Source organism: Balaenoptera ricei, chromosome X (genome assembly GCF_028023285.1).
Source record: "Balaenoptera ricei isolate mBalRic1 chromosome X, mBalRic1.hap2, whole genome shotgun sequence".
In the NCBI taxonomy this organism is placed as follows: Eukaryota; Metazoa; Chordata; class Mammalia; order Artiodactyla; family Balaenopteridae; genus Balaenoptera; species Balaenoptera ricei.
The window spans coordinates 130342576-130630933 of NC_082660.1; the positions used below are offsets into that span (position 1 = coordinate 130342576).

At 40.0% G+C, this 288358-nt stretch overlaps 3 protein-coding genes, 1 non-coding gene and 1 pseudogene across 21 annotated transcripts; 4 read left to right on the top strand and 1 right to left on the bottom strand.

Moving 5' to 3' along the window:
• The first annotated feature begins 50128 nt into the window (after positions 1-50128).
• On the top strand, positions 50129-87834 carry FMR1 (fragile X messenger ribonucleoprotein 1). 18 transcript variants are annotated; one of them, XM_059910056.1, is made up of 17 exons: positions 50129-50412; positions 60270-60322; positions 63812-63905; positions 66505-66576; positions 66850-66998; positions 68076-68169; positions 68255-68371; positions 70667-70837; positions 70935-71013; positions 74419-74528; positions 75234-75368; positions 75875-75937; positions 78258-78344; positions 80863-81058; positions 82608-82790; positions 83281-83363; positions 85434-87834. In XM_059910056.1, the coding sequence occupies exons 1-17, from the start codon at positions 50362-50364 to the stop codon at positions 85593-85595; spliced, it is 1899 nt and encodes a 632-aa protein (XP_059766039.1). In that variant the 5' UTR covers positions 50129-50361; the 3' UTR covers positions 85596-87834. The 18 variants fall into 18 exon arrangements, with proteins under 18 accessions (XP_059766039.1, XP_059766023.1, XP_059766022.1 ...); XM_059910040.1 differs by having other exon boundaries at positions 50277-50412; positions 85485-87834; XM_059910039.1 differs by having other exon boundaries at positions 50277-50412; positions 82644-82790.
• Positions 87835-104167: 16333 nt separating this feature from the next.
• Positions 104168-137314, top strand: FMR1NB (FMR1 neighbor). Its single transcript, XM_059910487.1, is given in 6 exon segments — positions 104168-104471; positions 117296-117427; positions 120951-121091; positions 122466-122562; positions 133722-133870; positions 137228-137314. Coding segments are annotated over 6 exon segments (840 nt in total). The 3' UTR covers positions 137245-137314.
• A 6814-nt stretch (positions 137315-144128) lies between these two features.
• LOC132357214 (non-histone chromosomal protein HMG-14-like) lies at positions 144129-195728 on the top strand. Its single transcript, XM_059910488.1, has 2 exons — positions 144129-144280; positions 195374-195728. Exons 1-2 carry the CDS (start codon positions 144129-144131, stop codon positions 195726-195728), a joined length of 507 nt encoding a protein of 168 aa, XP_059766471.1.
• An 11878-nt stretch (positions 195729-207606) lies between these two features.
• On the bottom strand, positions 207607-207713 carry LOC132358091 (U6 spliceosomal RNA). Its single transcript, XR_009500445.1, has one exon. It is a non-coding gene; the product is annotated as a U6 spliceosomal RNA (small nuclear RNA).
• A 10063-nt stretch (positions 207714-217776) lies between these two features.
• LOC132356901 (tubulin beta chain-like) lies at positions 217777-219202 on the top strand (annotated as a pseudogene).
• Positions 219203-288358: the final 69156 nt, after the last annotated feature.

The following is a 288358-nucleotide window of genomic DNA, read 5'->3' on the forward strand; positions in this document are numbered from 1 at the left end:
TGGTTTGTCAGGATTTTTGGTTTGTTTCATTTTTTTTAATCCTTGACTTTATTGTCAGGAGGGCTAATTTGGTCTTAAGTCATGTACATTCTATCTTTTAACACTTTTATTGCATTTTCCTTATTTTGGTAAAAATGTTATTTCAAAGAGCTCTTTCAGGACTTCCTTGGTGGTCCAGCGGTTAAGACTCCTCGCTCCCAATGCAGGGGGCCCAGCTTCGATCCCTGGTCAGGGAACTAGATCCCACATGCTGCAACTAAAGATCCCGCATGCCACAGCTAAGACCCAGTGCAGCCAAATAAATAAATAAATATTAAAAAAAAAAAAGCAAAGAGCTCTTTCTTGTTCTTTGACCTTTTCTTTTGCAGTGAAGTTTACTTTGTTTTACGGGTTCAATATCTTTGCAAATTTCTTTGAAGAAGTTTTATTGTTATTGTTTAATTCCTTGTCTTCTGCCTGCATTATTCCTATTTCCTCTGGGATCAGTTGTTCTCTCTGTAGTGGTCTTTCTCTTTCCATTGGTACTTGGCTGTTGGTTCATTTTCATGAATGAAGGACTAGGTTCCAAATATAGGTAGGTGGTAAGGTTTTTCTCTGCAGTTGGATAGGTATGTTTCCCCAGCAGGCTGCTCTGGTGAATGAGAGGTAACTTCTGTGAGCTCAGCTCTATGTAAATGGACAGGGCATGAAGCATGCCTTTGGACACTTTTGCTTAAAGGTACGTCAAACTAAAGTAGACCATTCTTGCTGCAATTGCCAACATATTGAAGGATTTATTTCTCTCCTGAGTAGAACTCTTTCCTTCCCATCTCACCCTCCTGAGTCTGTCATGAAGTCCAACACTAACTCAAGTTCTGCTCTACTCATGTCTCAGACTCCTATACCCATACTAAGAGCAGTTCCTAGGTGGCTAGTTCACTTTTCAAAAGTGCAATTTCATTATTGTTTTCCTCCCTGTGGTTAAATGCGTGACAGACTTCAGCTTAGTAAGAGTGGAGGGGTGTTCTGGGAAGGGGTTGGGGGAAAAGGGCAACTAGCCCTATGATTCTAATGCAGTTCTTTCATTTCACTGGCAGTTGCCCCAGGACCCCTTCTGCTCCCATCCCCAACCCCACATTTATTGACTCTGAATTTGGAGCTGCTTTGGGTTTGTTTTTACATCAGTAGTTTTCTCCTATATGCGTTCTGGGATGTGGTTTATTCTATTCTTGTCTATCTGATCCTATCTGCTTTCTACCTTCCAGGAATCCCTCATAATCTCTGGTCCACTGGTGGTACACTCTCTTGTTTATCAGCATTGTTAGTCATTCAGTAAGTACTTATGGAACTTCTACAGCATACCAGTCACTGTTCTAGGTACCAGGGATGTAACAGTGAACAAAAGAGACAAAATTCCCAGTTCTCATGAAACTTTACCTTCTAGTGGAGGGTGACAGACAACAAATACATCATTTAAATGTCCAGTTTATCAGATGGCGATAAATGCCATGGGAGCAAATTTAGCAAGGAATGCGGGAAAGAGTGCCTATTTGGATCATGGGATGAGGCTGTGTTGCAGTATTAAACAGGGTGTTCAGGGAAGACCTGGCAGTGACATTTAAACACAGATTGAAGGAAGTGAAGGAAGTGATGGAGGGAGCCATGTAGATAGTTAATGGAGGAAATCTAGACAGAGAGAACAGAGAACCCAAGGGGGAAATGTCCCTGGTACACTGCACTATAGGAACAGCAAGAAGGACTGTGTGGATTTCCTTTTATATCACTACTTCAGTCACTTTATGGAATTTAGAACAGAAGAAGAGGTTGATATTTGTGCTCAGTTGGCCTACTTTGACCTAACCTTCTACTGCAATTTCATTTTCAGGATATATTAGTCTCATTCTCCATGCACCTCATTTAACAATTATAGATCATTTTATGATCGCTTATATTATTATGCCATGTTGTTATATAACCATTGGTGTGCTGGAGCCAGTTCTCATCGCTTCTATGAGCTGATTGCTAAATATTCAGGAATTTTGCAAGCTCATTGTTAAACCATTGGTAGCTTAGAATCAGCTGTGCTGGGAATATTTACCCCATGGAATCACCAAAAGCTACAAATCAGGACCTATTTTTTCTTTGGGAGAGCTGCTTTACCGGCACAACACTGTAATTTACTTTCAAATTATGTAGCATTTCATGTGTGTGTTTTACCTCCCCAAATAAATTGATCCCCAAAGTTTCTTAAGGACCAGGATCATATTTTCGTATAACCAAAAACAATAAACAAATAGTGCTAGGTATATAATAGTATTCTGTAATTATTTATTAAATGAAGCAAAGAATTAAGGCATACATTTTTAAACTAGAATTTTCCAGTTCAAAAAGTGGCTAGACCTAACATATATGGACAAAACAGCAAAACTGATGTCAGTGAGCCTAGAAACTATCCATTGAAACCTTCTGTCACTCATGTCAATTAATCCTATCATGCCTTACTCTTTTTATTCATAGAATTACAACATTTTCTAGTACTGGAATATGTTTAGGTTTGCAGATTAAAAATGAGTTCTGTTGTTGAAAATCATCCACTGACTAACTAAACTTATTCAAATTACTAAATGACTTTAACCTAAACTTTTCTGTAAAACGGATCTGTTCTGAATTCACCTCATTCTATTCTCTCATAATTACTATAGGAGAACTGAAAAATATAAAAAATGAAAATCACTACATATGTACAAAATGATATTTGTATCATATAGATGTTATCTATATCATTACATGGTTGTCAATATTCTATAGATAGTATAGACGTTATCTATATCATTACATGGTTGTCAATGTTATATAGATAGTATATGGATATCATTACAATATCTGTATTTAAATAGAGCATAGTATTCTGTACATAGGATGAACTCAATAAATACTTACGGAATGAAACACAGAAGAAAGTAATAGATGAATGAATGCATAAAACAAACTATTAAATTATACTGGCTCCTAAAATGTTCATAAATTATCGCTTGCCAAGGTTATTTGTAAGAATAAACACTGCTAAAAAGATTGATACTTCTGTTTCTGGCAAGAATGAATGTTTCAACAAAGACATTTAATAAGTTAAAATGACATGACTTTGGCATCTTATCAAATTCAGCATCATTCTTCCCATTCATACGTTTTCAGTGGCAAACAGCACCCAACAGAAACGATTGTCCAAAGTGTCTGGTTCATAGATAATAGGATTTGCCCTCCTAGATATCAAGATTTAGCGTAAAATCATGGCCAATTAAGATAGTGAGGTATTAACACACGTACAGACAAGTAGGCCAATAAAATTCTATAAAGAGCCCAGAAACAGGCCTATGCATATGTAGAAACTTGATATATGACAGAACTGACATTGCATGATGGTAGAGATAAAACAGATGATTCCATAAGTCTTGCTAGTATAATTTGTTACCAATATGGAAAGAAAGTGAAATTGGACCTCTACCTCATACCATACAAAAATCAATTTCAAATGTTTCAAGAACTTAAATGTAAAAGGACTAACTTAAAACTCTTGGATATAGTATAGAAATATATTTATAAGTTTAGGGTGAGCAAAGATTTATTAAACAAGATTTTTAAAAGCTCAAACTATAAGAGAAAAGATTGATAAATTTGACAGCTTTAAAATTTAAAATGTCTGGCCAAAAGCAAAAAGATACTGTGAAGTGATTGATAAAACAATTCACAAAGTGGGAGAAGATATTCCCAATATATATAACTGACAAAGGATTAGTATCCAGAAATATAAGAAACTTGTACAAATCTATAAGAAAAAAGCAGAAAAACTGGCAAAAGACATACACAGACATTTCACAGAAGTAGAAAATAGAATGGCCGATAGAAGATACTCAACCACATTAGTAACCAGAGCAATGCAGATTAAAATCGCAATGACATACCATTTCTCCCCTATCAGAATGGCCAAAATTAAAGTGTTTGCTGATGCTGAGATGATGACTAGGTAGAACCAATGGAATTCTCATATACTCCCAATAGTAATAACAATTGCTACAATCACTTTAGAAAACAATTTGGTGTTGCCTAGTTAAATATGTACATACTCTATGAGCCAACAATTCTACTCCTAGATATATTTAGAGGTAACAAACTGTTTAACAACCAATGAGTCACGGACATTAACCATTCGGAATGGATGTCAGCCTGCACCCAATACTAGTGTAGACCTACTATCAGTGTTAATACACCTGAGAGAAACTCTTGCACATAGGTACTAAAAGACATGTACAAACGTGTTTTCAGTGGCATTTTTTGTAATGCCCAGCAAAAATTAAATAGATGACAATATTGTGGTATTTTCACACCATAGACTACTTTGCAATTATAAAAATGAATAAACTAGTCATATGCATCAACATGAATGAATCTCAAAACGTGATATTATATGAAATAAGGCAATCTCAGAAGAATATATGTAGCCAGAATGATTCGATTTACATAAAGATCAAAACCAGGGACAATTTGATTTTTACCACTGCTCCCCAGGAAACAAGACCTAGTCCCTGACGTCTAGACCTAGAGGCTCAAAACGTAAAGAAGACATTAGGAGTTATCCAGCTTACCCATGTCATTTTTTTGACATGAGGGACAGGGGGATGATGAAAGCATTCTGGTTTAAGGGAATTAGTACAAGACTTGAAGTCATAAAACTCAGATTCCAGCCTTGGCCCTCCACGTAATAGCTTTGCAGCAATGGGAGGAGTTACTTAAACTCACAGAGGATAATAACAGCTGTCTTCCCTATAACTACAATTACAAATATGAGATATTACTATAGAGGAGATAATAATGAGCATGTGATTTTTTTAAAGTTTATTAAACGTTTGGTAGCAACTGCTTTCACATTATAAAGATGTGCATATTTACATTAAATATTTAACAGGATGTTGGAAATCCTAAATGCACACATGACCAATTTTGAAGACACAGACTATTATTCAATTAAACAAATATCTTTGTAAATGAGTTAAAGTGACTTAATGGGCATTCTGTAGTCAGAGCTCTTTTGGTCTCTCACAGCAGATTCTTGCTCATAGATGAGGAGAGGGAGCATTGCTGAATGAGATAAGATTCAGTAGGAAGATGGCAGATCAAACTGGGAAAGATGTTATCTGAAGCAGGCTAAGGGGAAAAAGCCAAGGATTAAGGTCAAGGTCACAGCAGGAAAATGGCATCAAGCACCAAACTTCAAAAAGGAGTGGCTCTAACTAAGCCCGTGTGCCACAACTACTGAGCCCGCGCTCTAGAGCCTGTGAGCCACAACTGCTGAAGCCCGCGCACCTAGAGCCCATGCTCTGCCACAAGAGAAGGCACTGCAATGAAGAGAAAAAGAAAAAGAGAAAGCCTGCGCCCAGCAACGAAGACCCAATGCAGCCAAAAATAAAATAAATAAAATAAATTAATAAATTAAAAAACAATAATAAAGACATGAAATTAAAAAAAAAAAAAGGAGTGGCTCTGATGGAAATGAGAACATGAAATGTAAAGTTAGTAGCCAGGGAAGTTGGGCCTAGGACAGAAACAGGTACTTGGAAGGAGTCAAAGAACTTGATTCCAATCTAAGCCTAGGAAAAGCAAGTGTGGGCTGGAGCCAGGCAGGGCTGGACCCCTCACGCACATAATATGGTCACTTCTTGACTTGATACACTACTGTATGTAAGTCTTCCTGTCACTACCTACACGGAAGTAAGATTACAAAGTATGGCAGGCTTAAGGCAATGTTCCTCTTTTACCAAAGAAACGTTCTAAATCCTGAGAGGATTAAGGGCTAGTAAAAAAGTAATAACCATAAGAAAAACTAGCATTTTCGGGTACTTATTACCTATGCTGTGATAAGCACTTTATATGTGTTACCTTGTTTAATCCTCAAAAAAATTCTAGGATGTAGGTACTATAATTAGCTCTATTTTGGGATAAAGAGACTTGCCTGAGGTCATAAAGCTGGTGTGGGGTCAAACCAGGACTTGACCCGGGCCTGTACCTCTTCACACTCCATGTTCTTAACCACCATATACTGTTTCCTCATTCCTGCCGAAATGGTACTTCTGGTGTCCCCAAGTTACTACTTACAGCGCCCATACCATGTGTTATTTTTAAATTAGATCAAAATGGATTACCTTTTTAGATTTTAATGAAGGCAGATGTGAAAATGTTAATGTTGACAGCGAGATGTTTTCCTAATTACACTTCAGTTTAACAAGATAAGCATGGCTGAAATTTGAGCTCAACTTGTCTTTGCAGGTCCTCTTGTGGCACAACTCAACTACTACAGTTTGGATCTTTTAGATATCTTATAATTTTGGAGATTTTCCAAAAGTGAACTGCAAAAGATATAAGTCGGCATTTAAAGGCCTGGAAACTTTAGTCTGAGAAATATATTTTTGAGAAGAGTACTTTTTAATTCACTTTTTTTTAACATCTTTATTGGAGTATAATTGCTTTACAATGGTGTGTTAGTTTCTGCTTTATAACAAAGTGAATCAGGTATACGTATACATATATCCCCATATCCCCTCCCTCTTGCACCTCCCTCCCACCCTCCCTATCCCACCCCTCTAGGTGGTCACAAAGCACCGAGCTGATCTCCCTGTGCTATGCGGCTGCTTCCCACTAGCTACCTATTTTACATTTGGTAGTGTATATATGTCCATGCCACTCTCTCACTTCGTCCCAGCTTACCCTTCCCCCTCCCCGTGTCTAATTCACTTTTTAAGTAACTATGTTAATAGCTAAAAAAAAGTTCATAATGTATTTTTCTTCCAGATGACATTTATACCTGATTTTTGGTTATAGGTACCACAACACTAGAGCTGCACTGTCCAACGTGATGGAAATGTTCTAGTTTTGTTCTGTCCACTATGGTAGTCACTGGCCACATGTGGCTACTGAGCACTTGAAATATAGCTAATGCAACTGAAAAACTGAATTTTTTGTTTTATTTCACTGTATTTGATTTTAATTAATTTAAATTTAAAAATTGAAGCAGTGTAAAATATTTTTATATTAAATTTTCATTATTTTGATAGGACCACATTTCACTTTAACCACTGAAATTTTAGCATCTGAATTGAGATGTGCTTTAGGTGTAAAATGTATACCAGATTTCAAGCACTTAAAATGAAAAAAGAAAAGAATGTCAAATGTTTCATGAATAATTTTTTATTAAGTACATGTTAATACATTTCAAATATATTACTTTAAATAAAATACAATATTAAAATTAATTTCACTTGTTTCTTTGTACTTTGTTGATGTAACTAGATCATTCAAAATTATATATGTAGCTCATGTTATATTTCTATTGGACAGTGCTGCTCTAGAATGTTCACATGGTAATGAGTTCCAGCAGACACCCTGTTTTGTAGAGATAATCTATATCTGGGATATTATACCTGTAGTAAGGGTCACAGTCAGGCCTAATCTTCATTATAGCCCAAGCAGAATCTCTTACAGCTCCCTTTCCCAACTGGTATGCAGGAATGCAACAGAGCATGCAGTGACATGGATTACCACTCCCATTCCTGCACTCAGAGAGGCAGGGGCTGGGAGCAGAGCAGCATCCAGACAGAGGCTTCTGGCTGGTACATCTCCAGGCATTAGCCCCAATCTATGTCCATGTAGGTTGGACATTACTGTCCATTTGTGGCTGACAACACCTTTTAGTGGTGTCCAAGCTAGCTGCATGTTGACTGCTCTAAGAACGCATAGGTATTCTACATTACTTTGAATAGCTTGATGTGAAAATACTCAATTGGGGACTTACTCGGTGGTCCAGTGGTTAAGACTCCGCGCTCCCAATGCAGGGGGCCTGGGTTCCATCCCTGGTCAGGGAACTAGAGCCCGCATGTTGCAACTAAAAGATCCCGTGTGCCGCAAGTAAGACCTGGTGCAGCCAAATAAATAAATATTTTTTTAAAACTTATAAAAAAAAAGAAAGAAAATACTCAACTGGATACAAAAATACATTTAAGTACCAAAAATTCAGTATTACACTTGTCAATGAAATAAAAGAGCTGTTGAATTTTTTATATAGTTTCAACTATTGTACATTTTGAATTGTAAACAGTGATTTTACATTTTGAACGAAGTTTCTCATCAATGGTGACTATCAAGAATTTGATGCTGATCAGGAATTGCAAGGAGCCTTTCAAGTGTAAAATCTTTATTTCCTCCTTCCTTTAACAAATTTGTTTAACAAACAAATTAATGGAGTACCTACTCTGTGCCCAGAGCTGTTCTAATGCATGGACTAAATCAGTAAACAAAAAAAATACCTTGCCCTCACCGTGCCAGAGGTTGAGGTAGGCACAAGGACTGTTGGCCACCTCTATTTGCAAATGCATTTCTGAACAGGAAATTTCCTCTTGTAACATATTGTACCATCTACTCATCTTACAAACAAGAGGACTGAGCCCTATATATTGTTTGATGGTATTAATTTCTTCCATTGATCAGAGTTTAATAATTTATGTTTTAATATCTAAAACATAATTTAGGATGTTTACTTCATTTCTCCTAGATTCCCCACCCCCACCCCCGCCAAATCCCTCATTCATAGAGAATGGGACCAAATCTCATTAGGCTAGGACTTGCCTAACCTGGATTAGGAAAAACTACCAATTTGGCTGAAACATGATATTCTCATGGAAAAATGATGAACTGTAACCTATTTGTATATGACCCTTTTATAAAATCTCAAGACCTACCTTTGAGTCTTCCCACAACCCCCAAGTCATAATGGAAAGTACTCTGTCTTTCTTGGGGGCACAATTTTCTAAAGGTTGTGCTGCCCTTATCTCCCCTATTTGCCTTGAGGGTCAGAACACCTCTGGGACCTAAATTTGGCCTCTGGAGTCCCCTCTAGAGTTCTTTCTAGGAGCTCCAGGGATCTTTATGAAAATGACCTCCTGTGCTTATCCTGACCTTCCAAAGAACCTGCAGTGAGTTATCTTACCCATACATAAATAGTACCGCTCGAGCACCATTCTGTAAGGGAGTACTTCCTACCTTTTTCATACTAGGGCACACATAGGAAGCGATACCTGCGTAGTACAGTGGGGTAAAGTGGAGGGCATCAGGGGCATCTAAGAGGGACTTGTTGAAAAAAAAACAAACTACATTTTTTTTATATTATACAATTATGAAAAATATATTAAGGGAAATAAAATACCAAGCATTATGGAAGAAATTAAACACTGAACTTGATGAAAACAATGAGAACTTTAGGCTTCCTTTTGTGAATACAATTTTCTATCTGCTTTGCAGCAAAATTCTCAAGAGTTGCCAATACTTTCTCCAATTCCTCTCCTTTCGATACTAACTCCTCTTCCTTCTTTATTTTTATTTATTTTTTAAAATAAATTTATTTATGTATTTATTTTTGGCTGCGTTGGGTCTTCATTGCTGCACGCGGGCTTTCTCTAGTTGCAGCGAGCGGGGGCTACTCTTTTGTTGCAGTGTGCGGGCTTCTCATTGCGGTGGTTTCTCTTGTGGCGGAGCATGGGCTCTAGGCAGGCGGGCTTCAGTAGTTGTGGCGCGAGGGCTCAGCAGTTGTGGCTCGCGGGCTCTAGAGTGCAGGCTCAGTAGTTGTGGCGAATGGGCTTAGTTGCTCTGCGGCATGTGGGATCTTCCCGGACCAGGGCTCGAACCCGTGTCCCCTGCATTGGCAGGCAGATTCTTAACCACTGCACCACCAGGGAAGTCTCTCTTCCTTCTTTAATAAGTTTATTTTATTAACTCCACTTACCCCATCCACCCTTTTCTTATACCTCCTCTGACTCCCCATAGGTACTTACATGTATTGTTTTCTTTCTTATCCTTCCAGCGTTTCTTTATAAAAAGGAAGCATTTTATGAATGGAGAGTCTTATCCTCCCCACTTTTTCTTACATGTGAGGTAGCATGTACTGTTCTGTATACACGGTTTTATACACTTAGCAACATATCCTAGAGATCTTCCAACATCACTGCATAGAGATCGTCCTAATTATTTTTTTCAGCTGCATCCTATTCTATCTTGCCGATGTTCCATAGTTTATTTAGATAGCCTACAATGGCAGAATGCTTGGGCTCTTCTAGTATTACAAACAAAGCCAATAGGGAAGTAGAGGCAGAGGGATGCATATACATACATACGTATATAACTTTTGATATATGGAGGGTGTAAGTGATGAATAGAGTACTACTGAAATCTGGGAGGAGGGCCCCTTACAGAGGACGTCCTATATGCATCCCACTAGCAATGTTGGACAGTGTCTGTTTGCTTCCAGCCTTTCCTCTCATTCTCCCTTGAACTCTTTCCAGTCAGGATTTTGCATGAAAGAACAGCATTTACGAAGGCTCAGAGGCAACAGGAAGCACAGTATATTGAAGCCTGTCAAATAATTCAATATGGTTGAAGCATAGTATGGTGGGGGGGGGGACAATGAGGAAGATATAAACACAGGTATAAAGATGGGGTTAAAGGCAAGAAATTAGGCAGGAGAGGTATATATATATACACACATATACACATAGAGAGCAACTTCAAATAATTCAATATGACTTGATTGCAGTATATGTGTGTGAGGACGGCAGGGAAATAGATGTAAACACAGGTGTCAGGATGAGGGTAAAACCTGAATAATACATAATATGTTTTTTAAATGGAAGGATGAACCAAAAAACTACAAGTTAAATGGCTACCTCTAGAGAGAAAAGAGGAACAAGGTGGAGGGGACAAGGATACAAGCTACACTTCTATAAATAGGCCTTGTATGGTAGATTTGATTTTGGAACTACAGAAAATTATTACATAAATATAAGACAAAATTAAAATTTAAAAAACAACCCATAAAAATCAGAAGCGAAACAAAGCAAGTGAACCTAACTGTATACTGAGTTGGTGGCATAACTTCAGAGATAGTAACTGTACTATTCTGGTTTTGTGTACATTTGGAATTTTCCATGGGTGGGGAGGGGAGGAAGAAGAGGAGGAGGAGGGAGGGGGAGGAAGGGAGAGGGAGGCGGAGGGGGGAAGAGAGAGAGAGAGTGGCGTGGGGAGGCTGGCCAGAGTGATGGGAGGAGAGGGGTGGGAGGAAAAGTTAAAGAATGTAGAGTCACAGAAACGACTCTTCAAGCAGGAGGGGATAATCAAAACAATCAAATGCTGCCTCAAGGTCAAATAAAATAAGGACTGTGAAGTGTCCATCGCACTGAGCATCACTTGAATAGAGCCGATTAAACATTACGTGTGGTTTGAAAAGGGCAAATGTGGTTACAACTCAAAAGAAGGTGAGGGCTTCCCTGGTGGCGCAGTGGTTGAGAATCTGCCTGCCAATGCAGGGGACACGGGTTCGAGCCCTGGTCTGGGAAGATCCCACATGCCGCAGAGCAACTAGGCCCGTGAGCCACAACTACTGAGCCTGCGCGTCTGGAGCCTGTGCTCCGCAACAAGAGAGGCCGCGAGAGTGAGAGGCCCGCGCACCGCAATGAAGAGTGGCCCCCGCTCGCCGCAACTAGAGAAAGCCCTCGCACAGAAACGAAGACCCAACAACACAGCTAAAAATAAATAAATAAATAAATTTATAAAAAAAAAAAGAAGGTGAAATCGAGAATGAGCTGCATAATCCAGAATGTGTGGATGTGGTTCTCTTACCTGCAGCCATTGAAACGTCCAGATTCTAAGTCTAATACCATTTATCCTATCCCCTCCCCTAAGACAAGTTTGACTCCACCAAAATGAGGTGAGCTCCTTCCCAGAGCTTCAGAGTTTCTGAAGTCCCCTGTAAGGCTCTGAAGGCGTCAGAAAGAATAAAGTAGGTAAGATTAGATCCACTTGAGATGCAGCAAGGTACATTACTGTTGCTGCTGTTAGTATTATTATTTAACAGGTATTAATATCGTGCGAAGTACCAAGCCCTATCCTAAGCACTTTCTAAATATTAACTCATTTAATCCTCTCAATAGCCCTGAGATGGATACTGCTATTACGAATTTTTGCTCTGGCTCTATTACTTTCTCACCACGTGACACCGTCCAAGTCATTTCTCTGTTCTGTGCTCCAGTTTTCTCCTCTGTACAATGGAAGCTTTTGGATGGGAATTTCAAAAGTTCTTTTCAACCTTAACATTTCATGAGCTGTGATAGTGAGAAATCAGCCCTGGCCACTGACCTAACATGGTGGGAAGGAGCGTAAAGCTAACCTGTCCCCTTTTTTTCCCCTCTTCTCCCAGCTTAGAGTTCTATTGCCTACATTCTGTCGTTCTCCCTACAAATGGTGGGAAATGTGACCTAACTACAGTGTCTGGCCCTTAGTAGGTGTTTAACAAATATCTGTTGAATAAATTAACAAATGAAAAATCAAATTATCCCAGCCCCCATTTCTTAGAGTCCCACTTCTTCATCCAGAGAAAGTGCTGAAATTTTTGCTACAGATGTGTGGGTGCATGTGTGTGCATGTACATGTGCCCGTGTGTGTATTTCAAAAGGCATGTTGCATTCCTGTCTAGATTCTTTTTAGTCAAGAAAAAGACTGTTGTGGTCATTTAAAAGCTTTCAGTAAAGAATTTTCTGTAGCAAAACTTCAAGGTCAGATACCAAGGGAACAGATTTTTGGAAGCAGTCAAAAGTGACTTGAGGCTCTTAAGAAAGTTGACTAAGTAGTCTAAACCCTAAAGAGAAAGCTGCATGTCAAACTCTGCTGTTGATGGATTCAATTAAATGGCTGTTCCTTCAGGCTGTGTACGGGTCTGTTAAGGCATTCTTATGTATGTTTGCTTGTGGATCAATCAGCAAATAATTAAATCTGGAAGTTCCATTCTCTCAATGTTCTCCTATAAAATTATTGGGGTAAAAGAAAAATGTAGGGGTCCCACGCCTTAAGAAAACCAAAACTCACAAAATAGACATATAAGGAGAAGATTATTCATGTTGCAAAAAGCAGTTCACTGAATGCAGAGTTCCTTTAAATAGCCTGCTCCCTCAGTGCCCTTAAGATGTGACTGGATTTTCCAAAATGGTATCTACACAAAGCTTTTCAGGAACACATGTTTTGTAAAGTGGCTCTCCTCTGTATTTAACGCTTACCAATTTGAAGCTGCTATTTGAACAGCATTAATTTCAACATTTATTTGGACTGAAAACTCAGTTTGGAGAAGTAAAAAGTAAAATCTTCCCACTGGAAGCTTTCCAGTAAACACACTACAGAAAGTTCACACTGCAGAGGGAATCTAAAGTTAGTTTTATTGAATATCTGGTCCTCTCATGTTAGGAGCACTGCATTTTATTTCACAGTTGCACATGAGTTTCTGGGTGATGTTTTCCACGAGTACATTCCAGTATAACGCCTAGATCAGGGTTATCAGAAACCCTTGGAAATTCCTCTTTGCTCTTTATTAATTTCTTGGTTTTGTTTCTGTTTCTCCAACGCAGCAGTCATGATTATCTTGCTGTCTCTTAGAAATGTTCCCTTTTGTGGTATATATGCACTACCTAGTTTCTGTTAGAGTTTGTATACTGAAAAGGAGACTTAATGGAACCTGCATGCCATGGTGGGGAAGAGAAGGACGATTTAAAGCAGGAACATTTGAAAATGAGAAGCAGAAAAAGTGCTGCTCCTGAGGGAATGGTCTTTCTCGTGGCATGCTGCCCAGAAGCTGCTATTCCTTCCTGGCTAAAGCCACAGAGGAGATGAAAAGCGGAATCCAAGAAACAGAGCCGAATTGTGGTGGGAAACAGAGCTTCATGGAAGTCAGCAGTTTGCAAAGCTAGGATGTCCGATGTGAGAGCAAGACAGGTCGGGAGGCTACACTGCTCAGTCAGTGGCACCTGGGCAGGGCAGCGCCAGAGTCAGGGCTGTCACTCAGGCCAGAAAGCAGTGTTCACAGTGAGGGTGTGACCCGGTGCTCAGGCCACCCGTGGTGGGGTTTCTCAGGAGGGTCACAAGACCTACGGCCCACCTTTTGTGGGGACGGAGCAGCACTGAGAGATGTTAACGGACAAAAGATGGGAACACAAGGAAACCTGAACCCAAAAGACAGCACAAGGCTCGATGTGCAGAGGCCAAGAGACCGCAGTGCAAACGGCAGTTGCCGCAAGAGCAGCGGTAACAGCGGCAGCAGAGAACTGGCAGATAAAGCATATGATTTTGCATCAAAATCACAGACGCTGGGAAATGCAGGGGGAATCTGGGAGCCCCAGATGTCCACTAGCAAGCATTAATGAGCTGTTCAAAATAGGAATACACGTGCCGCCAAGAGGAAAAAAGAAGACAAAAAGAAAAACCCACCAGCACTGAGACCTAGGCTACCCTTTTAATGTTTCCTGATGTGGCAGAGCATGAAAGAATGAAGACCAATGTCCAGTGGAATGAGGTAGGGTGGACAGAACCAGGACCTAAGCAAAGTGTGCCTGCAGTGGCGGGACAGGGACTTCTTTTTAAAACAGTTTCCCAAATGACCTTGCCAGCGAGAAGGCCTCCCAACAGATACTCCTCCTCCAAAACAGCCCCACCCCAGCTGGCTCTGGTCGGGGTTCCAGCTGCAGCGGCCATTTCAGTCACCTCCTGCCTGAACTCACCCCAGGCAAGCTGGTGCCAGCAATTAACCCAAGGGATGTGACACCTGGTTCTGCAGTTGTAGCAAGATCCCGGGCTGAGTTCCCTTGCATTCCATTGGCTTATTTATTAAGCCCCACATCTACTAAAACTGTCAGAAAATTTTCAAGCTGGTTTCTCATGACCAAAAACATAATCCTATAATCCTCAAAAAATATTTTGAACAGATAAACAGTGCAGTGTAATATCTGACACAGCCAGACACCTGCAGGCCAGCCTTCTCCAAAGCACAAGCCTCCCCACAGCAGATCAGTCTAGTTAGTGGGCCTCAACCGGTGCACTTAACGCTTTCATGATGCCAATCAGGGTCCCAACCCCCCCTTGGAACTACAGGAATGTTCTTAAATCTTTTCCAGTAGAGTGCAGGTTACATGCAAAAAAGAATACATAAATAAGGTTATCTGGAATAGGCGTTAATTTTCAACAGAGTATTGTTGGTTGACCCAAGTGCCTAAATGGGGTACTGTGAATGTAGTATTTCCCTATGGTAGGCCTCAATACAGATGTTTTACCTTTGGATAATTAAAAGTTGAATATAAGAGTCTGATTTAAAAAAAACTCTCCCATTTAAAGAAAGGTTTGGGGACCACTTTAGGTTGATTTTTTTCATTAAATGTTACTTAAAATTTGATCCTAGGTGGTTTTGAATTTTTAAATTTCACATATCTCCCTGAAAGAATATTGACAATGAAGCAAAACCCTTATTAAATATGAAATGAGGACCATGCTCCACTTGCCCAGTAGTGTCATTTCCAACAACTTTAACCAACTGAAGCTCAAACTGGGCCTTGAAAGTAAGTGAAAATGTACCTGAACCTTTAATAAAACAGCTGTACCAAAGGGCATGCACTTTATTATGTAGTACACAAGGCTTTTGAACTAGAAACTAATTGTGAATTATGTGTGATATTTCCTTATTTGGTTTCCCCTGGTAACCTTCCATTCTTTCTAAAATTACAGTCAAATTAGAAACAATGAGGGGGTGGAGGAAGAACACTGTGAGAAATAGGTTCACTGAAAAATGAACCCCAAACAGAGGAACGAAGTCACTAGAAGAGCCATAAGAGCCTCAGCAAACAACCCTCCATACCTCAGTAGCCCCTGAGTGCCCTGAAAGGGCCACAAACACAATACAATCCAGGATGTTCCAAGGAGTCATCAAGAAAGGGTTAAATCAGGTTGAATAAAGGACAGAAAATACATAAGGCAGTTTAGAAATTTTTCAACTTTTGGCAAACAAAGGGATAAGTTTCAGTTATGTGAAAAATGCTGAAAAATGCAGTCACAGAGAACACCCCATTCCTTCACAGAGAACACCCCATACCTTATAATGCTCTGTGATAAACAGTAAGAATGGGTTTAGCTTATTGAGTACCTTCACTCAGTGCCTGAGCTCAGGTTCAAATCCAGGACTGCCAGGTTCCAAATCCTTTCCATTATTCAACAACTCAACAATAAAAAGAATACCTGATTAAAATGGTCAAAGGATTTGAACAGACATTTCTCCAAAGGAAATACAGAAATGACCAAGGGGCGTGTGAAAAATTGCTCAACATCAATAGCCATCAGAGGAATACAAATCAAAAACCACAGTGAGATACCACTTCACACCCACTAGGATGGCTCTAGTCAAAAAGATGGATAATGACAAGTGTTGATGAGGAGGTAGGGAAATTCAAACCTCCATACACTGCTAGTGGGAATGTTAAATGGCACAACTGCTCTGTAGAACAGTCTAGTAGTTCTACAAAAAGTTAAACATAGAATCACCATCGACAATTCCACTCCTAGGTATAAACCTGAGAGGAATGATAACAAATATCCACATAAAAACTTGTACAGAAATGTTCACAGCAGCATTATTCACAGTAGCCAAAAAAGGAAAACAATCCAAAAGTCCACCAACTGATAAATGGATAAACAATATGTGGTATATCCACACAATGTAGTATTATTTGGCCATAAAAAGGAATGAAGTACTGATACATGCTACAACATGGACGAACCTCAAAAATATCATGTAAGTAAAAGTAGCCAGTCACAAAAGACCACATTTTGCATGACTCCATTTATAAGATACGTCAGTAGGCAAATTTCTAGAAACAGAAAGTAGATTAGTGGTTACCAGGGACTGGGGGAGTTGGGTGGGGCAAAATGAGGAGTGAAAGCTAAGTGGTACACCGTGTCTTTTAGGGGTGATGAAAATGTTCTAAAACTGACTGTGGTAATGGTTTTGCAACTCTGTGAATACCCTAAAAACACCTGAATTGTAAACTTTAAATGGGTAGATTATATGATGTGTAAATTAGATCTCAATAAAACTGATATATACTTGAAGACATGATTCTTGCCTCATCCAGTATATCTGAAGGATCATTAACACTGGGTTTATTTGTTACTGAATTTTTTAAGCTACTTATGAAACAATGTTGTTTCTGGAGTAATAGTCAAGGATGTACTTTTGCTTCTTTGTTTTAAGTGTGCGCTCTTCCAAAGATGCTGAATATAGCCAAGATTTCATGTTGTTGTTTACTCCCAGTAACAGCATAAAATATTTAGTAATTATATTTCATGGCATACTATATTTATACTAAGACATAGAGGCAAATCTGTCTTGGCATGCAGAAGTTTTTCCTTTATATTTTTAATTTATAAAATTATTGCCCTATTATAAAATAATGCATAATCAGCATAGAAAATATGGAAAAATGCAGAAGAGATGAAAAACAAAAAAGCAAGTCAACTCTATTCCCACCCACGAGATAGCAACTGTTAACATTTAGGTTTATTTTTTCCCCTTGTTTTGCAATGCATGTTTTTTTCACACAATTGTGATCACATGGTATACTTCAGCATTTATCTACTGTCTGCTTTCATGAGAGCTTTGAGGAACAAACCTAGTGAAATTTGGACCAGAGCACTAATCTGTCTCTCAAGCTTCCTCCTCCCTCCCCCATTACCTTCCTTTTCCTGGAGCAGGACACCACCACCAACCAAGCCTGAAGAAAACAAAGACATAAGAAGTAAAGCTACGGAAGAAGGCTTGAAGTGCCCATCATCCTTAAGCGCCCATCCATCATCATGCAGCTGGCTGCTGTCTCTCCTAGGCTTACATAGAATGAATCAATACCACAGCAACAGTTCAATTTCATCTTTGCAAAGGAGGTCATGAATACAAATGGAGACTCTAAGGAGACTCACCTCTCTTCTAATCAAGTATTTGACCCCCTTACCATCTCACAGGAGATCAGCTATGCTGTTGCCATCTCCTCAGTAGATGACCTCTTTAATACTGTGAGAAGAACACCACAAAGAGTGACCAGTCCTCCAGAAAACAGAAGGCCGCTTCTCCATTGTTAGGGCATGCTCGTTAGCAGTGTAGGATCATTCCAGGCCGAACACTGTATTTTAAAAGCCAATGATACAAAGTCCATCTATAAGCTGTGTGGATCCTGCTTAAAGCATGGGGAAACAGAAGCTCCATCTATTCCAAAGTCCCCAGCCAGCAAAAGACAGATAGGTCAAGTGCTTGCAGATACAAGGTTCATAAAGACACTGTGTGGGAAATGTACACTTACGGTGCATATGCGCTGTGTCGGAGGAAGTGCAATTAGATCCAAAAAAGCCCAAAGCCCCACAGTTGAAAACGCTTTGTGAAGGTAAGATCCACATATGCACTGCAAGATTTAACAAGGCAGCACCTGAAGAAGTTGCTGAGGTGTTTGCTAGACAGCACACAAAAAGAGACCTGTTGCTAATACCCTTGTGAATCATAAATCCCAATTTTCTCTACTATGTGCCCATGATTAAAGTACCTTAGCCTCTCTTTTATACAGATGCAAATAACATGTTTTTAAAGAAGGGATGATAAATCACCTTAAGCCAGTTGTTGTTTGGATCTAGCTGTGATCAAAAGAACTATTAGGACAAAAGCGGAAAGAAATATTATGCAAAGCCTGTAACATTAGTCACTAATAGTGCCCTGTGGGAGAACCAAATGTAATAAGATGGGTACATAGTATGATGTCAAATTAACCCATCTTTTCAAGGACTACTGTACTAAGAAAAGCAAAGTGAAAATGTGTGTACTTGCAAATCCAAAGGTTGAAAGTTCTGAACAAAGCTCTTAATTCATGCCATTTCCCGAAATGACCTGAAGTTGAAGTAGCCAGTCCAGTAGACAGGAAAATACTTGGTTAAAACATGAGAATAAGCACCACTCAACTCTTGAAAAAATACTGAGTGTCATGAAAGACCGGCTGGAGAGTAATAATTACTTAAATGGATGTTCATCTTGATGAACAAGCACCTGTGAAGTCTTAAACAACAGGCATGATGTACAACAAATGATGACCAGAGGTCAGTAAACAAGTGATTGAACTCAAAGTTCCCTTTGAAGGCTAATACTCATCATATTGATTAATTTCTACCAAAGCAGGCATGAGTCTTGAGCACCCAATAATCTATCCAACACGGAAAAGACAAGCATGGAGAAATACTGCATTGTCATACAATATTTTTTTCTCAAATTTAGTCTTGCAGTTTCAAGATAACTGGAAAACACCATGATGTCACTGTTTTTAATGCCAGGGAATGGGAGTTTACATATTATTCTTTGGGCCATTCTGCAGCTTCTATTTGGAGCAAAGGAAAATAATTTCGGACGTTCATTGTCAATTTCAGCTTGTCATCTTTCTATATCAAAGACAGATGGGATTAGATGCAAACATATGGGAAGATATTTTTTCTAAGCCTAAAATGTCTTGTATATTTGTATATTTTCTCATTATTATACAGGGCTGGGCTGTCACTTGGCTGTCACTTGGCTGTCACTTTAAAGTAATTTCATCTGGGACATAGAGACTGTCGAGCCCTAGGTTAATGCAAAATATAGGAAACAGCTATACTAAGCAGACTGGTTTTTTTTTCTCTACCCTTCATAAAATCTACTTTTGACCGCCGTGTTAAGGGCAGTTCCATCTATACTTTATGGTGCCTCTTTCTCAGCAAATGTTGGACTCTACCTCAGGCTTACAGGATTTTCCATGGCACAACTGCTTGCAAAATTGATCTCTGTGCTGTCTTTCCATTTGTGTATTCATTCTCACCTCTTATTTCTGAAACTGAACCAGTGGCTTTATTTGGTGCATATTCTCTCCAGTCAGCATTTGAAGTTTGTTTGCCATAAAACATTTCTTGCCATTAAACAGGCCCTCAAGGGTCTATCTTACCCAGCTACCACCACTGCCCACCACTAAACATTTTAACATGGGATAGTTTTTTGCAGAGTTGGCAGGACTGTGTTGTTTTTCCCACAGTGAGTGGTAATAGACTAAATTTGTTTCCTCTGTTCCTTTGCACCCACATCCCTGAATCACTCCTCCCCCAGTCTCAGATAAGAAGTCAAACAGGGTATCCATTCCAGCTTTTAAAAATTAAAGTGAAACCATGAAAGATCAAGAAGAAAATATGAAAGAATATTCATCCCTTCTCAGAATGCACCAGGCTTTTGTAAGCACAAGAACAAAGAAGAAACCATAAAATAAAAGATGTATGGACCTAAGAATTAAAAAAAATCAATCTTCTGTATGCTGAAACAAAACTAAACTGTAAGCAAGAAGCTGGAAAACCAATATTTGCCAAACAAATGTGACACGCACAAAAAATGGTTAATATTGTTACTATACAAAAAAATATTACAAATCAGTAACAAAAAGACAAACATTCTAAGAGATAAATAGGCAAAGGACCACTGCACTGTTGATTGTCCAACTCAGCAAGCATTCTCCACCCCCTTCTCCTTTGCCTGCATCACAGGCACCTAGGGGTAGTAACGTGATACAATCTTGCAAGCAAGAATCTGCTGGAGGAGAGGGGCATTTCTAAGAAAAAATATGTTTTCTTAATTAAAGTAAAGAGGTCACACATATTCCTTACCTCATTTTTCCTGCCTTGGAAAAGGATGGGATGGCTGAAGCTGAGGCAGTCATCTTGCAGATGTGATTCCATTGAGCTGCTGAACCAATACCACCAGCAGCTGGTTACTTCCAGGCTCCTGTTTGTGTGAAGAAAACATGAACCCTTATTAGTTTAAGCCACTGTTAATGAGGGTTTCAGATACTTTGAGCCAAAAACATTCCTCACGGATGTTCCTCATATGATTAAGCAATTCATACACAAAAAGTAAGATACAGATAGACAATAAGCATAAACATTGCTTTACCTTGCAGATAATAAAATACATTAAAAATAGCAATGCTATTACGCTAAGTGAAATAAGCCAGCCACAAGAGGACTCTTACCTTATGATTCCATTTACATGAGATACCTAGAATCCTCAAATTCATGGAGACAGAAAGTAAAATGGTGGTTGCCAGGGGCTGGGACAAGAGGGAGGGGAAAATGGGGAATTAGCATTTAAGGGACAGAGTTTCAGATGGATAAGATGAAAAAGTTCTGGAGGTGGATGTTGGTGATGGTTGCACAACAATGTGAATGTACTTAAGCCATCTGAACTATACACTGAAAAATTATTAAAATGGTAAATTGTATGTTGTATATATTTTACCACAATAAAAATACGATAAAAATCAGAAAAAAAATTAAATGGCAACACAATACTAGTTTTCAATTTTCAAAACTGACTACATTTAAAATTTTTTTTTAATTTTGTTAATGATGGTACACAGTGTTTCTGAGTGTGGGGAAACAAGGATTCTCATATGCTACTGGTGGGAGTCTGAATTACTATGGTAAACTATACCCCAAAATCGTATAAATATTCAGATTTTTGGTACAGTGATCCTACTTCTAGGAATACAGCCACTAAAATAATCAGAAATATAGAGAATGTTTTATGTCCAATGATGCTCATAACGTCATTGTTTATAATATCAAACAATCTGAAACAACCTATGTGTCCAGAAAGGGGGTTGTTTAAATGCATTGCTATCTATCCCTTCCGTGGAACATGGTACTGGCATGATGAACAATGGTGTAAGTCAAGGGCTCTTAAACTTTGCTGTATATTTGAATCGTCTGGCGAGATTTTATAATTCCCAGTTCGCAATACCTCATATCCATTCAGTCAGGACTCCTGGAGGTGGGACCCAGACATCAGTACTTTTGAAAGCTCCCTCCACCCCCACCAGCCAGTGATTCCAATGTGCAGCCAAGCTGAAGAACCACTGATGGAGATTTCTATTTATTGACATGGAAACAACATAAATATTCACTAGAATTTGTTTGATGATAAAAGCAGATTATAGAACAGTCTGTATAGCATGAGCTCATTTAAAAATATAAATGTGTGGGAATTCTGAGTAAAGATGATGGATTTAACACCCACATTTGCTTTTACTTCTTCCTGAAACTCCACTAAAACAACAATAAAAAGATTTTTAAAAGGTACACACTGACAAGGAGAAAAATAATGGGAGAAGAGAAAACAGCAACACAACTTTGAAAGCTAGAAAGCATTTGAGTGGTGACAGGGAACCAAGAAAGCCAAATCCTGAACTAATAGTAAGGAACGCTGAGAAATAACCCAGTTTACAATGCAGAGCCCCTGCCCCTGATGATGACTTAATTAGTGGAAGCAGGTACCCCTGGAAGGATGAAGGAAAAGGTCACTTGAAAGTTTACTTAAGATGTAGTTGGAACTCCAGATCCCTTCCCTAAGACAGCTGGATCTGAAGGTTTATTTTCTGGACAGGGTAAAACAGACGGTCTCTAGACAAGAGGGCATCAGACACAGTGGTGGGCTGAGGGTACTATAACTGAAAGAAGACAGATTGAGTTAATGCTGAAATCTCTGGCTCTCTTCCCCTACTCAGTTCTCAGAACTGTGGTGGCCAGGTTTATACCTTCCACGCACAAGTTTGGAAGAAATCTGATCATCACAAGAAGAGAGACCTAAAGGTACCTGTTATGGGCTGAATTGTGTCCCCCCAAAATTCGTATGTTCACGTCTTACATACAAATGCGGGTGTAGCTCGCAACAAGGTCTTAAAGAGGTAAATAAGTTAAAATGAGGTCATTAGGGTGGGCCCTAAACCAATATGATTGACATTCTTATAAGAAGAGTAAATTTGGCAACAGACACATACAGAGGGAAGATTATGTGAAGACACAGGGAGAAAATGGCAATCTATAAGCCAAGGAGAGAAGCCTCAGAAGAAACCCACCCTGCTGACAGTTTGTCTTGAACTTCTAGTCTTTGGAATTTGAGGACAATAAATTTCTGGTGTCTAAGGCACCCAGTCTGTGGTACCTTCTTACAGCAGCCCTAGCAAACAAGTACAGTACTATACCAGAATTCCCCCCAAAATAGCCCCGCTATATCACCCTGCAGTGAAACTACGCTGACAAGGTCCACTCACACCCTCCAAATGACTGCTTCCAAATGACTTTTGGTCCCCCACTCTTAAGCATTTTAGCATACATCCAAGGATTATCAGACATCCGTGGAACGCTTCCAACATGAAAGGTAGAATCCAAAGCAAACAAATAGGAAATTAAAAAAAAAAGATTCAGAGAAAGCAGGGACTATTTATGAAGGAAAAAGAAAATGCTTCTGAAGTACTGATCCATGCTACAACATGGATGAACTTTGAAAATATTATGCCAAGTGAAAGGAGCCAGACACAAAGGCCACATAGTACAGGGATACATTTATATGAAATGTCCAGAATGGGCAAATTCATAGAGACAGAAAGTAGATTAGTGGTTGCCAGGGGACGGGAGGGGGAGGGAACAGGGAGAAACTGCTAATGGGTACAGGGTTTTAGCAGGGAGGGATGAAGATGTTCTGAAATTAGATGATAACAATAATGGTTACACAACTCTGTGAATATACTAAAAAACACGGAATTTTAGACTTTGAAAAGGTAAATTGTATTGTATGTGAATTATGTCTCAGTAATCTGCTATCAAAATTATATAATAATATCCTCAGAGATATATGAAAAGATAGTGTATATATATATACATATATATTAAATACAAACAGAATGCTATAAATAAGGAAAATTTTTTTTAAAAAAGAGCTCCTAGAAACTAAATTATATTATGGTAAAAAGGATTTAATTCAATAGAAGGATTGGAATATAAAATTGAGAAAATCTTCCAGAAAGTAGAACAAAAAGATGAAGAAACAAAATAATAGGGGAAAAAAAAGGTAAGAAAATTAGAGGACCAGTCTAAGAGATACAGCCTGCAAATAATGGCGGTGCAATAGAGAGAACAGAGAGGAAACAGGGAAGTGTATCAGTTATCTATTTCTGCATAACAGGTTCCTCAAACATTTAGTGGCTTAAACAACAATAATCACTTACTATCTCCTGTGGTTTCTGTGGGACAGGAATTCAGACTGGGCACAGTGGGGACTGTTTATCTGTGCTCCACAATGTCTGGGCCTCCGCTGGAAGGCTCCAAGGCTAGAGACTGGAATCATCTGAAGGCTCATTCATATGTCTAGTGGTTGGTGCTGGCTGTCAACTGGTATACCCATGTGGCCTGGGCTTTCTCACAATGTAGTTGCTGGATCCCAATAATAAGTGTTGAGAGAAATAGAGGGAAAGAGAGATCCAGACACAAATCATATTTCCTTTTATAACCTATCCTTGGAAGATGAACAGTGTTACTTCTCCCATATTCTATTGGTTGAGGCAGTTACAGAGGTCCACCCATGTTCAAAAGTAGAGAATACAGACTCTACCACTCCTTGGAGGAATGTCAAGGTCACATTGTAAGAAGAGTATATGGGATGGGAGATATATTGGCATAGTCATCTTTGGAAAATGCAATCTTCCATAGAAGAAAAACTTCAAAGAAATATCAAAATATAAGAAAATTTTCCAGAACTGAAGGATATGAGTTTCCAACTTAAAAGGGACCATTACATGCCCAATCTAATGAATGAAAATAGAACCATGCTAAGTCATCTCACAGAGAAATTTCAAAACATTGAGGTCAAAGAGAAGATCCTACAAGCTTCTGTTAGTTTTCTGGCTGCATCTTTTCTTTTTGGAACCTTCCACTGCCGCTCTGGGGAGACAATCCATCATCACTCAACACTGCTTCCCTTACCTCAGGAGAGTGTGCTTGCCCCACGTCAATCAATGTACCTGGCTGTTTCAGGGATGGACACATTTAACAAATAAAGCCAAGCCTAGCTCTTTTTCAGGGACTGATATAGACGTTGGTTATGAAAGGGCCTCTTCTGAGATGGTAAGCACCAGGGACAATGTAAGCCTGGAGTTGCCAGGAGCTGTCTTTGCAGCCAAGTGTGAGAGGCCCACTCGAGAATGAAGCCAACAGTAAGGGAAGTAAAGCCAAGAGATGGAAAGAGGAGAGAATTGAAATGATATTGTTTGAATGCCTGGAACTAGCTCTACCCTTGGCTATCCAAGGTTATGTAAGCCAACCAATCCCCTTTTTTGCTTAAGCTCATTTGAAATAAGTTTCTGTCACTTAAAACCAAAAGAGTATTGACTCATTCAACAATTCTTTGCATTGGTATTTCAGAGAAGAATAACCATATGAGACAGTAATCACCAGAATATACTAACTTTGTCAGTTTCCCAAGGGTAGATTGCAACAGTAGCAAGCATTCCTAGGACACTCAAAAAATTCAAGTAACAACTATAAAAGGTTTTGCAGGATTTACTCACATTTCAATGAGATATTTTAAGGAAACAGAGAGAGAGATCCTATTTGTCTATCAAGTAATTTTGTACCTGTAATTCATCATTAGTGATGTATGTATAAAAACCTAATTTTAAAAAGGTGGTGTTATTTTCAGAAATGACATATATCTCAAATGTGAGCTCTAAGATATATGGTACAGCTGAAGACATGACAAACGTTTATAATTCTGTTCTGCTAAGTTTCACAAATCCTTTGGAATCTCTTAAATTTTCCAAACATTATTTTATAATTGTTATAATTTCCTATTCATAGTCTGTATATATGTATTTTCCTCAAGGTATATTTTCAGAATTTAAAGAGAAAAATGTATTTAAACACTGTTGTAAACAATGAGCTTATGTGGGACTCAGATTAGTGTGAGGTTCTAATTTGGTGTTTTTCTTTTGGAAATTGAATGTATGCATTTTCCTTTCCAGAAAGGGGGAAGGAAAAAGGAAGGGAGGGAGGGAGAGAGAGAAAGGAAAAGCAAAGAAAAAGGAAAGAATAGGTAGGAATTGAATTATTTGTTAATTATAAGTGTAATTTCTAATTTTCAGGTGCAAAAATACAAGATAGAAGATTTTTGCATAATTATAAGTCTATCATGCCAGGTTCCCAAACTGATGTGTTCTAAGCTTGGTATAAACAAATAGTAACTCAGGAGTATGTATTTCCCCACTACAGTACCTCAGAAGGAAAGAAAGTTTTCAAAATCAGTTAGCTTTAACTTTGCAGTTTAATGTCATACTGTTTCCAGAATGAAGAATCAAATAAACCATCTATTACTAGACATATCTCTGGTTAGTTTAAATGGATTTAGAGCCATCAAAACACTTGATCCAGATTTTTGACTTTGTTTATCTATGTTACTCACCATGGAGGATACAGAGTCAACTAGGATTTTTAGGGGAGTAGAAAACTGAACAATATTCTAATCACTTTGAAATTGATTCTTTGGAATTGACTTTCAAAAAAGTTAAAATACATGAAATTATTGGCTTCTGCACCATTTCTTAGATAAAAAGAAAGGTATTTTAAAGCACACTTTTCCTATGGCTCTTATAGGAACTGGACAGTTGTTTTGTCTCAGACACTGCTTAAGTACTTTACATATTTTATCACACTTAATTGTCACAAAATCCTGTGTGGTGAGTACTATTATTGTTTGCATTTTAGAAAGGAGGAAACAGAGGCATAGAGTTATTAAGTAACTTTCCAGAGGCCTGACAGCTAGTAAGTAGAAGAATCAGGATCTGAACCTCCAGCACTACAGTCCCACAATCTTAACCACCTCTCTCTAGTACCTACAACTAGAACTAGTTTTAAAATGCCCCCTGGAAGTAGTTAATCAGTCTGAAAAAAAAAAATCTTAGTTCGTCCTGTCTGACAGAAAACCACACAATATAAAAGTTGGAAATGCCAGCCGCCTAATAAAATCACTTTCTATTCGGTAAACATCTATTCAGATTAAACCATTATTAAGAATATAAAACACAAAGAAATTTCATTGTTATAAATATCCAATTCATGAGAATAAGAAAACACCTGAGTCTAATTAATCATTATAAACTTTGTATTTTCATATTCAAAAAGCAATCAAAAAAAAAAAAAAGCAATCAAATTTACTCTGTCCAAAATCAGCTAAGAGTGAATTATGGTAATTCATGCATATTAGCTTATCACAACACATAACAAAAAGCATCTTTCCCTGTCTTTATTTTTATTTTATAAAAGCAATGAATGCAAATGGTAACAAGCCAACAAAAATTCCGCAGACAAAAGGCTGCAGACTCTCTCCCATCTCACCCTTCCCCAACAGTAAACCCACTTCTCAAAAGCAATCCATTTTTGCCGTTTCTCTCTTTAGCTCTCTGGAAGTATGAATGATATGCTTAGACACCTATTTTTTGATTTGTATCTGTTGACGCCCTGATAGCCCTGATATGAAAGAAGCACTTAATTTACAACATCCTTCTGGCCCTCTCTCATCTTCCTGACTGTTGATCTTTGTTATTTTTAGTTCTCTCTGGTTACCTTGGTAACTTTAAATATTGTACTTAAAGCTCTATTTGTAGTTCTATCAACTTTTGATAGTATCTCTTGGACAGAATGCAAATATAAGCAATATTGACAATACAGGAGGTGGAATGTGGACAGGGCCAGCCTCCTTGGCATGCGACCTATGCAATCACACAGAGCCTCACACCAAGAAGCGCTAAGTACATGGTTTACTACTCTGCTGTCATTGTCTTGAAATTCTTAAGATATTAAAGAAAATCTTAAAAATGTAAAAAGATGCCTTGTTCATGGTCAAGTGATCCATAATTCAATGTAATTCCAACTAAAATCCCAACAGATCTTTTTTTTTTTAATTTATTTATTTATTTATGGCTCTGCTGGGTCTTCGTTTCTGTGCGAGGGCTTTCTCTAGTTGCGGCGAGTGGGGGCCACTCTTCATTGCGGTGCGCGGGCCTCTCTGCGCGGGCCTCTCACTATCGCGGCCTCTCTTGTTGCGGCGCACAGGCTCCAGACGCGCAGGCTCAGTAGCTGTGGCTCACGGGCCTAGTTGCTCCGCGGCATGTGGGATCTTCCCAGACCAGGGCTTGAACCCGTCTCCTCTGCATTGGCAGGCAGATTCTCAACCACTGCGCCACCAGGGAAGCCCCCCAACAGATCTTTTTAAAGGAGCTCAATGGGTGCATTCTAAAATGTATATGCTTAAGAATATCCAAGGTTTGCCTTTGCTATATCAGATATCAAAAGTTATTATAAAGCAACATTAATGTGATATTTGCATAGGGCTAAAGAACTGAAAATGAAACAGAATAGGGTGTGGAGAAATAGGCCCATGAATATATAAAAATGATATATGCCAGGAATGGTATTACAGAGATAAGATAGATTATTCAACAAATGGTGCTGCAACAGTTGGATATCCTACCATATGCCACACTCGAAAATCAGTTGCTGGTGGATTAAAAATTTAATATGAAAAAACAAGACTTTAAAAAATTTAATACAGTATGGGAGGATGTTTTTATAAACTCAAAGTAAGGAAGCATTTCTTAAATAAGACACATAAAACAATGACAATTAAAGAAAATATTGATAAATTTGACTCCATGAAAATTATTAACTTTTGTTCATCAAAAAAGAAAGTAAAAAGTGATAAACTGGGAGAAGATATTTGCAACAAATATGCCTAACAAAATATTAATATCTAGAATACATAAAGAATTCTTACAAATCAATAAGAAAGGACAGGGACTTCCCTGGTGGCACAGTGGTTAAGAATCCGCCTGCCAATGCAGGAGACATGGGTTCGAGCCCTGGTCCAGGAAGATCCCATATGCGGCGGAGCAACTAAGCCTGTGCGCCACAACTACTGAGCCCACATGCCACAATTACTGAAGCCCGTGTGCCTAGAGCCCATGCTCCACAACAAGAGAAGCCACCACAATGAGAAGCCTGCGCACTGCAACGAAGAGTAGCTCCCGCTTGCCACAACTAGAGAAAGCCCACACGCAGCAACGAAGACCCAACGCAGCCATAAATAAATAAATAAATAAATAAATAAATAAATAAATTTATTTATTTAAAAAAAAGAAAGGACAAATGACCAAATAGAAAACTGGGCAGGGACTTCCCTGGCGGTGCAGTGGTTGAGAATCCGCCTGCCAGTGCAGGGGACATGGGCTCAATCCCTGGTCCGGGAAGATCCCACATGCCGCAGAGCAACTAAGTCCATGCACCACAACTACTGAGCCTGTGCTCTAGAGCCCGTGGGCCACAACTACTGAGCCCTCGCACCACAACTACTGAAGCTTGCGCGCCTAGAGCCTGTGCTCCGCAACAAGAGAAGCCACTGCAATGAGAACCCCGCGCACTGCAATGAAGAGTAGCCCCCGCCCTCCGCAACTAGAGAAAGCCCGTGAGCAGCAACAAAGACCCAACACAGCCATAAATTAATTAATTAATTAATTAATTTGAAAAAAGAAGAAAGAAAACTGGGCAAAAGACTTGAACTGACATTTTATAGAAAAGAAAAATGAATGGCACACAGCCATGTAAAAAGATGTTCAACCTCATTAATAACCAGAGAAATGCAAATTATGCCACGATTAGATATCATTTAATATCCACTAGGTTGCCAAAAATTAAGAAGTCTGGTAACACCAAATGTTTGTCAGGATGCAGATCACTAGGAACATCTGGTGGAAGTACAGACAGGTATAAACATTTTGAAAAACAATTCGCATTATGTTATAAAGTTTAACATTCACATATTCTTTAAAGCAGCAATTCTACTCCTAGGAATATAGCCTACATATATATATGCATGTATGTTCTTGCATATGTGCACCATGACTATATCTACACAGTTCATAGCAGCAAAAAATAAAAATGGAAAAAAAAAACATCCAGCAACAGGTGAATAAAGACAAATGGGGGTTTCCCTGGTGGCGCAGTGGTTGAGAATCTGCCTGCCAATGCAGGGGACACGTGTTCGAGCCCTGGTCTGGGAAGATCCCACATGCCGCGGAGCAACTAGGCCCGTGAGCCACAACTACTGAGCCTGCGCGTCTGGAGCCTGTGCTCCGCAACAAGAGAGGCCACGATAGTGAGAGGCCCTCGCACCGCGATGAAGAGTGGCCCCCGCTCGCCGCAACTAGAGAAAGCCCTCGCACAGAAACGAAGACCCAACACAGCCAAAAATAAATAAATGAATAAGTTAATTTTAAAAAAAAAGTTTAAAAAAAAAAGACAAATGGTAGTAAATCTAGACAATGAAATATTATGTAGCAGAGAAAATAAATTCACTATAACTACATGCAACATGAATAAATCTTATAAATACAATGTTGCATTTTTAAAAGTCACAAGACTACTTCAGTATTTCATTTTCATAAAGCTCAAAAACAAGCAGGTATTTGTGTAAACACAAACACAAAATTCAGAATAATACCTATGGAAAGCTTGAGGATGGGAGAGGGAAGGAGCACACAGGTGGATGGACCACGCAGAGCCCTGGCTAAAACAGACAACTTTCCTTGTTCTCCCCAATTACTGGAAGATGAAATGTTTCCAGTTCACTTTCCATTTAGAGTGCCTCAGCTTTATTTGAGGATCTCAGTTCTACTCTCCATGTTATGCAGTCCCATGGGCTTATCTCCTGTCCTGCCGCAGTCAATCTTTCTAAACACTTTGTTACTGAGATGACAGTATAGGTTCAACTTCAGCTCCAGCTTACCCCTCTGGTTTTCAGCTCCACTTGGTTTATTCCCTGGGAATTGCCCTTACTTTCTTTTGAGCTCAGATATGCTTTGGATAGGATGTTTGTGAGAGGTTATCTAACATTCTCTGGTGGATTTTGCCATGGTACATGTTAAATCACTTTTCCAATCTCTTCTCTGAAATTGATCTTCTCCAGTTTTCCATTTCTACTTTGGTTAATTTTGGTCATCATATACTAAAAAGAAATCAGTGATCCCTCTATGTTTTCAGATCTGCTGCCAAACACATGCATGTATTGACTTATAATTCTTTCACTATATGTTACACACAAGTTTGTCTCATTTCTGCTTATGAATTTTACCAATTTTTGTTGTTTTCTATTTTTTTCCTTTAGTCTAGTAAAGGGTTTATCTAATTTATAGTTATTTTCAAAGAATAAGCTTTTGGATTTTTACCCTATCTACCACCGTTTTTGTTTCCTAATTTATTGTTAGCTTTTATTTTTCTTAATTGCTTTTTCCTAGTTCTTCTGCTTTCTTCCATTGTCTTTTTCTAATATTTTTAGATAAGTACTTAGTTTCTTTATTTTTCATGGTCCTTTTTAAAATGAAGACATTTAAGGCCATGAATTTTCCTCTGAGAATATATATTTTTGTATGAACTACACCTTGCTTTCTAAGTCTTCAATTTTCTTTTTTGCTTTGATCCAAAGATTACTTAGAAATGTGGGGTTTATTTGATATCAAAGTAGATGAGTCACCTTTATATTATTTATTTCAAATTTTATTTAAGTTTTGTCAATGAGTATAATCAATAAAGGAACTACTTTTAAAATTCTGCTTCGAATTTCTTTTTGGACCAACTCATGATTGACAGTGTAAATGTTTCCTTACTCCCCTGTCTTTACCCTCACAAAATAGTATACTTCCCAATACACATATAGCTATTAACTTGTTTATTTATTATGTTATTCAAGTCCTCTATGTATCAGACAGGAATAATGCTCAGCTGCTAGAAAGAGAATCAATACAACAGTAGCTTCAACAAGCTAATGGTTTATTTTCTCTCTCTCTCCCTCTGTCTCTCTCTCTGTCTCTGTCTCTGTCTCCCTCTCTCTTTCACACACACTCACACACACACACACACACACACACACACACACACACAGCAAATTTGACAAGAGATAGCCCAGGACTGATATGGCATCTCTATGAATTTATTAATGCTCTGGGTTCCTTTTATCTTTCTGCTTTGCAATTTTTAGTGCCACCATCCATCCTCAAAGTTGCTTCATGGCCAAAAGGTGGCTGTTACAGTTTCAACCATAACACCCAATATTCCAGGCAGAAGAAGGAGGGGAGGGAAGGGGCAAAAAAGATCTTATAGTTAAGTCAGCCTTCTCTAAAGAGCTTTCCTAGAACCCCCACTCAATGATTTCTGTTTATAGATCAGTGACCACCCCTACTTTATGTATTTAGCTGTTATATTGTTTATTGCATATAGGTTTGTGTTTATTATAGCCTTGCCCCTTATAATTACATAATGTCCTTCTTCTCCTCTTTGGTTCTTTTAATTTTAAATTCCTCTTGCATTCTTTTTATTTGTATTTGCATGATTTTTTTGCTCATATCCTTAATTTCAATCTTTATCATTTTAAGTGTATTTTTAATCTACTGGACAGTCTCTATATTTTAATGGGATAAGTCAGTCCATTCAAATATAACATTAAGTCTGATGTGCTTGATTCTGTGTTTTGCATGTAGCTTTATATTTACTATTTATTTTGTATTGCTGCTTGCTATTTTTCCTTTCTTCTAATACACATATTTCTTTACTATCTATTTAAAATAAGACATCAAATGTTGTCTCCATCAAAATGCTCCATTTCCTCCCCCATTTTTCCCCATCCCAGTAAGATGAAACAGTTAGTATACTTTCACTCTACTCTACCCTCTTCTGCCTATTCTCTGAAAGGCCTTCATTTCGTCTCACCTCATATCTTTCAACCTAACCCCTACATTTTATGCTGGAACAATTCAATATACATTTTAAAAAAAATTGAAGCTCAACCCATATCTCCCACCTTGTACAATAGTTAAATTGAAGTGGATGATAGAGGTAAACCTAAAAGCTAAAAATATAAAAATTCTAGAAGATAACACAGGAAAAAAGGTTTTGCCACCTTGGTGTAAGCAAAGATTTTTTAGGTAGGAAACACAAAGCACAATCTATAAAGTATAAATAAATAAATAAATTGGACTTCATCAAAATTAAAAACCACTGCTCTTCAAAAGACATATTAAAATAGTGAAAAGATAAGCTACAGACTGGGAGAAAATATTTCCAAAACACATATCTAGCAAAGAACATGTATCCAGAATAATAAGAGAAATAAACAACATATTTTTAAGATGGGGAAAAGATTTTGGAGCATTTTACCAAAAAAGATACACAAGTGGGTAATAAACACGTGAACTCAATGTAACTGCTTATCAGAGAAATACAAATTAAAACCCAAATGTGATATCACTACACACCTATTAGAATGGCTATTTTTTTAAATAACAATACCAAGTGCTGGCAAAAATGCTGAGCAACAGGCAGTGCTGATAGAAATGCAAAATAGTACAGCCATTTTTGAAAATAGGTTGGCAATTTCTTATAAAGTTAAGTACACACTTACCATATGACCCAGCAATCCCACTCCTGAGTATTTACTGGAGAGAAATAAAAAACTATATTCATACTAATATCTCCATGCAAATGTTTATACCATGTTTACTCATAATCCCCCCAAACAGGAAACAATGTAAATGGAAATCTAAATGGCCTCCAAATAGCGAATGGGTAAACAAACTGTGGTACATGTGCATATGCACATAATGTAATACTACTCATCAATACAAAGTAAGGAACTAGTACTAATACATGCAATATCAAATGCATTTTGCTAAGTGCAAAAATTCAGACTCAAAAGGCTGCATACATATTGTATGATTCCATTAATATGACATTCTGGAAAGGGTAAAACTATAGGGAAAGAAAACATGTCAGAGTGCTTGCCAGAGGCTGGGTGTGAGAGGCAGAGATTATAGTTACAGGACTGTAGCCATTTGTCAAAACTCATAGAAAGAACCATACACTGAAAAGAGTAAATTGTATTTTATGTAAAGTAAATTCAGTAATAAAAACAACCCAAAGAAACAAAATAACCCAATTTTGCTCTCTGTGGTTAACTCATAATCAACACAGTGATAAAGCACAAAGTTCATTCCTTCCAAGTAATCTAATGAATACAACCCATAAGAGACTCAAGTATGGGATGTGGTTCTGCCAGAACCATAACAAGCCAACTAGGGATTGAAATTCCTACTCAAACTTGGGTGGGACCAGGGCCAGTAATGCATTCTTCAGGAATTTAACTGCTTGAGATTAACCCTTTTCTAGTGGCCAGTAATACCAGCAGTTCTCATTTTGCATGTCCAATCAGCACCTGCTGTCAGCAGCAATCTGACTTGGGGACAGGGCTCAGTCAAGCTTGTCTTCCCAGAGTTCAGTTTTCAGAACAGCTTTGTTTTTCCTAATTCTACATCTTCCCTGGGCCCATGCTCAGACTCTTCTCTGAGCTCTGGAGCTGAGGAGCAGCTTCTCTTCCATCAGGTCTTATCTGACTTCCTTTGCCTTTCTGACTCATGACATCTTTCACCTTGGCTGGCTCCGGCTGTGCATGCACGAGGAGCACATTGTGACGTGGCAGGATGGGAAGGTGGGGGGTCTCAGATGTCTGGCTGGATTTCCTCCCCCTCCTCTCCTCTCCTGTGTGCCCAGTGCTAGAACTACTATTGCATCATGAACACAACAGATTCCCATCCCGTCCAATACTGTCCATTTCATACCCCTCCGATCTTTTCCAAGCTTCACTTCCCCACCTTCTATTAAAGGGACAGTCCAAATTCTCTACTCACCAGCTCACATACCTCAGCCTCAAGCCAAGATTTTAAAACATTCTAAGAGGAAGAAAGCGAAAGAAAAGCAAACAAACTATTCCTTTCCAAAGACACCCCAGTCTCCGTTGCATCCCACTCCAGCAGGATCATCTTCTCCCTTAAATAAAGTCATGTCTGAAGTAAAAGAAAGTGCTTCATTTTAAAAAGTCACACTTATTTTAATCCTTTAGGTAAATTGTCTCAAGGCCATTTCAGTTCAGTATACTTGGAGAGCACAGATCATCATGGAAATGCTGAAACAGAGATCAATTGCTCACACCTATTAAAAGCCCAAACATTGTCTTATCTCCCCGCCCAAGACTAAGGCATACACTCATTTGCCTTTGAAGGAGAATGTCACAAATTGTCTTTTGTGCTATTAACCAATGGAAGTTTTATGTCTTATTTACATGTACGTTTTTTGGGGTGGAGGGTCACATTCCATGAAGAAAATCATTTCTGAATTCTTGTCCTCTGACCATCACTTAAAAACAAAAGAATTCACTTACATAAATCACAGAGCTCAAAGATTCCAACTGCCTTTAAAGCATTCTTTAAAAGAATTACTTCTAACAAAAAAATTTTTAACTTGAAGTCCATTTCCTCCTTAGCCACTTTTGCAGGGAAAGTTAATAAAAACAAAAATTTTAAAACTCTATTCAGTGTCCAACTAGAGGGGTGGGATAGGGAGGGTGAGAGGGAGACGCAAGAGGGAGGAGATATGGGGATATATGTATATGTATAGCTGATTCACTTTGTGATACAGCAGAAACTAACACACCATTGTAAAGCAATTATACTCCAATAAAGATGTTAAAAAAAAAGATGTTTAAAAAAAACTCTATTGATATTACTATTATCCCCTCCTGCATTTAAAACTTCAGATATTGATTGAAATCCCCTTGTTTTGTAATCTCTGTATTTCACAGCATTTCTACAAGGAGAGTTAGCTCCATGAAAGTTAAAGCTTTTTCTTTTCTGCTGTCACCACTTCCCACTTCTAAAAGCCCTGTTTGCTATCAAATCCCTGCCTGAAAAGTCAGCAACTGTTCATTTGTTAGGGTCTCAAGGTGGTCCTCAAGACATCCCTAATTCCCTATCAGAACTTGGGGTATCCAGTTGAGACACCTATTCAGGCCTCTGCCTGAATATCAAGGCTTTCCTTTCCTTCAGGGTTCCAACTCTCTTTTGCTGTTAAAAAAGAGAAATAAGAAAGAAAATCGACTAAAACAGAAAAAAAGAGGGCAGAAGCGTCGTTTACTGCTATGTTCCCAGAACAGGAAAGAACTACAAATATATGGTAAACAGCACTAATGGCCACCACAGCATGGGAGCAGATGCAGCCTAAATTGCCATGGCTCTTCCCTTGTTTCTAAGTTCCAGCTGCGGGTGCAGCTGCTGGCGGCACTTTCCCTGCAGGTAGGGTCCCCCAGATCAGGGAAAGTAGCTGTAGAGTTGCTACACCACTGCCCTTCTATTCTCAAGCTCACATCACCTTCTGGACAATTTGTGTAATCTGGTGCTTTCCTTTAAGGCAATGTTTACAAATGATGAGCTCTCGTGGTTCTTGACTGGAACTTGGCACCTGCCAGGAGCACAGTCAGTGCCCCGGTGTCCCTGGGCAATACTTCATCCCCCAGCTTTCTGGTGTCCTGGAAAGACAACTTCCCCTTGGTGACTCCTCCAATCACCCAGTTGGAAGCTTGGTGACCTCCTTCAATCTATGGATTCTGGTCACTCTCTCATTTCTTTACTGTGGACTCTCCTCTACCTGTTCCTTTTTCTCCTCCGAGAACTTCTAATAATTTGCACATTATATCTCCTCCTGTATCAGGCTTCCCTGGTGGCGCAGTGGTTAAGAATCCGCCTGCCAATGCAGGGGACACGGGTTCGAGTCCTGGTCCGGGAAGATCCCACATGCCGCGGAGCAACTAAGCCCGTGCACCACAACTACTGAGCCTGCACTCTAGAGGCTGCGAGCCACAACTACTGAAGCCTGCGAGCCATAACTACTGAGCCTGCGCTCTAAAGCCCGTGCTCTGCAACAAGAGAAGCCACCGCAATGAGAAGCCCCCGCTCACTGCAACTAGAGAAAGCCCTTGCGCAGCAACAAAGACCCAACACAGCCATAAATTAATTAATTAATTAATTAATTAATTAAACTCCTGTATCTGTCTTCCAAATGTTTCTTTCTTTTCTCTCATGATTTCCATCTCTCTCTATTTTTGTGTGCTTTGAGTTGATGTTCCAGGCCACAAATTTGGATCTCAACAGGGACTGTTCTCTCCTTTAATTCACTGACTGTACTGTTTAGTTGGGAAATCAACTTGTATAGCTTCAGACTTCTCCTATGTTCTGCTCTTGAATCTCCTCAAATGCTCTTGCTATTTTCTATTCAAGTTGTCCTGTTTCCTCCAGCAGGTCTTTTACTGGGATGTGTCCTGATGGATCTTCCTCTATGGCTGCTAGGCCCCTGGGCTGGTAGTTATTTTATTGTTGTTGTCCCCTCTCTGGGGCTCAGTTCTAGATTCTAGAGAGCCTTAAATTGAAGCAGTCCTCCGGGTGGAGGCAGGTGAGAAAGACGCAGACTCCCCGGTCAAGAATTCGGAAGCAGACAGATTGCCAGTGCCCTGCGAGCAGCCACTGAAGATTTCTGCCTTTGGCTCTGACCACCAAGCTTCTCCCAGGATGCACAGTGTCCTCCCCCTCAGCCCATGGCTCCTGGACGCTGGTCTCTAGGCATTTCTGCAGCCCATGGAAGGGAAAGTCCTATACCAGTTCTCTCCACTGGAGCTCCCACAGAGCCCAAATCTTCACTTGCACCCAAGAGCTGGTGGTCTCAGCATCTGTTTACCTCAAGAGAAGTAGAGAGACATATGATCCAGCAATCTCACTCCTGGGCATATATCTGGAGAAAACCATAATTCGAAAAGATGCATGCACCCCAATGTTCACTGCAGCACTATTTACAATAGCCAAGACATGGAAGCAACCTAAATGTCCATGGAAGAGGAATGGATAAAGAAGATGGGGTACATATATACAATGGAATATTACTCAGCCATTAAAAAGAATGAAATAATGCCATTTGCAGCAACATGGGTGGACCTAGGGATTATCATTTTAAGTGAAGTAAGTCAGACAAAGACAAATATCATATGATATCACTTATACATAGAGTCTAAAAAAATGATACAAATGAACTTATTTACAAAACAGAAACAGACTCACAGACTTAGAAGACAAACTTATGATTACCAAAGGGGAAAGGTGGGGGGAGGGATAAATTAGGAGTTTGGGATTAGCAGATACACACTACTGTATATAGAATAGATAATCAACAAGGACCTACTACATAGCACAGGGAACTCTTAAAAACACTCTGTAATAACCTACATGGGGAAAGAAACTGAAAAAGAATGGATATATGTATATGTATAACTGAATCACTTTGCTGTACACCTGAAACTAACACAACATTGTAAATCAACTATACTCCAATATAAAATAAAAATTAAATTAAAAAAAAAAGAGAGAAGTAGAGAGATAGGAATTGGGACCTATATTCCAAAGTCTCCCTCTCCACTCCCAGGACTTTGTAACTCCACTAATATTAGGGAATGTGTTATTTCAAGCTATAAATTGACTTTCAATTTGAAAACTCTGCCCAATTTTCTGCTAGGTTTAGTGCAAGCATTTTCAGAAATTCATTGTGGTAAAGAAGCCTCTGATTTTAAAAACTACAAGGTTTGTAACATTTTTGGTGCTCTTCACAGTCTTATCACAAGTCCTGTCAGTGATCAGATTTACACCAGCCCCAAACCCTAGTGCTGAAGAATTAATTTCTCCTGAATAATTAATTGGTCAGTTTCCATGAATAATAATAGTGTGCTTAAAATGTAGCTTGTTATTTTCTTTCTTACAAGACAAGATCACCATTTACTTGGACAAAGTAGCATTTTCAAATACACATCTTTCAAGCCAAACTGATTTTCATTTCCTTTTTTAATCATATTGTATTTTGGTCAGCATCCATAAATCAGATTTCATGTACTAAAAGAACCCAGCAAATAACAATCAGTTCTACAGTAAGGTCTTACAAACTGCATTCTCATATAAACTGTGATTCTCAGGTCACACCAACCTAGGTGTAAAAAGAGAATCACAATGGCAGTTGCATATTAGCATTTCTCTGACCATGCTCCTGTACAATTATGAGAAAATGGTGGCCTCTTCAGCTTCTCAAAAATACTGCTGGTGAGTACCCTGGCTGTGCCTCCTGTGTTCTCTTAGAACTAGCCTTCTTGGCTCCTGAGACATTTATATTTCCTTCTCCTGTACTTATATCTCCTATCACTAAAACTATGCTACCACTGCCAACTGGAAACATTACTGCTAATATCTCTGCCCTCCCATTAGGCCAGTGATGCTCGGGCCCATTGCTAAAGGTCCTGTGACAAGCGAACTGAAGACGCGACTCCCATCACTGCTAAAACAGCCAGTGTTATGTCCATCGCTTGAAAAAATCTTGGGCTCAATGCAGGTGACAGCTTTCATCCTCAGTAGTCCAGCTTTATGAGCTCTTTTACTGCTTCTCTTGTATCTAGAATTCTGGCATGATGCCCAGGGTGCTAGAGCCAGGAAACAATCTAAGTTACTAATACCGCACTAAGAATCAGTCCTGTCCCATGGTGGCCTCAGTCCTTGGACCACATTTGCTTGATCTCTCTACTCCAACTCTTTTAAGTTTTTCCTAATAGGCTTCGCATCTCTCATGAAAAACAGACTAACGGTGGGCCTTCCTCCCATCAGTTTTCTGGACGTGCCTCAATTCCAGCTGTGAAAATACCTTAGACTCATACCAGTGCATCTGGATCCCACTCATGGAATAATTACAGATGCTACTAATGAAATGTAAATACTTTGTTTGTCATGTAACAATTTTTTCCTCCAACGTTCCCTTAATTTTTCAATGAGTTCTTTCTTTTTTTTTTAATTTATTTTATTTATTTTTACTTTTGGCTGCGTTGGGTCTTCGTTGCGGTGCGCGGGCTTCTCACTGCAGTGGCTTCTCCTACTGTGGAGCACGGCGCGCGGGCTTCAGTAGTTACTAGTGGCGCACGGGCTTAGCTGCTCCGCGGCATGTGGGATCTGCCCGGGCCAGGGCTCGAACCTGTGTCCCCTGCACTGGCAGGCGGATTCTTAACCACTGCACCACCAGGGAAGCCCTCAATGAGTTTTTAATGTTGGGATAATTTTCAATTCACAGAAAAGTTACCAAGCTAATACAGAGTTCTCATATACCCTAGGGTGCCAAGTTCCCCTAGGGTATCACAGTACCTTGTTACATTTGTCACAAGTAACAAACCAACTTCTGCACGTAATTATTAACTAAACTACAAACTTTATTCAGATTCCACTAGTTTTCCCACTCTACCTCCCTTTTTTCTCTCCCAGGAGCCAATCCAGAATACCACATTGCATTTTGTCATCATGTCTTTTTAATCTCCTTTTGTCTGTTAACATCCCTCAGTCTTTCCTTGTCCCTTGAATTTTTAAATGGTTGAAATATTTTCATGTCAGTTCTAAGAAGAGTCTGAGCCCTGCTCTGCCTAGATACTAAAGGTTATGGAAAATATTTCTTCCCATTAATTCTGAAAAGGCAGGTTTGTCAAAAAGAAAGGAGCAAGAAAGCTCTAGACTGTTGCTTTATAATATAACAATCACAGATTACATTTCTGAGGTTGGGCTTTCCTCTACTCCTTCAAAACAGGCAACCTTTTCATGGAGGCCAGGAACAAAAATCTCTACACTTTACACACACCCTCTGCTTGGTTGACTAGTTTGCAACTGTGAGCCAGGGTTTCCCCAGCTATTACTGTTCCACCGTCAACACTGTGGACGCCAAGTGCGGCACTCGCTGCTAGCTACATACCCAACACCACTCACATCTTCCTCTTCCAAAAGAAACCCAGTTTTGTTTACCGCAGCAATGTGTCTGGCTAAAAAAATGGCAAGCTTCAGGCTTCCTTGAAGCTCTATGTGGCCAGGCAACATCATGCTGGCCAATGAGATGTAAGCAGAAGTGTACTAGATGGGGCTTCTGAGAAAGCTATTATTTTTCTTATTTTTTAAAAAAAGGAAAAAAACGAGCAGCTGGCATATGCCTCATGCCCTCTATTCTTCTCTCTTTTCCCTGCATAAAATGTGATCTCAAGGCCTGGAGGAGGAGCAGTCAACTTGCAAGCATGGGGACATCAAGGACAGTAAGGGGGAAGCAGAAAGAGCTCCTGTATCAGTTCCACACGGCCTGTCTCCAGACTTGTTATTACATGTGATAATGAATAAAATAAAAATAGAACCCTTTAATTAGGTCAATATTTGTCAGGTTTAAGTGATATGTAATCTAACGTAATCATACTGATAAACAAAGCCACACTTGCAACACGCACTGACCCAGTACTGCAGTAGACAGTGACCCTCAGTCACCACTTTAAATCATCTCTGAGAAATCGAGAGGATGAGAAAAATGCCAGGAGATTTGAGACAGACAATATTCCACATTTCAAAAAGGACATATGAACCTCCAAACTTAGTCAGTTCCCGGCAGGACTCTAAACAGGACTCTTACTAAACAAATTCACACTTCTGAAGGACTTTGCTTACTGCCTTTCAGGTGGAAGTTCACTTGACTTTGGCAGCTCATCGAGCCCAAATGAATGATCAAACCAAGGTCCACTGTAGCTTAGAAACGTTTCTCTGCCCTAGTATTAAAAGCCCTTCTTGGAGTGCTCTGTTGATGTCAGGAGGATAAGCCAGTCGTGTATGCTGCTCTGCAGAGTGAGGCGGAGTTTGTGAGTCTGTGGCTGGCGATGGCAAAAGCAAGCAGAGACCCACAGTCCAGCCTTAACATCGTTGATACAACACGTTGTCTGTCGACACTGGTTAAGCTCTTTACACAGATTATCTCATTTGATGCTCACAATGCCCCAATGAGCTGCATTCTATTTATTATCCCCATTTTACAAAAGGAAACTGAACAGAGATCAAGTAACTTGCCCAAGAAGACTGGCTAACAAAGAGCCTCTTCTTTGGAATTCAGAAAACTTGAGCAATCTGTCCTTTGATTGGTTCCCTGTGTGCAGCACTGGGACACTGCTACGACCCCCCCATCCCATGAAGATTGCCTTCTTCTCCTGCTACTGGTCACTGGCACTGAACTCACACAGAATCAACCTTCCCCCACAACTCATGTAACGTATGTATATGACAACTGGCAATCAGCAAAGCTCTAGTCCTCAGTATTTCAACATCAAGACTAATCCTTCCTTTCATTCTTTGAACAGGGTAGGTGTCAGCATCACTCTTTCACTGGAGCCAAACTTACTCCTGCTTTTCCTAGCGGTTACCTATTAGACTGATTTCTTGGTTTTGTACCTCAGATTCCATATAGGTTAGGTGCTCCATCAGTTAGAAGTGCATATGGCTGCAGGTTATAGAAAAGCCACCTTAAGAAAGCTTAATCGAATAGAGGTTTCTTTTTCTCACACAAGAAGTCTGGTGGTAGGTGGCTGCTGGCAATGGTTCACTGATACCACTGTGATTCTCTTGGCTAGCCCCTCATGGTTTCCCTACGTTTCCCTAGGCATCACATCCACAGTCAAGGCAGGCATTACAGAGGAGGAGGCAACATCAGCCATATTTGTCCCCCTTTCTCAAAAAAGCAAAAGCTTCCCCAGAAACTTCCCAAAAAACTTATGTTTACATCTTATTTGCAAAGAAATATGTCATGTGGCCACTCTAGCTGCAGGGGGTCTGGAAATGTGCACATTTAGGTTTTCCAGCCTCTAGGGTAGAGGCAGGCAGGGGAGAATGAGGCTGGGAATGGAAGTAGAGTTAACCAACCCAGTGTCTGCCACAGATCGCATGCTTATTGTTCTTAAAGGATAAAGAGAAAATAATGTGATTATCTCATAATGAAGGAGATACTTGAACTGACCTTGAGCATTAGTACTTCCACTTGTGCAGGCTTATTGGTGATGTTTCGGCTATGAACACGAGTCCTGACACTGAACCCCAAGCTACAAGAGAAATTCTAACCCAAACGTTTAACATCAAGCTCTGAAGTGTAGAGAGCTTAGAAGTTATCACTCCCAGCCTTACAACCAGAAAAACATTAAGCCAACAGAAAAGCAATGACTTTTCTTAGACCCAGAGAACGGAGGTCACAGGGCAAACTGCCAGCCCCAAATGTGGAGAGAGGTGAATATAGATAATCACAACAGAGATCTGATTACCTGAGGCAGAAGCCACTGGAGCCAATTATTGGTAGGAATACTTAAATGCTGGTTCTGATGAATTGCTTGAGGCTGAGTGTGGACTAGCTGAAGAGTTGAAAACTCCTGGGGGATGAATCTTGGGGAAAGGCCTACATTTTCATGGGTTTTGCCTCCAGGTACCACCCCCCCTCCAGGTTCTCAGAGTGACGTTCAGAGAAAAATTCCCTGTTGTGTGCAGGAGGATGGAAAGCACAACCATTTTGAAATACACCCAGTGTTCTCCATAACAAAGGCCTGCCCTCCAAGGGAAATTACCTTACCAGAGCCCTTTCCTAACCTGGGGGAGGAGCTATGAGCCAGTGTAGTCCCCTCTAACCTTTCTGTGTCACTTAAAGGGAGAAAAAAAAAAGCTAAGAAGTGCTTCTGAAGATCATAGCCCAGGGATTCATGAGAAACCACACAAGCAAGAAGAATGAAGCAAAATATTTAAAGTGTTGAAAGAGGGGGGAAAAACTAGTATCCTGGATCCAGTGAAATTATCCTTCAAAGGTGATGAAGAAATAAAGACCTTTTCAGCCAAAGATTGAGAGAAATGTTTAAAAAAAAAGTTACAAGTTCTTTAGACAGAAGGAAAATGACACAGGTCAGAAACTCAAATCTCCATAAAGAAAGGAAGAGTTTTGGGAAGGGATAAATGAAGATAAAATAAACTTTTATTTTTTTCTTAATCTTAATTGATCTAATAGACCTATCTTTTCAAATCACTAATAGCAACAATGCATTGGTGATTATGGTATATGGATAAGTGAAATTAAATGGCAGGAGAGACAGAAGTGAATGGGAATACTCTTTAATAAGGTACCTGCACTACACATAAAGCAGTATAGTGTTATTTGAAAGTAAACTTAAATTAGCTGTAAATATATATTGCAAATTCTAGGGAAAGCACTAAAATTTTTTAAAAGAAGTATAACTGATATCCTAAGAGAGGAGAAAACATACAATCATATAAATTGCTCAATTAAAGCCAGAGAAGACAGAAAAAGAGAGGAAGATTAAAAAAGAACAAGTGCAGTGAATAGAAGAGTTACAAAATGGTATATTAATGCAACTATATGAATAATCACTTTAAATGTGAATGGTCTAAATACATGAATTAAAAGATGGAGACTAACAAAGTAGATTTAAAAAGAAGATACAACTATACATTGTTTAAAAAAAACTCACTTTAAATATAATGACACAGCCAGGGGGACTTCCCTGGTGGTCCAGTGGTTAAGAATCCGCCTTCCAATGCAGGGGACACGGGTTCGAGCCCTGGTCGTGGAACTAAGATCCCACATGCCACGGGGCAACTAAGCCCGTGCGCCGCAACTACTGAGCATGCATGCCACAACTAGAGAGCCCATGAGCCACAACTACTGAGCCCATGCACTCTGGAGCCCACGCGCCACAACTAGAGAGAAGCCCGTGCACCGCAACAAAGAGCACATGCGCCACAACGAAAAGATCCAGCGTGCTGCAACTGACACCCAACACAGCCAAAAATAAATAAATAAATAAATTAATTAAAGACACAACTAGATTAAAAGTAAAGGGGTGAAGAGATATATACCATGCTAACACGAATCAAAGGAAAGCTGGATTATCTATGTTAATTTCAGATAAAGCAGGCTTCAGAGCAAGGAACAATATCAGAGATAAAGAAGAGCATTACATAATGATAAAGAAGTCAATTCTCCAAGAAGACATAAAATTTCTTAATGTATATGCAGCCAACAAGAGTGTCAACATATGTGAGGCAAAAGCTGACAGATCTACAAGGAGAAATAGATCCATTGTTATATTAGGAGATTTCAACACCCTTCTGTCAGTAACTGATAGATTGAGCAGGCAGAAAATCAGTAAGGATATAGCTGAACTGAACAGATCCATCAATCTACTTGATCTAATTGACAGCTATAGACTATTTCAGCCAACAATAGGATACACATTCTTCTCAAGTTCACATGGAACATTCACCAAGAATGGTCCAAAAACATACCATAACAAATTTGAAATAGCAGAAATCATACAATGTCTTCTCTCAGACCACAATGGAATTAAACTAGAAATCAACAACAGAAAGATAACTGTGAAATTCCCAAATATTTGGAGATTAAACAACACACCTCTAAATAACACATGGGTAAAAGGAGAAGTTTCAAGAGAAATTTTGAAATATTTTGAACTAAATTAAAAAACTACAATTTATCAAAATTTATGGGATACAGCAAAAGCAGTGGTTAGAGGGAGATTTATATACCAGCAATGAACAATTGGAATTTGAAATTAAAAATACAACACCACTTACAGGAGCACCAAAAAAAATGAGATACTTAGGCATAAATCTTACAAAATATGTACAGTATCTATATGAGGAACACTACAAAACCTTGAAGACAGAAATCAAAGAAGATCTAAGAATGATTAGACATCCATATGCATTTTATTTTATGCATATAAAAAATAAAATAAATAAGTCTAGACACAGACCTTATACATTTCACAAAAATTAACTCAAAATGGATCACAGACGTAAATGTAAAACACAAAACTATAAACTTCTAGAAGATGACAAGGGAGAAGATCTAGGTGAACTTAGGTTTGGTGATGACTTTTGGGGTACAATACCAAAAGCATGACCCATGAAAGAAAAAAATTGATTAAGCTGGACTTTTTAATTAAAAACCTCTACTCTGTGAAAGACTGTTAAGTGAATGAAAAGACAAGCCACAGACTGGGAGAAAATATCTGCAAAACACAATCTGATAAAGAGCTGGTATCCAAAATATACAAAGGACTATTAATACTCACCAATAAGAAAACAACCTAATTTTAAAATGGGCAAAAGGTCTGAACAGAGACTTTCTCAAAGAATATATATACAGATGGCAATAAGCATATGAAAAGATGCTCAGCATCATAAGTCATTAGGGAATTGCGAATTAAAACAACAATGAGATGCCACTGCACACCTATTAGAATGGCCAAAATCCAGAACACTGACAGCACCAAAAGTTGGGTTGGGCTGGCAAGGATGTGGAGCAACAGGAACTCTCATTCATCGTTGGTGGGAACGCAAAATGGTTCAGCCACTGTGGAAGACAGTTTGGCGGTTTCTTAGAAAACTAAACATACTCTTACCACGGGATCCAGCAATCACACTCCTAGGTAGTTACCCATATGAGTTGAACACTTATGTCCATACAAAAACCTGCACATGGATGCTTATAGCAGCTCTATTCATAATTGCCAAAACTTGGAAGCAATCAAGATGTCTTTCCGTAGGCAAATGGATAAATAAGCTGTGATACATCCAGACAATAGAATATTATTCTTCCCTAACAAGAAATGAGCTATCAAACCATGAAAAGACATGGAGGAACCTTAAATGCTATCGCTAAGTGAAAGAAACCAATGTGAAAAGGCCCCATACTGGATGATTCCAACTCTATGACATTCTGGAAAAGACAAATCTATGGAGACAGTAAAAAGGTCAGTGGTTGCCTAGGGTTAGGGGGTCGAGCTGATGAATAAATAGGTGGAGCCCAGGGAATTTTTAGGGTGGTGGAACTATTCTATATGATACTATAATGGGGGGTGCATGACATTATGCATTTGTCAAAACCCATACACTATACAACACAAAGAGTGAACCTTAATGTAAACTAATGTATGGACTTTGGCTAATAAAATATATCAATTTGGCTCATCAATGATAGCAAATAAACCACAGTAATGCAAGATGTGAACAATAGAGGAAACTGGGAGGGAGATATCAGGGAACTGATATGCGAACTCTCTACTATCTGCTTGATATTCCTGTAAATCTAAAACTGTTCTAAAACATAAAGACTATTATTTAATTTTTTTCTAATATCTAGTTCAAAGGAGATGTCAAAGTAAAGTGAGATTGTCAGAGAATGTGTCATGAAAAAAGTGAGGCTTTAGCTGGCTCCAAGCGGGTACATAGGATTTCTAGAGTTGGAAAGGGCAAAGGGCATTTTAGTTGGGATTGAGGCATGAAAAAGATTCAAAGGGCTCAAATTTCGAAGGAGCAGGAAATAACACAGAATAAATCAATGCAAAGACAACAGGCAACAATTTAATGGAAGCTAGGGGCCAAGGCAAGTCTAGAGGTTCTGAAGCATCATTCCAATATCAGATAAATATAAGCACGAAAACAGATTTGACCCAAGCTGCATCCTCAACACATATTCATTCATTTATTCATTCATTTCATAAATCAGTAGGCACCTGCTATGTTCCAAACACTGTGGTAGGCACTGGGGACAAGCAGTGAATAAAAGAAACAAAAATCTCTGTTCTCACTGAGCTTATATTCTAGTGATAGGAGACAGACAGAACTTACCTGATGTTTTCAAGAAACAGCAAAGAAGCCAGTATGGCTGGAATGGAGTGAAGGGAGGAGGTAGAAGGTGAGATCAAGGAGATAACAGAGGCCAGTGGGTGAAGGGCACTGAGGCCAGAATTAATAAGGACTTTGGCCTTTACCCTGAGGCATTTAGGGTACAATTGGAAGGTTTTGAATAGCAGAGTGACTTGATTGACACCTGAATAGAGTCTGTCTCTGTGTTGAGAATAGACAGAGGATAAGAGTGGTTGCAGGGAAACCAGTGAAATTGTTACAATCATCCAGGTAAAAGAGGATAGGGACTTGGACCATGGTTTTAGCAGCACAAGTGGTGAGAACTAGATTGTGGACTCTGAAAGGATTTGTTGATGGATTCAACGTGTGAGAGAAAGAGAAGACCAAAATGACCCAGTTTTAGGCCTGAGCAACCACCCTGAAGAAGGGGTTGCCAGTGAGAGAGAGAGAGAGAGAAGAATGTGGGAGGAACAAGCTCATGAGCGGGGCTGAGCCTGTGTCTGAATTCAGCTGAGCTGAGACTCAGAGTTAAGTGGGCAAGACTAAATCATAGCACATACAGGTAGTGAGGACAGGCATGCATTCATTCATCCAACATTTCCTAAAATCAACCACTTTGAATGTGCCAGGGACACAAAGATAAATAAGACGTCTCTCCTGCCCATAAGGAACTAACAGTCCAACGAGGAAAACAGAAATATAAATAAGTGATGCTAGTACATTAAGCATCATGGGTGAGGTATTCAACATTTACCGAGTCCCTGCTATATGCCAAGCAGTATGGTGAGGAAGCAGGAGGTGTGTACAAAGTTCTTTAAGAGCACAAAAGAAATTCTTGCAAAGGTTTGTAAAGACATTCACAAGGATTTTCACCACAGTGTGACATCAGGGAGTTGGCAGTAACCTAGACGCCCATCACTAGGGAAATCACAGCAATGTGGATATAGCTCAAGAACGCAGTGCTGAGTGAAAACAGTGGGAAATAGAGATTTACAGTCCAGTACCATCTTTGTAAATGTAAAAGGCATACACAAAACACCGCATGTCTTAAATGATCAAGGATCTATATCAAACATATTGCAGCTTGTGTCTAGAAGAAGAATGAGAGTGGGTATTGAGAAAGACGAGGACAAATAATTTAAACAATGTAAAATAATATAAATAAGAGAGGGGCCTTGCAGGGACTGATGATGACAACGTGCTGAGAATTGAGGAGCAAAGTTAACTCTCTGCACCTGAGATACAAATAACAAGCTAATGGGAATCCAGCCAATAACCCTAACGAGAAGGATATTTCAGGGGGCCAAGAAGCATGGGGAGACATGAAGGCATGAAAGTGCATCAGCGGTTCAGGGGACACCACCAGGTTTAGTGCAGCTTGTAGTGGTTATGAAGAGCTGGTAATATTTGAATATTTGAACAACACCCTACACATGGAAGGTATAACCATTCTAATCAATCTGTCCCCCTTTACTACTTGGGGTTAAAGCTCATGCTCTGCTCTGCCTCTATGCAGCCAACTGGTGAGGTTCTCTTTCAGCCTCATTGGAATCTTTGCATCTTGTGACTACTCCAGAAACCCTAGTTCAATAGATCATCCCTGTTTACCATGGCCTCAAGGAATGTGGCCCTTGATCTGAGGCTTTCATGCTGGAGTTCCACTAGCAGCAATGCCGCTGCTCTGGCTAGGAGTGAGGTGGGAAGGGAACTGGAGGCCCAAGGATGCCTCACATTCTGGGGCACCTGCCTGGGGCGGTTCAACCCGCCCCCACCAACTCAGTGCTGCCAGTTAACTCTCACTGGTCACATTCCAGCTGGAGTCATTTCCCAGCTCTGACCAATGTCTCACTAGCACTCAGCACGGTGTCTGGCATACGGTAGGGGCTCAATAAACTTCTCAGTTGAATACAAGCCTTCCAAAGGAAACCTAGGTCAAGGTGGATACAAGCAGGATGCAGAAGCAGGAATGAGAAAGAACTGGGGTTTGCTGTACTATGGAGGGTAAAGGGAAAGAGCTGCAAGAAAACAGGTGCACGGGCCCTTGTAGACAGGTCGCCTCTGGTGCAGGGTGGGCATACAGTAGGCGTGAAGTAGTAGTGAAATAAACTAAAGAAATTAACAAGTGTTTAACACATTTTCTTTTTTACGTATGTCAAGTAAAAGTATGAAACTGAATCGAGGGAAGGGAAGTATGTGGGTCAGTGCTGGGTCTGTGGAAGGACTAACACTTCCAGAGGTCCTGACACACTCCACTGCCCCTCCGAGGACACAGGATGCATCCACAGGACGGCCCAAAATCTCTTGGGGGAGGGCGTTACTCTCACCTTCAGCCTCTAAGGGTCACACAAGCCTGAGTCACCGCGGTTGCCACTGTCACTAGTTCAAAGTCTTCTTCAATCTAATTCTTCACCTTCATTCTTGTCCCACTCCACCTCCAGCTCAATTAGGCTCTGCCCCACTTAAAAAAAACAAAAAACAAAACACCTCCAACCCAAGCCAGCCCGGACGTGGATAAGTGAACACACTAGTTTGCTACGGGAGGCCCTTTCCCACGCCTCGGCTTGCCCCCGCTAAAGGAATGGGCGCTCTGGTCCTCGCCAGGCGACGCGAAGCGGCGCGACCTCGGCCACCGGCGCGACCTGTCTCCGCCCTTCCCGCCTTCCCGCCCGCCGCCGAGCCCGCGCACGCCGAGCCCGCGCGCCTTACGTTGGGCCCGGCCCCCCCGGCCCGTCCCCAGCAGCGCGCAGGCGCGCGCTCCTGGGTCCGCCAGGGGAAGGAGGGCGGGGCCGAGGGGCCGAACCCTTTGGGGAAGAGGCGGCGTCGGTCATGTGACGCGGTTTCACTGTTTACACGCGGAGCGGTTGGAGCTTTCGGCCTCAGTCAGGCGCTCCGCTCCGTTTCGGTTTCACTTCCGGTGAGGGGCCGCCTCGGAGCGGGCGGTGAGCCGACGGCGAGCGCAGGCGGCGGCGGTGACTGCGGCGCCGCTGCCGGGGGGCGTGCAGCAGCGCGGCGGCAGCGGCGGCTGGGCCTCGAGCGCCCGCAGCCCACCTCTCAGGGGCGGGCTCCCGGAGCGATCAGGGCGGACGAGAAGATGGAGGAGCTGGTGGTGGAAGTGCGGGGCTCCAATGGCGCTTTCTACAAGGTACTTGACTCCAGGGCAGGCCCCATCTTCGCCCTTCTTTCCCTCCCTTTTCTTTTTAGCCTCGGCCGGAGGCAGGCCTGGGGCCCTCTTCCCGAACGCCGCGCCCGGGGTCAGGGCGCGCTCGGCGGGATGTTGTTTGGGAGGGAGGGAAGGACCGGACTTCGGGCCTGTAGGAAGCCCCTTGAGCCCCGCTGCCTCTCCTGTATGAGGCCCCGGCGCCTGTCGGAATGAGAAGCGGGCAAGGAAAAGAGGGTGCCCTTTCGGGGGCCGAGCCCCGGCAGGGAGAGCTGGGGATGGGCGAGGGCCGACGGCAGGTAGGAGATCCGGGCGGGAAGGGCCGGTATCCGCGCTAAGTGACGGTGACGGCTTATTGCTGTTTTCTTAAATATCCTCTCCCAGTGGGATCTGGGCCTGACGTGTGGGTAGTTGCCGAGGAGCGGGGGGCGCTTCCGTCAAGCCGCCTCCTGCCTTGCAAAGAGGGTTTGCGATCTCCTTTGGCTTCTCTTTTCCTGTCCAGCATTGGGACTTCGGAGAGCTCCACTGTTCTGGGCGAGCGGTGTGAAGAAAGAGTAGTAAGAAGCTGTAGTCGGTACCAAATCACAATGGCAACTGATTATTAGTGACCTTTCTTTGTGGATTTCAGAAAAGATTTTAGATTCAAAAGTTTCAGGAAGACCCAGGCATATCCGAGTAATGGTTTAAAGAAGTTGGTTATCTTGAATATTCGTGGCCCCTCCTCCCTTGTTATAAATGTGGGCAAATTCAGGAATACAGATGCTTCAGCGTCTAAAAACATTGGCAACTCTGCTACTTAAGAAAAGAAATTAACCCTCCAAAGGCCTGGATATATGCCATGAAACTTCAGGAAATTAACTAAGAGTATATCATTATTGGGGAATTTTTTTAAGTGAGTGGAAATAATTGTTCTGTGCTCCAAGGGTTTGACTATCTCCTCTGTGTAATGTTGCAGTGAACTGTATTGTTGAGGTTTTAAATAGGCATGCATGGTTTTGCTGCGGGCTTTTCTTTTTTGAAGTTACACCATTGCAGATCTTACTAATATCTTACATTTTCAAAAGGAGGCTTAAAAATATTTTCATATGTCGGTAGTGCGTCTCTTGGTCCATACTTGCTGCAGATCTAGCAGTCTATAAGTTCTCATTTCCTCTTGAATGTCTCCTATAACTTCTGTAAGTAATGTCCCACCTTACTACAGTATCTTGGCAACAGAAGGTGCATATAGAAGGAAGCAAGGGAATTAAATATTGCCGTTGTCCAAATGCAATGCTTAAATCTATATAGGATTACATAAACGTTTCAAACGAGGTATATAGGAAAATAAACATTGACTTAACTATATATGTGTTTACCAATTTTATGGAGATATTTGGAGATCAATATATTTAATGAGTGAGTAAAGTATGTAAACTGTTCCATACTTTTAGCAAAATGATAAAACCTTTAGTTGTAAAAGGAGGAAAAAATAACCCAGCATTTATGTTCTTAACAGTCTCACCAATATAAAATTGTTTCAGTTGACTCTGCAGTCAAAATTCTGGTTGCATTTTTTTCAGTGATCCATAATTCTGCTGGTTAGTTTGTGTAGAATCGTTCTGCTTCCTAGATTGGTAGTTTTGCTCACTAGATTTGGGGCACTAACTATAATAAATATGAGCAGGGGCTAATGATTGAGCAGTATTCTAATAGATCTGTGATATTAGCTTAGATTAGATGCCACTCTTACTGTCTTTTAGTGGAGTTTGCTTGCTACAGAGGGCAAGTAGTACATCGTGGTCTTGAAGGATGTATTGTTCTGTTCGAGCAACCTGTGATTTGCTTCTGTGATTTTGCTTGCAAACTGATTGGAATATAAGAAAGGCCCTCTATCTCTGCTCTTAATCCCCCCTATTTTTGTTTTTTAACGAAGTTGCTTAATTTGAAGGTGAATACAAGGAATGGGTTGTCCCTTAGTTCCTTCAGGGGAAGTATTAAACATGAACAAACGTGTGCAGAGAAATTGCTGTTATGTTTATTTAATTAAGGTTTTGTTTTTAAGAAAACCTCAATTGGTAGAATAATAGTTTCTATAATGAAAAAGGTTTAAATTCTTATAAGGCTCAACATTGATGTGAGTTATAAAAGTAAAGCACAAGTAAACTGAGTTATTTGTCCAGTGGGATGGGCAGAAAAGATGGGAAATAAAGATGAATAAAAAATGAATTATTATGGAGAAATGTTACATTTATGAAAAAATTAGGAACCTGGGTTCATCAGATTGATTGAAAAGGCTTAAAGAACTAAACAACCCAAACAGCTTCGGTATAATTGAATTCAGACTTTGATTTGCCTAACAGAACCACCATATTGTAAGGTACAGTTCTCCATCTTCTGAGCACATGGTCCAAATTTGCAGTATAAACTGGATAGAGTATATGCTGGGAACAGTTGGGTTTTTTCCTCTAAAAAATTAACTCAAACTTAGGATTCAGAATTACCTAAACCATGAAACCTAAACCCTAAGATTGTAACAGCTCATTTCTATTTTTCCCTCTGGTGTTTATTCTTAAAAACTCGAAAGTTTGATTTAGTAACTGTCAGAGCCACTACTTTTGTGCTTAGGTATTTCTTTGACTTAGAAAAAGTCATGTAATGAAAATTTTCTTCACATTTTCTCTGAAGTCTTCTGTACTTCAAGGAAGTAAATTGTTCAGGTCAACCACATGTTTTTTTCTTCCCAGTCTAAATAACCTTTTTAGTGTTTAGTATCTTTATGGAAGCATCAGTACTCCCCTTTTGAGTTGAGCATTTTCCAACTTCATACCCACACACTCTGAAAACCTCCAAATTATTAATTAAATGTAAAATTCAGTGGTATAATAATTGGCTTTCTGATTCCTGCCCACTATGGGAATGTGCTTCCTGAGATGACTACAATCATGATTTTAACTGTTAACAGGTGCTGAGAGCTCTTGAGGTGCCAGGCAGGGTTCTAGGTGCTTTACCTCTCTTAATTTAATCACTCCCACAACCCTGAGGTACCATTGTTATTCCCATTTTATAGATGAGTACATAGATGTACAGAGAGGTGAGGTAAGTGAGTTATCACTAAGTGTCAGAGCTAGTAAGGGTCAGATCTGGGCTTTGAGATCAGGTAATCTGACTTCCTGAAATGATGACATTCAGCTTAAAGAAACGAATTGGATTTGACTTCGTGCCCAGTTTTGTAAGTTTCATTGTCACTTTGTATTTGTTACTGCAACAGTGCCTTAGCATTATTCTGTAAGTATAGTTGCAAGGATGTTACCATTTTTTACCATTGATACAAAGACGTCACAAAATATTCAGCTTTATGTATTAGCTTCCTTTTTATTAACTCTTGCACCTTGACACATTACACTGTAATTCTTCGTATGAATGCCTATTAATGAAAGATAAAGTTAGAAATCTTTAATCCTCCTATGAAGTTTGCTTTTGTTACATTGGGAACCCATAAGAACTGAAGCTTTCAAAAGTTAGAATACATACACACAGGAAAATTAATAACTCATTTAATACTATTCTCTCTGTACCTGTGTGTTGTCTTTGCGTCAAGGTGAACCAGAAAGGGTGCATTTTTCTCAGAATTTGTGGTAAATGCCCAAGTGAAGGCGAGTATTCCTAGACATGCACTGTGGTTGGAAGAATTGTTGATGAGGTTTATTGTACTTTTCCCTTCCCGTTGTTCATTCTCATATGTTGTTAGTTCCCACATTCAAAGGGTGGCAAAGCAATAACTCGCTTTATATGTGAAGCCTTGGGTTTGAATCGTATTTTATCACATTTCATATGTCCTTATTGTCTATCTCCTACAGATTTTCTTTAGGAGGGATATTTTGCAATGCTTTTAAGTTTTCTCTAATGAGAATTATTGTACTACATGTGCTGTCTTCAGTGATAATGTAGTAGTTGTGTTCATTGGTGGTCAGGGGCTTACATTGAAATTTCTCTGTACAATCTAAGGTGTGAGGTGTAGTGGGAGAGTAAGAGTTCACCCAAATAGGGACGGACTTTCTTTTAGTTTCAGCAATCCCGGTGATGTAATGTTTGACTTAGATATCTCTAGTCATTACACACTTTGGTTAGTATGATTTTATGATTGCCTCTTTGGCCCAGTTACCAGGTGGGGGATCCCATAATGATTTTTTGATTTTCTGTTTATTCCCCCTGATAAGGAGCCTGTGTCTGTCTTTTTTTTTCTCCATTTATTTATTTATTTTTGGTGTGTTGGGTCTTTGTTGCTGCACACGGGCTTTCTCTACTCTTCATTGCTGTGTGTGGGCTTCTCATTGAGGTGGCTTCTCTTGTTGGGGAGCACGGGCTCTAGGCGTGTGGGCTTCAGTAGTTGTGGCACATGGGCTCAGCAGTTGTGGTTCGTGGGCTCTAGAGTGCAGGCTCAGTAGTTGTGGTGCACGGGCTTAGTTGCTCCGCGGCATATGGGATCTTCCCGGACCAGGGATCAAACCTGTGTCCCCTGCATTGACAGGCGGATTCTTAACCACTGCGCCACCAGGGATGTCCCACTATGTCTGTCTTTAACTGCACTTTTAGCACCTTTCTCAAACCCCAAAGATTTTCATCACTTTTTTTTTCTTCTGAAAGTCTAAATAACCTTTTAGTATTTAGTATCTTTGAGAAAAACAGCCTTTTCTCTTTCCTAATTTTTAAATCTTTTTTTAAGTGTTCTTTTGTTGAGATGTAACTTTCTCAGATGCAAGAGTGTTTATGGTTCTGCATCTTTTATAAAATATGCCCCTCTCTGCTTTACCTCTCATTTATTTAGTGCCAACTGTGTGCCAGCCATCATGCTAGGCACTAGACATGTGTGATTTCATTATTCACAACAGCTTTAGGAGGCAAGTCCAGTTCCCCTGTATCCATTCCTTACTTACACAGACAAGGCATCTGAGGCCCAGAGACCGTTTCTTGGAGAGTCCCGCAGCTGTTATGTCTTAGATCCAAGATTTTGAACCTACCTCATTCACAGCAAAACTCTTAACCACTAAGTTTACTGACCCTTATAAGAGCCCTAGCTCTCATCCAGTCCCATGCAGCTCCCTTCTTGTATTCATTCAAACCCATTCAATTGCCTTCTTTGGTAACCAACCCCTCAGGAATCCCCTGAACCTATCTTCTCATCAGCTTTGCTTGATGTAGATAGGTAGAGAGCACAACAAAACATAGTTTTCCCAATTGTTGGTGGGTGAGGTGATAGTGCTCTGGGATGGCCAGGGAAGGGAAGGGTATGAGTGTTGGGGTAAGGCAGGGGCAGGGCCGAAAAGGAGGGTTATTGGAGAAAGTATGATGAGAAGCAGAAAGATGGGACCTTTGTTGGAATTTTATCAAAAGGCCTCAGGAGTCAGAGGAGACCTTTGTCCTTGGCGAGAGTGCGAGCCAGAGGCAACCTATGAGTTTCTTTTATTCCCCTTATTACAGCAGCAACAAGAAGGTATTCCATGCCTTCTGTATTCACATAATATGCAAACAGTGGCTAAAAATGACTGGTTTGGGAACAGTCACACCAACATCCATATACAGGTAAGCCTCATTAACTCAAGGCGGTGGCTGCCGTAAGCTGTGATGATTACTCAAACCATTTTTGACACTCTACATCTGGAATTGCTTTTAGTGTCTTTGAAAGCTTGGAAGCTTTTTTTTTTTGATTTTGGTTTTTTGTTTTTTTGGTTTTTAATAGTCACAACAGTTGCAGATCTTCCTCCTTTGAAGGGACGTTTAATTTTAGGAAATAGGCAAATGTGGTGACTGAGTGTGATTAAACTGTACAATAACTTTTTGGCAAATAGAAAAAAATTAAAATAGAGCAATGAAGTAATGAGACTAACTTTTAGAGTGCTTTCAAGGTGGATTTGAAAACAGTCCCCAACATTTGTAAATGTTTTAAATCAGTGCTATCCAGTGGAACTTTCTGTGATGATGGAAGTGCTCTCTACCTGTGCTGTCCTCTACAGTAGGTACTGAGCCCTGTGTGGCTTTTGAGCACTTGAAATGTGGCAAGTATGACTCAGAGACTGATTTTTAATTTTATTTAATTGTACTTAATTAAATAGATATATGTACATATGACCAGCAGCTTCTATGGTGAGCAACAGCACGGTTTTAGACAAGGGCAGTAGTACTGGAAAGGGACCTGATTTAATGAGAACAGTTCTTCACCCAGCTGTAACAAGGTTCTCTTAGCTGACTAAAGGACTTAACATTTTCAGCATATAATACACAGTAAAGAACTAATACTAGTTACTGCCAAGACATGCAAACGTAAAATTTTAGACAAGGATGAAGACAGAGCAAAGACATTTTTCGGTAAGTAAGGGATTAGCTCCTAATAGGAGTCCCACCCTCAAAAAGCAGATTGTTAATTTGGTATTCGCCATCATGTAAACACAAGGGAGAAGTTGGGGTGGGGGGGGGGCGTCTGTTTTTCCTTTCTCCGTAATTTGTGGGACTTACTTTATAAAACTAAATGTCGAATTCCTCCAACTTTAACTCAAAATCAAGCCTTTCTGTTGCTGAAGTAATAGGCAAACCCCTGATAGCACTGGGGGCATGCGCCCTTATAAAATCTAGTATATTCTAAAATATCATGGTCAGTATTAAACTAGAGTTCTTGTAATACTCTGTAGAGAATGGGTGTGATTTAAATATGGCTAAGGAAAAATAAGCAAGATCAAAATGATAGGAAGAAAATGTGGATTTTCCCCCCACTTTAAACCAGCAACTATAAAGATACACACACATGCTTAATTTAGAAATAATAATTTAGGCATTTTGAGTACCGCAGAACACCTAGATTCCATTATAGTCCACCTTGATCTTACAAGGAAACTGTCTTCTAGCATAGCTTTGCATTTATTCTTTTAAGCAAAATTGCAGAAGTTTGGTGTCTCTGTTTAGCTTCCATGTACAGTCAACCCTTGAACATTGGGGTTAGGGGTGCCAACCCGCCACACAGTTTGCTTCAGAAACAAAGGAATTGATAAATGACTCACCCAAAGGCAGGAAGATGAAACAGTTTGGATAGAATCAGGACTCAAACTCTAGTTCTTCGATTCCACATACTGTGATCTCTAATTGAACACAAACTTTTCCCCACACTTAGTTAATTTAAAGGTCTGTAAAATGAAAATATAGTTACTATATTAATTGGGAAAAAATCTGAGTGTAAGTGGATCCTCACAGTTCAAACCCATGTTGTTCAAGGGTCAACTGTAAATGTTTTCCAGGACCCTGCCTTAACTGCCATTGTTTTTCTTAGGAGCAGCTATTTAATACTTGACTGATATGTTTTAATTTGATATTTTGGGAAGTTTCAGTTTTTTAAAAATGCTTTAATCTGTGGCCTTTGAAGATGTATTTGTTTACCAAGAGATTTGCATTGCATCATGTGTTTGTTTAACACATTTATTGGGCACCTACTATATACCAGAAATTATTCCAGTTACTGAGGATACAGAAGTTAAAGAATGGTCTTAATCCGAACTAGTTATCTTCCCAGTATCTGAAGTCATGAGGATTTACTACTGTATTTTCTTCTAAGAGTTTTATAGTTCTAGCTCTTACATTTAGGTCTCTGATGCATTTTTTTTTTTTTTTTTTTTTTTTTTTTTTAATAGCTACTTTTTTTATTATTTATTTATTTATTTTTGTTTGTGTTTGGGTCTTCGGTTCGTGCGAGGGCTTCCTCTAGTTGCGGCAAGCGGGGGCCACTCTTCATCGCGGTGCGGGGACCGCTCTTCATTGCGGTGCGCGGGCCTTTTCACTATCGCGGCCCCTCCCGTTGCGGGGCACAGGCTCCAGACGCGCAGGCTCAGTAGTTGTGGCTCACGGGTCCAGCTGCTCCGTGGCATGTGGGATCTTCCCAGACCAGGGCTCGAACCCGTGTCCCCTGCATTAGCAGGCAGATTCTCAACCACTGCGCCACCAGGGAAGCCCTCCTCTGATGCATTTTTAGTTGATTTCTGTATATGGTATAAGGTTAGGCCAAAATGTATTCTTTTACATGTGGATATCCAGTTGTCCCAGCACCATTTGTTGAAAACAGTGTTCTTTTTCCCCACTGAATTGTCTTGGCTTCCTTGTCCACAAAGGATTTACTTCTACCACACCCCAAGCTGTTTCCCCAGGTCTAAGCCTTTGTCCCTGCTGCCCGTTAGGCCTGCTGTGCCTCCCCATCCTCCACTCCCTAAGTTGGATAGGAACCTCATCCTCTTCTGTTTGTTTGTCTTTCCTGATCAACATACTACCACCCCACCGAACACATACCTTTCCTCCGAGGCTAGGATAGGAACCCCTTAGGCAGTGATCCATGATAATAACTATTCATTGAACCCTTAATAGGTACTCTGAAGTTCAACAGTAAATAAAAGACCTATATCGCCCACCCTCAGGAAGCTTACTGTTGGTAGGAAAATGGGCAAAAGACTATAGTGGGATAAGTTTATAGTGAGGATATTCATAAGATGCTATAAGAATGTAGAGGATGGAATTTAACTTAGTGTTCTGGGTTTTCCCGTAGCAGCTGACATCTGAACTGAAATGTAAAAGACCAGTAGGAGATAGCTAGGTGAAAAGAGGGGAAGGACGATAGGAAAGAAGGAACAGCAGCATGTACAGAGAGGCCCAAGTAGTTTAGCACTGCTGGATCACAGCCTACAAGGATGTGAAAGCTGAAGCTTGGAGAGGTGAGCAGTGGGGCCAGGTCACAAAGGGCCTTTTTCAGGCAGAGGAGTTTGACCATAATCCTGCAGACAGGGAGAAACCACGAAAGGACAGAAACATGTACAGAACACATTGGAGTAAGAAGCTTAAATCTCTAAAGCCATTTTAAAATGAATTAAGATATAAAGCCCCTTGGGTTTCTTTATGCTTTATCCTACTCCTCTAATTGTCAAAACAAAAACAAAACCTCCTTTCCTGCACCTATTAAAAACTTAATTTTATAGAATTACGGACAGCATGCTGATTAAAGAATTCTTGATAATTAGTTAGCTATTACTTTTGTTATGTCATTTTATAGAATTACGGACAGCATGCTGATTAAAGAATTCTTGATAATTAGTTAGCTATTACTTTTGTTATGTCATTTTATAGAATTACGGACAGCATGCTGATTAAAGAATTCTTGATAATTAGTTAGCTATTACTTTTGTTATGTCCTTCTGCAGTTTATTAGCAATTGCATCATCAGATTTAAAAGATTTAAACCTCTGTACTTTATATTACTATTTTTTTTTTTTACCAAGTGCCTGCGAGATTGAGAATTTAATTAAACTCTGGTAATTGGACTTTTTAGTGGTATTAGCAGCACATTGTTTTTAAAGAGAACTTAGTGTACTTGTGCATATATAGATTTGAGATTATATTTAGTTATTTACTATTGTATTCTCCTAAAATTGTATTAAGGAGAAAAAGATAGGTTACAACAGATCTACACTGACTGGTATATAGCTCTGGAACAAGTTTCTTAGTTTCCAGTACTTCTAGCCTGAAGTATACCTTCAGCTTTGCATTGTAATTTTCAATTTACTTGTCTGTCTTTGTCCTATGAGATGCTGAGCTCTGGAGCAATTCTTTGTGTTTTATTTTAACTAATGTGTATTCCTAGGTCCTAGCACATAGTAGGTATCTAAATATAGAGGTGATTCATGAATGAGTGATCCTCACAAACTGACACACTTTCACTTGAAGCTTCATTCTGTTGTTAAACATAAAATGTTTGGTATCTCTGTAAAGTGTAACTGAAAACAAAAACGATGTTTAAGCTTAGAAGTTAATTTAACTGTGGTGGGTTTTTTTTCTTACAGGCATTTGTAAAAGATGTTCATGAAGATTCAATAACAGTGGCATTTGAAAACAAGTAAGTGTCTTGATATAATTTTAATATTCAGGTTCTTTAATATTTTATGCTAATTTTTCCTTTTACTCCTCATTTTAAAAAATTCAAGTGTAGTTTGAGTGTTTTTCAGGAATGGATCTTCATGTTACTGACCAGGAAGTTCATGAACAACTCAGTATTAAACCAATGGAATGACTGTTCCTGCTAATGACCTCAGAGATCCCTTTTGTATAATCTTGATCCTTACACCTCAGTCCCCTTGAATGTGAAGAAAGAAACCAGATTCTTCTGTATTAGTAACTGAGGGTTTGAATAGGAATATTTGTAAACGTTAAAAGATGAAAATGAATGGATTCACGGGTACTGGGAAAGTCGATGTGAGTTTTGTAATGTTAAATCTAAAATTGACGGTTTTAGTCATCTGGTATATTTTATTGGAAATAATTGTGTTTGCCCATTTACATTTTTATCTGTTTCATATATTTATAATCATTAATAGCAGTAACTGATCTTTTCTGCTTTCTTCTGCTAGGTGAGTAAATAAAAATACTTAGAGGCCTAGGAACATTAGCTATACAAAGGCATCAGTAGTATAGATGTTAACATTTTATTGGGGGAGACAGGTCTTTTGACTAAATTTTTTTAATGCTAATAACGGCTATTTTCAGAGTAGACATTCAAGATTCTAAAGTACGTATAAACTCCTTAACCAGAGTATAGATGTGGTCATGATCTTAGGATTTTACTGAACTCTGAAGTCTGGTCAACAGTTATAATGTTTGGCTTTTATTTACCAAGGGAAATTAATAGTGTATCAAAAGCAGATTGCAAATCTACAGAGAGAAGAAATAAATTAGTGGTTGCTTAGTGGCTGGTAGGGGATGGAGAGCCATAGCTAAAGAGTATGGGATTTCTTTCTGAAGTGATGAAAACTTTCTAAAATCGACTGGTAATGGTTGCACATATCTGTGAATATACTTAAACCCATTGACTTGTACATACACTTCAGTGGATGCTTATATGGTTATGTGAATTATATCTCAATAAATCTGTTAAAATACAGTATCTGACCCAGACATGCTATAATTAGAATGTTAGCAGAATCTTTTAGCTGCCAACAGGGCAAAGTACAGTTGATCCTTGAACAACATGAGTTTGAACTGCGTAGGACCACTTATATGTGGATTTTTTTCAGTAGTAAATACTGCAGTAGTGCACGATCCAGGGTTGGTTAAGTCCGTGATGCAAACCACAGATATGGAGGAACTGTGGCTACGGAGAGCTGACTATAAGTTATCCGTGCATTTTTGACTGCACAGAGGGTCAGCATCCCTAACCTCCGAGTTATTCAAGGGCCAACTGTAGTTTTCTCGGATGCCTAAAACGCATTTAGGGAGACAGATAAAAGGATTTAGAGTATCCAGCCCAATTCTCAGCTCTAGACAAATAGTCTTGGTCCCAAATACAAGTTTGGATAATAGAATACCTTTCTCTGAATACATAGAGCCAAAAGTTCCAGAATCTGCCTCTGCATGATTATCCATGCATTATACACTAGATAACAGCATCACACCTCTAACAGAGGAATCTTGGATAACTTGGAGAGTAATTTTTTTCTTGTACTTATACTCTTATCTGCTTGCTTCCATCACTAGGTAAACACTGTTTCCCATAAAGGGAGAGTTATCTTTATTTGCTACTCTTTTAGTTTCTCCTATAGTCCTTAATCTGAGGTATTAAGCAAACACTTATTTCCTCTATGCATTCAAGAATGTATCTGTATTTGTTTATACAGTGATAGATCAGTTCTCATTTGTTTTCAATCAGATTTCTACTATAAACTTAAAATTATTCTTTCTATGGACCTCCTAATTGTCTCCTGTACCGTAGCTGTGTACAAGTTTCTCTTCTAGCTGTCATCCTGGGAATTTGAAATAGATCAACTTTTTCTTTGTGTTTGTGTAGTATGTATGAGATTCAACACTGGGTTTGAGCATGTCACCAGGATTTGATAGATCCCTATCGAAGTAGTACTTTCCTTGCGTTTCCTTTTTGTTTTTCTGGTTTTTTAAAACAAACAAAAAACAAACCTGATGTTTTGTAAAACTTCAGACTATATTTACCGTTTCTTTCCTTTCAATCATAAAGAAACTCCTATAATACCACATTATTTTAGATGCTTTCTTTTTGCCTTCCATATTTCGCATTTTTTGAATAAAGAATTTGATTCTTATCTCTATACTTAAGACAAAATAATTCTTTGGAATGAAGAAACTTTATTATTATATGCTTTACAAATCAAATTTAGCAATGAATCTTTAACATGTTAAGTAACTGATTTCAGTAAGTATATTAAAAAGTTTTTCTGAAGTAAAGACTTTTTTTTTTTTTTTGGCCGCGTTGCACAGCTTGCGGGATCTTAGTTCCCTGACCAGGGATTGAACCCAGGGCCCTGGCAGTGACAGCACCGAGTCCTAACCACTGGACCACAAGGGAATTCCCTAAAGACAATTTTTTTTAAGTTTCAGAGTTTTCAAGGGTGTATAATAATGCAGAAAAGGGGTTCAGTGTAATATAGGCCCTAATCATATTTCCACAAATGCTGACTTACCTACCCTGCTATCTTATATAATAGCTCTTCTTTAAAAAAAAAAAAAAAAAGCACTTTTCTCAATAGGATTTTACTTAGAGAGCCCTTTAGCAGAAAACCCAGAAATGACTGCTCTAGCAGTTGAATCCTCCAGTGTTTTTGCAAAGTTTATCTTTTAATATTCTATATCATTGTAGATATAAAAGAATAATTTGGTGTTTTTCAAAATTGTTCCACATAACTTTAAATTAAAAAACATAGGCAACTTACTGAACTCCTGTAGGCTGTCTCCATCGGGTTTCTGTGGTTTAGGAGACCCCACCAGGCCAGTGCGTGCTGGTACGTCATACTGATCAGCAGCCAGCTATCCATGGCAAGAACTGACCACCTCGTGGGATCTAAAATTTAAAGGGGGAAAAGTGAGTTGTGAATTGCTAATGTGCTGACTGCCCCATTTTGCTTGGGAATTAGCGGGCATTTAGGACCAGTTTCTGTGGTCATCGGAATGTGGTTACAATTCCTTTGCAAGTGGAAGTATGGTGATGACATTACTAACACTTACTGATACTAACGTATTTAAGCATCAAAGGAAATTGCTGTTGTGGCCCTAAGTTTAGAACTCTTAGAGGTTGAAATTATTGGAAGAAAGACTTGTTTGGAAAATTGTAATGTTGCTCTATTGTGTTTAGAGAAATATTCCAAATAGAACTACAAGGCTGCTGTGCTGCATGCAGAGTTTGTTGAAATGTATCTGTATTGCCATTATGCCTCACTCAGCAAAACACTGACAGTTTTAAAGCATTTGCTTCTTTAAACTAGAAAACCAAAGGGTCACACTTAACCAAAAGCTGATGGCAGCATGGCCATTGTTTCCATTAAACCAAAAAGCATGTTAAATAATTGCATTTGCTTATTTGCAGCTGGCAGCCAGAGAGGCAGATTCCATTCCATGATGTGAGATTCCCACCACCTGTAGGTTATAATAAAGATATAAATGAAAGCGATGAAGTTGAGGTAAGTTTCCCCTGCCGTCAAGTTATTAAGCACTGAGGAAGGGGGAGCATGTAATTTGCCTGTGCCTTTTGTATTCCTTGTCTTTAACACTTTTCAGTCTGCATTGAGGATTATAGCTCTGATGCATATGTGCTTTTGATTGCGCCATCTTAATAATGATTGGAAATAATACATTACTGATGCTTAAGTGTGGCTGCCTGAGCAGCACTCAGGGTGCAGCTTTGAAAGTCACCACTGATTTCCTTTGCCCACTAGTATTTCTTTTCCCCCTTCCCTCATTCTCTGAATCTTTTGTTTGAATAATATATTGTTAGTTTACAACTGTGTCCCCATTTTAAGTAAAATGGGTTAGGAAAAAATCATTCCGTAACGATAGAGCAGCATCCTAGGCTTTCTTTAAGTAGCAGAAAATCCTCCTGGGATGTTTGTAAAAACTCATCTGCGAATTTTAGTATATGCACATACAGGTAAAACATCTTTTCACAGGAGATGCTATGAACCAACTGCTTATGTGCCATTGATGTCTGACCAAAAAGTGCTATGGAGATGTAGCACATTGACAAAAACATTGTATTTGTGATTTCTCTAGCCACTGAAAATTGTTGTGGCACTTAAGGCACTTGGAGTCTGCTTTATGTTGTAGTTGGTCTATATAGTATCCTTTTCTTCCTCCCCCTTCATGTACTCCATTTTAAGCTTCTTCTCTTCTCCACGATGCCTTGTTAACAGTTGCAATTTCATGAGCATTTGTGGTATGATGGAAGCAGCTAAGAATCCATTTGTACAGGTCAGGTAAGGTGTACTAGGTCCTTGAATTCTTATTTCCTGTGCTAGGTACAGATGGTCAGCGAAACAGAAGAGGCCCCAGCCTTGACAAGGTCACATTCTAGTGAGGATAGCTAATATTATGGCAGTTGTAAGTCCTAGGAAGAAAAAAAGAGGATGAAAGGTGATGTAGGGGCAGGAGTGCTATTTTAGAGAGTGCTCAGAGAAGGTCTCTGGATGTCCAGGCCTGTGTTCTTTTCTCTACAGCTTTATAGTGGAAATAGAATAAAGTGCTATTTATTTACCAAAAATGTACTCAGTACTTACTAGGTGAAAGGAACTGAGCTTGGTTTTGTGACGGATCCCAGTAGGGAGCACAAACAGTGTCTGTACTTGAGGACCTTTAGCTGTTCACTTCCCCAGGAGACTACGAGCTTCCTGAAGTCAAGGACCAGGACTTTTGGTCTGTCTATATCAGAAGGCCTCATTATAGTGTTTGGATGGATAAAGGGGACTGTTTTTTCTTTTTTTCCCTCTCAACTGAGTCACATGCCAGGTGGTAACCAGTGAGATGCTGTTGCTACAGTGACCTCACTAACTGAGGTTGTCGCTCTAGCTAGAGCAGAGCTGAAAGGAATTGATGGTCGCAAGAGAGAAATGTAGGTTAAATCAAGTTGTACTGAGTCACTGTATTGTATAACCATTAACTTAGGTCTTTTGGTCTGTCTGTACCACGAACGCTCATAATAGTGATGAATAGAGGGGACTTTTTTCCCAACTTAGTCACACAACAGATGGGAACCAATGAACCACAGTTGCCAGGATGACCTCATTGTGTTACATAACAATTAACAAATAACTGAGGTTATTCCTCTGGCTAGAGCAGACGTGAGAGGAAGTGTTGGGGGCAAGAGGGAAAGGAGGTTGAGTTAAGTTGTATTTCATCACCGTGTTGTGTTAACAATTAACTTCAGTAGTAAAACGGAGACGAGAGTTGGAGCCTTGAGTTGCTGGTCTTCTCTCCTATCCTCTCCTCCCCATCCTCCTTGTCCTCCCTGTGTTGTCTTTCTACTTCTGAGTATTTCTGTCTCTCTCTCCATGTGTCTCTTTTCCTATTAACCTTGATTTGCTAGTGTCTTCACAAAAGGTTCCATGCTGCACATCATAAGTGAACTGTGAAGTGGTCGCCAGAGAGATCAGTTTAGAAGAACTGATCCACAGTGTGTGAGAGCAGGAACGTGGTATGCAGAGGATTGCCAGCGTGGAGTTGTCCATTTTATTGGAGAGGGGACAGGAGACCAGAGAGTGACCAAGGATCTGTCTGTTTAGTTCCCAGGATACATGAATGCCAGGTGATATCTTTAGTGGGCTGAGTAGTCAGAGGCCTTACCCATTCAGTGACCATGCAGCCAGGAAGTAGGCCAGGGTCAGTAACTTCCAATTTGTTATTTGCTTATTAGAGCAAAACAAAAACAAATCTGTCTTTACATTTTTTAGATACGTTTTCATAGCTCACAAAGTACCCAAGGAAAGTATGCCCAGGTTTATGAATGGTCAGCTTTTCTTGAGCATTCATATTCAGATTACTGATTATTACTGAGGCAGCATAGAGAAACAGGAAAGCACTTTTTACAGGACTCTCCCAGGTAATCAGGTAGTTTCTGAGTGTGTGTCTGTGTCTAGAAGTAGGGGTGCAATCTGGCTTAAAGTCTACAGCTTATGGGTTTGAAAGACACCTAAGGTCATTTTAAGAAATTTTCCTTGATGTCTGATAATTTATAGATTTCTGAATGATGTTAATCATGAAATATTCTATGTTGTAATTTTTGTGTAGGTTTATTCCAGAGCAAATGAAAAAGAGCCTTGCTGTTGGTGGTTAGCTAAAGTGAGGATGATAAAGGGTGAGGTAGGAAAATGCCTATTTAAATTTTTTTTCTTATGCTCTTTCCCTTTTCTAAAGCCAGGTATACTACATTTCAGTCTGGATTTCTATTTGAAAGTAATATCTAACTTGAGCATTTTATTTAAATGTTTACATGTTCAGTTTATTTCATGTGTTTGTTAGTTGATCAAATAGTTTTTTTTCCTCTAGAGAATTCAAAAACAACTGAATAGGTATAGCTTCTTGTTCTTACTTTAAACGCTGTGACCAGGAATGACTTTCATTTATTTCTCACAGTTTTATGTGATAGAATATGCAGCATGTGATGCTACATACAATGAAATTGTCACAATTGAACGTTTGCGATCAGTTAATCCCAACAAACCTGCCACAAAAGATACTTTCCATAAAATCAAACTGGACGTGCCAGAAGACTTACGACAAATGTAAGTTGGTATGCAAGAAAGGCTGAGAACTTAGAGGTGCTATGCAATTAATTTAAAAGAATATAAGTTTTCAAATAATAGAAATCAATTTTTAAATTCAGTGAACTTTGGCAAAAATGGTTTGCAAAAGTAGTGAAAAAAACATATTTAGCTTTTTCCAGTTATATAATCAAGCCAACATTCCACTTGTTTAAACTTAACTTGGTTACATACATGGCTAATGTACATTTGTTTTCTAAAATACACATTGTTCATAGAATTTTAAGATTTTGAAACTGGTTAATACAGATATTCTGTCCTAAGTCACAAATCAATTTCTAGGCAATGGAGATTTGTCCAGGTTTTTTCCCTTTTAGTTAGTATTTTCAGATAAATATGTAACAAGTAGAGCTTAAAGAAGCTTCAAAAGGTCATCTCTCTTATAATCCTTGATCTGAAGTAATGCTTAAAGACCTTTTAGAGAAGAAATTCCTTTTTAAAGATTTCATCAAGGGCGTATATTAAGTTTGATTTGGACATGTCACACTTTAGATAAACAGTAACTTGTATTTCACAATACATAGAAATCCTGCTTCTTGATTATAGAGATTGCATATGTATGTTTGTGCCTTCTGATTCTTATACATTTCCTTCTCTCCCTTAAATTGGTCAGCACTTTTTCTTTAGAAAAGAAACAGCAAAACAAAATTGGGTATCCTGTAGCTATCCCCAAAAGTGTTCAACAGTTGACTCAAGAAAATTAGTGACCTACCGTATGTAACTGAAATCAGGAAGCCTGCAGAGGAGAGTGGTTCCCCTAAAGATGTCACCTCTGGTCATCTAAGACCACCAGTAATCCCCTAAGAACATAACTGGTTTTTTCCTTTCTCTGTAATCTCATATGCTTGATTGGCCTGAGTATATCAGAGATGTACAGCAAAGGAACTAAACTGTTAAATGGATATAGCATATTTTGCATAAATCAAGTTTAATATGAATCTACAATTCTACTAAGTGCAAATGTCTCTGCATATATTTGTACCAGTAGTTGGTAATCAGTCATCTGAACTTCACAGTGGATATTGGTTTTATTTCTAGGTGTGCCAAAGAATCGGCACATAAGGACTTTAAAAAGGCAGTTGGTGCCTTTTCTGTAACTTATGATGCAGAAAACTATCAGCTTGTCATTTTGGTGAGTGTGTTTGAGTTGTCTATTTTGGTGTATTTCATTTAGGGCATTTGCTTTGATAATAATGGTGTTGATTTATATCCTTTAGTCTATCAATGAAGTCACCTCAAAGCGCGCACACATGCTGATTGACATGCACTTTCGGAGTCTGCGCACTAAGCTGTCTCTGATACTGAGAAATGAAGAAGCCAGTAAGCAGCTAGAGGTATGTGGCTTTCCCTAGGGATGGTTGTAAGATTATCTAGAAATAACTGTGTGTTTACAAAACTTGAATATGGGCAGCTTGTCCTTTATTTATTGTTTCTTAGCAATTCCTTATATTCTATATTTTGAAAAATTAAATTGTGCAATGCATAATCATACTAAAATTTTTATGCCTGAGGTTTCAGAATTAAGCAGCAGTTTATGTATGCTAAGGAACTTCTGGCCAACTCACTTTTTACTAGAAGTTCATCAAAGCTGCTAATAAAATGAAGCAATGCTTCTTCCATATAACATGTTATCATTAAAGTACTAGAGAGTATTTAAATATCTAATCATATTCCTTTCATTATGTATGTTTATCTCTGTTTAAAAGGGTATAGAACTTCTTCATTCTAATTGGTTGTCACTCTTTAAAACTCCTGTCTTCAGATTCCTGCCAGAGGCTATTTCCCTAACTTACTATTTCGTCTCTTAAGGTGCATTTTATCTACTTTTATTAATCCTCCAATAATTTCCATCACCATACATTTATTTTCATTGATAACTATTTAGTACTTCCATCCATTACCATAGAAACTAAATGGATTTTAGTTTATTGTGCCAACTCAGGTATATTATTGTCAGATTCCAGAGTTCCTCATCATTATTCATTTCGTTAGAGGGAAAACACCATGCAGTTGAAATAGTAAAGAAAAAAAGGGGTTCCAAACTGCATTTTAAGAGAAAAGGTGACTACTACTAAAGGCTGTATTCTTGTAAAACCCTGTGAAACGTGCCACCTTCCAACTTAATATGTGATCGCTGAACTCTTAGCAGGAGAGGAGACATTCATATCTCCTTTTGCTACTTTGTTTTCCTTACGGCCATATGGAGGTCTATTTAATTGGTTTTTACTCGCATTCTTTCTTGATGTCCCTGTGTTCACAAGTTTGTGGTTTCTTTAGTGATTCTCTCATAGCTTTTAGGCCAGAACAGCCTCCTTACTTTCATTGTGAGTATTGTGGAAATATACTCATTTACCTCTTCTTAAACATCTAATTCTTCTTAAATGATCTGTTATCATACCTTTGGCTTATCATTTATCAGTGAATTATCAATTGAAAAGAATGAACCAGGTGAATGAACCAGGACTCAAAAAACATGACCTCTTGAAAAGTCCTAGGAATATTTGATACATTTTGTTGCTCTAATCTACAAAAAAGGATTTTATACTTTTAAAATTGTTTATAGTAGTTACACTCATTCATTCAAATTATCAGGTATGTTGAATAATGAGAAACTAGCATGCATGCCTATCTTTTCTCACTACTAATATTAAAGAGATCCACATATTCAGATACGAAATTTCCATTTTTCAACATGAGCCACTAATATGTTTGGTTTTCATTAATGGCATGCTAGAACTAAACATTAAATTTTGATAATACTATCTAAAGAGAGTGATTATCCACAAGTTTGAGGTGTCAGTATAACCTAGTTCAGTCATCACTGAATATTTTGAAAGAATTCATCTTACTTGTGGATCCAGATCACAAGGTCTTACAGACTCTGATCTCATTTTAGGTTGCAGGCACATATGTAAGATAAGCTGTAAGTCTTTGATACTCTGTGATCATTCAATTTAATTACTATACCAAAATTTTTATGATTCCTTTACTCAGGTTAGGGGTGGGGGTGGGAGGGTGTCCTTTTAATGTCATCACTTCATCAGCGGACTATCTAGACCCACAGTATCTAGTGATAAGTTATGTAAATGGCACTGTTTCTAGAAAAAAAAAATGTATACACACACACACACCGATATCCTTTAATAAAATGAAATGAAACACAACATTGTAAAGCAACCATACTCCAATAAAAATGAATTAAAAAATGAAATGAATACAATTTTCTGTAAAGATGGTATTTAATTTTTTTTTTTTTACTTAATTAATATTGAGTCTGTCAGACCCAGTGAGCTGGTTTTTATTTGGGAACATTTGATCTGCTTCTTAAGTATTACATTGATGTCATTGGTTAACTAAGGCAGCCTTGCAAATAGGTTTTCAAAAGTTACCTTGGAAAATTGTCAACAAGCCCTTTCCTGTTAACAAAAATATATCAAATGGCATAGACCTTTAGCGACCTAAAAAGTACTTACGCTGTGCGAAATATTTTCTTAAACCTGTTAGTTTCCAAGTGAAACTGATTTATAGGTCCCTGATATACAGGGTCAAGATAATTTACATGGCTGACCTAAATACAGTTGTCTTAATAGTCGATAAAGCATACTAATCAGATGTGTGTTTCTCTTCAGAGTTCAAGGCAACTTGCCTCAAGGTTTCACGAACAGTTTATCGTACGAGAAGATCTGATGGGTCTAGCTATTGGTACTCATGGTGCTAATATTCAGCAAGCTAGAAAGGTACCTGGGGTCACTGCTATCGATCTAGATGAAGATACCTGCACATTTCATATTTATGGGGAGGTAAATATTTTACTAAATAGTGTTTTTCTAAAATAAAAAATAGTATTTCAGCTGGCTCATCTTTTGTTGATTTAAATCTTTTCCCCATTTTTATTAGGATCAGGATGCAGTGAAAAAGGCTCGAAGCTTTCTGGAATTTGCTGAAGATGTCATACAAGTTCCAAGGAACTTAGTAGGTGAGTCGGCAATTGCTTTTGACACACACTACAAAAACAAAAGTTAGGTAAACAGTTTATTTATACCGATAGAATTCCATTTTCACTCACTTGGGGAGTCATTTAGCTGAAGCTTAATCTTTGAAATAGTCTGTTACTACAGTGTACAAAAAATATTTGGTAAATACACTCAAAGATTACATTTTCAGAAGGTGTGCAAAGGATACTGCTTTGCTAGTTCAAACCTACTGGTTCCTGGAAGGATAAAGTTTGCACAGCCTCATCACTTATATGTATTTATATCTTAAATATGTTTTTTTCAAAATTAATGACATTTGGGGGCTTTGTATAATTTGGAGTAGACTGGTATTTGATCTCTCTAATGGGGCTATAAAATGATAGCACTCTTCATTATCTCAGAGTTGAAGATCTGAGTATAGGTTACTTAAATCTAACAAGTTCCAAAGCTAGAAGTAATTCCGAATGTCTCTAGGGCTTTCTGCAACATCAACTGTAATTCTTCATTTTGACTTGAGTTGTTTCATGATCATCACCAATCATGAGTACCAGCAAATACATAGGAACTCTTCACCAGTGCTCTTAAAAGGTGCAGTTATCTTTAGTAGAACATATCAACAAAGTGCAGTTTTATCAAGAATACTACGTATGTTTTAAATTTATAAATAAAATTGGGACACACTGCCTATACATTTAAAAAAATTTTTTTAACTTGATATCATGACTGATTATACAAGGTAATGGATGCCCTTTGGAATGTTTAAAGAAGGAGAAGATAAGGACTTCCTATGCATTTTTTTTCACATACTTTCAGTTCTACTTAGCCTGCTCTTTTTGTCAGCATAGAATTATAAACATCTTCCTATGCCATTAAAAAACACTTGGAATAGTATTTTTCTCCCAAAGACAATTAGTTTGAAGATGAAGTATAAAAGACTAGTGAAATAATGCAGAATTATCTTCTCAACTATATACTACAGACAACTGAAGAGCATGACTGTGTAATGTTATTGAGGTAACTTGCACACCAGTTGTGTGTATGGGAAATGTGTGATTAGCACCATCCTGGTTACCTCAGGATAAGTGGGGCTGTGAATGATATTTACTTTCCTCTTATTTACAGTTTGTCAAGCAATTGCATACATTTTATAGTTAGAAAAGTTATTTTAAATTTAGAAATTCTTAGAAAATATAACTATTAGACAGTTTTTTCAAAAATTACTGAATAAAAACTAATGTGTCAGATTCACGAAAGTTCATTTTGGAGATGGCTTGATGATAGGGAAAGGTCTTGGGTGTAGGTGTTGGATCCAGATTTCAGCTCTACTTCACTTTTTGGTCGCTATTTGGCCTTGGGCAACTGACTTAGCCTCCTTGAGTCTACTTTCCTCACCTCTGAAACAAATGTGATCATAGTGTCTACCGTATAGGATTGTGATAATTAAATAGGAAGATATAGATAGATAGTTATAGATAAAGATATAATTACATAAGCTCTGGATATAGTAGGGGACTCTGTAAATGTTAGTTCTCTTTCCTTCCCCTATTCAAAACAATTCCAGTTCGGTAGAGCAGAATTATAGCAAACTGTCAGTTGGGAATTGGAAATAACTACGCAATGTAGAATTGGATTATTTGCTATTAAAAGTAGATTCTACCTGTGGTCTTACCTGAAGAGAAGAGGATCCCAGCAGTGACCTTTCACCAGAAAGCCTGATTTTCATTTTGTTCCTACCTAGTAAAATAAGACAGTTCTGTTTTAGAGGCTGTCTCCTCCAGCACTGGGAATGTTGGGAGTTTTCAGAAAGCGTTTTTGTATAAAATTTGGCAAGGCAGATCTATAGGGAGATGTCTAGTCAGTATTGTATGAGTTTTCAAGTCCCACAATATGACTTATGATCTCTCTTATTTCCCACAAACTCTCTTTGGTACGTACACTGATTTATCTTTCTTTTCTAAAAATTTGCTTGTTCTTCACCCACTTTGACAGTGAATTGGTCTAATAAGTGTTATAGACATAAAGAAAAAAACCGTGGGAAGACTCTCTCCTCCCTCCGCGCCTTTTCATTTGAAGGGAAGAAGAGCTGAAATAATTGACAGAAAGACCTAAATCGGGAGTCCTGATTTAGTGGTGTCAGTTCTTTTCCCTGGCCACTGACCAGTCGAAAGAGGTTATGGGGGTGAGTGAGGCTGGCACACACAGCAGGAGTGCCAAGGCTATGCTGATCAGAAGGACCACAAGGTCGTGCTTTGACAGGGCTTCCCCTGCATTCTTATTTAGGATTGGCTCAGCAAATTTTCCGTTCCAGTTTTTTTCCCCCATCCCTACCTCAGGTGAAATGGTGGGGCAGGCACATGATGGGCGTGGCCAGTGCTGGCTGCTTTAAGAACCTTGGGAGAGCCCTTGGAATCAGATGTAATTCACACGTAGATTTGTAGAATCAGTTGTTCTTAATATTTGTAATGTCTTGCTTTACACTAATGCATAATGATGGCTGTGAAAGCAGTCATTTCCCAGTTAAGTATATGATTAAATTTTATAAAATGAGAGAGAGAATCGAGTGCCCATTCATTACTGGTATTTGAAGTCTTTGGAGTTTTAACAGATGATACTGATGAAACCTAATCTTGAACTGGTTTTAAGCTTTTTCATTGTGGTTTTAAGTTAAAAGTGTGATTTCTTAATCTTTTACTCTGACTAATCCCTTTACCTTTTAACATACTAATATAATTTGTGAGTAATGCACAAGAGTAGTAGTCCGCTAACACATTGGCCTGAAGAATGTGTACTTTTAGATGTACGTATAGCTGCTTAAGCCACTTTTAAACTTAGAGTACCTTTTATAAATATGCCGTATAAAATTCTAAAAATATTTGCCATGGGCAAAGAAGCAGATTTAAATCAGGTACAGATAGAATCGAAATTGTCAAAGAAAGAAGCGAATGTATTTTCTATTATCTGTCCTTTTCCTTAATTCCTTTTATAGAACTTTGCAGAAAGAATGATACATGCCACTATACCTGAACATTTAAAATATGCCCTTTTGTGCCAAATAAGAGCCTATCTTTGAACTGCCTTAAAAATTCAAAATTACCCGTATCAGTTCACAAGTATTATCAGTTCACAAGTATTAATCAACTCTAATACCTGACCAAAGGAGTTTGAACAATGATGACCTCATAAAATGGAAAGCCAGTTTGACTCTGTCTTTTTGAAAAGAGTCTCTGTTTTGGTTTTGAGATAGATAGACAGACAGACAGATACGGAGGAAGAAAGAAAGAAAGAATTGAAATTATATGAAATTTTATACGTATATATAAAATGTGATAGTTTATGGTGGGGTGTGCTTACTGGTTTGAGGTATGTGTTTTTAAAACCAAACATGAATTATTCATTTCTTACCTTAGGCAAAGTAATAGGAAAAAATGGAAAACTGATTCAGGAGATTGTGGACAAGTCAGGAGTTGTGAGGGTGAGAATTGAAGCTGAAAATGAGAAAAATGTTCCACAAGAAGAGGTATGTTTCTAGTGCGTATGTTTCTGGTTTCTCTAATAAAAGTAAAAGTCTTTTATTGTCTTATTTGACATAGTAACTTAGAGGCCTCCAATATGCACATAATGTGAATGTAAAAATTCTATCAGGCATGCCAGTTAATTGCAGTTGTAGATAACGGCCTCTGTTTATTCTCTAATGCTGTGATTGTGGATTAGTCACTTTAACCCCTTTAAGCCTTATTTCTTGATCTTCAACATGAGTAATCACAAATGTAAAAAAAAAAATGTCTGAAGCACTCTTCACATATTACTTAATGTTCCTGACAGAGACAAAATAGGGACACTAGTTAGGTTTTCTGGCTTTCATCCTTTGGCTTTTTCACTTTGTATGTCTGCTTATTTTCTGTGCTTTACATTTTTTAAAGTATTTGGGGTGGGGGGGTAAGGGTGTGCTCTTCTGTACAATGGTACTGTTTAAAATAAAATCCTTTCAAATTGCCATAATTTTCATATATTTCATAGTCTTTTGTCAAGGTTCTTTTAGCTGAAGTTTAATCTTTGTGCGTTTTTACTGCATAATGTTTGCATTCTGTAAGTTTGTTTACCAAGACTGTTTATAATAGTTTCTGTTCTTAAAAATATGATCATTGATACAATAATGGAGCTAAATAAAGTCTTAAAAATTGGTCCTTTTTTTTCTCTTTTGTGTTTTGTGTTTTTCACCAAGGAAATTATGCCACCAAATTCCCTACCTTCCAGTAACTCAAGGGTTGGACCTACTCCTTCAGAAGAAAAAAAGCATATAGATGTAAAGGAAAACAGCACTCATTTTTCTCAGCCTAACAGCACAAAAGTCCAGAGGGTAAGAAATAATTGTCACTTTGAATTCTACTAGAAGTAATTTCTTCAACCCAAATGTCACAGTTGGTGTTTTGGGTATTTTCTGTGGTTAGGCTCATAAGGCTACTCATGCTGTATTTGTTTCAAATCTGATTGCCAGCTTATGAGATATTACAAACCAAAGTGATAACTACTTTTCAGTTTATTCACAGTGACAAATCTTATGCTGTAAACATAAAATACAGGGTTGCATTTAGTGGTCACATTTTTCTTTTGAGGGTGGACTTTTATTTTTTCATGCTGTAGCTCTTGAAATTTTACAGATTGTAGTAGCTCAAAATGTACCCTCTGTTAGATACATAAGTTACTACTTAAAACCATATTTTTAAAACTGACTTTCAACATTTGAACTAACCTAATTGTTTAGAAATGGATTTAGAAGTCCTACAGTGAAAGTCCTGCGTTCAGGCTTCTGTGTATCGTTTGTTATAGTTAATGACATCACTTGCATTCCTTATACTGCTTTAGGTTTTAGTGGTTTCATCAACTGTAGCAGGGGAATCCCAGAAACCTGAACTCAAGGCTTGGCAGGTAGGAAAACGTTCCTTGAAAAATACATTTTAATTTTATATTTGAATGTTTATTCCCCTGGTTAAGAAAGACTACAAATGATCGTCAGAGTTGGGGGATGTGGAGGAGTGTCTGTGGGTTCGTGGACCCATTGCCCTGGGAAAAAGCTCATATTCCTTCCTGCTGCTTATAAGGCCTTTCTTTCGCAGTCCCCTGACCAATATCATCTCTTACCACTCCTCTCCCTTGTACCTGAGAGAGGCTTGAGCCATACCTGAAGTACCTAGAGTTCTTGAAACGCTTCTCTGCTCTCTGTTGCTTCTAGACGTATGCACATGTTTTCTCTGCCTGGAGCACTCTTTTTCCTCCAACCTGCCACCTTGCTTTGACCTTACTCCTTGTGCAGCTTTCCTTGTATACTTTCCATAGGTCCCCTCCCCCTGACGGGCTCAAGAGCCTTTCCCCCTTTCATGCTCCGATGTGTTCACCCCTATCATAGCGCTTACTACATAGATATTTACTAGTTATCTAGTCACATTGTTAGTTCCTTGAGGGCAGACACCCGCTCTCAACCTGGCCTGTGAGAACTGTTTATGGGGAAAATATTATGACTCACAAGAGATTAAAAGCAAAAATGCCATTTTGTAAAGAGAAATATAACCGCAAGTGGATTGGATATTCCTCTCTGCTGGGCAGGCCAGTTCTCATCCCAGAACAGGAAATCACTTTTTCCTGGTGTCTGCTCTTGCCTTTCTTTGTCGTAATTTAACCATTCTGGTCCACTAGTAATGTGCTTAAATTAGAGTGGCACTTGGGTACATCAACAGTTTGGAAATGTTGAAAGGGAATTTTTTTTCATTATTTGCTCCACAGTTGATCAACTAAATCTGTGACATAGGGCTTTCAAGCTTATTTTGGTCATATGTGATCCAGGGGGAAGGGCATAGCATTTCATCATAGGGCATTTTGGAAAATAATATGGTTAACTGCTTTGTAACAAAGTTGGGGAAAAAACTCAACCGTCAGAAATGGTTTTGAGAAAAAGAGATCTGAGTCATAGGCCTGATTGTTTCCATAGTTCATATATTATTCAATCAAAAAAAAAATCCATGTGAAACCCATGGGTTTTCAATGGCACCTGATTCTTTAGGTGGTTGTTGTTGCTAGGAAGCAGTGCCTTGCTTACCAGATGGATGTCAGTCTGCAAGCAGTATTTCCTAATTGTTTAGTTTTGTACCCTATCAACAGCCATGTTCATGTGGAAGGAAAAAGAAAAAACCTATTCCAACCCCACATGCATGTAAGACGCTGTGTACTGAGCTCAAGCAAACAAAAGCAGCCCAGCAGTACCCACACCTATCAAATGAATGCTTTTTTTAAAAGAGTGATACTTGCTAAGCTTCTTGGCTTCTCACACCTAGAAACTTCACCTAGAGAATTCTAATGTATCTACATCAAAGCCACTGTGTGCTTTTCTTTAGTCACGTGTGACTATCAGTCACCATGTGAATTTCATCAGTAGCAGAATATTGAATTATTTTCAACTTTGAATGTCATAATTGCCAGCTATTAGTTTGCACAACTGGCCTAGGCTTCCCTATAACTGTGACAAGAAATAGTTTTTTTCTCATTTGTACTGATGGGCTAGAAGTATACATTTTTAGTCTACTCCTTTTTTAAAATCTATCCTTATATTAAAGTAGTACCATAGGGAGATCAAACTTTCCTGATGATTCAGTCCTTTACTATGTTCAGAGCGCATTATGGAAGTATATTGAAATGCTAAATTTTATGCTCATGGATGTGCCTAGTTTTTTTTTTTTCCCCTCACAGAATAATTACTAAGTGCATTTTAATTTCTTATTCTTCTTGTTTGTGTTTTGTTTGTACTCTGTTGACTCGGTTAGCAAAGTTGATTTAGTTTCTACTTTTGTACCCTGGTATCTAATTTTGAATTATTTTTTAATGAATTTGATCTAGATAAAATCTGTAGTAAATGAATTAGAGTATTTTAAAGTATTCATTTTGTTTATGCTTCTCATGTTAAAGCTTATATAATTTTGAGTTACATAATTTATGAGTTTACCAACATTTAATAGTAGTGTTTATATCATAGTAACCTGATGCATTTAAGGGTTGCTATATTGATCTGTCCTTATACACAGTAGATGTGTAAAATATACCAACTACTTTTGTTTTTAGGTATTGGTTTATATTTTCAACAAACTTTCATGTACCTACTGTTTGTCAGACCCTGTGCTAGGGATTTAGTCATTATTTGCATTTTTCAGATTAATTCATCATTAATTTTATAGGATTATTGTTGCCATTTCTTTTTCAGGGTATGGTACCATTTGTTTTTGTGGGAACAAAAGACAGCATCGCTAATGCCACTGTTCTTCTGGATTATCACCTGAACTATTTAAAGGTGAGAACGGGAAGAACTTTAATGTCGAAACCTTTTGCACTAAAATATAAAAACTCCATAGTAAATCTTAAAGCAATTAAGTTTCATTCTAGCCTGTACATGATAATGAAAGACCTGTAAAAGATAATAGAAAAAAATTTTCATTTCGTTTAGCTTATTATATTCCTTCTGAAAACACAAGTCAGTTTTCCATCATTATAAATTTAAGGACCAGTATCCCAGTTCTCAAGAAACTCCCCTATTTCCCATTATTCTTCTGTTAAACCCTTATACTCACTTTAGACAATCCTGTCAAAAATACATTTCATCCCATTGATCCTTTCTAGCCCTTGTGAGTTTTTTCCAGGACAAATTTCATGTCTGTAACACTTGCCTTTGTTGTCCCTTTTATGTCATTTATCAAGGAAATCCCAGAGTTTCATGAAGTCCTCTGTTTAAATGTTTACCCTTCGTAATTTTCTCTATACTCTTATTACAAAATAGAAACAATTTGTGTCTTCTTATAAATGCACATTTTAGTTAGTATTTGTACGGTTATGCCTCCTCTAGCTTACAAACTGGAAAGCAGGAACCAGGAGGCTGCAAGGCATAGCAGAAAGAGCACTGGATTGGCAATCCAGTGATTTGCTTGTAGTCTCTCTTCTGCCATGAACTAGCTCTGTGTCTATAGGCAAATCACCTCCCTAGACTAGGTGCTTTTTAAAATTTCTTTTGGCCAAATGTTCTGTAATTCGATAAAATAGAATTTCACCCATGTCACTTTTATAATTTCTTCTTTGTATCCATATGTATCAAAAATATATTGTAACTGGTACTAAATAGTATTTTTAAAGTAACCCAAGTTTCTATTTTATTTATGATGCTATATTAATAAGAATTTTTTTGCTGATTTCTTAAAGAAATAAAATTAAATAATTTATAGTTATATGTAAATAAGGAAGAAAAATTCAGTAGCTCGGTACTTCTTATCATTCTTATGGTGGTCAGTTAATAATTGCAAGTGGGGAGGTTTCATCCAGCAAGGTTTGCATGGATAGGATACCCCATTGATTTGCTTATTCACTTTTGCTTTAAAGTGTGTTTTATGTGTAATCTGTTGTATGTGTTTTTCTTCATATTCTTAGCTTAAATAATTTTGAAGACCTGGAGAGTTAGGGTTGCATTGTATCAGTCCCTTGTTCTTTTGACTAATGTTCTTCCTTAGATCTTTTGATTTATTCTTCACAATTGAGTATCTTTTTTGGTTATCAGCAGCTGTCCTGTTGTTGCCATTCTTTCCATCACCAGATCTTCCCTCGAGTGGGCTTGGCATCTCGCACCAAAAGGTGACTGCTTTGCCCCAGTGGGATAACCTGGACTACCATTCTGTTTTGCAAGATACACCCATTCCATGAGCTCTAACTGTACTTTTGGAGTAAGCCACTCACTCAGCTGCGGTCTCTTCTTTGTTCAAGTCCTCTGTAAAACAAATTCTGGTTCAGAGCACAGATGAAGCTCATCTAGATTCTTACCTGCCCTTTTCCTGAGGCTGCCATAACCAAGATTTTAGGAACCTAGCTTTACAGAGGCTTCCCCAGTGACTGTTCATGTGGGCAGCCCCTATGACGGCCTCTGCTTGACTGAGACACCCAGTGCTACTCTAGTTGTGGGTCCAGTTCCCTGTAGCTAGTAAATAGATGCTTATGGGTAGATTGGAAGAAGAAGGGTTAGAATTGAGACTTCATCTGGATTTGACAGAACCCAACATATTGGAAGCATTGTGTGTGAGGGTCTGTTAGTGGACCCCAGGTGTATATTTTGATCAACTGACTATACTGTTCGTCATACTTGTTCTAGCAGAGTCGTAGTCTTTAAGAGGTTTTCAAGGCATGATATAAGATATCCAACTTGTTTTTGTCAACTATTAAATAGTTCCCCTATATAAGGAATATAAACATTTTCAGTTCATTGAAGATAATTGTTTCTTAATTGTATAGTCACGTCCAAAGACCTGCCGTAGTATATGTTCTTTGAAAGCAGAAGATGGCCCAGACTCAACGTTTTGTTAATTAAGATATTAACTGGCAAATCTATTTCAATTAAGATTATTTACAATGTGTGATTTTTAAGGTTAGCTGGTTAAACCTTAAATGTCATTTATCTGTATTAATACGTTTTAGAGTTGTTTTATTCAATATCCTATTATCAAGAAGTCCCAAAACTAGCATATTTGTGCCTTAGCAGATCTGTCGGATAATAGTGCCAAATTAAATAACTTTAAATTCTATCAGTATAATTTTAATGCTTAGTATTTTTGTTATATCTCTAATTCTGGACATCAATAATATGTTATCTATAGTAATTTTACTTTTAAGGAGACCATTCAATTTCCTGATAATTCTGTGTAACAGTGTTTACTATAAATTTAGAACTGAAATTGAAATATTTCCAGTATACTTTTTATCTGATGAAAAGGAGAAAGGTATTATTAAGTAAAATGTCAAACTATTTTTACTGTTATCTTGTATATTTTAAATAGGAAGTAGACCAGTTGCGTTTGGAGAGATTACAAATTGATGAGCAATTGCGACAGATTGGAGCTAGTTCTAGACCACCACCAAATCGTACAGATAAGGAAAAAGGCTATGTGACTGATGATGGTCAAGGAATGGGTCGAGGTAGTAGACCTTACAGAAATAGGGGGCACGGCAGACGCGGTCCTGGATATACTTCAGGTACAAACTAAGCATTTTACTCAGTAACTTTATCTGTTCCTAGACTTAATAGCTGCTAATCTCTAATACTCATTAGAACCCCATTATAACAGTTTCTCACTACATGGTTTCCAATTCACAGTGGGTCAAATTGTGTTGCAAGCGACATAGAGTAAAAACCTGATAATAACACATAGAGTTCACAGGGCAGGTGTGAGTTCTGTCCACGTTCTGGCTGGGGATAAATCTGCTTAAGCCCTTGTATGTTGATGACTTTCCTAAGGCCTTTCCTGATTTTATTACTGTATAGCCAAAACTTTTTTCATTTGTGTACTGTGGCTCATTTTTTGTCAGGCATGTGCTGGTCATACTTGCTGGATGGACTGTGTAAATCAGGGGTCTGCATCCTGTGGCTCGTAAGGTGATTTTGAGTGGCATGGCCAAAGTCAGCCCTAGGCACAGTCAAGAAGTAGGCGAAGTTTCTCTTTGCCTTCTCAGCTCTTCTTTCAGTGCTTCTTTCTTCTCTCCCAGTACCTTTCATTGAACGCTGTCCCACTGCCAGTGCCTACTGTCTTTCTTGCTCAACTGTGTATCTACTATGTAACTTGCTAATGATGGTATAAGGTATAATCCATCTCACAAATATTTGCATTTCAAAAAGGAACTCTTTAAGATGGAAAAGCCTTCAAGATCCACAGGAATGAAGCTATAATGGTGAAGCTATAATTGGTCATTAGCTCCAACAGAGGAAGAGAGAGAGGTAGTAGAGCTGATATTCTGGAGTGGGGGAGAGAGACACCTACTCCTAAGGCCAACCTTGAACCTAACCCCTAATCCGTCTCCCAGCAGTCTGTTCTTTATGCTGTTGAAGTCCCCCCTCACCGTGGAGCTCTTTTCCCCACTCCCATCCCTTATATCATTAACCCAGCTCCTCAGGCATAACAAGTTTATTACAATAAATCCTTTATAATGATCAATTATTCCAGTGGGAGTGGGAGGGAAGGTTGTGGACCAAGCATCAGGCAAGCATATCCTCATTCAGCTAGGTCCAATCCCTGATCACACAAGAGACCCTTCCCTGAGATAGTAGTAGCCATGGTGGCCACCTTTGCCACCCTCTCTGAGGTGACCAAAATGTATGCATTCCCCTCTGTCCCTGGGCCAAACCTTGTTAAAAGGAACCCTCTTTATAGAGGTTTTGTTGATCAAGGTATTGCATTTAACTGTTGTAGACAACTTTTCCTCCAGAGAGCACAGATGTTTAAAGGAGCACAGCTGTTAAATGATGTGGCATACTCAGGTTTGAACTTAGATGGCTAATAAAATATCTTTTATTTTTTTTAATGAGAACCAAAAATGTTTGAAACAAAAATTACCTCAAATATTGTGGAAACCTTCATTTTGAATTTAAGATAATTTGTTTTACAAAATGGAAGGTGATAATACTCTTTGGTGGGCTTATAAATTGGGAAGAGTAATGGATTACCCCTGAAACATCTCTGGAAGCTTCTGTTAACCTAACTTTTTTTTTTAAGTCGGACAACGGTATATAACTTTTAACTCTCGATAGGAACTAATTCTGAAGCATCAAATGCTTCTGAAACAGAATCTGACCACAGAGATGAACTCAGTGATTGGTCATTAGCTCCAACAGAGGAAGAGAGGGAGAACTTCCTGCGCAGAGGAGACGGGCGACGGCGTGGAGGTGGAGGAAGAGGACAGGGAGGAAGAGGACGCGGAGGCGGCTTCAAAGGTACAGAGGTTTTCATCTGTTAAGAAATGAAGGTGAATTGTAACAGCTGTCTGAAGTTCTATGAAGAACCTTGCTGATTCAATGATGTATTACCAAGACCCCCATTTCTCTGGTTTTGTACTGGTCACCATGGGAAAGGCACATGTAATTGGCAATATTAGACAGCCTTCCCTCTGGTTCACATAGAATAAGTATATGAATAAACACTGATAACTAGTTTCACTTCTTTGGGTATTCTAAACATCACATCTGATCATTAGCTCAGGTTGACCTGTAACAGTGGATGCAGAATTGTGATGCCTTAGAAATATTTTCTGTTCCTTGGTAGCATGCTAGATTATTAGCCAGTGTGTAACTGGAATCACTAGGTTGTTGATTCTATGTTAGATTCTGTGGTGGATCTAAATAAATTGAGGATGTGGGAACAAAGAACTTCCAATAAGCATGTCAGAATCAGTGACCATCAAACCTTTTAAAAACGTCCCTATAGGAAACGATGATCACTCCCGAACAGATAATCGTCCGCGTAATCCAAGAGAGGCTAAAGGAAGAACAGCAGATGGATCCCTCCAGGTAAACCTGTGTGCCTCTTTTCATCTAAATTGTTTGAGTTACAGTAGTTTGAGATTTATAAGTTAATTTTACTTGATTTTTAAACATGTTCAAAGGTTGTGAATTTGGTATATTGAAATATTTTCCTTTCAACATTACATTTGTGGGCAGTCTTAGTCCTTTGTGACAAGTATACAAAGAAGATTTCTCTAGAGAATATGCAGTCTCAGTATTTCTGAAGACTTTGCAGCCACAGTGTGACTTCAATACCACATTGGTGGTCCAACCCCCCCGCCCCCCCCACCAACTGCCCAAGAAAAGAAACATCCAGGAATGTACCCAGAGAGACTTGCGTCAGCCCTGTGGGTCCCTCCTCCCCTGAGTTGCAGGGATAGAGTGTCCTCTTTGAGTGGAAAGTAAGGGGAAAAAGGTGTCTGGCTCAAGGGTAATGATCATGATACACAGGGCACTGCATGACACTCAGCTGGTACATGCTGAATCAGTCAGCTGCTTATTTACAGCCAGCCTCTATTCTGAGAACCCCGTCTCAAGTGGTAATCACCTGTGCCGAACCCATTGTTAAGTAATTTTAAAATTACCCCTGAGCGTGTCCACACAGACACCTTTGCTGAGTGCTTTGTGTGTGTTTTATCTTACTTAATCTTTCAGCAGCCCCCTGAGGTGTAAAAAGTTTTATTATTCTGTTTTATAGGTGAGTAAACTGATGTTTAGAAAGATTGAATCACATAGTTGGCGTACGGTAGAGTGATATTTGAATACTGGTATCTGATTCCCAGAACCCATGTTCTCTTCTGCTGCTTCTTTAATTCTGAAGACTTAATCCAAGTAGTTAGGGTTCCTTCATGACTATGGACTATTGGTTTGGGACCAATACCCAAGATTAGTGAGAGATGATTTTTAAGAGCAGAAACTCCATGATGGAGTATTTCTTAGAATTCATATCGCTTGTAAGTAGGTGTTAACTGTTGGCTGGTTCTTAAGGACCAGCATAGAAAAGACCTTAGACGTAGATAGAGATCGATGAAATAATGCACACACATGTGCCTTACAGAGATGTAAGGCGTTTCTGTACCAGTTTTATAATTCCGCTCTTCACAACCCAACAGTTAAAACAGTCACCCAGGACCAACACTTAAACGCACCTTGAAATTACAGCAAACCATTTTGGGATTATATGTCACATGTGTACTTGAAGCAGATCAATATTTGTAATTGTTTTAGGCCCATTTGTCAATATTATCTTCCTTTTGTACAGCATCTAGAAGTCTGTTAGCAGTGTTTTAAGTGTTCAGTGTTGGCACTTAAAATATTACATAAATCTCAGAATATTATTTTTTAAATTGTATTCATCTCTACACTCTTCCTGGGATTCCAGTTCTTCCACACATTAGTGTCTTCAAATTTCCCTGTACCATTCTTATTCTTCAGAGTTCAAGTTGTATGATCATCTCACTTGCCTCATTGAAGGCAAGTAAGTAGCCTTACTGAAGCTACTAGAAACCAACGCTCGTATTTTTTTTATGTAAGACAGTGGGAGCCCTCAGTGTAAGGAAACTTAATTATACTCATGATAGACATAAAGATGTCAACTAAAGGCTAGTTAAGAAGTGAGTTAGTTAAGTTGTTACTCTGGTAACATCAGAATAGGAAGACAGTAATTTGTGTCTCTCCTCCTGGGTTTCACAGTCTTTGAAGAATAACCCATTTTTTTTAACTCTAGTATTATAGACATGTATATTTTGCAATCAGTAATAGTAATTCATTTTAACTATTTGTTTCTCACTGTTTTGTTCTACTTAGAAGAAGACACAGTAGGATTGTGAGTTTTTATCTAACTTTGGACACAGTGAGATGACCAGTGTGTTCCAGTTAAAGAAGAAGAGTGTTTTTAAATCATAAACCAAATAAAGATCCTACCTGACCATAATTTCTTGCACTTCTTCTATTCTCACCCCCATATCCCCCTTTTAAGATGTGGAATTTACCCTTCGGGCTTAAATTTCTCGTCAGGCCAATTACAGATTACAGTAGGATATGGTCTGTGTATATAACAACTGTAACTTGTTTTAGATCAGAGTTGACTGCAATAATGAAAGGAGTGTCCACACTAAAACATTACAGAATACCTCCAGTGAAGGTAACCGGCTGCGCACGGGTAAAGATCGTAACCAGAAGAAGGAGAAGCCAGACAGCGTTGATGGTCAGCAACCACTTGTGAACGGAGTACCCTAAACGGCATAATTCTGGAGTTATGTTCCCTATACCATTTCCGTAATTCTTATTCCATATTAGAAACTTTGTTAGGCCAAAGACAAATAGTAGGCAAGGTGGCACAGGGCATGAAATGAACACCAATTCTGTTAAGAATTTTATTTTTTGTCATATTGGCCATAAGCAACAGTTTTCAGATTTGCACAAAGAAAGAGATCTTAAAATTTTGAAACATTACTTTTAAGTAAGTAAGTATACTTAGCACTTCAGGACAGGATTTTCGTTTGGTTTATTTTTTAAATACCAAGCAGTGGTATTCTTTCTTAATTTGGACCGTTACCCTGCGTTGGGTGATAACTCACTGGTACATTTCAGTTTTTCTGAATAAATAGCATTTATGGTAATCATATTACACTTCTGTTTTCAGTCTCATACGGAAGGCCAATGACATTTCATGTCCTGTGTCAGTTTATGTTTTGGTCCACTTTTCCAGTATTTTAGTGGACCCTGAGATGTGTGTGATGTGACGTTTGTCATTTTCATTAGCAAAAAAAAAGTTGTATGATCTGTGCCTTTTTTATATCTTGGCAGGTAGGAATATTATATTTGGATGCAGAGTTCAGGGAAGATAAGTTGGAAACACTAAATGTTAAAAGATGTAGCAAACCCTGTCAAACATTAGTACTTTATAGAAGAATGCATGCTTTCCATATTTTTTTTTCTTACATAAACATCAGGTTAGGCAGTATAAAGATTAGGACTTGTTTTCGTTTTTGTTTCGTTGCACTGAAGTTTGACAAATAGTGTTATTGAGAGGGATGTGTAATTTTTCTATATAGACAGGAGAAGAAATAACTGTCTTTTCATTTGAGAGAGGCTAAAACATTTTCAGCTAGGAACAAATCTTCCTGGTCAAAAGTTAGTAGGATATGCCTGCTCTTTGGCCTGATGACCAGTTTTAAATTAGAGCTGTTTTTATTTTGTCCTCCCCAAGTTTTGTGAAGTTTTTCATATTTTAATTTCAAGCTTATTTGGGGGAGATAGGAAGGTCATTTCCATGTGTGCATAATAATCCTGTGAAGTACAGGTACTTTGTCTAAGAAACAATGGAAGCAGGTTAAATGTTTTGTAAACTTTGAAATATTAGGTCCAAATGTATAAGCAGAATTGGAAAGCAGACTAGGATTGGTTAACAAATGATACTTTTTTTCTTTAGTTTTTTGACATGTTGGATTTTGGGTTTGAGTCTCTGTTTTTTTTTGTTTTTTTTTTTTGTTACGAACGAGATTTACAGAGGAAAAATATGTGAAGGACCTTCACTCTAAGATGTTTATTTTTCTTAAAAAATAACTCCAAGTAGGGGTACCACTGAATCTGTACAGAGCCGTACAAACCGAAGTTCTGCCTCTGATGTATTCTGTGAGTTTGTTTCTTTGAATTTTCATTTTACGGTTACTTTTCCTTGCATACAAATAAGCATATAAAAATGGCAACAAACTGCACATGATTTCAAGAATATTAAAAAGTCTTTTAAAAGTATTGCCAAACATTAATGTTGATTTCTAGTTATTTATTCTGGGAATGTATAGTATTTGAAAACAGAAATTGGTACCTTGCACACATCATCTGTAAGCTGTTTGGTTTAAAATACTGTAGATAATTAACCAAGGTAGAATGACCTTGTAATGTAACTGCTCTTGGGCAATATTCTCTGTACATATTAGCAACAACAGATTGGATTTTATGTTGACATTTGTTTGGTTATAGTGCAATATATTTTGTATGCAAGCAGTTTCAATAAAGTTTGATCTTCCTCTGCTAAATTGACGTTGATGCAATCCTTACAAATGATTGCTTTTAAAATTTTAAGATAGGAAAAGAAATCTATAAAGCGTTCTGTTACAAAATGTAACTGTATTACCATTGGAAATTTCACATGTCATAGGAAGTTAGCCGTTATCTACCAACTTTCAAGAACTTGTTCTTGTTTAATAAGGTGAAAAAAGTCAACAAAATGGTACAGAAGCACATTGTGCCATTACAATATGCACTAAGTCTCTTTTTTACAAAGGCTGAATTCAGCAAGGCGCTAACTTGCTTAAATGTGAATTACTAACTTCTAAAACTGTAATTTGAGTCACATGTTTTCAAACGGAGTTGGAGTTTATTCATATTACAATATTTGTGTGCTAAACGTGTATGTTTTTCAGTTCAAAGTCATGATGTTTTTAAAATCTTATTAAAGTTTCAAAAATCTGAAGATTGTTTATCTAGATGTAAATTTTTATTAAAAAGTTGCACTTATGAAAAAGCAAAAAATTAGTCTGACAGATGTTTGCTCCTGGTCTTAAATTTCTAAATATAACAAAAATTAACGATGGGGGGAGGTATTAATCATGCAAAGCATACATTATGCCTTGCAAATAATCTTTTATGTGCCCTTAAAAAGCAGAAAGGTAGATATTTGAAAATAATTCTACATATTCCCAGTTAGAGGATTTGAACACATTAATTACATAGGATGCTACTAAACCGTGTTAAACACATACTCCTGTCTGAGCACACATAAACTTACCTTGCCATTTGGAAAATATTAAATATGTCTATTTTGAAAAATGTTTTTTGATGTCAGTATCTCAGTAATAAAATACATGACAGGTTTGTAGGTAGAATGTGTCTGAATTGGCTATTGTGATCAACTTCACGGAACTCTGGCACAGCCTAGAAAAGTGGATAGAAATGGAGAGGTGATCCAGTGATGCAGGACAGTCTCTCTACATAAGTGGTTTTTTTGAGGAAAATCCATCTTTGTTTTCTGCTTTTCTAGTTTTTCATTCTGGTACTTTTCTGGATTTCTGTTACCCGTTCTGCCTAGTTCTGGACTCTTGCACAGTCCATTAGAGGTGGTAAGTAGCAGCCATCCTCAAGTAACTTTGTTGGGTTTTCCTGGTTTCGCATTTCAGTGGTTGCTACACGTGAACAACCTATTGGCGGCAGCAGGCTTGAGACTCAACTTGGCTCACTCAGAGGCATTTCTCCCATCTGACCATGATCTTCCCGTTCCTGGTGGTTAGGAATATAGTGCCTTTTAGAGTCAATATACTGATTTGATCACTTTTGAGCCAGTTTGGTTCATGGCCATAAATAGCATCTTTCCCTCATGACCCTCTGATGCCTCTGATAAGCAGTTATTCTGAAATAGCCATTACCAGATGCTAGTCTTGATTGCTCAGAAGGCTTCATGTGTACCAGTATTTAAATTTTGATCATCTTTCCCTCTGTGTGTTTATCGAGGGCTGTTTAAAAATTTTATTTGGGGCTATTTAGAGATTTTCTTTCCATTTCTCTCAGAACTTTCCATGAAGAAACGGAGAAATCTGTATTTTATACTGATGAGTTTTATGTTAATGGGAGAGGCATTAAAAATCTTTGCAAGTTGCACTTGCTAAGTGATTAAAGATAGGCTTCAAAACTAAGTGCCTGAAGGTCTTCCCACCAATTTCTATATACCATACACTTGATTACAGGAGTAGGTCCAGAACTGGAAGGAAGATGTAAGTGTCAACAGAAGATGGTTACATGCAGTCCTGAGAACTGGGGTAGATCATCATTATTAAGTATCATACAGAACATAGATGGCTTATGGTAAGAGGAGAAAAAAAATTCCAGTGTTATTTTTGGTAAATACTAAGGCATCTTTGTCAGATTTCCTTGGAGATCAAAACCTGTAAGGTATTAACATCAAAGAACAGAGTACTAGTGCTCAAGGAATATATATCATTAAAAGTTGCAAGTGCAGCATGGATACTACGTGATAAAAAGGAACCTAAGGAGTTATGCTGTGAAGAGGGAGGAATCAGGAGGTAGATCCCACACTTGACCGGGGCGTAGACTAGCTCGGTGGTTGCTGGAAGAGTCATGTCACCTCTCCAGGTTCCGATTTCTTCATGGGTTAAATGAGTGGTTGCTAAGGTATCCTAACTCCAAAGTCGTATATGCATTAAGAAGGTATTCATGTTTTATATGGAGAAAACTACAGAGTAATTGTTAACGAAGCACCCACCTGATTTCATCTGGTTCTCATTAAATATTTAGTGAACATTCACTACATAGCAGGCACTTCACAGGCTTCTTGGGGATACAGAGATAATATTTCAGGCCTTCAAGAAGCTCAGTGTCGAGTGGGAGAGCTCAGTGAGTCAGTGGGCAGTTCCAGCACATGGTACAGTAAGTACTAAGATGCCCAGGGTGAGGTGGGAGCACATAGAAACAACCCAAATCGGGGTGGCGTGGAGTCAGTAAAGGGCTTCTCGGGTGAAATGAAACCTTACCTAAGACGGAGGACAGGTTGGAGAGGTTAGCCAGGAGAAAAAGGGCTGGGGCCATTGATCTAAGCATGAAAAATTCAGTTTGGGAAGCTTCCCGAAGCTTCGGTGTGGCTAGGCCACAGAATTTGAGGTAGAGAGTGAGGGAGGTGAGAGGAGAGATACCGCCAAGGAAGGCCTACGGTGCCACGTTAGAGGTTTGACTTTCGGGAGCCTTTGAAGGGTTTTAAACGAGATCAGGTTTACACTTGAATAAGTGTGGAGGGACAGACAGGATTGCCCACCACTCCAGGAGCCTCTGTCAAGTCGCCTGGTGACCACCTAGCAGGAGGGGCTGGGCCCACATCCAACTTCCTGGATGTTCCTCTGCCCCACAGTCCAAATCCAGCTTCCCAAAGGTCACAGGTGCTAGCAGGCTGTGTTCCCAGACAGCGCCCCGGACAGCTGGCATTTAAGCCCTGGTTTGATCCTCTGCCTGCAAGGCCACCACCATCAGCGTTGCCCTGCGGAAAGGTAGACTCCCAGGGAAGATACACCTTCCCCTGGGGATGCAGCCCACAGGGCCCCAGCCTTTGCATGTGTCTCTGTGGGAGAGAATGGGCGTCCACGTGCGTCTTCTTCCTGACCCTTACTGGTAATTGTCCCTCATTAAAACCTTTCCCTCTTGCATGCTGGTGTGCTGTTTGCCTTCACCCACCGAGTCACACAGATCGTGCCCCACATGAGGCAAACTCCACTTATTCCAGCTCTGGCCTTTGGGAAACTGCAAAAGGGATCAACTAAGCCGTATGAGGGCTGCACAACACCCCTCCTAGGGCTAGCGGTGAGAGACCTAGCTGAGCTGAAATCACTGGTGAACATGTTGTTTCGGCCTTGGTCTAGGGCCATACCATGTGCCACAGAGGCTCTGGAAAGTCCTCCACGTGAGGCAGATAGAGACTGTTCCATCCCTTGGCACTCCCTACAAGTCAGTCAGCCCTGTGAGCCCTAAGGGAAAAGAAGTTGACAGAAAAGAGCCCTTGGTCTCAAGTGCCATTGGAACAGTAGATGCAACCTAACCTCAGACATGAAACCTGGCACTGTGCAGTGTACCACCCAGGGGCTTATTAGGCAGAGGGTGAGGGATTGGGGTCCAGACCGAGGGGCTTCAAAACACAGGGAACTGGACTCCCAACAATAATCACAGCAGTCCCATGAGGCTTGAACGGCTTACATGATGAAGAAGCTACACCCATGAGGTAAGTGGCACTGAATGGCCAGCATTTGAGGTTTACCACCAGATTTCCTTTTGCCAAATGAATTGGCTAGTCCAGCCAATGGGGAGAGAGCACATGTGCCTGCCCTGGGTTTGCATCGGATGCTCGGGGAAATCAGACACATAGCCACAAAGAGGAGACTTCCCTACTGAGGTCGCAGCTGCTTTGAGGCACGTTGGCACTATAGACCGACGGTGTGAAAATCCTGGGCGTCAGGGATAACTTGCGAGCAAATGACCTTAATTCAGAGAACGCTGGAGAAGCCAATGGGATCTTACATGAGCAGGACATCCCTAACTTTGCTCCTTCTACCAGGGAATGAGGGATGGGATAATCCTTCGGTGCTGATTTAGGCCCCACCCAAAAGAGGAAGAGGAGATAAGGGGCCCTGTAAGTTGCCCCAGGACCCAGCAAAAATGAAAAGGCCGGAGGCGAACACTCCAGGCTTCCTTCTGAGCCTCCCTCAGGCAGCACTGTTCTGGCTCTGGGCCTTGAACAAAGGGATTGCTAAGGAAGGAGAGATATGGGAAAAACCAAGAGGGTGGTCAGCTGATAACCCGACTCACTCTAAAGAGGTTGCAGAGAGAAGATAGGGGTGCAGGAAACAAAAATGACTGATTTTTGAGCGGGCATCAAGGAGACCCCTATGGAGAGCTGACGCAAGGAGATCCTGGGTGATGAAGGCCGTTAGTTTTCCCCACTACCTGGACAGCAGGTCTCCAAAGCCTCCTCCTGTGTCCTTGGAGAAGGGTGCAGGGGAGGAAGTGAAGCAGTTAAGCACATATTAGTGCTGCTAGAATGAGACTCCCCAGCCCCACAGGCCTCTGTGCTACCCAGGAGACTGATTTTCTAGCCCGAGTGCTAGAGGGCCCTTCAATCCAGATTTGAGTCCCTTCAAAAGCAAACTCGGCCTGGGGGCCAGTCCTCTGCCCTCTTCAGAGGGATTGCTGAGTTTGTGCCCTAGTCCACGTCTTCCGGAACATAGGTGCGGGGAGAATTCTGCAGACCTACCAGCCACTGGAGCCCAAGGAGCTGTCGTTCTTGGACCCGATGGGTCCACAGTAAGTTTCTCTGGCAGGATTTGAGACTGGTTTTACTTACACCCAGAGACTTGGCACAATTGCTGCAGATGCCATTGGCCCCTTTGATGGGACCGTGCTCATGGTCCCTTTGTCAGACTGCAGGATTGGTACAGACATGCTGGGTTCCCTCAACCCAGCATAGTACCCTGATCTGCTGGGTGGGTGTGGGCATCGCCATCGCTCCTGGTGACTACAGAGCCTCTTGTATTTTCAAAGCCTGCCAGGATTGTGCAGCTGAAACAGTATCAAGTACCAGTAGGTGAGAAAGACAACCCGCAAGGCTTATTCCGTTGCCAGGAGGGAGTGGTAGTACTACTTCCTTCCAACTCCCAGCCTGTGTAGCCAGTGAGTAAATCCAGTGTCTGTGGCCCCTGATTGCAGATCACTGTGGCTTTAATAGTGGCCACCATGTCACTCAAAGCACTTGATATACCAATAGGTGACTGAACTGACTGCATCCATTACTGGCACTCAGTATGTGGCCGGCAGCTGCACTGTCCGGGCCTTCAGCCACTAGCCACATGTAGCTGCTGAGCGATCAAAGGCTAGTCTGAATTGAGATGTGCAATTCTCAGTGTATTTAGAATGCACAACGGATTTTGAAGACTTAGTTTGAGAAAAAGAATAAAAAATACCTATCTTTTATATTTAAGTGCTGAAATGTTAATATTTTGGATCTATTGGGTTAACTGAGCCATGTTAGTAAAATCAGTTATACCTGTCTCTTTTTACCTTGTTTTTAATATAGTGATTACTAGGAAATTTAAAATTACACGTGTGGCTCACATTATACTACTCTTGGACAGAATTGCCCTAGACATTGCTCATGTTCCTTGCTCTAGATTTCTCCAGGAAGAAAAAAAAATTATTTTGTTTTCACTTGGCAGAGCAGGAAGCTCACTTTTACTGTCCTACCTCAGGCATGTTGAACTTCCCCAGCAATACTGCAATATATCAATAATACGTTGGGAAAGCCCATTCCATTCCATTGATGACAGTTTCCATAGTGGCCCCCAGAGGAAACTTTTCACCATAATGCATGCTCTCTAAGCGCAAGTGGCAGGGCCTTGAATGAAGATAGAAATCAGAGCCAGGCCACTGGAGGGCATAAGTTGGGGGCTATCTGAGCAGCAGCCCAAAGAGATATTCCACAACCTAATAAGGAAAAACTGCTGACCTTTCAGACACTTAACTACACAGAAGGAGCCCTTATCGCCTGTTTGGCCTCTTCGGGTATTAGAGGCAGCACATCCTGCACATAGAAATGTTACTCAAGAATCTGTAAGTCACCAGACTGGTAGCCAGATTCGACTGGGGACCCCCACAGTAAGCAGCCGCAGAAGCAATGAAACAATACCGGCTCTGCCCGCCCCCAACTCATTCTGATCCCTTGGAGTTTTAATTATCTGTGACCAGTCTCGCATCTGATGTCTCTTGAAAAGAAGACTCTGCCAATATTGGGGGTAGGTCATCTCACCACTACTGGATGGTACATGCGTTTTGAATGACAATTATTGGCCCTGTTGGGGACAGATTATCTCACTGAAGGGAAAAGTGTGACTCTCAGATCCAACATTCCCAACCTGCTAGTGGGGTTGTTACTGAAATCAGTTCCATCAGATGGATGTCTCAGTGATGGTCCAGTTGGGAAAACAGAAATCACACCAGTGATTTTAACAGAGAATTTAATACAGGGATTAGTTAAACAGATCTTAAAGGACTGAAAATGCAAAACAGGAGCATTAAGTTTCCACAGAGGTGGGTTCTGCAGGAAGCATTTACCATCCTGAGGCCTGGGAGAACAAAGGGAGGAGGCTGAGATGGTGAGAACCCAAAGGCTCAAAAACGAGGGCCACAGAGTTAAAACCCAGATCTCAAGCGAAGGGGCACTATCGGTCGGTACAGGTACCTTGATAACATGCAGGCAGACCCCCATGTGGCTGGGCTTAGAGCACTGAGGAGACGTGATAATGCTGGTTCTGAGAGGGGTGGGGAGGGGGTCGGAATCTGGAAATTGGATTCAGCAGCTGCTACTGGAGCAAACTCTTCCTGCCAGAGTGAAGAACCATGGTCTTCCAGTCTCCTTCTAGAGCCTCTTATTGGCAGACCCTAATAGGCAGCACTGGCAAAGGAGAAATGTGGTGTGCAGAATCCCAGCCCCAGCCTCATAGAGCAGAGTGTAGAAGGATGGTTTGGAACTGAGATACAATAGCTTAATAATTGACAAAGTGCAACAAGCCAAAAAAAATGCGAAATGGAAATGGTACATCCAACTGGGGGTCAAGCCAACTGCAAGAACACGTGGCTGCCCAGCCAGTAGGTACTGAGATGGCCCTATTGCCTGCTTTGCCTGAGCTACTGGCTCGAGTGGGCCTCAACTTTGAGACTTGGTACCAAACAAGGAAGCCTGTTTCACTGATAGGTGAGCAAGTTCAGTGGAATACTGCTAAGCCATTTGTTATGTGATGATAAATGCTGACAACCCCTGGCACTGGCTGCTCTGCACATTGGGTGGAAGTGCAGTGCTTTTTTGGTAGTAAAGCATTCCACTCCTCAATGAATGAAATATCCCTTTACATAGACTCAGGGGCTGCTGCCAACGGCCTCACTCTTTAGTCAGGTCGCTAAGCCACGCAGGACTATTAAAGTCATACCCTATAGAAACAAATACAACTCACCCACAAGCTCAGTTAATAAGTCACATATGCACTTGCCTCCTTGAAAAGAGCACATCCTGAGAAAAGCAAAGCATCTGCAATGAGAAACTCATCTGGGCCTGTGAGCCATCATAGCCATATTGACCTACGGGATCCATATCCAGACCCACCACAGTAACAAGAGCACCATGAAGGGTTGTCATCTGACATACAAAGAAGCTACTGGCACCCCCAGAGCCTGCATTTGGTGGCAGCTACACAAGCATGTAATTCAGGGTTAGCTTGGTCATACCGCAAAAGACAGGACTGGCTCACACTGGCAGATATACTTCACAGCCCCCCTGCCCCTCCATAGTCTGGACGCACTCTCTAGGTATAGGGTTGCCGCCCACCTCCTCCAATCACATAGCACACATAGAGTGAAGGCTCTGACGGACTACCTTTGCCACATGCCAGAGAAGGTCAATAGAGATTTCAGACCATGATGCAGATCTGACATCTATGAAGGAAAAGGAAGTAAGGAGAATTGGGTAAGAATGATCTTAGACTATAATGCAGTTCCAAGTATCGCAGGCAGATGGGGAGTTCTTGAGCCGAATCTGCATTAGTACCTCCACCGTGCTCAATTACTGACTGCAAGTAGTCTATAGGAAATACGGCCTTGGCACAAACACAGTGGTGGATCCTGCAGGGCATCACCGTGGGGCTGTCAGGCAATCGTGCTCTCCACAACGGACTGGAGTGGCACACTTGCCTGGCTGCCATACTACATAATAATAACTTCCCTCCTTTTTTGGACCTGCACTGACCATGCTGAGTATCTAAGAAGATTTTACTGCATGGATCACAGAAATGTAGATAAACACAAATTCGGAATGGCATCTGGTGTCCTTTCCCACTGGGCAGACAACTCTGACATTGGGTTTGCCACACACCTCCTCTGAAAGTTGGGGGATACTTCTGTGATTTTTATGCTGATGAACAAAGTCGCCTTTGTCCTGAAGCCATCTTCCTTAATCTGAACAGACTGCCTTGGGTAAAGGAATTGTTAGCCCAGGTCTCTGTGCAGCTTTTCATTCCAGGATAGAAAATCAGGTTTGGTTCATTCCTGAGGGTAGCTCACAGGCCCCAACTGGTGAGGCACAGACAGATCCAAGCCTGTGAAGCAAGGAGAGCTCTGAGGAGTGAATAACTTCTCCGTTTTCCTAATCCAGATATGGACAGACTGTACCTGTCTGGGGCAGTGACCATAGTGCCAACTATCACAAAGCTAGATATGTCACCCCCAACTTCAATTGTCTGTGAGGGATCTTATCATCATCCCACTATCAAACAATGCCTCAGGTATCACTTCTACCAGGCAGTGGCCTCAGCCACTGTTTGCCTTTGCCATCTACACTCATGTGTCCATATCCTGTGATGTCCATGCTAAATGGATGCAGAGGATCCAACTTGGACCCAACTCAAAGCAACATTATGTGCTTCCCACCCACTTCCAGGACTAGATCTTCTGTGTGCTAAGACAGCCTCCCTTGCCTCCACTGCCTCCCACTTGGACACAGGGTGACCCTCTTCATGCAGGTAGCGACACAACTCTTCGGTAATCAAAGATCCAGTGGGCACAGGCTATATATGCCCAGCCTCTGGTGCAATCAGTAGGCTGTCCTTGGGGGCATTATGGACGCAGTTCATCACCATTTTACATGCATTTTCCCCCATCAAGAGGTGTTTCTAAGGCTCACCTGGGAGATTACCAAAGAGATAGCTGGGAGTTTCACTACCAAAGATACTCTTGCCTCCTTACCTCTGATTGTGTTGGATATCTGCGTAGCTTTGGGTTATTTACTGACTAGGCAGTGTGTACTGTGGCCAACTTCTGGCTGAATACCTCACTGCAAGCTGTAGGAGCTGGCCACAGGGCTCTAAACCACTCCCCATCTAAGCCCTGGGATCTTTTTCTCATGGCTTGGTCTGGAGTCCATGACTAGAGGTTTCAGAAAACTCTAGTTTTCATGATGAACTTTGTACTCTTATTTAGGACCCTCCTTGTTTCACAACGTCTTCTTTGCCATCCTCACCAACTTCAGAAACCCCACTGAAAAAGCCAATCAATTTCCATCCCCAAAGGTCTCACTGTGGGATACTGACAGAACTCAAAACCACCTACGTCATCTTACTAACACTTGGGCTTGTAAATTATCCCAATTAAACCTATTATTGTGCCCATTCTCCATGATATAGTGGTGTTTTCTTTAACTCACCTTCCAAAGATAGATGAAAGGGGTCAGGACTGGAGGCAGGGAGGCTAGGATGTTAGAATAATGAACCAGTGCAATGGCAGTGAGAATGGAGAAAGGTGGGATTACTATGATATTTAGGACATAGAATCAGTGGGACTTAGTGATTATTACTTGTGGGGGAAAAGCAGAGTGAAGAAACTAGCATTATGATTCACAGATTTTTGGCTTGAGTTATAGCTTTCTTTTTTTTATTTATTTAAATTATTTAATTTTGGCTGCATTGGGTCTTTCTTTGTTGCTGCACACAGACTTTCTCTAGTTGTGGCGAGCGGGGCCTACTCTTCGTTGCGGTGCACGGGTTTCTCATTGCAGTGGCTTGTCTTGTTGCGGAGCACGGGCTCTAGGTGCGCGGGCTTCAGTAGTTGTGGCTCCTGGGCTCTAGAGTGCAGGCTCAGTAGTTGTGGCTCACAGGCTTAGTTGCTTCGCGGCACATGGGATCTTCCCGGATCAGGGCTCGAACCCGTGTCCCCTGCATTGGCAGGCAAATTCTTAACCACTGTGCCACCAGGGAAACCCCTATAGCTTTCTTTTAGAGGAAGGGAGACTTATTCATTCAACTAATGTTTATTAAGCATATACCATGAGTCAGGCAGACTTTGGCATTTGATGCTGGAGATACACAAGAAAAAGACATTGGCAGACAGAAAAATTAGCATGAAAGGTAATTACAAGGACAGATAGATATGTGCTTCCTCATATGATGCACAAGGGCACAACACACTTCAGTAGTGTTCCAGCTAAAAAAATTAATAAGCTGAATCTGATCATGTGGAAACATCAGACAAGCTTACAAAATGGACATTTTACAGAATAAATGGCTTGTGCTCGTCACAACTATCAAGGTCATGAAAGACAAATACTGAGGAACTGTTTGCAATCAAATGATACTAAGAAGACATGACAGTTAAATGCAATATGTGATCAGGGATTGGCTCTTGAACCAGAAAATTTTGTTGTCTTTTGTTATAAGGGACATTATTGGGAAATTTGGCTATGAATAAAGTAGATTACATAGTAGGACAATGCTAATTTCCCAGTTTTGAGAATTGTACTATGATTACGTAAGAAAATGTTCTTTTTTAAGAACTTTTTTTTAATAAATTTATTTTATTTCTTTATTTTTGGCTGCATTGGGTCTTTGTTGCTGCGCACAGGCTTTCTCTACTTACAGCGAGCAGGGGCTACTCTTCGTCGTGGTGCGCGGGCTTCTCATTGGGGTGGCTTCGCTTGTTGCGAAGCACAGGCTCTAGGTGTGCGGGCTTCAGTAGTTGTGGCACGTGGGCTCAGTAGTTGTGGCTCGCAGGCTCTACAGCGCAGGCTCAGTAGTAGTGGCGCACGGGTTTAGTTGCTCTACGGCATGTGGGATCTTCCCGGACCAGGGCTTGAACCCATGTTCCCTGCATTGGCAGGTGGATTCTTAACAACTGCGCCACCAGGGAAGCCCAAGAGAATGTTCTTTAAAAAAAAAAACAACAAAAAAACACATGAAGTGTTCAGGAGCAAAGGGCTGAGATATGAGCTGGAAGAAGTTTTGAGCAGTAGCATAGTTGCTAAGCAGGCTTAGGCTCTGGGCTTACACTCCCTGAGTCCTAATCTCAGCACAGCTCTTTACTACTTATGAGCCTTTGGGCAACTTTTTTAAACTCTATACATTAAATTTCCTCATCCGTAAAAAACAGATGATGTTAATAATAGTACCTACCTTATAGAAATGGTATGAGAGGACTTCTCTGGTAGCGCAGTGGTTAAGAATCCGCCTGCCAATGCAGGGGACACGGGTTGGAGCCCTGGTCCAGGAAGGTCCCACATGCCACGGAGCAACTAAGCCCGTGTGCCACAACTACTGAGCCTGTGCTCTAGAGCCCGTGAGCCACAACTACTGAGCCCACGTGCCACAACTACTGAAGCCCGCACGCCTAGAGCCTGTGCTCCGCAACGAAGAGTAGCCCCCGCTCATGGCAACTAGAGAAAACCCGCGCGCAGCAGCGAAGACCGAACTCAGCCAAAAATAAATAAATAAATGAATTTATTAAAAAAAAAAAAAAGAAATGGTATGAGAGTGAAATTAGTGAGTGTATGTAAAGCACTTAGACCCGTGTCTGGCATGTATATATAACCAATGTTGGCTGTATTTAAGCTATTCTGCTCCTGTCCTGGGAATACAGAGAGAAATGGGACATGGTTCCCTTGTTCAAGGAGCCACAGTCTAATGGAAGAAATAAGAAGGTTAACAGATAATAATAATAAACGCTTGTGATGAGTGTCCTGCTAGGGATCTGAGCTGAGGGCAGCTGAGCCTGGGACAATGAATTCTGCAGGAGGAAGTCAGGAGAAGTTTCATGGAGAGATGTGGTTAGAATTGGATCGCAAGGGGTGAACAGGAGTTTGCCAAAATACTCTTTTCCCACTTTTGCCAGGACAGGGGCATCAGAAGTGCCAAAGCACAGGGTTCTGGAAAGGGCATTGGGTACTACAGTGTAGCGAAGGTGATGCAGTAGTGATTCGCAGAAGGGCCAGACTCACCTGCCAGGTGTGTGTGGGAGGAGGGGCAGCACTGGACTGCCAGCCAATGGACATACAGGTTCAGACCCCAGCTTAAATACCACCTGCAGCCTCAAAAAGGTCACACAATCTATCTCTCTGAACCTCAGTTTCCCCTAAAAATGGAGATATTGACACTTACCTCAGGCCTGTAAGGAGGACGCATGTAACGTGCTTAGCAGGGTGCCCAGCTCATGGCTCATCCTCAGTAAAGGACAGCTGTTTGTAATGATGCTGCTGTTAGACGTTTCTAGGCGTCACCAAATTTCCTGGTTCTCGCTTCCTTCCGGGCACGTGCTTCTCTCGAGTGCTGCGTGGCCCTGTAACTTCCTTTGGCCGTTGAGGTGGAAAGAGAATGGCTAGGTGTCCTTTCTGGGCCAAAGCGTTGAAGACCAGGGCCCTGTGATTCTCGGCGCTCGCCTCCCTGCCACGGCAATTTGGAAGCTCAAGTGGAGATGGTGGCATGACAAGGCAGTGGCACCTCTGTCAGGCCAGGTCTCAGTGATGACAGTGAGCAGAGTGCCCCTGCCAACCTGTGGAGGGCAGGTAGTGTAAGCAAGCAATAAACCTTTGTTGTTTTAAGGCACCAAGATTGGCATTTTATTCTCTTTAGCCACCCTCAGAAACCCTGAAGGATTGGGGACTTTTCTAGACACTTTGGTGTCCCATGCCAATTCCAGATAGGGGAAAACAAATTCTCCACTCTCCCGCCTTGTGGATGAGAGGTTTGGAAGCATGTTTGCGTGACAGACGAAATTCAACTCAATGTAAACAAAGAAAAGCCACCAGAAAGATGTCCTGCAAGAGTGAGTGGAGGAGGCGGTAAACATGGATCAGATCTTTCTCTGAATCAACTGTGACTTCTATTTTTCCCATTCAAGCACCAGAGGATTCATGATGTTATAACCTAACTGTCGTGGTCCGAGCGCGGGTTGGAAAAGCATTTCCAGACACAAGGCAGAATGTAAGGAAGACAGAGCTTATTAAAGGGAAGGGTGGCTGCAAGAACAGTGGGCCGACTTGCTGGTAGCCAGGGAGAGTCGAAACAGAAACAGAGGGTAGAAAAGTGGTTGCCAGGGGCTGGTGGGTAGGGGAAACAGGGAGAGGTTGGTAAACTTTCAGTTGTAAGATGAATAAGGTCTGAGGTTCTAATGTATAACATGGTGACTATAGTTGATAACACTGTATTGCATAATTGAAATTTGCTAAGAGTAGAACTTAAATGTTCTCACCAAAAAAAGAGAGAGTTGTGAGGTAATGTCTTAATTAACTAGAAGGTGCGAATCTTTTCACAATGTATGTATATATCAAATCACCACGTGTACACTTTAAATATCTTACAATTTTATTTGTCAATTATACCACAAAAAAGCTGGAAAAAAAGAAGTTGGCTTACTAGAACAATGAAATCACCTATTAAAAACCTAGTTATGACACCACCTAGGAGAAAGCACCCTATAAGTTTGTGGTGCTGTCTTGCAGGATGTGTTGTGCACTCTGAACCAGGACCAGTAATCAACATAAGGCACTGTTTGTCCCAGAACCAGAATACATGGGGCTAAGGACTAAGGGAGTGATGGTGAGAATGATGCCTAATGACATGCTTATACAAATGTTTGCACTTTGCTTCTCATTCTCTGATTTCTGCTATTTTAGAAGCTTATTATTCAAGAGAGAAGTATCTCTTTCAGGGAACACAACAATGGTTCCACTGAATTAGAAGCTGAAACTGCCACCTTATGCCACTAGGCAGGTCCGCCAAAAAAAAGAATTACTATGTCAGCTAAGGTGATTGATCCTAACCATCATTAAGTACTATATATTAATACATTATAGGAATGAACAACAATTTGTTTCCATTTCCCTACTGAGACATCCTTTATGTTGCTTTCATTATAACAATGAATGCCCTTGTACATGTTGCTTTGTACACATGGGTGACAGGATAGATACCTAAAAGTGGAATTTGTGTGTCACGGAATATGTGAATATTTAACCTTTCAAGTTGTGGTCAAATTGCTGTCTTAAGTGGTTGTATCCATTTGCACCTCCACCAGCAATGATTGAGTTCCCATTTCTGTACATTCTTGTGAATATTTATTAATTTTTGCCAATCTGATGAGCATAAATTATCTCATTGTTGACTAATTTGCATTCCCCTGATTACCTGATGTTGAACATCTTTTCATGTCTGCCTGTAGTGATATTTTAAAAAGTGTCAATTCTCAATTTTCCACAAGAATGGTAGTTACATTCTGAGCAGTGGTATGTACCATCTTGTGAAGCAGTCCTTGTATTCATGCCCATGCAACAGATTTTCCTCCCTAATTAGCTCTAGGTTGACTAGTATCAAATTTAGTTCCTTTGAAAATATAGGATGAAAGAGGAAAGCCAGGGCAGGATTTAAATCTACATCTGATAATCTACAAAGTGGATGGCTTTTTGTGCCCTGCCCCCCAATCTCGAATTAGTGTTTTGTAAACCAGGAAGTACTCGAACTTAATCTTAGAGATTTTGTCCCCCTGAGTTTTTGTTAGTAATGTGTATTTCTAGCGGCATAATGTGGATTGCTCACGAGTATTGCATTGTTGCCATAAACTGCCATGCCTTGCCTGTTGACAGCAACCCCAAACGCTACAGTCAAGTGCGAGTCACAGCAAGCCAGAGCTGGAAAGAATCTCCACAATCAGGATGTCCACAGCCCATAATTTGCAGAAGGGAAAACGAAGACTCAGAGAGCACAACCCATGAGGTGGTAGAGAGCTGAGTTTCCAACCCGTGTGCTCTAGCTTAATCCCTGAGCCCACAGGGCAGCTGCGTGGTACCTGGTCATACGATCATTTTCCACGGGTTCTATGACATGAACAAGTTTGCTGTTGGGAGGCGATTGTTCATGGGTCTCTCGAGTGTCTGAATGTCTAGGGGAGCTTTTGTCCTTTGTCTCTGACCCAGTAGTCTTGCATCTTCTGCCAGCATTTACGAAACTGTGGCAGGCTGCCTTGTTACTCAGAAGTACAGTAAAATCTCAGACACTTTCCTGTTCCTCACAGTTGAAGGCAGTAATTTCAAAAGCTGTTAATACAGGTGTCCTCTGGTCAAATTAATTTTGGAAAAGCTGAGGCCCTCCCCCCCCAAAAAAAGATTAAGAAAAGATAAAAGGAAAGGAAAGCAGCTTCTTTTCCTGCCAGCTCCTTTAATAAACTAAAGAGCATTATGAATTGCTCGTAGATGTGGCGGTAGGGTGGAGTGCGCTAAATTTCCAGAATTATTTACATAGGAAAACTTCCTCCCTCCTTCCCCTTATGGAATGCTTATTAACATTGGAAAGAACAATAGAATATGATTAGTAGAAAACCATTTGGAAAGCCAGAGTAAAATGTAGTAAGAAAGAAGATGGAAATGCAGTTGAAGGGGGTCGTTTCACATCCCTTGAAAACTAGACGGAGGTAGATAAACAAGTGTTCCAGCATCATCTACAAAGTGCTTTTGCAGATGTGCCCACACAAAGCGAGTTAATGGGATTTTGCCCAAGGGTCAGATTTTAGAGTCAAAAGGGGACTCTGAGACAATGCTGTCTTATTTTACACGTGTTGCACTAAGGCACAGCAGAAGGAAGGCACTTAGGGCCACCCAATTCACTGGTGACAAATGATGGGAATCAAATCGAAGTGTTCTGAGTCACTTTTTTGTGTTCCTCACACACTCTTTGTCCTCATACTGTCCTATTGTTTCATTTATTTGTGACTCAACCTTAAGGTCTCCGAAGGCAAATACCATCTTGTTCCCCTTAAGAGCTCCTACCACAGTGTAGCAACCTACTGAACATCTACCATATTCACGATCGTCACTCTTCACGTCCAGTGCTGCCCATCACAACTTTCTGCCGTGATGGAGATGCTCCTTTTTCGCCCTGTCAGATATGGTCGCCTGAGCCATGTGTGGCTACTGAGCACTTGATATGGGGTTACTGGGACTGAGGAAGAAGCGATTTCTTAATTCCATTTAATTTTAAATAACGAAAATTTACATTTAAAAAGCCACATTTATCTGGCGGTGCTGCAGTGATTGCCTGTGGTGACTGTAGAGGCTACAGTGGTGTCAGAAGACTGAATTTGAGGAGGAATTAGCAGCCGTGGCTGGAGTATGATTCCAGTCCCGCTACTGGCTCAGGCCTTGGGGGCCCCGTTCATTCATTCGACAACGTTTGACAAACCCTAGAAGGTGCAGGCCTTGAGCGGCGCATGGGCACAAGCCACTAGAGCCGGCCATTACGAAGGGGCGGGGCCTGGGCCCGGCACGACAGCCGCACGTGCTGCCGGGGGTATCACGTAAGCGTCACCGCCCCGGGGGCTTCTGGGTACTGGGCGGCGGACGGAGCGGCAGCAGCTCAGCTTAGCGGGGACCCTGAGGCGTGCTTTTCGAGGGGCGGTTGATGCTGGGGAGGACCTGGTCGAAGACCCGGGCGTTGCAGGGGTCGCGCTGCAAGCTGAGCAGTTGTCGGGCGGGGAGACAAGAGAAGAACCTGGCGATGGGGTGGTCCACCAGCGGCAGTACCCCCGAGTGGCAGGCCATCACGGTGGACAAGCCTAAGCCGGGCCCGCAGGGGTCTCTGCGCGGCACCCAGGCCGAGACGCGCCACTCTCTGGTGAAGGTGTGGGCCCGCAAACACTCCGGGCTGCTCTTGTTCGGCGTCTGGGTCCTGCTGCTGCTGCTGTACTACTACTACCTGAGTGCCAGTGAGTGCCGCCCGGGGTACACCGGGCGAGGGCCCCTCGGGGGGACGGGAGGGTGAGGGGAGGGCGCCGAAGGGCGGGGCTCTGCGCGGTAGCGCGAAGGCCATCCGTCTCTCCCACTGCGTCTGCCCTCCCGTCCGACGACAAACAGCTTCCCTTCTTATCTCCCTTCAGAAGCACCTTCCCTCCCTTCCCTCCCCACTTGTCCTCACAAAACCCTACCCCCTCACCTCCCGCCTGTTTTTAAAAAACGGAGGTGAAATTCTCGGAACCTAAAGTTAACTACTTGGTCGTGAACAATGCGGTGGCATTTAGATATTTAAACGTTGAGCAGCCACCACCTCTATCTCAATTCATCACCCCGAATTCAAACCCACACCCACTGAGAATGCAGTTATTCCTCATTTCCCAGCCCCTGACCCCCACCAGTCTACTTCTGTCTCTCTGGATTTGTTCTGGACATTTCTTATAAATGGGAACATAGACTATTTGTCCTTCCTTGTGTCTGGCTTATTCTACTTGGCATAATGGTTTCGAGAGTTGGGCATGTTGTATATGTATTGGTACTTCATTCGTTTTTACCGCCGAATACTATTCTGTGGTATGCATATACTGCATTTTGTTTATCCGTTGATCAGATTGATGGGCATTTGGGCTGTTTCCAGCTGTTGGCTATAATATTGTTATGAATGTTCATGTACAGATGTTTGTGTCAGTATGTTTTCAGTTCTCTTGGGCATATACCTAGGAGTGGAATTGCCGGGACATATGGGGATTCCATGTTGAACTGTTTGAGGAAGTCCCAAACTTTTCCAGAGTGGTTGAGCCATTTTATATTCCCACTGACAGTGTATGAGGGTCTCCATTTCACCAGTGTTTGTTACCACCCCCTCTTTTTGACTATCACCATCCTAGTGTGAGTGAAGTGGTATCTTATTGTGGTTTTCATTAGTATTTCTGTAGTGACTAATGATGTTGAGCATCTTTTCATTTGCTTCTGGGTATTTGTATATGTTCTTTGCAGAAATATCTATTCAAATCATTTGACCATTTTAAACTGGATTGTTTGTGGTTTTGTTATTGAGTTGTAAGAGTTCTTCATATACTCTGGATATGTGATTTGTAAATATTTTCTCTCATTCTGTAGGTTTTCTTTTCACTTTCTTGATAGCTTTTTTGATGCACAAAAGTTTTCAATTTTGAGGAAGTCCAATTTTATCTGTTTTTTTTTTTTTTTTTACTTTTGACACTTGTGCTTTTCATGTCATATCTAAGAATCCATTGCCAAATCCAAAGTCATGAAGATTTATGCCTAGGTTTTCTTTTAAGGGTTTTATGATTTTAGTCCTTATATTTAGGTTGTTGAACCATTTTGTATTAATTTTTGTTTATGGCGTATGTTAGGGGTCTAACGTCATTCTTTTGCATGTGAATATCCAGTTATTTCAGTGCCATTTGTTGAAGAGACTATTCATTCCCCATTTAATAGTCTTGACACCCTTGTTGAAAATCAGTTGACCATAGACCTATGGGTTTATTGATGGACTCTAAGTTCTGTTCTGTTGGTCTGTGTGTCCATCCCTATGCCAGTACCATACTCTTTTGATTACTATAGCTTTGTAGAAAGTTGAGAAATTGGGACATGTGATTCCTCCAGTTTTGTTCCTTACTCATATTGTTTTGAACATTCAAGGCCTCTTGCAATTCCATATAAATTTGAGGACTAGCTTTTCCATTTATGCAAAAAGGCCCCTGGAGTTTCGATAGAGATTGTATATTTTTTTAAAGCACTTTTCTATTTATTTATTTATTTGTTTGTTTGTGCCGGGTCTTCATTGCTATGTGCGGGATCTTCAGTTGCAGCATGTGGGGTCTTTTTAATTTTTTTAGTTGCAGCATGCAAACTCTTAGTTGTGGCATGTGGGATCTAGTTACCTGACCAGGGATTGAACCCGGGCCCCCTGCATCGGGAGCGCGGAGTCTTAGCCACTGGACCACCAGGGAAGTCCCTATAGAGATTGTATTGAATCTGTAGATTATGTTGGGCAGTATTGCCATCTTAACAGTGTTAAGTCTTTCAATCCATGAACATGGCATGTCTTCCCATTTATTTATATCTTCTTTAATTTATTTCAGCAGTGTTTTGTAGTATTCATTGTACAAGTCTTTAACCTCCTTGGTTAAAGTTATTACTAGAAATTTTATTCTTTTGGATGCTATTGTAAATGGCATTGTTTTCTTAATTTCCTTTTTGGAATGTTTATTGCTGGTATATAGAAGCACAACTGCTTTTTGCGTGTTGATCTTGTACCCTACAACTTGCTGAATTTATTAGCTCTAGTAGGTTTTGTTGTGAACTGTAAAAAATATTCTGCATATATAATTATTTGATCTGTGAATAGATAGTTGTATTTTTCCTTTACATTTTGAATGCCTTTTATTTCATTTTATGTTCTAATTGCTCTGGCTAGAACTTCCAATACAATGTTGAATAGCAGTGGTAAAAGTGGGCATCCTTATCTTGCTCCTGATCTTAGAAGGAAAGCTTTCAGCCTTTCACTGTTGATTATGATGTTAGCTGTTGATTTTTCATAAATGCTTCTTATCTATTGAGGAAAATCCCTTCTATTCGTAGCTGAGTGAGTGATTTTATCATAAAAGGTGTTGGATTTTGCCAAATACTTTCTCTGCACCAACTGAGATGATCATGTGAGTTTTTTTCCTTCATTCTATTAATGTGGTGTGTTCCATTGATTTTCTTATGTTGAACCATCCTTGGATTCCTGGGATAAACCCCACTTGATCATTTTGTATACTCTTTTTAATATGCTGTTGCATTTGGTTTGCCAGTATTTTGTATCTGTATTCATATGTGATATTGGTTTGTAGTTTTCTTGTGGTATCTTTGTCTGGCTTTGGTATCAGATTAATGCTGACATCGTAGAATGAGTTAAGAAGTGTTCCCTCTTCTATTTTTTGGAAGAGTTTAAGAAGGATTGGTATTCATTCTTCTTTAAATGTTTGGTAGAAATCACCAATGAAGCCATCTGCTCCTGGACTTTTCTTTTTAGGGAGGTTTTGATTAGTGTTTCAGTCTCTTTACTTATACTAGGTCTTCTCTGAAAGGTCTTCCTTCCCTAGCCTCCTTTCACAAACTACTAAATCCCCTCACCAACTTACACAAATGCCCTCTTTCCCTCATGAATGACTTCCATCCCTCATTTCTCCTAAGGCCTTTTTATTGTTTCCCATCACAAAGTACTAATTTCCCTCACCGCACCACTCAAAGTGCTGACCTCCATCACCTCCTCTCTTAAAGCTCTTCCACCTCTAACCTCACCTTACTAACCCTCCTTACCTCACCTCTCAAATTCATTTCCCCATCACCTCCCTTCTCAAGGACTTTCCTTGCTCAATTCCTCTCACAGAGGCCTTCCCTTCTTTCATGGTTGCCTTCCCTGCCTCCTCTACCCTCACAAATGACTTCCCTTCTTCACTTGTCCCCTGAAAGACCTCCTTCATTCCAGTCCTTTCACAAAGTAGGAAATTCCCTCTCCTCACATAGTACTAAACTCTCTCACCTCCTTACTCAAAGAACTTTCCTCCTTTACCTATGCTCACAAAGACCTTCCGTCTGTCACCTCACTTCACAAATCCCTTTCCTCTCTTACTCTCAGAAATGCTTTCCTTTCTTCATCACCACTCCAAAAGTTCTTCTTAACTTTCAGTCAAGGTCCTTTCATTCTTCACGTCCCCACAATGACTTTCCTTTGCTCACCTTACAGGCCTTCTCTCCCGTCACTCAAAAGCCTTTCTTCCTTATTTCACAAAGCCCTTTACTCCCCTCACTCAAGGTCTTCACTCCCTCACCGCCCTTTTATTTATTTATTTATTTATTCATTTATTTGGTTGTGTTGGGTCTTAGTTGAGGCAGGCGGGCTCCTTAGTTGTGGCTTGCAGGCTCCTTAGTTGTGGCAGGCGGGCTCCTTAGTTGCGGCTCGCTGGCTCCTTAGTTGTGGCATGTGAACTCTTAGTTGTGGCATGCATGTGGGATCTAGTTCCAGGACCAGGGATCGAACCTGGGCCCCCTGCATTGGGAATGTGGAGTCTTAACCACTGCACAACCAGGGAAGTCCCCCTCACGTCCCTCTTAAAATGCCTTCATTCTCTTACGTCACATTGTCCTCTCTCTAACCTACCTTCACAGAGCCCTTCTCTTCCTCAGTCAAAATCCTTCCCTTCCCTTCTTATTTACCCTCCTTGAGACCTTTGCTCACCCCCCTCTCAGATGCCTGTTTCAGCCCTCCAAAGGCCCCCCATTCTCCCCACTCACAGGTTTCTCTTCCCTCACCACCCAAAGCTACTCTCTCCTTCCTCAAAAGTCTTCTTTTCCTCCTTCTACTCAGTGCTCTTGCTGCCTCACTTTCCTCACTCAAAGTCTTTCCCACCTCCTCCTCCAGATCTTTTTTTTTTTTTAATTTAATTAATTAATTTATTTATTTATGGCTGTGTTGGGTCTTCGTTTCTGTGAGGGCTTTCTCTAGTTGCGGCGAGCGGGGGCCACTCTTCATCGCGGTGCGCGGGCCTCTCACTATCGCGGCCTCTCTTGTTGCGGAGCACAGGCTCCAGACGTGCAGGCTCAGTAGCTGTGGCTCACGGGCCCAGTTGCTCCGCGGCATGTGGGATCTTCCCAGACCAGGGCTCGAGCCCGTGTCCCCTGCATTGGCAGGCAGATTCTCAACCACTGTGCCACCTGGGAAGCCCCCCCTCCTCCAGATCTTTCTTGCCCCCCACTCAAATACTTTTTCTTTCCCCACAGCCTTCTCTCCTTAGCTCCAAGATAGCCTTCTCAAAAAAGGGCCTTCTCTACCTTACCTCCCTTGGCCTGCCCTCCCTCCCAGTTACCTCACAATGGTATTCTATCTCCTCCTCTACATAAAGGACTTGGCTTTCCCATAGTATTCCTCCCTCCCTCCCTCCCTCAAGCTCCAGCTTCAAGCCCAAAGACCTTCCATCATCCCCACCTCTAATCTCAATGACTTCTCTCTCCCTGCCATCCCCAGAGGTCTTCCATCTCCTCAGCCAAGGTCCTCCCACAGTCAAAGAAGGAAGCAAAAATTGGGCAGAGGCATTGTTAAGTAAAATGAACAGAGACCACTATATACTGTGTCACAGCTGCTTGGGGATGAAATTCAGTGTTAAATAAAGTATATGTTATGCATTCTTTTATCAACTATTTTAAATAAGTTAGAAAAATATTCCTACTCTTTGAAAAACATTTTAAGATGCCTTTTAAATGATCATCCACAAATCATATTACTTCGAATTATCCATATTTATTTTTCCTACTATTCATCTAAAATACAATGTATTTCTGAATTAGTTTTACTGTATTTATAAATGTTAGTTACAAATAAAGCTGAGAACCTTACAAACAGAGCTTTTTCATTCTCTGAAAACGTAATTTAAGAAACAAAACTATAAATTGTACATGTTATTTTCTTAGTCTGTGAGTTCTTCATTTTCTACTCCTATTTTGAGTAGAACTGTTATAAAAAGAGAATACTGTTATTCAGTGTGATTTCTTTATTTCCATGAGGACTTTTTCCAATATAAGTTTAACATGTTTTCTCCTAAAATAATCCATGATTCATTCTTAATGTTGTCAGATGTCCCAGATTCTCAGGAGGTAATATGTGACTGGATGGATTAAATATCATTTTGTATTTAAAATGATTTAACTTAATTAATGTAACTAAATTCATTGTGGTATGGGTTGACTTGTGTCCCCCCCACAACAAAAAATGTTGGACGTTTAACCCCTAGCACTTCAGAATGTGACCTTATTTGGAGATGAGGTCTTTATAGAGGTAATCAAGTTAAAGTGAGGTGGGCCCTAGTCCAGTATGAATGGTGTCCTTGTAAAAAGGGGAAATTTGGACACAGAGATAGACATTGTTAGTAGAAAGACTATATGAATAGACACAGGGAGAAAACAGCCATCTACAAGCCAAGGAGAGAGGCTTTCCCTCACAGTTCTCAGAAGGAACCAACCCTATTGGTTGATCTTGATTCTGGACTTGATTTTGGGCTTCTGGCCTCTGGAATTGTTGAGGCGATAAATTTCTATTGTTTTAAGCCACCCAGTTTATGGTGCTTTCTTACAGTGACCCTAGCAAACTAATACACACTGAGGGGTAAAATAATTTGGCCATGCCCCTGGAGTATTGCAGTGAAAGCAGGGCATCTGGTCCCAGAGCTAAAATTTCCCTTCTTTCTAGATAGACCCTTCTGAGTTCTCTTAGATTTAATGCCACCAAGGAGAATTGAGGTTGAGGGATCTGAATTAGCTCTGGGAGAGCTCCAGGTTGTACAGTCTTTTAGACCTTGTTTTTAAGGTTACTTTTATGCATAAGGCATATAGACTAGTGGCATACAGGATGAAGAGACTAGGAGATCAGGACTAGGAATTTGATCCCACCTCCTCCACCAATTCTCTGTAACTTGTTGGGTCAGTCCTTATTGCACATCCTTTTTGGGGAGATTAAAAACGAGAGAGAAATAAAGATTGACTAATAGGTAATATTTTCAGAATGCTTTAGCTCCATAGGAAAAAACCACGTGACTGGTTTCTATATTATTATATTAATACTTCATTTATCTGTTATTTTGGGGAGTGAGTGAGGCAGTGCACCTAGATAGGTCTGATTGACTGCCTTGTACCACACTAGGCACCAAGTTTGGTCTTGCTTTAACCATTTGTGTATGTGGTGTAGTTGGAGGAGCCCTGATCTAGGAGTTAAGAGACCTGAATTGTCATGATTCTGCCACTGACTTGCTGTGTGACTTTTGATGAGGCATTTTGCCTCTTTAGGCTTCAGTTATCTTGTCTAAAAACTGAGGAGATGTCATTAGACAGGTGTTTCTCCTGCCTCAGTCGTTTGTATAACACCTTCACAATTCTTTGTTATCTTAATGCTATCAGTTATTCATATTTTTCTTTAAATTGCCTCACTTTTTAAATAAATATATTTATTTTAAAAGGAAACTATAGCACCGTTATAAATGGGAAACTGGCATATTTGCGATTAAGAGAATTATTTATAAAAATAAATATCGTGAAAACAAAGTAATGTTATTAAATTTAAAATTAGAAACAATTAAAAAATGAAAGATATATGATAAAATATTTACTCATTTTACATTGTACTAAGCACTTTGTGTATGACTTCATTTAATACTCACAATTCTTCAAAATAAATATCATTCCCATTTTGCAGATGAGTAAACTGAGGCAAAGAGAAGTTTACTGATTTGCCCAAGTTCACCAGCCAGTATGTGGCAGAGCCAAGATGCAAATTCAGGTCTATTTGAGGACAAGGCCCAGAAAAGACTGCGGCATAGGTAGACCCTCAACTTAAGTCTTAGCAGAATCCTCTTCAAGCTGATACCGTTAGCTACTGTTCGCATTCTGTCTCTTCGCCCTTTAATTCAGTTCCTCATCTGAGGGACCTCACTGCAGAGCAGGACTGGCAACATGATTTGCAAAATGAAAATGTGGGGATCCCTTGTTCAAAATGTATTATGAATCTCAAGATGGTAGCAGAACATTAAACCAAGTGTGGAACTGTTTTAAGAGCCACATTCTGTACATTGCATAGGTCACATGCCCATGAAGCCCACAGCTTTGAGTCTGCTTTTTTTTTTTCCTTTGAAATGTAGTTAGGTTTTCAGTCTTTTTTTGGTAACAGGGAAATTAAAAAATAAAAATTCTTTGTGACAGGGAAACATAATTGGTTCTTTACCATTTCTTGCTGCCATTTAGGGATGCTGCCTCCTAGTCTTTTATTTGCTGAGCTTAATGAGTGTACAGATGCAAATTAGAAGCATAGGGGATGGAATTATTCTGCATATGAATAACAGTGGGGGAGGGGAAAGAGGCTGGAGCTTAATAAGGTGAAGAGGAAGCTCTGAAAAGACCTGGGCACTGGCTGATGGAAGATTTTGGAGAGAGGAAAGGACAGTTGCTTCCAGTAATGAAAGAACAGGAATGTCAAAGGGGATTTTATAAAGGTTTGCCATATGGTAAATGATGTTTGGTGTCATGGTAGTTTTGATATACTAGTCATGTATATTTTTTCTACACTTTTCATAATAAATACCTAAATAGCGAAAATTAAATACATCCATAAATATTCAACTGTGTTCCACCTAAAATCAGCGCATGTAATGCTGATGGTACTTATGCCACACTTTGGGAAATAGTGCTCAAGTTAATTTATAAATAATTGTCTTTCAGAGTAGGGAAGAAACCAGTGGTAGAGAGCAGGTTAAACATGCAGAAGGCTTTGGGTTCAGGCTGCTGCTGATGGTGCTTTTCTGAGTAAATGTTTAGTTGCCTCCTTCTTTTGTACCCATCGAAGTGACCAAAAGATCTGTAATAGTTGAAAACCCAGAGAACCAAGAAGGGTGCTATTTTTAATTTATTTTTAAAAACATTTTTTTTAGTTAATGTGTAGTTTGATCCTGTTTTTGTTAATTTTAAAAATTATTTATTTATTTATTTATTTTGGCTGAGCCGGGTCTTAGTTGCGACACGCAGGATCTTCGTTGCGGCGTGCAGGATCTTTTTAGTTGCGGCATGCGGGCTCTTAATTGCCACATGTGGGATCTAGTTCCCTGACCAGGGATCGAACCTGGGCCCCCCTGCATTGGGAGCACGGAGGCTTAACCACTGGACCACCAGGGAAGTCCCAGGTGCTATCTTTATTGATATGCTAGAAATCTGGAGGGATTTCTGAAAGATAGAAAGAAGGCCAGGCCAGACACTAATGAGAGAAGTCACAGCAACCCGTGTTTCACTTCAGCTAAAGCCAAGCCTGTCTGGCAGGGTCTAGAGGCTAGGGTACTTTGAGTTGGAGATGAATCTCCATCCTAGAGGGACTCCAGAGAGCACACCCCATGCAGAAGATAACCTAGTATGGAGACTCAGGTCACTGTGTGCTACTGCCAGCCAATACTTCCTTCAGATGGCATGTTGACAAGAACAGTCAATTGTGCAAGGGGGGCACTGAGTGAGCAAATGGCAGTACGGAACACAGGTCCTGTGAAGGCTGCTTCCAACTGTAGCTCCTTTCCTGTATAATGTAGGGCAGTGAGCCTTCTAATCTGGCAAAGTATGGCTGGCAATATTAGTCTCCCTTCTTGTTCCCTGTGCTGGAAGCACTCTTCCAAGCCCTTTGTATGGCCAGTTTCTTCTAATCTTTTTTCTTTTTTTAAGCTGAAATATCATCTCAGAGAGGCCAGCCCCTATTTAAAGTAGGTCCCCTACCTTATATTGTATTGGTATCCACTTTCCTCATAGCATGCATTACAATTTGTAATTTTTTAATTTGTTAGTTTACTTTTTTGTTTGTTTTCTCCACTATATTGTAAGCTTTATGAGGGTAGGGATCTTATCTGATTTGTTCACTGATGTATCCCCAAAACCTCGAATATAGTAGGCATTAAATACATAGTTATTGAACGAGTAGGGGTTAGGAGAAAACAAACAGGAAAAAATGGGTTTTGTCAAGATATTGTCAAGATATGTACTACACAATGAAGATAAAACTGTAATGAATGAACACTTATGCATAGTGTTGAAATATATTAAAAAATGGTTTTAGAACTTCAAGTAGAAATGGACAAATCTACAATCGTAGTGGGAGACTATGATACATATATTTTAGTCCTTGATAGAAAAAATAAAGATATTGACCATTTGAATAATACAAGTTAGCTTGATTTAACATGTATAATAAAGTTCATATTCATATAATAAGTTCATATTATAATAAAGTACCCTACAGGCTGAGAATACACATTCAAGTGTTTATGTATGGAAGTTGGTCTCATTAAAATAAGAAAGAGAATATTATCATTGATATAAAGGAGATTTAAAAATGATAAGTGAATATTCTTATGATAGCATATTCATAACATAACAATAAAATATGTTTGACATATGGAAATAAGTGTAATAAGAACGGTACAGGGCCTATATGAATGCAACTATAAATGTATACTCAGGGAGATAAAAAGAGACTTGAATGAGTGAGATTCTTGGGTGAGATAATTTTGTACTGTTATCAGTTCTCTCCAAATGAGTCTACATTAAAGTAAATTCATGCCTAGTACATGAGGCACACAATAAATGTTTTTTGAATGACTGTTAAATAAGGAACATAATTACCATAAAAATATTATTAGGATTTTTTGATTTGACAAAATGATTCTAAGTTTCATCTAAAAAATTCTTCAGAGTTGAGAATAAAATTTTGATAATGAGGACTAATGAAAAGATTGCCAGATCCAGTTATTAAAACATATGATAATACAAGGTAATTTATAACAGTGGTATTGGTGCATGAACAGATAGATTAGTGGAACAGAATAGAGAGTCAAGAAACAAATCTATGACTAAGGACTTAGAATATGATGGTGATGTCATAAGTAGGAAAGGATGGATTTAATAAATGGTATTAGGAAAACTGGAAAACATGTGTCCCTACTTCATAACATACTCCAAAATATTTTCGAGGTGGATTAAAGATTTAAATATAAAAAGTGAAACTGTAAAAGTGTTAGAAGGAAGTATTAGAGTGTAGAATGCTGTCAACTGAAAATATGCACAACCTAAAATTTGAGAATTATGTTTTATTTGGCTGACTTTCTGAGGACTTAAGCCCAAGAAACAGCCTCTCAGGTAGCTCTGAGGGACTGTTCCAAAGAGGTAAGGGAGGAGCCAGGATATAGGAGTTTTGGCAAAAACAAAACAAAAACAAAAAAACACCCAGATAGTCAAAGATCAAAAGATTTCTGCTAATTAAAGAAAAACCAGACATCTCAAGTTAATGAATTTAGCGCTTTTCTGTGTATGGGAAGATGCAAGAGTCTGGGCTTATTGAAATCATTCCCTTGATATGCATCTTAACTATCTAGGGCCAGTATCCTGCTTTTCTCCATCCTGAATCCGCTCAGGGTGCACCGTCTGTGGCGGCTCACTGACTTATGGCTTGGTGGATGTGGCCGGCTACATCCTTTGTTTACTGTAATGGCAGGTGACATTCTTTAAAAGATAACAATGCCATTTAAAACATGACCTGAAAGGCAGAAATAGTAATGGAAGAGATTGATACATTTGATTACATAAAACATTTTAAACTTTTGAATTTCTTAAAACACCATAAAAAATACAAACGTAGCTGACTACCTTGAAAAATATTTACAATATATGTGGCAGATTAAGGGTTAAGTTCTCTATTACACAACAAATATATGAAAGAGATCAGTTCACTGATGACTAAAGGTGCAAATTAAAACAAGGGGTAACATTAGTTTGGCCATCAAACTGACAAACAACAAAAAAGGTGAGGGTCCAAGAATATTGGCACTGCCTTCACTGCTGGTAGATGTATACCTTGGGGCAGCCTTACTGGAGGGTAGTGTGACCAAGGTCAATAGCCATTCCTTAAGAATTTATCCTAAGGAACTTTTCATGAATATCTGCAAATATATAGCTACAGTGATAAATCATTGCATTGCAGAGTTCTTTATTTTTTCTTTTTCTTTTTTTTTATTGAGGTATAATTGACATCTAACATTATATTAGTTTCAGGTGTACAACATAATGACTTGATATTTGTGTATATTGTGAAATCACCACAATAAGTCTAGTTAACATCTGTCACCATACACAGTTACAAAATTTTTTTTTTCTGGTTATGAGAACTTTTTAAGATTTACTCTCTTGGGACTTCCCTGGTGGCCCAGTGGTTAATGCAGGGGGCCCGGGTTTGATCCCTGGTCAGGGAACTAGATCCCACATGCTGCAACTAAAAGATCCCGCATGCTGCAATGAAGATCCCACATACAGATAAATAAATAAATATATATATATATATATATATATTTTTAAAGATTTGCTTTCTTAGCAACTTTTAAATATGCATTACATTATCACAGGACTTATTTAATTGATAACTGAAAGTTTGTACCTTTTGACCCGCTTAACCCGTTTCTCCCACCCCACGCCTCTGGTAGCCACCAGTCTGTTCTCTGTATCTATGAGTGTTCTTCTAGGCAGTGTTCTTCATAATATCAGTAAATTGTAAAAAACTTAAATGTCTTTGTATGGGGAAAATTATTAACTCATTTATAATATAGCCGTATAATGTAATACTGTAAGGTTATTAAAGATAGTGTTGGAAAATACTTAATGATATGGACAAATCCATGTCATGGGAATGAGGATGGATATCCTCTCCTCTTATATAGCAGGGAATCATGCAAATAAAACTAAAAGCAAGTTGGTTGAAGTAGTGAGGAAGGATAAGGAAGGTTTACAGTGTCTAAGGCCTTGATTTTTATTCGTAAATAAAGAAGCCAACATATTTGCCAAGAGTTTCTGTGATGGGGCCTGATTTAGTTGGAATACATACTGTTTCCAAGTTGTTAATTGATTGGGCCTCCGAATGTCAAGACTGTCAGAGGCAAGTTCACTATTGTAAATTAGTTTACAGTGCAACAATGGGATGTGTCGGCCTACAGCTTAAGCATTTTGAAATTTATTTATTTTTTAATTAATTTATTTAAACTTAATACTCAATTTTTCAGTTTCACAGCAAAAACATATTCTGATTATTAATTGTACCTAAGCTGTTACGGGTTTTAAATGCAATGTCTGTTAGCTCTTAGACTTTCCATATTTAACTTAAGCACAGGTAATTACTTTTAAAGGGTCAAAGAAAGTGATAAATACGTTATATGTTGGGATTAATAATTTCACTTTTCTTAAGGGTTCTCGAATTCTGTGTCTCCAAGTGAATATATTCTGTGGAGCAATGAAAATGCTAATGGACAACCTCTGGAAGAACCTGCTGCCTGGGAAGCTCTGTTAAGTTTTTTCTTTCCAACAAGTAAGTTCCTGTTTTATTTTATTCCTCCCAATGTCCTTGTTTTGAAAACAGTAGTTAAATGTTTAGGAGGCAGTGTGGTCTATTGGCATTGGAGTGAGACAAACCTGAGTTTTAATCCTGACTTTGCCCTTTGGCTTAGGCAAGATAACCTCTGAACCTCAATGTCTTCATCTTTAAAATGAAAATATTTACCAGAAAGAATTGCGAAGATGAACTGAGACAGTACTTTAAGTCATTCCATAAATATTTGTTACTCTTTACAGAATACTTTTCCTTTACAAATCTCTAAACCTTTCAAAATTTACCTTAATGGCATTGCTTGAAATTTAGTCACTGATCCAGTATTGTGAAATCAATGTCTTCTGTGGCATTAATCAGGGTACTGTGTAGCTCTAATGTTATGGAATATACCAGATGTTTTCCCATCTGTTTTAATGATAAAAAGTTCAGGTTTCAAGTCACATCATCTCTGTCTTTTTGTGATTCTGTATATAATGTGTTTATCAAGCACATGACGGCCCCTGAGATTAACCACAAATAAACACATTTCATTTTGTACAGCATGTGGTGCCCTTTCAAGGAGAAGGTTCAAATAAATTGACATATGTGAATTATAAAGATGAAGCTTTTATTAAAAATCATGCAGAATTTATTCTAATAAAATTTGATGTACATATATAAGCACAAAATTGTATCCATTGTTTAATTCCGACGCTACCACTGAATTCTTCTGATTTTGCATAAATCTCTTCATGTTTCTCTAAGAGGTTTCCAGTTCAAAACAAGCATTATGACATCTACTACCAATGAGAATAGCAAAATAAACGAACTCCTTAAATAATTTATTTAAAAATACTGCCATGGTCAAATCGATTGGAGAAAGAGAAGTCTGATAAGGTGGTATGTTGTGAAGCTAAAAGAATAGTGAGCACTGGAGTTCGTCATAAACAACAAATGATGATTTAAGCTTTAGAGCTTGAGAAGATAGCAGATGTAAACTGTCCCATAGCTACCTATAATAAGTACATTATACAAACACTGAAGCCACCTTTAAAAATAGTCTAAATAAGATATCTGCATTTCTGAAATACTCCTCCAACCTGGTGCAGTACGTTGAGTCAAAATCAATTTATGAGATGACGTTTTTGCCCAAAAAAATCAGACTGTTCCATTTTAAGAGAAATATCACACCTAGGTTGGTTCAACTCTTTCAACAGTGATTAAATATTTATAAAATATTATATACTGTATTCTTGAAAAAGAATAACTACAACTTCATAAAATGTGAAGTACTTTTAACCAATTTATTTCCTCCCCTATATAATTAAAAATGAATATTCTTCCCACTTAAAGCACTAACAAAAAGACCGTCTTCTCATCATTAGACTGTTGTTAGTAATAGATTCATCTCTTGCAGATTAAAATGATAACCTTGAGACAGACTGGCAGGGAAGCTTGAGAGGTCGCACAATCCTTCTCCCTTTGGATAAAGTCATACGCTTAAACCTGATAGAAATTGTTCTACCCTTTTTATTCTTCAAAATTAGTAATTTGAGTCTAAAAGCTAATTTTAGTATCTGGCATAAAGTCCATCAGATGCAATTTAGGTATAAAATAACAGAAGCCCAGCATTAGAAGGGACCTTAGAGATCATCTAGTCCAGTCTCTTCTATGATTTAAAATCTCTTCTTGTATGATTTTCATTCCTGGAAAGTGGTCTTTGAACAATATCTATAGTTGAGGAACTCAGCACACAGGAAGTCCATCCGATCTCTGACCAGGGCCTGACAATTGTCACCCTTCCCTGAGTGTGTGATGTCCAGGACTGAACATGGTATTCTAGATGCAGTCCATCCTGGGGAGGAGAGTCACTGTGGGCCTGGCAGAATTGAAGAACAGATTGCTTAGAGTATAACAACAAAGTAGGCTAAGCTCTCACATGTCTAAAATGTTTGGGAAATGAATATCCAGGCCAACTGGTAATGCATTAAATTTGTGACCTTGCGCAAGCTACTTTGATCCTTTATTTCTTCATTTTAAAAATGGAGGTTGTAAAACTAATTTTGAGAGTTTGTTGTGAAGATTGGAAATAATGTGCGTAAAGCAAGATACCTCGCCCAAATAGGTGACTAATGAATGGTAGCTGTTATTATTTTTACCTGAGCTTCAGGAATTGCCAATCTTTAAAGTAGAGGAATATAAAAAAATATACCAAGAGGTAATAATATACTTATAACCATTCTATTATTCTTTGCTGATGTTGAAGTGCTTCAGAGTGATCGTAAAACATCATTTATTACTTTTCTAAGTCTGTAGTTGTTGATAGTATTGGAGATTGAACTGAATCTATGCTGGCCTTAAGCCATACTGTAAAGGTTTTCTTTTCAAATAAAAATCTGATATCTGCCTTTTTAGTTGTCACTTGTTTTTCATATAAAGCAGGATGTTTAAAAAGTCAGCTGTTTCAGCTTGTGAATCTTACAGATTCAGATATGCATGAATTTCTTACAGTTGCATGAATCTTGGTATTCATGCCATAAATCATTGCCTATTCAAAATTATAGAGTTGTAACTTAAGGCCAAAAGGAAGAATCTTAAAACATACTGCAGTGCCAATATGATTAAGTGTTCACAGAAAGTAGGTCAATGCCAATAGTATTACTTACTTTACTCTCTAGCAGTAAACTGTGTGAATTTTACTTACATTCAGTCTCATTGATGGATTCAGTGCATTTCTGTAGCTTAGTAAAATTGAGTGAGAGGGTATCTGTGGTATTCTTTTAACAAGGTGTTAGTTTTAAGGGCATTTGGCCTGTTCTAGTTATTTAGCCCTTTCTGTGTTATATTTGTATCACTACTACTCAGCTTATGTTTATAGTCATTTTAAAAGTACCTTACCGGGCTTCCCTGGTGGCGCAGTGGTTAAGAATCCGCCTGCCAATGCAGGGGACACGGGTTCGATCCCTGGTCCGGGAAGATCCCACATGCTGCGGAGCAACTAAGCCCGTGCGCCACAACTACTGCGCCTGCGCTCTAGAGCCCGTGAGCCGCAACTACTGAAGCCCGCGTGCCTAGAGCCCGTGCTCCACAACAAGAGAAGCCACCACAATGAGAAGCCCGCGCACCGCAAGGAAGAGGAGCCCCCGCTCACCACAACTAGAGAAAGCCCGTGTGCAGCAACGAAGACCCAACTCAGCCAAAAATAAAATAAATAAAATAAATAAATTTTAAAAAACCAAAAAAACAAAAACTACCTTACCAGTGATCTGTTAACAGTTTATATTTTTCTGCAGTTTATCTAGAATTGAAAATGTGTGATGTTAAGTAACTTTGTGGTAACTTTTAGTTTAACTCTTATTTTTTCAGCATTTACTACTATTTGTATATGTCATTCAATCTTTTCTTTAAATGTACAAGCTTAAGTGTTTGTTTTTCTTTTCTTTTGTCTTGCAGTAATTATTTAATTAGGGAAAGTACTTAATAACCATGCTGAATTCTCTTTCTTGCATTTTGTTTCTAAAAGCATGCATTCCAAAGGAGAATCAGGTGGTAAAGCCTTGCAATCACCTGCAAAATCTTAGCAAAAGTCAATGTTTGGGATACAAGTGCTGTTATTCGTCATCTAGGACCAGTGACTTCAACTGTTTTGCCCCGCTAAAAGACAGTAAGTTAATCCTTTTACATTTATTATATTCCTGTTTTTAAAAATTGAATAAACAGGTCACAATGGCATAAGTTTAAATTTGGGTCTCTCAGCTTAACGTTGAAAGGAGGCTCCCAGCCCTAGAGCAATACCATCTGTAGAAAGTCCTGAGGTGGTCAGGCCTCTATTCATGAGCCGTTTCTGCTTAGTCCTTAGGTGTGACTATGGCAGTTTGAAATTAGTTTCAACTTTTCTTTTGCTTTAGTCACTATCTTGTCCCATAGATTCCAGGCTTTATGAGATGTAACCCTCAATGCCTGGGAGAAGATACCAGTCAGGCATGCCTTAGCTTACTTTCTCTTCCCATCTTTTCTCCCTGAGTAGAATTCTTCTCATTTATCTTTTCTTCAGCATCTCAGTATGTAACAGTAACTTGAATGTTTCCTGTTAAGTCTGTTTGTCAGTTTCTCTCTTTGTTCTTTTGTTTTTGAATTAGGTTCTTCTCTTAAGATTTTTTTTTCTTTACAATGTTTTGAACACTAGACCATCTGTTTTTGCTCCTTTATTTGGATAGTGGGGACATATTACCAGTTGGTCCCTTTATGGACATATTTGATATGATTAACTACCAACAAATGGTACAAAAAAGATGCATGCAAAACAGTGTCTTAGGTTAATATAGTCCCTATTCAATTTACAGGTCTTTGTTGAATATCTAGTATTAATAATGGAAACTGAAACCTGATCATGAACATAGTATTACAATTTTAACACTGTCACATGGTGTTTATAATTCATTCATCAGTTTAGTCTTTATATTATGTGTGAAGAGACATTTGGTTCTTGTAGAGGGAAAAATTGAACCGTGACTTACAATTCCCCAATCATATTAGAATGCATTTCCAAATGAATATAAGAATAAAATATACTTATTCACCTGCAGATTCTTGATTTCTCATTTAATATAATGTTTTATAGTTTAGAAGTAAACATTTAAGAAACCATTCCTTTGTCAAGTTAAGTATTCATAGATGAATTCACTTCCTGAGTATTCTAGGATATATAACATATGGCCAAGGAAAAAACATGCTTGGGTCATAGGAAGAAATATATATAGTCTGAATCGTAGTAATCTGTTAACAAAAACAGTAGGATCATCTGGTTAAGGCTTCCATTGGGGGGAACATACTTAAAGTGTAACCTTTAGTTGTATTTCAAGAACATTTCATGAACTCCTGCTACTTATAGAGTACCAGTGATATTTACCTGTCATATAAGAATACCGCCTTATTTTACTTTATTAACTGATCGTTTTTTTATAAAGACTATGAAAGAGCTCAGATTTGCTTCTCTTGCTTAAGTCATAAAAATAACAGGATATAATTAAACCACCAGAGCCTACGCAGATGTTCCGGATGTTTGGGCTTGGTGTGATCAGCATGATCATCCTGGGATGTCTGCCCATTTATTGCTGCTTGTTTTGCCGGAGGAGGTAGGCAAACATAAACTTTTATTTGCTGATTGCTGAGTATACTTGAATATTTTTGTGTAGACACATTTATTCATAGCTCCAAAAGCACAGGGATTATGTTTGGGTCCCTTTTGTTTAAAAGAAGGTAGCTTGGGAAAAACCTAAAAGTTGAGTTACCAAATATTTCTTCAATGCATGTTATTTTATTTTTCCATAAATTTAAGACATCCTCTTGCATAGTCTGTACATTCCCTCATCAAACAAAATCCCAATGGGAAGGAAAAATAAATCAGTGAGCTGAGGATATGTGGAGTGGATGTGGTTATTAACTGCAAATCAGAAGGATTCCCAGGAGTGTTAGTTTCCATCTAGTAGATGGTCATCTACCATTGAGTCTTAAAGCCTTGATCTTCCTTCAAGCCAATTTGTATCAGATTTCTTATTAGCATCTTGTACAAAATCTCAGTGGGCTGTTGGCATGATGCTTGTAAGTTTTTCTAAATAGCTCCCCACCTACTGGGACAGAGTGGGTGTGGAGATAGAGAGCAGGGCCAGGGCTAGGGTGGGGTGAGTGAGGCACTCACTCTCAGGTTTGTGCAAGTGCAGGGTCGGCACTAGCACAACCCTGAGAGCAAGTTCCTCCTTAAACATTTTGGTAAAGAAAAGGTGCCTGTTGAAGATTAAGCATCTTTGATGTTTTTATTCGAGTTAATAAGAAGGTGATATTTGAGTTACCAAGAAATTATTTAGATTTCACTGGAAGATTTAGACTGTACATGTTACCTTATTTTCCATAAAGATCATTAAGTCTTTTTTTTTTCTTTTTTGTACCTTTTCTTTGAGTCTGATGAATTTGTCATACTCATCATTGTAGTTTCAGTTCATAGCAGAATGCCTCACATATAGTGGATGCTTAATATATTTTTGTTGAATAAATGAATAGTTGAATGAATAAAGAAATACAGTGGATGGAGTTGGCTAGCCTGGAAGGCAGTCATATAGTGATTTAAACTTTCTCATTGCTTTCATCACTTTCTCAGACCATTTTGAAGACACTATTGGGTCACAGCCTTTCAACTTTTCCAGTTTGCATGACTGTCAATTCTTTTCTCAGTTTTCACTTAGTTTCCTATAATGAGTGAGTTATCTCTATTCCTAGGCTTCTTTCTTTTCTTTCTTTTCACAGGTGAATGGGAATAGGAGTGGAATTTTTGACCCTTCTGTCTTCCCTCCAAAGCTTGATTTCATATAAAAATAACCCATGAATAAAAAAGAAATATTATTTGCTAGAAATAGGTAGCTTAGGATTATGCCATGCAATTTAGAGTGTCTGTTATAATAGGCCTGGTGTAATAATTTCGTTATGGTCCCTCTATTATGCCTCTGCCAAGGAGTTTTATGGGGATGCTAAGGTACACTGGAGTTTTCTCTAAAATGAGTTCCAGAGGATTATCCTTTGATAAGAACATACTTTCTTCTTTTTACATAATACAAACTGCTTGAGAGACTTGAACAATGTGAATGGTATATATATAGAATGCCATAAATTTTGGTTTACTATGGTTTATTTATTTATTTACTTACTTACATACTTTACTATTTTGTGTAAGAGTGGTATGTACCTTCAGTCATCCTGAGCTGTTTGTTGCAACCTCAGAGCAGGTGTCAGTTTCAGCTTGCTGCTTAGCTGAATTTCCAGGAACAGTGGATGGTTGAGGGTGGATGGGGCACCGTCAGCTTTTCCTGGTAAGCTGATTTTAGAAGCAAGGAGAATAATTGTGTTAGAACAAAGATCCTATCCTTGATACCAAACAAGGAGTTTAAATGGAGGCCAAAGCCTGCTAAACCCTCCTTTTTGGGGGCAAGGTATCTCTTTAGAGCTATCCCCTTAACTCACTTTCTGTTCTCCATCTCAAAGAATAAAGAGCTAGATAAACTATTACAGTAGTAAATTACAGTAGGTAAAATAAATGATCCCATAAAAGGGAAATAGATGCAGCAGTAAAATCAATGTGTAGTGGTTTAGAAAAAGAAAAGAAAGAAACCAAACACAGTTGTTTGTCTGAATCAGAGGGGCCCACAGCGAAATGCATATCTATAGTAACATGATCTGGGCCTCGTTGTTGGAAGAACCTTTGAGGCATTGGAAGATACTCTTTTTTAAAAAAAAAAATTATTTATTTATTTATTATTTATTATTTATTTTTGGCTGCGTTGGGTCTTCGTTGCTGCGCACGGGCTTTCTCTCGTTGCAGTGAGCAGGGGCTACTCTGTCGCAGTGCACAAGCTTCTCACTGCAGTGGTTCTCTTGTTGCGCGGAGCGCGGACTCTAGGTGTGCAGGCTTCAGTAGTTGCGGCACGCGGGCTCAGTAGTTGTGGTGCACGGGCTTAGTTGCTCCGCGGCATGTGGGATCTTCCCGGACCAGGGATCGAACCCGTGTCCCCTGCATTGGCAGGTGGATTCTTAACCACTGCGCCACCAGGGAAGTCCCTGGAAGATACTCTTAAGCTCCTCTTGCTGGATCCTTTCCTATACATTAAATATACATTCCTTCAGGAAAAAGCTGTTGTAGCTCTTCTATTTTGGCCTTCAGTCATAAGCCAAACAAATGATGTTTTGACATTCCTCAACTCCTATAGTTTGGACAGTGCCTTTTATTTACAGGTAACCTAAGGAGCTAACAACTGGCAAGAGTTGGAGGGATGATAAATGAGAAATAATATGAGTAGAGGGGAGGAATGAAAGCAGTTTACCTAAAGAGGATAATCACTTTCCAGAGACAAATGCATTTTATTCTTTAATGCCTGATTTACACTTTCTACAGTTGACCATATTCAGTCACTGTTTGCTTGCGCTAGGTATTGTGGAGGATGCAGAAATGTCTAAGAGATAGGCTCTTTTTAGGAGTTTTAAGGAGCTTGAATCTACCTTAAAATAAATCCCAAGCATGATATATTAAGAACAATATAAGATGGAATATAATTAAGGACTAAAATGAGTGGTGGCAGTAACTTATAAAAGTTCTGAGGCACTGGGGATAAGGCTGAGTGGGAGAGGACAGAGTGGGCTCCGTGGTGGAAGTGCTGTTTGAGCTGAGTTTTTGCAGGTAGGACAAGATTGGGGTTAGGTGGGGATGGGGCCCTCGCACAGAATTCGTTACATCCAGATGGAGTCTCCTTACTACAGATCCCTCAAATGCTTATCATTTCTAAGCAGGAGTGGCTGAACTTTGCCCCTTTAATAATCTGTAACTGAATCTGTAGTTTACTTCTACTTGACTTGAATTCAAGTGTGGTATGAACCAGGTAAACAGAAAACTCAAGCCAGCTTGAACTGGTTCACATATACAAAAGGGAGCAGAGAGCATTAGTGAAAAGCTTTCTAAGAATTTGCTACTAATAGCCTTATTAAACTTGCATATAAGATGCATTTTGAAATTCATTATGTCCTCAAGGTTATGTAAGATCTATTTTTATTCTCATTAATAGGGATCAGAAGCCTCATTAGGTTTAAGTGTCACTGGTAGGCTTAAGACTTACATAGAGATGAAGGAACAAACAGGTGGATTGGGACAAAAGGAAGCAGGGGAGGAGGCTCTAGGGCGAGAGAGGAGAAGGGGGGTGACTGAATTTTTCCTGTTACAGTAATACAGTGCCAATAACAGTAGTTTCAAGTGCAAAATTCAGCTTCTAATCTTTATCTGTTTTTATATAAAGTTTAATCTGTATGTATATGCCAGTTAAACATCTGTGTATTATATAGTGATATGATACTTGAGTGTGTACATAGCTTTAGTAAGGTGGAAGATTCAAACATTGTAATACCATGCCTAGTAAAATCAGATGAAGTGTATTTTCAATGTTCTTTTTCTTCCTGTCATATTGAATTTGTAAGTTCGAATTAAGAAAAATTCAGAACTCAGTCTGAAAATGACAAGACTACGTTTTCTTTCAACTAATAAAAAAGCCATGTTTTTTTAAGATTGTAGATCATCTGATACACAGATGATGTAAATAGCACATCCCCCATACACTTTCAATGTTGCTGCTTGCCAGATGGCTGTTACTGAAAATTTCTACATTTAGACAAATCCTGCTGAGTGATTCTCTGTATTATAATGTGGTTTTCATTATGTAGATAATCTTAATACCACTTACTCTCATAGAATGGGAGGTAAAGAATTGGGAATAAATGTGTCAAAAATTGCCTAAAAATCATCACCCATTGAATTTTAAAAATAGGCATTTCCATTTTCAAATCCCTATGTTTGTGTGTCTCATTATACTGTACAATATAATTAGTAATGTTATTTTGAAAAGGATTATGCAGTAATTAGCCAACTGCTGAAAGGTTTGAAGTTCCTAGGATTATATACATATGAATTCAAAGAAAGGAAATAAAGTCTATAAATTTTGAAAGTATGGCTGGGCTGTAAGAACTTTGACAAAATATGATCAGATGAGAATGTGAGCAAACTGGAACCCTTCTCTAACATGAGTCACTATAGATTTGAAATTCACATAAAGCCAGTTCTTCTTGGACCCTGTTCAAGGTAATTTAGTTATTGAAATAATAAGAGAACCTCATTATATGCGGATTATATGTCTGAGGTATTCCTATTGCAGGGACTCCAAGGGCAGCATTTTAGAGAATTCTGGGATATTAGGTACTATTAAAAAGAAGAGTTTGTTGCCAAGTAACTAATAACCTCATTGCAAAATGCAGTGGCCTTTTCTCAGTTTCCATCCAACTTGACCTTTTTGTCACAAGTACACTGTTGACTGCTCCCTTTTTGAAACTTTCCTTCCTTGGATTTCATTGTTCTCCTTACCATTCTGATCCATCTCAATTTGCTTCTCTTTGTTTTCCCAACTGTGGTTGTCTCCCAAAGCCTTATTCTCATCTATCAGAGAATATTACAAGTATGTAGTAGAAAGAATATTTTAAAAGATCTGTGTTCTACTTCTGCCTTCACTACCAGTTTTATAGTGAGCTTAACTTTTTTTGGTATTGATTTTCTCATAAAGTTAGAGTAGAGAATTGAGTTAGAAAATTTCTGAAGTCCTTTCTGAACATAATGTTCTGGGCTTCTCTGGATAAATGACTCTTAAACATACATCCTGAAATCCTCACCTCTATCTGTTTTATATTTCCAACTGCCTTCATGAATTAGGTGTTCTGTTAGTGCAGAATGCGCTTCCTGCAGCACTGCAAAACTGAACTTCTTTTTCTCCCAGATCATCTCCCCTTGACACCTGTTCATTTCTGTCAGTGATTTCTTTAGTCTCCCAGGCTAGAAACCTTGGAATCATCTGTGACTATTTACTTTCCTTTATCCTTAATATGTAATTCTATTCTTTTAGGCTCCCTGTCATTTTTTTGGTTTCCTTTGGGATGAGTCTGGGATTTACCTCTTCTCATATTTCATAGTCGCAGCTTAGTCCAGGCCTTTTATGTTGTCAACTGCTGTCCTAAGTAAGTGGTTTCAAGAGAGGAGCAAAAGGGGAGCAAAATATATTAGTCTTCCAGGGCTGCCATAACAAAATACCACAGTCCAGTTGGCTTAAACAATAAACATTTATTTTCTCACAGTTCTGCTGGCTAGAAGTCTATGATCAAGATGCCAGCTGATTTGGTTTCTGGTAAGGGCTCTCCTCCTGGCTTGCAGATGGCCACCTTCTCTGTGTGTGCTCACATGGCCTTTCCGTGATGCCTGTGAGAGGGGGTAGAGAGAGAAAGAGCAAGCTCTCTGGTTTTTACTAAAAAGAATTTTAAAATTAGTTTTTATAATGACATTAATTTTACTGATCAAGGCCCCACCCTTATGACCTCATTTAACCTTAATTACTCCCTAGAGGTACCACCTTCAATGCAACCATACTGGGAGCTAGGGCTTCAAGACGAATTTTAGGGACACAAACATTCAGTCCATAACACAAGACTAGCTAGCATCCAAATGCAAAGGCAGAATTGGGAACTGAGGAGAGCATTGAGATGATATGTCCAATACAAAGAATTTATACAAGAGACACAATAACTGGGATGGGGCTGCAGGTGGCTTTTGGAAGATGGCTAGGCTTTAGGTCCTGGAGAAGTTTCCTGGCACTTCAATAGGAGTGTGTGGCTGTGCTGTTAGGAAGGAGGGGGAGTGAGTAAGGATGCTTGCCAAGCTAATTTGGACATATACGTGGACCCCTAGTCTACTCTCCTTCTAATCCATCCTGTTATATCCTGCCAGGCGTACCTTCCTAAAATAGCATTATTTCATTTCATTATATCATTCAAGAACTTCTAGTGCATTCAAGAATATCTGGATTCCAGGCCTTCTGTTAGGTGCTGTGAAGGGCAAAGTGGTGAATCAGATCATGCTCTGTGCTTTCAAGGGACACATAGTCTAATAAAGGGTACATACAAGTATCCAAGATAGAAAGTCACACTCAAAAGGTACAGATAAAAACAATGAGCATGTTTGACCTTTTCCAGTTTATGTGAAGTTTTCACATACATTGTCTTGTGTGACCTTCAAGACAGAGAGGTGCAGGGAGGTTTGGCTTCTTGCTCAAGATTACGTAGTGATAGAGCAAGGATTCCAATCTGTCTTCCGACTTCTCGCTCTTTTTACTATAGGAAATAGGAATAAAATTAGATAAAAACATCAGCATCTTGTTGCTTCAAGTCCACTCAAAGGGCTGTGGCTTTCATCTATATTGGACTCATTCTGTAACTCCAGTAATATTTCTTATAATACTCCATGTATCTTTTGCTCCAGCCAGGGAACTCTCTTTACTTTTCTTGGCATACCCCAGGCTTTAGTCTTGCCTCTGTTCTTTTGCCCATGTTCTTCCTAGATCTTAGGATTGTTCTTCTTCATCCTCTTCACTTGTTTGAATTCTTTCTTACCTTCAAATTGCAGCTGCCCCAACTCTTCCATGAAGTGTCCTGCAACTGCTCCAGATTCCAGTGTTTTGTCTTGTCTTAAAACCTCTTTCTGTGCTGGTATTCTTATCCACATAATCTAACATGTAATTATCCTTTGTTTCCTGTTGTTTGTTTTCTTTTTCTAGCTGAATTGTAACCTCTGTGAGGACACTGGGGCCAAGCTTCATACTTCTTTGAGTCTAGAACTGGGGATACCCAAATGGGGTTTCTGCACAGGTATCATCATCATCCCTTTGGAACATGTAAGAAACGCATGTTCTCAGGCCCCGCCCCAGACCTACTGAATCAGAAACTCTGGGTTTAAAGTCCAGCAATTTGTGTTTTAACAAGCCCAACAAGTGATTCTCATGTACACTCCGGTTTGAGAACCACTGATCTCTAGACCATGTGGTAAGCAAATCAGTAAATAATTATTGGAATAATCTAGTTAGTCATTTCTGTGGATTTGATGACTATTTTGTGATATTGCAAATGATAAGTTAAGCTTATAAGCTTTCCTAGCTATAAAAGTGATGTTATGTTCTTTAACTATCTTAAATAATTTATATTTATATTAATGAATTATAGTTTATTAAGAAACATGGAAAAATCAACCCACTAGATCAGTGTTTCTCAAACTGTGGACTGTAGATGGCTTCTATGGAAGTAACCTTAGGAATATTTAATAATACACATTGCTGGGCTTTACCCAAGAGATTCCGATTTTGTAAGTCTGAGGTTTGGTCCTGAAATTTATATTTTTAAAGCACCCGAAATGAATCTGGTACACAGCCCATTTGGAATTGCACTAGATTCTCCAGTTCAACCGTTTATTCATTCATTCTTTCTGCATATCTTTATTGAGCTCCTACTTGGTTTAGGCACTTGCTAGGTGTTGTGTTCTCCATCTGATCATCTTCCTGGATAGCCTCGCTGTCCATGTTATGAGCCATCTAAGCCCATAGCCTTAGACTTCCCTGATGTACTCAATTCTGAGGACTCTTGCCTGCACTCTGCATTGGCCACCCATTTTTGTGCCCATATCCTGAACCTTGTCATTCATCAAAAATTGAACCTATGAGTCTCTGAAATCTTAAACTTCAAAATCCTACTCTTTGACCATGGAGCAGGGGAGTGCCTTGTTTTCTAGGTTTTTCCTTTCTTTACTTTTGCTACCTCTGTTTTCATTGAGACCTTCAGACTCTTTAACACTCTCTTTTCCCCTGGTCTTCTACCTTTTTGACATCATCTGATTTCTTTATATACCCTGGATCCTATTGCCTGTTACATTAATACAGTCTTTCCAGCTCCTTTGCTTCATTGAAATTGAATCCACACCACTTCTCTGCTTCTACATCTAGGCTTCTGGGAATTCCTAGAGGAAAAAAAAAAAGCCTCACAACTGTATAGATATGTATCACTAGAAATTCCCAGTGGGCCTACTTAGTGTTTCCAGCCACACTCTTCTACTTGATGCTTACAAACAACTTGCTGCCTTGCGACTCTGAGCTTTTCACACAGTGTACCTACCCACTGATAGAAATGCTCTCATATATCTCCCCATCTCCACTCTTCTTTATATGGCTCACTCCACCCAGAATGCAGGCCTCATATTAGATGTCACCTCCTCTAGGAAGCTTACCCCAAACCTACTGCCCAGATCGGGTCAGGCTTCTTCCTGTTTGTCTTCTACCAACCTCTGCTTACCTCTACTTGGATTATCTCAATGTGACATAATTATCAGCCTATGTATCTGCCTTCCCTTCTAAGTTTTAAGCTCCTTTGAGGGCAGGTCCCATGTCTTACTCATCTTTATGTCTCACTATTTAGAATAGCGTTAATTTCATAAATGAGCAGATGTGTCAGTGAGTGAATGAGTATTGGATAAGCTGATCTGTATATTTCAAGTGTGAGTATGCTGGTGACAATATATGACATTTTATATGAAAAGAAGAAAATCACCTCTAGGACACTGAACAAATAATCTCACCCTTACTTTCCCCCTTGAGCATTCTCATTAGATATTGGGTAGAAAATGTAACTTTGGATCTCAGTAATGTTAGAAGGTTGAACCTAATATTAAGTCCTCTGCAACCTAAACCAGTGCAGTGAGTTTTAAAATAATAAGGCTGTGTTGCATTTTTCTTTGTTAATTAAGGGGAAATGTACATTAAATTTAAAATAAAACCTGTGGGTAAAGAAAACATAGTCATTTTAATTATGTGAAGTAAGATATATTGAAGTCACAGCATTGGAAAAAAGTATAAGTCCCTAATTTCTTATCTAAAATTCTGAAATTCAAGAAGTTCTGCAAACCTAAAACTTTTTTCCTAACTCATTTGGCAGCAAAACCTGATCTGACCTGACCTGAGACACTTTCTAGTCATTATTTAATGCTTAGAGTGAATATTCATATATTTTGTTGTAGAAATATTACTGTTTGATCATGAGATGCTGCCCCAGACCCCATGAGAGTGTCATGTAATATGCAGTATATCATGTCATATTATCTTTCTAAAATCCAAAATATTCTGCATTCTGAAACACATGTAGCCCCAGGGGACTGAGAACTATGCAGTTGTTTCAGGTTTTTTTTGTTTTTGTTTTTGAGACTGCAGTTAACAGCACTGCAATGTAAATAGACCATAGGTAAATCATATAAATGTATTTTTGGCCTTCACCCACTGTTTCATTTATGCCTGGAGACTTTTTATGATCAATTGAGAAAAAGGTGTTTATTTGCTCTATATCTGCCTTAGCTAATGGAGCTCAGTGACAACCCAGTAATGTAGTTTTAGGGGAGAAAAGTGAGTATTACCTTCAGAGTCATCATGTCAAAGTCAGGATTTTCTATCTTTGGGCCCCACATGCACAGAACCCGCTGCTCTGTATAGCTAAGTAGCACTGTCAGGGCCAGGTATCCTCTTCTGTACGCTATCTAGCATTGAGCTGAGGATAGGAATATGTATCTGTCATTACCTCTTCATAATCTTATATGCAAATCTTTCTCTCTTTCTTTCTCTTTTGGATTTCCATCCTTACCTCTGCTTTGGGCATTCCTGTTTCTTTTCCTTGGATTGTTTTTAGGTATTTAGAAAGTGAAAGCTCTGTAAACATAAATATCAACTAACATTTCCTGAGTCCTCACTGGGTTACCAGGCTCTGTGGGATATATGAAGTTACAAGGTAAAGCTCTAGCCTGAAGTTATTTCCAAGCTCTGAGGGGAAAAATAAGACAACGATAGACAAAATAGACTACAATAGCGTAGTGGGTAAGAGATTGTGCTTTAGATTTAAGCAGGTCTGGATTTGAATCCTGCCTCCAGTACTGAGTAGTCTGGTGACCTTGGGCAAATTACCTTCCTTCTCAGTGCCTCAATTTCCCTGTATGAAAAATGGAAATGATAGAAATAGTACCTGCCTCATTAACTAAATAAGATCATGCACATGAAGTACTTATACACAGGCCTTGGCATGCAGGAATTCTATCATACCTGCCGTTATTAGTCATTATTTGCTAATGCTGCAGTGTTGTCTAATAGAAAACATCTGTACTTGAGTCAGACAGACATAGGTTCAAATACTAGTAACACCTCCATTTACTAGCGATGTATGACCTTGGATGAGTTATCTTACCTCTTTAAGCCCCAGTTTAATCATTTGCACCTTATAGGGCTGTCGTGAGGATTAAATAAGATAAACTATGTAAAGCACCTGGCCAAGTTCTTGGCCTGTGAGAGGCTCTCAAGTACCCACCTCCATCCACTGTCCACACAAATGCAAGGAAGAACAGGATTGAATACCCAATGATAGCAATAATGAGTGTGAGTGCGAAATTGTAAAACTGTAGATGATCATGTAATGTGAACTATTACTATTTAGTTTTGAAGTTCATAAGAGAGAGGGATCCCTATAGGCTAAGAGTGAAAGAGAAGGCTATCTAGACAAATAACATATAAGCTGGATCTTGAAGGGTGGGTAACATTGATGTCAGCAGAGGGAAGTAGGACGGCATTCCTGTTGCAGAGGATCCAATGATCAAAATAATGCTATATAGAATAATAATTATGGTTACAATGATAAATGTGATTGAGCCAAGTGTAATACTTTCTATCAGAGTTATTAAATCTGGAATTAAACAATTAGGTGGGAATGTGTAAAGAGTTATGTGAGCAAATAGCCTTTTCCTTATAACCCACCATTGTTATTGTTCTGTCACTGTTGAGAAGTAAGGTTTCACTTTGAACTTTTAATATTGCAGCACATGGGCCAATCCTTTACGAAGGAAAGTCAACATAATTTTAAAGGGTTTGAAGAACCGAAGAAGGAAACTAAAGAGGAATGCTGAAACGTTAGGGAAAGCAACGGATGAGGAAGGATTAGGTGATGAAAAGGAGCAGGAGACCAAAGGTAATGACAATAGGATATAAAGTTGAAGTATTTAATATTTGATTCTTGTTATCATCATCTTGGTTCAATTGATGCCTATTTTTTTTATCCCACAAATGTTTGGACCACAGGAGTATCAGCTTCTGAAACAAATATTATCACTAGGAATACTTGGATGGGAGGAAGGTGGACAAGAAATGTGCTAGGTTGTTTGGGTGCCGTATTATTTGGTATACATAGTTCAGCCCTTCAGGGAAACAAAGAAATGGAATCTGCCTGCCCTGACTCTGAAGCTCCATGATAGACACCCTTGCTAAATAATAATGACCATGGTCCTCCATGTGTGTTGACCACATGGCATATCCGGGGGAAGGAGCATAGCCTCAGGAGTCTGACAAACCTGAGATCAAATCCTGGATCCTAGGTGTAGTTTCAGCTACCTGCTCCCCAAACGTACACAATCCAGTATTAGAAGAGGTTCAGAGAGGGGATCCCAGAATCACACACCAGGGGACTACCTGGGCCTCATTTCACTTGCACAGACTTACAGATCCCCTAGCCTTGGCCTGGGTCTCCTCCTCCCAAAGTAATTACCAAGGGCCCAGTAAGAATAAAATGGTTTGTGAGAAAAGAAGTCTACTTCAAGGAATAGGGTACTAGATTGGGAGTCAGGAGACTCAGGCCATTAAGTAGTGGCATTTCCATGGGCAAGTAACTTAGCCTTGATACCATCAGCTGAGAGTGTGTGTGTGTGTGTGTGTGTGTGTGTAGCTTAAGCATATGTGAAAATGCTTTGAAAATTGCAGTACATTACTCAAATTTAAGGTGTTGATTTCTAGTCTCAGTTATGGAGAAGGAGAGGAGTGGAATAACAGACCATTAAACCGAGCGTCAGGAGACTCTGGCTTTAGTCCCAGTTCTCCTGTTATTTACGGTGGGAGTTTGGGCAAGTCCCTTAACTTTCCTGGGCTCAGTTCATGAAGCTGCAAAATGGAGATTTGGACTAGAGGAATAGGAAAAGTGACTTATCTCAGAGGAAACAAAAGAAAATCCTTATACAAGGTATTATATATGTGTATGTAATTGACATATTATTTATATAAGGTAATACATAAGTATATATAATAATAATACATGTATATTATTACACATACCTATGTATTACTTTGTATAACTTTAATGCAGTACACGCATGCACATATATTGGGGATTGGCCAAAAAGTGCCTTCGGTTTTTAAGTAAAAGACACATTTTTCATTTTCACCAAGAACTTTATTGAACAACGTATTCACCCTTTTGTTCCACTACCTTCTGCCATTTTTCAGGCAACTTCATAATTCCATCTTCCCAAAGCTTTTTATCTTTTTGAGCAAAGAAAAGTTATTTTTATTTTAAGGAAAAAAAGTTTCCACTAAGAAATAATAAACCAGTAAGTTTATGGAAAAGTTAACATAACAGTAGCACCCTGTCCCTACCCTGGTGACAACTTCAGGTTTGTTACACAGCTTAAAACATCCTGAACATGCTTCTTTTTTAACCTAAAACCTCTGAGTGATCTTCAGAAAAGGTCTCAGAATAGCTGCTTTTCTTGTTTTTTTTGGTAGGTATAGCTACGTGGACTTGTAAACTTATGCAGCTTTATCTATAATATGAGAGCATGAATCTGTGGACTACTTCCTAAAATTAGGACTCTTTCCTTCCGCCTTTTAAAACACATTCCAGCACTCCTAAAGAGCTGGGAGGATTAGCTCAGTGTACCCCTCTACGAGTATCTCCCCCACCAGTGTATTTTCAAGACTCCTCTTTTCTTGGACAGTTGTACCCCCCAACCCGCCCCGCCCAAGTATAACCTGACACTCAAAATTCTGCTACTCGGCTACTCTCATTCTGACAGTTGGAGTGTCACTGTAGCACTCTATTAGCTCCTGAAGCTCATAGGTCACTAGGTGCCTTTTACAGTCCTCCATAGAATTGAAATTTTTTCCATTAAGAGAATTTTGTAAAGACCGAAATGAATGGAAATCCAAAGGTGCAATGTCTGGTGAATATGGTGGATAAATCAGAACTTCCCAGCCAAGCTGTAACAGTTTTTGCCTCGTCATCAAAGAAACATGCGGTCTTGGCGTTATCCTGATGGAAGATTATGCGTTTTCTGTTGACTAATTCCAGACCCTTTTTGTCAAGTGCTGCTTTCAGTTGGTCTAATTGGGAGCAGTACTTGTTGGAATTAATCGTTTGGTTTTCCGGAAGGAGCTCATAATAGAGGACTCCCTTCCAATCCCACCATATACACAACATCACCTTCTTTGGATGAAGACCGGCCTTTGGTGTGGTTGGTGTTTGTTCATTTCACTTGCCCCACGATCTCTTCCGTTCCACATTATTGTGCAGTATCCACATTTCATCACCTGTCACAACTTGTTTTAAAAACTGGAACGTTTTTGTTATGTTTAAGTAGAGAATCACATGTGGAAATACGGTCAAGAAGGTTTTTTTCCGCTTAACTTATGTGGAACCCAAACATCAAAGCGATTCACATAACCAAGCTGGTACAAATGATTTTCAACACTTGATTTGGATATGTTGAGTATGTCGGCAATCTCCCACGTGGTATAATGTTGATTGTTCTCAATTAATGTCTCGATTTGATCGCCATCAACTTCAACTGGTCTACCCTACCGTGGAGCATCGTCCAGCGAGAAATCTCCAGCACGAAACTTCGCAGACCACTTTTGACACGTTCCATCAGTCACAGTACCTTCTCCATACACTCTACAAATCTTTTTTTTTTTTTTGCGTTTCAGTTGCTTTTTTACCTTTCTTGAAATAATAAAGCATAATATGCAGGAAATGTTGCTTTTTTTTCTTCCATCTTCAGTATTAAAATGGCTACACAAAAATTCATCAGTTTTGATAAGTTTTTTTAAAATGCATGCTGATATGACAGCTGTCACAATCTAACAAAATGGTTTCGAATGAAGTTAAACACAACTAAGCGCTACTAGAGCCATCTTATGGAAAAAAACGAACGAAACTTTTGGCCAACCCAATATATGCACACACATGCGTGTATGCACACATATGACATTATAACTAGACTAACGAAACTTGATTTCTGTGGGTCATTCTCTGAGGCATGGAAGTTAACTTTGTTATTCAGAAAATGTCATTGTAATGGTATTTGCTATAGTGTATTTTGTCTGTATGCCTCACTGTAATAAGATGATACACTGGCAAACTGAAAATAACTAAGTTGATCATAGCATTCAATATATAGAATTTGAGAACTTTGTCGCAGTCAGTTCCTTCTGTAACAAAGTGTGATGTGTGTATACTAGTTTTCAAGTTGTTTAACTCTACTTTACTTTTCTCCTGTAGCATTATTTTCCTATTGAGAAGGACACGTCTTTCAGAGCAGAAGAGACTGTCCTAGTCATCCAAACCTGATGGAGTGTTTTAGAAGGATAAAACTTAGTTCTTATTTTTGTTGTGTTTATTTCTAAATATAAAATAAAGATTAATTCAGTTTTTATGCATCAAACCAGAATCCGAATTCTTATTAAAAATAGCTTACAGGGGAGATTAACCAAGATGGCGGAGTAGAAGGACGTGCTCTCACTCCCTCTTGCGAGAACACCAGAATCACAACTAGCTGCTGGACAGTCATTGACAGGAAGACACTGGAACTCACCAAAAAAGATACCCCACATCCAAAGACAAAGGAGAAGCCACAGTGAGACAGTAGGAGGGGTGCAATCAGAGTAAAATCAAAGCCCATAACTGGTGGGTGGGTGACTCACAGACTGGCGAACACTTATACCACAGAAGTCCACCCACTGGAGTGAGGGTTCTGAGCCCCACGTCAGGCTTCCCAACCTGGGGGTCTGGCAACGGGAAGAGGAATTCATAGAGAATCAGACTTTGAAGCCAAGTGGGAATTGATTGCAGGACTTCGACAGGACTGTGGGAAACAGAGACCCCACTCTTGGAGGGTGCACACAAAATAGTGTGCGCATCGGGACCCAGGGGAAGGAGCAGTGACCCCGGGGGAGACTGAACCAGACCTACCTGCTAGTGTTAGAAGGTCTCCTGCAGAGGCGGGGGGGTGGCTCTGTTTCACCGTGGGGACAAGGACACTGGCAGCAGAAGTTCTGGGAAGTGCTCCTGGGCGTGAGCCCTCCCAGAGTCTGTCATTAGCCCCACCAAAGAGCCCAGGTAGGCTCCAGTGTTGGGTTGCCTCAGGCAAAACAACCAACAGGGAGGGAACCCAGCCCCACCCATCAACAGTCAAATGGATTAAAGTTTTACTGAGCTCTGACCACCACAGCAACAGTCAGCTCTACCCACCACCAGAGCCTCCCATCAAGTCTCTTAGTAGCCTCAACCACCAGAGGGCAGACAGCAGAAGAAAGAAAAACTACAATCCTGCAGCCTGTGGAACAAAAACCACATTCACAGAAAACATAGGCAAGATGAAAAGGCAGAGGGCTATATACTAGATGAAGGAACAAGATAAAACCCCAGAAAAACAACTAAATGAAGTGGAGATAGGCAACCTTCCAGAAAAAGAATTCAGAATAAGGATAGTGAAGATGATCCAGGACCTCAGAATAAGAATGGAGGCAAAGATCGAGAAGATGCAAGAAATGTTTAACAAAGACCTAGAAGAATTAAAGAACAAACAAACAGAGATGAACAATACAATAACTGAAATGAAAACTACACTAGAAGGAATCAATAGCAGAATAACTGAGGCAGAAGAACGGATAAGTGACCTGGAAGACAGAATGGTGGAATTCACTGCTGCGGAACAGACTAAAGAAAAAAGAATGAAAAGAAATGAAGACAGCCTAAGAGACCTCTGGGACAACATTAAACGCAACAACATTCACATTATAGGGGCCCCAGAAGGAGAAGAGAGAGAAAGGACCAGAGAAAATATTTGAAGAGATTATAGTCGAAAACTTCCCTAACATGGGAAAGGAAATAGCCACCCAAGTCCAGGAAGCGCAGAGAGTCCCATACAGGATAAACCCAAGGAGAAACAGGCCGAGACACAGAGTAATCAAATTGGCAAAAATTAAAGACAAAGAAAAATTATTGAAAGCAGCAAGGGAAAAACAGCAAATAACATACAAGGGAACTCCCGTAAGGTTAACAGCTGATTTCTCAGCAGAAACTCTACAAGCCAGAAGGGAGTGGCATGATATACTAAAAGTGATGAAAGGGAAGAACCTAAAACCAAGATTACTCTACCCAGCAAGGATCTCATTTAGATTTGATGGAGAAATCAAAAGCTTTACAGACAAGCAAAAGCTAAGAGAATTCAGCACCACCAAACCAGTTCTACAACAAATGCTAAAGGAACTTCTCTAAGTGGGGAACACAAGAGAAGAAAAGGACCTACAAAAACAAACCCAAAACAATTAAGAATATGGTCATAGGAACATACATATCGATAATTACCTTAAACGTGAATGGATTAAATGCTCCAACCAAAAGACACAGGCTTGCTGAATGGATACAAAAACAAGACCCATATATATGCTGTCTACAAGAGACCCACTTCAGACCTAGGGACACATACAGACTGAAAGTGAGGGGATGGAAAAAGATATTCCATGCAAATGGAAATCAAAAGAAAGCTGGAGTAGCTATACTCATATCAGATAAAATAGACTTTAAAATAAAGAATGTTACAAGAGACAAGGAAGGACACTACATAAGGATCAAGGGATCAATCCAAGAAGAAGATATAACAATTATAAATATATATGCACCCAACATAGGAGCACCTCAATACATAAGGCAACTGCTAACAGCTATAAAAGAGGAAATCGACAGTAACACAATAATAGTGGGGGACTTTAACACCTCACTTACACCAATGGACAGATCATCCAAAATGAAAATAAATAAGGAAACAGAAGCTTTAAATGACACAATAGACCAGATAGATTTGATTGATATTTATAGGACATTCCATCCAAAAACAGCAGATTACACTTTCTTCTCAAGTGCGCACAGAACATTCTCCAGGATAGATCACATCTTGGGTCACAAATCAAGCCTCAGTAAATTTAAGAAAACTGAAATCATATCAAGCATCTTTTCTGACCACAACGCTATGAGATTAGAAATGAATTACAGGGAAAAAAACGTGAAAAGCACAAACACATGGAGGCTAAACAATACGTTACTAAATAACCAAGAGATCACTGAAGAAATCAAAGAGGAAATCAAAAAATACCTAGAGACAAATGACAACGAAAACACGATGATCCAAAACCTATGGGATGCAGCAAAAGCAGTTCTAAGAGGGAAGTTTATAGCTATACAAGCCTACCTAAAGAAACAAGAAAAATCTCAAGTAAGCAATCTAACCTTACACCTAAAGGAACTAGAGAAAGAAGAACAAACAAAACCCAAAGTTAGCAGAAGGAAAGAAATCATAAAGATCAGAGCAGAAATAAATGAAATAGAAACAAAGAAAACAATAGCTAAGATCAATAAAACTAAAAGCTGGTTCCTTGAGAAGATAAACAAAATTGATAAGCCATTAGCCAGACTCATCAAGAAAAAGAGGGAGAGGACTCAAATCAATAAAATTAGAAATGAAAAAGGAGACGTTACAACAGACAGACACCGCAGAAATACAAAGCATCCTAAGAGACTACTACAAGCAACTCTATGCCAATAAAATGGACAACCTGGAAGAAGTGGACAAATTCTTAGAAAGGTATAACCTTCCAAGACTGAACCAGGAAGAAACAGAAAATATGAACAGACCAATCACAAGAAATGAAATTGAAACTGTGATTAAAAATCTTCCAACAAACAAAAGTCCAGGACCAGATGGCTTCACAGGTGAATTCTATCAAACATTTAGAGAAGAGCTAACACCCATCCTTCTCAAACTCTTCCAAAAAGTTGCAGAGGAAGGAACACTCCCAAACTCATTCTATGAGGCCACCATCACCCTGATACCAAAACCAGACAAAGATACTACAAAAAAAGAAAATTACAGACCAATATCACTGATGAACATAGATGCAAAAATCCTCAACAAAATACTAGCAAACAGAATCCAACAACACATTAAACGGATCATACACCACGATCAAGTGGGATTTACCCCAGGGATGCAAGGATTCTTCAATATACGCAAATCAATCAATGTGATACACCATATTAACAAATTGAAGAATAAAAACCACATGATCATCTCAATAGATGCAGAAAAAGCTTTTGACAAAATTCAACACCCATTTATGATAAAAACTCTCCAGAAAGTGGGCATAGAGGGAACCTACCTCAACATAATAAAGGCCATATACGACAAACCCACAGCAAACATCATTCTCAACGGTGAAAAACTGGAAGCATTTCCTCTAAGATCAGGAACAAGATAAGGATGTCCACTCTCACCACTATTATTCAACATAGGTTTGGAAGTCCTAGCCATGGCAATCAGAGAAGAAAAAGAAATAAAAGGAATACAAATTGGAAAAGAAGAAGTAAAACTGTCACTGTTTGCAGATGACATGACACTATACATAGAGAATCCTAAAAATGCCACCAGAAAACTACTAGAGCTAACTGATGAATTTGGTAAAGCTGCAGGATACAAAATTAATGCACAGAAATCTCTTGCATTCCTATACACTAATGATGAAAAATCTGAAAGAGAAATTATGGGAACACTCCCATTTACCATTGCAACAAAAAGAATAAAATACCTAGGAATAAACCTACCTAGGGAAACAAAAGACCTGTATGCAGAAAACTATAAGACACTGATGAAAGAAATTAAAGGTGATACCAACAGGTGGAGAGATATACCATGTTCTTGGATTGGAAGAATCAATATTGTGAAAATGACTATACTACCCAAAGCAATCTACAGATTCAATGCAATCCCTATCAAATTACCAATGGCATTTTTTACGGAACTAGAACAAATCATCTTAAAATTTGTATGGAGACACAAAAGACCCCGAATAGCCAAAGCAGTCTTGAGGGAAAAACACGGAGCTGGAGGAATCAGACTCCCTGACTTCAGACTATACTACAAAGCTACAGTAATCAAGACAATATGGTACTGGCACAAAAACAGAAACATAGATCAATGGAACAAGATAGAAAGCCCAGAGATAAACCCACGCACCTATGGTCAACTAATCTATGACAAAGGAGGCAAAGATATACAATGGAGAAAAGACAGTCTCTTCAATAAGTGGTGTTGGGAAAACTGGACAGCTACATGTAAAAGAATGAAATTAGAACACTCCCTAACACCATACACAAAAATAAACTCAAAATGGATTCGAGACCTAAATGTAAGACCGGACACTATAAAACTCTTAGAGGAAAACATAGGAAGAACACTCTTTGACATAAATCACAGCAAGATCTTTTTTGATCCACCTCCTACAGTAATGGAAATAAAAAAGAAAAATAAACAAATGGGACCTAATGAAACTTCAAAGCTTTTGCACAGCAAAGGAAACCGTAAACAAGACGAAAAGACAACCCTCAGAATGGGAGAAAATATTTGCAAACGAACCAACGGACAAAGGATTAATCTCCAAAATATATAAACAGCTCATTCAGCTCAATATTAAAGAAACAAACAACCCAATCCAAAAATGGGCAGAAGACCTAAATAGACATTTCTCCAAAGAAGACATACAGATGGCCAAGAAGCACGTGAAAAGATGCTCGACATCACTAATTATTAGAGAAATGCAAATCAAAACTACAATGAGGTATCACCTCACACCAGTTAGAATGGGCATCATCAGAAAATCTACAAACAACAAATGCTGGAGAGGGTGCGGAGAAAAGGGAACCCTCTTGCGTGCTGGTGGGAATGTAAATTGATACAGCCACTATGGAGAACAGTATGGAGGTTCCTTTAAAAACTAAAAATAGAATTACCATATGATCCAGCAATCCCACTACTGGGCATATACCCAGAGAAAACCATAATTCAAAAAGACACATGCACCCCAATGTTCATTGCAGCACTATCTACAATAGCCAGGTCATGGAAGCAACCTAAATGCCCATCGACAGAGGAATGGATAAAGAAGTTGTGGTACATATATACAATGGAATGTTACTCAGCCATAAAAAGGAACGAAATTGGGTCATTTTTTGAGACGTGGATGGATGTAGAGACTGTCATACAGAGTGAAGTAAGTCAGAAAGAGAAAAACAAATATCGTATATTAACGCATGTATGTGGAACCTAGAAAAATGGTACAGATGAACCGGTTTGCAGGGCAGAAGTTGAGACACAGATGTAGAGAACAGACATATGGACACCAAGGGGGGAAAACTGCGGTGGGGTGGGGATGGCTGTGTGCTGAATTGGGCGATTGGGATTGACACGTATACACTGATGTGTATAAAATTGATGACTGATTAAAAAAAGAATAGCTTCCACAGAATTTAAAAAACCATATGAAAAGCACTGCTTGCATTTCAGGTCCTAGATAGTGATGTGATTTTTGCAACTTGGGTTATGTTATCAACATATATATACTTCTCTTGGTGTTAAATAAAGCAGAGATTTCATTTTGTTATTCACCTTCAAGCAAAGTGGCAGAAAAAACCCAGTGATCATATTTCACTGTATATGGCACTCTTTGTTTTGAGGAAAAGAGGTAAAAATATTTTGTGTTAGGGTTCTTTGTAGTTTATAATTTATAACATTATTTTTTCCACCATAAAAGTAAGACACACTCATTATAGACAATTTGGTAAAAAGGCTATGTAGAAGAAAGGAAAAAAACTCAACCATAATCCACTACCCAGAGCTGAACACTGTTATTATCTTATATTTACTTTTTGAAGAAAAGAGTTGTGTTCTCTGACATACGTAAAATTGATTTTTTAAAAAATTTATGTCTTTTTTTATGATTTACTTTCCTCTTTGAAATGTGTAGGGCTCAAGTTTACCTGGGCTTATTGCTCATTCATTCAACAAACATTGATTTAGCCCCTGCTAGGCTATGTACTGGGGATATAATCATGAGCAAGATAGACTTAGCCTTTCCGTCACGGAGCTCACCATCCAGCTGGGGAAGAAATTGGGTAAAGAAGTAATGACAGGGCTGTGATGGGAGGAGTACCAAGTTCTGTGGGAGCAGATGGCAGGGACACTAGCCCAGACTTCAGGAAGAGACATAAAATGAAAGGTAAGAGGGATGAACAAGCGTTCACCATGGAATCACTGTGTGGTGGGAGGCGTGTTTCAGGTATGAAGGCCCAAATGCATGGAGTATTTGGAGCACTGCAGATAGTTCAGGATGGCAGCAACTTTATCTTAGATGTTAAATCAGAAGAACTTATAACCCACATTAAAGGGTTGGGTTTTATCCTGTGGTTGGCGGGAACCAATGAAGGGTTTCAGGCAAAGGAATGGTATGGTTAGATCTAATCCTTATAGGTCACTCTGACTATTGTGTGGAGAATTGGGAGTGAGCAACACTGGGGTCAAGGGAACCAGTTATGAGACCGTGGTATTAATGTAGATGAGAAAATATGGTATCCTCGGCTGGAGTAGTGGCACTTGTGGATAGAAGTAGATTTGAGAGCTATTTAGCATGTAGCATCAATAGGACTAGGTGATCAGTGTGTGGGGGGGAAGAAATTAGGGTGTTGAAGAGAGTATTAATTTCAGGTTTCTAAATGGTGGGTCAACTGGAAAGATGGTGCTAAGCTGGAACAGTGAGAAGGGCAGGTTTGGCAGGGGGAGATGAGTCATTTTTGGATAGGCTGTTTTAAGTGCCTATGGGCCATCCAGGTAGATATGACTAGTAGGCAGATATATGATTCTGGACCTCAGGAGAAAGGTCTGGTTGGATATAAGAGTTTAGAGTCATCAGTATATAGATGGTAATTGAAATCACAGTGAATGATTGATTCCAACCAGAAAGAATAAGAAAAAAAAGAAGGGACTGGAATAGAATCCAGAGGAACACAAGCATCACAAGCATGTAAAGGATGGTCAGAAGTAGTGTAGCTGTCAGTGGAGACTGAGAAGTAGGAGGGTAAGCAGGAGAGAGCAATATAATGAAATCCAAGAGGGTGGCACGTTTCAAGAAGGAAGGAGTGCTCAAAAGTATCAAAATTTGGATTCATTTCCACTGGATTTGGTAACATGGAAGTGAAGGGTGACTTTGGCAATAGCAGTTTCAGTGAAGAAGTAGGAGCAGAAACTAGATAACTTTGAGTTGCAGAGGAACTGGGAAGTGAGAAAGAGAAAGCAGAGAGTGTAGACAACTTGTTGAAGAAATTTGACTGTGAAAGGAATCAGAGAAATAATGGTACAGTGATTCATTGGTAGTACAGAATGGGGAGAATAATTTTTTTCAAGATAGGAGAGTAGATGGAACATTGAGTATAAAGGCTGGGGAGGTAGGGAAGTTTCAACTTGCCCTCCTGATCTCCACCTTGCCCTGCTCTGTTTCTTCCATAGCATTTATCACCTGTGAATATACTATATAATTTAGTCATTTATTATGCTTATTGTTTATTATTTGCCTTCTCCTGCCAGAATATAAACTCTCTGAGGGCAGGGATTTTTTTTTTAACATCTTTATTGGAGTATAACTGCTTTACAATGGTGTGTTAGTTTCTGCTTTATAACAAAGTGAATCAGTTATACATATACATATGTTCCCATATCTCTTCCCTCTTGCATCTCCCTCCCTCCCACCCTCCCTATCCCACCCCTCTAGGTGGTCACAAAGCACCGAGCTGATCTCCCTGTGCTATGCGGCTGCTTCCCACTAGCTAGCTATTTTACGTTTGGTAGTGTATATATGTCCATGCCACTCTCTCACTTTGTCACATCTTACCCTTTCCCCTCCCCATATCCTCAAGTCCATTCTCTAGTAGGTCTGTGTCTTTATTCCCGTCTTGCCACTAGGTTCTTCATGACCTTTTTTTTTCCCCTTAGATTCCATATATATGTGATAGCATACTATATTTGTTTTTCTCTTTCAGACTTTCTTCACTCTGTATGACAGACTCTAACTCCATCCACCTCACTACAAATAACTCCATTTCGTTTCTTTTTATGGCTGAGTAATATTCCATTGTATATATGTGCCACATCTTCTTTATCCATTCATCCGATGATGGACACTTAGGTTGCTTCCATGTCCTGGCTATTGTAAATAGAGCTGCAATGAACATTTTGGTACATGACTCTTTCTGAATTATGGTTTTCTCAGGGTATATGCCCAGTAGTGGGATTGCTGGGTCATACAGTAGTTCTATTTTTAGTATTTTAAGGAACCTCCATACTGTTCTCCATAGTGGCTGTATCAATTTACATTCCCACCAACAGTGCAAGAGGGTTCCCTTTTCTCCACACCCTCTCCAGCATTTATTGTTTGTAGATTTTTTGATGATGGCCGTTCTGATGGTATGAGGTGATACCTCATTGTAGTTTTGATTTGCATTTCTCTAATGATTAATGATGTTGAGCATTCTTTCATGTGTTTGTTGGCAATCTGTATATCTTCTTTGGAGAAATGTCTATTTAGGTCTTCTGCCCATTTTTGGATTGGATTGTTTGTTTTTTTGTTATTGAGCTGCATGAGCTGCTTGTAAATTTTGGAGATTAATCCTTTGTCAGTTGCTTCGTTTGCAAATATTTTCTCCCATTCTGAGGGTTGTCTTTTCGTCTTGTTTATGGTTTCCTTTGCTGTGCAAAAGCTTTTAAGTTTCATTAGGTCCCATTTGTTTATTTTTGTTTTTATTTCCATTTCTCTAGGAGCTGGGTCAAAAAGGATCTTGCTGTGATTTATGTCATAGAGGGTTCTGCCTATGTTTTCCTCTAAGAGTTGTATAGTGTCTGGCCTTACATTTAGGTCTTTAACCCATTTTCAGTTTATTTCTGTGTATGGTGTTATGGAGTGTTCTAATTTCATTCTTTTACATGTAGCTGTCCAGTTTTCCCAGCACCACTTATTGAAGAGGCTGTCTTTTCTCCACTGTCTATGCTTGCCTCCTTTATCAAAGATAAGGTGACCATATGTGCATGGGTTTATCTCTGGGCTTTCTATCCTGTTCCATTGATCTATGTTTCTGTTTTTGTGGAGGGCAGGGATTTTTATGTGTTTTGTTCAGTGATGCATCCCAAGTGCCTAGGACAGTGTCTGGCACATAGTGTGCAACAAATAAAATACCTATTGGATGATTGGATTAGAAACAGATGTTTTTGTGGTGTTCTTCATTTTTGATATGATGAACAGGTACTTCCAAGGTGAACCGAAATCTTAGAAAAAAAAAAGTCAAACCGTACAACGAATGATCACCAGAGTTCAGTAAAACAAGTGGTTGCTTTTAAGGCTATTCCCCAAGAATCTAATACTGCTTCTCTAAATTTTAAGAACTGCCTTCAGGGAAAACTAAATGAAAAAGAACAACCAAAAAAATTCTCTGGGTAGAAATAAGTAATAAGACAACTGCATAAGGAAACAAATACTTTAGAATATAAGATTGAGATTTTAGCAAAAGCTGCTGCAGTCTATGCAGAAGATAAGCATAGTCTGAAACAAACAGTACTCCGAAAGCAGTAGAGAGGAACATCTGCAACTGTTCCCTGTTTAACAAATTAGAAGCTGAGTTGCAGGGTACACTGACAGAGATTACCACTAAGCGGGTAATGGGAGGGGAAAGAATGTGAGCATAGAGTGGCAACAATTAAAGATAAATGCTGAAGCAGAGATGAAAAGTTGTAGCAGTTGAGGGTTGTTATTATTAAACATTAAAAGCCAAAGGGACCCTCACAAGAGTGGGAAGGAAATAAGGTTCATAGTGCTGTCTCCAACCCCAGTGCCTAATGCACTACTAAGTCGTGTCTGACACAGATGATCAAGCCCTACAAAGAGATGGATCATAAGCATGTCACTAACATGCAAACCTTAACAGTCACAGAGTCATTTCCCTCAAGCCATTACCATATCTGTTCCAAATGAAAAGATGCTAGTTAAGTGAGAAGTACCTCTGATGCAGAGCCTGAACTGAAACTGATTAGCGTGACTGCTTTAAAACCAGAGGTGATAGACATTCTCCCAAACTCCATGGGCATTGAGAGTTTAAACCAAAAATCACCAAATGGTCAAAGATCTTAAACCTGAATCCCTGGCCAACCAGAAGTTGGTAAAGAATCTGGTTAGAGGGACTCCCCTGGCGGTCCAGTGGTTGACTCTGCGCTTCCACTGCAGGGGGCACAGGTTCGATCCCTGGTCGGGGAACTAAGATCCTGCATGCTGTGCAGCACAACCACAAAATAAAAAATGAAGAATCTGTATAGATGTAAAGTTCAGTCACTTGGAAAATGAGGACAAGCTCTCTCTTGAATGTCACCGTCACAGACAATGGAAGCTCTCCATAAAATAAGGGCTTCTCTTTAGTGTAATAAAGGCACATTTTATTCATTATGGCATTTTGTGACTATTTCTTTTCTATTTATGGTCTAAATGATGCACAACTTTCCCTTAGGAGGACTGGGAAACTGATAATACCTACTGTGGAATTGCCAGGCTGAATTTAGAGCCTTACATATTAGCTGTAATATGTGGACCATCCAAGTTAGCTTCTGCCTGCCCCAGATCTCAGAGACTTGCTAAGAAAACGTAGCTGTACATGGGTTATAATTTCAGGGTAGGAGAGGTGAAACTCAAAAGATATCCAGGAATAGCAGGACTGGCTATAGCATGTGTGAGGCCTAGTGCAAAATGCAAATGCAGGGCTCCATGTTCAAAATTACTAAGAATTTCAAGATGGTGATGACAGAGCATTAAGCCAAGCACAGGGCTGTTCTAGGAATTGGACCTTGTGTGACTGCACAGGTTGCACACCCAGGTACACCTTGGGGAATAGTTGTGACATATGGCAAACCAAGTTATCGTATATGGATCCCTCCCCCACCTTCACCCCTGTCAGTGCCAAAAAAGTGATAGGGAAGTTAATGGAACTCAGTGTCAACTAAAAACCTTTCAAAGGCCTTTGGGCAGAATCAGTATATGAAGGGAAATGTGGGAGATGCCCAGGGCCTGCAGAGGCCAGAGTGGTTAGGCTAAAGGCTTCTAGTTGCACTCTTTACATTTCCTTCATTGCCCCCCAGGTCAGACCCCAAATTTTTAGGTGAATATTACTAAAATTTTAAGAACAGATACCTCCAATCTTACACAAATTGTTTCAGAAAGTAGAATAACAGGGGCTCCCCTGGTGGCACAGTGGTTAAACATCCGCCTGCCAATGCAGGGGACATGGGTTCAAGCCCTGGTCCAGGAAGATCCCACATGCTGTGGAGCAACAAAGCCTGTGCGCCACAACTACTGAAGCCCGCGCGCCTGGAACCCATGCTCCGCAACAAGAGAAGCCACCGCAATGAAAAGCCTGCACACTGCAACGAAGAGTAGCCCCTGCTTGCCGCAACTAAAGAAAGCCCGCGCACAGCAACGAAGACACAACGCAGCCAAAAAATAAATAAATAAATAATTTTAAAAAAAGAATAACAGAAAAAGCTGTCTATCACTTTTATGAAGCTAGTGTGTTGTAGATAGCACAGCCAGAAGAAGATAGTGCAAGGTAAGAATATTAGAGGCCAGTTTAACTTCAGGACATGGATACAAAAATCCCACAAGTGTGTGTGTGTGTGTACTGAATCCAACAATGTATTAAGTAGGCTTTGTTCCAGGAGTGCAAGGATGTTTCAGTGCTGGAATGCAGAGGAATAGAATCACATTAATGGGCTGAAGGAGAAAAATGTTATGATTTTCTGAAAAGGTAAAGAAGAAAGCAGTTGATAAATATCAACACCCATTTATGATTTTAAAAACTCTTAGCAAACTAGGAATAGAAGGGAACTCCCCTAACCTTATGAAAGTAAACTAAAATAAACATACTTAGTGGAGAAAGTTTAGAGGCATTCCCTTTGAGGTCAAGAACAGGGCAATGATGCCTGATATCACAGCTGCTATTTAACATAATACTAGAGGGCCTAGCCAAAGAATCGTATAATAGAAACAAATTACTTGTAATGACTAAAAGGCAACCACCGTTATTTGCATACAAATATTATCATTTGCATAGACAATTCAAGAAAATCTACAAATAATTGGGACTAATAAGAGAGTCTTAGGAGTACTGGATCTAGCCCCTAGAGTCCTTATCAGGCCTGATATGCCTACAGATCCATTGTATGTCAGCTTCCTCTTACTTATTGCTCTGGGCAAGGATGGCCACTGTCCAGGTTGCCCAGGACTGAGGGATTTCCCTGGATGCAGGACTTTCCATGCTAAACCTGAGGTAGGCACTGTAGTTCTGGCTCTGATTTCTTTCTTCCCTCATGACCCCTCATGTATTTCCCTCATGTATTTAAATACATAGCTAGGCTATGTATTTAAATTTGTTTGGGTATTACAGTTTATCCAGCATTTCTAGATAACTTTAGCATAAGGTATGGATCCACATCAGCTCAATGTGTACTTTTGCCAGAATTTTCCTTATTAAGCCTTTAAGAATAATGAAATGTTTAATGACATGAGAAAATGTTCATGTGCAGAGTGAAAAAAGCAGACTACACAACTCTATAGTTGGGTACTATTTTTACTGTAAAAATATGTCATGTATTCGTATCTTTGAAAATTTTTGAGATAGCTAGCAAAACTTCTGCAGATAGAATTGACTTCAATCTCAGAGGAGATTACTCTGGATGGAGGGAAAAGAAATCTTATAGGATGAGCAGCTGGACAGGGGGAAGGATGGTAGGGTAGGAGAAGAAAAGTGGTGAAGATTGGGAGAGGTAACACAGGGGGAATGCTTCCATTGTAGTGAGACGGTTTGTATTTATACATATACAAACCATATACAAACCATAGCTCTTTTTTGTTTTTTCACAGTGTGACTCCTCTCATTGGAGAAAGTGATCAAATGTTATTCCTCAGAGCCCTGGATCCAGATTACATTGTCTTATTGAGCATGTAATTAGATCACTGGAGCAGGCATTTTAAACAATCACTTACCAAGGGGATTTTTAAAAACCCATGCTTTAACCAGGGCAAGAATAGAATAAGTTAACTAAAATGTGTTTGAATGTTAAATATCCCTAGAAAGGCTCTGATATATCTCAGATTTTCTTTTTGTTGTTGTTGTTGTTAACATTTTGAGATAATTGTAGATTCATATGGACTTGAAAAAATAATACAGATATATCCCCTCTTTACTCAGCTTCCCCCAGTGGTAACATCAAAAGTATGGTACAGTTATCACAACCAGGATATTCACATTGATACAATTACCGATCTTAGATTTCCCCAGCTGTGTGTGTGTGTGTGTGTGTGTGTGTGTGCATGTGTGTGTTTATTTCTATGAAATTTTTTTGCAGTTGACAAGGAAATTTAGTTATTTCTGAGAAAAACATTTTAAAGTAATAACTAGAATTATGACTTATAACATTATACCAGAACATATAAGATTTTTAGAAATTTCATGTAATGTCTGAAACATTTATATTAACATATTTCCATACAAATAACCCAATGAAAGTTTACTATTAGTTGTTTTGTTTTTTTTTTTAATACTGCAGATTCTTATTAGTCATCAGTTTTATACACATCAGTGTATACATGTCAATCCCAATTGCCCAATTCAGCACACAGCCATCCCCACCCCACCGCAGTTTTCCCCCCTTGGTGTCCATATGTCTGTTCTCTACATCTGTGTCTCAACTTCTGCCCTGCAAACCGGTTCATCTGTACCATTTTTCTAGGTTCCACATACATGCGTTAATATACGATATTTGTTTTTCTCTTTCTGACTTACTTCACTCTGTATGACAGTCTCTACATCCATCCACGTCTCAAAAAATGACCCAATTTCGTTCCTTTTTATGGCTGAGTAACATTCCATTGTATATATGTACCACAACTTCTTTATCCATTCCTCTGTCGATGGGCATTTAGGTTGCTTCCATGACCTGGCTATTGTAGATAGTGCTGCAATGAACATTGGGGTGCATGTGTCTTTTTGAATTATGGTTTTCTCTGGGTATATGCCCAGTAGTGGGATTGCTGGATCATATGGTAATTCTATTTTTAGTTTTTAAAGGAACCTCCATACTGTTCTCCATAGTGGCTGTATCAATTTACATTCCCACCAGCACGCAAGAGGGTTCCCTTTTCTCCGCACCCTCTCCAGCATTTGTTGTTTGTAGATTTTCTGATGATGCCCATTCTAACTGGTGTGAGGTGATACCTCATTGTAGTTTTGATTTGCATTTCTCTAATAATTAGTGATGTCGAGCATCTTTTCACGTGCTTCTTGGCCATCTGTATGTCTTCTTTGGAGAAATGTCTATTTAGGTCTTCTGCCCATTTTTGGATTGGGTTGTTTGTTTCTTTAATATTGAGCTGAATGAGCTGTTTATATATTTTGGAGATTAATCCTTTGTCCGTTGATTCGTTTGCAAATATTTTCTCCCATTCTGAGGGTTGTCTTTTCGTCTTGTTTACGGTTTCCTTTGCTGTGCAAAAGCTTTGAAGTTTCATTAGGTCCCATTTGTTTATTTTTGTTTTTATTTCCATTACTGTTGGAGGTGGATCAAAAAAGATCTTGCTGTGATTTATGTCAAAGAGTGTTCTTCCTATGTTTTCCTCTAAGAGTTTTATAGTGTCCGGTCTTACATTTAGGTCTCGAATCCATTTTGAGTTTATTTTTGTGTATGGTGTTAGGGAGTGTTCTAATTTCATTCTTTTACATGTAGCTGTCCAGTTTTCCCAACACCACTTATTGAAGAGACTGTCTTTTCTCCATTGTATATCTTTGCCTCCTTTGTCATAGATTAGTTGACCATAGGTGCATGGGTTTATCTCTGGGCTTTCTATCTTGTTCCATTGATCTATGTTTCTGTTTTTGTGCCAGTACCATATTGTCTTGATTACTGTAGCTTTGTAGTATAGTCTGAAGTCAGGGAGTCTGATTCCTCCAGCTCCGTGTTTTTCCCTCAAGACTGCTTTGGCTATTCGGGGTCTTTTGTGTCTCCATACAAATTTTAAGATGATTTGTTCTAGTTTCGTAAAAAATGCCATTGGTAATTTGATAGGGATTGCATTGAATCTGTAGATTGCTTTGGGTAGTATAGTCATTTTCACAATATTGATTCTTCCAATCCAAGAACATGGTATATCTCTCCATCTGTTGGTATCACCTTTAATTTCTTTCATCAGTGTCTTATAGTTTTCTGCATACAGGTCTTTTGTTTCCCTAGGTAGGTTTATTCCTAGGTATTTTATTCTTTTTGTTGCAATGGTAAATGGGAGTGTTCCCATAATTTCTCTTTCAGATTTTTCATCATTAGTGTATAGGAATGCAAGAGATTTCTGTGCATTAATTTTGTATCCTGCAGCTTTACCAAATTCATCAGTTAGCTCTAGTAGTTTTCTGGTGGCATTTTTAGGATTCTCTATGTATAGTGTCATGTCATCTGCAAACAGTGACAGTTTTACTTCTTCTTTTCCAATTTGTATTCCTTTTATTTCTTTTTCTTCTCTGATTGCCATGGCTAGGACTTCCAAACCTATGTTGAATAATAGTGGTGAGAGTGGACATCCTTATCTTGTTCCTGATCTTAGAGGAAATGCTTCCAGTTTTTCACCGTTGAGAATGATGTTTGCTGTGGGTTTGTCGTATATGGCCTTTATTATGTTGAGGTAGGTTCCCTCTATGCCCACTTTCTGGAGAGTTTTTATCATAAATGGGTGTTGAATTTTGTCAAAAGCTTTTTCTGCATCTATTGAGATGATCATGTGGTTTTTATTCTTCAATTTGTTAATATGGTGTATCACATTGATTGATTTGCGTATATTGAAGAATCCTTGCATCCCTGGGGTAAATCCCACTTGATCGTGGTGTATGATCCGTTTAATGTGTTGTTGGATTCTGTTTGCTAGTATTTTGTTGAGGATTTTTGCATCTATGTTCATCAGTGATATTGGTCTGTAATTTTCTTTTTTTGTAGTATCTTTGTCTGGTTTTGGTATCAGGGTGATGGTGGCCTCATAGAATGAGTTTGGGAGTGTTCCTTCCTCTGCAACTTTTTGGAAGAGTTTGAGAAGGATGGGTGTTAGCTCTTCTCTAAATGTTTGATAGAATTCACCTGTGAAGCCATCTGGTCCTGGACTTTTGTTTGTTGGAAGATTTTTAATCACAGTTTCAATTTCATTTCTTGTGATTGGTCTGTTCATATTTTCTGTTTCTTCCTGGTTCAGTCTTGGAAGGTTATACCTTTCTAAGAATTTGTCCACTTCTTCCAGGTTGTCCATTTTATTGGCATAGAGTTGCTTGTAGTAGTCTCTTAGGATGCTTTGTATTTCTGCGGTGTCTGTCTGTTGTAACGTCTCCTTTTTCATTTCTAATTTTATTGATTTGAGTCCTCTCCCTCTTTTTCTTGATGAGTCTGGCTAATGGCTTATCAATTTTGTTTATCTTCTCAAGGAATCAGCTTTTAGTTTTATTGATCTTAGCTATTGTTTTCTTTGTTTCTATTTCATTTATTTCTGCTCTGATCTTTATGATTTCTTTCCTTCTGCTAACTTTGGGTTTTGTTTGTTCTTCTTTCTCTAGTTCCTTTAGGTGTAAGGTTAGATTGCTTACTTGAGATTTTTCTTGTTTCTTTAGGTAGGCTTGTATAGCTATAAACTTCCCTCTTAGAACTGCTTTTGCTGCATCCCATAGGTTTTGGATCATCGTGTTTTCGTTGTCATTTGTCTCTAGGTATTTTTTGATTTCCTCTTTGATTTCTTCAGTGATCTCTTGGTTATTTAGTAACGTATTGTTTAGCCTCCATGTGTTTGTGCTTTTCACGTTTTTTTCCCTGTAATTCATTTCTAATCTCATAGCGTTGTGGTCAGAAAAGATGCTTGATATGATTTCAGTTTTCTTAAATTTACTGAGGCTTGATTTGTGACCCAAGATGTGATCTATCCTGGAGAATGTTCTGTGCGCACTTGAGAAGAAAGTGTAATCTGCTGTTTTTGGATGGAATGTCCTATAAATATCAATCAAATCTATCTGGTCTATTGTGTCATTTAAAGCTTCTGTTTCCTTATTTATTTTCATTTTGGATGATCTGTCCATTGGTGTAAGTGAGGTGTTAAAGTCCCCCACTATTATTGTGTTACTGTCGATTTCCTCTTTTATAGCTGTTAGCAGTTGCCTTATGTATTGAGGTGCTCCTATGTTGGGTGCATATATATTTATAATTGTTATATCTTCTTCTTGGATTGATCCCTTGATCCTTATGTAGTGTCCTTCCTTGTCTCTTGTAACATTCTTTATTTTAAAGTCTATTTTATCTGATATGAGTATAGCTACTCCAGCTTTCTTTTGATTTCCATTTGCATGGAATATCTTTTTCCATCCCCTCACTTTCAGTCTGTATGTGTCCCTAGGTCTGAAGTGGGTCTCTTGTAGACAGCATATATATGGGTCTTGTTTTTGTATCCATTCAGCAAGCCTGTGTCTTTTGGTTGGAGCATTTAATCCATTCACGTTTAAGGTAATTATCGATATGTATGTTCCTATGACCATATTCTTAATTGTTTTGGGTTTGTTTTTGTAGGTCCTTTTCTTCTCTTGTGTTCCCCACTTAGAGAAGTTCCTTTAGCATTTGTTGTAGAACTGGTTTGGTGGTGCTGAATTCTCTTAGCTTTTGCTTGTCTGTAAAGCTTTTGATTTCTCCATCAAATCTAAATGAGATCCTTGCTGGGTAGAGTAATCTTGGTTTTAGGTTCTTCCCTTTCATCACTTTTAGTATATCATGCCACTCCCTTCTGGCTTGTAGAGTTTCTGCTGAGAAATCAGCTGTTAACCTTACGGGAGTTCCCTTGTATGTTATTTGCTGTTTTTCCCTTGCTGCTTTCAATAATTTTTCTTTGTCTTTAATTTTTGCCAATTTGATTACTCTGTGTCTCGGCCTGTTTCTCCTTGGGTTTATCCTGTATGGGACTCTCTGCGCTTCCTGGACTTGGGTGGCTATTTCCTTTCCCATGTTAGGGAAGTTTTCGACTATAATCTCTTCAAATATTTTCTCTGGTCCTTTCTCTCTCTTCTCCTTCTGGGACCCCTATAATGTGAATGTTGTTGCATTTAATGTTGTCCCAGAGGTCTCTTAGGCTGTCTTCATTTCTTTTCATTCTTTTTTCTTTAGTCTGTTCCGCAGCAGTGAATTCCACCATTCTGTCTTCCAGGTCACTTATCCGTTCTTCTGCCTCAGTTATTCTGCTATTGATTCCTTCTAGTGTAGTTTTCATTTCAGTTATTGTATTGTTCATCTCTGTTTGTTTGTTCTTTAATTCTTCTAGGTCTTTGTTAAACATTTCTTGCATCTTCTCGATCTTTGCCTCCATTCTTATTCTGAGGTCCTGGATCATTTTCACTATCCTTATTCTGAATTCTTTTTCTGGAAGGTTGCCTATCTCCACTTCATTTAGTTGTTTTTCTGGGGTTTTATCTTGTTCCTTCATCTAGTATATAGCCCTCTGCCTTTTCATCTTGCCTATGTTTTCTGTGAATGTGGTTTTTGTTCCACAGGCTGCAGGATTGTAGTTTTTCTTTCTTCTGCTGTCTGCCCTCTGGTGGTTGAGGCTACTAAGAGACTTGATGGGAGGCTCTGGTGGTGGGTAGAGCTGACTGTTGCTGTGGTGGTCAGAGCTCAGTAAAACTTTAATCCATTTGACTGTTGATGGGTGGGGCTGGGTTCCCTCCCTGTTGGTTGTTTTGCCTGAGGCAACCCAACACTGGAGCCTACCTGGGCTCTTTGGTGGGGCTAATGACAGACTCTGGGAGGGCTCACGCCCAGGAGTACTTCCCAGAACTTCTGCTGCCAGTGTCCTTGTCCCCACGGTGAAACAGAGCCACCCCCCGCCTCTGCAGGAGACCTTCTAACACTAGCAGGTAGGTCTGGTTCAGTCTCCCCCGGGGTCACTGCTCCTTCCCCTGGGTCCCGATGCGCACACTATTTTGTGTGCACCCTCCAAGAGTGGGGTCTCTGTTTCCCACAGTCCTGTCGAAGTCCTGCAATCAATTCCCACTTGGCTTCAAAGTCTGATTCTCTATGAATTCCTCTTCCCGTTGCCAGACCCCCAGGTTGGGAAGCCTGACGTGGGGCTCAGAACCCTCACTCCAGTGGGTGGACTTCTGTGGTATAAGTGTTCGCCAGTCTGTGAGTCACCCACCCACCAGTTATGGGCTTTGATTTTACTCTGATTGCACCCCTCCTACTGTCTCACTGTGGCTTCTCCTTTGTCTTTGGATGTGGGGTATCTTTTTTGGTGAGTTCCAGTGTCTTCCTGTCGATGATTGTCCAGCAGCTAGTTGTGATTCTGGTGTTCTCGCAAGAGGGAGTGCTATCTCAGATTTTTTATGTTAATTAAGGAAACTGATATCTGTGAGCCCAGGCTCAAAAGAGAGCTTTGATGAGTGTCAGGGATTTCTTGGTCATGAAAATGATGGAGGTCTGTTCTTGGAGTTTTTAGGTATAAACGTGCATCAAAATAGGGAAATCTTGCCTGAGGAAGTATATTCCTTAAATAGTTAAAAATAGGTTATGTAGAGAGGAGGAGGTTGGGTGTAAGTATAAAGGAGTAGCACTAGGGAGATCTTTGTGGTGATGGAATAGTTCCACATCCGGATGGCAGTGATGGTAACAATGAACCCACACATGTGATAAAATGACATTGCACTATACACATACATTGTACCAATGTCAATTTCCTGGGTTTGTTTTTATTGAAGTATAGTTGATTTACATATTATGTTAGTTTCAGGTATTGTACTGTAGCTATGTGAGATGTAACCATTGGGGAAAACTGGGTGAAGGATATGTAGGTCCCCCTTTGTTCTCTTTGCAACTCCCCAGAAATTCAGAATTATAAAAAAATAGAGAAACAGCAACAACAAAAAATAGGTTATGTAGACTAGCATCTCCCAGGAAAAGCCAACATGACCCCCAGATATCCTGTCTACTTTGTCTTAGTTGAGTACCAAGGCTGGGAGAAGAGGTTTGGGCTGACTGACACCTGTGTGCCTTGCCAAATTATGCCTTAGACGATAGAAAGCTAAATATAGCCTTAGGAGCCTTATTCATTTTCACTTTTGTATAGGCCACAGTGTCTTGCTTCAGTTAGAGAAATGGCCTTCTAAAACATTCTTCTACAACTGTTTTATTTAGACAGTTCAGTCAAATGACCAGTTGATTCGCTGGAGGGTGAAAAAATCACCTAATGAATTGAATCAGTCAGAATGTCAAGTCCTTCACCTAGTATAGACAGATATGGGATGCATGTCCATTATAAAATAGCTCACAGAACAGTTTTTAGGCAATTTGACTCACAGTTTTTTAAAGTAGAGGATCATATTTGAAATGAGCGTTAAAATAATTAGTACATTAGAAAATTGACCTTAACTGTTTAAGCTAAGTTTAAATACAATAAGAACATTGAGAACTAGAAAAGACCAAACATTCTCATCCAATCACCTCATTTTATATGTAGCAGACGTTTATATCTGAGTAAAAACTAAGACTCTGACATATCTAGACATCCATTTTCATAGGTTTGTTACCTAGGGCATGGGGCCTAGTTTGGTTTGTGTCTAGCTCCTGGGGGATTTTGGTTTATGTCTGACCCCTGGAGGCAGAATCTTGGTGATGAATGAGTGAACAGAGTGCCTGTGTTCCTCTGACTGGCCCCATAGACTAGGATGGAGTCCTATGGAGAGAAGAGCATCTTTATTTCTCCTTGGTACATAGCATTAAGTGCAATGAGGACTGAATGGAAGCTCCAGGTTGAGAGCACTGGAAGACAGCATCCTGAGCATAGAATTTTCTCAAGGACAAGAACAGTAGTGGCAGTGACTTTTTCTGGAAGAGCTAGAGCAGATTTGTTCATTCACTCAATATATATTTATTGAGCACCTACTATATTCCAGGCACTGTTCTGGGTGCTTGGGATGCATTATGGGACACAATAAAGAGCCCTGCCATCAAGAAGCTTACATTCTGGTGAGGAGGGGGGTAAGACAGAAGAAACAGTAGGCATAATAAATAAGTAAATTATGTGGCATGTTAGAATGTCATAAATACTGTGGAAAAAGAGTAAAAGAGTAAAAGAGAAAAAGAGTAAAAGAAGGAGAGGGGTTCAGAGTGGCATTGAGGGGAGGCACAGGTTGCACTACTGAATAGTCAAGGTAGAATTCATTGAGCAGGGAAGATTTGAGGAAAGATATGAAGGATGTAAAGGAATTGGCTGAGCTGATATCTAAGGGAAGTGCATTCCAGCAGAGGGGACAGCTAGAGCAAAGACCCCAGGGTAGGAATGTACCTGGCATGTTTGCAGAACAGCAAAGAGGCCTGTGTGGCTGATTCAAAGAGCAAGGGGAGGGGTATAAGGCGAGGAGATGAGAGTGGTGGTCGGGGCCAGAAGACGGATAGGGCCTAGTAGGCCATGGTGAGGACTTGGGCTCTCATTCTGCATGAGATGGGAGCTGGTGTGAGGTTTTGAGCAGAGGAGGGATGGGATCTAGCTTGTGTTTTAATAGAATGGCTTAGGTTGTTGTGTTGATAATAGACTGTAAAATGGCAAGAGGAGAAGCAGGGACACCAGTTATGAACCTGTTGCAGCAATGTAGGTAGCTCAAATCAGTGTGGAAGCAAGGTGAGAAGTGGTGTTAAGAAGGTCTGATTCTGGGGATACTTTGAAGGAAGTGTTGACAGGATTTCCCGACAGATTGGATGTGAGGTGTAAGAGAAAGAGTAATCCAGGAAAAACTGGAAGGATGGAGTTACTATCAATACTGATATGGGGAAGGCTGTAGGAGGAGCAAGTTAGAGCAGATGATCAGGAATTAGCCATGTTGAGTTTGAGATGATTATTAGATATTCAAGTGGAGATGTCGAATAGGTTGCTGGACATCTGAGTCAGGAATTCAGAGCTGGAGATAAAAATTTGGGAATTTAAAGCCATGTATTTAAAGCCATGGATAGAATGAATAAGATAGTTAAAGAAGAGGACCAAAGACTAATCCCTGGGCTATGCCAAAACTGATGTAGGGAAAAAGAGGAGAACCAACAAAGAAGACTGGGAGTGTCAAGTGAGGTAGGAGGGAAACCCAAAGTGTTTGGTGTTCAGGAAGTCAGGGGAGGAAAGGAGAAAGGTGTGATCCATGGTCAAATTCTGCTGATAGGTCAGTAAGATGAGAGCTTAGACTTGAAGGGTTATCAATATGGAGGTCATGGTAGACCTTGATGAGAGCAGTGTGATGGAGTGGAAGGAGTGAAAGCCTACTTGGAATGAGTTTAAAAAAGACTAAGTAGAGGAATTAGAGACAGCAGATATAGGCAACTCTTTTGAGAGATTTTGCTTCAGAGAAGAACAAAGAAATCAAGCAGTAGTTGGTAGGTGGAGGGGGTTTACTGAGATCAAGAAAAGTATTTTTTAAGGTAATGTATTTAATAATTGGAAAAAAAGAGATCATTTTTTTCCCATTTGAAGTTCATTGACAAATGCACAGTTAATGCAGATTGTGTTGAATTAAGACATAATGTATTTATGGATATAGAATTGACCTAAACACATAAGAAGATGGTCAACCTCAACAACCATTAGGGATAATGCAACTCAAAACCAGAATGTAATACAGCTTCACAGCCACTAGTATGGCTACAGTCAAAAGGAAAGAAAATAACACATGTTGGTGAGGATTTGGAGAAGTTGGAACCTTCATACATTGCTAGTTTGATAGTTCTTCAACATGTTAAACATAGTAGCACCATATGACCCAGCAATTCCAGGTATATACTAGGTATATACTCAAGAGATATGAAAACATATGTTCCTGATCTTTAGGAGAAGTATCCAATCTTTCATCTTTAAGTATGATATTAGCTTCGTAGTTTTCCTAGATGCCCTTTGTCAGGTTGAGGAAGATTCCTTTCAATCCTAGTTTGTTGTTGTTGACAGGGTGTTAGATAGATTTTGTCAAATGCTTTTTCTGTGTTTATTGAGATGATCATGTGGTTTTTTCCTTGACTTTACTGATATAGTGTATTACATTGATTGATTTTCATATGCTGAACCAACCTTTCATTCTTGAGGTAAGTCCCACTTGGTGATGCTGGGTTTGGTATTTTGTTGAAGATTTTTGTGTCTATATTCATAATGGATATGGGCTTAGTTTTCTTTATTGTAATGTCTATGTCTGATTTTGGTACCAGAATAAAATGGCCTCAGAATGAGTTGGAAAGTGTTCCCTCTTCTTATGTCGTTTGAAAGAGATTGTAAAACCCAGTGAAGCCGTCTGGACCTGGGCTTTTCTTTGGGGATAGTTTTAAAACTACTGATCGAATCTCTACTTTTAAAAGGTCTGTTTAGATTTTGTTATTTCTTCTTGAGTTTCACTAATTTGTTCCTCTCTTGGAATTTAACCCTTTCATCTAAGTTGTCTAAGTTATTGACATATAACTGTTCATAGTATTGTTTTTATTTCTGTATCCTTTTTTATTTCTGTAAGATTGGTAGTAATGTTCTCTCTTTCATTTCTTAATCGTTTGAGTTCTCTCTTTTTTGCTTGGTCAATGTAGTTAAAAATTTGTCAATTTTGTTGATCTGTTTCAAGAACCAACTTTTATGGTGTCGTTGATCTCTATTTTTCAACTTTCTATTTTATTCATTTCTGCTCTAATATGTATTTCCTTCCTTTTGACTGCTTTGGGTTTAATTTGCACTTCCTTTTCTTGTTTCTTAAGGTGGAAGATTAGGTTATTGATTTGAAATCTTTTTTCTTTTAACATAGGTCTTCACAACTATACATTTCCATCTAAACATTGGGTTTTAGCTGTATCCTGTGAGTTTTGTTAAGTTGTATTTACATTTTCATTCATCTCAAAGTATTTTATAATTTTGTTTGTGATTTCTTCTTTGATCCTGTGGTTATTAAGGAGTGTGCTATTTTATTTCCACTCTTTTAATATAGTTTTGACTTTTGAACTCTGTAAATATTTTACAGATCCAAAAGGTAAAGTCAAAAGGGATTTAAGAAAAACCTTAAGTTGAATACATACAAAAACAAATGATTTAGAATGATAACAATAATCACAGAGGAAAAAATTAAGTCAAATAAATTTGACTGTGAACAATCTCAGAAGGATATATCCTTAGGATATAAAAATCAGGTGATCATATAATTGTGGTTTGTTCCTATACTTATTGTTTTGCTCCATTGATCTGTTTATCCTTCCCCTCATACAACACTGTCTTATAGCTATATAGTAGGTCTCAATATCTGGTTGTTTAGGCCCTCCAGCTTTGTTCTTTAAGGTTGCTTTAGCTATTCTTGGTCTTTTGCATTTCCATACAAATTTCCATATCAGCTTGTCAGTTTTCATCACAAACCTGCTGCAGTTTTTATTGGGATTTCATTGACTCCATAAATCAATTGACATATTAACGATATTGAGACTCTAACCTATGAATGTAGTATTTTCCTATGTTTGCATACTTAGGTTTTCTTTAATTGCTTTCAACAGTGTTTTCTAGTTTTCAGTGTAACGATCTTATACATCTTTTGTTAGACTTATTTCTAGGTATTTTATGGCTTTTAGTTGGTAATGTAAGTTTTAAAAATATCTATTTTCTACTTAACTTGTCCTGATCTATAAAAATTAAATTGATTTTTATATTTTGATCTTATATCAACATTGTTAAATACACTTATTAATTCACATTGTAGATTCTTTTGGATTTCTTATGTGTGCGATCATGTCATCTGCAAATGATAGTTTTTATTTCTTCATTTCTAATCCTTATGCCTTGTATATCTTTTTCTTGCTTGATTACACTGTCTAGGACCTCTAGTACAGTGTTAAATGGAAGTGTTGTCAGCAGACATCCTTGTCTTTTTCCTGATCTCAGGGGAAATTTTAAAAATAATTTAACAATGTGATTTTTTTGGGTAGTTACTATTTATTCAGATTAAGGAATTTCCCTTTTCTTCCAAGTTTGCTAAGAGTTTTTTTTTTTAAAACCACAAGTAGGAGTTCAGTGTTATCAAATGCCTTTCCTGCATCTATTGAAGTGATCATATAATTTTCTACCTTCTCTTCCTGCTAATATAGTAAATTATACTAATTGATTTTCCCGTAAACTCCACTTGGTTGAGATGTATTATCATTGTTAAATATCACTGGATTAGATTTACACACACACTTTTCATTTACACACACAATTTTTATTTCTTTTTTTAAACCATTTTATTGAGTTATGATTGACATGTAAAAAGCTGTACATATTTAATGTATAAAACTTGATGAATTTGGGGATAAATATGTACCCAGAAACCATCACCACCAATACCATAGACATATCCATCACCTTCCAAAGTTTCTTCCTGCCCCTTTTACCATGTTATGTAATTTTCATTTCTTAGAATGTTTTTTTCAAGTCGTGGTTATGATGGCTTCGTAAAATAAGATGGCGAGTATTCCCTTTTTTTTCTGATCTCTGGAAGTATTTGTGTAAGATCAATGTTATTTCTTCTTCAAGTGTTTGAAAGGCTTTATCAGTGAAGCCATTTAGGCCTATAGCCTTACTCTGTTGGGAGGTTTTTAATAACAGGTTTTATGTCTTTCATAGATATAGGACTCTTTCTTCTTCTGTCAGATTTATTGAGTTGTGTTTCTCAAGGAATTTGTCCACTTCCTCTAGAGCTGATTCTGACCCATTCTCTCACTTTTTTCTTTCTGGGTCTGCCAACTACACTTGCATTGGACTTTCCTACCATATCTCAAATTTCTCTTACATTTTTTCAGGAATTCCCATCCTTTTTGCTCTCCATTCTTTTTTCTAGCTATTATCGACCAACGTATCTTCTAGTGTACTAATCATGTTTTCAGTTTTGCCCAATCTGCTGTTAAACCCATATGCTGAGTTCTTAATTTTAACCATTTTATTTTCTGTTCCAGACTTTACCTTTGACTTTTTATTATATTTTCCACTTATATGGTGAAAATCTCTCTGTTGCCATATATTTTCTTGAACCTATTCATCAGTTATTTCAAAGTCTGTGTGTGGTAACTCCAACATCACCTATGTTTCTGTTTCTATCCTGTCTCTTTCTCTCTTGTCTTGTGTATTTGTATGCCGGTAAATTTTGATTGAATGCTCAACATTATGTATGAGAAATCGTAGAGGCTCCTGATCATGTTATCTTCCTCCAGAGAGGACTACCCTTTTCCTCTGGCAGGCAGCAGAGGATTAGATCACCTTAATTCAACTAGGGACTCTGCTGTCTCAAGGCTAGTTTGCAATCTTTGTATGTCCAGGTTTAGCTCTGGTTAACCCCCGCTTGTAGGGTGTAGCCCTCTAGGAATTCCAACTAAGAATCAAGATTGGTTGCTAGGGTTCCTCCTACCTGGTAGGTCATAAATTCCAGTTTTGCTCTTCCCAGCACTGTGAGCCTGTCACAAACTTGCTCTGCTTTGCTGATGCTTTCTACCTGACTTCTTAGCCTCATTCTCTGCACAACTTGATCTGTTAATGCGTCTAAAAGAAAACTGGTTCCAAGTGTTGGATTCTATTCTGTGTCCTCCTAGTTCTCTGGGATCTTGGTCTGTCAACATTCAGCTGCCTTGGCAGCTCCAAACTTCATTTTTAGTCTCCTCAACCCATGAGGTGACCTAAAGCTAATCTGCTGGCTTCTCTGTCTCATGCTCCATGCCAAAAATATCCTGAGGGAAAAGTAGTGTGCAGAAAGTAAGGCTCACCTTAATGAGCATCCCTTCTTTCTGGATCTTGTCTCTCAAGTCCTGGCTGCCTCAGTAGCCCTCTAATTCCTTCACAAAAGGTATTTCTGAGAACATGAATTTACTAGTTTTTCTTGTTAGATTATTGGTCTGCTACAAAGCTACTCCATCGTAGTTAGAAGAAGTCTTCTGAACTCATGATTATAATGTGTATGTGTGTTTCCCTTTATCTCTGTACATTGCTCAAAACGATATAGGAGCAATAACTCTCCAATAACAGTGAACACATCTAGCACTCAGATCTTTGTTTCTATACATCATTTCTCACTAAGATGAATCATATTTCCTTGAAGAAATGGCTGATTTCAAGTAAAGTACAAGTACAAGATAAGCCTGGGTATCTTGCTGTACCAGAAAGTAAGAAAATGACCAAAGAATGATGGGAACATGTCATAAGGACACAGGAGCCAACTCAAAGGGGCACCCAATGGCTAAGTCTGGAATAATTTGAACATCAAAAACAATAACGATGGTAATGGTTTGTAATACATTGAGTTAAGAAAAATTCATAAATCCATGGTGATATTTAAAAGAAAAGGAAAGGAGAGGAGAGGAGAAAAAAAGAGGAAAACTCTTTTTGTTTTTATTTTTACAGAAGAATGCCAGCTACTAAATGTAGAAAGAATAATATAATTAGAAAAGTGCTGTTTTATAACCCCCAAAGTAATAAATGGTTTGGGTAAGAATGATCAGTTGATGCAAATATGACTGGGTAAAATGTTATTGGGAACAAGTCTGAAATGATCACTCCATAGATTACTTTTTTTTTTTCACTATTTTATTTTATTTTTATTTTATTTTTTTTTAAACATCTTTATTGAAGTATAATTGCCTTACAATGGTGTGTTAGCTTCTGCTTTATAACAAAGTGAATCAGTTATACATATACAATATGTTCCCATTTCTCTTCCCTCTTGCATCTCCCTCCCTCCCACCCTCCCCATCCCACCCCTCTAGGTGGTCACAAAGCACCGAGCTGATCTCCCTGTGCTATGCGGCTGCTTCCCACTAGCTATCTATTTTACATTTGGTAGTGTATATATGTCCATGACACTCTCTTACGCTGTCACATCTCACCCCACCCCCTCCCCATATCCTCAAGTCCATTCTCTAGTAGGTCTGTGTCTTTATTCCCGTCTTGCCACTAGGTTCTTCATGGCCTTTTTTTTCCCCTTAGATTCCGTATATATGTGTTAGCATACTGTATTTGTTTTTCTCTTTCTGACTTACTTCACTCTGTATGACAGACTCTAACTCCATCCACCTCATTACAAATACCTCCATTTCATTTCTTTTTATGGCTGAGTAATATTCCATTGTATATATGTGCCACATCTTCTTTATCCATTCATCTGTCGATGGACATTTAGGTTGCTTCCATGTCCTGGCTATTGTAAATAGAGCTGCAATGAACATTTTGGTAAATGACTCTTTTTGACCTATGGTTTTCTCAGGGTATATGCCCAGTAGTGGGATTGCTGGGTCGTATGGTAGTTCTATTTTTAGTTTTTTAAGGAACCTCCATACTGTTCTCCATAGTGGCTGTATCAATTTACATTCCCACCAACAGTGCAAGAGTGTTCCCTTTCCTCCACACCCTCTCCAGCATTTATTGTTTCTAGATTTTTTGATGATGGCCATTCTGACCGGTGTGAGATGATATCTCATTGTAGTTTTGATTTGCATTTCTCTAATGATTAATGATGTTGAGCATTCTTTCATGTGTCTGTAGGCCATCTGTATATCTTCTTTGGAGAAATGTCTATTTAGGTCTTCTGCCCATTTTTGGATTGGGTTGTTCGTTTTTTTGTTATTGAGCTGCATGAGCTGCTTGTAAATCTTGGGGATTAATCCTTTGTCAGTTGCTTCATTTGCAAATATTTTCTCCCATTCTGATGGTTGTCTTTTGGTCTTGTTTATGGTTTCCTTTGCTGTGCAAAAGCTTTTAAGTTTCATTAGGTCCCATTTGTTTATTTGTGTTCTTATTTCCATTTCTCTGGGAGCTGGGTCAAAAAGAATCTTGCTGTGATGTATGTCATAGAGTGTTCTGCCTATGTTTTCCTCTAAGAGTTTGATAGTGTCTGCCCTTACACTTAGGTCTTTAATCCATTTTGAGTTTATTTTTGTGCATGGTGTCAGGGAGTGTTCTAATTTCATACTTTTACATGTACCTGTCCAATTTTCCCAGCACCACTTATTGAAGAGGCTGTCTTTTCTCCACTGTATATGCTTGCCTCCTTTATCAAAGATAAGGTGACCATATGTGTGTGGGTTTATCTCTGGGCTTTCTATCCTGTTCCATTGATCTATATTTCTGTTTTTGTGCCAGTACCAAACTGTCTTGATTACTGAAGCTTTGTAATATAGTCTGAAGTCAGGGAGCCTGATTCCCCCAGCTCCATTTTTCGTTCTCAAGATTGCTTTGGCTATTCGGGGTCTTTTGTGTTTCCATACAAATTGTGAAATTTTTTGTTCTAGTTCTGTGAAAAATGCCAGTGGTAGTTTGATAGGGATTGCATTGAATCTGTAGATTGCTTTGGGTAGTAGAGTCATTTTCACAATGTTGATTCTTCCAATCCAGGAACATGGTATATCTCTCCATCTATTTGTATCATCTTTAATTTCTTTCATCAGTGTCTTATAATTTTCTGCATACAGGTCTTTTGTCTCCTTAGGTAGGTTTATTCCTAGATATTTTATTCTTTTTGTTGCAATGGTAAACGGGAGTGTTTTCTTAATTTCACTTTCAGATTTTTCGTCATTAGTGTATAGAAATGCAAGAGATTTCTGTGCATTAATTTTGTATCCTGCTACTTTACCAAATTCATTGATTAGCTCTAGGAGTTTTCTGGTAGCATCTTTAGGATTCTCTATGTATAATATCATGTCATCTGCAAACAGTGACAGCTTTACTTCTTCTTTTCCGATTTGGATTCCTTTTATTTCTTTGTCTTCTCTGATTGCTGTGGCTAACACTTCCAAAACTATGTTGAATAATAGTGGTGAGAGTGGGCAACCTTGTCTTGTTCCTGATCTTAGTGGAAATGGTTTCACTTTTTCACCATTGAGGACAATGTTGGCTGTGGGTTTGTCATATATGACCTTTATTATGTTGAGGAAAGTTCCCTCTATGCCTACTTTCTGCAGGGCTTTTATCATAAATGGGTGTTGAATTTTGTCGAAAGCTTTCTCTGCATCTATTGAGATGATCATATGGTTTTTCTCCTTCAATTTGTTAATATGGTGTATCACATTGATTGATTTGCGTATATTGAAGAATCCTTGCATTCCTGGGATAAACCCCACTTGATCATGGTGTATGATCCTTTTAATGTGCTGTTGGATTCTGTTTGCTAGTATTTTGTTGAGGATTTTTGCATCTATGTTCATCAGTGATATTGGCCTGTAGTTTTCTTTCTTTGTGACATCTTTGTCTGGTTTTGGTATCAGGGTGATGGTGGCCTCGTAGAATGAGTTTGGGAGTGTTCCTCCCTCTGCAATATTTTGGAAGAGTTTGAGAAGGATAGGTGTTAGCTCTTCTCTAAATGTTTGATAGAATTCGCCTGTGAAGCCATCTGGTCCTGGGCTTTTGTTTGTTGGAAGGTTTTTAATCACAGTTTCAATTTCAGTGCTTGTGATTGGTCTGTTCATATTTTCTATTTCTTCCTGGTTCAGTCTCGGCAGTTTGTGCATTTCTAAGAATCTGTCCATTTCTTCCAGGTTGTCCATTTTATTGGCATAGAGTTGCTTGTAGTAATCTCTCATGATCGTTTGTATTTCTGCAGTGTCAGTGGTTACTTCTCCTTTTTCATTTCTAATTCTATTGATTTGAGTCTTCTCCCTTTTTCTCTTGATGAGTCTGGCTAATGGTTTATCAATTTTGTTTATCTTCTCAAAGAACCAGCTTTTAGTTTCATTGATTTTTGCTATTGTTTCCTTCATTTCTTTTTCATTTATTTCTGACCTGATCTTTATAATTTCTTTCCTTCTGCTAGCTTTGGGGTTTTTTTGTTCTTCTTTCTCTAATTGCTTTAGATGCAAGGGTAGGTTGTTTATTCGAGATGTTTCCTGTTTCTTGAGGTAGGCTTGTATTGCTATAAACTTCCCTCTTAGCACTGCTTTTGCTGCGTCCCATAGGTTTTGGGTCGTCGTATCTCCATTGTCATTTGTTTCTAGGTATTTTTTGATTTCCCCTTTGATTTCTTCAGTGATCACTTCGTTATTAAGTAGTGTATTGTGTAGCCTCCATGTGTTTGTATTTTTTACAGCTCTTTTCCTGTAATTGATATCTAGTCTCATAGCGTTGTGGTCGGAAAAGATACTTGATACGATTTCAATTTTCTTAAATTTACCAAGGCTTGATTTGTGACCCAAGATATGATCTATCCTGGAGAATGTTCCATGCGCACTTGAGAAAAATGTGTATTCTGTTGTTTTGGGGTGGAATGTCCTATAAATATCAATTAAGTCCATCTTGTTTAATGTATCATTTAAAGCTTGTGTTTCCTTATTTATTTTCATTTTGGATGATCTGTCCATTGGTGAAAGTGGGGTGTTAAAGTCCCCTACTATGATTGTGTTTGCTGTCGATTTCCCCTTTTATGGCTGTTAGTATTTGCCTTATGTATTGAGGTGCTCCTATGTTGGGTGCATAAATATTTACAATTGTTATACCTTCCTCTTGGATCGATCCCTTGATCATTATATAGTGTCCTTCTTTGTCTCTTGTAATAGTCTTTATTTTAAAGTCTATTTTGTCTGATATGAGAATTGCTACTCCAGCTTTCTTTTGATTTCCATTTGCATGGAATATCTTTGTCCATCCCCTCACTTTCAGTCTGTATGTGTCTCTAGGTCTGAAGTGGGTCTCTTGTAGACAGCATATATATGGGTCTTGTTTTTGTATCCATTCAGCCAGCCTGTGTCTTTTGGTGGGAGCATTTAATCCATTTACATTCAAGGTAATTATCGATATGTATGTTCCTATTCCTATTTTCTTAAATGTTTTGGGTTTGTTATTGTAGGTGTTTTCCTTCTCTTGTGTTTCTTGCCTAGAGAAGTTCCTTTAGCATTTGTTGTAAAGCTGGTTTGGTGGTGCTGAACTCTCTCAGCTTTTGCTTGTCTGTAAAGGTTTTAATTTCTCCATCACAGCTGAATGAGATCCTTGCTGGGTAGAGTAATCTTGGTTGTAGGTTTTTCTCCTTCATCACTTTAAGTATATCCTGCCACTCCCTTCTGGCTTGCAGAGTTTCTGCTGAAAGATCAGCTGGTAACCTTATGGGGAGTCCCTTGTGTGTTATTTGTTTTTTTCCCTTGCTGCCTTTAATATGTTTTCCTTATATTTAATTTTTGACAGTTTGATTAATATGTGTCTTGGCGTGTTTCTCCTTGGGTTTATCCTGTATGGGACTCTCTGTGCTTCCAGGACTTGATTAACTATTTCCTTTCCCATATTAGGGAAGTTTTCAACTATAATCTCTTCAAATATTTTCTCAGTCTCTTTCTTTTTCTATTCTTCTTCTGGGACCCCTATAATTCGAATGTTGGTGCGTTTAATGTTGTCCCAGAGGTCTCTGAGACTCTCCTCAGTTCTTTTCATTCTTTTTTCTTTATCCTGCTCTGCAGTAGTTATTTCCACCATTTTATCTTCCAGGTCACTTATCCTTTCTTCTGCCTCAGTTATTCTGCTATTGATCCCATCTAGAGTATTTTTAATTTCATTTATTGTGTTTTTCATCATTGCTTGGTTCCTCTTTAGTTCTTCTACGTCCTTGTTAAATGTTTCTTGCATTTTGTCTATTCTATTTCCAAGATTTTGGATCATCCTTACTATCATTATTCTGAATTCTTTTTCAGGTAGACTACCTATTTCCTCTTCATTTGTTAAGTCTAGTGTGTTTTGACCCTGCTCCTTCATCTGCTGTGTGTTTTTCTGTCGTCTCATTTTGCTTATCTTACTGTGTTTGGGGTCTCCTTATCACAGGTTGCAGGTTCATAGTTCCCGTTGTTATTGGTATCTGTCCCCAGTGGCTAAGGTTGGTTCAGTGGGTTGTGTAGGCTTCCTGGTGGAGGGAACTAGTGCCTGAGCTCTGGTGGATGAGGCTGGATCTTGTCTTTCTGGTGGGCACGTCCACGTCTGGTGGTGTATTTTGGGGTGTCTGTGGCCTTATTATGATTTTAGGCAGCCTCTCTGTTAATGGATGGGGCTGTGTTCCTGTCTTGCTGGTTATTTGGCATAGGGTGTTCAGCACTGTAGCTTGCTGGTCATTGAGTGATGCTGGGTCTTGATGTTGAGATGGAGATCTCTGAGAGATTTTTGCCGTTTGGTATTACATGGAGCTGGGAGGTCTCTTGTGGACCAGTGTCCTGAAGTTGGCTCTCCCACCTCCGAGGTACGGCCCTGATGCCTGGCTGAAGCACCAAGAGCCTTTCGTCCACACGGCTCAGAGTAAAAGGGAGAAAAAATAGAAAGAAAGAAAGAAAGAAAGAAAGAAAGAGGCTATAATATAGTGAAGTAAAATAAAGCTATTATAAAGCAAGGCTATACAGACAAAATCTCCCCCAGAAGCATATGCATATACACTCACAAAAAAAAGGAAAAGGGGAAAAATTAATATATCCTGCTCCCAAAGTCCACCTCCTGAATTTGGGATGATTCGTTGTCTATTCAGGTATTCAACAGATGCAGGCACATCAAGTCGTTTGTGGAGTTTTAATCTGCTGCTTCTGAGGCTGCTGGGAGAGATTTCCCCTTCTCTTCTCTGTTCGCACAGCTCCCGGGGTTCAGCTTTGGATTTGGACCCGCCTCTGCATGTAGGTCGCCTGAGGGCGTCTGTTCCCCGCCCAGACAGGACGGGGTTAAAGGAACAGCTGCTTCGGGGGCTCTGGCTCACCCAGGCCGTGGGGAGGGAGGGGTACGGAGGAGGTGGGGCGAGCCTGCGGCGTCAGAGGCGTCGTGACGTTGCACCAGCCTGAGGCGCGCAGTGCGTTCTCCCGGGGACGTTGTCCCTGGATCACGGGACGCTGGCAGTGGCGGGCTGCACGGGCTCCCGGGAGGGGCGGTGTGGAGAGTGACCTGTGCTCGCACACAGGCTTTTTGGAGGCGGCAGCAGCAGCCCCAGCGTCTCACGCCCGTCTCTGGGGTCCGCGCTGATCGCCGCGGCTCACGCCCGTCTCTGGAGTTCGTTTAGGCGGCGCTCTGAATCCCCTCTCCTTGCGCGCCGCGAAACAAAGAGGCAAGAAAAAGTCTGGCAGCTGCAGACTTTTTCCCGGTCTCCCTCCCAGCCAGCTGTGGTGCGCTAACCCCTTCAGGCTGTGTTCACGCCGCCAACCCCAGTCCTCTCCCTGCGATCCGACCGAAGCCCGAGCCTCCGCTCCCAGCCCCGCCCGCCCTGGCGGCTGAGCAGACAAGCCTCTCGGGCTGGTGAGTGCTGGTCAGTGCCGAGCCTCCGTGCGGGAAGTGCGGGAATCTCTCCGCTTTGCCCTCCGCACCCCTGTGGCTGCGCTCTCCTCCGTGGCTCCGAAGCTTCCCCCCTCCGCCACCCGCAGTCTCTGCCCGCGAAGGGGCTTCCTAGTGCGTGGAAATCTTTCCTCCTTCACAGCTCCCTCCCACTGGTGCAGGTGCCGTCCCTATTCTTTTGTCTCTGTTATTTCTTTTTTCTTTTGCCCTACCCAAGTACGGGGGGAGTTTCTTGCCTTTTGGGAGGTCTGACGTTTTCTGCCAGAGTGCAGTGGGTGTTCTGTAGGAGCAGTTCCACGTGTAGATGTATTTCTACTGTATCTGTGGGAAGGAAGGTGATCTCCGCGTCTTACTCTTCCGCCATCTTCTCTCCTCCCTCCATAGATTACTTTTAATAAAGGGAGAAATATGCTCTTACAAGGGAAAAGTCCAGTGGTCACCACTGTAACCAAGTGGTCAAGCTTGGCAGTGCCAGTAGTGGTTTGATGTGACACTGTATGCTTTTAGTATGACTCAGTGGTAGGTACACAATGTCATTTATGTGACATTCTTACTGGAAATGTTTGACCTGAATCTCATTACAAGGAAATAGACAATTCTACAGTGTGCAGCATGATGAAGGACAATTGACCTGGATTCTTCAAAGGATTTGATGTCATGAAGAACAGGGGGAGTCAGGGGGATGGTTCTGGATTGCAGGAGACTAAGGAGACACAACAGCCAAATGCTCTGAGTGAATCTTGAGTGGATCCTGGATTGGAAAAGTGGAATCCATAAAGGACATTTTGGGGACAATAGAAGAAATTTTAGTATCTACTGGATGCTTGATATTGAATTTATGGTGATTTTTTTTTAGGTGTGCTGGTGTTGTAGTTAAATAGGGAGATCTTACTCTTGGGAAACGCATACTGAAATATTTCATGGTGAAGTGTCATGATGAAAGTAGCCTACTTTTCTATGATTTGGAAAAATGGGTGTGTGGGTGTGTAGACAGATGGAGTGGTTGTAGCAAGATTGTAATGGTTGGCGAACATAGGTGAGGAGTATATGGGTGTTGAAAATTAGAAGGGGGGAAAAAAACCCTTGTAGCCTTTTCCTGTTACTCAACAAAAACCCACAAGATGGCAGTAGAGGAACGCTCTTAGAATGTGCTTCTTTGCAGCCTTTTATAAGGTGACCTTATTTTCTGATCAGAAAAGCAGGATGTGAGGATCCAACAAAGGATTGCTTTTGCTCTGTGAATACATTTATATGAAAAGTTATACAAAAGTATGAACACGACAAAATGCCATTTGGCTGTATCAGTCTATGGATTGCTTTTGTTGAAATAAATACCATTTTGTTAAATTTGATCCACAAAACTTCTGAAATGTATCTAAAATGTTGTGTAAATGAGGATTTTTCTGATGAGCATATCCACAACTTTCACCATGTCTCAGAGTAGTCAGTTATCAGTCCCCAACCCACTCGCCAAGATAAAAAGTATTTTGCAAAATATTTGGGGTCACATAAAGCAATTCCTTACCAAACAGAATCAGTCATTTGCCTCTGCTTATTTTTTACTCCCCAGAGAAAGGTAGTTTATTGGTCAATGGAGATGCTAGCCATATAAAACTTTCTCTATAAACATATATCAAAAGAGTTCATTTTTTAGGTTCATTTTTTTAGATTCTTGTGATTACAGAAAGCTTCTAGTCTCCTGTGAGTGTCACCTGTGCCTCTTGTTTTCCTCCAAGAGTTCCTGGTTTGGATAAGGACTAGGTTTCTACAAATTGCAGTGTCAGCAGCTTGCAATGTGAGAGCCAAGCCATACAACACTCTTCCCTTTTTGATTCACTAACCAAAGAGCAGGCTTTGTTTTCTGTGCAATCGAAAACAACCTGGTAGATAGGTGTCTTAAGAGCTTGTATATTGACTTGATTATAAAAGAAAATCCCTGCTAAGCACCTTGATCTGGCTATCTGGGTGGTATGGATTTTTTAAAAAAGGTCATGTGTTAGAATCTACCAAGGGAAAATAAAATGCTCATTTAAGATGCATTGGCAGTGTGTAGTTGGCTTAAAGTATCATTTACTGAGTTCTTACCATTTTTCACTCTCTCAACTTCGTTAGTTTTGGAGAATTCCTTATTGAGGGACTATGAGCTATCAGTAGTTAGCAACGCGACTGCAAGTGAGAGACGAAATAGCAAAATGGTCATGTTTTTAGAAAGGAACTTTTAACTTCTCCCTTCTTGTATTCCCAATGGAAACACTGTGTCGTGCCATGTTGTTGGGTAGAAGAGCTTGTCTTAGGTAAAGAACAGGTGAAATAAATCATGACACATCCATATGATGGACTGTATGTAGCTGTTCAAAATTATGACATAGATTCATAGATATTGACATGGGAAGGTGTCCAAACTGAATTGTAAGAGAAACAGAGCAAGTTGCAGAACAATATGTAAAGTATGATCCCAGTTTGAAATATATATTTGCTTTTATATGTTCAGAAAATAAGATCTAGGAGGATCATTCACTAATTTGCTTAAAGTGGTTTATGTTGTGAGGGAGAGAGTAGTATTGCAGTGCAGGGGGACTTATATTTTCTACTTTATATATTTTTCTACTGCCTGGATTTTTTATGAGAAAGTAAATAAATAATGATGTGGAGGGAGCGTATGTTGGCACAATCCTCTGAGACGTTCATAATGCTGAATATAATTGTTGCTCAGTATAATCAATTGTCACTCATCTTGAACAGACCAAAGCCAAAGAAAACCAATTAGTTAACCTATAAATTATATCCTTTCTACACTTGAAGCTGTTTACAATATTAAAAGACCTGAAGTGGAACAATAAAATAAATGTATAAGCTAAAAAAGGCAAATTGTTTAGAAGAAATGAGATAACCATTTAGAAGGAATGAGGTAACTGTAACAGGAATATGGAATGGCGTTTCTACTAAACAAAGCACAGAGTTTAGCTCTGAGGTTTCTGGTTCCCAAGCAAAAAAAGGTAACTAGGTTGGCTCTATTGTCTGTGTTTATACTGAAGGAAGAATATTAAAAGAAATTTATTGTATGGTGTCTTATATAAGCAACACTGAGTGACATATTGGACAATGTTTTTTATTATATGTTTACCAAAGAGACAGAAACTTCTGACTGAATATTTTCTTCACATGTCCTCTTAAAAATGCAGCCAAAATGTCAGATCATAACTCAAATCACTGAAAAAATCTCTTTGGGGAAACTGAGGGAATATAGTTCAGATACATATTTTCCTGATGATCCAAACAAATCATTTTCAAATCTGGCTGCATATCAGAATCAACGGGGGGGAGGCTTTTAGAAGTTCAGGTTCCATGGTCTACCATGCATCTTCAGATTCTCATTCTGAAGATCTGGCATTGGGCTTGAGAACCTGTAATTACTGGTGCTCTGTGCATATTCTGGTGCAAATCCTGGTTTGAGAACCACTGATCTATGGTACACAATAAACACAGCACATTTTCCTCTAGCATATGTTTTATTTGAAGATAAGTAACGTTTTTCCTATTAAAACAGATGAATTATGAAGCATAATTCGAATTTTGCATTAATTTCTGAAATAAAATATGAGCCTTAGACATTTAATACATGCAAGGGCTCATTTGGGGCTATTTCCCAGACCACGAGGAGGTAGAGTTCATGCCTCACTACTGTTAAAGTTTTTATTTATTTATTTATTTATTTTTGGCTGTGTTGGGTATTCGTTGCTGCACGCGGGCTTTCTTTAGTTGCGGCGAGCGGGGACTACTCTTTGTTGTGGTGTGCGGGCTTCTCATTGCGGTGGCTTCTCTTGTTGCGGAGCATGGGCTCGAGGCACGTGGGCTCAGTAGTTGTGGCACGTGGGCTCAGTAGTTGTGGCTCGTGGGCTCTGTAGTTGTGGCACGTGGGCTCTGTAGTTGTGGCTTATGGGCTCTAGAGCACAGGCTCAGTAGTTGTGGCGCATGGGCTTAGTTGCTCTGTGGCATGTGGGATCTTCCCGGACCAGGGCTCAAACCCATGTCCCCTGCATTGGCAGGTGGATTCTTAACCACTGTGCCACCAGGGAAGCCCCTGTTAAAGTATTTTGATGGAAAGGTTTTTAAAGCACTAAGGGAATTGTGTCAGGGTTCAGTTATAAAATCCTTGGAAGGATTAGAAGATCGGAGATCAGGAGGCAGCTCTGTGATCTCCAGAGGGTAGGAAGGGACCCAGAGGCTAGGAAGCTGCTGCTCCAGCCCCTGTTACCACTGCTGCTGCCTCCACTACCTCCACACAGAGCTCAGGGCTGACCAGTGACACCTGACCAACAGTGACAATAGCAGCAGGAAGATGGACTTTGCCTCACTCCAGCCTTCCAAATCTTGTGCAAGAGCATCTCATTGGTAAAATGGAATTCACATCCAGGATCCTAGCTGCAAGAGAGCCAGGGAAATAGAGTTTATAGTTTTTCCATCCCTGTGGTATACAGGCAGGTACATGGAAGAGGATAGGAATGGATATTGAGTGTCAAAGGATGCTGTCAAGTAAAATCACAAACCAAAAATGCTAAGCAGCTGGATTTAACTGGCTAGGGAAAGCCCTGAGATTCACAAAACATGGAGATATTGCCATCTGCTTGTAACGCTGAGTGAGATACTCTTTCCAGACAGGCTAAAATGGAAATTAATTTTTCCCTTTTATAGAAGACATTCTGTAGCTGGCTCTGTTCCCAAAATGGCATTTGTTATTGGCGCTAGCATGAGTCGAATGCCTTTAATTAAGAATTTGTGAATCACATGTTTCACAAATAATAATTTGCTTATGAAAAATCTTTTCTTTAAGTATGTGTGTGACTGATTCTGAGTTACGTGAACTGCTATCCCGTCATTTTGCTTGGTGCACGAGCGTGTGTGCGTGTGCGTGCACACGCGCACGCACGCAAGAACGCTTCCTAGAAGGCTTTCCTGAGCTAGGAGATAGGCTGGCCATTCTCCTGGTTGTCTAGACATGGGTTATTCATGGCCAACTCCAGTCTGCCTGTGCTTGTGTTTGCTTGTTTGCTTGGAGTCAGAGGTGATGCTTTTCTGAAAGCATCACAGTAATAGTAGCTGTTTACTGAGCACTTGTTCTCTGCCTAACATTGTGCTAAGTGCTTTACATATATTTATTTTTCTAATACTTATGATAACACTTTGAGGTCTGTGTTACTACCCTGTTTTACAGATGAGGAAACAGGCACAAAAAGGCTAAATAATTTTCCAAGGTGACAGAGCTAGTAAGTGGTAGAGCCAAAATTCAAACCATTTATCTGATGCTAAAGCTTCCACTACCTTACATGACATTGAAGAGAACCTCAGAAAATTACTTGTGGAACTGAGACCTCTTTTCTATTTTACTCTTATTATCCCTTTAGTCCCTCTATTTTGGCCAAATGTATGACCAGACTCAGGAACGGCAATATTGAGAGTAATAGCACGTTTAGGAGGGGAAGGGACATTTTTGGTATAAGCTGAGATGCCCAGACAAGGATGCAAGACCAAAAGTCTGTCTGGTTATTATTCTGGTTATTGAATAATCAACTGCTTCAGTGCAGACATAACACAAGATACTCCTTATCTTCCCTTATTGTGGGGTGAGACTCTAGTACATTCTGTGTATTCCTATAATGCTCGGGGTCTAGATAGGGAAATAAATTGGAAAAAAATAAGTAGAAGAAGGAAGAGAAATAACCTGCATTTGTCCACTGTTTTATCTAAACAAATTCCTAGTTAAAAAGGTAGTTTCTCTCAGAAAACCTTGAGTTCTGACTGATGGGAATTTGTTGCCTGTCATTGGAGTGATGTCAACAGAATTGGAGTGATTTCTACTCATTCTTTAACTTGTTATCTCATAATTTCACCATTCCAGTCTCGTGTGTGGCACAGGACCATACATGGTCAAAGTGAAGGGGAAGAGAACAATTTCCATCCAGTATAAAATACTCAACTCAACACTAAAATAAGCACAGCTACCCTTATCCCACAGACATCTGGTACAGTGTTTCTCAAATAAGACACCATTAGTACTTTGGGAGGGACTCTTCTTCACTGGGAAAGGCTGTCCTAAGTAGATTTTAGGGCACTAAGTGTCAAGTAGCTCTGAACCCATCCCCTGGAGAAGCCAGGGCTCTGGCCTCATCCATGGTATGACTCTGAATAGGGAATGCTGCTTCCCTGTGGGCCGTTTCTCCAGGGAAAACTGCCTGAAACACAGACAAGTAATTTGCTCAAAGTAAGATCACCAGATAAAATACAGAATGCCCAGCTAAATGTTAATTTCAGATAAACAATGAATAAATTTTTATATAAGTATGTCCCCCAAACTTAACTGGGTATCCTGGATTACTATTTGCTGAATCTGACAAATAATCAAGTAACCTGAACCCAAGGTCAGTTGGCAGATCCATGACCGAATAAGTGGTAAATCTGTGACTTGAAGCAGGCCTGTTTAGTGTGACTTCAGATTGAATGAATTCGCCTGCTCTGTACTGCCTTCCACATTTGTTGAGCAGCTTTCAAGTACAAAAACCGTGCCATGCAGGATGCAAAGATAGAGTTATAATTCCTGCCTTCAAGTTATTTGGCTTCTCCATGATGAGAAAAGAGAGTTGGGAAGAACTGTATATTAGGACTATCTTCCTAAGGGCCTACTATGTGATGAAAGCTGAATCGCTTTATATTCTAGAGGAATTTTGGAAGTTTAAACAAGCAACTTATGTTGTGCTTTTCCTCTGAGGAGTCTTGTAGAAACATTCAGGTTATTTTATAGAGTGAGATAGCTGCAGAGACAGCACCATGAAAAGCCCTTTCTGGGACTGACTTCCTACTCTTCTTATTTGCTTCAAGGGGTGGCTGATTAGGAGGCTTGACCAAGGTCAGAGGCTTATGTTAATTAATGGGTTTCACATATTAGGCAGGATGGTCCTATGGATAAGAATGCAACCCACCCAAGTAGCTTGCTCAAGCCAACCAAGTCTTACTAAAAATTCTCAGGATTCCAAAAGCTGAAGAAGCACTTTTTGACATTAATAACTTTACGTTCCCTTTTGCCTTTATTAATGAGACTGTATATATGGAAGTGTTCTGCAAACTGGAAAAGATATTTATTTATTTACTTTTCTTTTTTTCTTTTTTTTGTAATAGGTTTATTTATTTATTTATTTATTTATTTTTGGCTGCATTGGGTCTTCGTTGCTGCACGCGGGCTTTCTCTAGTTGCGGCAAGCGGGGGCTACTCTTCGTTGTGGTGCACGGGCTTCTCAGTGGGGTGGCTTCTCTTGTTGCGAAGCACAGGCTCTAGGTGTGCGGGCTTCAGTAGTTGTGGCTCGCGGGCTCAGTAGTTGTGGCTTGTGGGCTCTAGAGCGCAGGCTCAGTAGTTGTGGCGCACGGGCTTAGTTGCTCCACGGCATGTGGGATCTTCCTGGACCAGGGCTCAAACCTGTGTCCCCTGTGTTGGCAGGCGGATTCTTAACCACTGCACCACCAGGGAAGCCCCTGGAAAAGATATTTAAATGAAATAACTGTGAAATACTATTTTGTCATCTGTGTTTTAAATGTGATGAAACAGACATCAGAAAAATTAGAGTTACGTATGAGTTAAATGGATAAGTAGATGGTATCATCCTGTACGATTATCTTTTTGCAGCTCGCTTTATTCACTCAACACTGTTTTTGAGATTTATTTGTGTTGATACATATAGATCTAGTCCATTTATTTTAACTGCAGTATAATAGTCCAGTGTATGAATAAAGCACAGTTTTATTTATCCCTTCCCATACTGATGGATGATTAGGTTGTATTCACTTTCTTTTTTGCTATTGCAAACAGTACTACAATGAATATATTGTAATGTACATGTCTCCTTGTGCACATGCAGGAAAGTTTTCCTAGGATAGAAACCTAGAAGTGGTCAGTTTGATGCTAGCCATGCAAATTAAAAATCACTCAGAACAATATTATGTATTACCTATAAATACATACATATAGAGACCAGGATAAGAACATTCATGGGAAATATACACACTAACTTTGGGGGAGTGGTTACTCTGAGGAGGGAAAAGAAAGGTAGATATGGGAGGGGTTTGGAGCTTGAGCTATAACATCTTATTTCTTAACAAACGGAGATAGTTCAGAAGCATATATGGCAAAATGTTACCTTCTGTTAAATCTGGGTGGTGAGTACATGGGTGATGTTACTTTCTGTATGATATAAATATTTCATAAAGATAATGAAAAATATTAAGTTATATAACTAAAAAGATAAATTGAAAGGATTCAGGACACCAGCCCCAGTGTTGACTCCTAGTTCACACTCAGATAAAAGCTGAAGAAAATGGAATTCTCTTTCTCTTTAGCCCAGCTCAGAGTTACTTCCTCAAGTGCCAGACTCCCAAGAAACAGGGGACATGCTTGTTCAAACCAAAGTATATCAAAAAAAAAAAAAAAGGTACAGATACTTCCTAAACAAATCCCTATTCAGTCACATTTCATGCTCTCTGATGGAGATGAGGATCCACTCAGATCTTACGAGGTGAGCAGTTTAAAATGGAGGCATGGCATTTCTAAAGCTAGAAGAGGTAGATATTTTTCATTGTTAGTTTCTTGACAATTATAGTACAAATCACATGAGGGAGCTATTGGCAAAGGGAACTAGAAGAGGGTGCCGGAGAAGGATATTTCACCCTGGAAACAGAAACAAGCACTGTCCGATAGCCCTGTCTTAACTACCTTTCTAAGGCCACTTGCTATTTGAGCAAGGGTGAATGCTCGCTCACAATTGTACAGCTGATCTGAAAATAGAAGGGCAATAGGAACCTCTGCCAGCTCCGCAATCCCAAATCCACACCAGTTCAAAACAGTAGGTAGCTAGGGCCCAAGTGCTAAATTTTGAGAAGACATTTTCCTCCCTAATTAAATACAAGGCAGTGTCACTATTTGATGTTACTGGCTAGAATTTGAAAGGACAAATTGCTGAATTCTGGCACATAGTTATTTGATTAACAAACATAATAATGGTAAAAGACAAGAACAGAAACACAAAGACTCTATAAGGAGGTAACAAAAATCACATTTGTGCCTAATCATAAGATTATCTAATATTAATCAGTACTTCATAGTTTGCAAGTATTACCCAATCATTAATTAGTTAATGTAACCTAGCAAACTGGCAAGTAGTTTATTATGGTTTGCTGACCAGAGCCCAATCAATGGAGAAGCCATTTTACTTTAGATAATACCACACTCATGTGGAAATTTTCTGCTTTATATTTTACTGCCACATAAATTCACCCCCCATTGCATTCCACAGATCAGATTAATCTACCAATATTAATAACAGAAGTGAAATTTAAAGAGATCTCAGCCAGTCATCCAAACTAATTAACCAGCAAAGAACTAAAAAGGAGCTCTGTGTTTCCCTGTCCCCAGAACCCACACACAGCAGAGGCCTTTGTCCTGGTTGCAAACCTGACCACGTAGGAGAAATTTGCTCAAGCGGCTTTTGCACATGCAGTGGCATTATTGGGTCTGGCCACTGCTGTGCTTCTTTGCCAACAACTGCTATTGAACATTTGCCATCTTCCCTGCTGCTGCTGAGGCTCAGGATTAGATGCAGGGAGGCCAGCAGCCCTCACAACTTCATCTGTTGGCTCGGCAGGCAGGCAGGAGCCAAGCAGCATGGCAGAGGGAAAAACCTTTGAAATCATCAATTTGAAGACCCTGCCTCAAATTGGCAAGTCTGGAGGGGAGGGGAATAAACAGGACTTGAAGTCAAAGGGCCAGCAATGGCTCCTGAGAGAGAGAGAGAGAGAGAGAGAAAGAGAGAGAGAGTGCTCTTGGGGAGCAGGTTGGGTAGAGAGGGACACTATTCTGATGGGGAGAGTGTAGGGGTCTCAACTTGGGTACCATGGGTGAGATACTTCTTCGCTGTGTGGGGCTGTCCTGTGTACTATAGGATATTTAGCAGCATCCCTGGCCCTTCCCCACTAAATGCCGGTAGCACCTTCCCTCTTGCTCCACCAAATGGGACAACAGAACTGTCTCCAGACACTGCCAAGTGTCTCCCAGGGATCAGAATCACCCCTGGTTGAGAACCACTGGTGTGGCACATTAAGGCCTTTTCAGCAGGCTGCAGTTTGGATTTTTGTGTACCAAATGTGGCCTAATTCACCTCTGTTCTGCGTTGAATTGAGTCTTCCCCAAAAGATGTTGAAGTCCTAACCCTTAGTATCTCAGTATGTGACTTTATTTGGAAATAAGGTTGCTACAGATATACGTAGTTAAGATGAGGTCATAGTGGTGTAGGGTGGGCCCTAATCCACGACTGATGTCCTTATAAGAAGATGGCTATGTGAAGACAGAAACCCACAGATGGAGAAAGCCATGTGAAGACGGAGGCAGAGGTTGGAGTGAACACAAGGACTGCCCGCAACACTAGAAGCCAAGAGAAAGTGCCCTGCTGACACCTTGCTCTCGGACTTCTAGCCTCCAGACCTGTGAGACAATAAACTTCTCTTGTTTAAGCTGTCCGTTTTGTGGTACCTTTTTTGATGGCAGCTCTAGCAAACAAATGCAACCTCCCTGCTAAAGTTGGTCTGTTAACAAAAAGTCACATTTCAGGGAAGAAGTTTTCAGGCAGGGATTTGGAGCAGTCTGTCAGAGGCCTGCTAGCTCTCTCCTGGCAAGTATCAGTTTTCGCATGGCGTCCTGTGTTGGTAACTTGTGCCCAAAATGGGGTTGGGGGCTGCTTTCAAGGGCCTCGGATGAAAGACAAACAACATGCAGAACCAAAGCCCATGGAGTGTCCATCCCTATCCTTCATCCCTCGCCTGCATCTTCCTCTCTGATTATTTCACTCAAAAGCCAAACTACCAGGCAGTAGAGTAAGCATCTTTCTTTCTTCCTTGACAAGCTGTGTTAGTCTACAAGAAACTCAAATCCATCCAGTCTTCTGTACTTATGGTCAAAAAGTGGCAAAGTTAGTTAGGATCTTGAGCTCGTGGCACCTCTTCTTTCTTTCAGCTTTCCTTCCTGAAAAATGTGGTTCAGTGCAAAAACTGGCTTCAAGTGAGGCTGTGCTTGCTTAAGAGACACAAGGAGATGACTTGAAGGGGATGAAGGGAGGTCGTTGACAGTTTAGATTTTCTTTTTTTAAAATTTTAGATCTAGGGAGTTTGGCATGTTCAGAACTCCCCTAGCTCTTGGCTTCAGGGTCTCCCCAGGGGTTACAGGTCTTCGCAGCAGTTCCAAGTCCAGGGAAGGTGGATGGAGCAAAGGGAGAACCTGAGGTGAGAGGCAGTGGGCCCCTGGGGGGGTCCTTGCCCCCATCCGGCATGTGGCCTCTTAATTTAACTCTTACTCTGCCTTGGCAGGGCCAGCTGGGCACACAGACAAATGTACTGTTTCAATGTGGAATTGAAGTAGCAGTGGGAGCAATTATGTGGAACAAAGCTTTACTTTTTTTCTCAAAAATTGGGGTGTGGGGACACATGATAACAGCTCCCATTTCATATGTGCTTTTGATGTGCCAGGTGCTTCACAGACTTGCCTCATGGAATGACGACAACTACCCTTGGGAGATGGAGATCGTTAGTTTTCAGATAATGTAACTGAGCCTCAGAGAGGCAAAAGTGTTTTACTCTAAGTATGCACCACTACAAGGAGCGGAGACCAATTTGAATCCAGACCTTGCTGAAGGCAAAGGCCAGACCCTTTTGTGTCACCACACTGGTCCTGGGCAGCTAGCCCTTGCCTTTCCTGCAAGGCCTGGAGGTCTCCACATTGTGGGTGAGAGAAGCTGTCTGGAGAACCGGGATGCAGTAGGTAGAATGTCCCACCCCCGCAAAGATGTCCAGAATCTGTGAATATGTTACCTTACATGGTGTTAGGGAGTAAATTGTGCCCCCCAGAAGATATGTTGATGCCCTAATCCCAGATACCTCAGAATGTGGCCTCAGTTGGGAATGGGGTCATTGCAGATGTAGTTAGTTAAGTTAGGATGAAATCATATTGGAGCAAGGTGTCCCCTTAACCCAATATGACTGGCATCCTTACAAAAAGGGGGAAATCTGGACACAGGGACATAGAGGAGAATGCCACGTGACAATGGAGGCATTGAGACTGAAGAGATCGAAGTGCTGCAGCTGCAAGCCCAGGAACACCTGTGACTGCCAGAAACTGGAAGAGGCAAGGAAGGATCCTCCTCTAGAGCCTTCGGAAGGATTGTGTCCTGCTGACACCTTGATTTCAGTCTTCTGGCCTCCAGCACTGTGAGAGAAGAAATGTCTATTGTTTTAAGCCACCCAGTTTGTGGCAGCCCCCCAAAAACTAACATGCACGGCAAGAGGGACTTTGCTGATGTGATTAAGATCACAAACTTTGAGATGGGCAGGTTATTCTGGTGTATCAGGGTGGGCCCAGTGTGGTCACAAGGGTCCTTGTAGGAAGGAGGCAGGAGGGTCAAAAGCAGAGAGTGTGAAGCTGCTCTTCTGCTGGCTTTGAAGATGGACGAAGGGGTCATGAGCCAAGGAATGTGGGCACCTCTAGAAGCTGGAAAAGGCCAGGAAGTTGATTCTCCCCTAGAGCCTCTGGAAGGACCACAGCCCTGAAGACAACTTGATTCAAGCCTACTGAGACCCATTTTGGACTTCAGACCTCCGGGACCGTAAGATAATAAATTTGTATCACTGTTTTTTTAAAATTAGTTAATTAATTAATTAATTAAATTTTTGACTGCATTGGGCCTTCCCTGCTGCACGCGGGCTTTCTCTAGTTGCTGAGAGCGGGGGCTACTCTTCGTTGTGGTGCGCAGGCTTCTCATTGCGGTGGCTTCTCTTGTTACGGAGCGTGGGCTCTAGAGTGCAGGCTCAGTAGTTGTGGCGCACGGGCTTAGTTGCTCCGCAGCATGTGGGATCTTCCTGGTCCAGGGCTTGAACCCGTGTCCCCTACCTTGGGGGACATGCCACCAGGGAAACCCAAATTTGTATCACTTTAAACCGCAGAGTTTGTGATAGTTTGTTACAGCAGCCATAAGTGATGAATACACTGGAAACCTCGCAACCCGGCCTCTGTCCAACATCCAGTGTCCAACATCCAGCTGCTCTCTGAGACGGGGGCTAGAATGAGGACCTGCCCTATTTCACTCCCACGTCTCTGGGTATAGTCTATGAAAAAGAACACAACATATTTACAAAGCAGACGTCTTCAGACGCTGACGTTAATATCCAAAAATATGAAAAGAGAGAGTACAAGGTGAATGAAAATAAATGTGTGATTGATTTTAACACCTAATGTTTGTAGAGAGCTTTACGTTTTGCAAAACTCTTTCTCTTGTATGATTTCATTTCATTTTCATAATGGCACTGAGAGGAAGACAGGATAGGGATCCTATCTCATGGATGAGAAAACTGAGTTTCAGAAAGGTTAAGTTACCTGCTCAACATCACAAAGCTAGTAATTGCTAGAGCTGGGACTTGAAGATACAGGTTCTGATTCTAAGTAGAAGTCTTTTCTACTAAATCATGCCTTCTCCTGCCAGTATGAGTAATGTTTGGTTGAAAAATAATCATATAATGGATACAAATTTCATAGCCCACACAACTCAGTTTCACAAGTTGGTTCACTATTTCTGTAAGTGGATTTGGCTTCTTTCTTAAGTCCTGAATTTAAATCTACTAGATGATGCAAAGTGTAATGTCAGTTACTTTTAGGTGTTAGCTCACACCAGGATCCTTCTTCCCATTCTTTTCCCTCAACTGCCTTCTAGGTTATAGGGGCTTTATAAAACTTTATGGCATGGGTCATGCCAACTGCTGCTATGGTTCTTGTGCACTATCACCTCCATGGAGCATCCTCTGAGACAGTTGTGTCCCCATCTGCCTCCCACCATATGGTCCATGCCACTTTATCCAGCATTGTTCCCTCTTCACAACCACATAATGCTTTTGGGCCCACCAGCTCATACATTCTCTCAGGAATAAGGGGACATCTCCCTGCTCTCTCTCTCTCACTCCCACACCATTTGTGGTTATCACAGGGTCTAATGTTGCCTCTGTGTAATCTGTACTGTTCTAGCAGTAATGTGTACTGTTCCCATGCTGTGGTGGTACAGGGAACTCCTGCCAGGCTGTCCCCTTACAGTCATCATTTCCGTCATGGGCTTCAAAAGCTGAAATTCAAGAGGGGAACACTCTCATGTTTCTCTCTTCTACATCTCTGCAGTGACAGTCCTAACCTGAAGGCAGTGTGTGTGGAATGTTCTAGCTGTTTGGGCTTGTGTGGTGCAAGGACGTGTTGGTGTGGGAAAACACCAGTGAATATATTTCAGAATATTCTACCACCAAGTCGTCTTAATTCAGTTATCAACTAGGTGGAAATATGTTGAGAGTTCGGGAAGTTTTGCCATGACAGCATATGAAAAAATACCGACTTCAGAATAATTAATTGGTCATGTTGTATACACATAATTTAATGGCCATTATATCTTGGTGAAGTCACTTAATTTCACTTAGCCTCAGTTGCTGCCTGGGGGTTATCAGGATCAGATTCAGGTTTTGCAGGGCTCAGGCTTATACTGTTTGGGGGCCCCTCTTGAAGAAAAGTGATTAAAAAAATCACAAAAACAAAATGAGGCGTAAGAGGGGGATATTTGATTCATGGGTTCCCAGATAATCCACCCCTAGGGTAATAACAACCTCTGGGTATCTACCTCAGGATTGGTGAGGATCCCAGAGGTAGTGAATGTGAGAATGCTTTGTAAACAACGAAGTGCAGTATGGCTACAAGACTGGAACAAACTTTAGAATGCCTAATTTGCTGTGTTACATAGAAGTTCCTAGTCTAAGTGATTACATGTAGGATATTTTGTTTTAGTAATAACTATATATATATTTTTTTAATTAATTAATTAATTAATTATATTTTTGGCTGCGTTGGGTCTTTGCTGCTGCGAACAGTCTAGTTGCGGCAAGCGGGGGCCACTCCCCGCCACAATGCGCAGGCTTCTCATTGCGGTGGCTTCTCCTGTTGTGGAGCACGGGCTCCAGGCGCGTGGACTTCAGTAGTTGTGGTACGTGGGCTCAGTAGTTGTGGCTCACGGGCTCTAGAGTGCAGGCTCAGTAGCTGTGGTGCAGGGGTTTAGCCGCTCCGCGGCACGTAGGATCTTCCCAGACCAGGGCTCAAACCCGTGTCCCCTGCATTGGCAGGTGGATTCCCAACCACTGCGCCACCAGGGAAGCCCCATGTAGGATATTTTAACTGATCTCTTTTCTGAGGTACATTCCATGTTATCTTGGAAATGATAGTTTGAATGTAAAAGGGAAATCAGTTAAAGAGGGCCTTTGAATTCAGGGATTAAAAGAGATGATGTAGCTCAACAGACTATTATAAAATAGAAAAGAAAAGAAAAAGAAAAATGTGCAAGTTTGGGGAGGTGGCAGTACCATTTCTCCGTGTAATGAGCATTGTTTCAGAATTGGAGTGTAGTGGAGTGAACCTGGAATTGGGGGTCAAAAGAGTTGGATTCAAGTCTGGGTTTGCCCTAACTCACTGTGTGACCTTGAAAAGGTGTCTTACCTGACCTGGGTCTCATTTTCTTATATGTAAAATGAAATAATTATACTAGATAGTCCGCAAAGTTACTTCCTCATCCATCATTTAAATTTTTTAAACAATTAGAATTGTTTTGTTATAAAGGACAATTCCTAATTATAAATAATTTAAGGAATACAAAAAAGTACAAAAAGAAAGTTAGAAAATCACCTTAAAATAATTGAAATTCAAAATTCAATGACTGCATTAGTCAGAAGATTAGACATAGTTGGAAAACAAATTCATGAACTGGAAGATAGACCTGCAGCAGTTCTCCAGAATATAGTTCAGAAAGACAGAGATGGGAAATATGAAAGCAATACCAAAGACATGGAGGATTGACTGAGAGGCTTAAAAATTGCTGAGAGAAATCAATCCTCAGATCCAGCAAACCAAAATGAATTCAAAGCAGAGAGAAAAAATCCTCATCTAGAGACATTGCAGCGAACCCACAGAACATCTAAGAAAAAGAAGATACCTTAGAAGCAGGCGGAGAGAAAAGACAGATCACCAAAACAGGAATAGCAATGGTGAATGATATTTGAATAGCAGCAATTGAAGTGAGAAGACAGTGGAATCATATCTTCAGTAGGCTGAGAGAAAATAATCATCAAAAAATAATCAGTGGGTTGTACACTCAACAAAAATATTTCTCAAAAATCAGGCAGTTAAAGATATCTTCAGAAAAACAAAAACTGGGTGTTTATTATCAAAAAACCCTAACTAGTGGAAAATTTTAAGGCTATCCTTCAGACAGGAGGAAAATGATCCCAGAGAGAAACCGTGAAAGATAATAAGGAATATGAGTAAAGATGTTGGTTAATATGTGTGTAAATCTAAAGAAACACTGATGGTATAAGTTAGTAAAAACAATATCTAATTTGTGAAGTAAAAAACAGTACAGAAGTAAAATATCAGACGATGATAGCATATATCATGATGGACTAATCTAAGCCACTGACCCCTATGCTTTCTGGACTTAATAGTCCAGAAAGCATAGGGGCTTTCTGGACTATTAAGGGGGGGGGGGCTCATGCAACCGGCTGCTCTTTGAACACTGGGCATGGCTCCAAGCTGGTCAGCTGCACTTTATTTATTTATTTACTTATTTATTTATGGTGATCTGTTTTAGTTTTTTTTTTTCCAGCTGTGCTTAATTGCAGCTAGTTTTATACTTCACCCTTGGGGTTCTATAACCAGGGCTAAATGGAAGAATGGATATTGGGTTACACACCTAGAAGTCTCTGACACAGCTGTATAGCTACATCTGATTTCCTCAAGTTGTGCTGGGGAGGATGAGGCTCAGAGAAGTCACAGGGCTGATGGCTAACAGAGAAGGAGCAATAGTCTGTTTTTTCTGACCCTGAGTTTGTTATCGAACTTGGACTTGGGTCCACTCGCTTGTGTGCAGTAAGGCCAATCTACTGACACGGAGGTGTGGTGAAGGAAAGTACAGCATTTATTGCAATAAATGCTGAGCTCATGCTCAAAAGACCCAACCTCCCCAGTGGCTTTCAAGGAAGGGGTTTAAAGGCAGTATGAGGGAGGGGGCTGCAGAGTGCACCATCAATTCGTTCACAATTCTCGAATTGGTTGGCATCAAGGTGAACTTTCTTTTTTGTTGGTTTTTTTTTTAACTAATTTTTATTGGAGTCTGGTTGATTTACAATGTTGTGTTAGTTTCTGATGTACAGCAAAGTGATTCAGTTATACGTATACATGTATCCACTCTTTTTAAGATTCTTTTTCCCTATAGGGCATTACAGAGTATTGAGTAGAGTTCCCTGTGCTGTACAGTAGGTTCTTAAGGTGAACTTTCAAGCATCACCAATCTTCTTATTTCAACTGGTCTGGAGTCTCCATGCTTGCAGCTCAGCAGTCTCCATGCTTGCGGTCAGCAGTTTTCATCTGGTGGGAGTTGGCTTCCTCTAAAAACAACTTAGGAAGATGTGTCAGGCCTTCATCTGTATCTTTCAGGGAACTGGGAGTTTGGCGACTCTGCTATGTGGCTGGTTTATAGTCTAAGTTGTTCCCAGTTTCCCAGCCCAACAAACATTCTTTGTCTCTCCATCTTCACATTTCCTAATCATTAACTCTTGAGCCAGCCTTTTGAGACTCAGGGGAGGCCTGGGAGACTAAAGCCAAAGCCTTTTACTTCAAAGCACAGGGACATGGGGGCTTGTATACGGTTTCAGTCACCGCTTTTCTTTGATATTCCTCCATCTTGAGGGGAACAGGTTAGGACAAGAAAGGGAATAGCGTTTGGGATAGAGAGCTTAATCTTAAACTCAGCAGAGGAACTCAGTTTTAGGGGGACTCGGTGTCAAGTTTAGTGTTTTTTTCCCAGCGCCATGTAGTCTCCTTGCTTTTACAGCAAGTTATTTTCCATCCATAACTCTTTGACACAAGGGTGTTTGTTTGGTTAGAGGCTAGCATTTGGATCTGATGTCAGACTCCTGTCTGTGGATTATCGTGTCAGTTGGACCTAGTCTACAGCCACCTCAGTGGGGATGCGCTCAGGATCTCTGAGCAGATTAGGCAGTTTGAGATCCCGTCTTCAAGACTTTCAGCCCACTCTGAAGGGAGCCTCCAGTGAACTGGGAAACTTCCTCCCAGGAGTCACTTCAAACACCAGCTCTCAAAGGTCTCAGACCCTTGACTGCCTGGGGGGTCATATGAACTTGGAGTAACCCAAGACAGTCGTTTGCCTGATTGACAAGAGGAGATCCTTTTAAGTTTGTGGGACTCTATAGATGAAGGTCAATTGTCTGGTGTAACATTAGAACAAGGGTAAATTTCTTTGGTAGCCTTGACACTTTTAATAAGAAATTTGACATTTGATAGGTTGGTGAAGACCTAGTTGGGGTCTTAGGTGGTCAAAACAGCAATAAAATATGGTGGTTCTAGCAATAGTTTATGCTGGCCTGAGGCAGGAATGCTGGCTGCAGAATTTAGAAAGAGACCACACGTGAGTTAATCTTCAGAGATTTCAGGAAAGGGGTCTCTCCAACATGCCAGCAATATGACTGGCGCACTTTGGAGATAATTGCATTGGCTATATCTTTGTATTAAAAATAGCTGTTGGATGGAAGAAAAGTCTCCCCCGAAGAGACCTTGACATTCTGGTAAGGGTATATGCTCACACCACTCATTTGACTCTGTATGTTTACATCATGTATGAATTTCTACTTACAACGGGTTTTGATTACCTGTTGCTTATTCTTTTAAAAAAATTCTCCTTGCTGATTATCTCTACTCATCTTTCCTGTACTCAGCCCAGATGACACTTTTTGTAAGAAGTGTTATCAAACCTCCATGTCTGGGAGAGATGTCCCCTTCTTATGTTCTCACGGTTACCTGCGTGGAATACCGTGGTGTAATTTTCTGTTTACTTGTCCATTTGTATCCCCAGTGCCCTGTGCCTGACACACAGCCAACTTCAGTGAATATTAGTTGAATGGAAAAGTGAATAAGTGAATTGAATGGATTGCACGTAAATTTTTGTGAGGGTTTGTAGAAGAAAGAATTTGCATCTGAGTGGATGGAATATAGGCTCTTCCCTAAAGCAGCGGTCCCCAACCTTTTTGGCACCAGGGACTGGTTTTGTGGAAGACAGTTTTTCCACGGACAGGGTGGGTGGGGTGGGGATGGTGCAGGCGATAATGTGAGCGATGGGGAGCGGCAGATGAAGCTCTGCTTGCTCGCCCGCCGCTCACCTCCTGCTGGGGGGCCCAGTTCCCAACAGGCCATGGACCAGTACCGGTCCGAGGCCTGGGGGTTCGGGACCCCTGCCCTAAAGGATATATCATTAGAGATATTTTTCAAGAATATGTAGCACTTTATAAGGGGGAAAAGGCAAGAGGAATTCCAAACACAGGAAACATGGAAACCACAGAGGCAGGAGAGGTAAAGTATAATTATGTAATGGCCAGTTCACATTGGCTAGATTAGTGGTTTGCAAACTTCAGGTGCATCAGGATCACCTGGAAGGCTTCTTAAAACCCAGATTGCTGTGCTCCACCGCTAGAGTTTTTGATTCAGTAGTTCTGTGGTGGGGTCCAATAATGTGCATTTCTAACACGTTCCCAAGTGCTGCTGGTGCTGCTGGTCCAGAGGCTACACTTTGAGAACTACTGGGCCAGAGGGCAGTACACTTGAAAGGAATGATGGTAGATAAAGCTAGATTGGGGCTGCACTGTGGAAGGTGTTTAAATGATAAGCTGAGCATCTTGTTTTATTGATTTTATTGGTATAGGGGAAGCATTGGAGATTCCTGAATGTGGAAGTAATTTGACTAGAGCTATTGCTTTAGGAGGATGAATCTTGTAGTACCCTAAAGGATGACCTGATGGAGGTGGGTAGTTGGGGGCTGGGAGGAGAGATTGGAGGCAGAAGACTGGGCAGGAGGTGACTTCAGTAATCCATTCTATATGGCTCAGATTTACCTTTTAAAATGTTAATCATTTTGGACGGCAATCTTCCTAAAATATATTTCACACTCTCTGCTCTCCTACAGAGAGAATCCTGAACATAATGCATTCTTTCGATGACTCCAGGTTATCGTTCTGAACATCGATGATTGCACTGAGTTGTAACACAGTGTGCTCTCATGGGGATGGAGGTGTGAAGAGCTTTGTGCCCAATTCAGAATGCCCTAGAACTGCTGTGAATTTTTAGTTTTGTGTCTTCTATTGATAACATTTCTATCTCTCCCTTTGCAGCTCCTCTCTCCATTCTAATTGGCTGATCCTAATCTGCAATGGGCTGGAAAACCAGCTATAATTGTGTGTAATGTAAGAGTAAACAGAGTGTGGGTGAAGTACTCTTCTATGAATAAAGTCTATAAGCTTTGGGGTGTGAACTCTGCAACATTTATTTGGGCTGCTTACAGGTCTCTCAAAGTTCTTCCTATTTTATGGCTCCATTCCAAGTAAGTGAGGTTGCCAGGAATATGAGAAGCAATGTGTTGTCAGTGAGAGTACCATGTATTTCTTTTTCAAATAAGAATACTTGGAAAACTTTATAAAAGTCATAATTCTGAGTAAATTGAGTTCAATAAAAGGGGGAAAATAGCATTTTAAAAGATAAATTGGTTGCTTTCAGATCACTCTCTCCCTACCCCTACCCTCCAATGTCCTCTACTGTGGTAGTCACTGAAATTACACTCTAGACCACAAGTCATTTGTGATATTCCTCTTGAGAAGCCACCATAAAAGATGAAGGAAAGTTTTTAATGTTTGAGATGATGAAGAGTGCTTGTTAATAGATAACTAATGAGAACCCGCTGTGTAGCACAGGGAACTCCACTTCGCTGTACAGTAGAAACTAACACAACATTGTAAAACAACTATACTCCAATTAAAAAAAAAAGAGTGCTTGTTAAAGTGATAAGACAAACCATTTCCTTGATAGACTGTTGGGAGGTAGGAAGATAAGGGAGAATCCCATTTGGTAGCATACGGAGTCTCCAAACAGCCTGCCTCTTTTCAAAGGAAGTGAGTCCCATGAAAAGTCTTCAGGCAACTGCTTATGGGCCCTGTGGAGTTTATTAACTTGTTTTTCACCAAAGAGTAAATGTTGTAGATCCAAATAACAGCAGTTGGGGGAGGGGAAAGGAAGAGAGGGTGCTAGACCAAAATATCTATCACCACAGTGACACTGTAGAGAACTTAGGCAACATTTACTTGTAAGTTTGACTTCATATATATATATATGAAATTGCTTATGAAGTCATCAAAATTTTATCCTTAAAAGAAAAAGCCAGAAAACAAGACCACAAATGACAAAACATCCTGGTTATAGCCCAGATGGCTGCATAAAATAAATAGCCATTTCCTTGATGGAAGGAAGCATAGGCAATTTGGCTGTGTGAAGCTGCAATTCCAGCAGAGATCCTTGAAACAGATGTTGATATTGGTTGTGCATCAGAACTTTCTGAAACAGCAAGATGTTCAGGTAATATGAGAACAAATAACTGGTACCTTCTTATCCTTATGTCAGTGTCACAGGGAGACATTGCTCTCCCAAAGGGAGATTGCCTTGAGATACCCACAGCAGAACACATAGGAACAAAAAGTAGGGAAGATGGAATTTTTCTATAGTTCTATTACAGACTGGGTACATCTCCCAAATCTCCATGTTCCTCCTGTTCATTTTGATCCTCCCATTCTGTCTCCCTGTGTAGCTCTGCCTCCCTGAAGTCCTGTCAGAGAGCATACTACATCAGCTGTTCCTTTGAGGCAGGACAACGGGACTGTAGGAAGGAGAGTGAAATTCTCTCATCTCAGGAGTAGTTGCCTACATGAGGGTGGTTAGGACTCTGACAATGGAGATAGGTGAGGAAGAGCCTTACAGGTAGAGGGAATGGCAGAAGCAGAGACCAGAGGTGAAAAAGAGTGGAATGTGTTCATGGGCTGGTGACCAGAGAAATGTGGCTAGAATGTAGGGTTTGTAGAGGGGAATGGAAGGTTGGAAAGAAGACTGGGGAACCGCATGAAAAACAAAGATTGGCAAAATATGAATTCAAAAATATTTTTTCAAGAAATCTTATGAAACTAGTGAGAAATTACTTACAGTTTTCCATCTGATACCTTATTTGGGAAGAATCACTGGATTTTAGTAACTCCGAAAACATTTACCCTTAGAATTGGAACAGGTATCAAGAATTTTAAAAGTAAGATGTATTGTCAAAATAAATAAATAAATAAATAAAAGTAAGATGTATTTAGAAACAATTCAGTTATCAGAATAAAAGTTTTTACAAATGGAAATCATATATCTTCTTATACCTGTCCTGTAAAATAAATATGATTGGCTATGAAAAAGATGTCACTAAAGATGCCTCAGATATTAAAAAAAAAAATAAGAAATTATTATGAGGAATTGTATGTTGACAAATTAGAAAATGTAGATAAAATGGATGAATTCCTAGAAAATATAACATACCAAAACTCATTTGACAAGAGTTAGAAACCAAAGAATTGAATCACTAATCAGGAGCCTTCCCACAAAGAAAACTCCAGGCCCAGATGGCTTCACTGGCAAGTCCTATGAAATACTCAAGCAATAAAAAATTCCAGTTTTGCACAAAACCTTCCAGAGAACAGAAAATGTGTGAACATTCCCTGACTTTTTTCATGAGGCCAGCTTAATTCTGATGGACGAAAACATTAAAAGAAAGGAAAAATGGAGGGCGATCTCATTCATTGTGATACATATAAAAACTCTAACCAAATATTAGCTAATAGAATTCAGCAATATAGAAATAGGATAAATCATCATGACAAAGTAGGATGTATCCCAGGAATACAAGATTACCATTAGAAAGCCAATGTAATTCACTACATCAACAAAGGGGAAAAATCATATGATCATCTCAAAAGATGCAGATGAATCAGGTGATAAAAACCAACATTCTTTTATGATAAAAATTCCTAGCAAACTAGGAATACAAGAAAATACCTAAGAGGCCAGGCACATGTGGTAAGCTGTAAGAAATCCTGACTTCAAACCAAACAGGATGAGATATCACTTTTAGTGAGAATAAAAACTGACGTGACTGAGCAGCTCGGGCAGCGGGAGGAGCGGCAGCGGCCAGCCCGCGCCGGCAGCCACGCTGCCCACGGGGAAGGTCAGTTCCACCGAGCGGGCGGCGAAGGAGGAGCCCGAGAGGAGATCGGCGAGGTTGTCAGCCAAACCGGCTCCCGCAAAAGTGGAAACGAAGCCAAAAAAGGCGGCAGGAAAAGGTAAATCTTCAGACAAAAGAGTGCAAACAAAAGGGAAAAGGGGAGCAAAGGGAAAACAGGCCGAAGTGACTAACCAAGGGACTGAAGGAAAGTTACCTGCAGAAAACGGGGGAACTAAAAACGAGGAGAGCCCAGCCTCTGATGAAGCAGGAGAGAAAGAAGCCAAGTCTGATTAATATATCACACCCGGTCCTATCAACTGTTTTGTAAATGAAAGTTTTTTAGTAGCTCTAGAAACATTTTTAAAAAGGAGGGAATCCCATCTCATCCCATTTTTTAAGTGTAAATGCTTTTTTTTTAAGAGGTGAAATCATTTGCTGGGTGTTTATTTTTTGGTACAACCAGAAAACAGTGGGATATTGAATACAGGAGGCTTTGGTTGTCTTGGGTGTCAGCTTAACATTCCATAGATGGGCGGTAGCTTTTATATCCTATAATACAAAGCATACTAAATGGCAGTTTGGAGTCAGTTGTGCATTTAAATGTCTTGAACACTTTAAATTACTTCTCTTCCCATGTTGCTTTTGGTAGAATTGTTTCCTAAGGCAAACCACTCACCCCTTGATCTTGGCTCTCCTGGTCAGAATTTTGTGCACTCTGTAACATCTTTGGTCGTGGTAGTCCAGTTCTTCTAGTAACTTTGTTAATGTGCTGTGAACGATTGACAATTTGAGTATGGACTTACGATGTAACAGCATATCAGTATTGGAAGATATTGGTACTTGATATCTTGTTAAGGAAAATTTGCCTCCACATTTTAAGCTGGAAAGTCACTAGGATAACTGTTCAGAAAAGAATCACAACTACATGAATTTTTAGATTTTTGGTACATATGTTAAGAATTGGGTACAAATTGAAATGTCTGTGTACTGATCCTCAAAACAACCAATAAAATCTCAATTATGAAAGAAAAAAACAACAAAAAACTGATATGACTACTTTGGAAAATAATTTGACATTTTCTAATGAAGTAGAAAATGAAGTACAGCTATGACTCAGAAAGGCTACTCCTATATATATTCCCTCATCAATACATGCTCATCGCCCTGGTAATGAAACAGGAGGGAAGGGGACAGGGCACAACCTTTAAAAGAATGACATAGCCCAAGGACACGACATAAACTGATTAGAGACAAATAGGTCCAAGATGGCGGATGAGTTGACTTCCACTAGACCTTGAGGCTCATTATACGCTCATTGTAACACATCAACATGCTAAATGACACACCCACAGGCGCCATGACAGTTCCAAGGCCGACCATCAAGGTTAAAAAGTAGGCGGTGGTCCAATTTCTGGAAATCCCCACCCTTTCCCCAAAATAGCTGGAATACTCCTCCCACTCATTAGCCTATGAAATTACCCACCCCTATAAAAACTGACAACCCCATACCCTGGAGCCGCTCTCTCCTTCTGAGATGGCACACGATCTATGGAGTGTGTTTCTCTCTAAATAAATCCACTTCTTACCTGTCACTTTCTCTCTCCCTGAATTCTTTCTGCAATGAGACATCAAGAACCTGAGCTTCATTAAGTCCTGAGACCAGGTGTGTGATCTCAGTTAAAAGAACGTGGGTTCAAGTCCCAATCTGAGTTGCACGGTTTCAGTAACATTATTCCAAATTTCGAAAAACTGGAAACAAACCAAATGACCATCAATAGATTGTATAAGTAAATTGTAGAATATTATACAACAATAAAACCTGAATTAACTACAGCAAAGCACAACATAGATGAATCTTACAACTATTATGCTGAGTGAGACAAAGCAAGACCAAAAGAAACATATAGTGATTCCATTTATAGAAAATTCAAAACTATGGAAAACTATACTGAAAGATTTGGAATTGCATACATATGTGATTAAACCATATAGAAAAGCAAGGAAATAGTTACTGTACAATTTGGGATAGTGACATCCTTCAAGGGGCAGTGGTGATCTGGAGGGGATACATAGGGGCTTCTGGGTACTGGAAATGATCTCTTATTTGGTTGATGTGATAGTGTGATTTATAAGAAATATATATTTGGTCATTCAGATGACCAAAATATATTTCTCATATATATTTAGTCTTCTTTGTCCATGGTTCCTGGCTCTCAGCTCCTAAAACCCTTGGAATTTCCTGTGATAAGAGCCATAAAGGTATCTTTTGTTATGTTAATTAGGTGACTTTTGGAAAGCCCTTAGGTAACCAAAGGGTAGGAGGTTGGTTGCCAGGAGAATCAACCAGTGATTAGAAGGTTGGAACTTTCAGTCCTTCCTCCCCCACCTCTAAGAAGGGGAGATGGGCTGTAGATTGTGTTCAGCTGCCAATGGCCAGTAATTTAGTCAATCATGCCTATGTAATGAAGCCTCCATAAAAACCTGAAAGGCCAGGGTTCAGAGAGCTTCTGGGTGGGTGAACATGCGGAGGAGCTGGGAGAGTGGTGCACCTGGAGAAGGCATGGGAACTCTGCTCCCATTCCCTGTGCCTTGCCCTATGCATCCCTTTCATCTGGCTGTTCCTGAGTTATATCATTTTATGATCAACTGCGGATCTAGTGAGTAAAATGTTTTCTCTGAGTTCTGTGAGCTGCTGTAGCAAATTAGTTGAACCTGAGGAGGTGGGTCATTGGAACCTCCCGTCTGTAGCTGATCGGTCAGAAGCACAGGTGATAACTTGGGCTTGAAACTGGCATCTGAAGTGGTGAGAAGGCATTCTTGTAGGACTGAACCCCTAACCTGCGGAACCTGATCCTATCCCTGGGTAGCTAGTATCAGAATTGAGTTGCACTGTAGGACACTCAGTTGGTGTCTGGAGAATTGCCTGGTGGTAGTGGGAAAGCACCTCCTCCCCACAATTTGTAATTGGCATCTGGACACTTCTAGTTGGTATCAGAACTGAGGTTTGCTATAAAAAGGTCCTGGCTCATGTAAACATGTGGTTTGGGAAGAAAAAGGATGAAAGGGTCGGGGATGAGGAACCTTTGATTCCTTGGTGGCTACATGGTCACGCGTGGTATGCAGCAGCAGCTGTGCTGCAATCAAGTGCTAAGGGTAAAAGTTACCAATAGAATATAGAGGTGGATCCAACTCCTGGGAAGTTAGTTCACTGGATGCATAAGGAAATACATACTAATAAGACAACGGCAAAATATTCAGTCTCTTGGCTATTGTTATCTATAATAGCTAAACTAAAAGTAAAAGAAAATGCTGCGTCCAGCCTTGATGCTAAACCAAGCTCAGATTTGGGTCAGTCTGAGCTTGGGCCACTAGCCTCAGAGCCACCTAGAAAGGGAAAAATTATGTAGGGGCAACAGAAAGTACCTCTACGACCTCTGGTCACAAAGAAAGCCATCATGTGGGGGAGAGCAAAACCAAGAAACTATTGAAACAAGGGGGGCTAACGTGAAGGAGTTGTTTCATTTTGCAGATTGGTATCATCAGCTTACTGAGGAAACTTTACTACAATGGATCATGAGAGTAAGCAATTTAGGAGCTGTGTCTTTGGTTTTGAACACTACAGAGTGGAAGAGCAAACTTGGGTTGACACAGGAGGTTACAGGTCACTATGGAACAGTCACAGATGGCTACCGTAGAACCAAACTAAAATGGAGTCACTTATGTCAAGGACAAAATGGAGACAGTCAATGCAGGCACATAAAGGAAACTTAACCTAACCTTGCAGGAATTGACAGCTCTTCTCAGAAGAGCATAGGACACCAGCCTATCCCCCAAAGCCAATTCTGTTCCTGTCATCTCTGGACTTCCTTGTTCCTCTGACTCAGCTATCCTGATCCAAATAGGGAAGAGGATCACTAGGCAACCAATCAGTTGAAAAAGCCAAATAACTTCAGCATTTACCCCCTAAAAATCCCTTAGTCTGTGAGCAACTCAGAACTCATTGCTCTTGTAGCCTTGAGTTTTCTGGCTTGCAGGTCAAAAGCCTTGCAAGAAACTCATCTTTCTGCTTTGTTTGATTTAGTATGCAGACTTTGGGTTTTGACACCATACATGATCCAGACACAAAGCAGGTTATTCCCAGGGGAACAGCCAGCCTGGTGGACTGGATAAAAGCCACTCTAAGGTCTGTTCACCCTGAGAAGGGGGACTGTCACCCTCTATGAATGCCAAGTGGAATTCCCCAAATGAAGCAGCTGATATGCTTCGTATACAAGCCATGTAGGACTGGTTTTTTGATGACCAGGATATTCACCCACTGAATATGCCCTTTACCCAGGTCATGGTAAATGTTGTGTTTCTCGGGGCCCCCTTCACATGGGCACCCCATATATAACCTTATTGCTGCAAAATCGAAAAACAGTTCTGGAGGATTTATCAAATTTGCCATCTCAGCTTCCCCTTATGGGTCTTACAGATGCTAATAAAAACATTAGTTTAATTAACAAGAGAATGGGAAGAGGCCTGGGGACAGTCAAGGGACTCTTCCCAACCAGGTGGGAACTTTTAAAAGATTGTTTAGAAATAAGGTGAAAAAAGCAAATACTGAAAGGGGCGGAACAAAGAGGAATCAGAAAGGGGAGAATCACAGGACTTTTCCCAGCAGGATGGAAATTTTTAGATGGTTATTAGGAAATGGGATGAAAACAATGAACATTGATGGGGTTAAAACAAAGGTTGGGCAAAGGGAAACCCTGCTGGTTCCCCAACATTAAAGGGCCCCAACAAGCTCGCTCTATTTACCCGTGTTTGGAGAAATTTTAAAAGCTGGAAGGCAAAAATTACAAGAAGAAACCTGACCAGCAGTTGCTTGGGGCAGCGGTTTGGCTGAAGAACGACAAAAGGGCCTGGGTCCTTTGTCTCGACCGACCCCTTATAGCCGCAGAACTAGCCCAAATTGGCCCTATCCTGTTTCTAGCAAGATACTGAGTTGTTTTTCAGAGACAACAGAACAGAAGCGCGAGTCATGCAGCCAGAGCATGCGCAGAGGAGAAAATTTTGACCTCAAGTCACACCCGGAACCGAAGGACCCCCCCACCCCCCACCCCACGAACCAAAGGACCAGGACATGACCAGAACCTGAACATCGGAACCCTTTCAAACCCTTTCAGAAGCAAAGGGTCCCTTGTCCAGGGAGATCCGGTGCTAAAGCCCCCTTTAACCATAGCTTACCATTAATGGCCAAGTTCCAAAGCCCTCCAATCAAAACTTGCCCCGCCAGCGCTTCTGCATACCAACCCATCCTCACCTAACCTAACTCCAGATCAGGGAGACAGCTTTGATCCCTGCCTCCTGTCTCCTTACCAGTGGACCTTGCAATCAAGCTTTTTCTTTTCTCAAAAGCCCGTGGCACAGTATTGGCTTCTGTGTGCATCAGGCAGGGAGACTTTGCTGTAACACCCTCCCTGGGGACCCAAAGCCTTTTGCACAAGGGCAGGTCAAATAATGGTCGGGGTGGAGAAGAGGAGCTTCCAACAACTGTGGTACCAAAACCCATTGATGAAGCCCTGACTCAGGCTACAATTTGATTGAGAGAATGTAAAAGTGTAAGAGTAAATAGGATTATGAAAGTTGGAACGTTTAAGCAGGTATTATGTACAGGAGTTGTGTCAACTTTACCTGAATATTTTATAGGAATAGATATCACATCTGGCTGGGGAACACTTCCGCTACCTGGTATTTTAAAACCCAAACCTGTTGAGGAAGTCCTAACAGAGGCTACAGTTAGGAACGTAATGGTTGATGGAATTAAAGTAAATGTTTGTAGGAGAATTGGAATGTTTGAACCGCCTTTATGTGAAGTGGTTGTGTCTCTTTTACCTGATTGTATTATGGGGATGGACGTTGTATCTGACTGGGGAACACTTCCCTTACCTAATATTGAAAAGCAGAAGGCATGTGAGTCCACCCTTCCAAGCAATATTAATTGGACATGCTAAATGGGAACCAGTAAGATTGCCAGAACCCACACAGTGTAGCATGGAAGCTAGAGTGCTGGTGGGAACAAATTCTCTGTGCGCTAACCCTATGTGGAGTATGGACTGGGGCTTATGGCAAAAACCTGTGAGTGCCTCCAAGTGACAGCTACTGGGACTTTGGACTAGAGAATTTCCATTGGAGTGGCATTTACTACCTCGCTGTTGGACGTTATTAATTAAAGCTACCCCCATGACGGAAGGACATAAAATGATCTTAAAACCGGAAATACAATGTCTTGGGTGATGTTAGAGAAACACTCTAATGGGGATGACAGTGCCCAGAAGAGTTCCATAATAAAATGGAGATTGTTTATACAGGATCATGCTGCCTGGGGAATGCAAGGAGGAGATACTCACTCTAGCACGGCGCCTCTTTTCCCCCAGGACTGACTCTGGAACTGCAGAAGGAGCTGCCGAATTCTGTTGTCACTTGGATAGTGCCCCATGAACAGCTCTTGACAAAGAGTTGCTTGGTTTGTAGACTGCAGTTCCAAGGTGAATGGACCTCCCTGTTTGGGAGGCCTCCACTCCAGTAGAAGAAGGTAAAAATAAATCGATCAGCTCAGTGGGCTGAATTGCCTGCTGTTTCCCCAGCAGTGATGGAAGAATTGAACAGTGGTAAAAGCCCACTTTTATGCTTGGCTCTTTACTGATTCATGGGCAGTGGCCAGTGGTCTGTCCATGTGGTCAAGCAGGAGGGCAGTGGAAACCTGACCTATTAAAGGGATGCCCGTGTGGGGCACAGCCCTATGGAAATTTGAGGGTTGCATCAAAGTAGGGCATGTTGATGCCCATCAGAAGAACCCCCTTCCAGGTTAGGAAGGTGATTGGAATTGATAGGCAGATATCCCTGTGTGCTCACTTAAGGTAGCTACTTGGGTCCATGAAATGAGTGGCCATTGGGGGTCTGCAGCAATGCAGAGACGGACTGAATCTAGACATATTCCTCTTGCACCCTTTGAGGCACAAAATGCCAATAAGAGCTGTTCTATCTGCCAGCAAAAGAGACAGAGAATGCAGATGACTCTATGGCAGATTCCCTGGGGGGGAAGGCCCCGAGCATAGCTGGCAGGTCAGACTGATGCTGGTAGCCCTGGGGGCTGCAAGTGATCCTGACCGGAATAGACACTGACCCTAGACTGGGCTTTGCTTACCTGGTGGTAGATGCAGATGCTGTGAGTGCCATAAAAGAACCAGAACAGAAGATATTGCGCCAATTTGGGACGGTTAAGCGTCATTTCTTCAGACCAGCCGATCTGGTCTGAATACAGAAATAATATCGGCTGTATTATTACAACTGATAATTTCCAGCAATGGGCAGAGAGATCTCCTCAGAGTAATAGTTTGGTGAGAATTGGAACGGGTAGTTGAAACATTGGTTGTCTGAAGTGGGGGAGAAATAAAGGCATGAAGGGCTGGGTTATACGCCTTCACGAGTATGTGCTCACCCTCAACGTGAATATGAGTGGGGCTACAGGACTGTCCCCGCTGGATAGATTCTGTTTTTCTGATTGATCTGGGGAAGAGGGAGTGAGGAAGTTCCTGGTGTACTTTCTTCCCTGTATCACCCCAACTTTTTCTTTTTTCCCTGCTTGGTGCAGTGGTCATAGAACCAGGGCTGCAACTACAAGGTCTGGAAGCAAGGATGATTCCTCAGCAAAAAATTTAGGATCCCTTACCGCAAGACAATCATAGAAGTCAAAAGATACTGACACATTACTAGACTCTCATTCAGTCATTAATGACTATCCAATCCATCATCACATCTTATGAAAATGTCTCCCCGGGTGAGGCCACTCAGGTTTGCAGGTTTCTATTTGCTCTGGTCAGGTTCCAAAAGCAGGAGTGGTCTCAGCAATATATGTGTTTTTAACCTTTATGTCACAATTCCTAAGGGCCTGATGGGGCAGGATGTGCCTTCACCCCAAATGCCAAATTGGGACTAACAGTGAATTCAGCTATATTGCCTGGTGGTAAAAATAGCCCGCTAGTTGCACCTATGTAACCTATGTAACGTTAACGTTACTTTATGTGAACAGGAGTGGACTGGGCAGGGAGGAACTTTCTAGACTAGTATTGCTGCCTACTATTGCTTGTTATTGCTATTACTTGCTAGACTACTGTTGTTGCCAGCACAATGACCAAACCTAATGTCTCTTCCAAAGGTGGAAAAGTTTGGGTACAAGTGGAGAAAAGGAAAAATAGTAGCTGATGAATAAATGTTATGTAATGAGGGAAACCCAGTATTACTTTAACATCTATCTCAAAAGGGGATCAGAGCAAGAGATGATATTATCTTTTAGCTGGAATATACCAGGTGCCTGAAAGAGTAAAGCCATATATTGCTGAGAACACTCCTGCTTTTGGAACCTAACCTAGATGGCAGGGTAGACAGGTCATACTCATGAGTGAGGCCTTTTAATGGAGGGATCATTGCTTTTAATGTATCTAACCATTGCGCTCAGAATCCCACTTGTAACTCTTCTGATTTCTAGTACATATAAAACACTTTATAAAATGCTCTTGAGGGCAGCCAGGAAGATTACTATAAAAAGCATGAGCATTTTTCAGCACTGGCCCTAAGGAATTCTCAGGGGAGAGATGTCTGGATGTAAAGGCATTATCTTTAAGACCCCGGCTTGCACTATGTGATTTTGCCCTTTCCAGCATTCACAGTTGTAAAAAGTTCAACTGCAGATAATGCCTGCCTGTCCACTTTTAGTTTCTGATCTTCAGCTACTAAAGCAGTCCTGGAGACTGAAACACAAATGAAAACACATTTTTTTCCACCATGCAAACCTCTTGCCAGGCTGCATCCACTTAGTAACCAATCTGGTTGGCTCTAGGTGTCTTTTGAGCACAATTTCATTCTTCTTTGAATGTCCAGAGAGAGAATTATCTCTTGGCTGGGGTTAAACTGGTAAGGATTTCATGCTCTCAAGTCTGATCCCTTGAAAATCTTCAGCACATCCATAAGTTTTTTCCCTTGATCTTCAAATAGGCACTGATTAGATTTGTGATGGCGAGTAACAGGGCATGGGCAGAGGCATGGCCACGGGCAGATATAAGTTGGGGGACCAAGCAGGGGCCATAGCATTGGAATATCCTCTCACTTCACACAGTGCAAGCCACTAATGGAATGTGAATGATCAAACTGAAAAGAGGATGGGTCCTGGGGTCAACATGCATCCCTCACACCCCTGTCATGGCCAGTCATATTCTCTTTCTCTCCTGGGGAAATGTAAATGGATGAAAATGACTCTGAGACAAAATACACTGATTTCTTTGCTGATATCCGGTATTAGTACTTTGCTTTTTCCTCTTCCCTTTAAAAAATCCATTGCAGGATCACAGTCTGGTAGATAAGGGAAGGATCATAGGGAACTTCTAATCTGGTGGTTATCCAATTGTGCTCTTGGGAGACTTCTCAGAACCATCACAGAGGAGACTCTGGGGACACCCTCTATCCCAATATAATCAGAACAACTCCACTTCCTTCATTTATTCACTGAGGAGGTATTTTCTTAATGACTATTATATGCTGGTCCCCTCTCTCTCTGTATGTACGTGTTTGTGTGTGTGTATGTGAGAAGACCCAGTGGCAAGAGAGAACACTGAAAGGTGGGTCAGGATGACTCAGTGTAGAGTAACCCTGGGGAAGGTGAGAGGGAGCAGTGAAAGTCTGTTTTATGTGGTGGATCCCAGGTCTTTGGACTCACTAGATGTCATTTTCTTTCTTTCTAAAAATATTTATTTATTTATTTGGTTGCACCGGGTCTTAGTTGCGGCAGGCAGCCTCCTTAGTTGCGGCTCGCCAGCTGCTTACTTGCAGCACGTGGGCTCCTTAGTTGTGGCAGGCGGGCTTCTTAGTTGTGGCAGGCAGGCTCCTTAGTTGTGGCATGAGAAATCTCAGTTGCGGCATGTGACCTCTTAGTTGCAGCATGTGGAATCTAGTTCCCTGACCAGGGATCGAATCTGGGCCCCCTGCATTGGGAGCGCGGAGAGCCTTATACACTACGCCACCAGGGAAGTCCCTAGATGTTATTTTCTTGGCAAAATTTGTTTGGGGACTACTGTGACTTATCCATGTCTATCTCAATAGCCCATTATCTCAGACAGCAGATACATTATCAGCTGAGCATTTGAGAGAATACCTAGGAGGGGGTGAGGTGCCTTCAATAAAAGTGATTTATTATACTTTAAAATTAAATCATGTTTAAAATTTTATTTATAACTAATTCATTTTCCTTGATTGAGACTTTATGCCCACTGATTAGTAACTTCCCCCTTTCTTGGCAACTACCATTCTATGCTTTTTTAAAAAATTTATTTTATTTATTTTTGGTTGCGTTGGGCCTTTGTTGCTGCACATGGGCTTTCTCTAGTTGCGTTGAGCGGGGGCTACTCTTCGTTGCGGTGCGCGGGCTTCTCATTGCGGTGGCTTCTCTTGTTGCGGAGCATGGGCTCTAGGTGCGCGGGCTTCAGTAGTTGTGGCACACGGGCTCAGTAGTTGTGGCTCACGGGCTCTAGAGCGCAGCCTTAGTAGTTGTGGTGCATGGGCTTAGTTGCTCCGCAGCATGTGGGATCTTCCCGGACCAGAGCTCGAACCCGTGTCCCCTGCATTGGCAGGAAGATTCTTAACCACTGTGCCACCAGGGAAGCCCTACTATTCTATGCTTTGATTCTATGAATTTGACTATTTTGATACCTCATATAAGGAAAATCATGCCATATTTGTCTTTCTGTGACTGGCTTATTTCACTTAGCATGATGTCCTCAAGGTTCATCCATGTTGTTGCATATTGCAAAATTTCCTTATTTTTCAAGGATGAATAATGTTCCATTGTCAGAAAAAATCAAAGCTAATAGGTTTTGGTACGGATGTGGAGAAACTGGAATACTTGCACTGTTGGGAGGGAATGCAAAATGGTGCAGCTGCTATGGAAAACAGTGTGGAGGTTTCTCAAAAAATTAAAAACAGAACTACCATATGATCTAGCATTCCCACTTCTAGGCATTTATCCAAAAGAATTGAAAATCTCGAGGCAATATTAGCACTCCCTTGTTCATTGTAGCAGCACTGACTGTTCACAGTAGCCAAGATGTGGAAACAACCTAGATGTCCATCAGCAGAGGAATGGATAAAAGTGCTCTTGATAATAAGGAGGTAGTGTGTAGACAGGGAGAGATCTTACCCTCCAAGTCCTGGCTTCTAATGATGTGAATTTTTCAACAGTTAGTTCAAATCCAGGTATTATTTCTAGAAATTGATTCCATGGGAATCATGTGCCAAAGTGGGAATACGTTGCTTTGGAGCAATAGTAGCTATTATATATGAGTGGTAGGCACTTTGCACTCATCTCACTTAATCCTCACAATAACCCTCTGAGGGACACAATATTATTATTATTATTTTACAGATTTTGCAGGGATTAATTAACTTGCCCAAAGTCCCATAGTGAGTGTGTTGCAGAGCAGGGGTTTGAACTTAGACTGTCTTGGCCTTGACAAGGAAAATACATTTTTTAAAAATGCTATCACTTCCAAAAAATATTTATTTATTTATTTATTTATTTATTTAATTTCTTTATTTTCTTTATTTTTTTGGCTGCGTCAGGTCTCTTTTTTAAATAAATTTATTTATTTATTTTTGGCTGTGTCGGGTCTTCGTTGCTGTGCGCGGGCTTTCTCTAGTTGTGGCGAGCGGGGGCTACTCTTCGTTTCAGTGCGCAGGCTTCTTATTGTGGTGACTTCTCCTGTTGCAGAGCACGGGCTCTAGGCACATGGGCTTCAGTAGCTGCAGCATGCAGGCTCAGTAGTTGTGGCTCGTGGGCTCTAGAGCACAGGCTCAGTAGTTGTGGCACACGGGCTTAGTTGCTCCACAGCATGTGGGATCTTCCCGGACCAGGGCTCCAACCTGTGTCCCCTGCATTGGCAGGTGGATTCTTAACCACTGCGCCACCAGGGAAGTCCCTTTTTTTTTTTAACGTCTTTATTGGAGTATAATTCCTTTACAATGGCGTGTTAGTTTCTGCTTTATAAAAGTGAATCAGCTATACATATACATATATCGCCATATCCCCTCCCTCTTGTGTCTCCCTCCCTCCCTCCTTATCCCACCCCTCTAAGTGGTCACAAAAAATATGGAACGCTTCACGAATATGCATGTCATCTTTGAGCAGGGGCCATGCTAATCTTCTCTGTATTGTTCCAATTTTAGTACATGTGCTGCCGAAGCAAGCACTGCGTCAGGTCTTAGTTGTGGCATGCGGAGTCTTCGTTGAGGCACGCGGGATCTTTTGTTGCAGCACGGGCTCTTTGTTGTGGCTCACGGGCTTCTCTCTAGTTATGGCGTGGGGGCTCCAGAGTGCGTGGGCTCTGTAGTTTGCCTCACGCAGGCTCTCTCGTTGAGGCACGTGGGCTCAGTAGTTGTGGTGCACGGGCTTAGTTGCCCCGTGGCGTGTGGGATCTTAGTTCCCCAACCAAGCATCGAACCCATGTCCCCTGCATTGGAAGGTGGATTCTTTACAACTGGACCACCAGGGAAGTCCCCAAAAATATATTTAATTGAAACACATGAACAGTAACAATGTCAGTAACTCCCGTACTGCAGCTCAGTGTGCCTGGTTTTCTTAGCTTGTGAGCTCAGGCAAATCTATACTCTGAAGTCTGCAGTTACAGCTGCAGAAAGACATGCACGTGGTGTCCTTGGCTGAAAAGACCTTCCATAGAGGAGTTAGTGACATTTTGGTTCTTCTACTTTGCCTGCCTTTGGACTGTTTATGCCCCGCCTCTGGCCTGGCTTCCTGAACCTTTACTGAGGAGTGCTGTAGAGTGGTGGAGAAAAGCATGGACTCTGGCATTGGATGGACCTGGGCTGAACTCTCATTTCTGCCATTCTCAGACTGAATCTCAACGTCCTCATCTGTAAAATGGGGCTCCTTTGAAACAAAGGGCACCTTCTTCATGTGGCTGCCTTGAGAATTGAATGAGATAATATATGTAAAGTGCCTAGCATTGTCTAGAGCAGCACTGTCCAATGGAACTTTCTACATCGATGGAAATGTTCTATATTCGCACAGTCCAATATAGTAGTAATTGGCCACATATGGTATTAAGCACTTGAAATGTGGCTAGCATGCCTAAGGAACTAAATTTCTTATTTTAATGTGAATTTAAAATATAAATATAAATTTAAATAGCCACATGTAGCTACTGGCCACCATATCGGATAGTGCAGCTGTAGATACAGAGCTAAATCATCAATGAATAAATTTTTATTATTATGCAGATATTTTGCTTAGTTCACTGATCTAACTTACTTCCTGGACTCTGGACCTATTTCTTGCGTAAATGGAGTAAGCACAGGATTTCAGGGAAAACTTCATCAAGGAGGGGATGGCTGAGCTGAGTTTTAAAAAGTAAGAAGGAGTCAGGCTGGTAGAAAGGATGGTCCAAGGAGTGGCAAGGAAGGGCATACCAGCATGTGCCAAGGTGTGGGGCATATGGGACAATATGGTGTGCTCAAGGAATTGCAAGGAGCTTGGGATTGCGCCCAAGAGGAAAGGGGACAGAGGCGAGACTGGAGAGGTGGTAAAGGCCAGATCGTGGCCTTGATGCCACATCTCGAGCAACACGGAGCCACTGAAAAGTGTTTTAACCATGAGAATGACACAGTCACATTTGTGTTTAAGAAAGATCTTTATGAATGTAAGGTGGAGAGTATATTGATTTCATAGGAAAAGGGCAAGACTGGAGGCAGAGAGAATAATTACGAATCTAGGGCAGTGCTATAGGCAAGAGTTCTGTTTTGGACATATTCAGTTTTATGTGCCTATGTAACAGTAACATGGAGATATCTAGTACTCTGTTGGATATTTTGATAAAGGCTTGTAGTGCTCACCCATACCTGGTTCTCCTATTCTTATCAGCACACTGGAGGATTCCACTTGAAGATGGGATCTTGTGACTACTTCTAACCAAAGGGCTGTGAGTGGTAATAATGTGAGTTGCTTCTGGGCCAAAGTATTTATTTAGCAGTATAATTCTCCAGTCTGTCTTCCCCTGTTGCATTGACCAAGCTGGCTGAGTATCCCATCATGTGTAGGTACAGGATAATGGCATTTCCATCAGCCTGAATGCTGGAGGACAGTGCTTTTTAATGTTACCGGATCTGTATTTCCCATACAGCATATGTAAGAAATCAACTTTTGTTAAACCACTGAGGTTTTTGAACAATTTGTTTTTAAAACAAATTTGTAACCTATTCCATCCTGTCTAATACAAAGCTGCATGTCTAAAGCTCAGGAATGATATCTGGGCTACACATGGAGATTGGGAATCACTGATATATAGGTGTAACTGAAGCCATGGAAATGTATGGGACCACCCAGGGGGGATGAGTAGAATGGAAGCGAAATGGGCTGAGGACAGGAACAAGAACTCCAGAATTTAAGGGCAAGGTAGAGGAAGATAAGCCTACAAAGAAGAATTAGAAAGATTTGTCAGAGAGATAGGAAGAAAGAAAAGAGGAGTGTGGTGTCATGGGAATGAAGTGAGGAGAGTTTCCAGACTGCCAAACATGCAAATGATTTGGCAGCAAGGAGGTGTTTAAAGGTCTGGGTGAGACCATTTTCGGAGTAGGACTGACCTGTAGAATCTAAGTTAACTTTGAACCGATGATTGGGAAGCATGATAGTTAATTTTATGTGTCAACTTGACTGGGCTAAGGGATACCTATAAGGCTGGTAAAACCTTATTTCTGGATGTGTCTGTGAGGGTGTTTATGGGAGATATTTACATTGGACTCAGTAGACTAAGTAAAGAGATCCACCCTCACCAATGTGGGTGGGAATCATGCGATCCACTGAGGACCCAAATAGAACAAAAAGGTGGAGCAAGGGCTAATTTGCTATCTGTTCTTGAGCTGGGACATCCATATTCTCCTGCCGTCAGTCACTGGAGCTCCTGGTTCTCGGGCTTTCAGACACTGGGGCTTACACCAGTGCCTTCCCTCCCCTCCTCCCAGATTCTCAGACCTTTGGACTCTGATTGAATTACACCACCCACTCTCCTGGTTCTCTATATTCCAGATGGCAGATTATAGAACTTACCTGCATCCATAGTCATGTGAGCTAATTCCCATAATCTCCTATCTATCTATCTATCTATCTGTCTATCTATCTATCTATCTATCTATATTGGTTCTGTTTTTCTGGAGAATGCTGTTTAATATAGGAAGTGAGTATGGCAAGAAAGTAAATGTGGGCTATACATTTAGGAAGATTAATTTCAAGTGGAAAGAAAGGGGGGTTGAGAAAAAAAAAGAGGGAGAAAAAGAATGTCATTTCACTAGCTAGAGAAGGATGTAGGGAGGAAGAAGTTGATGATACCATAGTTATTACTCATATAGTCCTGCTGGCATTGAGTTTGGGGCAGTAGTCCAATGTGGCCCTGAGAGGTTTCCATGGTGAACACTCCTGAACCAAGAGGGAGGTTTAGTAGCTGGGAGGAATCTACACAGAGGACTGATCTTTATCAAAAAGATTATCCCTAAGAAGGAGCCCGGGATCTGTCTGCCATGAGAGTAGTACCGAGGATTTAAGGTCATGGGTTGAGAGCCAGGAAGCAGTGACAAGAATGAGCTCTCTACGCACCAAACTGAAGAGCTGCTGGGTCATACAGTTTTCAAACTGGGACAAGTCAGCCTGTGGAGGGAGGACTAGAAGGGCTGAAATCACAAAGCTTAACAAATAGGAGCAAAGGGTGAGCCTGGAACCTAACTGATGATGTATGAGTCAGAGAACAGGTCAAGAAGCGGGCCAGGTAGGGACAGGAGGGGCAAGTGAGGAATGACTCATTGGAAGGAGATTTTGAAGTGGGGGCAGTGCCCTTGGCTCCTCCCTTTTTGGCTCTTAAGGTCCTGGCTCCAGGTGTTATGGCACAAGTGAAAGGCACGCAGCAGGACTGTGGAAACTGAGGACTCCGATATAGCTTTGGCATTGCCCTATAAATTAGAACATTTCCCTCAAATGTTAAAAATTTCTGAAATAATACATAATGTAAAAATTGCTTTAAATTTTGGCCAAATTAATAATAGAAATTAGGTAGATATTCTGACTAGACCACAAGCCCCATAAGGGCAGGGCTTTTGTCCATCGGGTTCATCCCTGTATCCTTACTGCTAGGAATAGTATCTGGCTACAAGTAGGTGATCAATAAATGCTGAATGAATTAGCAGCGTGGGTGAATCAGCTTCAATGAAGAAAGGGGATTTGAGGAAGCAGTGTAAAGAGAAAATGGACCAAGATGCTGAGAGATAAACTAGCTTAGAAACAGCAATAGCAAAGCCTTCAGATGGATGTTGTGGAAGAAGGTAGAATTTAAGATCAAGAACAGGGAATTGTAGGAATTGTAGCATCTTCTAGAACAGCTGAAAGCCAGGAATGACAATAGCAGCCTAAAGCAGACCAGAGAGGACACAAAAAGGAGATGATTCAGCTAAAGCAAAAAGAAATACCCAATATCCATTCCCTCTCCCAGTAAACTTTGTGTATTTCAAGTACCATCACTGGATGGTCATATAGGTCTTTAACAATGATCTGGAGTTTCAGCTTTGGTGATCTTAAAGAAGAACGTTCTCAAGTAGGAAGTCTTAAACTGAGGAAGAGAGGGAACAGATTGTATTGACCAATGAGTGGCTGCACACGTGTCATACCAACACTAGCCACACTTGACAGACTTCGATGTGTCAGGCTCTTTATATACATTATTTCTAATCCCTTCGGCAGTCCTCCAAGGTGAATGTTATTATCCCTGTTATACAGATGGAGAAACTGTGAGGCTCAGAAGGAATAAGTACCTTGCCTCAGGGCCTGCACTAAGAAGTGGTGGAGCTGAGATTCTCAGCCACTGTGTTGGGCTCCTGCCTTACACCCAGACAGTTCTCCCACGAAGAAGGAACAGCAATAGCTGGAATCACCTCATGGATTTCCCTTGTACAGGTTTCTAGGGGATCAGCAATTCAAGAGTATGGCTATGATTGTCACAGTTGAACTTCTACTTACTTCTGAAAACACAGGGGTCTTGTGGGATAATGTCAGAGGATGGGGGAGCAAATACCAGGTTAAATCACCATGATTTCTGGACTCATCCCCCAGAGAGGCTTTCCCTACACAGCAGAGGACACTGGTGCCACATGGCACACAGAAAAAGAAAATGGTTGAAGAAGTACTATTAATCAAGAGCCCTATGCACCCACTTTGTAGAGTTGTCATGAGCATTAAATGAGTTAATACAAGTAAAGCATTTATTGGGTTAGCCAAAAAGTTCGTTCGTTTTTTTCCATAAGATGACTCTAGTAGCCCTTAGTTGTCTTTAACTTCATTCGAAACAATTTTGGTGGTTGTATTGTGACAGCTGTCATATCGGCGTGCATGAAAAAAAAAAGCTTATCAAAATTGGTGAATTTTTTTGTAGCCATTTTAATATTGAAGATGGAAGAAAAAAAGCAACATTTTTGGCATATTATGCTTTATTATTTCAAGAAAGGTAAAAACGCAACTGAAACGCAAAAAAAAAAAAAAGATTTGTGTAGTGTATGGAGAAGGTGCTTTGACTGATCAAACGTGTCAAAAGTGGTTTGTGAAGTTTCGCACTGGAGATTTCTCTCTGGACAATGCTCCATGGTCGGGTAGACCAGTTGAAGTTGATAGCGATAAAATCGAGACATTAATTGAGAACAGTCAACGTTATACCACGCAGGAGATGGCCGACATACTCAAAATATCCAAATCAAGCATTGAAAATCATTTACACCAGCTTGGTTATGTGAATCGCTTTGATGTTTGGGTTCCACATAAGTTAAGCAAAAAACCTTCTTGACCGTATTTCCACAGGCGATTCTTTACTTAAACGTAACAAAAACGTTCCAGTTTATAAAACAAATTGTGACAGGCAATGAAATGTGGATACTGTACAATAATGTGGAACGGAAGAGTTCGTGGGGCAAGTGAAATGAACAACCACCAACCACACCAAAGGCCGGTCTTCATCCAAAGAAGGTGATGTTGTGTACACGGTGGGATTGGAAGGGAGTCCTCTATTATGAGCTCCTTCTGGAAAACCAAACGATTAATTCCAACAAGTACTGCTCCCAATTAGACCAACTGAAAGCAGCACTCGATGAAAAGCGTCTGGAATTAGTCAACAGAAAACGCATAATCTTCCATCAGAATAACACAAGACCGCATGTTTCTTTGATGACCAGACAAAAACTGTTACAGCTTGGCTGTGAAGTTCTGATTCATACGCCGTATTCACCAGACATTGCACCTTCGGATTTCCATTTACTTCGGTCTTTACAAAATTCTCTTGATGGAAAAAATTTCAATTCCATGGAAGACTGTAAAAGGCACCTGGAACAGTTCTTTGCTCAAAAAGATAAAAAGTTTTGGGAAGATGGAATTATGAAGTTGCCTGAAAAATGGCAGAAGGTAGTGAAACAAAATGGTGAATATGTTGTTCAATAAATTTCCTGGTGAAAAGGAAAAATGTGTCATATTTTTACTTTAAAACCGAACGAACTTTTGGGCCAACCCAATAGAACAGTGCCTGGCACACAGTAAGCCCCCGATAAATGTTAGCGGTTGTCATTGTCATTGTTGCCACCATCATCATCGTCATTGCCAACCAAGCACAAACTGAGCAAGGCTGTACTGAATGTACATTTTTTCACTTGGCATCTCCAGCAAGGGTCCTGATTGACAGCAGCAGAGGCTTCTTCACAAGGTAAGGAAGTGCCTTGGGCAATAGGAGGAAAACCGTGAAAACAGTGGCACTGCACCCAAGTAGAAGTGTTGGAGTGAAGCAGTGGAGAGTTCTTGCCGAGACTGAGGATATCTCTGTCGTCCTGATACTAGGAGCTTGCTGTGCAATCTTGGGCAAAATATTTACCCTCTCTGAACCTCAGTTTTTTCATCTGTATGTTGGAGATAGTTATGGTTGGCAGTTAGAATTCTCTCTGCCCCTTGAAAATCTATGATATAATTATATTGGGTGTAGATCACAGCAAGATGGATTTGATAACCAAATATGATACACTCCTTATAATGGAAACTGCCAAAATCATTTGAACTATTGATTTATAAAGATGGTTTTGTCAAAGAGCTTGAGAAGGAGAATCAAACTGAAAAAAACAAGTAATTACAATGTACTGCATGTCAAAAATGTTATATATGTGGAATAATAATACAACATATAACCTTTTGGGACTGGCTTTTTTGACTAAGCATAATGCCCTGGAGATTCATCTAAGACGTTGTATGTATTGCTGAATAGTATTCCATGGTATGGATGTACCACGGTCTGTTTGTCTATTCATTTGGTGGAGGGTATTTGAGTTTTCAGTTTGGGATTTTACAAATAAAGCTGCTATGAACATTTGTGTACATGTTTTTGTGTGAACTTAAATTTTCACTTATTTGGGGGTAAATATCCACGGATGCAATTGCTGGGCTGTATGGTAACTGCATGGTTAGTTGTTTTTTTTTTTTTTTTTTTTTGAGTGGTTAGATTTGTAGAATTTAATTTTAATATTTTTGAGAAAAAATTTAAATTGAGGTAACTTTGGTTTATAACTTTATATGTTTCATGTGTAGGCATGTTTAGTTTTATAAGAAACTGCCAATATTTTATTCCAGCATGGCTGTATCATATTACATTCATATCATCAATGGATGAGTGATCCAATTTCTCCACATCCTTGCCACCATTTGGTGTTGTCACTTTTTAAAATTTTAGCTATTCTGATAGGTGTTTAGTGATATCTCAACGTGGTTTTAATTTTTATTTATTTATTTATTTATTTATGGCTGTGTTGGGTCTTCGTTTCTGTGCGAGGGCTTTCTCCAGTTGCGGCAAGCGGGGGCCACTCTTCATCGCGGTGCACGGGCCTCTCACTATCGCGGCCTCTCTTGTTGCGGAGCACAGGCTCCAGACGCGCAGGCTCAGTAATTCTGGCTCACGGGCCTAGTTGCTCTGCGGCATGTGGGATCCTCCCAGACCAGGGCTCGAACCCGTGTCCCCTGCATTGGCAGGCAGACTCTCAACCACTGCGCCACCAGGGAAGCCCCTCAACGTGGTTTTAATTTGTATTTCCCTGATGGTTAATGATGTCGAACATATTTTTATGTGCTTATTTGTCATCTTTATATCCTCTTCCCTGAAATGTCTCTTCATATCTTTTGCCCATTTGTATATCCTGGAGAACAGATTAGTGGCTGCCAGGGGTTAGGGATGGGGTGGGGTGGGTGGAGGAGGAAGGTGGGTATGGTTGTAAATGACCAACACAAGAGATCCTTGTGGTGATGGAACTAGTCTGTGTCTTGACTGTAGTGATTGTCACAAGAGCCTACAAATTGATAAAATTACATAGAACTGAATACTCATGTACACACACACATGCGTGTACACACAAATGAGTACAAGTAAAATGGGAGAAATCTGAATAAGATAGGTAGACTATATCAATATCAGTATTCTGGTTGTGATCTTGTACTATAGTTCTGCAAAACATTACCATCGGGGGCACTGGGCAAAATACATGGTATCTTTCTGTATTATTTATTACAACTGCATGTGAATCTACAATTATCTCAATAAAATTTACAATTAAAAATTTAATTAGAGACAGTATCTGTATTAAATGCCTTGCTCATTTGTTCCATAAGACATCACCCTCTTACTATTAATAAAAATCTGGTAGATAGATTTTTTCAGTGGATTAGGATCATTTGACCTAGCCTAAACAGAGATGAAAGGAATAAGTAGAGTGTAGGTAACCACCTGTAATAGTTTAGGAGATCTTAGGCACCATTACTGATTAATTAATCATGTAATTTGCTTAAGATCTGTCTTCTTATGTAGCTTTTTGTATGCAAAGCCCATGTCTGCATATTTTACTTATTTATTGCCTGGCTACACGCTAGTAGATGCTCAATAAATATACTAGCTGGATGAATGAATGAATGAAAGAATGAGTGGATGAATGAATGTTGTCCCAGAGAAATTTGTCAAATGCAAATGCGAACTTCCAGAGGACAATGGAGCACAAGATTAGCAATTACAATGAGACCAAGTTTATTTGGCACCAACATGACTAGCTTTCATTTTTCTCAGATCATAAAACTAAAATATACTCATTGTAGACAATGTGAAAAACACAAAAAGTATGAAGTCATAAATAAATGATTTAATAATTTCACCACTAAGAATTACTTGTTAATGCTTTGGCTTTTTCCCTCCAGTCTTATATATGTATATTGCATACATGCGTACACATGTACACACACCTGTACACACATATTTTCTCTTTTGTGAACTGCTGTACCTGACCTTGATCTTTCTTTCCATTGGGGTCAGAGTGAGTGTTTTGCTTTTCAATTTGTATTAGCTCTTTATATATTAAGGATAACTACCTTTTGCCACATTTGTTATTAATCATTTTCTTAGTTTATTATTTGCATTTTAATTTTGTTTATGATCATGGGCATTCAGGAGTGTAAGATTTGCATTCAGGCGATGTATGGCTGTTTTTCTTAAAGAGGCAGTGCATCAGAGAGTGTAGCTTTGAGTTGGAAATTGGACTCTGCCAATTGTTAGCTGGGTGACCCTGGGCAACGAAATTACCTTATATTTCTAAGACTCAGTTTCATTACCTGTAAAATATGAATAATGATACCTAAATTATAGTTTGTCAGGGCTAGAAATAATGTCCTCATCAATAACATGGGGAATATACAGTCTCTACTTGATAGCTTTGATGTGAGAGATTCAATGAGATAATGCATACAAAAAGTTAGCACAGCTTTCAGAACCTTCCTGCCTCCGCGTTCAGACCTTGCCGCTCCAGCCTCCGGGCCCCGTCCCATCCTTCCAGCCTGCGACCAGCAGCAGAGAAAAACTAATTACATATCATTTTCTTGCCCCGTACACACTTTGAGGCGAGCAAAAAGATTACAATAAAAATTTTTTTTAATTTATTTATTTTTGGCTGTGTTGGGTCTTCGTTTCTGTGTGAGGGCTTTCTCTAGTTGCGGCGAGCAGGGGCCACTCTTCATCGCGGTGCGCGGGCCTCTCTTGTTGTGGAGCACAGGCTCCAGACGCGCAGGCTCAGTCGTTGTGGCTCACGGGCCTAGTTGCTCTGCGGCATGTGGGATCTTCCCAGACCAGGGCTCGAACCCGTGTCCCCTGCATTGGCAAGCAGATTCTCAACCACTGCGCCACCAGGGAAGCCCTACAATAAATTTAAAAATGAGGGAAATTGTGCACATCCAGGCCAGTCAGTGTGGCAATCAGATCGGTGCCAAGTTCTGGGAGGTGATCAGTGATGAACATGTCATTGAACCCACTGGCACCTATCATGGGGATAGCGACCTGCAGCTGGACCGCATCTCTGTGTACTACAATGAAGCCATAGGTGGCAAATATATTCCTCATGCTATCTTGGTGGATCTAGAACCCGGGACCATGGACTCTGTTCGCTCAGGTCCTTTTGGTCAGATCTTCAGACCAGGCAACTTTGTTTTTGGTCAGTCTGGGGCAGGCAACAACTGGGCCAAGGGCCACTATAAAGAGGGGGCTGAGCTGGTTGGCTCGGTCCTGGATGTGGTTCGGAAGGAGGCTGAGAGCTGTGACTGCCTACAGGGCTTCCAGCTGACCCACTCACTGGGCAGGGGCACAGGCTCTGGAATGGGCACCTTGCTCATCAGCAAGATCCGTGAAGAGTATCCTGACCGCAGCATGAACACCTTCAGTGTGGTGCCCTCACCCAAAGTGTCCGACACCGTGGTTGAGCTCTACAATGCCACCCTCTCCGTCCATCAGCTGGTGGAGAACACTATGAGACCTACTGCATTGACAACGAGGCCCTTTACGACATCCGCTTCCGCACCCTGAAGCTGGCCACGCCAACCTACGGGGACCTGAACCACCCCGTCCTGGCCACCATGAGTGGTGTCACCACCTGCCTCTGCTTCCCTGGCCAGCTCAGTGCTGACCTCCGCAAGCTGGCAGTCAACATGGTGCTCTTCCCATGTCTCCACTTTTTCATGCCTGGCTTTGCCCCTCTAACCAGCCGTGGAAGCCAGCAGTATCGGGCCCTCACTGTGCCGGAGCTCACCCAGCAGCTCTTCGATGCCGAGAACATGATGGCTGCCTGTGACCCCCGCCATGGCCGGTACCTCACCGTGGCTGCTGTCTTCCGTGGGCGGATGTCCATGAAGGAGGTGGATGAGCAGATGCTCAACGTGCAGAACAAGAACAGCAGCTACTTCGTGGAATGGATCCCCACCAATGTCAAGATGGCCGTCTGTGACATCCCACCCTGTGGCCTCAAGATGGTGGTCACCTTCGTTGGAAACAGCACAGCCATCCAGGAGCCGTTCAAGTGCATCTCAGAGGGGTTCATTGCCATGTTCCGCCGGAAGGCCTTCCTCCACTGGTACACAGGTGAGGGCATGGACGAGATGGAGTTCACCGAGGCTGAGAGCAACATGAATGACCTCGTCTCCGAGTACCAGCAGTACCAGGATGCCACCGCAGAAGAGGAGGAGGATTTCGGTGAGGAGGCCGAAGAGGAGGCCTAAGGCCGAGTCCCTATCACCTCAGGCTTCTCAGTCCCCTCCGCCTTCTTCCTCAACCGCCCCTTTCCTCTCCCTCAGAATTTGCGTTTTCTGCCTCTGTCTTGTTTTTTCTTTTTCTGGGGGGGGTGGTTCTAGAACAGTGCCTGGCACATAATAGGCGCTCAATAAATATCTGTTGTTTGTTGAATGTCTCCTCTCTCTTTCCACTCTGGGGAACCTAGATTTCTGCCATTCTGGGTAACCCTGTATTTCCTTCTGGTGCCCACTCCTCTCATCTGTCCAGTTAACATTTCCCTCTCTGTTTTCGAGATAACCTTTCAAGAAGCTGGGTCTCATCAAATCCCACTCAGAACCATGTGCTGGTAACCCGGATAGATGACCACCATCCTAGGCCCATGTGGTAGCCCAGGGGAAAGGAAACCAAGCAGCAGGTAGAAGTCCCTACCGGGAAGGGGTGGGGTTTTGGAGAGGGGTATCCAGGCTACTGAAGTCCTAGTTTCCAGATACCTCCCTGCTCCTCTCTCAGCTTCTGGGGAGGTGTTAACAGTATTATCTCCATTTTCAGTCTCCCTCCAAGGACTGTCCTGAGCTATTTCCTTTGCAAGGTTCTGGCCACCACACTGTCAAGGGGGATCCTTCCCTCTTCCACTTTACCTCCTTCATAATGTTGGATTCCTTCCTTTCCCCTGGTCAGAAAAGGGGGTCAAGAGGAGCAAGAGAGAGACTAGCCTTGGTCTCTAAGCCTCCAGAAAGCCCCTCCCCAGCCTTATCTTTTCTTACAGAAAAAAATGAATATCAGCCCTTCTGTACCTATATGGAAAGCTATGTGCTGCCACCTAAATGTCATTCCCCAGAGAGGGGACAGGGCACCCTCCATCTTTTGGCAACATCTCATCTCTTACTTTTGCTATTGTCTTCCCCCTACCCTTGGTTTTGTCCTATTCTACACTTCAGATTTCTATTGTGTTGAACTTGCTGCTTTTTTTCATATTGAAAAGATGACATTGCCCCAAGAGCCAAAAATAAACAGAAATTGGAAAAAAAAAAGTTAGCACAGTACCTGGCACATGATGTGTTCAATGTTAGCTATTATTCCTCTACTGAATTTACCCATAGGAATTCTTTTTCATTCTGCTGGAGAATACCCATCTATATTTTTTATCATATATATATATATATATATATATTTTTTTTTTTTTTTTTAAACTGTTAACTATTTTTTCCTTTGTCTCTTTAATCCATTTGGAATTTGTTTTGGAGTGATGTTGTAGCTCTCCACCTGAATCACTGCACAATTTATTGAATGGCTATCTTTTGTTGGTTGAAATATCCCCTAGCTTTTTTGTCATTTCTGAGAATCTGAGATGTTTTGTAAACTTTGCTTCGATGTTTCTGAGAGCTGATGCATCAGAATCTGGTGTGGGTATAGATTTGCGACAAGGTCTTCATGATGGAAGTTTTTTGCAACGTTACCTCAGTAAAAATAATTGTAAATGGTACAACACATTTTCTACTCAGAAGAACTGTTTGGTAATCGTTTGGGGTTTGGCTAAGCTAGAACCCTGCTCCCCAAAATGGACCTGCAATATCAGCATAGTGTGGGAGCTGGTTAGAAATGCAGAATCTCAGGCCCTGCTCCAGACCTGCTGAATCAGAATCTGCATTTTAGCAAGAGCACATAAAAGTCTGAGGAATACTAAGCTAGACCACACTTTAATATCTATAAAGACGCACATATACACACACACACTTTTTTTTGCAAAGTAATGCATATCATTGTATAATATTTGGAAATCCTAGTTAAGTGTAAAATAAAAATTACATAGAATCCAACCACCTAGCGTTAGCTCCTGTGAATATTGTATTTTTCTCGAGAATTTTATTCATTATTTTTTAGATTGGCATTTCAGTGTACATAAGGCTGTGCATCCAGATAATTACCTGGCATTTCCACATGTACCAAATATTCTTTGAAATAATGGTTTTTAGTGGCTGCCTGATGATCCATCCTATGGATAAGGCTTCATTTTCTCAGCCATAACTCCACTGTTAAACAGTCAAGTTGTTTCTATCTCTTTGGTATTGTGCTGTGAACATTCTTGTACATGCATTTTGAATAAATATCTGCTTAACTCCTAAAGATAGAGTCGTACAGGATTAAAGAGTAGGAATGATCGTAGGAATATTGATACATATAGACTAATGGGTGCAACAATTTACCCTTCACGGCAGTGAACAAACATGCCTGCTGTGGTATCTCTTCTGGCCAGCATTTCTTTAAGTTCTTGATTTTGAAATGATTATAGATTCATAAGAAGTTGGAAAAGCAGTACTAGAGTCCCTTGAGCCCTTCACCCAGCCTCCCAATGGTGACATCTTATATAACCATAGTACAGTATCAAAGCCAAGAAATTGACATCCATTGGTACAGTACTGTTAATTAGACCACAGATCTTATTCAGATTCTCACCAGTTTTTATGTGCACTTGTGTGTGCGTGTGTGTGTGTGTAGCTCTAGGCCGTTTGATTCGTATATAGAGTTGTGTAATCACCATCGTTGTCAGGATATGGAAGTGTTCTCTCACTGCAAAGGAACTCCCTTGTACGGCCCCTTTAAAGTCACGCTCATCTCCTGCTTCAGTCCCTGTCCCCTGGCAACCATTAATCTCTTCTTCATCTTTATGGTTTTGTCATTTCAAGGGTGTTATATAAATGCAAGCATACAGTATGTAACCTTTTGAAATTCGCTTTTTTTCACTCAGAATGATGCACTTGAGATCCATTCAAGTTAATGCATGTATCAATATTTCATTGCTTTTTATTGCTGAGTAGTATTCCATTATGGGTATGTAACAGAGTTTGTACCAGGGATATTTTGGTTGCTTCCACTTTTCAACTACTATGAATAAAGCTTCATGAACATTCATGTATAGGTTTTTGAGTGGACATAAGTTTTCATTTCTCTGAGATAAATGCCCAAGAGTGCAATTGTTGGGTTGAATGGTAAATGGATATACAGTTTTATAAGACACTGCCATACTCCCTTCTAGAGTGGCTATTCCATTTTACATTCTCACCAGCAATGTACGAGTGATCCAGTTTCTCCACATTCTTACCACTTTTGGTGTTGTCACTGTTTTTGATTTTAGCCATTCTGATAGGTAGGTAGTAATACCTTAATGTACATTTCTCTACTGACCAACCTTGCATACTTTTCCATGTGTTTATTTGTCACCCACAGCTTCTCTTTGGTGAATTGTCTGTTCATTTCTTTTGTATAATTTCTCATTGGATTTTTACTTTTTACTGTTGAATGTTAATAGTATTTATATACTCTGTTTAAGGTCCGTAGTCTAGTTCACAGTGTTTTACTGATGTCAGTTTCCTGATTTTAATATTGTAGTAGAGTTATAGAAAATGTCGCCATTGGTGGAGACTGGGTTAATAGTTCTGAGGCTCTGATACTCAAGCGGTTAACTTTTTCAGATATGGTGTTTGCAGATATTTTCCCTGGTTTGTAATTTTGGGTTTTATCCTCCTAACAGAGTCTTTGCTCTTTAAAAACAGAGCAAAATTTTTACACAGTTTACTGAGAAGAATAGACAAGAAGCTGCAAGTGGAGTGTGGAGAGATGCTCGACTGATAGCTCTTTTGTAGTGTATGTAAGCAGACGTGCAAATATTCCTCATCACCTTAGTGGTATTGCTCTGATCTGGCCTCATCTGCCTCGGTTGCAGAGCCCACTCTGCTTTGAGATTCCTCTCTTGGGCAGGAAGTATATAAAGTCTCCCTACCTCAGACGGCCTTCAGCTTCTCGTCCAGTTCCATTCTTTCTGCTCGATGTTTTTCGATCTCTTGTTGTATAAGACTTCTGCTTGGCTTAATGCCTCCAGAAGCCTGGGTTCCCAGCCTCTCCCTGATGGCTGGCACTGACCCAATGCCAGTCTCCTTCCTTTGCTTACTCTTCTGGTCTTGGCTTCTAACACACCTGATCTGCAATGTCTGCTAAGCTGAACTAGAATCACCAAAACCGTTGTAATATATAGCTGCACAGACTAGTAAAATGGTGAATTTAACACTAGACATCTTAGGCTGGGAAAAAGTGAAAGATTAAGTTCCAATCTATATGACAGTTAAAGTTGAGGATGGCATCTCTGCCTCATCCATCCATGATCAAGGATAAAAACACAGAGGGTATGTGAACAAGGCACTGCATCTTATAGCGTCCCTGCCATTCTCTACTTGAAAGAAGAGAAAATGTGTGAGAAAGGCAAGCAAATCAATGGGGGACAATGATCATATTTATTCTCAGTTCAGTTGTCTTGAACCATATCCAGAGCCAGGATCAGCTTTTGTTGATGAACATGATAAATCCTACAAATGAACAGTCATTAATTAGAGGAAAATGCATTCCTCTTGCCTTTCTTCCAATTCCAGACTTACAGCCATTCTGTGAATGGAAGAAATATTTCAAGAATGCCAGCAGATCTCTTCCCAACTCTGCCTTCAGTGACATGATGTTGGTAACCTGAATCACCCATGGTGGGAATATTTACACCATGAAATCAGCAAACACTATATATCAGGGCTTTATTTTCTCTTTGGGAGTCAGTTGATCAACATATAGCAGTTCACTACTGGGTGCCTACCAGTGGGTATTGTGTGCACTCTGGGAGATGAGACACAATCTTGCTCTTGCGGACCTCAACGTCTAGGAGTCACAATCCCCTTCTGGAGCCCAAACCTCTTCTGTCAGCTCTTCTCTTCAGTGGTCTCACCCTGGCCCACCTTTTCCTTCCTTTCCCTCTTCTCAGCCTTTCCTCTTTGCTTTTGGGAGCTCCCTTTTCATTGTGAAGGAGCTTCCTTATAATCTCAGACTTTCTTTAACCACCTCTAGCATCTCCCTGCCTTGATTGAAGGTTGGATTTCTGAGGGTAACCCCCCCTTTTTTTTTTGCAACCCTCTCAAGTGGAGCCCAGGCTCCCACGCCCCAGCCTATGGATCTCAAGGAGCAGCTTCCATTCTGTCGGCTTTCAGTGGCTGTTTCCAGACCATCATTACACCACTTTTATTCAACGGTCCCTCTTCGAGTTCTATCCAGTTAGACTACCTCCCTTTCATTAACCCAGAGAGGGAACACAGTAGGAGGAGCAGAAGATTTTGACGTGGGAGGTACTGGTGGGACCAGGTACTGGTGGGAGGTTCTGCTAGGATGTCCAGGTAGAAGATGTTCAGCCAGATATTGGCAGTGCAGCTACCAAGGGTCTTTGTAAGCCAGCAACTTTGTGGGATTTTCCTGGGATCAGTATGGGGGATTCATTTCCTCTTCCTACTTTTCTACCCATAGCACTGGATAAGGAAAAGACAATGGTCTGCCAGAGATAAGGCAAGATTTTGTTTTATTCTACAGATCATCAAGTTAAAATGAATTTATATTCAGTGATGTTTCAGTAATATATATTTTATTTTCACTTTTCAAAAATTGAGGATCCATTGGTATATGGCATACAGTGGTGGTTCACAAATCATATTGCCTTTCAGAATCATCTGGGGTATGTATAAAACAGTTCACATCCTTGGCAACAGAATATACTTAGCATTCCCAAGTGTTCACTTAACTGGAAATAATATTTTCTGGCTATTCTGATTAATTAAAGTACACTTCAGTGCATAGATCCAGGACAGCAGAATTAAAGATTGTACTTTGACAACCACAATCTTCCTGTTTCACCACAAATAACACAGGTAAGAAGAGAGGGAATCACAGTCTCCACTGGGACCTGTCCCCCTTTCAACACGTGCAAGCTCATCCTGAGAATGCCTACCCCAGTTTGATACAGGCACTTTAGCATCTCCCCTCTTGTTTTCCCTGGAGCACACTGGATGACATTATAACACCAAGAACTTTTTGACAGATTTCTTAGGGAAAAAATCCTCACCTAATAGCGTTATTTTCCCCATCCTACCAATTTCTGTCTAAATGCTTTCAAATTCTGAAAGAGCAAGGCAAGAACATGATACAGTTATCAGTCTAAGTACTTTCAATGCAATCTTCTGTCACCAAAGTGGTTTTTGTTGTTCTTTTATCAGCAATCCAGATTTTATAAAGTGTGTGCTATATTAATAATAGACCAGGTTGATGAGTTCCCTTGCTATCAATCCATTTACTGAGCAATCATCATTACAAACCACTTAATCTCCATTGTGACAGCTTGTGATAACGCCAGAAGAACTTCCATGATTAATTTACAATCAGTTTGCAATCCATATACATCAAACAGATAGTGCATGTAGTAACATTTGCCACAGTTAATGAAAGAAGTGAAGGCAGCAAAACAGCTTCATTATGATGTGGAAATGCACCATTCTAGGGAGAAATAAGGATTTGAAGTAGATTCATGTATCTAGCTCATAAGGAATTCTCCCTGTATCTTTTGGGTTGTACATGCCATTCAGCCTTACACATCATTACCTCATGAATATTTAGCATCCTAAAAGATATTGACCCCGTTTTATAAGTGTAGAAATCCAGGCACAGAAAAAAGTTTGTCAGCATCCTATAAATAAGTAGCATATAACTTTACATTCTTGATGCTAAGCTAGCTTCTGAGTGGTATTGATGTGATAGAAATGTAAACCCAGACGACAGTTGTAAAGGCTTGGAGGAAACCTGGAGACATTTTATTTTTCATTTCTTTTGCAAAAATCTATTAGGATGAGATGCAGTATAAAATAGTGGTTGAGAGCATGGCCTTGAACATGACACCATCTGGGTTCAGATTTTGGTTCCAACATTTCTTAGTTGTGTGATATTTGACAAGTAACTTGATTTCTATGTGCTTTAGTTTCCTCATCTGTAACAATAGGGAAGATGGTGATAATGGTGAAGACTGCATCATTGTATTGCTAAGAAAATTAAACAGTATTTGAGGTGCTTAGAACAGTGTCTGGCACATATTAAGTGCTGTATAAGTATCAGCTTATATATATAAAGATTTTGCAGATCCCCTAACTCATTTAAGTGTCTTCTGATTGACTTTTGTAGCATGTCTAAACCGACTGTTTTGCTTTATTTGTCTTGTTCTATCCAGAAGAGATAGTCATTCTCATTTCTATGTAGTCCTCCTTCATGTACTTCTTCAAGTTCCCTCCTAGACTTTCTTGCTTCAGGTTTAAATAATTACAGATCTTTTCATTTTTCATTGTAGCACGTATTTTCCTATACCTTAATCATCTCTTTCTTGGGCCTCTAACTCATTCTCAGAAACTATTTTTCCCATTGAGTGAGTATGACTCTGGATGGCTTTTATAATGGAATAATGGCCTTTCAAAACTTATGAAAGGCCCATGAGAGATTGTGTAAGGCAGTGCTCCTCAAAATGTGGTGTGCTTCAGAATCTCCTGTGTCTCTCAGTACAGATAAGGATGCTTTGGATCGACTCTGAAAATTCTGATTCAGGAGGTCTGTTGGGGGGCTCCGACAGCAGTATTTTTCAAAAGCTTACAGGTGATTCTGAAGTATTGGGTTGGCCAAAAAGTGCGTTTGGGTTTTTCCATAAGATGTCACAAAAAACCCGAACGCACTTTTTGGCCAACCCAATAGAAGGGTTGAGAGCCACTGCACTAGGGTATATGCTTCCCTATAGACAGAACCATCCATAACTACTGGGTTCAAATAGTCAAAAGAGACTCCTCCATGGGAAGCTGGAGCTTAATTAGTCAATCATTACAGTCCTGTGTTCTCAAAGGCTCTGTGATTATTATCATCATTATTAACAGTATTTAAAATGGAATAATAAATGATTAACATTTATATAGTACTTAGTATGTATCATGCAATGTTCAAAGTACATTATGTTGACATACATAAATCAAGGCATTTAGTCTCCATAACCCTATGGAGGTAGGGGCTCCCTATCTTATCTTATTCAGCAGAACTACCTACCATCCTTGTTTTCAGGTACAGAAACAGAGATTCAGAGAAGATACTAGCTAACCTTATTGACCACTGACCCTCTGCCAGGTGCTGAGCTCAGTGATTCCTGCACAGGCACTTAATTCTCACAACAATTAATGAGGTGACACCACCACGATAGGAGCCCAGGCTTTCACTGATCTAAAAGTCTGTGGGCTTTGCTTGTCAAAATAGGTTATTGGCTTTTCTTTCAATAATATGGAGAGTAATTATGGGAGTATAACTGTCACTGACTTGTAGACTCTTTCATGATGAGATAAAGGAATTGGGAAAGATGACATTGTTTGAAGCCCTGTCTTGATGAAAGTGGGAGAAGTTTCATTCAATATATTCTGGAGATAGGTCCCCCTAAGTGCGAATCCAGTAACTTAAGGCAGAAACCTCTATCATGCCTCGTTCAAAGGGGTGCTTACAGAAATGTGCTTGAAACCCTGGACTTTTTTTTTTATTAAAAAAATTTTTTAAAGATCTTTATTAGAGTATAATTGCTTTACAATGGTGTGTTAGTTTCTGCTGTATAACAAAGTGAATCAGCTATACCTATACATATATCTCCATAGCCTCTCCCTCTTGCATCTCCCTCCCACCCTCCCTATCCCACCCCTCTAGGTGGTCACAAAGCACCAAGCTGATCTCCCTGTGCTATGCAGCTGCTTCCCACTAGCTATCTATTTTACATTTGGTAGTATATATAAGTCCATGCCACTCTCTCACTTTGTCCCAGCTTACCCTTCCCCCCTCTATGTCCTCAAGTCCATTCTCTACGTCTGTGGAAACCCTGGCTTTTTAAGAGAATGAAACTGTAGAGGACGCTCCCTGGCTGAGAATTTTCACTTACTAAGTCCTGAAAATATCGTGAAACAAACCTCAGAACACATGACAAAAAGTGTTGTGATGCATCTAGTTATAAGAGGCAATACTGTTGGGTGACAAAATATTGAAATTTAGGGAAATATTTTTGATGGATTAAGGAGACAGAAAACCCTTGAACTTGGAACTGCACTGGGAAATCTATTCACTTATGCACTATTTGGGAGGCTTAGTCAGGATGAGAAGGATTTTGAATTTTTCCTCTAGGAATTGTGTGGTCTAGAGACAAGATAGGAAAGCTCTTGCTGTAGTTCTTGGAGTGCCTCGAAGACTAACGATACTGTTCTCTTGGGCAGAGTTTTGGATTGTGGGTAGCTGCATTTTGGGACTGTACATGATTCTACAGACTCAAAGTGGAAAAAATTTTCTTTGGGATACAGGCATTTGTTGTCCTCCAATAAAAATAATATCATAAAAAAGCATAGACAACATTAATAAGAAGTAATAATAGATAAATAGATGTGTGGAATAGTATACAATAAATAAATAATCTGCCAATGCATAGAAGGGAGGAAGGAAGGGAGGGAGGGAGGGAGAGAGAGAGAGAGGGAGAGAGAGAGAGAGAGAGAGGGAGAGAGGGAGGAGGGAGGGAGGGAGGAAAGAAAAAGAAAGAAAAGAAAGAAAGAAAGAAAGAAAGAAAGGAAGAAAGAAAGGAAGAAAGGAAGGAGAAAAAAGAAAGAAAGAGAAGGAAGGAAGGAAGGAAGGAAAAGAAGCCCAACAGGGGAAAAAGAACAAATAAAGTGGCAAAGGTCACATCCATCTGTGGTGATGAACATGGGCTCCTTTGCAGGAAAGAGTGGTATTTTGGGGAGAGGGCAGACTCCTTCCTACCCAAAGTGTGATCTGCAGACTAGCCATATTGGCCTTACCTGGGAGCTTGTTACAATGCAGAATATCAGGCCCCATCCTAGACCTACTGAATCAGGCACCTGCATTTTAACAAGCTCGGCAGATGATTTGTTTTCACATTAAACTTTGAGAAGTACTGGGGTAGAAGACTTATTTAAGGTCTCTCTTATGTTTGTGTTTCCTCTAGGAGAAAATCCCGTTTTGTGGGGGGAAATGAACCTCTTGAGTGGTGATTGTGGAGACCAATCTTGGAAAAATCATGGAAGCCTATGCTGTCTCCTTTTCTGGTCCTGACAGTGAAAGAAAAACCAAGCAATGGCTAGGCCTTTCTATTTACATTACTCTACATTTTGTAAATAGGATATACAAAGATCCTCATTACCCTCATTCTCCACAAACATCTATTGGCAAGGCTTTGTGGACGTGGCAGTTACTTGGTTGTGACAGCTTTGTTCATAGCTGAAAAGTACTGAGAAGAATTGCTAAATTGGCTTCAAACTTGGGGTAGGTGAGGAACTGCTGGGGGGAGTTAAGTGAAGTTGGTAAAGAATCATTCTGACAGGATAGGTGTTAAGACTAAACAATTGTGTGATGGCGTGGGACCCTGGAGCATTGCTGTAATTGAAAACCTGAATCTCCCTTTTGTAACCCAAGTTGACAGTGATGGCTTCATAGTTGAAAGTATTCTAAAGTTGTTTTCAGAATATATAGGGATTTTTTCTTATAGTAAAAGGCACCAACATGAAACCTTTTGTTTTTATTCAGTAGACTGTTGATAAACGGGATGTGTGTGGCTTTCTCGTCACGGGAATGAATGAAAATACCAGCTACACGGTTTGGGTTCTGACTGTGGTTAAATGTATATTTTAGTAAAAAAGTGGTACTGGCAGTAAAAAATTCAAGGAATTTGGAATTCCCCCTAGCACTGGGAATGGAGCTGTGCTTCCAAATATGACACTATTTTGAAGGGCTTCCCAGAACCAAAGAATACCATGAAACATGACTTATATGTATAAGTCAATTGTTATATTGAGTCAGTTCCTAGATGGTATCTACAGATAATAGCTGGACTTAGGATCCTCAATAAAATTATAAAGTTTGTAGACAGTCTTGCTAAGTCTGTGACCTCCAGCTACTCAGCCAAGGCTGCAGTTTCTTAACAATACTTTGGAGGATGAGATCAGGATTTGAATCCAGATCCAACTTACTTGAGACCTCACAATCATGTTTTCTATAAGAGAGTCATGAGCAATGAATGAATGACCTTATTTGGTTACACCTCCTGAAAAGAACTGAAGAATTATCTACTTACATCTAGGAAAACCTATCAGTCAACCAATGAGCCAATCTACCAATTATCCAGCCAATTTACCTGAATACCAATCAACCAACCAACCAACCAGCCAAATCAGTTGAATCCCACAAGACAAATTCTTAAGCTCTTAAGATCCCTGCTCTTGAGGAGGAGATAGACATTTGAAGAAATCATCATAATATTATATGATAAATGGTAAAATAGAGGAAACCGTGTTTTCTGCCTGAAAATAGTGGTGAGGTAGAAGGGGACAGGTTCAGGTAAAACACAGAAAGGAGATGACATTTCAACTTTGCTTTGAAGAATGAATCTGAATGGTGAGATAAACCTTTTAAGACCTAGGTGACTGCATGAGCAAGATCATGGAGGCATCAAAGCCCATGGTTTAGAGAACAGTGAGGATTGTGGATAACATGGGTGTGAGAAAGTCATGTCCTGTAAGTGTCAAATTCCATGTGCCTAAATAGGTTAATCTGAGCTCACACTACAGCTGTTCTATGGCTGGATTTCTCTAGAATAACCTAATCAGGCTTGAAAAATTTGTCATTTCCCACATGGAAGGATTTAGACACCTACTAAGTCAAGTGTCTTCATCTGAATATTGAGGGGTTTGAGTAGCTAGATCAACTCGAAGCGCTCTTCCAGCCCTGCCATTTTCATACAAGTTTATGTATGAAAGGTGGACAATTGCATAGAAACACTTAAACCTTAAAGGAAGGAAGGTATATTTCAAGCTGAAATGTATCACTAGACGTTTGAATCTGTTCTTGATTTCTGTCTCTGTGTCACAGCCCTAAGATATTAGTTTGAACTCTTTGGTAGTTCTTAACTTTTATAAAAATGCTAAGGAGTGTGTATTGCCAACTTTTTTCTCTATGTTTTGTTTACTTTTTCTGGTTTAAAGAATGGGTTGTAATGAAAATATATTCAAGTGTCCCTGGTGTGTATGGCATTGTGCTGATTTGCAGGAGACCTCTTAGCTGCATGATGATTAGAAATAAGAAAGAACTCAAGGCCATAGAATAGAGAGCTGTTATAAAATGTCAGTGAAGATGATTCATCATAGCAGATGACCAGGCTTATCTTCAGGCATATTGACCAGGAGGAAATTTACCTGTGATACCTTCTAACTTCCCCTTTCTATACTGTTGTCATGTTCATTTTCACTTCTCTTGGATAGTACCATGTAATCATCTGGAGAGAAGAGATATTTTTGGTAAGGAATTCATTGGAATCACTTGAATATCATTACATGGATAACTACTTATTATACCTACTTACATGTTGAGCCTTGGAGAGGCTGACCTGCTTACAAGATAGTCAGATGTCTTGAAAAAGATTCCCTCCTTAACCAGACTTTGATCAGATTCCTCTGAGCTCTCTTCTCCATTCGGCCTTGACCTTGGCCTGCCTAGCCCAGTTTTAGCAAAGAATCTTGCTAAGCCAATTTATCGAGAACACCCTCATTTTTGATATCTAATCAAGCTCTTTTCTCCCATCCCTTATGTATGATCAGGCTCCTCATCCTCCACCCTCTATATCTAAGTCTTTGGCCTGCCTTTAGCAAGAATTCTATTAAGTCAGTTTAGTAAGAATCTCCCTACCCTTGATATCTAGTTAAGTTACTTAGTAATTTATCCACTGACCTCTTCACTCTTCTCATTGGCTATAAATTCCCAACTGTCTTTGTTGTATTGGGAACTGAGTCCAGTTTCTCTTCCTTATTGTAATAGTCTCTCCCCTATTGCAATAATCTTGAATAAAGTCTTCATTACTATTTTAACAAGTGCCAGAATAATTTCTCTTTGACAGTCTGCATGAGTCTTTCCAGTAGGCAGAATTCTAAGATTAGCCTCCATGACCTTCACCTCCCACCCCCTGGGTGTTACTACCATGGTTATATTGTCACATGGCAAAAGGAATTTTGCAGGTGTAATTAAGGAAGGTTACTAACCAGTTGACCTTAAGATAAGGAAATTGTGGAGGCTGGCCTAACCTGATCATGTGAGTCCTTTAAAAGCAGAGAGTTTTTTCCATCTGGTAGCAGAAGAGGAAGTTGTACAGATTCAAAGAATGAGAAAGGATTCAATGTTCTACTGCTGATGTGAATATGGAGGAGCTGTGTAGAAAGGATCTGAGAGTGGCCTCTATGAGCTGAGAGTGGTCCATGGCCAATAGCCAGTAAGAAAATGGGACTTCAGTCCTATAGCTGCAAGGAACTGAATTCTGCCAACAACTTCAATGAACTTGGAGGTAGATTCTTCTGCCAGAACCTCCAGATAAGCGCCCAGCCCATCTCACCTTGGTTTTCCAATTGTCGATACCTTGATTTTGACCTTGGGAGACCCTAAGCAGAGAACCCAGATGAGCCTGCCTAGACTTTTGAATTACAGAACAGTGAGGTAATAAATGTGTGTTGTTTTAAGCCACCACGTTTGTGGTAATTTGTTACACGGCAATAGAAAACTAATGTATCTTGTTCATGTATCAGGGAGAGGATTGATTGACTGCCAACTTCCAGTCAGCTCTGCAGTCCTCTCTATATGGCATGAAACCATAAGGCCAGGTTTTCCTTAAATTCAATCATCTCAGCTCCCTTATTTAAAAGATAGGTAAACTTCACTGTCTAGGATTTCTTGTGGCATGAGCCATTGAAAATAGAAGTCAGCCATGTTTATAACAGAAACTCATTCACTGAAGAAATATTTATTGGAGGTCTACTATGTATCAGTACAAAGTGCTCAGTGATATATAAAATCATTCAGGATATGATTGGGGGTTTTATAGGCATTTAATATCTTATACGTGCTTTTTTTCCCAGAATTGGAACCAACATGAGGATACCTAGCTTTTTGCTAGATGCAGCCTACCCTATCTCTATTAGTCAGGGTTATCCAGAGAAACAGAACCAACAGGACTGAGATATAGACATAGAGATTTAGATATAAATATATATCTAGATAAATTTAGATTAATATTTTAATTTATTTTTATCTCTATATCTGTATCTACCTGTCTGTCTGTCTATCTATCTATCAGGAGGTTTATTTTAAGGAATTGGCTCATGCAATCATAGAGGCTTGGCAAGTCTAAAATCTGCAGGGTAGGCCATCAGGCTGTAGATACATGGAAGAGTTGCAATTCAAGCTCAAAGGCAGTCTGCTGGCAGAATTTCTTATTCTTTTGGGTGAGGTTGTTCTTTTTCTCTTAAGGCCTTCAACTGATTGGATGAGGCCCAGCCATGTTATGGATGGTATTCTACTTTACTCACAGTCTACTGATTTCAATGTTAATCTCATTTTAAAAATACCTTCACAGAAACACCTAGAATAATGTTTGGCCAAATATCTGGGAACCATGGCCTGGCCAAGTTGACACATAATATTTACCATCACAATATCTATCATGGGTAGAGCAGCGGAAGAAGAGCAAGCTTCTGCCTTTTCCTAACAGTCAACAAGGAGAGCCTTGCTTTGTCTGCTTGCCAGAGAGATAGTAAGAGAATCCTCTTAACACAACACTGTTAATCAGCTATACTCCAGTATAAAATAAAAATTAAAAAAAAAAGAGAATCTTCTTGTCTGCACAGTGACTTCTGTCCCATACTAGCACCCTGATGCTCTTCCTCTTTCCTTGGGGAGGATCAAGGGAAGGGCTGGAGAAAAGGATGGAAAGTTTCTCATAGGCTCCTGAGACAACAGAAATGTGCTGACTGAGACAGGAACTTGGAGGAAAGGAAAAGAAGAGTTCTTCCTAAAATCCAGTGCTTGCCTTCAAAGAGTTTATAACCTAATTGGAATAATACAGAGAGAACTGGGTGACCCTTGTCCCCTTTGTTCTTTGGAAGAGAAATCAAAGAATTTGTATAATCAACATTATAAATCATGTAGGGGAGAAATAATTCCAACTGTAAATTACAAACTCGGTGGTTCTCAGCTATCAGTTAGGACCCAGGAAAAGGACCCACTGCTACTGTGTTCAAGACCAACAGTCTTGGGTGTAAGAGCCTGAGCGCAAACAAACTTGAGTGCACATAGCAACTAGGGCCACCTGCTCCGTGTGTATGTGTGTCTAATCTATAAAACAAGGGTATGCATATCTACCTTGCAAGGCTTTTGTGAAGATGGTTTGAGATAGCGTATGAAAAGCACTTCAAACAGTGCCCAGAATATAGTAGGAGATCTATAAACTGGAGTTTCTCTTAAGTGAATTGTAGCAGCACCAGCAGGAGAGATACCAGAAATGGAGGGCGCGTGAAATGAGTCTATTCTCTAACACCTACTGATGAGCGTGGGCTTATTTATAGGCCCACTCACCTTTGCCAGTGGATAGCACATGGGGAGCAATGGATGTTTCCTCAATCCTTCCTTCTTGTCTCATAAGTGACATTAATAGGACCTGTACACAGGAAATAAATATGAAAAATCAAAAGTATATGTATAATTTACCCGTTACATTATTTGCTGCCTTATATTGTGCCATGACTTTTGTATCAAGCTCTGTGACCTTGAATGAAAACGGCAAGTTACTTTGGATTTAATTGTTATAATTTATTGCTTTTTCTGCCTTCAGCTGCTGACTGTAAATTTTTGCAGAGAAACACAAACTCGTTTCCTGTTCTTGACACATAAAGGGCTTTTTTCCCCTAGTTATGTTCATAATTTTTTGTTGGGTGACCTTTGCATCTGTGGCTTGGTTTCATGATTTAAAAACTGTGCTTTGGCTGACAGACAATTCTGGAAATGATTTTCTTTTACCTAATGCAAATTGCCTGAGCCCAAGACATAACGCAAGTTCCTCTCTTTATATTTCCTGTTAGTATTACCAGCATCGTGCTGACTATAAATCAGTTAATCTGCTCTGGATGAGAAGCTCAAGTCCTGTGAAAACTTTGCTTGAGAAAATACTTTTGTCTCTACCAACTTTCATTTCCAACATGGAATTCCTGTAAAATCACATTAAGGGCAGTTGGAAATGAAAAACCAGCAATTCATTTCTTGTTTAGATAAAAGGCTCTATTCTGATCCATAACAAGGTCTGTTGGAGTGGGGGAGAAGAATTCTGGTACTAACAGTACTTGCTTGTGTCTGAAGCTTTACCCTCTCTCTCTTCTCCTGTTGTGTGTGAAGAAAAGGAAGTATCATAGGTAATGGTTATGTGTAGCCCCACTGGCTTTTGATTGTGAAACACAGTCCAAGGCCTGAGCATCTTGCTGACTCAGTTGAACATATGGAAAGCATGGAGATTCACCCTCATCAGCAGTTTAAATTTGGCAATTTGAGTTTATGAAATTTAATATGCATATGAATAAATAATAACGAAAACACATATTTATCCCCAACAAACTTAAATATTTTTCCTTTCACAAAAATGCAATAAAAGCAAAATTAAAAGAAGTATTTTATTTCCTCATAAGCACTAATGAACAAGGGCAAAGTGGTCCTGGACTAGGAACTGTAGCTCATAAGTCCAGCTTAATGCCTATCACCCATAACCCCTTAGCAGGCCAATTTCCTGTTGAAATCCATGGGGAATTCACCGACTTCTGGAGGAGAAGATCAAGTCCTGGAGAAACTTCTGCTCGTGAATTCGTTCACTCCCCTCTCCTCTTTTTATGGTACATATATATGATGATCACTTGTTATTACTGCTAGAACCATTTAAGAGAAAATAGGCTGGCAGATGATAAAGGATGACTGTGTCTAATGATGAAGTTAGTTGAGGATATCTCAAAGGCCTTGCAAAGGCACAGTGCTAACTTGCCCACAGACTCATGGGATTTTGCATTCATTTTAACATATATTATACACTTACATGCGGAACAAAATATGAAAATAAGGGGGTAAAGCAGACATTAAGGGGTTGAAAACAGTTTCATAGCAGTGTCTTGTCAGCTTTCCAGCATCCTCTGACTTATCAAGATCCAAACACTCACAGCTGGTGCACATTTTGATGCCAAATGACTGGATTGGCTGGAATTGGAAGTCACCACATCTCCCTGTTATCAGTTTAGTCTCCTCATTGCCCCATGTAACTTCAGAACATAAGTTTGGATTTTAAATAGAAAAAAATTTTTTGAGGCTTTTTGAGCTTAAGTCTAGGCCAAGTGGATGTATGGCTGAGAAGTAAAGTGAAATGAAAATCCCGCTAAGTGCCTGCTTTAAAATTGTCAGCCAGGGATGTGCCAAAGCTATTGGCAGAATTTCAGGCTTTTCCAAACAAGGGCAACCTACCAATCCAAGAGCCAAGGACAGCAATAGAACTATGTGCTTGCTCTCTCCCCGTATGGCCCATTTAGGTTTGGGTCACCCATTTTTTAAAAAAAATTTTTATTTATTTATTTGATTTTTGGCTGCATTGGGTCTTCGTTGCTGCCTGCGGGCTTTCTCTAGTTGCAGCGCCCAGGGGCTACTCTTTGTTGCAGTGTGCGAGCTTCTCATTGCGGTGGCTTCTCTTGCAGAGCACGGGCTCTAGGCTTGCGGGCTTCAGTAGTTGTGACACGCGGGCTCAGTAGTTGTGGTGGACGAGCTTGCTCCACAGCATGTGGCATCCTCCCAGACCAGGGCTCGAACCCATGTCCCCTGCATTGGCAGGCGGATTCTTAACCACTGCGCCACCAGGGAAGTCCAAGCGTCACCCATTTTTTTTTTTTTTTAATTCACAAGTTAGTTTTTTTTTTAAATTAATTAATTTATTTATTTTATGGCTGTGTTGGGTCTTCGTTTCTGTGTGAGGGCTTTCTCTAGTTGTGGCAAGCGGGGGCCACTCTTCATCGCGGTGCATGGGCCTCTCACTATCGTGGCCTCTCTTGTTGCGGAGCACAGGCTCCAGACGCGCAGGCTCAGTAATTGTGGCTCACGGGCCCAGTTGCTCCGCGGCATGTGGGATCCTCCCAGACCAGGGCTCGAACCCGTGTTCCCTGCATTGGCAGGCAGATTCTCAACCACTGCGCCACCAGGGAAGCCCGGGTCACCCTTTTTTTTGTTTTTTAAATGATACTCATTTTTTAAAAATTAATTAATTAATTTATTTATTTATTTTTGGCTGTGTTGGGTCTTCGTTTCCGTGCAAGGGCCTTCTCTAGTCGCGGCGAGCAGGGGCCACTCTCCACCACGGTGCGCGGGCCTCTCACCGTCGCGGCCTCTCCTGTTGCGGAGCACAGGCTCCAGACGCGCAGGCTCAGTAGTTGTGGCTCACGGGCCCAGTCGCTCCGTGGCATGTGGGATCCTCCCAGACCAGGGCTCGAACCCGTGTCCCCTGCATTGGCAGGCAGATTCTCAACCACTGCGCCACCAGGGAAGCCCCGGGTCACCCATTTTTAATAGGAATCATTCTCTAGGTGCTAACAATATCCACCTAAAAAGAGCATGCCCAAATTTAGGGTTCTTAAGGGCCATTAGGAGGACAAGGGAGCAACTACAACAATACCAACAGAGTGGTTGAGCTAGATGGGGACAAGAGTTGGGGTGTATGTATCTGAGAAAGGTGTTCTGAGTGTCTGTGATTCATGGAGTCAGTTTGAATAGTGAGAATGAAAGCATAAAATGATTTGGGAGGTTTCCAAATCATATGCACACTCATGATGTCTGTATTTACAAATGTGTGTATCTCATGATGTCCTGATGATGTCATCTTTTGGAGAGAAATATTTTTTTCAGCTGTCTATGGGGTTTTGAATGCTAAGTCCCATCTAGTTTCTGAGCCCCTCCAATGTGAGCCGAGCCAAAAGATCCTTGTGGTTGCTGGATGCTAGAATTAGCCTTATTTTTGTTGACCCTGAACATCTAGTGTGCTTGGTGGTATTCCTTGTTCCCTCCGCCAAATCACATCCTTCCCATTTCCACCATGTTAGTCTAGTCTCTCTGCCTGAGTTCATGTTTCAGTTTCCAGTTCCCCACTGGGACTAGGTTCATTTTGAATAGTTGCCCACTTGGCTGGGTTCTTATACCTAGGTATTGACACTTTCCTTTACCAAGCCATGCATTTAAGAGCTCCTTTAAACTTAAGACATTGCTGTAATAAACACCCTGCAGTTGGATCAGTGCCCCCTTGCCCTGGTTGAACATACTACAGTCTTCTTTTGCCTACTTACTTGAACAGGTTGAAGAAATCTTAGCGTGCCATTCACCTGAGACTTTCTGTTTGATGGCAATCGACATCTGAGAGTTCATACTTTGACAAAAAAGGGGATTTTTGGGTTAGAATACTTTGAAATGTCAAAACGAATAAAAGTATTTAATAACCACTAATCTTAGTGTGTTGTAGTAATATATAACCTAGTCACATATAATTCTTTTTTTAAAACAACTAATCACTAGTCTAATGTCTACTATCCCTAGTTCTGGCTCTGATTTAGTGATTAAGAATATCATTTCATATCAATTCCTCCATTTTTATATGTTACAAACTTTATTGCAATGCTCACAAGCAATAGTTGTCATAAGTATGCAAAAATGAGGTATATATTTTAATTAAATCTTTCACATATTTGTAATTAATCAAATAAAACAAGTAGGAAACATTGGTTTTATATAAACCAAAATTTAGAATTTAAAGAATTTCTAAGTTGGCGTTCTTCAGAAATGTACAGACCCGGGGGGCAGGGGATTAAAAAGATGAAGGAGTAAGGGCTTAATTATGATGACTTATTTTATTATCAGATAATACATTTCCCCATCATTTCTCTATTTTTCGGGGTTTTCATGTCTGTAAATATACCAAATGTGGTAATTTTATGGGCATGCCAGATTATAAATAAAACCTCATAACATTGCTAAACAAACAAAGTACTTTTAAAATCTGTAATCAATACTAAAATATTACTTGTATTTCCATTTTCCCCAGATTAATCACTTGTTGCCAATTATTGCTAAAATCTTACAGAGGGACATAGATTTTCTAAATACCCAGAAGAAGGTGGGGTGTTCCAGAGCTACCAGATTTGCTTCTTCGGGGTCTCCTTAGGCATGGGAGGGGCTGATCAAGCAGGAAAAGTAACGAGGCAACTCTGTAGCCCAGCAGCACAGTTACTTGTGCTTTCTGCAGAACAATTTTTTTTGGTATATTTTATTTTAATTTTAAAAAATTTAATACAATTTTTAAAGGTTACTTTCCATTTACAGTTATTACAAAATATTGGCTATATTCCCTGTGTTGTACAATACACCCTTGAGCCTGTCTTACACCCAATAGTTTGTACCTCCCACTCTCCCCCACCCCTATCGTGCCCCTTCCCCCTTCCCTCTCCCCACTGGTAACCACTAGTTTGTTCTCTATATCTGTGAGTCTGCTTCTTTTTTGTTTGTTCTCTATATCTGTGAGTCTGCTTCTTTTCTGTTATATTCACTAGTTTGTGGTATTTTTTAGATTCCACATATAAGTGAGATCATACAGTATTTGTCTTTCTCTGACTTATTTCACTTAGCATGATGCCCTCCAAGTCCATCCACGTTGTTGCAAATGGCAAAATTCCATTCTTTTTTTTTTGGTTGAACAGTTTTCCACTGTATATATATAGAACACCTTCTTTATCATTTACCTATTGATGGACACTTAGGTTGCTTCCATATCTTGGCAATTGTAAATAATGCTGCTATGAACATTGGGGTGTATGTACCTTTTCGAATTAGTGTTTTCTTATTTGTTTGTTTGTTTTTTCGGATATATACCCAGGAGTGGAATTGCTGGGCCATAAGTTAGTTCTATTTTTAGTTTTTTGAAAAACCCGCATACTGTTTTCCACAATGGCTGCACCAATTTACATCCCCACCAACAGTGTGAAGGTTCCCTTTTCTCCACATCCATGCCAACATTTGTTATTTGTGGTCTTTTTGGTGATAGTCTTTCTGACAGGTGTGAGGTGATAACTCACTGTGGTTTTGATTTTCATTTCCCTGATGGTTAGCGCTGTTGAGCATCTTTTCATGTGCCTTTTGGCCATCTCTGCAGAACACTTTTTGTGCACTTTGCCATAAAACTCCTGCTCTCTGTGTGTGTATATTTACTTATTTAAACTATTTGTATGTGTTGTTGATTAAGAGGAGCTAAAATTAAGATTAAGTGGGGCTAAAATGTCAAGCTGAGACATATCCGTGAGCATGGAATTGTACATGTGAGGTCACTACTCTAGTACATGTGTGTTGGGCTCAATTAAATGTCAGGGGAGGCTCAGGTACATGCTCTCCTCCAGGTGCGAGGGGAGGGGAAGTTGTATAATAAGAACAAGAAGGTGGTAGTACATCCCATGGTGATAAAATAACATTTTACCAGTTAGTGCTGAGGCCCGTTTGGGATACTCTCGTCTGAATTTTAATAAGCAGAAGGAACCTGGTTAGGCAATCTGTGCTTATATTCTTACAAGGCTTATGGTTGTAATTTTAGCAATGAAATGAAAACTTAAAGTTGGAGTTATTATGGAAAACAAAATAAATTTGGCTGTTTTGAAATTTCTGGGGACTACCTGATAGATAGGCGCTGAAATATCTCATATATTTTTAAAAGGATGCTGTCAGAACAAGATATATCAGGAAACTAATTTTGCCAAATAGTGAAGATTTAAGCTGGTTCTGAGTTCCATTCATTGTTTAATTCCATATTTAGCATTTTTCATTTCAGGGTTTCTAGCAGTTGTTACATCTTGTTGGTGATTCAACTTCCAAAGAAGCATTTCCTCCATAGAAGGCAATGTACCAAAGTGGTTAAGAGCACAGATTCTAGCGCCAGACTAGCTGTGTCACCTTGCATATATTTCTTAATCTTCTTTGTCTGTTTCCTTATCTTTGAAAAATGGCGACTTTAGAAACACCTACCTCATTGTGTTATTAGTAGAATTCAGTGAGTTAATATACACGAAGTCCTTAGAAAAACACCTGGTACATAGGGAATAGTTTGAGCAGTAGCTATTATTATCACCCACTGTTCAAGCTTCTGGATCATTTTAGTTGAAGTATAATGCTGACATTTCGAGGTGACTTTTAAAGAAAGCTATGTCATTTACAGATTTACATTTACATTTCATTTATCTATATGAATTATACTTTTCTGATACTAGGCAACCAAAGGAAGTCCAGAAACCAATTAGATATTGAGGCAAATGTCAGTTCAGTTGACAACCATGACCCCAGATTTCAAAACTTCATGTATATCCAGACAGTTTCATTCTTGTCATTAACTGACTTAATAATAAAGAAATAGTTACAGCTTTGAACTTGTACAATACACCTATGCTAATAAAATCAGTTTGACATATTAAAGTTCCATGCAAGATTCTGCTTAAAAAAAAATCCCACTGTTAAAAAACTAAAATGGTTTAAGGCTCACTGATCTAAAGAAAATAATGTCTTTTACTGTAATGATAATGATGATAATAATAATATTATTTTTACAAAGTATGATCTTACCTATGATTTCATCTGTTACAACAGCCCGATAAAATAGGTAAGGTGGGAATTATCATTCCTATTTTAGTGATGAGAAAATTAAAGCTCAAAAAGTTAAAATTACTTACTCAGAGTCACATGGCTATTGTGGCCCCAAGCCAGGATTCCAATCCAATTCTTGATTCCTCATTCAACGTTTTTTACCCTACTTGTCTTACAGCTAACCTGCCTAAATATTCCCATTCCAAAGTGGCGGACCTTTGTTTTCCTGGGTGCCTTTGATGCTATGGTTCACGGGGAGGTGCGCCTCTCTCCCCCTAACATGAGGGAGATTCTTGGTGCCCCCTGGTTCTGATTGCCCAGTGCAGTGAATTGGGTGGTGCCACGCTGGACTTAAATGGTAATGTGAGCATAAGATGAGAAGTTAATTAGGCCTTTCGATAGCTAATGAGGTTTCACGTAATTTATCACCAGTAGGGAGCACTATAAGATTAGAATTAATGGCAACCCTTGCATGAAGAAAGGATTGTTTGTATCATGAATGTATTACAAAGGTAGATTTAAAATGATTGATTTTAAGCAAGCATGATCTGCCCTTGTAATAGTAGATCATTTCCATCAGTTGAATCTTTAGAGAGCAGTCATTCAAAACTTGCATTTAAATGTAAAATCAGGGCTTCCCTGGTGGCACAGTGGTTAAGAATCTGCCTGCCAATGCAGGGAACACGGGTTCGATTCCTAGTCTGGGAAGATCCCGCATGCCGCGGAGCAACTAAGCCCATGCGCCACAACTACTGAGCTTGTGCTCTAGAGCCCGCGAGCCACAACTGCTGAGCCTGCGTGCCACAACTACTGAAGCCCACGCACCTAGAGCCCGTGCTCGGCAACAAGAGAAGCCACTGCAGTGAAAAGCCCGCATACCGCAATGAAGAGTAGCCCCTGCTCACCACAGCTAGAGAAAGCCCGTGCACAGCAACGAAGACCCAACGCAGCCAAAAATAAAATAAATACAAAACAAAATAAATAAATTTAAATGTAATATCAACATTAAAAGAAGCATTGCTTGCTTGCTGAAGTTAAATTGAAGAGGTTCAATTCCGAATCAGAACCCAGGCTCGCCTGCTTTCTCCTGAATACCTTGCTTCCAAACCACTGTTGGAGTGTTCATAGCATAGAGCTCCTTCTCTCTCCCAGCTCCTGGGTTGCATATGGGACTTCACACACACAGAATAGGCTCTAACATCGGTTGGTTGAAAGTATTACAGGGCTTCATTCCGATTGCCTTTATTTCTCTCGCTTGGGATTTGCGACTGTTGGGTTTTCTTAAAACATTGTTCTGCTTGTAAATACAAAATGAAGATTCATTTCATAAGTAGCCTTCAGTGTATTCATTCATTGTATTCATAGAGTTTAGAGACATGCAGTAAATACAAATCAGTGCCCACAGTCGATGGACTGAAATATTGGCATTTAGTTGCAACCCTATTACAGTATTTTACTACACACTCAGATGCATCACACAATGACTTTTGTGCTGCAGAAAGCTTTGAAATGGATCTGCCTTAAAGATAGATGCATTTACACTTCATATGTTTTCCATCTTTTTTTTTTTTTTTTTTTTATCATTTTGCCAGTTCCCCAAACTAGCTGTGTGTAAACAAATTCTTCCCCCACAGCCATTTTGGTCTCTGGTTTCACCCTGCCGTGAAGTCCAAATGTGAAATTGGCGATAGCATGATTGATCAGTTAGCTGACAGCATAATCATGAGCACGGGGTAGAGACTTAGCTTCACATCCAGTAAGAGGAGAAGCCGGAATGCAGAGGTATTAAAATATGAATATCTCAAACGAAAACAGAGGTAACCTGAGAGCTTTAATGTTTGAATAAATCTTTTCCCCCGGGATAAATTTGCTTTCCTCTTCAATTTTGTTTCAGTACTCAGGTTTTCTTATAAACAGTATATTTATTGAAAAACGCTCTCTCCCTTTACCCCCTCCTCTATCACAGCAGTAAAAGAATGACCCCCCGGCCGCTGCCTTGCAAAAAGAGCTTGCGAATGCTCTCTCCTCTGAGCCCTAAGTGACTTGCAAGGGGCACGTCTGGAGTAATATTGCATGTTGGATGAGCCCCATTCAGAAAACAATCACAGCCAGGTTTCTGTTTATACAAGTGCCATTAGGTGGACTTACTGTCACAGTCAGAGGTTAGTTAGCTAGCTAGCCAGGTGTACTGCACATGGAAGTGAGGATTTTGCATTTTAAAAAGTGCAGAGAAGCTAGCTGCAGGCACGAAAATCGGGTCCCCCAAACATAGGTTCTATTGTTTTATTTTCCCAAAGAGGCTCTACCCACACTTACCGCAGTATACTGAGCCACTATGCCCATTGTTGCTATTGAGTACCAAGTCCGTTAACAAAGATTTTTATGGCCTCCAACAGGGCTTTCAATTGAGGGTAGTGGTTGTTTTTAATTTTGCCTTTCCTGTAAGGACTGGCGTTTTAAGGCTACTGTGAAAGTTAATTTACTGACAGTAATAGATAGCATCTATGAAATACAGAATACATTTATCTAGAAAATGCTAGTGTGAACATCCACATATCAGAAGAATGTATATGAAAAGTTGCAAATTATTTGTGTTAAATATCCAGTGAGATAATGGCTACGAATGCCCTGTATATACTCTAGAGTACCACCACAAGAAGATAGTCTTTTTTACAATGAGTTTTCGATCCTTATATATTTTGAATTTATTATTTGGGACTGACAATTTTATGTATAAATGAGTGTCTCTGAAGTGAAGGTGTGATCAGAGGTTAACTGATAAGCCGACATGGTGAATTCTAGGCACATCCTTTCAGCCTGTGTGAAGAAAGAGGGTAAGGAAATCCGGAAGGTATTGCAAGGCTTTCTGTAAGGTTCAGAACCCCTGCTCTTTCCAGGCCCTTTTTAATTCACTTTTCCTCTTGTTCAAGTCGTTCAACAATTGCTTACTATTTTTGCTTTATATTTGACTTATTGTCTTGTTTTCATAGTGAGCTTATAAATGATAAATAAAAAGCATGAGCAGAGAAACTTACCAGAAGCTTCCATCACTGAGCAGAAGCTCGCGGATTTGGGGTGTGGTTCACTTGTTTCTTTTATGTAATTTTTGCTCTTTTTGCAGGCCAGCCTGGTTCCCCCAAGAACTTGTGGTTGCTGTTCTTTTAAGTAATTTCTTAGTTCAGGTTCCAGCCATACACATGTGTGGGGCTTCTTGTGCCTTATCCTCTAACATACAGCTCAAAGTCCCGGGCATCAGGAGCAGTGGATGCGCCTTGAGACAGCTCAACTTTTTTCTTGTCTGGAAGACCTTACATTACACGATAATATGAGAGTAGAAGATTTGGAATCAGAATACGACATACGGGTCTCCAAATATCATGTGATCCTCTCTATACAGTACATAGCATGGAATTTGGCATTACACACCTTGGACCAGGTCCAATGGTGTTCAGTTACTGGCAGTGCTAGAAACAATTTGGTGAATCATGAACTTGCCACTACTAAGCAGTTCCATGGCTCTGACCCTAAGATAACAGTGGAACTTTAGTGTATTATATAGAAGGAAAGACAGAAAAAATATATATGGGAATGTAGGGAATGATCTTGTCTATCTCCTCCTTACTTCTCACCCCGTCCTCCACGGGGTTTAAACACATTCTTTTGTTTAGTCATTCACATTTGTAGACTAGTATTTATGTTTGTTTCAATGACCCTATGACTCTTAATGTTCCCTCAAAGTCGACTTCAGGAAGAATCTGTTGCATCATTCTGCCATCATAGGCAGGGCCACATAGTAGGTACTCATTAAATTTTCGTTTTAGTAATTAATGAAGGCATCTGTCGAGATGAAAACAAGAATTTCCAAACTAGATGCGTTTTGTTGGTCTTTCACCTTTCGTACCTCTAAATTACTTTTCTCCTTTGAAAGATCAGTCTTAAGCAATATTATTGCTGTTTCTAATTTAAAATGATCCACCTCCTATATTAACTGAGAAAATGTTTATGACGTGCCTGGCACAAATCTTGACAAAAGGTAGGCAGGCCCTGTTAGAATGAAAGTTTGTTGAAAATAATGTGACTTCTACTGGTAGGTTCAATTACATTAAGTAAAATGAAAAAACAGAAAAGGTTCCTGATTATGGCATCTAGAAGCTGTAATGCAAACAAAGGAATTGTGGGGCTACAGATACTATAGAGAAAAAAAGATGAAAAGGAAGAAAAATCCAAGAAGAGGAAAGAAAAATTGTTTCGACCTCTTATTGATTAAAATTCCACCTCATTTTACACAAAAATATTGTCCTTTTTTTTGACATTTAAAAATGTGATAAAATACACATAACATAGAATTTACCATTTTAACCATTTTAAAGTGTACAACTCAGCAGTATTTAGTAAATTCACAATGTTGTGCAACAATCACCACTATCTAGTTCCAGAACATTTTTATTACCCCAGAAGGAAACCCATACCCATGGAGCAGTCACTTCCCATTGTTCCTTCTCAGTCCCTAGTAACCACTAATCTGCTTTCTGTCTCTATGGATTTGCCTACTGTGAATATCTGATATAAACGGAATCATATATTATGGGAAATTTTGCGGCTGGGATTAGATAACATGGGAAATTTCAGATATATATATATATGTGTATATATATATATATATATATATATATACACATATATATGTATAAGAGTGGAATTGCTGGGGTCAAATGGTAACGCTATTAAAAGCTTATTGAGGAACTACCATAGTGTTTACAGCAGCTGAATCATTTTACATTCCCACCAGCAATGTATGAAGGTTCCAAATCCTCCACATCCTCATCCACACTTATTATTTTCTATTTTTAAAAAATTGTAGCCATCCTAGTGCATGTAATTCTTTCTTACACTAAATGTTTTCCCATACACGCACATCAGAAGTGTGTAGTATTGTACAGGGCACGCACGAGGTAGTACAGTTGGCCCTCTGTATCTGCAGGTTCTAAATCCTCGGATTTAAACCAAGTGTGGATCAAAAATATTTTTTAAAAAATTCCAGAAAGTTCCCAAAAGCAAAACTTGATTTTGCTGTGCTCTGGCAACGACTTACATAGCATTTACATTGTATTTACAAGTATTTACATAGCATTTGCATTGTATTAGGTACTATAAGCAATCTAGAGATGATTTAAAGTATACAAGAGGATGTGCATAGGTTATATGCAAATACTACAGCATTTTATAGAAGGGACTTGAGCGTCTCGCATTTTGTTATCCTCGGGGGTCCTGGAACCAATTGCCCCCGTGGATACCAAGGGATGACTGTATATACCATCAGTGCTGGCTGAGGGCAAATGGTGAAGGTGGCATTGTTTGGCTTTCATGCCTCTACATCCATATTCTGTGTCCTTCCTTTATCCACCTTCATTGGTGCCTCTTCCCTTCTTTTTTCAGGTGCTTAGTGTCTGCCTTGGTCAAGGTCTGACATACTTCAACAGACTTGTACAGCACCTCACTCACTAGACATTCCAGTGTCAGTCAGTAGGCACGCTTTTTAGGAAGCAGGGAGTAGACAGTGGACTTGCTATGAGTGACTGTCATATACACTGGTCATGAGCTCATAGTCTGTTGACTGGATAAATGAGTGATGCCCAGTGTGAACAAGGCTCACACCACAAAGCACAGAAAGGAGTTTTGGTCAACTGTCAGGAGAGCAGTCAGTCATTCATTGAATAAGAATTGGCTGAATGCTTACTTTGTGCCAGAAACTGGGCGACACACTGCTGGTTGAATTTGTGCTGGATCCTGACCTCAAAGAGTTTGTGTTAGACTTGTTTTTACAAGCAGGAGGGCTGGTGTTATGGGTATCCACGTTATCCTCTGATAGGGCTGCCTTGTGATTTGTGGAGAACACGTGTTCAATGACTAGCCAGGTATACAAATACAGTCTGTGCCCCTGGAAAAAGCAAAATGAGCTCAGCAGTACTGTGAACCTGTGACTGATACAGCAACACTTTGACCCCCATTTCTCACACCCTAGACAGGCACTATCCAATGCAGTAACCTATGTGGCCTTTGAGCACCTGAGATGTGGATAGTGCAAATGAGGAATTGAATTTTGAATTATAACTAATTAAAACATTTTTAACTATACCATACAGTGTTATCAACTATAGTCACCATATTTTACATTAGATCCTCAGACCATATTCATCTTATAGCTGGAAGTTTGTACCCTTTTACCAACCTCTCTCCATTTCCCCTACCCCTCAGCTCCTGGCAACCGCTTTTCTACTCTGTGTTTCTATGAGTTTGACTTTGATTTAGATTCCACATATAAGTGATACCATGAAATATTTGTCTTTCTCTCTCTGGCTTCTTTCACTTAGCATAATGCCCTCAGGGTCCATCCATGTTGCCACAAATGGCAGGATTTCCCTCTTTCTCAGGGCAGAATAATATTCCATTATATATAAATCACATCATCTTTATCCATTCATTCCCTGACAGACACTTGGGTTGTTTCCATATCTTGGCTGTTGTGAATAAGGCTGCAATGAACATGGTAGTGCAGATATCTGTTCAATATCCTGTTCTCATTTCCATGTAAGTAATTGTGATTAATTTAAGTTTTAAAACTGGTATTTGATTCAGTTAGTGGAAAACTTTTGTATTTAGAACAATTATATTGTATATTTAGAACAATTTGGGTACGTGAATCTCCTTTGTCAACTGTAAATGTTATGAAATCTAAATATAGATCAAATATTTCTGATGAGCATTTAGCATCTGAATTGGGGTGTGTTATAAAAATAGACTCCAGGTTTCAGAGACTTAGTGTGAAAAAAGAATGGAAATGGTCTCCTCAAATAATTTTTATATAAATTACATGTGAAATGATAATATTTTGGATATATTGAGTTAAAGAAAAAACAAAATTAATTTCTCCTGTTTCCTTTTACTTTTAAAAAATCCGGCTACTAGAATATTTAAAATTACTTCCGTGACTCACATTGAGTTTCTACTGGACAGTACTGCTCTAGAAGAACACTAGGGTCATCTAAATCTAATATTTAATGCAAGTATATCTGGAGTAAAACTCCCCTGTGGAATTCCAGCTTCTTCCATCATAACTTCCAAGGGTACCATCACCTTACCAAGCTTCTCAAGGCTGACTTCAAGCAAAATGACAAAGAAGTGAAGCTAGGTCTGGGGCTTTCTCAGAGCCAGCTCTCTGAACGTATCCTTTCCCTTTCAGTCCATGCCCAGGCTCACTTGTAAGTCCAGTGTGCTTAAATCAAGCTCCCCCAGGCTCCACTTTGGTGACAAAACCATCCAGTAGAGTAATTCACACTAAAATGACCTTAGTTGAATGTGTTGTTCCTCACAGGGATATTTGCATTTTAAAATTTATTGCCATGTTGTGACCTCTAAATTTGAGAGATACTCTGCAGAGGGGACCTTCCTGACCAGTTTCCTAGTTATAATCAAAACAAACAAAATCCCAGGTCTTCCTCAAGATTCTCTTTCTGTCCCACCTCCTGCCCCATGGGTAAGTAGCCATTGGTAGATAAATGATCCTTTGCTGTAGATAAATTTATCTTTTTCGTACTGATAAGTGGGATATTTATGCCTAATCAGAGGCAAGATGTGAAATAAATTAATGTGCCTTTAATTTCTTTCTTTGTTCTGGAAAGGATAATGATGACCAGTTTTCCTTTCATAAGACTGCCAGCTCCTCTAGGGTTGACTGCCTGGAACTGAAAATTCCAGATAAGTATTCAGTCAGTTCATTTGACTTTACTTTATTACGAGCTCATTTCTAAAAAAAAACATCTAATCTCAGTGGAGCCCAACCTGTTAGCATGAAGAATTCAGGGGAAGGTGATGGTCCATTCTTTACTCTTTCCAAGATGATTTATGGCTGGAAGAACTGGACAACTATTTAAACTATAACCTACAGCATGGACTCTGTCTCCATATTTTATTAGGGAATATGTGATCATAGATATGACGAAATGGATATCATTCTTCCCAGTGTAGGATAAATGTGTAATCTAATTATGTATGTGAATTTCTCTTAGTTCCTGGGAACTCTTTCTTTGGATGGAAGACTGATCTTTTGTATTTTTCTGTGAGAGTTGACAGAGAATGAAAGAATTTATGTTTCTCTTCTTTGAGCTGAAATGGGGGGACCAGTTTGAACTGCAAAGGGAGGAACAGTCTTAGGACTTTGTGGTTATATTGTACCTGTCAAAAACACAAGAATGTGATTTGGCAGTACCCCTGGGAGTGTTCATTTTACTACCCCATTGCCAATGGAGAACTTGAGACAGAATAGGGTTAAGCAGTTTCCCAGTGTTCCACAGTAAATTGGCAGTTGAATAGGGATTAGAATCTAGGTCTCCAAACCTTGGGGACTTCTCCATTAGCTCAGATCATGTACGGCTCAGCAGTTTCTTTCACAAGATCCTCCTGACATGACACATGCCATCAGTCTTATTTTATAACAGATGTTTTGAGGGTGGAGCAGATGGTCTCTTCCCTTCACCCTCCCAGCCCTTGACTCCAGAGAGTCAGATCATGTCAGAGATGGCACTCACAGCCTTCTTTCCCCAGAGGTCCACCTCCCCTTCTGCTCGTCCTTTTTTGTGCGCTCATCTTTCCCATGCTCAGGAAAACACTGTTCTTACTGTTCCTTTTTCTTATGAGGCTGTGTACTTTCCCTTGAAGCTTTTCCTGTCACTCGTGTTCTTGTTCTGACTCTTCTTGAGTTTTCGTAGTCTAGTCAATGGGAAGATCACTGACCTCTAAGACATGGGTCTCCACATCCCATCATGGCTCTTGATGTAATGGGTGACATGTGACACATTGCTTTCTACCTTTATGTCATGTACATTTTGGACTAACTTTGGATCTGTGGAGGACCCCTGTGGATACCACTTGGGGAGCCCCTGTCCTAAAGTACTTTGAAATTCAGAGAAAAAGAAACAAGGCTTCACCTACAAGTTCCTGATGATCCATTGGCTGTTTCAGCCATTGTTTACATATGGCTTACTTTTGTTCTTGAATGTCATTCTTTCTACATTATTCTTCTTGAACATCTTAAAATGACCTACTGACATTCATTTACTTTCTTTTTTGCTAACCAGTGAACCTCACTTTGTCTTGAGGGAACCCAGTGTGAGATTTTGTGTGTGTGTGTGTGTGTGTGCGCGCGCGTGCACGCGCGTGCGCACGTGCATGCCTGCATGTTCATGTGTTCATATGCTTCTACTCATTTCAGGGGATTGTGTTTAGTTGTAGAAACATTGACTCTGGAGATGGCTTTTAGTGCCCATCTTGATACTCACAAGCTGTGTGCCTTTGAGAAGGTCAGTTTTCTTCTTGGTCCTATATAGGCACTCAGGACATTGCTGCTGTTGTGAGGAAGCAATAGAAGAAACAAGTTGTATTAGGAAACCATGCAAGGCAAAGAGAGGAAAAAGTTCCTCATTGGTGAGCCATTGTCCCCAGTAAGGAACTACTGTCCACTCCCCATCCCCCTGCCGCAAAGTGGGCAGTCCTGAGTGGATTGAGAGGCTAGGTTACATGTGAACTTGTTCCATTCTGAAAACTCCTCTTAGAGAACTAGTCAGCCTTTCTTTCAGTACTATAGACACACTGTCTCATTAACATTTTAATGCAAGCAGTGGTTGGAAATGATGGCCATTTGCCTCTGACCATAACCAGACTCATTCAGTTTTTAAAAATTTCGTTATGTTAGGGGCTTCCCTGGTGGCGCAGTGGTTGAGAATCTGCCTGCCAATGCAGGGGACACGGGTTCGAGCCCTGGTCTGGGAAGATCCCACATGCCGCGGAACAACTGGGCCCGTGAGCCACAATTACTGAGCCTGCGCGTCTGGAGCCTGTGCTCCGCAACAAGAGAGGCCGCGATGGTGAGAGGCCCGCGCACCGCGATGAAGAGTGGCCCCCGCTTGCCGCAACTAGAGAAAGCCCTCGCACAGAAACGAAGACCCAACACAGCCATAAATTAAATAAATAAATAAAATTAAAAAAAAAAATTTCGTTATGTTATTACAAACAGAACAACCTTATAATTAACCCCAATGTACTTTTCTGTGTTGGGCTGAGTGGATATAATCAGAATGGGGACGTTGAATTATAAACTGAAAGATTCTCATTTTCCTGGTGAGTCTATCACAAAGCCCTCCTTTGCCCCTTTGTCTTAACATACTGCAATACTTTTATCTGCAGCCAGTAATGGGCCTTGTTTCTACTCTCTTCTGTCCTAACTTGGGATTCAGTTGCCTTTTACTCTCTGCTTATCTCTGTTTGAGGAAGTGCAGAGTGCAGATGGAAAGTGCTGATTCTCCTTGGACATAACCTTGAAGTTGGACCCTAGAGGGTCCTAGGAATTTTCCAATTATTTATTCCAGTGTTAACACGTTTTATGATCTCCCTGGGCTCTTCTCTGCTCATACTAACTCTGTTTAGGAGATTGGATTAAGTGACCTCTCATTAAGTGAATACCATTGCCCTTGGTTTCTTAATTTGGCCGCTAGCCAATATCTGTTCCTTTCTACCTTTGGGTCTGAAGTGTGTCAACTTTGGGTCTGAAGCTGACTCTGGAATTATTTCAAGTAAGAAAGGTTTGTTTAAAACAATTGAAGGGATCAATCATTTTTAAAGACTTCATATTATTTGGTCATTGCTTCATCCTGTTTTCAAAGTCTTTTTAAAAAATTCTGGTATAATGGCAGGGAAACCTTGTGGTAACATTGGCTCTCCTGAATATACAGCCACCTTGAAATATACTGATTTTTGTATGATCTTAGAACTAGAGGAAACTTCATGAGATCACTGAAACCAGATTCTGCTTTTAAGGCCTCTTCCTAAATTCTCCATGACAGATGATTGCTCTCAGAGTGTATAAAATTCTATAAGAACATTTGACAGCATATTCCAATGTCTGGGCAGTTGAGGAGTGGAGACTCCTAAAATCTTGTTGTGTTGCACTAGAAATTAAATGAGATTCTTGCTTTCCTAATTTGAGCTAACAAAATGCCAGCCAGCATTCTACTCACAGAGCCTCAGATGTGAGGGTTGTGACATCTATCACCAGAGTTGATTCAGCTGCTCTAGCAGACTAAGAGGCTGTCCTCTTCCTCCCTCAGTGCTCTGGGCTCAGCCAAAGAGGACAACCTTCCTAGTTATTTGCAGTGTCGTGGTAATTGGTAGTAACGCCAAGCATCAGCTTGTGAGCTTGAGTTCACAAGAGTCGTCTTATCTTACATTAGGATATGCAAGGAGTTTGAGTTCTCGTAAGCACCAGAAAGGCTGCATAATGATGCCATCCTGCCAACATTGACTCCTGTGAGATGCATTTTGTGCACAGTTTTCTAATGATGCTCCAGGGACTTTCTATTCCATTAGTTCCCTTGGCACCTTCTAATATATTTACTGACTTGTGCCATGCCTCAGTGCTCCCAGAAAGAAGGGTTAGAATTGATTTCCATGTGCTAGGCTGCTTGGTGGGCAATTTAATACCCCAGAAGATTTTCCTTCTGATCCTTTGTTAATTTCCACAACTTTCAATTTTCTGTGTCACCATGAGGAGATAACTTGAGTAAGCCTTGTCATTGCTGAGGGTATGGTGGAAATAAAGATGTGGCTGGCCCAAACTTGGCCGTGGATCCCTACTTTGGTGCCGATCTACCTCTCAAGGCACTTCTCTCCTCACTTTCTGCACTTGGGATCTTCCCATCATAGGCCTTCATACCTGTTGGTTTCCTATTTCCTAGTTTTTGAAGTGCTTTCCTTTTCTGTTACTTGACAATGTCATTTGCCTGGCTCCTTCACAGTCCCAACTTAAATGTCACCTCCTCAAGGCTGCCTTTCTTAACCTGAGGGATTATGTCAGGCCTTGCTGGATCTCCTTGGGAGGCCTTGTCTGAGAGGGCGATTATGCCTTTACTTGCATTATCACTTCACATGTTGAGGAACAGAGAGCAGCAAAGCTTCCTCCAAAGGCAGATGCTGGGCTGGGCAAAGGGACGTGCTTTTCTGGGAGGCCTTGTCTGAGAGGGCGATTATACCTTTACTTGCATTATCACTTCACATGTTGAGGAACAGAGAGCAGCAAAGCTTCCTCCAAAGGCAGATGCTGGGCTGGGCAAAGGGACGTGCTTTTCTGGGAGGCCTTGTCTGAGAGGGCGATTATACCTTTACTTGCATTATCACTTCACATGTTGAGGAACAGAGAGCAGCAAAGCTTCCTCCAAAGGCAGATGCTGGGCTGGGCAAAGGGACGTGCTTTTCTGTAGCTTGTGCTATTCACACATACTTCTGAAAGATTCTTGGGTCACTGAAACCCAATGTTAAATCTATGAATGCCAACAGTCTTTGAGGGTCTGCTGCATGATTTTAATCTGGATGACATGTTGAAGAACATTTGATCCATTTCATATCAAGTTAAATCAGTGACTATTTATCAAAACCCATGTGTAGTTCTGTGCTAGGTACTTTGAAGTAGAAACAAATGTATAAGACATAGGCCCTACCTTGTGCGCTGCTTGTGTTAGCTTTGTGATCTGGTTAAGATGAGACAGACAACACACTCAAAAATTAATGACTCCCCTACCCACTAAGATAGGTTATTTACTTTCATAGCACTTTGAGCTTTTCATTCATAACACTATTTCAGTTTGCTACTATGGTAAGCAGAATTCTAAGGTGCTCCCCATGATCCCCACCTCCTGGTGATCAGACTTTTCAATAAACTTCTCTCCTTGAACGTGGGCATGGCTCATGACTTGCTTCTAGCCAAAAGAATATAGTAGCACAGGAGATAGGATGTCTGTGATTACATGTCCATGCTTGCGTAATCTAGCCTGGTCTTGCTAGGGTCTGTCTTTCTGTTGCTGGCTTTGAAGAACCAAGCTACCATGAATCCTATGGCCAGATGCAAAGAAATTAATTTTGTCAGCAACCTGAGGGACCTGGAAAGTGGATCCTTCCTCAGTGGAGCCTTTATATGAGATCCCAGCCCTGGTCAGCACGTTGGTTGCGACCTTGTAAGAGACCCTGAGCAGAGGGCCCAAGGAAGCTGTGCCCATTCTCCTGACCCACAGAAACTGTGAGATAAGTGTGTGTTGTTTGAAGCCTCTAAGTTTGTGGTAATTTGTTACACAGCATAGAAAACTAATACTGCTATTGAATAACTATTTGCATAATTGCAGTCAAATGTTTATCTCACATTTTACAAGTCCCTTGTGGGAAGGAACCGTGTCTCTTTCTCACTGCTGTATCCTCCATGCATACTACAACGCCAGACAGAGTTACCACTAAGTAAATATTGGTTGAATGAATACATTTATGAATATATGAACAAATGAATTGGAACGTCAAGCTTGGTTCTGGGCACCACACATGGAGAGACACGCTTAGCCAATTTTTGGATCTTCAGTTGCAACTTGGAAGATGCTGGATGTAAGGAAAAGAGTGTGCATGGTGGTGGCAGTGGGGTTAACGATTATAGCTGCCCCTTTAGGATTATTCTGTGAGGTGGTAGTAAATTGTGTCACTTGAGGTGCTTAGTCAGAGAAGGGCAGCTACTTTTTAAGGATGTTGTAAAGGGGATAACTTTATTTAAGTGACTTGCTGTCCAGTTGGGAAAGAAGACATGGAAAGACGATAAATGTCAACAAGATGTTATACTGAATGTCAGATATGCAGACGGCAAATCAAATCTAAAAGACTTTAGAGGATGACGTGACCCTTAAGGGTGAGCAATTAAAGGATAGTTTGTGGAAGAGACTCTGTTTGAAAGAAGAGTAAGCCTTGGATCTGTGAATCCCATGGGTTTTGGGGGGGATTTCACGCAGGAGTAAGAGTGTGGGCAAAAGGGCAAAGGCGAGCACACTCTAATCCACAAATGACTAGGTCCACCTAGCCATGTCTTGTTTAAAACCATTATAGGCTGCGTTCTCTATCCCTGATTACCAAGTCTTTCTGCAGATGCTAGGCCCAGGTGCCTCCTTCTTTCCACTCAGACACCCCAACTTCTCTCTGGGCCTAAAAGTGCACAGACTACCAGACCTATTGGTAGCTATGTGGGTTTCTTTTTCAATTATGAATGAGATTATATCAGAGCACTTTAACTGAAAACACAGAGTCATTAGTCAAGAGCTTTTGCAGCCTCAGCAGTGAATTAATGTGAAATTTGAACACATTTCTTAGCTTCTCAATTTTTTAATTTCTGCTACAAAATGATAATGCTTCTTGGTTTCTCATTGAAACTTCAGGGTGCCAAGTACTAACTAAGGAGAAATAGCAATAACTGGCATGCTCTGAGTTTACTCTATTAACAAAGATGTCACCAACAAAAACAGTTCCTAGACCTTCATTCTCATCCACCATGGTGGGTTTTTCAGAGAGCTGGGATGCCAGGGAGGGAATTGCTGAAGGCTGGTGATGAAGTATTCCTTTCAGATGGAAAAAAGAGTTCTCCCTATTTCAGAGTGATTTCTTGCCTTTTAACATTGGGTTAGTTACTGATTTATGGAGGAGCTTTTGACAACACCGAGGACTAGAATTCTCTTCACAGCATGGTTACCAGCAGCCTGAACTTTTTCCCTACCCTACTCCTAGGAACTTTGACCCCCAAAGGACCATCCTCATACTTCTCCAAGAGAAACACATATTTCATTCTATGCTGCCAGAACATTTTAAGGCAAGATAATGTAATTTAAGATCACCTGTCTGGGAAAATATCCATTTGAGTAACAGCCAAATCTTTCTTAATATATGGTCTTTCTCACTGATTTGAAATCTGGAACTGTCTTTTCTTGTGTGGCGGCAAGGGACTGTGCCTGGGACCCTAGATGAAGGGTCTTTGTTCAGAAACTTTCTCCATATTCACTTCCTTTGGCTCTCACCCCGATCTTGTTGACTTCATAATGTAGTTTTTATTGGTTTTCATATTTCTATCCCTGAAGTCAAGCACTCCTTGTACTATTCATACTTAGATGTGGTGGACTACCTTAGTATATCATGAGCTATTTTTTATGGAATAGGTTTCAATCCTATAGAAAGAAAAAAATTACTAATTGAGGATCAGTATGTAAACACAGGGATATTACCACTAAAGGCAAATAGGGCGGTCTGTTTGAGCACTACGGAACAAAGAGACGCATATAGGTGGGCCAAGATTAAGAAGGCAAGAATGCAGTCTATTGTTTGAGTTAAGCTAAATAAGCTTGATCTGGAAACACTTAGACTGGAAGATAGATGTCCCCCTACTAGGTCAAGTTTGATTCTTCAATGATGAAACACCATTCTTTAGTACTGAAACATTATTCTATCTCCAGCATCTACCACAGTGTCTGGAACATAATAGGGGCTCAGTAAATATTCAAAGAAATAATGAATGAGTCAGTCTTTCAATTTATTTGTAGCCCTGACTGTGACTTCAACTTCAGTCTTGAAAGTACTTTAGGTCAAAAGGTTTCTTTTTACAGGAAGTGGTGACTAAAATATGCTGATCTTTCAGTCTAAAACTAAAAGTAATTGGCACATAATAAGTGCTTGATAAATATTTTCCAAATGCAGCTTTTAGTGAAGATTCATATTGCTGCTCTTCAACTTCCAATATAACCCTCTCCCCATTTTATTCAGTTATCTCTTGAATCTTTGTGGAAAGATCAAATGATCTTATACCCAAAGGGAGAAAGTCTCTGAATGCATTTGGTGTACAGTGTATATGGGCTGGATTGGCACTCCCACTCCAATGATAACATTAGAGTACACATACAAGTTATGTACAATTAAAATTAGGTGTGAGCCAGGGTGCTGGTGAGTTCAAAATAATGATGATGGCCAAAAGAAAAGAAGTGAGTGGAGAAATATTCTCTTTGTTGGAAAGTACTGGTCGTATAAATAGCATTTCATGAATAAGAATCATGTCCTTCAAAATGCTCTTTACATACATACCTGAGCTTACCATGTAATGAATGGGCAATGGTGGATGTCACTCATGGGTGATTTGAACTTGCACTTACACCATGCCAAGGGCTTTGTAACGAGAAAGTAATTGCAAAAAGTCAACATCCATTGCTAGACCAAGTATAGGAAATAAAAGTTCTTAGTGCCATGGTAACGTGGTAGGAAGGAGAGTCTTGGGTTTTCTTGTAGTATCTGTACTGAAAAGGCAGTGGCCACCTTGACTCCCCTCGTACTTGTTGAAAAACAGCAACCTCTGTTGACCTAGAGCAGTTTTTCTCAAAGTGTGATTTGGCATTGGAACCACCAGCAAGCATGTTAAAAATGCAGATCCATTTAGAGAATTAGAGAAATGCAAATAAAACTACTACACTTCACACCCATTAGGATACCTGCTATTTTTTAAAAAAGTCATAAAACAACAAGTCTTGGCAAGGATATGGAAAAATTGGGACCTTTGTGCACTGCTGGTGGGAATGTAAAATGGCACGGCTGCTATAGAAATCAGTATGGTGGTTCCTCAAAAAATTAAAAAGAAAAACTATCACATAATCTGGCAATCCTACTTCTGTGTATATATTCAAAATAATTAAAGGCAGGATCATGAAGAAATATTACATGTCTATGTTCATAGAAGCATTATTCACAGTGTTCAAGAGGTGGAAGCAACCCAAGTGTCCATCAACCAATGAATGGATAAATGAAAATGTGATATATATACAATGAAATATTATTCAACCTTAAAAACGAAGGAAATTCTGACACATCCTACAACCTGGATGGACTTTAAGGACGTTATGCTAAGTGAAATAAGCCAGTCACAAAAAGACAAATGCTGTATGATTACACTTGTATGAGGTATTGAAAGGAGTTCAAATTCATAAAAAGAGCAAGTAGAGTGGAGGTTGTCAGGGCCTGGTATACTTAGTACTACTGAGCTGTACACTAAAAAAAACAGTGAAGATGGGAAATTTTATGCTGTGTTTTTTAAAACCACAATTAAAATTAAAAAAAAAAAGAAGACCCCAGACCCTATTGCCAGCCTGCTAACCCAAATCTCTGGGGCAGTGGCACTGGCAATGTGCATTTAAACAAGCCCCCTGGTGATTTCCAGAGACACACCAACATCTGAGAAGAGCTAAGCTTGGTCTTTTCAATTCACAGGGTTCTTATCGCCTGCATTTTCTCATTTAATACACCAACTCTGTAGGTGGCTATTATTGTAATCACTATTTTGCCAATAAGAAAACTGAGGGTCAGAGAAGCTAAGTGAATTGCCTCAGGTCACAGAGCTAATAAGTGGTGGAGGCAGGGTTCACATCTGAGTTCACCTGGCATCACTCTCATCTTCTTTCCATGTGTATCTCAACTTGCTATGCCTGCATGCCTAAGTTTCATTTTGGACATAAAAGTTAGACTTGACCTGCCTTCATGTGTCTGACAAAATATTGAATGTCCCATAGCAGTTTTTGTTGATCTCTTGTGGTTACTCACATTAGCATTTTTAGAGGATGCTCATTCTTATTTATTACACTCTGACTGTCACCTGCTCTGATGTGCAGGTGTTTTTTGATTGTATCTGAGTTTTTCTTCTATTTGGATTGATGATCTCCATTTTTAATCACTCCGTATATGTAACTTGTGTGGTTCCCTATGTAGATTCATCTGAGGTTTCCTGTATTTTTTCCCCCTAACTTTTGGATATAACTTTTGATTCTGTTGATCTCTCTCACAAGTCGTTTATTGAGTTAGTTAATGTCAATCTTCTACTCACAAATCTTTAGTGGCTCCTGAGTAAAATTCTACCAAATTGACTACTTAATACAGGAGTGTCCAAATTCCTTAACCTGGTATGTGGGACCTCTATAATCTGCCTTCAAGACACCTTTCTAGTCTTTTCTTTTCCACATGCCTGACATCTAATTGGATCTGGAATATTTGTCATCTCGTGAATATGCACTGGATTTTCCTACCTTCCTGCTTTTGCTCCTAGCATCCCCAGTGTTCAGAATGTGTCTTCCAACCATATTCATCCATTTTTAGAAATCTGGCCCAATTCTGTTTTCTTTGTGACTCTGTTTGCTTATGACCCCATCCTAAAATGATTCCTCATCTTGTGTATTTTTAATGCATTTAATTTGTTCTATGCATAAGATACTTTTTATCAACTGCCTTGATTACTGCAATTTGCATGTGTGCCCAATTTCCACTATTAGATTACAGGGACTTCACAACACAGACCCTGAACTTATAGTTCTTAGTTGAACAGCAGTACTTTTGAACCTAGTATGTGTCACCCACTCTGCCCTGAGGGCCACTGAGATGAAAGACAGTCCCTGCCCTCATGGGGTTCAGAGCCTAAAAGAATAGGCAGAGAAGTAAGCAATTTTATATCTTACACAAGTATACCCCCTTGGATTCACCCTTAGAAATGCCACTCTGTACATATCTTTAACCTTTAACAGAGTGGTCAGTAATCTAATTTCTTGATAATTGATTAAATGTTTCCATCAAATCAAAAACTCCTAGCCAGAAACGACTTGTAACTTCTGAGCTAAAACAAACTATAAGTGGAAATTCACTTAAGTGGCCTGTGATAATTTAATTCATGTTTCTAAACTTGGATGAGACCCACCAATTCCTCGTCAATAGTCAATAAACCTTTTGCAATGAGGAATAAACATAGGAGAGTGATTACTTCTTATGCACCAATAGATGGCTGTGGATTTTGTACTGACTTATTTAGCGGGATTTTCTTTGTAACCTATGATTGTGCTCATCTGTAACTATGAAAAACAAATCAATATGGTATTGGATTCGTTTTGGATGGGAGGAGGGTAGATTGGGGAAATAAGAAAAGATCAGACCCAAATGCAGTGACTTCATGAGAAAGAATGACAAACAGATACATACAGGCTGATAAAGTCCGAGAGTGAAACTGAAATCACTGCTGCATTCACGTGTTTTTTTTCCTAGCACTTATAGCGAAGCTTAATGAAACCTTTTTTAGGCCTAAGAAAATTGCCCCCATGGACCATACACTTAAGATACATCTGTCAGTTGAGCAGTATCTGTATTCTAAGTGATTTAAAGTTTATTGTAAAGTAAAAATAGCAAGAAGCGTGGAGTGTTTTGAGGCCTTTGTTACTGGAAACGACAATAGGTAGTGTTCTTGGGTGTTGCCCTGCTTTTTCTTTAAAGACAGTGAGGCTGTCATTTGGGCTCCTGGCCCACTGGGGGAGACGGTTGTTTCTGTTACTGTGCACTTGTTTAGCACTCCATGCTGTCAAAGCCCTATCTTTGTTCACCTGCTGGATATGTCAGATGTATTACTGAGATGTTTTAAGTCACAATTCATTGGTTTCTTTCCATTTTTGGCTCTTGATTAATGTTAAAGGTGGAATTACTAACTGGGTATAAGATCACAACAATATTTTTAATTAATGGAGCGCCTTGGCAAACAGAAACACTTTTTTGTTGTTGTTTTATAATTTTTTTTTTTTTGGCTGTGTTGGGTCTTCGTTGCTGAGCACGGGCTTTCTCTAGTTGCAGCGAGCGGGGGCTACTCTTCGTTGTGGTGTGCGGGCTTCTCATTGCGGTGGCTTCTCTTGTTGCGGGGCACGGGCTCTAGGCGCACGGGCTTCAGTAGTTGTGGCTCTCGGGCTCTAGAGCGCAGGCTCAGTAGTTGTGGCGCACGGGCTTAGTTGCTCCACAGCATGTGGGATCTTCCTGGACCAGGGATCGAACCCGTGTCCCCTGCATTGGCAGGCGGATTCTTAACCACTGCGCCACCGGGGAAGTCCCAGAAACACTTCTGACACAAAGAAAACTGTATTTAATGATACTCCTCAGCTTGCTAAAACTCTTTTACAGATTTTCCCAGGGAAACTGATTCTACTTTTAGGCTTCATGTTTGTCAACTTGTATTTGGCCCTTAATACTATTTGCTTAAATTTTAAAAGTCCAAGGTGAATGATGAATATACATGTTTTCTTAGGGTTTTTAACATGTACTTACATACATGCTTATATATGTATATGTACACACATATGCCTCTCTTGAAATTGTGGAGACGCTTTGAAGATTCTAGATATTCCAGTGATCACCTAGGCTATCTCCCTGCCCATTCCCCATTTGACCTTGACCTTGACTCTTTTCTCCTTCATTCCATACCGTGCCTCCTTTCCTTTCTCTGGTCACCTTGGGCTTTGACATCCTTCCTTCTGGATCCTCCTCTCACCCTCATGTGTTGTGGTTTTCACCCAATGTTTTAGCTTTTGTGGGTTCTCTTGATTGTAGTGGTTTTGTTGCCTTATGAAAGAAACTTCCTGCTCTAGCCTTGCTGGTTGAACCAGATGCTGGGCATGCATGTCCCCTGGATTACTAGTGTGAGAAAATAAGAGGGGTAGGGGGTGAAAACAAGGAAAAATATGGCATTTCACTTTGTGTGGGGCCTGAATCTGTGTATGTAATTATTGATAAAATAATTTATTGAACTGAATGACCATCTGCAATACTACTGTCTTCCCTGATTCAATCCTACAATCCAAGCACTATACAGCAGTAGAGTGATTTTGTAACACTATAAATCAGATAATGCCACTCGCCTGAGTCAAAACCCTCCAATGGAAAATGGGATAATAGCACATTCTTGACCGTGGTCTATGAAACTATATGATCTGGCCCCTGCCTACCTCTCCACCTCATCTCAGCCCTCTCTCCACTCTGCTAACTTTGCTTCAGCCTCCGTGGCCTTCTTCCTGTTCCACAAAAACACCAAACTCTTTCCCACTTGAAAGCTTTGCATTTGCTCTTTCTTCTTTCTGAAATACCCTGCCCTCTGATCTTCACACAACGGATTCCTTCTTGTCATTCAGATTTCAGGTCAGATGTCACCTCTTTGGAGAGTTTTCCAGCCACTCAGTTGGATGTGTCTCCTAGTCACTCTCTAGCACATCATCCTATTTTCATCATATGTTCTTGTTCATTCATATATTAAGCTGTTTACTATCACTAGTGCTTGAATTCTATAAGTGCTTGAATTCTATAAGGTCTATAAGACCTTGTCTGGCTTATTCATTTATGAAAGCCCAGCAACTAGAACAATGCCTGGCATTGAGTGGGGTTCAGCAAATATTTTTTATTAATACTTTACCTTTAAGTGATAGCTGGAGTGTATAAGTACTTAACATATATTAAGTATGCTAACATACTTAACATATTAACATATTCGTTCATTGTTTCTCACAGTGGCCCTGTAAGGTGGTGTGATGAATTGGGAGATTGGGATTGACATATATACACTAATATGTATAAAATGGATAACTAATAAGAACCTGCTGTATAAAAAAATAAATAAAATAAAATTCAAAAAAAAATTAAGATAAATGGCATAATCTCCATTACATAGATTAGGAAACTAAGGTCCACAGTGATATACATACATAGAAAGAGGTGGTGCTAGTGTTGGACCCCAGGTGTATATGATGCTATGTTAATTTTCTGTTGCTGTGTAACAAATTACCACAAACTTAGCAACTTGAAATTACACTCATTTATTATCTCAGTTTTTGTAGGACAGATATCCAGGCATGGCTTTGCTAGGTTCTCTGCTCAAGGTTTCACAAGGCTATCTATAATCAAGGTATCATCTGTGCTGCATTCTCATCTGGAAGCTCAACTAGGGAAGGACCCACTCTCAAGCTCTAATTGTTGGCAGAATTCATGCCAGCTTGCTTCTTCTAAGCCAGCAATGGAGAGAAACAGAGTCTCTGCTCCTTCAAGTCTCTGATTTCCAGGAGGGTCTAGATCCTGTTTAAAGGGCTCACCTGATTAGGTCAGGTCCACCTAGGATTATGTCCCTTCCAACTAACTAAAAGTCAACTAATTAGGGACCTTAGTTACATAGGCAAAATTCTCTCACCTCTGCCATATTCTGTTGGTTAGAAATAGGTTACAAGTCCTACTCATACTCAAGAGGAGGAGATTATACAGGGCTGTGGGTCACTGGGGGTCCTCTTAAAATTTTGCCTACCACATGGTGCCAAAGATCATGCTCTTTCTACTCTAATCTGGGTAGAAGATTGGGATCAAGATCCCTTGGAATTTTAAGATATTATAATTGCATAAATAAAAATGAGAAGGAATAACTCCCAAATGAATGAATGGTTTGAGAAGAGATTACCCAAACCGTTGTGCTTAAATATACAATGCAAATCACAAGAACTAAATGGAGCATTGCATAAGATCGAATCGAAGAGCTTGACCCTCACCTCTCATTTTGGATCACAGTTTGCTTTGCAGTTCTTCACTCCTCCTGCCCATCTCATTTTGTCATTCGGAATGGAGACACTCCACTTTAAAGGTAAACTCATGTTGTCAGATGTGTGCCTTACTGGAGCAAAAAGATGGCCTCTATGGGAAGTGAGCAGATTTAACCAGGCAGCTGCGGTAAAGACATGCTTTTGAAATGCCTTTTTGAATTTTCTGCTTTGAAGACTGGAAAAAAGGGATGAGCTGTGTCTAGAGAGTCCACATGTATTCATTCAGTCTTCATATATATGTCAATCCCAGTCTCCCAATTCATCTCACCACCTTACAGGGCCACTGTGAGAAGCAATGAATGAATATGTTAATATGTTAAGTATGTTAACATACTTAATGTATGTTAAGTACTTATACACTCCAGCTATCACTTAAAGGTAAAGTATTAATAAAAAATATTTGCTGAATCCCACTCAATGCCAGGCATTGTTCTAGTTGCTGGGCTTTCATAAATGAATAAGCCAGACAAGGTGTCTGCTCTTATAGAATTCAAGCACTAGTGATAGTAAACAGCTTAATATATGAATGAACAAGAACATATGATGAAAATAGGATGATGTGCTAGAGAGTGACTAGGAGGTACCAGACCCACAGAGCCTAGACACAGAGGCCCAGTGATACACAGAAGAGGGCGCCTAGCTTGAGGAGCTTTCAGTTGAGTGGGAGAAATAGACGTGTCAGCTGAGTGGTGTAAAGATGTGTGTGAGCTCAGACATGGGAATGGGGGTGGAGAGCAAGCCCTTCTGCTGTCAAGCTGAGGACAGGGTGAGTATGGGGGACAGCAGGGCTGAGGTGAGACAGCTACACGGTATTTTTGGCACCGGTGCAAGCCACAGTGTGAGAAGAGATTTTACACTGTGGGAGTGTCCCTGGATTGTGTTATGAGTGGCCTCATTCAGAAGTAGGCACCCCGATCAGACTCAATGATGATGTGACATGGTCTGCCATTGTATACTTCTTATAAGCACTATTTGCTGATGTAAGTAGCATGGTGCTGGAGATGCCAAAGGACCCCCTGTGGAGGGTGTGTGATGTCTGGGACTTTCTTCTATAAAGCTAATCAGTGACAACCTGAGAAACTCCTAATGCTGCTTTTGCTTTTCGTACCATTTCAATGGAAATTATTTATTCGCTCAATCCTAAATAACCAACATTGACAGTTTTATAAAATTGGAGTATATGGGAAATAAAAGATACATTTTATTTTTATTCATTTCTTACCCAGTGAAGACCAAAAAAGTGATCCATTTGAATTTATAATATTAAATGTCTTTCAGCATGAATGTGCCTGCTTTTGTATTAATATGAAATACATGAAATTGATGGAAGGAACTGAAAGAGCACGCAAGTCCCTTGTATGCCTCAATTCTCACTGGGTGATTCTCATGGCAGTGCTCTGAGTGAGTGATGCCGGGCTGGGTGTTTGCAGTGTGGGTTTCAAATGACGCTAAACCTGAAACCCAAGAGGCCAATAGCCTTGGCATGTGTGTCTGCATTTACGGGGGGGGGAGTGGATGGCAGCAAAATTGAAAATGAACTCAAAAGACACCACTCCATCACTTAAAGTCATGTTCCACAAGGATTACTTTGTTTTTTTTGGTGGCTGCGCCGCGAGGCATGTGGGGTCTTAGTTCCCCAACCAGGGATGGAACCTGCGCCCCCTGGTGGAAGTGTGGAGTCCTAACCGCTGGACCACCAGGGAAGTTTCTTCTTTTTCTTAAATAGTAATTCATAATTGACAGATAACATGAATATCTTGTAATAAGGGCAGGATTTGGAACTCTCCAGATTCTCCCGCTTCCTAGCTATTTTTTTTAATTGAATAGTAATTCTTTTTTTTTTTTTAATAAATTTATTTATTTATTTATTTATTTTTGCTGTGTTGGGTCTTTCGTTTCTGTGCGAGGGCTTCCTCTAGTTGCGGCAAGCGGGGGCCACTCTTCATCGCGGTGCGCGGGCCTCTCACTGTCGCGGCCTCTCTTGTTGCGGAGCACAGGCTCCAGATGCGCAGGCTCAGTAGTTGTGGCTCACGGGCCCAGTTGCTCCGCGGCATGTGGGATCTTCCCAGACCAGGGCTCGAACCCGTGTCCCCTGCATTGGCAGGCAGACTCTCAACCACTGCGCCACCAGGGAAGCCCCTACCTATATTTATTTGTAGATTTGGGTAAGTCACTCACCTTTAGCAAGTTCCAGTTTCCTCAATTCTAAAATGGGAATAATTATATTTGTCTCGAAGTTTCACTAAATGAATTATGTGAGCTATCATATATAAAGTGCCTAACATAATATCTGGAGCTAGAGTTAGAGATGGGTCTTAGACAAAAACAGCATGGAGAGTGGTGAGAGCACAAATTTTGGAATTATTTCTTCATTCAACAGGCACTGGTCGAATTAGGCTTTCAGTAAGTGCTAGGTATCGGGCTGGGTACTGGATGCACAATGGTGAATAAGGTTACATGATCACCTCTATTAGAGTTTGAAGCCCAGTGAGTAGGGTACCAGCTCTGCCACTTAGTTGTGTGACCTTGGAAAACCATTTCATCTCTCTGAGCTTTACTTTGCACCTGTGTAAAGTAAGTATCATAATACCTGCACTGCAGTGTTCTTATGAGATAAAAGGAAACAATGTATGTAAAATACTAGGCTTATTGTAGGTACTCAGTAAATGGTGGCGCTAGATCATCATCATCATCAAAATCCCATTATTGCCATGAGAAATTTAAAGCAGTTGGGGTTGACACTACAGACCATTTTGGATTGAGGTTCTATGGGTTTTCCAATGCCTTCTTTGGTGTTTCAGCACACTGAGTCTTCCCCGTACTCTGCCCTCAGCCCATTTAGGCTCAGGGGATAAATATTAACGTCAACATTCTAAGACCATATAATTGTAGCCCTTGCAGAAACTGAATACGGAATCTGTTCCAGCCTCCTTAATTAACCAATGAGAAACAAAAGGTAGCTGGTGCCAGTCAGGACCATAACCCTGCTCTTCTGACTCCAAGTTGACTGATCCTTCTACCTTCCCACTGCTGCCTTACAGAATGAAGGAACGATGCAGCAGACATACAGCAAACTGTACATAACACAAAGCGAATGGTGCCCTAAATATACCCGAGCGTGGACTGAGCAAAAAAGAAGGATTGCTTTATAAAGGGATGTTTGTCATCAAGGTTATTGTGGATCACGACTCTAGTGTTGCAGTTCTTGTGTTGGGGAGGTTCAAGTGCAGTTGGTTTCTGCTTTCCGTGTAGTTATTGGATTCTATGACATCAACATAAGTCTGGTTTGTGATCAGCTAATTTATATTTTCTGCTGCATATTTTACTTTGATCTTCAGCTGTAGAATGGCATCATGGAAACACACAGGTTCTGGAACCAGTGACGGTGGTGGACTCAAATCCCAGTGCTTGAAGGAGGAGATATGGGGATATATGTATATGTATAGCTGATTCACTTTGTTATAAAGCAGAAACTAACACACCATTGTAAAGCAATTATACTCCAATAAAGATGTTAAAAAAAAATCCCAGTGCTCTCATTTATCCCCTGTGCGGATGACTTGAGGCATGTTTCATAACCTCTCGGAGCCTCAATTTCCACATAAGTAAAATCAAGGTAACAGTTTTTATATTGTGCAGTTGTGGTGAGGAATAGATGAATTAATCCATGTAATGTGGTTGGACTATTGCCTGATACCTAGTATGCACTCAATAAATATCAGCTATTGTTGTTGCACCCATATTTATGTGCAAGACTTTATCAATTGGCAGTTGCTACCATCTTAGATTTGATGCAAATATTGAGAAGCATGAGACATTTAAAATCTTTTGCTATGGCGATAATGCTCTAATATCACCCTATGCCTAGACAGCACTCTCACTTTCTAATCTTTCAATATGTGAATAAATATGGATCGAGTGCCTGTTCTGTGCCAGACACTGTTTTATCCCTGCGAAAAAGGCAGGATCAGTGTAATTATCTCCGTCTGAAAAAGGAGAAAGCATGTGTACCAAGAAGCTAGTGGATTTGCTTCATGTCACGCTGCTCTTAGTAGTTCAGGTGGGGCTGGAGCTCAGATCTTAGGACTTTCCACCCAAAGCCCTTCCAGCTTTATCCTGCTTTTGTGCCTAGCACAATGCGATTGGCCAGAGGCAAGCTAAGTGAGTATCAGGGATGCTCCAAGGGGGCTGATAAAAAAAGAAGGCTAGGAGCCACGAAGAGCTAGAGGAGAGTCAGAAAGGTAAAGTCCAGGAGGGAAGCAGAGTTCAGAGGAGCGGGGAGCAGTCAGGTGGCCGGAGACCAGTGCGGGGAAGGTGGTAAGGTGCAGCCGAGGACTTTTACAGATGGCCTGGCTGACCTGAGTGGGCTTCCTGTCTCCATGGCAGCTTTTGTCCTGAGGCACCTTCAGTGCAGAGCTAGACTTCGAGCCCTGCGCAGGAGCTTGCTTTTCCTTCAGATGTTCCTCTGTGTAGAGGCAAACCTTTCTCTTGAAAGGGTTTCTCTTGTCTTGATCACAATAAAACAGACTAGCATCATTGTAAATCAATGAAGTTTATCCTTACAGGTTAATTACAGGTGAGCACAGGAACCACAGACAACTTTGGCAGTAATTATGCCTGTGAATGGAGTTCAGTGTGGGAGAGGAAAATTCAGCAAAATGGAACGGGCTGTCCTGTGCGTATCGAGATGGCCCTCTTGACTTCCCCACAGCCACGAGGATGGGCTGTACTGATCTGGCCACATTTTCCCCTTAGCTCCCGTGGTGACCAACTGCACCATTTGCCAGATGGTTCAGTGGGGTGAGGGGACAGCATGAGGCTGTGACATGTGACAGACTGAAGTTAACTGACCCATGTGGGAATTGGACTGATAGCTTTCATATAAGGCTTTCAGGATCTCATTTCACATAAACTATAGAATTAAAAGGTTATGTAAACAGATCCAAACCAATTGACTTTGGAGTAAAAAACAGCATTCATTCTCATTTCTAATCCTCATCAATTTTTTAGACGGATGTCTGGGGTTAGGGGTTCACATGAAGACTTAGTTTGAAAACCACAGGGCCCTCAAATGGACTCCGAGAGGACTTGGGTACCTATCGATTGCTAGCTAGTGAGAATATACTGTTGGCCCTGAGCAGGCAACTTTAAATGTCAAGAGGTTCAGGAGTAAAGGGTTGACTATCCCCTAAGTCAGAGTCTCCAAGTCTCAGGATCCTCAATACGGTTGGTCTTGATCTGCAGCGCTTCCGCGGAAGAAAATGCTGGCTTTAAAGAGCTCCTTGAATGTCTTGAAGTATGAAATTCCTCTCCAGGTTGAAAGTTCTTTTCCATTTCTGTGCTTCAAATCTATGAAGCATAGGAATCAAAGTCAAACATGCTGTCGCACAGAAAGTTCAAGTTCCACCTTTTGCTGCGGATAAGGAGTCTGCTTTGCGGTTACCTCTGGTGCCTTCCCAGCCATACTCCTACTATCAGGGCTAACAACGCACAAAACCATCAGCATTCAGGCTTTCTGTGGTGTCACCCCTATCCCTGCCCTCCTCCTCCTTCTCCTCTGCAAACACCCCCCTCCTCCTCCGCGACTTGCAGGGGTGTAGGCTATTGAAATTCACTTGCCCTTCCTTCTCTACATTGTCTCTAAGTCTAGCCCAATTTTTACATTAAGGCTCCCACCTGCTTTCGGTTGCAGAATGACCTTGGAATCTTTTGCTGCGGGAGCACAGCTCTCTTGCCTTCTAGCTAGTAATTAGTGTCAGGGGATGTAAACTGCACGGGTTACAAATAGAGCTAGGAAAGGTGAGACATGCTTTTTGCTTGGAAATGTTCACATCATGGAATAATTGGAAAACTTGAGTGGTGAGCCCATGCTATTATATATATAAGATAAACATGTATACATAATGTATACATGTAAATATACATATCTATATACATACACACCCATATATATATAATTTGTAATAGGATATGGCTAAGGTGCAACTCGCCCTCATTCTTCTATTTGGAGCTGAGTTTCTTCACACTGCAGTATTCGTTTTGATAACCGTGTGGAGACAGATGGCATTTTGTCCTTCTTCCAGAACAGAGGAATAGTTTGCCGAGCTATAGCTAGTATAATGAGAAGCCGTGTTAGATGAAGCTGAGGTAAAACCAGAGCATCTGTCGGTCCTTGTGTGCCAGATTGGAGATGCTGCAGACAAAGTAATATTTCAACAAAAAGTTGAAGCGAGTATAGATTTGTGACCAAAATGATTGCATTTGATAACAATGCCATAGCAGATGTCCTAGAGTTCATGCTTGGTTTTTATTACTGCTCTGTGAGTGTTTTTGGAAGCGAGACCTACCGGCACAGCTTGTATGGAGCGTGTTTGTTATAAAATTTTATTTTACAGAAAACAATGAGATGGAAAATTTGTAGCTAATCTGGTACTTTCCTACTCTATCATGTTTCTTCACTTATTTTATTTAGGGAAAGAGTCTATTCTTGCTTGATTTACTTTGGCGCTTTCTCGCCTAATGAAAGAACATCATGTTAATTTGAAATAGAGAATGAGAAACCCGCGTTAATGTTCATTATCTAATATTATGTTTTCAGTATGGACCATGGGAAGATGCACCTTAACCTATTCAGCACCCTCGTTTTCATCCATTCAGACATTTGTTTTTTGTTACTGAGGGTAATTTTTTTAAAAGCCTTTTTAAAGGATCCCTGATTAGAAGAGAAACCGGAGAAAGATGATTTGCCGACTGTCTTTCATCTGTCGTTAGATTAATAGTTGATATTGCCTCAGGAAAGCAATTGTTTCAGATCCAGATGATTTAAGGTCTTTACATATGGTGACAAATGTGTTTTAAGTGTACATAACGCCTTTCTGGCCTGGGTGCTGCATAAGGCAGTGTTAACATGACCGTGCAGGAAAGTCCCTTGCTCAGAAGCCAGCTCTCACAACGTGTGCATTATATGAAGGACCATTATTCTGGGTTTCGGTGGGATGGGAAACAGCGATATAACCTGATCACTTTATAACAGATTCCTTATTGGGAGAAGGCAATTATTTTCAAAGGTTGCTGAATGTTCATAAAAGGTTACATGTAGTAGTCAAAATGTTATAGCATTGCGTTTACAGATTGGAAGATAGTCCAATTACATACCAGAATATTTCCTATTACAGGGGCTGTTAGGACCATTCCTGTGCCATCTCTTGTAAGTGAACTATATCCACGGACAAGTGTTCCTGTCTCCCTATACCTCAATGGCTCTTGGGAAACATATATTTTAGTTTCTGGCACTCCTCTTTTTGCTTCCCTTTGAGGTCTTAACTTGGATTATTCTATTTCCTAGCATTTTGTGGTGTTGGAGTCTTTGGGTTACGATGAAAGCAGTAGCATGGTCGTGGGTTTGCCTGAATGGGTTGATCTGCAGTTGTTTTGTGGAGTGCTAAACCATACCCCTGGCAAGTCTCAGTTTGAATTGGAAACGTTATGATATAGTAACACACTAGTGTGTTAAAATAGATAGGCGTGTAATTAAATAAACATGTCTAAGCTGAAAGAAGAAAAATAACCCATTCAATTTTACTCTCATCTACTTAAAGGCAGTCTCTCGCTTGTCTGTTGTCCTTACATTGCCTGCTTTCTCAAAGCTCTTTTATTAAATGATTTTTTTTTTAATTTTTATTTATTTATTTATTTATTTATTTATTTATGGCTGTGTTGGGTCTTCGTTTCTGTGCGAGGGCTTTCTCTAGTTGCGGCAAGTGGGGGCCACTCTTCATCGCGGTGCATGGGCCTCTCATTATCGCGGCCTCTCTTGTTGCGGAGCACAGGCTCCAGACGCGCAGGCTCAGTAATTGTGGCTCATGGGCCTAGTTGCTCCGTGGCATGTGGGATCTTCCCAGACCAGGGCTCGAACCCGTGTCCCCTGCATTGGCAGGCAGATTCTCAACCACTGCGCCACCAGGGAAGCCCGGGTACTATTTCTTATTGGGTAAATAAATGGCGTAGGCACAAGGATGACCCAGGAAAACAGGAGCAACCTTATTTCATCTTCTGATAACTTAATCCTGTACATAATGCTAACCACAGACCCTGCAGTGTTGCTTTTGCAAGACCAGGGTTGGCTTGAAAAACAGACAAAGAAATAGTAAATTAAACTCAAGATTGAAAGAAATTATTTGAATCCTTTTTTTGGTCAAAATAGGCATATTCACACCCCAAAAATAAGCTCGGTGAGACTAACAAAGTTTACAAATTAGTGACTTGGCAGAATCTATTTGTTCTTCCCTCAAAGAAACATTAACTTTAGAAAGGGTAAGATTCCCCTGGGATCTCTGTGAGGGAAGTTTAACATAAAAATGGGTAGCAATATTGAAGAGATATCTGTACCCCCAAGTTCATTACAGCATTATTCACAATAGCCAACATATGGAAACAACTTAAGTGTCCATCAGTGGGTGAATGGATAAAGAAAATGTGGTATATGTATACAATGGAATATTTTTCAGCCGTGAGAAAGAAGGAAATCCTGCTATTTGCAATAACATGGATAGACCTTGAGGGCCTTATGCTAAGTGAAATAAGCCATACAGAGAAAGACAAATACTGTGTGGTATCACGTATATGTGGAGTCTAAAAAAAAAAAAAAGTCAAAGTCATAGAAACACAGAGTAGAAAAGTGGTTGCCAGGGGGAAATTGGGAGAGCTTGGTAAAAAGGGTACAAACTTTCAGCTATAAGATGAATAAGGTCTGAGGATCTAATGTAAAAATTGTGACTATAGTTGATAACACTGTATTGTATAATTTGCTAAGAGTGTGGAATCTTTTCACAATGTATGTGTATATCAAATTATCACGATGCACACTTTAAATACCTTACAGTTCTGTCAATTACCCCTCAATAAAGCTGAAATAAAAACAAAAACAAAAAAATGGGTAGCAGATCCCAAAGTTATGTACTAAGTTTGGATGAGTCTCATTTCCAGGGGTCTGTTGAGGCAATCCTGGACTGTTTACAAGTAAGAGGTCATAGCTAGCCTTGTTTCATGTCACCATTCCTTATAATCCCTGTGCCTTAATAGTGACTTGTGGCCAGTATTAGAAGAGTTTCCATTATTTAGATCACCGTTTTAGACTAATATTCAGATGACTCATTTGCATGCGGCTGACTTTGGGTAGATCAAATCTCTTCTTTGCACCAAGTATGGCTTTTCTACATTTCACTATGTTAACTCCTATTCTTAATAATATTTTTTATTAGTGTCCATTGAAAGAACTCGCAGTTTGTTAGGTTTGGCGCAAAGATATTAAGTGGTTCCAACAAATAATAACATATATATTGTGCAAATCTGTAGTTTTGTGCTTCAGAATGCCAAGTCACATAGATCTGTACACTGTCTGCAAATCAATGGAGAACCAGAGTGTGCACATATTTTACATAAATGGTAGCACACTATATATGTAATTCTGTAACCTACTTTCATCATTCAAAAAACTCAAAAAAAAAAAAAAGATGGCGGCAGAAAATGGTTGCAGACATACTTCCATGTCCAAAAAAAAATCATCTTTTTTATCGGCTGCATGCTAGTCCAGTGTGTAGCTGTATGCTAATTTATTTAACCTGTCTCCTGTTGAGGTACATTTGGATTTCTTCCAGTTTTTCACTATTCCAAAAAGTGCTACAAAAAACATTGTTATGAATACTGGCTTTTTGTATTTTGTGATTGTCTCCTTCAGGCTGACCTTGATCAACGTTGCTTACATGGGAAGTAAGTGAGCAACGATATCTAATTGTAGTTTTTATTTGTGCTGTTTAGATGATTATTGAAGTTGAATATACTTTTATATGCTTTCCACTTGCTTTGCTATTCTCATTTTAAAAGATACCTTTTGCCATTTTTTTTGTTTTAATATTTTTTTTCCTTCCTAAATTTTCAGTTTGTAAGAGCTCATTGTATATTGGGAATATGTTCTTTTATATTATCATGTGGTTGAAAATATTTCCCCCAGTTTGTCATTTTTCTTTAAATTTTGAGATGTTGTTTTACTATATGTAAATTTTTAATTTTTAGTTTCTGTGTGTTCAAATTTTCCAGACTTTTAAGTTATGCCTTCTGGTTCTTGTGACATGTTAGACGTTTCTCACCTTAAGCAAATGATCTTTTATATCCTTTATGGTATTGCTTTTTGTTGTTATATTTTTGACCCATTTGAACTGAATTTGATATAAAGAGTCAGGCAGAGTTTCAACTAATAATGTAGCTTTTGATTTTATCTCATACACAAACTTTAGTGTTAGTTGGGGTTGATTTTTTTTTATCTTGATTTTTCTCCCATTTGTTATCCAGTTAACCAAATACCATTTATTAAATAATACTTCTTTTCCTAAATGATTTATCATGTAGGCACATATGATAAAATTACCATATATAATAGGTTTTATTTCTAGAATGTAATGATAAAATTACCATATATAATACATTTTACTTCTAGAATGTATTTAATGTAATACTTATATTTACTTTTGGAGGCTGTGTCACTTATTAGAAAGAGCGTAACTTTGACGCCAGTCATACCTAGCCATGTTTAGATCATTTTGAAAGGAACTTTTTTTGAGTGCCTACTATTTGCAGGTATCTTATATACAGTTCTATGATCTCTAAGCTGTTTGACCTTAACTTAACTTCTCTGATCTTCACCTGTGACATTTGGATCATATACCTACACCCTAGGGTTTTTGTGAGTCTCAAATGAAAAAATGTAAGGCAGTCCTAGCTTTGCACAGTAGTGCAGCACCATAAAAGTGACGATGTAAGCTGAAACCATGCCAAGTGTTCCCACTGATTAATGGGAAAAATTGTGATTGTTCCATGACCTTTAAAAATTGTGTCAAAACATTACAAACTCTTTTATTGTCAGTTAAAAATATATAGGGGAATGAAATAAAGCTATAAAATGAATATTTATTTAGTGTACTATAATTTAAAACAGTAGAAACATTGAAAATTAAACTGTTTATTAAATTTTTCTTTATTAAAAAAAGGTATCAAGAGTAGTTTGAGCAGTATTTGCCTTCTTGTTGTGTAACTTACAATATGGAGCAACCATCTTTTCTATGCCTTGGTGAGTGGTCATACTCTTTTTTCAAGTTTGGGTCAGTTTTCAATATTTTAACCTTTGTGCTTTCAATATGGTGAAATATCTCCAAGAGTCTCTTCGATGTGAAAAATTTTGCCATTGTCACTTCCTCTGGGACTTCATCATCTTTTTCTCACAACTATTGTTTTCATATTTGCTGATTAACTCACCTTCACTGGGGTCCTCTGGCTGCATATCTAGGGTCTCTTGAGTTGCAGCAGTGTCAACAGTCCCGTGGTAAATAATTTCTTCTATAACTCCATTTATGTTTGATTCAGTTTTTACTTCCAGTGTTACCACATTTTGTTTCTTTGCTTCACTTTCCTCTTTGTTGGCTGATTCCCTCTTCCGATTATCCATTTTTGTAAAATGTCACGCGGTTTATCAATGACCCACAAGGAGGCAACACAACCATGACACACTTCGCTGTGTGTCCTTGAACTGAATAACAGACACTCGGTGACCAATCACAGACTTTGAAAGAAGTGATGTAATTGATCAGTAGTCATGATGCACATCTGTTATTTCTGTGGTGATTTATGGGGTGAAGAGCTAACAGTGAAGCTTGTACTTTATGCAATTATTCACAATTCCTATACTGTGATAACTGAAATTTGAACTGTGTTTTGGGGGATTGTTCCTTAACTAAACTGAGGTGACTGAAATTTGTGCATATCAGAATTATGTGAAATGAGGACTGCCTCTAAAGTATATACCATAGTGCTTGACATATAGTAGGTGCTCATGAAAGATAAGCTCCCTTTTCTTTTCCCTTCTGATGGACCTAAATAGCCCTACACAAAACTTTAGTGTTGATTGGGGTTACTCATTGAGTTCATTATTTGAGGAAAGGAGATGAATTTAGAAGGAAATCTGTGAATATATGACCTACACAATATGTTTTGATTTCCATATTTTTGCACCGTAACTATAGCCTTTTCCTTCAGCTGCTACTAATCTCCCCACACTCCCTCCTATCTTCAGGGTTTCCTTCTCCAGTTTGGGGAATTCGTTTATAATCTTTTCAGGTTGATTTCTGCTATCCACCCTGACAATTTTTGACAAAACTCAAACATTTATTGGGCTTCACATCTAATATTTCCAATTATTATTTATAAATATGTGAGTTTTAAAATTAAATCTTCTCTCTCAGAAAAAAAACAAATGTTCCCAAATCACACAGACATTGTTAAGAGAACAAGTGTGTTTTATCAGTAGGTGCAGAACTAGGTAGGTGACCAAGCAGAACGTTGATTCTAGTGATAATGTCTTAAAAATATTACTTTTAATGGTATTGGGTTTGAATTATTTATTGGCTCTAGGAGATTAGAATGTTGAATTTATTGTGGAACCTTGAAATGTGTTGCTCCCTCTTTTTGCTAGCACCTTGGGACAGGTACACCATTGTTGCATTCCACTTCTTCCCCTGTAGGTCTTAATTTAGTATGTGAAACGACTCCAAAATACCAGCTGTAGACACGTCATGGTTTATCTTCCACAAAAGATGGTAGACCACCATTTTGCCATTCTTCAGTGAGATTCCAATTGCTGTTAAGTTAAACTTGCTAGAAACAATAGTAGTTCTCTGGCATGATGACTCTTCATGGCCATCTGTCAGGGTGGCACCGTGCCCACCCATAGGGTGGTATGCCAGTTTCAACAGGGCACAGGTGCCAGCCAAACATAGGTTTAGAAGGATAACCTGCAAGAACTCAGCAAGGAGATCCTCCAAGTGGTTAGTGATGCCAAATTAGACCCACATGCTTCATTACAAGGGATCACATCTGTTGATGCTTGTGGGCATTATATTGTCAATTAAGGCTTTCTTTTTCTGTTTCTTTATTCATTCCGACTCTGGACTGGGAATACAGAAAATCAGGGGCAAAATTTGTCCTCGACCAGCAAAACAATCAGTATTTCCCATGTCTTCCCCTGATGTCTGTCTTCCACAGTCCCAAACTTTATTCTAAATTATGTGAATACTAGGAGACACATGACGTTAGCTTATGAGGCTCTCTGTTATTAAAGATAACATTTAGGAAATAGCCAACCAACTCAGTCTCAGATTATCAGCAACATTCGAAGAATTTATCTGCTGGAACTAGAGACTGTGATTCCAGTTAAGCCTGTGTCTTATGTGTTATCTGTTATTTCGTTATTGAAGGATTATTTTCAACCAAGAATGAGACAGACCATAATGAGTCATTCATTATCCAGTGTTCTTGTTCAGGTCTGGGCTGCAGTACGTGGCTTGAGTCCAGAATAGTGTTATTACACCTTTGTGTGTTTCAAACTACATTACAGGTTAGGTACATGAGGCATGAGGGAAATACAGCTATCTATGCCATATAGAAAGACAGAAAGCTTGAAATAAACATTTTGGAGATTTAGGAGCAGAGGCAGAGCTGGGGCAGGAGGCCTTTATTGCTGTATAATAGAGACCGTGGTAGTAAGAAAGAGCCTGTCCTTTAATTATGGGGTGCAATTTTAAAGGTTACGTCAGCCACTCTCCTCTCCTCCAAATGTCTGTGCACCCAGATTACAGATAAATTCATGAAAAGTTAATAATATCATAGCTTTCATGGAAAAGAAGCTACAGATTTGGGAATATATTCCTGATTTTTGTGGTTGCTATCTTGCCATGGCAAGTTTTTCTTCTCTTTCCATTTTTCCCTTGGCAGCACTACCATAAGCAGAAATCAGAATTAGCATGGAAACAGCCTGAAGGGATGTGGATGGGGGCGGAGGAAGAGAAACAGAGCAGAGTGGTAAGCACACCAGGCTTTGGAGTCACAGAGACCTGGGTTTGAAGCCCAGCTTTATTAATTATGAATGCTCCTATTAAGGCTACTAGCTGCTACTACCAGCTATATGACCTTGGGCCAACCATTGAAACTCTCTGGTCCTCAGTTTTCTCATCTGTAAAATAAAGATAATAATACATGTATAAGGTACCTGGCACATGGTTGACACTCAACAAATGGTAGTTATTAGTATTAGGGTTATTATTTTTAGGGTGTAGAGTCAAGGAAAGGAAGGGGTGGCAAAGGATTTTATTTTGATTTTATTTTGTCAGCATAGAGCCTAAGAGGGCCCACTGGGCCCTTCCTCAGCCTTATTTTGGAGAGCTGGTGTTGATTTCCCACCACATTCACCACACCCGCAGTGGCTGTCCTATGTGCTCATCTTTCTCCCCCAGCCTCTAATCCCAGCATCATGCCCCTCACCATGCACAGCTGACCATCCTCCTTTTCTGCGTAATTACCCTTTCTCTTTTTTGTGCTATAGTTAATACACAAATGAATGTATGTATGTATATGTGTGTATATATACAGATACAATAAGTTTTATGTTGGGTATAAAGAAAATTGTGAAGCACACCCATGTACCCACCCTGAAGCTTAAGAAACAAACATTACAAACACTACTGAAGCTTCCTGTATGCCACCCCACCCTCATTTTGTCCCCTCTGTCCCCACAGTAGCCAACACTACACTACTCTGAGTGTTCTTTTTATCATTTCTATTGCTTCCCGTTATAATTTTATCACATATGTGTGAATACTTGTCAGTGCTTTTGAACATTATATGCATGGTGTCATACTGCCTGTTTTTCCTCCTGTAAGTTGCTTTTCTCACTCAACATTATGTTTGTGCAATTCATCCATGTCGATGCATGTAGTTCCGGTTCATCCATTCTCACTGACATAGTGTTTCATAAAATAAATGTAACATGCTTATTTATCCATTCTTCCTTTGATGGCCATTTGGACTGTTACCTGTTTTTTTGGCTGCTAGTGAACACTCTTAAGCATATCTCTTCATATTCATGTGCAAAAGTTTATTTAGGTATATACCTAGGAGAGAAACTGCTGAGTTTTAGGTTATGTTCACCAGCAACTTTTCAAGAAAAATTTTAAAAATTGTTTAAAAAAAAAGCAACATCGATTAATACATCCACCAGCATCACACAAACTTCTCTCAGCTCCACATCCTCACCAGATCTTAGTATTGTCAGACTTTAAAAGTTTTGCAAATCTGCTGCTGTAAAACTATACCTCATTTGTGGTTCTAATTTGCGTTTCCCTTATTGCTAAAGAGGGTGGGAGTTTTCCATGTTTACTGGCCGTTCATGTTTATTATTTGGTGAAATGCCTGTTAATGTCTTTTGCCTGCTTTTCTGCTGGCTTGTTTGAAGTGACTGTCTTTATCTTTAGTAACACTTTTTGCCTTAAAGTTGATTTTATCTGATATTAATGAGTGGTTCCAGCTTTCTTTGAGGTCACAGCAGCACAATGTAGCTTTTCCTTCTCTGTCACCCTATGTTTTAGATATGTCTCTTGTAACTAGCCGATAGTTTTTTAAAAATTCAGACAACAATCTTTATCTTTTAACTGAAGCATTTAGTTCATTTACATTTAATGCAATTAATGACATACTTGAGTTAAAAAAAACCTATAGTTTTTATACTTTCAATTAGTCTTGCCTGTTCTATTTAATTTTCCTTGCATTAATTGCTGCCTTTCAGAGTGCTTCCATCCCCCCACATCTACTTGTTTAGAAGTTATACACCCTATGTTTATTATTTTAATTATGTATTTTACTTCTATTAATTTAGGTTATCATATGCATATCTAACTTACTTATTAAAGCCTAATGACAATGAATAATTTTACCTTTCCCCTGGGGAACGCAAAGAACTTCAAACATTTTTACTCCATTCATCCTCCTCCCAGCTTATACTACCATCAAATATTTTATTTCTATCTTGTTTTTTAAGCCCACCGGATGTCATGACTAGTTTAATACAATCAGTGCTCATTACATTTGCCCACACATTTACTATTTCTTTTTTTAATACTTCTTGCAGCTCAGACCTTCCATCTGTGATCACTGTCCTTCTGCTTGAAGTATATGTTGTAGAATTTTCTTTAGTGAGGCTCTGCTGGTGGTAAGTTCTGTTTTGGCTTATTTTTAAATGTCTTTATTTCCCCTTCATTCTTGTAATATAGTTTTCTGGGTATGGCATTTTTTTAGCATGTTGAAGTTTTTATTACACTCTCCTCCAGCTTCCATTGTTGGTATTTCTCTGGCTTCTTTAAAGGATTTCTCTTTGTCCTGTGATGTGTCTGGGCATAGATTTCTGATTTTTCCCACTTAGGAGTTGTTGTGCTTCTAGAATCTATGGATTAAGGTTTTTACTTATGGAAAATTCTCAGCCATTATTTTTTCAGATATTGCCTCTCCTCCATTCTCTCTAGTTTTTCCCTCTGAGTAGACTTATGCTAAACCTTTACACACTGCATTCCAGATCTCTTAGCTTCAATTTCATAATTTCTCTGTGCTCCAGTCTAGGTAATTTTTCCAATCAATATTTTAGTTCACCATTTCTGTCTTCAGCTAGATTTAATCTGTAGTTTAAACCACCCATTGAGACAGTATCAGTGGTTGTATTTATTTTTAGTTCTGTTTTTAATTCTCAGATCATTGTGCTGATTGTTGATAGTCTTATTTTCTGTTCATTTTTTTGCTTCTATCTTTTTTTTTGAAGATTCATGTTATTGTATATTCTCTCTTATCAGTAATACCTATAATCCTTAAAGGTTTAACTTTGTTCTTTCTTGTTTCTTCTGAGTCTTGTTCATGGTAACTTGTTCCTTTGTGTGTTTGGTGATTATTATTGTGTTACTATTTGACTGTACTTGTTAGTCTGTGCGACTCCTGTAGGTCTGGGTTGAGGACACTTTATTCATAGATGACTTATGTGCTTTTGCTGGTTAACCGAGGTGCTACTATACTGAAATATCTTCTAGGCTTGGTGTTTCCCAGTCATGATAGTTGAATAAATTCAAATCTCAGTTCCTTCTAAAGCAGATCTCTAGAAACAAATCCATAATTGGATTTCCCCTTAAATGCTGCCCTTTGCTGAACATCCCGGCTCCAGACTAAAAATGCACACATGGGAGTGTTTCCAGTGTGTACTGCGTTCTGTCGAAGACTAGACTCATAAGGCTCTATCATCACAGCCGAGGGTCTGTTACTGCTATTACTATTACTGTTACTATTGATTTCTGTTCATCTGCTACTGTGGTGAGGAAGGGTTTCCTTGTGGGCTTGCTCTGATGGCTACCAGGTTTTGTTTCGGGACTGTCTTTCACTGATGATGTACCACCTTCAGGAGGGTCAGATTTAAGTAAGGACCTCAGGTGCATTTTCTCCATTTGCCTAAGTCCAAGGGTTCAAGTTCATTTCCAGCTCCCAAAACTCTAGGTTGCTGGCTTATTGTCACCCTGAGCCCTCTTGCCCTTTTCTTACCACTCTGCTCTGGTTTCAGATTGCTCCTCCTTCTACTTCCCCCTCCTCCTGCCCTCCCCTGCCTCTCTTCATCCCCTACCTCCCCCCTTCCCCCTCCCCCTATCCTCCCCCTACTCCACCCCCTTGGGTTTCCCTTACTTTCCTGTGAGCTCAGCAGCGCATTTAAAAACATATTGTTATAATTCATCCAGCATTTAGGAGTTTTGAAGTAGGAAAGCTATTTAGAATATCTTATTCATAATATTGCAAGAGCAGAAGTCTACCTTTCTCTTAATTTGCAACTCTCAAATTATAGTGCCTTTTTTCTTGCAAGTTAACACCTCTTCTCCCGTTCTTCACCTTGTCTCTGCCTACCTCTTCTGAAACCTGGTTTTATTATGTCTCTCACAAGTCTATTTCACCTTCAACCTTTCTTCCCTTCTGTATTCAAATACCCTTGGGTCTCCTCCCTCCCAAGATAATCTTCCCACAGCCCTGTTACCTCTCAAACTACTATTATCTCCCATTTATTTAACTAATTAATCAGTAAATATTATTATAAATTTGTCATGTACCAGGAACTACACTGGGTTTTAGATGTTGTCAAATAAGACAGTTAAGGTCCTTTCCAGAATTGGAACTCAGGTTTGTCCGACTCTGAGGTCTAGAATCTTTCTACTACAGCTCATTTCATGGCTTAAGAATGGTCAGATGTATTGATATATTAACTTCAGAAGCAAATATTTAATGAATACCTACTGTGTACCAGGTAATCTTCTAGGGGTTATGATACAACAGGAAGAAAAGGTGAAACATGACCCTCACTCTCATGGAGCTTGTGGTGAGCAGTTAAGCAGAGGAGATATACAGGGTAGCAGGAAATGATATAATAGAGAGATGTGATCTATTCTGGGGGTCAGAAAAGGCATCCCCAAGAGGTAACAAACTCACAGGGAGTGGTCAACCTTCTCTGCTTATACTTCCTCACTACTGGTTCAGCTTCATCTTGTCGCTAAAATGCTATCTTGAGGATTATTAATGACCCCCAAATATCTGAATCCCATGGCTGTTTTCCACATTTCTTTTTCTTTTTCTTTTTTTTTTGATGTGGACCATTTTTAAAGTCTTTATTGAATTTGTTACAATATTGCTTCTGTTCTATGTTTTGGTTTTTTGGCTGCGAGGCATGTGGGATCTTAGCTCCCTGACCAGGGATGGAACCCGCACCCCCTGCATTGGAAGGCAAAGTCTTAACCACTGGACCACCAGGGAAGTCCCTCCACTTTTCTTTTTAAATGTCTCTATAGCAGGCAGCGTTCTTTGACACCAACCCTCTCTCTTCCTTGAAGCCTTGAAATCAGTCTTTGAATTTCTCTCTTACTTTATGTGCAGATGGTGGCCCAATTCTATACGATAGGCCTTCCTCTGCAACATATTTCATAGCCAATGTTTTCTGTCCCAGGAAACGGCTCTAGTTAAGGACCTCATCATTCTTTGACTAACTTTTTGCAACACTGTCTGCCCATTCTCCATCCCCAGCTCTACCCTCACCAAAGCTGCTGCTTCAATTCAGTTGTTCTCAGCCCTGGTTTTCCATTAGAATCACCTGAGGTGCTTTAAAAGACGTTGATACCCAGATCTCACCCCCAGATTTCTGATTTAATGGATTTGCTGGGGGGCTTTGTGTGGCAGGGTTTTCTGAAAGCTCCCCAGGTGATTCTAACATGCGGCCATTATTATGACCTATTGCTCTAATCTCATGGTTCTCACACTTTGGAGCTATCAGAATCCCCTGGAGGGCTTACTCAGCCCGCTGGTCTCCACCCCCAGATTTTCTAGTTCAGTGAGCCTGCAGCAGGCCTGCAGTTCTAACAAGCTCTCAGGTGAAGAGGATGATGCTGGGCCAGGGACCACAGCTCTAATTCTATAGCCATTGTCAAATTTTCCTAAACAAGAGGTCTCAGAATATCAGTCCTCTGTAACAAAACCTTTACGGGCTCCCTGTGATCTATCAAAATAAGTACAGACCACTCATCATGGACTTCAAAGCATTTTACCACCTGGTCCTCGATTCCTATCCCGCTATATTTCCCATTACTTCTCTGCACCAACCATACAGGACTACTGGCTCTTCTTTAAACATACCCACTACTGTCTTGCCTTTGTATATTTGCTTATGTTGTTATCCTGGCTGATGCTCTTATTTTCACGTGTTCACCCGTTGTAGTTCCATCCGTCCTTCAAGGTTATCTCATATACCTCTCACAGTGATGCTCCCTTACCTCACTCCCCAACTCCCAGCACACACACACTCATTCACTTCCTCTCTCAGTCACTCATTCACTTCACTCGGTATCAAAATTTCACCATTCCCCACCTGGGTCTCCCCAAAATCTTTGTGCGAGGGCTGCCCAACAAGATCTACCTCATATGTCTTCCTGCTTTACCCTCCCCCAACCTAGCCAACTAAATTATACATGCCTTGAAGGTAAGGAATGCTTTGTATTTCTCTTTTTGTATCCTATAGCCTTGCTACTCAAAGTGTGGTCCAAGGCCCAGCAGCATTGACTGTGTCACCTGGGCGCTTATTAGGGATGTGAAATCTCGGATCCCACCCCAGAAATACTGAATCAGAATGTGCATTTAGAGAATCTATGGGTGATTCTTATGCACATTAAAGCTTGAGAAGGAGCTCTATAGTGCCTAGAACAGTTTGGCACATAGTGAGTACGTGGTAAATATTTGCTGACTTGAATTACCCGGAATAGACAGTACAGCAGAATAGATTAGTGCTTTTCCCACCTCCCTCAGGGATGCAGCTCTTCAAATTGCTTCCTGCATCTTTTTTGCAATAAACAATAGGACTCACTGAGTCAAGACTGAGTCAGAACACAGGATTAGGTGCACTGGGGAGATATCAGAAAGCAGGAACACTTCTCTGGAAGAATTTGTAATCTAACTCAGCAGACGAGACAGGCTCGCTGGGAGGATAATCTGAGTTTGGGGTGACTAGATAATAGCCTGGTTACAGAACAATTCTGCCAAAATATGCAAAGCCCCCCACCACCTGTGGAGGCTGCAGCACAACGAGGAGTGTTTCTTTCTCTCCTTCTGGAGTTTTGGGCACCTCTCCTCTTGAACAGTTTGACTTCTTATTCAGAATCCTAGGAGGGAGATATTGATCAGGAGTATTGCCTGGTACCGTTAGTCGCCTCAGTGTAAGGGACTGCCCTGAATTTGTGCACATCAAGTCAATGAATAGGATTATCTGTCAGACATTTTCTTGTTCCACACTTGATGGTACAGTCTATGTACATAGTCCATTCCTGGCTTTCACTGACAGAGAGAAAATGTTCATTTAATCAGTAATTATTTTTAAAACATTTATTTAGACACTTACATTTAAAACACTTCATTCTGCAAAGGGTTTGAGACAATTTACAACATTAACATCTATGTGACTTATATGTGAGGAAAATAGAAATGGAAAGTTTTAGAACTTAAATCTGTAGAAAGAATAACACTTATACATAGGCATTCTGAATGCATCCATATACGAGGCATAAATATTTTTATAGATGAAAGAATATTTGTGTGGAAATTTAAGTCAAAGTAGGTACTTCAAAACAGTTCATGCTTGTTGCTGGTATAATCACGGGAAAATACACTTAGGCCCTTCTGCAGCTGGGGCACTTTAATGGGAAAATTTAAGACAGACTGAAACAACCACTTGGAGATTACGCCTGTAGAAGTCATATTCCTTCCTTCATTCGTTTACCCGTTCCTCTATCTACCCAAACATGTAGTCAACAAAAATGTATCAAGTACCCAATTACTGGGGCTCCAAATGAGAACAAGTAAGTTTTGAATATCAGATATGTGCCTTTTGTTATAAATATGACCGGTAAGAATGGAGAAAAAATAAGCGAACTAGTTATTTGATGTGCAAACAACTAAAGTTTGATGTATAAAATGACTGATCTTTTTCTCCTGTTGAGATGACTGGCCTCATACAGTCACCAAGATAACCTTCATTGGGTTTCTGTTTTTATTGTTACTTTTTAAGATGGCTCCCTTAACTGTTTTTCTCAATGTCACGGCTCTATCTCAATATTAGCAGAGACATTTCCATCTTTCATTGCCTGATATCCCCAAGTGTCTCCAATTAACTTGTGGAAGGTTGTGACTTTTTTTTTTTTACCATTTTTCATACCACAGAACTCATTTTCAATGGCTGTGTTTCTTAAATAACCACACGACATTTTTTGAGAGAGGAGATAAGTAGGGCATCAAATAAAATAACAACAAGATAAGGTGCTGTACTCTAAAAGATTGGAAATTACTCATGTTATCTTTTTAGAGTCAGCTTCCATCCACGATCCTCTCTCTCTCCTTTTTTCTCCGTCAAAAAAATCACAGCCTGACCCTGTCTGTAAACAATGAATATGTTACTCTAAATTCAATAATATTTCAGCTTAAATAATAATAAGCGATCACTTCTTTGTTGTTAATCACTTGTCCTACTTAATTCATTCATTATATTCTGAAGCTCTGAGATTAAGCCCCCAGGCTGGAGAGCTTCATATGAATCCTTTCTTTTTATCTATTCTAAGTTAGATTAAGTCTAGGTCCTGTTTAATGAGGTGCCACTTGCTAGGTTTTCATGCAGAAAGAATTCCTCATCCTCAATGGTATGTATATACAAAATAAATTATCATTTAAAAAAAATTTCTGTCTACTGCTTTCTGTAGGAATGACTATCACTATAAGCCCCCTGGGATCTGGGCAGCTGGATTTCTTTGATTTGGATTTTTTCTCCTTTCATGAAAACCATATCTTGTTTTTCATTATATTTCGGGGGTGTGAGATCATGAAGTGATTTCTAGATAGCATTAAGCGCCATGCCGTGATGAACATGGGGAAGAGGGTATGGATATCAGAAATGAGTCAAGTTATGGGACTTCCCATGCTCCAGGCCATTTGTACTCTTTTTGGTATAACTTGCTTTAAAATGAGCGCAACTAGTTCATGTTTCTGCCCCAAATCCTCTCATATGTGTGTATGTGTATGTGTGTGCGCACGCACATATGTGTGTGCATGATTGTAACACAGAGTCCATAATTGGATTTCCCCTTAAATGCTGCTCTTTGCTGAACATCCCGGCTCCAGACTAAAAATGCACACATGGGAGTGTTTCCAGTGTGTACTGCATTCTGTCGAAGACTAGACTCATAAGGCTCTATCATCACAACCGAGAGTCATTCTCCTAGCACAACTGATGTGTTCATTGCAGCTGCTGAGATAACGGTATTACTTCCCCATAGGCCTGCTTGGCTAGACTGGGACTCAGCAGCCCCGTAGTAAGGCTGGAAGTAGTCAGGGGGACAGGAAAAAGGAGACAGAAAACATAGAGCAAAAGGTCCCATGGGAGGCAACAAGACACCAGTAGTGCCAGCCGTAACCCCAATTCCCAGACCATTCTAGCCAGCCTGGATCTTCAAGTCTGCTTATTGGGACAAACTAATGTGTTTGGTAAGAATCCACTAGTGATGAGGCCGGTGGCTTGGGTGATGTTATCATATGGTCCACTTGGCTTTGTATAAAGGAAAAATCATTTCCACACGCTGCTACTGCCACTAATCACCAACTAAGAAAACCAAGACTAAGTGTGAATGGCAGAGTGCAGCTTACTACTAACAACTGCAAATCAAACCTGAAGCAGGTTATATATGATTAAAGACTATTCTCACATATAATTATAAAAGAACATATGGACTTTACCAGGTTTAATATTCTGCTATTTTACAGTTTTGTCCTAACAATGGCCTTCTAGAACAGTGCTTCCTAAACTTTTTCATGCCATGGAACAACTAGACTGTAATAATGTCTGTTCAGTCTCCTTGGGTAACCAGAAGAGGCTGTACATGATTGGAAAAGACAGGCCTAGGGGCTCTGGCTGGCCCAGGTCTCCCCCAACCGTCATGAAGACTGAAGGGATCAAAACAGGGCACTGTAACCACTAGTTGGGGTTCTACCACTCCATTGTGAAATCGATTTTGAAGTGATTACTCTACCAAGCATATTGATCTATTTAACCTTCTGGCTTGTGTGTGTGTGTGTATTTCTGTGAGTACGTTTTTATTTTTCCCTTAAATCATTCCCCTTTCAAATTTGTACTTCCAAGACTGAGTCAGTCATGAGGTTTATTGCCCCAAGGAAGGAGAGGGCAAAACCTGCCCAAAACAAAGAGGTTGTTGATCAGCTTTAAGCCTCAAAATTATTTTGAGACCATAGAAGGACCATTGTTTTGAAAGCCCCGCTCTGTTGAGAGAGAAAATGATTTCCTAAATCCCTTTAGCTCTCATTTAACATATGACAAACTGGTCACAGCTGACTAGATCATGGATGTTTACTATGTTCTTAAAATAGAACTCAGGATATGAGAAAAGAAGTAGAAACTCTGTTCCGTCTGGTCCTGGTGGGTAGGGGAAAGAAGGAGAGGGAAGGAGAGGAAGGAATTCAGATGCTGGGGTCTCTGTTTTCCCTCTCTTTGGGGATGCAGGTTAGAGTAAGGAGGTTATTTAGATCTTTCCAGATTGGTATGAAGGAGCCTGAAAACATCAGGAGGCAGAGGGACAAGGTATTCTTGTCATAGTTTTGAGAGGCCTCAGACCTCTTATCGGAGTAACAGTGAAGCACTAGCAAAGGAAGGCAGCCGGACAAGGATCCCCATGGACTGACTGCGGAAGCTGCAAGTTTCCTATACCCGAGTGAGGGAGTGAGGACAGGTTGAGAATGCCTGGAGCTAGAACAAAATTGACTCTGTGAATGAGGACTCAAGTCTGAAGGAGAACAACTATGGACTCTGCTGCTGGCTGTGAACTGATTGGCCCAAAATGTCAGATGGAACTCACTCTACCTTAGTAGATGTCACCAGTCCAAGGAGCAGAACAGACTGCTCTGCTATAGATACCAGCTAGGGTCTAGGGGACACTGTATGGACCCCCGGACTCTTTCTTTTCTACTGCTATCATGAGTGTGGCAGAAAGGCTCTAAGATGGTCCCCCATGATCCCCAGCTG

Coding starts and splice junctions, on each gene's coding strand:
- FMR1 (XM_059910056.1), top strand. CDS start 50,362: ATGGAGGAGCTGGTGGTGGAAGTGCGGGGCTCCAATGGCGCTTTCTAC. Junction 50,413..60,269: donor CCAATGGCGCTTTCTACAAG/GTACTTGACTCC, acceptor TTTTTCTTACAG/GCATTTGTAAAAGATGTTCA. Junction 60,323..63,811: donor ACAGTGGCATTTGAAAACAA/GTAAGTGTCTTG, acceptor GCTTATTTGCAG/CTGGCAGCCAGAGAGGCAGA.
- LOC132357214 (XM_059910488.1), top strand. CDS start 144,129: ATGCATGGAGTATTTGGAGCACTGCAGATAGTTCAGGATGGCAGCAAC. Junction 144,281..195,373: donor GGGTTTCAGGCAAAGGAATG/GTATGGTTAGAT, acceptor GTGACTGAGCAG/CTCGGGCAGCGGGAGGAGCG.